At 32.4% G+C, this 242,512-nt stretch overlaps 20 protein-coding genes across 31 annotated transcripts; 7 read left to right on the plus strand and 13 right to left on the minus strand.

Annotated features, from left to right (window-relative positions):
* Positions 1-4,944: 4,944 nt before the first annotated feature.
* Positions 4,945-5,538, minus strand: LOC144545140 (cysteine endopeptidase RepA-like). Its single transcript, XM_078293725.1, has 2 exons — positions 5,260-5,538; positions 4,945-5,149 (listed from the first exon to the last, which is right to left on the minus strand). Exons 1-2 carry the CDS (start codon positions 5,445-5,447, stop codon positions 4,960-4,962), a joined length of 378 nt encoding a protein of 125 aa, XP_078149851.1. The 5' UTR covers positions 5,448-5,538; the 3' UTR covers positions 4,945-4,959.
* A 1,866-nt stretch (positions 5,539-7,404) lies between these two features.
* Positions 7,405-8,355, minus strand: LOC144545139 (fruit bromelain-like). Its single transcript, XM_078293724.1, has 2 exons — positions 7,916-8,355; positions 7,405-7,682 (listed from the first exon to the last, which is right to left on the minus strand). The coding sequence occupies exons 1-2, from the start codon at positions 8,243-8,245 to the stop codon at positions 7,500-7,502; spliced, it is 513 nt and encodes a 170-aa protein (XP_078149850.1). The 5' UTR covers positions 8,246-8,355; the 3' UTR covers positions 7,405-7,499.
* Positions 8,356-20,825: 12,470 nt separating this feature from the next.
* On the plus strand, positions 20,826-23,403 carry LOC144545138 (uncharacterized). The gene has a single exon (XM_078293723.1). It carries the CDS (start codon positions 20,858-20,860, stop codon positions 23,384-23,386), a length of 2,529 nt encoding a protein of 842 aa, XP_078149849.1. The 5' UTR covers positions 20,826-20,857; the 3' UTR covers positions 23,387-23,403.
* Positions 23,404-40,418: 17,015 nt separating this feature from the next.
* LOC144545307 (uncharacterized) lies at positions 40,419-42,125 on the plus strand. Its single transcript, XM_078293899.1, has 3 exons — positions 40,419-40,783; positions 41,218-41,502; positions 41,595-42,125. Exons 1-3 carry the CDS (start codon positions 40,496-40,498, stop codon positions 42,096-42,098), a joined length of 1,077 nt encoding a protein of 358 aa, XP_078150025.1. The 5' UTR covers positions 40,419-40,495; the 3' UTR covers positions 42,099-42,125.
* A 5,399-nt stretch (positions 42,126-47,524) lies between these two features.
* On the plus strand, positions 47,525-49,080 carry LOC144545323 (uncharacterized). The gene is made up of 3 exons (XM_078293914.1): positions 47,525-47,740; positions 48,175-48,459; positions 48,548-49,080. The coding sequence occupies exons 2-3, from the start codon at positions 48,385-48,387 to the stop codon at positions 49,049-49,051; spliced, it is 579 nt and encodes a 192-aa protein (XP_078150040.1). The 5' UTR covers positions 47,525-47,740; positions 48,175-48,384; the 3' UTR covers positions 49,052-49,080.
* A 25,238-nt stretch (positions 49,081-74,318) lies between these two features.
* LPXK (tetraacyldisaccharide 4'-kinase family protein) lies at positions 74,319-79,856 on the minus strand. Its single transcript, XM_078293300.1, has 8 exons — positions 79,610-79,856; positions 78,261-78,384; positions 77,766-77,981; positions 77,243-77,392; positions 76,951-77,163; positions 76,405-76,464; positions 75,517-75,597; positions 74,319-74,668 (listed from the first exon to the last, which is right to left on the minus strand). The coding sequence occupies exons 1-8, from the start codon at positions 79,786-79,788 to the stop codon at positions 74,501-74,503; spliced, it is 1,191 nt and encodes a 396-aa protein (XP_078149426.1). The 5' UTR covers positions 79,789-79,856; the 3' UTR covers positions 74,319-74,500.
* Positions 79,857-95,783: 15,927 nt separating this feature from the next.
* On the plus strand, positions 95,784-99,876 carry LOC144544910 (putative beta-1,3-galactosyltransferase 2). Its single transcript, XM_078293457.1, has 11 exons — positions 95,784-96,437; positions 97,071-97,170; positions 97,395-97,456; positions 97,629-97,840; positions 98,067-98,130; positions 98,245-98,317; positions 98,410-98,530; positions 98,620-98,707; positions 98,823-98,948; positions 99,107-99,216; positions 99,327-99,876. Exons 1-11 carry the CDS (start codon positions 96,304-96,306, stop codon positions 99,506-99,508), a joined length of 1,272 nt encoding a protein of 423 aa, XP_078149583.1. The 5' UTR covers positions 95,784-96,303; the 3' UTR covers positions 99,509-99,876.
* A 1,820-nt stretch (positions 99,877-101,696) lies between these two features.
* LOC144545268 (uncharacterized) lies at positions 101,697-105,260 on the plus strand. Its single transcript, XM_078293858.1, has 7 exons — positions 101,697-101,941; positions 102,399-102,718; positions 103,072-103,142; positions 103,238-103,315; positions 103,789-103,876; positions 104,969-105,024; positions 105,136-105,260. The coding sequence occupies exons 1-7, from the start codon at positions 101,717-101,719 to the stop codon at positions 105,207-105,209; spliced, it is 912 nt and encodes a 303-aa protein (XP_078149984.1). The 5' UTR covers positions 101,697-101,716; the 3' UTR covers positions 105,210-105,260.
* A 3,840-nt stretch (positions 105,261-109,100) lies between these two features.
* On the plus strand, positions 109,101-110,519 carry LOC144544912 (CASP-like protein 2D1). The gene is made up of 3 exons (XM_078293458.1): positions 109,101-109,470; positions 109,553-109,664; positions 110,104-110,519. Exons 1-3 carry the CDS (start codon positions 109,289-109,291, stop codon positions 110,377-110,379), a joined length of 570 nt encoding a protein of 189 aa, XP_078149584.1. The 5' UTR covers positions 109,101-109,288; the 3' UTR covers positions 110,380-110,519.
* Positions 110,520-113,646: 3,127 nt separating this feature from the next.
* LOC144544914 (disease resistance protein RPP13-like) lies at positions 113,647-119,643 on the minus strand. 3 transcript variants are annotated; one of them, XM_078293461.1, is made up of 4 exons: positions 119,605-119,643; positions 116,513-117,143; positions 115,539-116,315; positions 113,647-114,930 (listed from the first exon to the last, which is right to left on the minus strand). In XM_078293461.1, the coding sequence occupies exons 1-4, from the start codon at positions 119,606-119,608 to the stop codon at positions 113,772-113,774; spliced, it is 2,571 nt and encodes an 856-aa protein (XP_078149587.1). In that variant the 5' UTR covers positions 119,609-119,643; the 3' UTR covers positions 113,647-113,771. The 3 variants fall into 3 exon arrangements, with proteins under 3 accessions (XP_078149587.1, XP_078149588.1, XP_078149589.1); XM_078293462.1 differs by lacking the exon at positions 119,605-119,643 and adding an exon at positions 117,709-117,791; XM_078293463.1 differs by lacking the exon at positions 119,605-119,643 and having other exon boundaries at positions 116,513-117,357.
* A 2,482-nt stretch (positions 119,644-122,125) lies between these two features.
* On the minus strand, positions 122,126-123,695 carry LOC144544998 (uncharacterized). The gene is made up of 3 exons (XM_078293553.1): positions 123,092-123,695; positions 122,774-123,000; positions 122,126-122,260 (listed from the first exon to the last, which is right to left on the minus strand). Exons 1-3 carry the CDS (start codon positions 123,693-123,695, stop codon positions 122,126-122,128), a joined length of 966 nt encoding a protein of 321 aa, XP_078149679.1.
* A 980-nt stretch (positions 123,696-124,675) lies between these two features.
* LOC144544918 (putative disease resistance RPP13-like protein 3) lies at positions 124,676-132,602 on the minus strand. 4 transcript variants are annotated; one of them, XM_078293474.1, is made up of 4 exons: positions 132,411-132,602; positions 127,496-128,127; positions 126,440-127,228; positions 124,676-126,006 (listed from the first exon to the last, which is right to left on the minus strand). In XM_078293474.1, exons 2-4 carry the CDS (start codon positions 128,113-128,115, stop codon positions 125,370-125,372), a joined length of 2,046 nt encoding a protein of 681 aa, XP_078149600.1. In that variant the 5' UTR covers positions 128,116-128,127; positions 132,411-132,602; the 3' UTR covers positions 124,676-125,369. The 4 variants fall into 4 exon arrangements, with proteins under 4 accessions (XP_078149600.1, XP_078149598.1, XP_078149601.1 ...); XM_078293472.1 differs by having other exon boundaries at positions 127,496-128,123; positions 132,405-132,602; XM_078293475.1 differs by lacking the exon at positions 132,411-132,602 and adding an exon at positions 129,028-129,472.
* An 11,754-nt stretch (positions 132,603-144,356) lies between these two features.
* LOC144544917 (disease resistance protein RPP13-like) lies at positions 144,357-148,586 on the minus strand. The gene is made up of 4 exons (XM_078293471.1): positions 148,471-148,586; positions 147,254-147,887; positions 146,228-146,980; positions 144,357-145,770 (listed from the first exon to the last, which is right to left on the minus strand). The coding sequence occupies exons 2-4, from the start codon at positions 147,871-147,873 to the stop codon at positions 144,600-144,602; spliced, it is 2,544 nt and encodes an 847-aa protein (XP_078149597.1). The 5' UTR covers positions 147,874-147,887; positions 148,471-148,586; the 3' UTR covers positions 144,357-144,599.
* Positions 148,587-152,050: 3,464 nt separating this feature from the next.
* Positions 152,051-211,991, minus strand: LOC144544913 (putative disease resistance protein RGA3). 2 transcript variants are annotated; one of them, XM_078293460.1, is made up of 4 exons: positions 208,903-211,988; positions 203,557-203,695; positions 203,014-203,111; positions 202,375-202,650 (listed from the first exon to the last, which is right to left on the minus strand). In XM_078293460.1, exons 1-3 carry the CDS (start codon positions 211,759-211,761, stop codon positions 203,038-203,040), a joined length of 3,072 nt encoding a protein of 1,023 aa, XP_078149586.1. In that variant the 5' UTR covers positions 211,762-211,988; the 3' UTR covers positions 202,375-202,650; positions 203,014-203,037. The 2 variants fall into 2 exon arrangements, with proteins under 2 accessions (XP_078149585.1, XP_078149586.1); XM_078293459.1 differs by lacking the exons at positions 202,375-202,650; positions 203,014-203,111 and adding an exon at positions 152,051-152,419 and having other exon boundaries at positions 203,627-203,695; positions 208,903-211,991.
* Positions 152,451-187,963, minus strand: LOC144544764 (putative disease resistance protein RGA3). Its single transcript, XM_078293324.1, has 3 exons — positions 187,938-187,963; positions 152,538-155,203; positions 152,451-152,454 (listed from the first exon to the last, which is right to left on the minus strand). Exons 2-3 carry the CDS (start codon positions 155,195-155,197, stop codon positions 152,451-152,453), a joined length of 2,664 nt encoding a protein of 887 aa, XP_078149450.1. The 5' UTR covers positions 155,198-155,203; positions 187,938-187,963.
* LOC144545301 (uncharacterized) lies at positions 169,399-170,680 on the minus strand. Its single transcript, XM_078293891.1, has 2 exons — positions 170,573-170,680; positions 169,399-170,308 (listed from the first exon to the last, which is right to left on the minus strand). Exons 1-2 carry the CDS (start codon positions 170,648-170,650, stop codon positions 169,427-169,429), a joined length of 960 nt encoding a protein of 319 aa, XP_078150017.1. The 5' UTR covers positions 170,651-170,680; the 3' UTR covers positions 169,399-169,426.
* On the minus strand, positions 183,907-194,606 carry LOC144544916 (disease resistance protein RPP13-like). Of its 6 annotated transcripts, none has more exons than XM_078293467.1 (4): positions 193,353-194,111; positions 192,379-193,155; positions 191,620-191,943; positions 183,907-184,905 (listed from the first exon to the last, which is right to left on the minus strand). In XM_078293467.1, exons 1-4 carry the CDS (start codon positions 193,973-193,975, stop codon positions 184,074-184,076), a joined length of 2,556 nt encoding a protein of 851 aa, XP_078149593.1. In that variant the 5' UTR covers positions 193,976-194,111; the 3' UTR covers positions 183,907-184,073. The 6 variants fall into 6 exon arrangements, with proteins under 6 accessions (XP_078149593.1, XP_078149596.1, XP_078149594.1 ...); XM_078293470.1 differs by lacking the exons at positions 191,620-191,943; positions 192,379-193,155; positions 193,353-194,111 and adding exons at positions 185,702-186,454; positions 186,732-187,365; positions 187,935-188,044 and having other exon boundaries at positions 183,907-185,244; XM_078293465.1 differs by lacking the exon at positions 183,907-184,905 and adding an exon at positions 194,493-194,606 and having other exon boundaries at positions 190,731-191,943; positions 193,353-193,987.
* A 5,898-nt stretch (positions 211,992-217,889) lies between the features above and the next one.
* LOC144545141 (uncharacterized) lies at positions 217,890-219,452 on the plus strand. Its single transcript, XM_078293726.1, has 2 exons — positions 217,890-218,056; positions 218,991-219,452. Exons 1-2 carry the CDS (start codon positions 217,949-217,951, stop codon positions 219,276-219,278), a joined length of 396 nt encoding a protein of 131 aa, XP_078149852.1. The 5' UTR covers positions 217,890-217,948; the 3' UTR covers positions 219,279-219,452.
* A 1,859-nt stretch (positions 219,453-221,311) lies between these two features.
* LOC144544920 (autophagy-related protein 8C-like) lies at positions 221,312-223,015 on the minus strand. The gene is made up of 6 exons (XM_078293476.1): positions 222,893-223,015; positions 222,720-222,766; positions 222,128-222,183; positions 221,990-222,042; positions 221,767-221,885; positions 221,312-221,677 (listed from the first exon to the last, which is right to left on the minus strand). Exons 2-6 carry the CDS (start codon positions 222,754-222,756, stop codon positions 221,583-221,585), a joined length of 360 nt encoding a protein of 119 aa, XP_078149602.1. The 5' UTR covers positions 222,757-222,766; positions 222,893-223,015; the 3' UTR covers positions 221,312-221,582.
* A 13,153-nt stretch (positions 223,016-236,168) lies between these two features.
* On the minus strand, positions 236,169-237,141 carry LOC144545194 (protein S40-7-like). The gene has a single exon (XM_078293786.1). The coding sequence runs from the start codon at positions 237,020-237,022 to the stop codon at positions 236,555-236,557; it is 468 nt and encodes a 155-aa protein (XP_078149912.1). The 5' UTR covers positions 237,023-237,141; the 3' UTR covers positions 236,169-236,554.
* Positions 237,142-242,512: the final 5,371 nt, after the last annotated feature.

Genomic DNA, 242,512 nt, shown 5'->3' on the forward strand with positions numbered 1-242,512 from the left:
GAATACATAATGGAATTATATTCAAGCCATAACACCATAAAATCTGAGTAATAATCCTGATTATTTTTCTGTCCCTGAGTATACTCATGAATTTCAAGGTCAATCTGATATTTCTGGGCCTCATTATCATGGTGATATATGGTTTTCACGTAATTCCACATTTCAACGGAGGTTTGATATGGCCTAAGGTTGATGCCAATTTGGGGTTCAACGGATCCTAGAATCCAACTCATGATACGAGAGTTCCCACTGACCCATTTTTTCATATTGTTTTTAACTGCTCCTCTTCTTTGTCTTTGGTTTTATAGGTTTCCTCTTCTATGTCTATGGTTTTACCGGCTACTTCTCATTGGCTTTATAGGTTTCCTCTTCTTTCTCATTGGCTTCTGGTTTGGTTTCACTACCATCAATTAAACCCCACAATACATGACCTTGAATAAAACATCACCGATTGAAACTAGAATCTTGTGCGGAAAAATGTGTTTTTGTGGGATATGGCCTGAATCAAAAAGGGTATAAATGTTTATATCCTACCTCAAAAAAAATATACATTACAATGTATGTAACATTTATTGAAAATGAAGGTCTTTTTACAAAAGAAAAGATTCCTCCTCAGGAGGAGAATTTATTAGAGGATGAATCTTGGTTTAGAAAGAACACTGGCCCCTCATCGAATTATGTACTTTAAGATCTAAATCCCTCAATATTATCGAACTTATGATCAAAACCCAGTTCGGGTCCAGCATCCGAATCCAGTTCGGGTCCAGCATCTGAATCCAGTTCGGGTTCAGCATCCGAACCAACAAGTCCGAGTCTAGTTCGGGTTCCTTTTAATGACCTTCAAGAACAAATTAATGTACAATTAGAACATGGATTAAATATATGGATTAACCTGAATACAGACAACACCTATAGTGAGCAAATGATACAGTCTCCTCAACCACAACGAGATCAATCTCCTGCAAGAGAGGTACTTGTTCAAAACTCCGAAATTACAAATTCTAATTATGAATTCTAGTTACCATACATGCACAACTGAGGTAAGACACCAAAAAGGTACCAACCGGATGAAAGCAGTGAGGGAAACTATGCAATTGGGAACTTTGTCTCAACAAATCATCTTTCTAGCCATCTGAAGGACTTCGACAAAACTCTAGCATTAGTTCATATTCCTAAAAACCTAGAAGAAGCCATGAGTGATCCAAGATGGATAGAAGAAACCATGCAAGATGGATAGAAGCCATGCATCAGTTCATCTGAAGAACTTTGGCCTTTACATAAGTTTGATGTGAAGAATGCTTTCCTTCATTGTGATTTTGAGGAGGAAATATATATGGATATTCCACCTGGATATGGTTACTCAGGTTCTCAATCTCTGGTGTGTAAATTAAAGAATGCACTATATGGATTGAAACAGTCTCTCAAAGCATGGTTTGGGAGATTATGTAATGCAATGAGAGGACACTCATTGGATCAAACAGTCTCCCCTCATTGGATGTTGAGCTTCGTAATTCAGTGATCACTTCCAAATTTGGTCATAATTGTTGGACAAAAGTCAGGTCAACAATTAATGAACTTAACTCCTATGCGTTGACCCCCTCCCCTCCTTTTTTTTATAATTAAAATGCCCAATTAAGGTAATTTGGGACCTTCTGAGAGTTGAGCTTCATATTGGGCGTACATGGACCTAACTTGACACTTTTCAGAAAACAACCAGATCTGATAGGATTTGCTAATAGTAGTTTTGCAATGATTGTTGATTTGTTTTGTGTGCATTTCAGGGACAATACCTGCTGTAAATTCGACCAGATGAAGCTTAAGTTACAGTGAGGGGTTCCTCAATGAACCCAACATGATTTTCTTGATGCAGACAGAGTTAAATCTGTATTTCTATAGTAAGATTCTTCAACTCTTGCATATAACATCTTATAATTTTTTCCTTGTTTTCTACTTGTTTTTTTTATTTATTGAGATCATATGGAATACAAAGAATCATCAGTAAGTAACAAGGTTAAACTAATGCCAAGGAAAATCCAATATAGATGCTATCAGAGGAACCGAAAATTAAAATATGCAAATTGTAAACATAATATCTATTCATGACTGCATGTGCTAAACAAAACACAGTATACTGTGGGAAGCTTTTATGTCAAAATATCATGATAATTTTCACTAATAAGTAATGTCAGTCTATGTAGTCTCTATACTCTATACTTGGTAAAATACAATTTTTGTACGATATAGTCTCCTTCACATTGTACGATATAATCCAACCCCATTTTTGCTGTTCATATAGCCATATTAACAAACATATTACGGAAGCATTAAATGCAATAACCTATTTGAACTTTTCCTCTTACTTCAATTGGTGACATTCTTAGCTTTGGAGTGTTAGATGGGGGAATGATTTGTTCAAGCGGCATACTTCCATTTATGTAGGTTATAGTATATCTACAGTATTTTTGTGAGTTACGCTCTTGCATAATATCATTTTGTGCAAGAAAAAATAGTTTCCCAGCGGTTTTTTTATTGTACTTGTACAAGGATTTCTCAATCAAAATGTAATATTATCTCTGGATACTTTGGTTAGTAATATTATACTGGAAATTTTGGTCAAGTTCGTCTTTCCCTGTATACCAAAGGTTGAAATTGACAGTAGTGCCCTTGAATTTAGATCTGATTCAGTCTTGGCTTGTTAAAGGAAAACAAAAACTATGTTGTACTGTTATTTTCATCTAATTATGAAGCATATTATAGACCCAGTTGTTGTTAGGAAAAAACTTTTGGTTCTATGTGCTTCATAAAATCATGGCTGTTGTTTGTAGAAAGATGGCTGATGAAGTTTTCAGTTGATGCAATTAAACAAAGTTAGTCATAGATTGCCATTGGAGAATGCTGATCATTATCGTATATATGCAAAGTGTACGGCTACCTTTGTTTATGAAAGTGGAAATAAAATTAAAGCTTGAATATAGGCCCAACTGAAAGCTTTCAAGATGGACAACTTACATAATCTGGCAGTACACACTGAGGTGTTGGATATGATGCTTATACATAAGCATTGACAACTGACTTCTGCTAATATTAGTATTACAACATGTATCTATAAATTGTTTACTAGCAACACATTTATTAAATCCAAACTTAAGTAAGATATGCAAATACAGTTTCATCAACCATTCACTGAATTATACAGTTGGATATGATGCGTACAAAGTAATGCCACATAGACCTCCATCCGAACCAATGTCACGTTGCATCTGCATGTACCCTGCCTCGCCCCAGTCTGAACCCCACGAGTTCTTGACTAGCCAGTAATTGGTCCCTGCAGATGAACCATATGTTGAAAATTAATTCAAAATTAATTTTTAGATAATCTTTGCATTGGTTTAGTTTAGTTAGAATCAGTTTTTAGACGCATGAAAACTGCAATGACTATTTAGGCATTGGTTATTTTAAGCATAGTTATTTTAGGACTAGTTAGCGTAGTGGTTAGTTATTTTTAGCATGTTGTGCAGTGGGTGCTTAATTTAGGGAAGTTGTGGGTGCTTATTTTAGGAACATTGTATTGCTTTAAATACTGCATAACTTTATGTACTTGAGGAAGAGAGAAAGGAAATAAAGCGTTGTTTCTATTCAGAAAAATATTCTTCTCTCTTCAATCCTTTGCATACTGGCACAAAGCAGTGCAGTATTGCTTAGTTTATCCCAACAAAATGGTATTAGAGCCGATGGTTTGGTGGGCAAGCAATTGAAGGCAGAGTCAATTTGCAAGTGATGGTAGAGTCAATTGGTGCGCAACCATGAAGAATTGCAGCAGCAGCAATTACTAAAGAAGCATTGACAACCTTGAAGACGGCATTTCAAGGAAGTTCTCGAGTTGTGGCAATCAAACGACAAATCCTACACGGAGATTTGTTGCATATGAAAATAGAAGAATCAATGCAGATTTTTCTAGTGAAGAGTCACATTTGTTGTCATCCAAATTCGAGCATATGGAGACAACATCTTAGAGCAAACCATGGTGGAAAAGGTGCTGAGAAGCGTAGCACCAAAATTTGATCACATGGTGGCAGCAATTGAAGAATCAAAGGATCTTTCAACCTATTCCTTTGATAAACTGATGGGATCACTGCAGACCCATGAAGCAAAGTTCAGATCAAACGAGAAAGGCGATGAAAAGACGTTCTACAGAAAGGGTGAGTCCTCTCAAGGCAGAGGTGGACGTGGCCATTGTAGATTTGGCGGGTTTGAGTTTCAGCACGACAAAAAGATGTCTAGTGCTTCCAGCATAACAGATCTGGATGTGTGCAAGACGATTGTTTTAGAAAACAAAGAGAAGGACAGCAAGCATGCTGTGAAGAAGAAAAGAAAGAGCAACCCATGCTTTTCATGGCGTATACAGCAGGTGGAAGGCAAAGATCCACAATCTTTGAAGACATGGCAGAAAATGAAAAAACTAGCATCAAGCATTGCAAAAAGAAATACTAGCAGCAAGAACAATGGAGATCAAGAGTGAAAGTTCAGAAGAACAGAAGGATGAAATTTTATAAAGGCATTGGCAAGAGGAATGTTTGAAGAATTCAAAGTAGGTTTTGTCATAATCAATTTTGAATTAAGGGGGAGTGTTGAAAATTAATTCAAAATTAATTTTTAGATAATCTTTGCATTGGTTTAGTTTAGTTAGAATCAGTTTTTAGACGCATGAAAACTGCAATGACTATTTAGGCATTGGTTATTTTAAGCATAGTTATTTTAGGACTAGTTAGCGTAGTGGTTAGTTATTTTTAGCATGTTGTGTAGTGGGTGCTTAATTTAGGGACATTGTATTGCTTTAAATACTGCATAACTTTATGTACTTGAGGAAGAGAGAAAGGAAATAAAGCGTTGTTTCTATTCAGAAAAATATTCTTCTCTCTTCAATCCTTTGCATACTGGCACAAAGCAGTGCAGTATTGCTTAGTTTATCCCAACACCATAGCCAACGACTGCAACAACATGGTCCAATTTGTTTCCACAATACCCTGTGAAGAGACCACCCTTATAGAATTGGAAATCCTTCCCAGAACCCTCTAGCGCTACTGAGACCGGCTGGTTTGCCACTGCATTTAGCAATGCTGCTTCACTGTTTTGCACCATTTGATAGCCGCTAATAATTTTTGCCACAAAATAAAAAATAATAAATGAATACCAATATAGATAACTTTTATATTAGGTGAAATTAGTATATTTAAGTTAGAGGTATTAATAGGTTCAGACCTGATAGTTGCGGCAGAAGCAGACATTCTTTTGGAATTACAGAGCCCTTGTTTTTTGGTGTAAGGGTAATTGCTTTCAGTTGTGAGGCCTCCGTTTCTTATAACAAATTTGTAGGCCTCCTCCATGTTGCCACCTTGACATGAGCCCTTACCAGTGCAATCCAGAACCTCCTGCTCTGACAAGGACATCAGCTGGCCGGTTTTTATTTTCACAATGCTTTCTATTACTGCCACTGACGAGAATGCCCAGCAAGATCCTTTGTATGAATTGAATTCAATTAGTTTAACTGAGGTTTATTCATTTTGGGTTATGATATTATTACTAACTTGGCCCAGCACTGGTGGGCACCATACTAATACCAGTTTGGTACTGATTGCTTCTTAGCCACTTAGGATTAGGTAAGCATAAATATATTACTGAATTATAGGGCCACGAATATGAACTTTGTGTTGAAAATTAATTCAAATTGATTAAAGCATGTACAAATCAGTTTTTAACAGCATAAAAAACTGCATTGGTTATTTTGGGCATTGGTTATTTTAAGCATAGTTATTTTCGGACTAGTTAGCGTAGTGGTTAGTTATTTTTAGCATGTTGTGTAGTGGGTGCTTAATTTAGGGAAGTTGTGGGTGCTTATTTTAGGAACATTGTATTGCTTTAAATACTGCATAACTTTATGTAATTGAGTAAGAGAGAAAGGAAATAAAGCGTTGTTTCTATTCAGAAAAATATTCTTCTCTCTTCAATCCTTTGCATACTGGCACAAAGCAGTGCAGTATTGCTAAGTTTATCCCAACAAAATGGTATCAGAGCCAGGTTTGGTGGGCAAGCAATTGAAGGCAGAGTCAATTTGCAAGTGATGGTAGAGTCAATTGGTGCGCAACCATGAAGAATTGCAGCAGCAGCAATTACTAAAGAAGCATTGACAACCTTGAAGACGGCATTTCAGGGAAGTTCTCGAGTTGTGGCAATTGAATGGCAAATCCTACATGAAGATTTGTTGCATATGAAAATAGAAGAATCAATGCAGATTCTTCTAGTGAAGAGTCACATTCGTTGTCAACCAAATTCAAGCATATGAAGACAACATCTTAGAGCAAACCATGGTGGAAAAGGTGTTGAGAAGCGTAGCACCGAAATTTGATCACATGGTGGCAGCAATTGAAGAATTAAAGGATCTTTCAACCTATTCCTTTCATGAACTGATGGGATCACTGCAGACCCATGAAGCAAAGTTCAGATCAAAGGAGAAAGGAGATGAAAGGGCATTCTACAGAAAGGGGGAGTCCTCTCAAGGCAGAGGTGGACGTGGCCTTTGTAGATTTGACGAGTTCTTGTTTCAGCACGACATAGAAGATGTCAAGTGCTTCCACTACAAAAGATACGGCTGTGTGCAAGCCGATTGTTTCAGAAAACAAAGGGAAGAACAGCAAGCATGCTGTGAAGAAGAAAAGAAAGAGCAACCCATGCTTTTCATGGCGTATACAGCACGTGGAAGGCAAAGATCCACAATCTTTGAAGAAGCAGTAGGAAATGAAACATGGCATCAAGCATTACAAGAAGAATTGGTAGCAGCAAAATGGAGATCAAGCGTGCAAGTTCTGAAGAACAGAAGGTTGACATTTTACTGAAGGCATTGCCAAGAGAAAAGCTTGAAGAATTCATAATCAAACTTGATATAATCAATTTTGAATTAAGGGGGAGTGTTGAAAATTAATTCAAATTGATTAAAGCATGTACAAATCAGTTTTTAACAGCATAAAAAACTGCATTGGTTATTTTGGGCATTGGTTATTTTAAGCATAGTTATTTTCGGACTAGTTAGCGTAGTGGTTAGTTATTTTTAGCATGTTGTGTAGTGGGTGCTTAATTTAGGGAAGTTGTGGGTGCTTATTTTAGGAACATTGTATTGCTTTAAATACTGCATAACTTTATGTAATTGAGTAAGAGAGAAAGAAAATAAAGCGTTGTTTCTATTCAGAAAAATATTCTTCTCTCTTCAATCCTTTGCATACTGGCACAAAGCAGTGCAGTATTGCTAAGTTTATCCCAACACTTTGTTCTGCTATGCTGAGTCATTTTTTTGTTCAGTCTTGTACGAGGATATACCAGTAAAAATAATATCATTTGGTTTCAACCAATGGCTTTTCTTATGATGGTCAGGAAGTAATCTTATAATTTGTTTAAAAACTTAACTGACGTTGCTATATGAAATTAAACACCAACAATATTAAAATTGATTACAACAGTATAGTTGGCAAGGAATAAGTCTGTGGAGAGATGTTAAATGGATATCTTATCGCACACATACCACAAGGGTTTTGATTCTTGACCCCAGTAACTGCACCATGATCTCTCCAGTCCATTTCACTTGGCATATTATCTAGATTTGCATACGTAAAAGGTTGTTCCACCTTTGTTTCCTGTGAGACAAAATCAGAGAATATAAGTTATTCCTAGCTATTGCAAAGCCTGTTTCATGAAATGAGAGCAATGCTAAGTGATATCATGTAACAGTGTTTGCAAGCAATAGTTGGTTCAACAAGCAGATTAGTGGTATCCAAGTACTTCATCTTTTCCTTAGTAGAAAAAGCAAAAGGTTTGTCACTTGAGAAAAAGTAACTGATACAAATATAAGAGAATAGAAATCAAGCACCTCTTTTACCGCCGAAGGTTTTGGCTTAAAGCCAAGGTAGGAGGCCTTGAACTCTTCATTGGTCAAATCAGCAAACCGGTTCAGGCCAAGCCGGTACGTGCGGTTTCCTTCACGGTTGACGGATAGCACGTACTCAGCATTAGCCTTGAATATTTCAAAGCGGTGTGCCTTCTCTTCAGCATCTTTGTATACAAGCCCATATTGTGCCATCCATTTCTCGTATCGTGCTGACATAGGCATCTCAACGGTAGACAAATCAGTGGCAACAGTCAAGGATACAAAGGCAAGTAGTATTGCTACTAGCCATACACTTTGAGAAATGAAAGACATGGTTGGTTGATTTTGCTTATAGCTTCTGGTAAGGTGCTTGGTGTAGTTATCTTTGCAACAACTGAGATGGGGTATTTATAGATGAGTTTGTTTATGGGAGGGAATTTTTTAGGCAAATGGGACCGTATATAAGAGGGAATCATTTAACAATGACGAAAGATATCTCAACGCCCATTCATTGAAATGGTTTGCATTCAAAATGACGTACCTGTAAAAATAAATAATAAGATAAATACAGAAATTGACTACTAAAAGTGAAAAGATTATGCCTATATCTCATCATTTTCACTAAGCTCAGTAGGACTTAAAACCTTCTATGTGCTTCTGTTACTTGGTTGAAAATAACACGGTTCATATAATTTAATTCAGTAGATTCATGTATTATTCTTTAAACATCTATAAACAACCAAAGTATATAAAAATGAAGTTGATCAATTTATTTTCTCTGTGTACAAAATATTTTGTGGAGCTAAGCTGTTAAGGTGTGAATTTCTTTGAAAGCTTCTAATCCGTTTGATTGGTCTTACAAAAGTTGTATTTAAAATATAAAGTAGGGATGAAAAACCGGAAACTCTGTTTTGAAAAACCTTATCAATAGCAATTTGCTCTAGCAAATTGGGGACAGAAGAAATTCGAACGACACACAAGCTTAAAGTTACAAATGGTAATTTCAAATTGCAATAGAAATTAGCTTAAATTAAAAATTAGCTCTGCAAAATATTGGAGTCTAGTCAAGGAACATGGTGGTTTCTTCCAATCACAACATGTATTTTCCTTTTCTTTTTCTTTTTTTATGTTAGTACCTTGCCAGTCCAACTAGTAGAAGAGGACGAACAAGAAGTGGTAGTGCTACGTACATCAAGAGGCAGAGGTTTGGTTTGAATAAGATTTTGATCGAGTGGTTCCTTTGATGCTTTCATATTGTCAGTAAATGTAGTTTACTGTTTTATTTAATTGGGTTGCTTGGTTTTTCTTTCATTAACCCTTTTAGTCATGCTGGGTTGCATAAAACAATTCAGATAGATGTTGTTGTTGAGGTGGTTTGGTGGCAGCTAGTAAATACAATTTAGGTCGTTTATTGTAATGTTGTTCTAACTGGTATCATCACCATGTAGTATCATTCTTTTTAATGTATAGTTTCGAATGGAATTAGTGGGTGTCCAAATGGGAAAGAAGGAATTGTCTTAATTTTTTACTTCTATGAAGTTTTTACAAAGAACACTATAATAACTTTTATGTTCCACTCGTTCCATTCAATAAATTTTCTCGGATGTTGACCTGAGAAGATTAAGCTGCCACTATTTTCCAGTCACACTTACCTGACTTGACAACTGGGCTCAAAAGTAGTGCACGTTCCCTTTTCCATGCTCACCAAACATTCAAAGGCTAAGGAACTTCTTGATTGAGTTGGATTGACACATATGAGGCTCTCAATTATCAGAACATTTTCATTGAGGTTGTTTGACACATTCAAAGGCAAAGGTCACCTTATGTAATGCCGATTAGATCAGGTTGCATTTGCAAGATGCTATCTGAAACTTCTGATCGAGTGTCTCATATCTGTCAATTCAATTTAATAAAATAGTTCTTTGGCCACTGAATGTTTGTTAAGCAGGGAAAAGGTAACCTGCACGACTTTTGAGCCCAGTCGTCAAGTCAGGGAAGTGTGACTGGAAAATAACTAGCATTTTTATGGGATGTTACATAACTAGCTGCCACTAAATCACCTCAACAACACAATGTATCGGAATAGTTTTATACAACCCAGCACGACAAAAAGACAATCAAGCAACCCAATTAAACAAAACAGTAAACAAAAGCAACTGACAAAATTAAAGCAACAAAAGCACCACTTAGCAAATCTTATTGAAAACCAACCTCTGCCTATCCATGTTGCACTACCACCTCTTGCTCGTTCTCTTCGACCAGTTGGACTGGTATGGTACTAACATAAAAAAAGGAAAAATACGCATTGTAATTTGACGAATGCGCAATGTTCCTTGACTAGAATCAAATATTTTGATGAGCTAATGTTTATAATTTTGTAGAACGAATTGCTACTGAGAAGATTCTTCAATACAGAGTTTGTAATTTTGTATCCCCACTTCATATTTTGATATTTTTTATGTATTTTATACTTATTTCAAGTATAAATATTTAGTGCAACTTGCAATGAATACTCAATAGTTGACTGGATACTCTCAGTCATGCCCAGCTAGGAAGGCAATAAATTCATCACTTCGATTTATCCCATAAATTAAGTTATTAGTCAAGTCTCTCCTCAATTCTGTCCACATATATTTTCTTTTCAATTGCAATCACTCTACATGCGTCTCTACTCAATCTCTTCTTTTCTCACAAACAAATTTCTACATTCCTTGTCATTTCTTTTTCACAATAGAATGTGGACCCAACTTGCTACTTATTACATATATTCAAATATTATTCTATCCACATATCTCTTCCTGGTATATATATATTATTTATTTATTTTTATTTGTTTGCTTATGAGCATGTTTCTTTTAGTTTTTATTATTTTATTTATAATGAAAACAAGCAAACCAATTTTGAATATAAAACTGTATCTTCATCCTTTTGTTCATAGCAATTCAGGAATGTGGAATGATACTTCACTTTCTGAAAAAAAAGAAAGAAGAAAAGTACAAAACTAATAAGAAAAAAGAAGAACATACAAGCTTTGAGGTAGTACCTGAGCAATTATCCCCTTATGTCTCAATGTTACTTCACTGCTCCAGTTTTCCCCATGAAGCTGGAATCTGTTAGAAATAATATATATTTTGGTGGAGGGAAGAGAGAAATGTCCAACACAAATTCTGAAAATTTTGTATTCAAACTTTATTTCTTCTCTCTTACACATACAAAATAAACACAACATCTATATGTTAACCTAAGTTAACCTTTAAGCTTCCTAAAAACATAGAGAAGCATTATTTATAAAATGGAGAGATATTGATTCCTTTTCTGCAATTTAATGTCAATACAATCAAATTTTAAGGAGCATTCTTACTTATTTTATCAGAAGACGATGTTAAAAAAAATAAGACACAAATAATTACTTTCTATAGTATAAATTATCACTTGTTATTTAGTGAATTATTATTTCTTGTTGTACAAATAATACGACTCACCAAATAACAATAAGCTATTAAATCATCCGACTCACCAAATAACAATAAGTTATTTGTTGTTCATTCAAAGAAAGGGCCCGCTATCAACATATCATAGATCTTCATTCTTGCTACTTGTTCAGAAGGAGACAAAGAAAAGATAAGGTAAAGAAAATTTATGTGGTCATCAAGACGAAGTATTTGATTTGATCATTCCATTATAATGTTTTCACAATTCTCTTTGATAGTTTTGATACTACATAAAAGTGAAACAAATATGAGTGATATTTTGTCATAATTTTCTTATTTTATTGCATTTGTTTTAGCTATTTAATGATGTGTATAAACTCTACATTGAAGAAATCCGTTGGTGCAACTCAGTAGTTAGAAGTGAATTAAACAATAAATCTGGAGGCATTAAATTAATACAAATAAAAGAAAGCATCCTAGTTCCAAGATAGTGGTAATTGTAACAAAATGGAAAGATAGATTTGGCCCTTGGGAATTCCCAGTTCATTTTCCCATGGTCTTCTAGGTTTGCCTTTTCTTCTTATTTGCTGCTAGTCAATAGCCTTATCTTTAGGCCCACGTTCTTCCTTATTTTATCATTCATTTCTTCATTCATTTTCATTTTTCCTCCATGTGTATTGTATGTCTTATAGAATATAGAGTATTTGATTTTTCCAAGAGGTTGAAGAACTAGTTTAGAGAAGTGGATGTTAAGAAAGAACAAAACAAAAATTATCACTAGCTATAATAAGAATTACTTATATAGTGAATTATTAAACAAGTAGTTGCATTTCTTTCTTGTTAAAATTTAGATATTACGATGTTTGCATAGGTATATATGTGTATACCATGAAGAAACACATTCATTCATATTTTCCTGAAGTAGAACAATCTGAAGGCATAGAATGGATGCAAGCAAGGTTCCTAGATATTAGAAAATTGTAATAAATGGAAACATGGACTAATTTATACCTTGGGAATTCCCACTCGTGGCATGAGGTGCTTGTATTCCCTTGTAGTTGCATGCTTGAGCGCCCTTGCTGTGCCCTGTCTTCCCAATACTGTAAATCATCTATACCAAGAGAGACATTTTTCATCTCATAGCTAGGTTAGCAATTGCAATCAATCTGTGGATACACACTGAAGAGGCTTATCCTACAACTATGACAATGACTAGGACTAGGACAGTAACTATGACTATGACGAGGACTGTAACTATTGATAAATATTTACACATAATTATTTCTTAAAATATTTTTACCACTCTTGCTGCATGTTATTTCTCAGTGGTCCAACATTTACACATAATTATTTCTTAAAATATTTTTAAATTGTGTGGCTTAGGTGCTAGAGCTACTCTTTCTGTTATAGTGAAAACTTTTTTTTCAATTTTAAAACACACTTAGGCTGCACAAAATGAATTTAACAATATATCCACAAAGAATTTAAACATAGCTAAATACAATGATTAAAATAAGCGTACAGTCCTCCTAGTCACTCCCTCAGCGAAAGGGAAACAACTAAGTAATCAGAGCGTAGGTTGCCGAGGGGCAACCACAAATTAAAAGCACACAAATAAAACATCTACAATACATAAACAATTTTTGGAGCAAAAAAGGCCGTAGATTAGATTTAGGCAATATCTGTCTGCAGGTAGTAGAAAACCATATACCTCTTCTTCATTGTTCATATTGTACACATAAATAATCATTCAAAACTTTGGCAGAACTTGTGAAACATAGGTCTAATATTAAATAATCAGGGAATGTGTTGATCACCGTGGTCCGCTCTAAACAAAGTGATATGAAAACGAAACGAAAGGAATGTAATTATGTACCGGTTGAGAAAGGAGATGGGCTTATGAAATTATTTTAGTCAGAGAAGCTAGAACATACTTTTCAGGAACAAAGAGGAAAGGGAAAAGAAATTTATAATCCCCTTCTCCAGCTCCCCTTTGAGATACCTGTCCTAGAGAAACCAAGTGGGAATTGAAGCCTAAATTAATAAATAAAACCAAAGGAAAATAATATCTCCAGTACACTATGCAACCAATGTATTAAATGCAACCTCAATCGAGCCGTCAACATGGTGTAAGCTATGTAACCAATGTACACTGAAAATGTGAGAAAACTGAGAAGAATTGTGAAGATTAATTGCTTCAAATTGTGTTACTAGCTAGATAATCTTTTGTTACTCATAAAAGAAAAGTTAATTTTTATTACGTATTGTGATTTGCTATATAAAGTTATTTGGTATGTAACTTTATGAATTTTATATTGTCATATTTGCATTACTAGGATTGAGGGCATTTCTCTATGTTGGCTCAGTGATTCTCTTATACACACTCGACTGTATAAAAAATAAAATAAATAATAAGTAATGAAAATCGTATGTATGGAGCTGGTCACTTGCCACTGAATGAGCAGTCAATACGCTATGCTTGACTAAATAATTTTGTAGTTTAATTACACATGCTGATTAGTCAAGTCTCTCCTCAATTCTTTCTCTAAATATTTTATTTCCAATTGAAATCAATCTGCATCAGTTTAAAAACAACTTTGTTAGTACATGGATCAATTTCATTTCAATTTCACATAAGGTTGTGAACCCTTTACTTCATATTCAATTATTCTTCTATACATAATAATTTTTTACCTATTACCATATTTATTTTATTTTCTTTATGGTTCTACGTGAAGAGGAAAAAATATATATATATAAAATAAATTACGACTTGATCAAACACGCAAATTCATTTTGGTGGAAACCCACCCAAATCCTACAATTTGCTATTTAATTACTAGAACGACTCCATTATGAGAAAATTCTTCAAAACAGAGTTTCCAATTTCTCATCCTAAATTTGTTATTTAATATTTTATTGGCATCGTAGTTATTTCATTGGTAATCATAACATCTTTATAAAAAGCTATTAAATAATCCGACTCACCAAATAACAATAAGTCATTTGTTGTTCATTCAAAGAAAGGGCCCGCTATCAACATCATAGATCTTCATTCTTGCTACTTGTTCAGAAGGAGACAGAAAAGATAAGGTAAAGAAAATTTATGTGGTCATCAAGACGAAGTATTTGATTTGATCATTCCATTATAAGTCAATCTATAAATCAGAGTAAGTCAGCTGTTTAACTTTGAAGAAAAATCTTCTTTATGGTTAATTAAACAGAATTCTGTTAGAGGTAAAGAAATCTCTATTTATTAGGTTTTTTTTTTTTGAAAAATCTAATTTAATAGGTTTTATTAGCTTTGTTAAAATAGATAATATGGTTATTAGTTATGAAACTCTTTTACGCAATTTTTGTCTAAATTGACAATCATATAATATAGATAGAAGTGATATTTTTTTTTTCACTTTCTCATTCATCAAATAATTAAATTCATAGAACCGAACTAAAGGGTACACATATATTCACTCTACAGCAGTTCATGGAATATTATTTTCTTTCCAATTGCAATCTCTCAACATCAGTTTCCTCTTCTATTTTTCTCTAATAAACTCATTACTATATTCCCTTTTGTTCTCTTTCAACAATAAATTGTTGACCTGTAAATTATTCTATATATTCAAACCCATACCTGTTAGCTTAGGAAATTCTTGATCATTATTCACATCTTTGAATTTTTCTAAAGCCGAACCTAAATATTTTGAACATACTTCGAATTAATAAGGTTTCAATCCACGTGTTATTATTTCTGAAGTTCCTTTATATCATTATGTTTATAAGTTTATAATTTATAGACTTGTATTATTCAAATCATTTGATATCTTAGACAAACTAATCGAATTTCGAAAACCAAAACGCATCCGAAGGTCCAACAAATCGAAAGCATATCCAAAAGTTATATACTACTAATTCTAATAGTGATCATATATATATAGATGATCTTGTCCAAGATGTGATATATATACGGTTTGGATCGACTGTTTGGAATTTCAAAACTTTGAAAATGTAGAGTGTAATTCAGTGTCACCAAAAAAGGGTGTAATTGGATCCCTCCTCATATATATATATATATAGAGAGAGAGAGAGAGAGAGAGATGAGCTACGGTGAGTTGCGAAGTAAAACACGTTTCTACTTCACGCCGTATTTTTATTTTGAAAGTCCAAATGACCGATCTGAACCGTTAGATGTGATCTCCATATTGAAATGTACTTGGAGACCAAATTTTACATTTTTTGAAATTTTTTTACTATTTATTAAGCAATTTTGAAAACTGCTATTTCGCTGTGAACAGTAAAAAAAAGTAAAAATTTCTGGACCATCGGATCAGCAATTTTCAAAATTGCTTAATAAATAGTAAAAAAAATTCAAAAAATGTAAAATTTGGTCTCTAAGCACATTTCAATATGGAGATCACATCTAACAATTCAGATCGGTCGTTTGGACTTTCAAAATGAAAATACGGCATGAAGTACAAACGCGTTTTACTTCGCAACTCACCGTAGCTCATCTCTCTCTCTCTCTCTCTCTCTATATATATATATATATATATATGTGTATATATATATATATATGTATATATATATATATGTATATATATATATATATATATATATGTATATATATATAGAGATGGGCTATGGTGCATTGCAATGCATGAACCCCCTTATGCATTGCACTATAATCATGGATTTAAAGTCCAAACGACCGATCCGAACCGTTAGATGTTTAATCCATATAGAAATGTGCTTGGAGACCAAATTTTACATTTTTTGGAATTTTTTTACTATTTATTAAGCATTTTTGAAAATTGTTGTTTTGCTGTGAACAGTAAAAAAACAGTAAAAATTTTCTGGACCATCAGATCAGCGACTTTCAAAATTGCTTAATAAATAGTAAAAAAATTCCAAAAAATGTAAAATTTGGTCCCCAAGCACATATTAATATGAAGAACAAGATGAACGGTTCGGATTGGTCGTTTGGACTTTAAATCCATGATTTAGAGTGCAATGCATAAAAGGATTCATGCATTGCAATGCACCATAGCCCATCTATATATGAGATGGGCTATGGTGCATTGCAATGCATAGGCCATGGTGTGCATTGGACCATAAATCACCGATTCAAAGTCCAAATGACCGATCCAAACCGTTCATCTTGTTCTCCATATTAATATGTGCTTGGAGACCAAATTTTATATTTTTTGGAATTTTTTTACTATTTATTAAGCCACTTTGAAAATCTCTGATCCAACGGTGGCTTCTGATTTTACTGTTCCAAACAGTCACCGTTGGATCAGCGATTTTCAAAGTGGCTTAATAAATAGTAAAAAAATTCCAAAAAATATAAAATTTGGTCTCCAAGCACATATTAATATGAAGAACAAGATGAACGGTTTGGATCGGTCATTTGGACTTTGAATTGGTGATTTATGGTCCAATGCACACCATGGCCTATGCATTGCAATGCACCATAGCCCATCTCTGTATATGTATATATATGTATATGTATATGTATGTATATCTATATGTAGAGTTAGGCTGGGGTGCTATGGATAGCATAGTGGCCTCTATGCTACGGCTCAATATTCGAGTTTTCAAAATTCAAACGGTCGATCCGAACCGTTCATCTTATTCTCCATATTAATATCTGCTTGGAGACCAAATTTTATAATTTTCTGAATTTTTTTACTATTTATTAAGCCACTTTGAAAATCGCTAATCCAACGGTTTTACTGTTTTGTGCAGCCACCATTGGATCAACAATTTTGTAAAATACTTAATAAATAGTAAAAAAATTCAGAAAAATGTAAAATTTGGTCTCCAAGCAGATATTAATATAGAGAATAAGATGAACGGTTCGGATCGATCGTTTGGATTTTGAAAACTGGAATATTGAGCCGTAGCATAGAGGCCACTATGCTATCCATAGCACCCCAGCCTAACTTTGTATATGTATATGTATATATATATGTATATATATATATATACATATATATATATATATATATATACATATATATATATATGTATATATATATCTGTGTGTATATATATATCTGTATATATATATCTGTATATATATATCTGTCTGTATATATATATCTGTATATATATATGTATATATGTGTATATATATATCTGTGTGTGTATATATGTATATATGTGTGTGTATATATGTATATATGTGTGTGTATATATGTATATATGTGTGTGTATATATGTATATATGTGTGTGTATATATGTATATATATACTAGTATCATACCCGTGCGTTGCAACGGAGACATATTATAAGAAACAAATATATTAATGAAAATAATAATTATCTAAAAATTAAAGCACATGTTAATAGAAAATTTATATGATTATGTATTTTTAATTAACTTTAATCGTGATCTCTAATAACAATTTGATGATGTGATGATTCTTTATTTTTAAGTACCAATGATATCAAATAATAATATCATACAACAATTCAATATCAATATAATATGATATCAAAAAACATAAATAAAAAGTGTTATTGTGTGTATGTATAGGATATAGACACACACACACACACACACACATATTATAAGAAAAATATATATTCACACACACGTTCCAATTTATATTCTTCTTTGTTTCCAATTTAGAATACACACACACACACACACACACACACACATACATACACACATTGATATATTCTATATTGAAAATATATTCTAAATTGCCCACACCAATATATATAGAAACAAAGAAAGAGAAATAAGGAAATAAAAAAAAAATGATTTCCATTGTGATCTGTATAGAAATGAAGAAATAAGAAAACAATAAATAAGAAAATGGAAGGTGGAGTCTTCTCAATTAAAGAGGAGAAATATGGAAATAAAGGAATAAGGAAACAGATAAATATATCGCTAAATTTCAAAATTTATTCAATTTTAATTGTAACTTATCGTGTGGCAGCACATGTAGTGGGTATGTTTTTAACTAAATTTAGACTTCTATATATAAAAGAGATGCATTTAATCAAAAGAAGACAAATTATGTAATTGGAGAGCTGAGATCAAATCCGAAGTTTCATCTCTCAATCGTAGCCGTTGGCGGATCGGACACCCAACGTGCTTAATAATAGAATGGAGATATATGTATATATATATATAGAGAGAGAGAGAGAGAGAGTGACTAATGTTCATTCGAATGTATATGGCCGAAATACATACGGTCCAAATTCGACTTTTCAAAATCCAAACGATCGATCCAAACTGTTCATCTTGTTCTCCATATTAATATGTGCTTGGAGACCAAATTTTACATTTTTCTGAATTGTTTTACTATTTATTAAGTATTTTACAAAATTGTTGATCCAACAGTGGCTGCTGATTTTACTGTTTTGTTAAGCCACCGTTGGATCAATAATTTTGTAAAATACTTGATAAATAGTAAAAAAATTTAGAAAAATGTAAAATTTTGTCTCCAAGCACATATTAATATGGAGAACAAGATGAACGGTTCGAATCGACCGTTTGGATTTTGAAAAGTCAAATTTGGACCGTATGTATTTCGGCCCATATACATTCGAATGCACATTAGTCAATCTCTCTCTCTCTTTCTATATATATATATAGAGAGAGAGAGAGAGTAAAGCTACTATACATTGCAATACATAGGCATTTGTATACATTAGACTATAAATCACTGGATTCAAAGTTCAAATAACCGTTTATCTTGTTCTCCATATTTGGACTTTAAATTCAGTGATTTATAGTCCAATTGATAAAAATGCATATAAATTGCAATGTATGGTAGCCTTACTCGTGTGTGTGTGTGTATGTATATATGTATGTGTATGTGTGTGTGTGTGTAATATACACATACATATATATACATACATAGATATACATATACACATATGTATATAGATATACATATATAGATATCCATATGTATATATGTATAGATATGTAGATATATATATGTAAAAGATAGATGTTTATAATTTAAATTATTGCATGTAGAGGTTTAAGTGCTTACAAATATCATTGAAAAAGATTATGCACATAACTTTAAAAGCTTAGATATGACACTAGAAACAAAAGTTAAACATTAAATAAATGAGGGGCACATTTGGGGATTTATTTGGAGAGCAATTATCAAACTCTTTATATATATATATAGAGAGAGAGAGAGAGAGAGAGATGTGCTACGGTGAGACGCGGAGTAAAACGCGTTTGTACTCCACGCTATTTTTTCATTTTGAAAGTCCAAATCGTCGATCCAAACCGTTAGATGTGATCTCCATAATAAAATATACTTGGAAACTAATTTTTACATTTTTTGGAATTTTTTTACTATTTCTTAAGCCACTTTGAAAAATCTGAAAATCCGGGTGGACAGTAAAAAAACAGTAAAAATTCTGGACCACCGGATCGGCGATTTTCAAAGTGGCTTAATAAATAGTAAACAAATTCCAAAAAATGGAAAATTTGGTCTCCAAGCACATTTCAATATGAAGAACAAGATGAACGGTTCGGATCGGTTGTTTGAATTTTCAAAATGAAATTGTTTTGCTATAGAGTAAAAAACTTCTTTTACTCTATAGCTCACCATAGCTCATCTCTCTCTCTCTATCCATAGCAACCCAGCCTAACTCTATATGAACGGTTCGGATCGACCGTTTGGATTTTGAAAACTCGAATATTGAGCCGTAGCATAGATGCCACTATGCTATCCATAGCAACTCAGCCTAACTCTATATATATATATATATATATATACTTTAGTCAATTTAATATCTTATATAATCATAATATTAGGCCCTTAGAGGCCCGCTAATGTCCAGGCCCAAATTGCCCCCCAGACAATTCCACTAGTGGAAGGCCATGACAGCTACAAATTATGTATAAAATATTTAAACAAGTTAAACATAACTCACACGGTTCTTATTACTTTTTACACGGTTGGCAAATTTTATTGAAGTTTTTAAAACCAAATACGTGGACAAATCTATAATTTCTTTTTTGTTCAAAATCAGGAACCATGGATGAGATATATTTTTGAGGAATGAAACAAACATTTTTTTAATTTGTTCCCTCTACCATTAATTACACCTTCAGCTAGAGTAACTGATTAAATTTTGGCATTTAAAATAAACATTTTGGGTTGTTGATGAGCTGGAAAGACTTGACCACTGGTCTCAAAAGTCATGCAAGTGCAAGTTCCCTTTTCCCCAATTACCTAATATTTGATGAAATCATTTTCAAGAGTCTCTTTCTTCCAATCAATGAGTATAATAATTGAACAAGTGGATCCACTTGTAGCCAAGGAGAACAAATTCTGCTAGAGGTATAGAACTTTACCCTTTTTTAATCAGTCAAAGTCATGCACACGCGTTTTATTAAATTTATACTTTGTTATTATTTTAATTCTTATTCATGCATGGTCTTATATATATCGATATACTTACATTTCTTCAATTAAGAACTACTCCAAATTGGCTTGTTTCCTCATTTTCCATACTCCTGCAATGGCACATGATGCACTTGTTTCCATATTACTTCTCTTCTCTTTCTTCATCAAACCCCCCACTCTAACAGAAGCCCACTGCCTTCCCGACCAGCGTCATGACTTGATCAAACTCGAGCAAGGTTTCAACACCACTGAACTCCAGTCATGGAATGCAAGTACTGACTGTTGCATATGGGATGGCATCACATGCGATGAGAAAACCGGTATGGTGACTGCACTCAACCTTACCAATCGGTCCATCTCAGGCGAACTCAACCAAGCTCTGTTCAATCTCAGCTCTCTTCGGTACGTCAACCTTGCTGACAACAACTTCTATAATATTACCCTTCCACAAACCGGATTTGAGCGACTTGATAATTTAACCCATCTCAACTTATCCTATTCTGGCTTTGTCGGTCAAGTTCCAATCGGCATCTCTACCCTCAGAAACCTTATCTTACTTGACTTATCAGACTTCTCCAGTACTAGTACCAATACCTTGTATCTCCATGATACTGGCCTAAAAACCTTTCTCAGCAACCTCACCAATCTCCAAGTTCTTCGCTTGGATTCGGTCGACATTTCACTTGATGAATATGAGTGGGGCAACACAATTTTTCAAGTAGGTTCAGCTCTCAAGGAGCTATCCATGGCATCTTGTGGATTACGGGGAAATTTCCCTGATGAAATATTCCACCTTACAAATCTAACGAAACTTGATTTATCAGACAACTCAATGTTGTCAGGACAACTGTCAGAATTCAAGAAGCGAAGCTTATTGCAATCTTTGGATCTTGCAAATACCAATTTCAGTGCTCCAATACCAGATTCAATTGGAAATCTCCAATACTTATTGAAATTGAGTCTTTTCAACTGTAACTTCTATGGAGAAGTTCCGCCTTCAATAACAAACCTTACAAGACTCGAATATTTGAACTTAGGATCAAACAAATTGACAGGTACGATTCCCATGTTTTTGTTTTCACACCCTTCATTGCAAATTTTGCAACTATCTAAAAACCAATTGTCAGGATATCTACCTAAGTCCTCAAATGGATCATCAATTTTGGAAGTTATTAATCTTTCCTACAACAATCTTCAAGGACAACTATTAACTTCCCTATTTAAATATCCCCAGCTCGTTCAATTAATTCTTGAATCAAATAACTTCAATGGTACATTCAATTTAGATGTCATCAAGCATAATATGAATCTTGAATTTTTGTATCTCTCCAACAACAAGTTGTCAATTATTGAAGGAAAAAAACATAACGAATCATTCTATGCCTCATTTCCCCAATTACAAGGACTAAGTCTGTCATCGTGCAATTTAACAATGTTTCCTTCTTTTCTGAGTTATCAAACAAATATTTTTGTCATAGACCTCTCAAATAATAGTCTCTCCGGAGAGATTCTCCATTCCATTTGTAATGTGACGTTGCCTTCAGTGCTTGATCTTTCATATAACAATTTAACTAGTACAGTTCCACCTTGCCTTCTAGGAGATACAGAATTGGAAGTGCTTAACCTGAAAAGTAACAAATTAAGAGGGCCATTACCACAAAATATTAGTCAAGCATGTGCACTTCAGGCAATAAATCTGAACGGAAATTTAATAAATGGAAGTTTGCCCGAATTACTAATGTATTGTAAACCCCTTGAGATCTTAGACCAGGGAAACAATCAGATAGCGAACAAATTTCCATATTGGCAGGGAAATCTTGAAAATTTGAGAGTTCTTGTCTTGGGATCAAATATGTTTTATGGAAAAATTGCAGACATGGAAATCAAAACAAATGGAAATGATTCCTTCTTTCCCATGCTAAAAGTTCTTGACCTTTCTTCAAATCATTTCAGTGGTACAATGCCTAAAAATATTTTTGTGAATCTGAAAGCTATGATGGTTGCATCAAATACAAATCCCCTATCTTACATTACGTATGTAGCTTCAATCTCATACAAAGGTCTGAGTTTAGATCTCATAAACTCACTTGGCATATTCAGCTACATTGATATGTCAAATAATGAATTTTCGGGGAGAATACCCGGAGAGATCGGGCAACTCAAGTCACTTGATGTTCTTAACCTATCACATAATGCCCTAATTGGTCCAATTCCATCCCAACTTGGTAAATTACAACAACTTCAATTACTGGATTTTTCCTCCAACCAGCTTTCCGGACACATTCCTCAAGAACTCACCTCTCTCACCTTTCTTTCTGCACTAAATCTCTCATACAACAATTTGGTTGGAGAAATACCACAAGACCAACAATTTTCGACCTTTTCGAATGCTTCTTACTTGGGTAATCCCGGATTATGTGGTAGTCCTTTATCAATGCAGTGCCCAACAACTCCTTCAAATGATGGGTTTAATAAAGGTTTTCCTCCAAGGTCTTCTACTGATATAATTGAGCTTTCTGTTTCTGTTGGATTAGGGCTTGGTGTGGGATTTGCATCTGTAATTTGGACTCTGGTATCATGGAGGAATGGGAGAGAGAGGTTTAATTTAATTGTAGATAGGTTTTACTTTCGACATTTTTACTGATTGATGTATGTAAGAGCTTTCTATTAATAAGTAGGTACGAACCACTGTATTTTCTAAGAGCTTGGACTATGAAATGCCAATTTTTTATGCTATGCAAAGTTGTGGTTAGGAAATTTTTGTATGATTGTTACTTAACGTAGGCATCACTATTCTCCCAAATGGCATATAGGGAGATAGGAATGGATTCGTCAATAGTCGCCATTTGGTTCGTCAATTTATCATTCATTCATTTTCCAACTGTTCTGTTATTCAAATGACGATGAGGCTAATTGTGCAATACACATGTACAAAAGTTGAGGCTATTTATTAAAATGATGAGATTAATTATCCAAATGGTCCAAACTAGCACTGCACTCACCTATTTTTAACCTTATGATCTTAGTCAGATGATGAAGTATTTTTCTGAGTGATTGTTATTCTTTTGAACAAACCTTTATTTTAAAAATAGTGATTTTAATTTGTACCTATCAAAAATAATAATAAAAGATTAAAAAAAATTATATCCAAGTATATTTTAATATTTTAAAGTGGGGAACGTGTTGAAAGTCATGGAATCGGCTGTTGGAAATTTAAATAGAAAGACAATAATGTAAGATATAATTGGAGCACAAAAAATACTTTAACCCTACTGTAGTTATAATAACTGACAAAAATTGCACTTCTAAAACATTTTTTTTGTGTTGTTGATCTGAGAAGACAAAGCTGGGAAACAATCCTATAGTGAACAGATTTCCCTATTAGCTGGAACATCTTGAAATTTTGAGAGTTCTTGTCCGATTAAGCAATAATTAACAATAGTTAAATTAACAAGGAATTCGGAGAATGATTATAGATGTGCTCAAATTATATATATGAGAATTTATTTGATATTCTCAAGCACTCGTATGATAAAAAAAAATTAATTAAATGTAATGAAACCTGAAATATAATAGTTTTGAAAAATAAAAATCTAACGATAACACTTAATTTACCAAAGAATAAGAGTAATGGACATATTTTGGATTAATCATTTGAACTCGTGATTTGGATTTGGGCCTTTCGGCTTGCGAACTCATGATTTGAATTTTTTTTACTATTTATTCAGAATTTTTTAAGACAGTAATAAAAAATATTAAAAAAATAATAAAAAAATACGAAAAACCTTGTTTTGAAAATTCTGAAAAAAATAGTAAACAAATTTCAAAAAATGTAAATTTTTTATTACTATAATAGTGAAAATTTAGCGCAAATCCACATACAAAAACCATGTAGGCCTTCTATATCCAACCTCCCAAATATATATTATTTATATTCCCTACCAGATTTACTGTACACACCAACAACTCTGACAGATGGGACCCACATACTAGGCCCCATTTGTTTTCACTAAGTCTCTCTCAGACGAATGTCAAACAAATTGCGCCGCACTGACATAGTGGGGTACAGACCCCTAATGTCTCCTCAAATTTATAGGACATTTATGAATAATTTATATGACTTTTATAAATTTGTTGGAAATTTTCTGGAATTTATTTGAATATCTAAATCCTGAGGGTATTTCTGCGATTTTCTGGATCTTTAGGGACTCCCATACAAAATCTAAATGTTGTGGATCAATTCCGAGATTTTTAAGGCTTGGTAAGTTTTCAAGTCAAAAGGACTTTTCTGTGAATTCAGAAAACCACCAGGTTCTTTGGTGTAAACCTGTTGGTGTTTTCTGTTCGCATTTTTCATCTCCTTGGGCCTTTATCTGTTTACCCTTTTGGGCTTTAACCTTCTAAAGCTCGTTTGCTTATATTGGGCATCATTGAAAGTACTAATCTGGGCTTCAACGATAATTTTTTACTTCTTTTGATTTCTCGGTCTTTCTAATTTCCATGGCAAGTGCGGCCCAAATTTCTTTTCATAATGAAAGTTCGCTTCATTCTGTTGTGTTTCCGATCGGATGGGTTTGGCTAAACTCAGGTTATGGATCCGATAAGAGCTCCGATCATGTCTCAAGAAATCCGGCTACAAGGCACTGAAGTTCGGACATGAATGGTATCATTGGTGCTTGAGGAATCACATGGTACCCCTACTGTTAGTCAATGATGGTTTGATTAACCAAGGAACTGCCACTTTCGTCAAATATTTTAAGTTCATTCAGATAAACAAATTTTAATGTTTTATATCAATTCCAATTAGTGTTCTGTAATGTGATCATTGTTTCATTATCTAGACTCGTCAACAATATTGAATTAACGTTTGACATTTTATTTTGAAGGGACTGTAAGAGAGAGTGTGGTACTGATACCAGTAGTCCAGTATTGATATTTGTTTTACCTTTAGTTGAAGTTAAATTAATTCAATTTATAACCTCTGAAAAATCCAACCCTGAAAAATCCATCAATGTTGGAACGAAACTGACTTGACAATCACCCCTGATCTGAGTCAGGATGGTACGGGTCAGATTGTGGGGTGCAGTTATCGCCTAATTTTCGTGTTACAAGGCTTAAAGCAAGTAATCTGGCCGAGGCAACATTTTTTGCCCCCAAAGAGTTTGTTTTGCTGACAGCATCGATTTTTGAAGGGCTTAAACTAGGGCTGGCAACGAATCGGCTCGGTCAAAGCTAGACCAAGCTCATGGCTTGCTCGTTTTAGTAACGAGCGAGTCATGAGCGAGCTAACATTCAAATCCCTGAAAAAGTGGCTCATGATGAATCATTGCATAAGCCTATTCAATCCTATTTAACTTAACACTGGTATAAGGTTCCTATTCAATCTTATTTATAAGCCTCACATGATGAATCATTGCATTGCTCAATATAATCCACAGATTTGCAATCCTACTGTGTCACAATATATATGTCATTCAATCTTTTAGAAATTATAGAATCATAATATAGTAACTACCCAATTTAACAATGGCAATCTTTGTTTTACAAAGCATCCTCCTTTCCATTGCTCTCCTCGTCATTGTGAAATTTGTTCTCTTATACACCCAACAAAAGGAAACTGCCTTTGAGTCCTCTGGCACTGCCGTTCATCAGCCACCTCTATCTTTTCAAAAAGCCTCTCCACCATGCACTAATCTGCATATCACAAAAATACGGCCCTATCACCTTTCTTCGATTTGGCCCTCGGCTAGGGCTGCTAATTGAACAGGGCAGCCCGTGGACAAACGGGCTGAACAAGTAGCAAACAAATATTGAACATACTATAATCTGAACAAAGCCCGAAGTTCGGTTCATGTTCAAATTAATTCTTACAGACGAACCGGATCTGAATAATTATTGAACAGCCCGTTCTATGTCCAGTAAAAAGCCTGTTCGATGTCCAGTGAACAGACCATTCGAGCAGCCCGTTTGAGCACTCTTAGGTCACGCATCTCTCCTGTTTGAGTGCCTCTTCATCGATATTCCCCCTGCCTCTCTCTCTCTACACACTGCGCCTCTCTTCACCGTCTCTCTCATACTCTCAATCCGATTTTTGATTCTAGGAGGTCCCACCTCTCATTCTAGAGATGCGCATCCCTCCTCTCTCCCAACGACTTTGGCATGCCTCTCATCTCTCATCCTAGGTCACGCCTCTCTCCAATTACCATATCTGTTTTTGGTAGAGGTTTATCTTAAAAGGTACGATACCAACTTTCTCACTCAAATTGGTTTGTCCATGTTGGGATAAACTCAGCAATACTGCACTGCTTTGTGCCAATATGCAAAGGATTGAAGAGAGAAGAATATTTTTCTGAATAGAAACAATGCTTTATTTCCTTTCTCTCTTACTCAATTACATAAAGTTATGCAGTATTTAAAGCAATACAATGTTCCTAAAATAAGCATCCACAACTTCCCTAAATTAAGCACCCACTACACAACAGGCTAAAAATAACTAACCACTATGCCTACTATCCTAAAATAACTATGCTTAAAATAACCAATGTCCAAAATAACCAATGCAGTTTTTATGTTGTTAAAAACTGATTTGTACATGCTTTAATCAATTGGAATTAATTTTCAACACTCCCCCTTAATTCAAAATTGATTATATCAAGTTTGATTCTGAATTCTTCAAGCTTTTCTCTTAGCAATGCCTTCTGCAGAATGTCAACTTCTATTCTTCAGAACTTGCACACTTGATCTCCATTTTACTTCTACCAATTCTTCTTGCAAAGCTTGATGCAATGTTTCATTTCCTACTGCTGCTTCAAATATTGTGGATCTTTGCCTTCCACCTTCTGTATATGCCATGAAAAGCATGGGTTGCTCTTTCTTTTCTTCTTCACATCATACTTGCTGTTCTTCCCTTTGTTTTCTGAAACAATCGACTTGCACACATCCAAATCTGTTCTGCTGGAAGCACTAGACATCTTTTCGTCGTGCTGAAACTCAAAACCGCCAAATTTACAATGGCCACGTCCACCTCTACCTTGAGAGGACTCCCCCTTTCTGTAGAACGCCTTTTCATCATCTTTCTCCTTTGATATGAACTTTGCTTCATGGGTCTGCAGTGATCCCATCAGTTCATCGAAGGTGTAGGTTGCTAGATCTTTGGACTCTTCAATTGCTGCAACTACATGATCAAACTTGGGTGTTAGGCTCCTTAACACCGTCGCCACCACCGTCTTCTCTTACATGGTGTCTCCAAATGCTCGAATTTGATTGACCACCTCTTGTACTCTTGAGAGGAAAATTTGCACGGATTCCTCCTTGTTCATCTGCAATGTTTCAAAGTCCCTGCATAGGCCTTGAAGTTTGATTGCCACAACTCGAGAACTTCCCTGAAATGCCGTCTTCAAGGTTGTCAATGCTTCTTTAGTAATTGCTGCTGCTGCAATTCTTCAAGGTTGCGCACCAATTGACTCTGCCTTCAATTTCAAATTGACTATGCCTTCAATTGCTTGCCCACCGAACCATCGGCTCTGATACCATTATGTTGGGATAAACTCAGCAATACTGCACTGCTTTGTGCCAATATGCAAAGGACTGAAGAGAGAAGAATATTTTTCTAAATAGAAACAATGCTTTATTTCCTTTCTCTCTTACTCAATTACATAAAGTTATGCAGTATTTAAAGCAATACAATGTTCCTAAAATAAGCATCCACAACTTCCCTAAATTAAGCACCCACTACACAACAGGCTAAAAATAACTAACCACTATGCCTACTATCCTAAAATAACTATGCTTAAAATAACCAATGTCCAAAATAACCAATGCAGTTTTTATGCTGTTAAAAACTGATTTGTACATGCTTTAATCAATTTGAATTAATTTTCAACAGTCCAGATTAGCACCAAACTTCTAGATATTGAAATTTTTGAAAGACTGGAATCATTTAAATTTAAAATATTTATATTGTCAATTTGTACCATTTCTGATTGTTAGTTTTGGATAAGAACTATATCTCAATCTGAACTATGGGACTATGTCAGAACGGTATGGTTCTATATACTAATTAATGATTCTCAGCTTCTTATAGTTGTTGTGACTATGAGACAAGTTTAATGTTACATAATGGCCTCTTTAGTTATTAATTTCATTACTGAGCTGTTAAAGCTTTTGTTCTTTGCAGACCGCTTTGAAAGTTGCTCTAAATATCCACAATTTCAAAATTGACAAATCCAATTGGAAATTTCAATATGGATCAGAACAGATGGTTTATCAGAGTGCAGTGTAGCTTGCCAGTCCATTTTTCTTCAGAGTAGATGGAGGCCAAAGAAGTGATAGTCAACCTTTAGTTTTTTAACAAAAGAATTGCTACTGAACCAAGCAACCATATACTGGTACAACTTTTATGATGAAAACATTCTATTGGAATAAAGTCAGATTTAGGTTGCCTACAAGTATTGTTTACATATTAGTTTGATTTACGCGTTTGCTCAATATGTATTTAACTTCAACTATGCCTAAATTACTCGTGTAGGTATTGTTTACGCGGTTGCTTTGGTGGTACTCTCTTCATTTGAATGTGATAGTCTGTAAGGCAAACTATAGAAGATGAAGGCTTTGCTGCTTATTTGATGTCCTGATTTGCTGATTGTCTAATGATTTATGTGGGTTGAACATGTTCATTTTGTCGAACAACAATTTAGGTTCTTAGGTTTTAAATCAGTATACTGTGTGTACCGTGTGGACGTTACTTTGATAACAGTCAGCTTAAAAGTTGTGTCAAGTTTGTAGAACTTTTGTTTCTGTCAACTATATTAGAAATGGAAACCGATGGCCGTGCCACTTTGTTAGTACCTTATGTATGTAATTTCTGGTTTCTTTTAACAGAAGGAAAAGTAAAGAGAGATTAAGAGTTCCAGGCAAGTATGTATGACATGAATATCTATATAATTCTGCCATGGGGAGAGTTCAAGGTAGCAGTAAATTATAGTAGACCTCACATACATTTACACAGTAAATTAAAAAAAAATTAATTAAAATAATTAAATATGTTTATTTGTATAATTAGGCGATATACGATTTTGTATAATTAGGTGTGAAAACTAATTAATTAGTTCTAATTGTCGAACTAGATATTTATGATTTCTGAATAAAATAAATGGTGGAAAACGTGTGATCCAGGTGACATTTGGTATTTTAAGCCTAAAAAGCCTAAGAGAGAGTTCCAGGCAGCAATGACTTAAATTTTGTCCAAAATTGTTCATAAGTTGTCCAAACTAATAGTTACCAAGGCCCGTTTGGTTGTCCAAAGATCAGCCCTGTTCGTTGAAACGGGCCTATTCTGAACAGGGCTCAATTCCGAACAAGACTCAGTATTGAACAAGATTGAACGGGCTGAACATGAACATAAAGAGCTTCATTTCGGGCTGATCACGAACATGGTCAATTCATTTGAATTTTGAACCGGGCCAGGTATGAACTGGGGGCCCGCCCATTAGCACCCCTACCCTCGGCTGGTTCTCGTCATCTCCTGTCGGTTATTGGCTGAAGAGTGCTTCACCACCCATGACTTGGCCTTAGCGAACAGACCTCTATTTCCCTCAGGCAAATACAACAATTGAAAAGTCAAGATTGTTGGAATAGCTGGGGCCAACTACGGTCCCTTCTGGCGTAGTATCAAGAGGATTGCAGCTGTTGAGCTCCTCTCCGCTCAACGCTTACATGAATTGTCAGATGTCACACCCTAGATTAGGAATTCTGGATTAAGGTGTGATAATGCCTCACCTCATATTTATTAAATCAATAAACATGCAAGGCTAATAACTTGGAGAAGAAGACACAAGGAAGACTAAGGTGCTAGCTTTTGGCCGCTCTCACCCCATTCATTTGAAGAGGTACGGTTACTAATTAACTCTATGCTTGCTCACATGTGTGATATGAATCATAAACTGTGTGGATTTATTGCTTTCTTGATCGTAAGATCGTACATTTTAAGACTTGAAAAATTAAAATTGCACAATCTAGCTGCATATAAACCCCAACAGAGGAGCAGGAGACGGAAGCGGAGGTTAAGCAAATAAGAAAGAGACGGCTACTATTTTACCCTTTTTGTGAAAGGCTTATGTTTAATTAAACGCCAGATGTGATCATCTGAGTTTCTACTCTGTACCGCTTTAAAGATCAAGTCAACGATTGCGATTTAATTTGATTTTACTGTACCGCTTGAATGGTACAGAATTTTCAAATCAATAATTTTCTATCTATTTTAAAAATAGTAAAAAAAATTTTAAAAATATATAATTTGTTTTGCAAGTACATATTTATATGGAAATCATGTTGAATAATTCAGATTGACTGTTAGAATTTAAAAAATAAAATTATTAATATGTATTACGGACCAAAGACTCATGACTCAATATATTTTTATATATTCTTTATATCTTACTTTCCAAAGAAAGAGAATTAACATGTTTGACCACATTATTATATTAAAATGGAGTACAACTAAGGTAACTCAAATTCACCCAAGGAATGTTTTAGACTGAATCCGGATAGATTAATTTAAGTACTTTTGCTCTTAGACCACCAAATATTTCATATTTGCAACTTGACCCTTTATGATTTCATGTTTCGAATTTTTAGGATGTTACAAGAACCATTGATTAATTATCCATCATGTGACTAAAGCGACTGAAAGGAAAGAAACTGATGGAGTTTTTTGCCAATAGATAATTCATTGTATCTATTTATAACTATGAACTAACTGCATAAATCATGAACTGACTGCACAAACAAAACTAAATATTACATAATTGATAACAAAGTTTACATTTTTTAAATACACGTAACTATGTCTAAAAAGTGTGTTTTATTTGTAATGCTTGCATTACATTGTGTAATTAGTATATATTTTGAGTGTAATATTTTTTCTTAACATAGTTTTTTTTTTTTACAAATTATTTTTTATCAATTTGTTTCTTATTTTTTGGCTACAAAACAAGTTTCTGCCAAAAAAAATTCAAGTTATCAATCTAATTCTTTCGATTCCGACTGTTTCATCTGATTCTGATTCCATAGTCAAAATCCCGATTCTTATTCCGTGTTTCAAAACCATGGTGGATACACAGATGTTACTGTAGTGCACTTAATTAAGTTAACAGGTCTAGTTAGCGATGATTTTTCAGAAGTATTCTTTCTCTAATTTTCTCTCGCTCTCTCTCTTTCAAAGGCCAAACAAATCACGTGCGCACATGCTGACGTCAGATATATATAATATCAACTAGAAAACAGTTTTTTTAAATTCCACAACCAACTGGTACATTTTCTATGCCCTGCAATCATATGACAATTATAATGAAAAAAAAATATATGGCAAAACCTTTTTAACTTTAAATTTCTTCAAAATGAGGAACCATGAATACATACATATTTTGTAAAGTAGTGATTATAATGAAAAAAACAAATACATTGCAAAATCTTTTTAATTTTAATTTTTTTTCAAAATGACGAACCATGAATACATATTTTGTAAAGTAGCTAGGCATACACCTTTTTTTTTATTTTTCCCTCCACGTACAAAATTCTCATATTATAAACAAGGAAAACCGAAGTTATCAAAAATTTTCTGCGTTGTTATATAATACTAAATATGAACAGAAATTATAAAACAACAAAAATAAAATTCCGAAACTTCGATTGCATGAAAAATTATACACAACCAATTTAGAAAATTAAAATAAAATATATTTTTAAAAATATTCTTATTAATTTTTTTAGAGTGTAACATGTATGGCACTAATTCAAATAATAATAATAATATTAATTGTTGAATGTGACTTAGGAGCCTCAACGCAATTCTTATCAACTATAAAAAATCTGTGGTAGCAGAGAGAGATACGAGCATCAATAATTGTCCCTATCAATGCATGTTGAACTAAATTTCTCCTCTGGACCGTTCAAAGCATAGTAGAAAATACTGGCCGATATCAATCTGGATCGACCGATACGTATCGGTATCAGTCGGGACCGATCCAATACCTTGCCGATTAACACGAATTTTGTGTTTTTTGTCTAATTTCTGCTATTCTGGTTCCGATTCTGGTCATTATTCATCTGAAAACTTGAGCCCGTGATTGATTAAATAGAGTATAAACTATGCACATGCTGAAAACTCGTCACATTCATTGATTAAATAGAGTATCAACTATCAACTATGCTAAAATAGAGAACTATGAACCCGTGATTAAAACTCATCACATTCATTGATTAAATAGAGTATCAACTATATATGCACAATCTGAAAACTTGTCACATTCATTGATTAAAACTCATCACATCCAAAGTTTGAATCCGTGATTAACATGCTACCAAACTATGCATCCAAACTTTAAATAGAACATGCATCCTTCATTTGGATCTACAATGTCTTTTTTTTTTTTGTTCTGGACAATAATATTCTCATTTTTATCATAATACAAACGACGATGAAGTGATCTAGCTAGTACGACATAGTTTCTGGCAGTGAAAGAGTATGTTTATAGTTTTAATGCTTGTATTATATTGTATTAGTGGATTATTTGATTGTAATCATTTATCTAAACATAAATTATTAACAAATTAATATTTTTATCTATTTTTTCCTATTTTTTTAGTGTAAAACAAGTTTCTGACCAAAAAATCCAAGATCCGAATCAGCCAGGACCGATCGATATTTCCTTCTATGGTTCAAAGTCTTTTTTTTCCAATCAACGAGTATAATAAATTAATAAGCATGGTCCCCTATCAGCATCACAGGCCTCCTCTCTTGACTTGGTCAACATCATGTCCTCATTCACACATGATGTGTCTCCACTTTTTCATTAAACCACTGCTGCATGTTTATGTGGTCATTAATTAACAAGTATTTGATCATTTTACTGCTGTTTATGTGAGTAATAAAGAAAATATCTATTTGCATAATTCAGAATAGGCATTGAAAGCTTATTTAAAATAGATAATATGATTATAATTAAACTCATTTGCATAATTTTGGTCAACATGGCAAATATAATAAGCGATGAAGTGATAAATCCTATCAACTATTAAAACCGAAGAAAAGAATTACATATACTGGAAAACCTAAACATTTAATCTATAGAACATAAATCATTATCCTCATTTATTGGGCTTAAATAGTTTTGATGGGGTTAGCAACCATTCATAATAATAGCTTACTCTATTGTGAAATACAAGAAAGCCACAAATCTTTGAATTATTTACGATCAATTAAAAGATAATGCGCTCCCTATATTCCTTTCTAACATAAACTCAAATTATTGATCCCAAGCTGTCAGTAAAAAAACTAATAAAAAAAAATATTAGTTGAACAGAGGCACGAGTTTGACTGATTGAGGTGTGACCCATTTGGAAATATAAGTCAAAAAGCACAAAATTAATGGAACGCGCATGACCAAATGGGGCAGCACATTTGGAAATATAAGCCACAAAATAAAGCCAGCACACCCCACTAAAGAGTTGCACCCATTTGCCTGAACTTGGTGCAAAAAACTTATATAGTGTATATTCTAGGTCCCACCTATCAGTTTTTTCCATTGGATTATTCATTTCAGTTCAACACCATGTTTAGATTTTCAATCCTATCTTGATAGCCACTAGTGGAAAATATGGAATCAGGATCGGTTATATACGCATATCAGTATCGGAATACAACCGATCCTGATGAAGGCGATACTGATACTATCAGGATCGGTTTTTTATTTTTTAAAGAACCGATCCAAATAGTAACTATTAGGATCGGTTTTTATTATAACCGATCTTAATAGCAGTTATCTGAATCGGTTTTTCTTAACGAACCGATCCTAATAGTTATATTCTGGATCGGTTTTTCTCATATCCTCATTCTTAAAAAAAAAAAAAAAAAAAACTTTTAGGATCGGTTATTATTTAGTAACTGATCCTAAATTTTTTTTTTTTTCAGATCATAATTCCAAAAAAAAAAAAAAAAACTTTTAGGATCGGTTATTATTTAATAACCGATCCTAAAAGTTTTTTTTTTTTTTTTTGGAATTATGATCTGAAAAAAATAGTATCAGGATCGGTTTTTTATAAAAAACCGATCCTGATAATTTATATAAGAAAAATCACTGAGGTAAACCCCACTCATATTGATGGTCTATCAATCATCAAACGGCTACCATTTATTTTCTTTTATGTTTGGTAATGCATGTACACGGATAAATATTAAGAAAAATGTGAAAAATATAAAAATTATTTATTTGTGTTTGTATGGCCAAATCAACTCTACTATGATCAATTTTGTACAATTTTATTATTATTAATGGCATCAAATTGTTAAATGGAATGCAGACCGTGTTAGTTTATAATAATCTAGAAGTCAATAATACGATAATTTATCATAAAGCTTTGTCCATGAATTGAATGTTTATTTATATATCATTTTGTTGCCTTGAGTATTATTGAATTTATGGATCATTTCGAGTTCATGACTGAAATTGTGAAACTCCATAATATAGATGATATATACTCTTAAAAGGTCACTGACCAAGGTAATTAGCAGGAACACTAATTACCGCGATAAGGTTAGTATGTGGATTAAAAGATGGTTAAGTTTTACAAACCACCTGACACGAGATGTCATTTTAATCACATAGATACATGTTCTAGGAACATGGTATTTGACAGACCCCGAATGAAACATTAAATAAAATTGTGTTCGTGTCATTTATGTTTTCATTCAGTGTCACATTCTACAGTATGAGGTATTTATCGTTCTCACTGAGAAATATGTATGTGTGATTGTTATCCACCGCTGTCCGTAAAAAGCAGTCATAACGGCAGCTTTTCCATATGTATAGCTTAGCTGAGGAAGTGATAGTTTACCAAGAATACTATTTGTCCCTCGTATCTCTATACGAGCTATAGCATCACTGGGCCCCTTGATAGAGTAAGATTATATGCTAGCAGTATAATTACAAGAGTAATTATATTTGATAATCTGCTCAAGATCAAGAAAAGATTCAGTTAGCAAGGATGACACACATCTACCTTGAAACTGATCTGATAGCTATGAGACAGAAGAACAGACACAAGTAAATTGTTTACTGGATCGTGATATTGTACAGTACAGCATCATCTGTGTAATTGGATGGTCATGATGTGTTGCCAGATGTCACCCATGATTATCGAAGTTAAAACAGTTTTAACTCTATTTACCAACATAACACAGATCCTATTGGGTCACACCATATAGGAGTTAATCGGAGAATCTTATTGTGATTGATTATAAATTGGTTATGATCAATAGTAAGATGGTTATAATTAATTATACGTGTTATAATTAAATTATAAATGTTATGTAAAAATAACAAGCAAAAACATTGGTTAATTTATAAACGTGTGTGACACGTTGTATAAAAGTTAACCGGTTAATTTATAAATGTGCAGGACACGTTGTATAAATTACCAAAACAACAAACCGCAAGAAAAATATATATATAATTGTTCAAAATAATTATACGAATATTATTTGTGTTCGGGCCGAGGGCATTCGAGTCTTTTCAGATTCGTCCTTATCCGCATGACATGTCATTGATCCTATCCAGATGACATGTCATCAATCCTATCCACAAGGGCAAAATGGTCATTTCACACCTATGCCACCTTGCATGTGTAGAAACATGGAGAAGAGTGTGGAAGGGTGTGGAAGGGGTATTTTGGTCATTTCACATATAAAAGGATGAGGTGTCAATGGCATACCTTGTAAATAGGCCGAACTTGGAGGGCATTTGGGTCTTTTGCAACCGACCCTAAACACTATAAATAGGGGTGGAGGGGTAGAGAGAAAATCACTAATTCACTCATACCGGTTTCGTGTCGAAACGGATCGGTATTTTCTCTCTTTCTCGGTTTCTCTCCCAAATAGTGTTTCGGTTGAGAAAAGAAAGTTATACGTACTTGACGTATAATCTTGCGGGTTGTTGTGGAGTATATTTACGGGATCGATGAATAGTGTTTTACCGAATTTAGCGGTATGTCAGTTTTGCATATTGATGAAACTGAGCAACCGAAAATTCGTGTTTACAGGTTTTCGTCTTTTCCCTATGAATAGTGTTTTTGCAGAATTCTGCGGTTTACGGTATTTCTGGCAGAAGAAATAAACCGCTCTCTGGTTAGTCCTGGTGGATAACCGATAGAGGCATCAGACGTCTGATGCTCCGAGTCGATTCCTTCCCTGGTGAGGCTCTACTCGCTCGGTCTGCATTCCAACTGTGATTTGGAAACAAGGTATAAATATGTTATATTAATCTATTTAATTGGTAAGTAGATTGAAGTTTTAGAAATCAATCATGGAGTAGATCTGTAAAAGGATTAAATTGGGTTTTGATGCCAAAGGAATACTGAAGGTGGACCGCCTTGGAAAGTTTCCTGACATACCCCGTTTAATCCTGAGCTTAAGTTGGCCGTAGAAATTTTTGTTCTACGGTCATTCCGCACCTTAAGCCTAAATGGATTTTGGTTATAGCACCGCGCGAAACCCAACAGACCGTTCATTTCTGCATGATCATCCAACGATGGGTCTGTAATTAAATGACATGTAATAATTTTTAAAATGATCAAGATATAACATGGAACATTAATAACGTAAAAGTGCCGAAGGCCCGACAACTGTAAGTTTTGATCCAACGTAAACTATTTACGGCCGTGCGATGTTGCTATATTGTTTTGCTTTGATGAACTAGTAAACAAATCCCAAATTGTATCAAATTTTATAATGGTGAAATTAATATGACATTCTTTCATTTTAACGGTTCCGATCGACCAAATGCTGATGTTCGTATTCGTTCCTTCACAACCCCACACAACAAGGGTTCAAGTCCTATATATATTATTATATGGCACAAGTCATTGATGCATCATGCATGATTGTATAAAAAAATTCAATAGTCAAAATGACTTCAAAATGAAATATCAATGTCAAATAATTAATTATATTATCACATAAATTTTAATAATATAAATTACATTAATTTTCATCAAAAAAAAATTATAATTGAACCATATGCCATATACAAAAGCCACATATATATTCTATTAATCATCACACTAATTACATATAACACAAATGCCTAATTACATATACTTCTCATTATTAAAATTACAAACATAAATATTTTAAAATATTGAAAAAAAACTAATTATAAAATGAAATTTGCTATCTCAATTTTGAAGCTGTCACTGTGCCAATTTGCTTTTAATCTGAACAGAGCATTTTAGACTACATACAGCGCACCACACAAAGTTGGTTCTGCAAAAAAAAAAAATAGTATTAGGATTGGTTATTTGAAATAACTGATTCTAATACTATATTTTTTTTTCAAAGTTGGTTCTGCAAAAAAAAAAAAATTACTATCAAGATCGGTTTTTTATAAAAAAACCGATCCTGATACTAATTTTTTTTTTGCAGAACCAATTTTGCAAAAAAAAATTGTATCAGGATCGGTTGTTTATAAAAAACCGATCCTGATACTATCAGGATCCGTTCTTAGAAAAAACCGATCCTGATACTATCAGGATTAGTTCTTAGAAAAAACCGATCCTGATCCTGATAGTATCAGGATCGGTTTTTATAAACAACTGATCCTAATAGTTGAACTATTAGGATCAGTTGTTTAGAACAACTGATCCTGATAGTATCAGGATCAGATTTTATAAAAAATTGATCCTGATAGTTCACAAATTAGGATCGGTTGACTAAAAAATCCGATATAATTAGTTTTTAGGATCGGTTTTGTTCAGAAAACCGATCCAGATAGGTATTAGTATCGGTTGTTTCATATAGCCGATCCTGATTCATGTTTTTCCACTAGTGAGCGTTAAACGAAGAAAGCACGTCTGTTGGCCAACAAATGCCTAATCTGTCTCCACTATGTATTGTATTAAAACAACAAAAGCTTATAAAATGTTATTGTTGATAATGTTTTTGCAGTGAAATAAGATTTTTTAAAAATATTGTCATTTGTTACATTAATGGCCTTTTTAGGAATAGTCAATGTCATTCAGTGAAATTAGTAGTTAGAGATGTCGCAATCGATTTGAAGTTGAGAAAAGAATGGTATTTGTTCAACTTTATGTTTGTAAATCTCTAACTGAATTGAATAATTTGGAGGTGTGTGGATGCATTATTTTTTTATGACCATAAAGTAAAATGTAACTTACAACTTTATTATAAGTATCATCCATGCAAATGAACAAATGATGAAATTAATTACAAATTTGTTGTTCATGATCGAAGGTCTAAAATTTTATGGCAGTTTATATTTAACATCATTTGATGAAACATAGAATGATATTCAAATTGCACAAGAGAGGACCCAAGAATCAATAACATGACCAAACATGTGCATGCAGTCAACGGAAACTCGCACATAGAAAAGGGATGGCATATCTATTCAATCATGTATAACGTATATAAGAAGTTAAGAACCATAGATCAAGTACAGATAATGTGAAGAAGACCAGAGTTATGAGAACTGCATCAAATCGTGTTATTAGTTTAAATATGTTTTGTTAGAGAAAGATCTTTTAGGATGATAAACACTGTGAAAGAGATAATGATCAAGGAGCCACTGCCCTAGTGCCATTGTAATGGAAATTAAATCAATCAATCATATCCCCAAAATTCTTGCCTTATGGAAAAAAATGCAAAAAAGGAGAGAGTAGTGCTGCACTTTATATTGACTTGCCGTATGGAACAATGAATAATATACCCTTCAAAAAAAGGAATAGTCAACATCTACTTTTTGCAGCGAAGGGTCTAAAATTTCTATTATTACTAAAAAGTTATAAATAATTGATCATATTTAAAAAGGGAATAAATACAGCAGTTTCTTTCAAATTGCAATTAAATCTCTTATTAGTCAAGTCACTCCTCAATTTTGTCCAACTGAGTTGTGTCTTGTTTACATGTAAAACTCTATATTTATTGCATAATGCAAGACAAGTCATTGGTTGTGTTGATTTGCAATTTTAATGATTTTATAACCATAGGATTTGTTTCACAAGAGCAACATATCTCATGAAATGTGTTTAATCGTGACACCCACGCTAAGCCTTAAAAAATTAAAATTCAATTAAATTTCTATATACTCAATTAAAATTTTAAAATCATAGGGTGAGTAAGCTACCTTTGGCTAAGCCTTAAATCCGCCCCTGAGAAAGAACAGTATCTTTATTATGATTATTTAAAAAATCCCCTCGACCTGAATGCAAGTCTCCTGTTGACAGTTGTTCTCTACTAGAGATAGAGATTGATAGAGAGTGAGAGAGAGATCTTGACAGCCACAGTAGAGTTTTCAAAAACACACACACACAGAGAGGGAGAGAGTGACAGTTGTTTTGTTTTGAACTCATGCCGCAACTTCCACGAAACTAGTTCTTTTTTGTCTTGCTCGATATAAATTCAATGAATTAAGGCAAATTGTTGATGCCCTTAGAAGATGTTTGAGTAAATAATTATGTATTTCTATTTAACATACATGTATAAATTAATAATTAATTATTGTTCGAGGGATTAATGAATGAACACACAAAGTTTCTCTTTTTTCGCCTTTGTAAATGGAAAAAATATTATATCCATTGACTCCATAATTGTTGGTGTTAGGTCAACACACAGAATAAACTATATAAAGGAACTGGTGTTGTACATGTATGTAAAAACTCTACCAAGGAAAAGAGACTGACAATGGATACACTCTTTACAAGACTAGAAGAGGCCTCTCATGCTGGAGATGTTAATTCTTTAAAAGAGCTTCTCCAGAAAGATAAGCTCTTGCTCGAGAAATTGATTGTGAAAACATCAGTGAGAGATAACCCCCTACATATTGCAGCAATACATGGACATGCTGATTTTGTTTGCGAGGTTATCCATCACAAATCTGAGCTTGCGAAGGAGCTCAACAGCCAGGGGTTGTCACCTCTGCATTTGGCTGCCGCCCACGGTCATGTCACTGTAGTAAAGGAGTTGTTGAAGGTAATGAATATGATCAGTTCATTTTGATATATATGATTAAAAACATATGACTATTGATGGTAAATACCTTGCTTGCAATAACAGTGCAGTTTAGGTCCAATGGCCATCGGAATTAAATTTGGTTCTGGTGAGCATCCGAGCCGTCATATGTGCTTTGAAATTCGAGTGCACAAATCTCAGAGCTGAGTTCACATGAATCTTGAAGTGCATCAGACGACTCTGATGCCCATCATAACCAAAATTACATCCGATTACCATACTCTTTTCTGTACAAAAAAATGTATGAAAAAATATAAGTTAGAAAGATCCTAATGAGAACACCACGACCATATAGTATGTACCATTAACTGTAAACATTTTGTAGTCTGCAAACCTTCAAGATTTTACGCTTGACAAAATATGCTTGTAATTCAATGATCATTTTGTTGCTGCAGGCTGGCTTGGACCTTTGTTTATTAAGTGAGACACAGGAAGGGCTATTTCCACTTCATATTGCTGTAAAAAAAAGAAGGGCAGTAGTTGTCAAAGTGTTAGTGGAAGCCTGTGAGGAGGCAGTGCATAAGCTTACAGATGGTGGAGAAACTATACTTCATTTGGCTGTCAAATATAATTCTTTTGACACACTTGAGTTCTTGATCGACCGGGTGAACGACCTTAATGCAAAAGATGACAGGGGAAATACTATTTTGCATCATGCCGTGGCAAGCAAGCAATTATCAGTAAACCATAGCTTTCTTTCTGATAAAGATACTCATCCTTGATGTTTTTCTAAGCATGTACTTAACAAATTGCACCTTAATTTGTATTCCAGGTAATAAAATTGTTGTTGAATAAATCAGCCATTGATGTCAATATCATGAACTTGGCATCCTTAACTCCACTCGATGTTCTTTTGGCATCATTGCCGCAGAATGGAGATCTTGTCCTTGGCGAGATGATACGAGCAGCTGGGGGAAAGACTGCAGCTGAAGTGTTGTCTGAATCAAAACCTGTCATCGAGGACTCTATTTCAAGTGACAGTTCCAACGCAATACCAAATACAAGAACATCACTGCAGCGACACAGTTTTCTTGGAACAAAAAATGACATAGAAAAAGGAACTTTAGAGTTGCAGAAAAGGAAAAAGAAGTACGATCCTCAAATTCTATTGCTGATGATGACACTGGTGGCGACTATCACCTTCCAAGCAACAATAAATTACTTCATATTATATGACATGTTTGCGCTTTTTTTATGTGTTGGTATTATGATGTGTGGTGTTATGATTCAAATTTATATTTGGGCCCAATCGTGCCATGTATCTTGCTTTTCGTAATTATTTATAACAGAAATAACAAAACATGACATTTCGTGTCTTACATGAATCAGTGGGAAAATAGATATCCACTAATTTGTTCTTCCCTGTTCATTCTTCCCAATTCTAATATTTAAGGTTTTTTTTTTTTCTCTTAAAATTGATAGCCACTAAATGATACAACAAAGGCAATACAAGAGGGAAAAACTAATGCAATAAACCACCTAGATTATTTTAACTAGCTGCCACCAAAACACATCAACAAAAGCAAGTATCTCCATAGATTTATACAAACATCTGAAAGGATAATATTTATTATAGCCCCTCTCAAGCTTCTATAATTCCTTCCGGTCCAGATAATCTAAATAAGTGCATTTCTAACTAACTCAACTATTAATTTATCCATAAGACAAATACATCTGTCATTCTGCCGCATGTCCTGAGTTGTACATTCGTAACTGTAAGCATGTGCTTCAAATTTCAACTTACCACAATTTCCTAGATCGGTTAGCTCTTGAGAAGATTCTTCGAAACAGATAAGTTTGCAATTTCTCGTCCGTACTATTATTTAATATCTGATAGTCATTTTATAATTTATCTTTGACGTAGCAAAATGTTCTTTGTTTCTCATTGATAGCAAGGGCCCGCTATCAAACATTATAGGTCTTCTTTGTTGCTACTTGCTCAGCAAGAGAAACGAAAAGATCAGGTAAATAAATTTATGTGGTCATTAAGAAAGATTTGATTAATTTGATCGTTCCATTCTAAGTTTCAATCTAAAAATCAAAGTCAGTCAACTGGTATCTCCAAAGTAAATAATATTTCTCTATCGGTAATAAAACTATGTATTAATATCATCTTTTTGTAAGTATTTATACCTATAAGATTAACTATTTTTATTAGACATGAGAGATTGCCAAAGTTAGGCATAAGAAAGTATTAATATCAAGTATAATAAGTATAGATACCTATTGGGTCAACTATTTTTGTTGGAGGAATATTGACACGGGATGATGGAGAAATGTTGATGCGGGGATATGGGGTCGCCACTACTTCATTAGTGGAAGATTGATGCGGAGACCATTGGGGGATTGGAAAAAAGGGATGATCATATCAAGTTATGCATGCAAGTATTAATATTTTATTTCACATTTATCAATATCTTATTTCCAAGTATTTATACTTATGAAGGTTGACACGGGGACGAGTGCAGAGACAGGAAAAGAGGGTACCATATAATTAATGGAGACCATAGTACATCATTAGAGCAAAATTGCTGCAAGGATTTTGGTGGAACTGAGAAGGGGACATTCATATAATTATTCAATTATAAAAGGCAAATTCGTCAAAATCATTTTGGAATTAATTATAACTGATATATCACGCACTAATAGTCGGTGCCTTAAACAAATCAGTTTTGGGGAACAATTTCTAATACTAACAAAAATAAAAAATACAATTCCTTCTCCACCATGTCAATTAAGATTTTTATTTGAAACTATAGATAAGAAAAATGGCAGCACACAGTGAATATTAAATAACCTAATAAATTGTTTTAACTAGCTGCCCCTAAAACTCATCAACAAAACTAAGTATCTCAACAGTCAACACAACCCAGCATGAGTAAATGACCTCACGAAAGAACAATGAAGCTAATTATAGCCGCTGTTAAATTTCTCACACTTTAGAAGAATTCTCACGAAAGAATAATGAAATCATTAATTCTATCCCTTCCAGTCCAGATAATCTAAAGAAATGGATCTCTAACTAGTTAAACTATTAGTAGTAATTGTCTAAAGTTAACATCCGTAGCTTACATCATGTGCTTAAAATTTGTACTTTCACAATTTGCTAGATGGATGCACTCTTCAGAAAATTTGTACCACATTGACAAAGCTATTAAATCAGCATTATTGGGCCTTCTTTCTTGCTACGTGTGTGGTTCTGCCAGAGATAAGAAAAGATAAGGTTAAAATACTTATGTGGTCATTAAGAAGTATCTCAGTTGACTGTTCCTTCCCAAGTGAATTTAATAATCAAAGTCAGTCATCAGATAACTCGAAAGAAAAACTTTCTGTGGTCATTAATTAGTATTTGATTTATGTAGTCATTAAACGACCGCAGTGCTCATTCACAAGTATAAAATTACTAACATCCATTTACAATTCTTTACCCTGAATTGAATTAATTTTGCTCTCATTGTCATAATTTCTACCCGGTCAAACACGTTCCCTCGGTTCAAAGGACCCTCTTTTTTCCACGTGTAACTTTTTTGTAAAACATCAACTTTGTCATTATTGCAAATGTAACTTTTTTGTAGAACATCAACTTTGTCACTATTGCAAATGTAACTTTTTTTTTAGCGATCGAAGAGTCAAACATTTATATTATTTCTAAAAAAGTTCTAAATAATCCATAAATAATGACCCAAGATTTCTGGATGTTCTAATATGAATTTCCGAAGACAACTTCATTGAAGTCATTTGGAATAATTTATAACATATATAAAACTAACTTGAGTCTTAAGCAATTTGAAATATAAAGTTAAAAAAAATAAAAAGACAATTCCTTCTTCCCATGAAAATTAAGATTTTGATATTATTTTTTAAAATACTGGATAACCACCAATTTCAATGAAACTATATATTAAAAGTTTGATACCACATGACAATACCACTGGGAAAAACTATATATTACAGGAAACGATCTAAATTGTTTAACTAGCTGCCATCAAAATACATCTACAATTCTGACATCCGTTCCAATTCTTTACCCTGGATTTTCCGTGTGTTTAATTTTCTCCTTATTGATTTAATTTCTAGCCGGTCAAGCACGTTCCCTCGGTTCAAACCATGCCCCTTCTTCCACTGTACATTGACGCTCAATGGTCTTATCTCTTTGGTTTTTTTCTTTTCCTTTTAATGCATTGTCATGGTATATATTTTAATACTTGTTCCCCTATTCTCCAAGTCCCCAAAAAAATGTTGGTCTATCACTGGGACATAATCAACAATATACGTTGGATAGAAAGCATCGCTAAAATGATTGCTTTTTTCCAATTAAACTCTTTCATAGAACAACATCTACTTTTTTTTATTATTACAAAAAGCGAAGGGTCTAAAATTTATATTATTCAAGAAAGTTATAAATAATGAAAGCCAACTTCATTAAATGGCAACTTCATTAGAGTTCATTCATAACTATTTATAACATATATATAAAAAACATGAGAGTTCGTGTCTTAAGCACAGATCATTTCTAGGGAACAATGTAAAAAGAAAGTTTAACTTTCTCAAAATATATGAGATGATTTTCCCTTTTGTTACTATACACACGAATTTCGCAACCAGGTAAGCTCCCAGGTAAGTCAAAGATCTCTAAGGATACATTTTGAATTCCGACTTGTCTAGACAGAACTTTCCTCAACATTGTCACATTCATAGTATCGTAATTTATTTTAATAAATCATCATATTTTATGAGACTTAAAAAAACCATTTTAAAACCAAAGTATCAGTTTCCATTAAGCGGCTACCTTTGGGTAACGGGTCAATTTCTTATGATACTTTAGCGCAATAATAAAGTACTAATAGCCTAAAACATACCGAATAATATGTCTTCCTTTAGACCGACAATGTTGACATATGTGTAAATTTTTTTGTAACCATTACCTTCCTTTGGGACGACAATGATTACATTCATTGATTGCACCTTAACTTTCTTTTGTGAAATAAATTTAAAATAATATTATCAAAAGAGGTACCTCTGGGTACAATTAGGATTCAATTAATTCAATTTAAGATACATACAACTTTAATGCATTTATAAGAATTATAATTTATACCTTAGTCATAAAACAAAAGTGCAATTAAATAAATAAATATAATTGCATCATAATAACTGCAATTTGAATCTTAGAAAATATTATGTAATTTTTCAGAGAGTTTTGTGACCCCACGAATTTTAGTGTAATCTGCCAATTTGAAAAAGATATTTTGCACCTTTGCATCAAAAATCATGTTGTCGCATCAAAATCCATGCGGCCACATCTGTTTTCTGAGTAGCTATAAAACTGCATTTATTACGCTGAAAGTTACCCGTGATCTAGAGAAATTTCTTAATTTTGAAAGCACCTTAAATAACCTTTCATATTTAGAAATTTAATTCCAAATATGTTATTTTGTTTTAGGAAATTTGTCAAAAAATAAATTTCACCAAAACTCAAAATTGCATAACTATCTATTAGAATTTTGCCAATAAAGGCTATGCGAAATTTTGTGTAGCCTCTGTGTGTCTGCACGGAGGGTTGTACAAAATCTGCTAGGACTAAATTTTAATTAAAAATTTACGATTTTAATTGAAAATCTTCTAGCAAATTTTAAACAACTTAATAACTTAAAAATAGGCAATTATGGCTGCAAACTTTTACAAGTTTTGTGCTCTCCAACCCAAAATTTTCAGATCTAAAATAATCAAGAAAAATCCAACAAAAATCGACAAAAAAATCATCAATAATTTATATTCTCTCTAGATCCTAAAAGACTTAATCCTTCGACATAGGAAGGCATTGATACCACTTGTCGGGAAATCATAAAGGCCTAACAATTATGCATTATCTAGAGATCAAACAATTAAATCTCATCTAAGGGTCAAACACTTACATCCCGGAGAAGGAGAAACGGTTTTCCACCTTAACCGAAAGACCGTCCTATGCCAAAGGAACCCAAAACATAAATCATAAGTGTGGAACATAATACCTGATTCCATGTCATTTGTCATGAAATAACGAAAGCTATAGCAGAGCGAGCCATCTCCGTGAGAACGAGACAAGTCGTCAATGGTAAGAAGTCATTCTCGCATTTTGTCGTCGGATCGAGGAATAAGTCTTCCAAGACAGCAAGGTGTGGCCCTTGAGAAATCATCTCCAAATTTTCTAATGGATTTCTCTTCTCTATTCTTTGATGGTGGAAGAAGAAGAGAACGCACACAAAACTGTATTTTTTTAAGAGACTTTGATATTTGCTTTGCTGGCATAACAATACATTCACTTGCTGCATATCACTTTCCTTGATTTTTATACATATGTGCAGTTTATGTGTTTTTCTTGGTTACCTTTGCCTTAGGGACCAATCCTTATATATCATAACCTTTATGATTATCTGCCAATTTGAAAAAGCTATAATATGCTATGCATCATAAACCGTGTCGACGCATCAAAAGCTGTGCGACTGCATTGATATTCATGCGGACTGCACAATTGTAAATGGAAAAAATATTATATCCATTGACTCCACAATTGTTGGTGTTAGGTCAACACACAGAATAAACTATATAAAGGAACTGGTGTTGCACATGTATGTAAAAACTCTACCAAGGAAAACAGACTGACAATGGATACACTCTTTACAAGACTAGAAGAGGCCTCTCATGCTGGAGATGTGAATTCTCCAGAAAGATAAGCTCTTGCTCGAGAAATTGATTGTGAAAACATCAGTGAGAGATAACCCCCTACATATTGCAGCAATACATGGGCATGCTGATTTTGTTTGCGAGGTTATCCATCACAAATCTGAGCTTGCGAAGGAGCTCAACAGCCAGGGGTTGTCACCTCTGCATTTGGCTGCCGCCCACGGTCATGTCACTGTAGTAAAGGAGTTGTTGAAGGTAATGAATATGATCAGTTCATTTTGATATATATGATTAAAAACATATGACTATTGATGGTAAATACCTTGCTTGCAATAACGGTGCAGTTTAGGTCCAATGGCCATCGGAATTAAATTTGGTTCCGGTGGGCATCCGAGCCGTCATATGTGCTTTGAAATTCGAGTGCACAAATCTCAGAGCTGAGTTCACATGAATCTTGAAGTGCATCAGACGACTCTGATGCCCATCAGAACCAAAATTACATCCGATTACCATACTCTTTTCTGTACAAAAAAATGTATGAAAAAATATAAGTTAGAAAGATCCTAATGAGAACACCACGACCATATAGTATGTACCATTAACTGTAAACATTTTGTAGTCTGCAAACCTTCAAGATCTTACGCTTGACAAAATATGCTTGTAATTCAATGATCATTTTGTTGCTGCAGGCTGGCTTGGACCTTTGTTTATTAAGTGAGACACAGGAAGGGCTATTTCCACTTCATATTGCTGTAAAAAAAAGAAGGGCAGTAGTTGTCAAAGTGTTAGTGGAAGCCTGTGAGGAGGCAGTGCATAAGCTTACAGATGGTGGAGAAACTATACTTCATTTGGCTGTCAAATATAATTCTTTTGACACAGTTGAGTTCTTGATTGACCGGATGAACAACCTTAATGCAAAAGACGACAGGGGAAATACTATTTTGCATCATGCTGTGGCAAGCAAGCAATTATCAGTAAACCATAGCTTTCTTTCTGATAAAGATATTCATCCTTGATGTTTTTGTAAGCATGTACTTAACAAATTGCACCTTTGTATTCCAGGTAATAAAATTGTTGTTGAATAAATCAGCCATTGATGTCAATATCATGAACTTGGCATCCTTAACTCCACTCGATGTTCTTTTGGCATCATTGCCGCAGAATGGAGATCTTGTCCTTGGCGAGATGATACGAGCAGCTGGGGGAAAGACTGCAGCTGAAGTGTTGTCTGAATCAAAACCTGTCATCGAGGACTCTATTTCAAGTGACAGTTCCAACGCAATGCCAAATACAAGAACATCACTGCAGCAACACAGTTTTCTTGGAACCAAAAATGACATAGAAACAGGAACTTTAGAGTTGCAAAAGGAGAAAAGCAAAAAGAAGTACGATCCTGAAATTCTATTGTTGGTGATGACACTGGTGGCGACTATCACCTTCCAAGCAGCAATAAATTACTTCATATCGTATGACACGTTTGCGCTTTTTTTATCTGTTGGTATTATTTTTTATATTTTTTTTATTTTTTTGCAGGTTAAGCCCGTAGGCAATCTGTTGGTATTATGATGTGTGGTGTTATTTATATTTGGGCCCAATCGTGCGATGTATCTTTTTTATATGCACTATGTAATTTAGATCCTAGATGAAAGAGAAAATTAGTAAATTCACTTTACTCCTTGGGTCTCTCTCCTCTCTTCTTTCACTTTGTGCTCAGACTCTAACAAACTGGTATTAGAGCTTGGTGAGATATACAATAACTTTAAATTAAAAAATTTAATGTCGAAATAAAACCATTAGATAATAATCTATATCATTTTCTCTAAGTACAAGTGCAAGATCACGACATTTCAATTTTATTTTGATTATTATTAAGAGCTTGCAAAAACATACAGATGTCGATAAATTATGAAAGTTAATGTTTATTCAAATAAAACCATAATCGAAAAAGTATAATTTTTTATTTGCTACAGAGAAAATAATATAAACCACATCTAATGGTTTATTTTTGACACATAAATTTAAGAATTTTTATTATTAAAACAATAAAACTGTTCATCTCGGGTAAAATCAACCCAGCTTCTATAAAAAACCTTACAAGACTCGAATATTTGAGCTTCGAGTCAAATAGATTGATAGGTACGATACCCATGTCTTTGTTTTCTCACCCTTCACTGGTATCATTACATCTAGGATATAACCAATTTTCCGGATATCTACCTGAGTTTTCAAATGTATCATCGATTTTGAGATTTATTTTCCTTGAGTACAACAATCTTGAGGGACGGTTGCCAAATTCCATATTCAAATTCCCCCAGCTTGTTATATTAGTTGTTGTTCAAACAACTTCACTGGTACATTGAATTTAGACCTCATGAAGCGCAATAAGAAGCTCAATTCTCTGGATCTCTCAAACAACAAGTTGTCAATTATAGAAGGCAAAAACAATAACGAGTCATTCTATGCTTCATTTCCCCAAATGACGGAATTACTGTTGGCGTCATGCAATTTAACAAAGTTCCCTTCTTTTCTTAGGTACCAAACAAATATCGACACCCTAGACCTCTCAGATAATAGAATCGATGGTATTATTGTTAATTTTAGTGGAAAGATAGAGACCAGTTAAGATGATGAACAATGTACACTGTTATTGTATTCTGGGGAGAATATGATATTTTGATTTCTTGCGTTTTTTTTTCATTACATCTGTTTTGTTTATATTTACGTAGACTCAAAGAGCCGTTGGCCAACCAACGGTACTATTTCTCTAAATGGTATGCACAGATACCAAGATATCATTATTCTAATCCTATTTCTAAATATAAGTAAGGAGACCCCTTTAGTTCCTTGATTTAATCCTAGTCCTTTGATTCTAGATCGATGATGATGATTAATTTGAGATCTTGATCTTATTTCTTAACACTCCCCCTCAAGCTAGAATTGTAGATATCGATCAATCCTAGCTTGCTTGTAATGTTTTCAAATGGACTCGGGTCTAATTCTTTAGTGAAGACATTGGCAAGTTGCTCCACACTTTGCATGAGTTAAGTTTTGATTTTGACTTGCACATTTTTCATGCCCGAAGGGATTGCATTGTCTCTAAGTCTTGAAAATGGTTGCATCACCCTTGATGTTCTTTGTATTTCTTCAATACTATAATTATAAATTCAAACAATCACAATAACCCGATCTTTGTATCTAAATTAATATAAAATCAAGGTATTTAGCCAAATTTAAATTCTTGTGTTAACTTATTAATTTTATCATTTTTGTTATGTCTAGATTATCAAGATATTTTATTACCGCTATCATTTATCAATTATCAATTTATCATGAAAGGAAATTTTAATTTATATTAAAAAAAGATACCGCATTTTTGAGTTATCTTGTTGAGTCGACACCACAATCGGTTGTTGAAGAGATTGCCTCATTTGATCTTGATATGTTGCTCTGACCCGCTACATATTTTTCTTCATAAACTCCCCCTAAATAGAGGCATCAATTTGCTCCCCATCAAGGTTAGCATTATTGTTTTCTTTATATACATATATATATACATATATATATACAATTACCAACGTATCAATTTTTATTTATCATGACCTTCGTATTTTGTATTCGTATTTCTTCTATTTGGTCATTTGATAATTGGTATTGGTATTTGTTTTCTAATTGTACATGCAACATACAATTATTTTCATTTGATATTGGAATTTTGTATAATTTGAGGTATTATCGACACACCTTGGTTATCCACCCCATATTTTGGTTATTAATCAGCCACCTTATTTTGAGGTTATTATTGACATATTTTGTTTATTGATTAGCGACTCCGCTTTTGGAGTTGTTACTGATATATTTTGGTTTTTTATCGGCCCCCCCTTTTTTGGGGTTCTTATTGATTTTTTTGTGGTTTGGCCAGCAACCTCTTTTTTGAGGTTCTTACTGGTTATTGGTCAGCCACTCCTTTTTGAAGTTTTTACTGACATATTTTGGTTATGAGCCAGCCACTCCTTTTTGAGGTTATTACTGACCCTTTATTTTGTTTATTAGGTCAGCAACCTCTTTTTTTTGGGTTTTTTTTTTTGTTTTTTTTTGTTTTGGTGGCTATTTTGGCTTGTGGTATTGTTATAGTGGCCGAAGCCTTTCGGCTCTTGATTATGGTGGCTCTAGTAGCTCTTGTTATATGAACCTTGACCTGTTTGTATGAAAACGATACCTTAGATTTTAAAATAGTTTGTAAAATAATTATTTTTCAAATTTGGTTTCTAGCAAGTTAACAACATTTTGAAAGTTAATAGTTTTATAATTTTACAAATCATTATAATTAATACTATCATTATATGAAAATTAGAAGATTTAAATATTTTATCAAAAGGATAATGTTCAAAAAAATTGTGTCATATTTCTCTCATAATTTTGTGTTGTGCAAAGATATGCATTAAATTTTGGGAGAATTTCATGTATCCCCCTCAAAAATTTCGAAATTACGTATTTCCTCTTCTAAAATTCATAATATCATATTTACCCTTCTAAAATTTAATAACTCGCAAATTTATCCAATTAACTAAAAACTAAAATTAATTATATTTAATATTCTATAAAAGAGATGGACTTGGGTGAGACGCGGAGCACCACGTGTTTGTACTTCACGCCATATTTTCATTTTGAAAGTCCAAACAACCGATCCGAACCGTTAGATGTGATCTCCATATTGAAATTTGCTTGGAGACCAAATTTTACATTTTTTGGAATTTTTTTACTATTTATTAAGCCACTTTGAAAATCTGAAAATCCGGGTGAACAGTAAAAACAGTAAAAATTTCTGAACCACCGGATCAGCGACTTTCAAAGTGGCTTAATAAATAGTAAAAAAATTTCAAAAAATGTAAAATTTGGTCTCCAAACACATTTCAATATGGAGATCATGTTGATCGTTCGGATCGGTTGTTTGGATCTTCAAAATGGCTAAAATGTACCATGGAGCACCAAACGCGTATACTCCGCGTCTCACCAAAGTCCATCTCTTCTATAAAATATCATTAATCAACCTAATTAGAAATTATGTCCTTTCCCTTCTTCCATTGCTGAATCACTCCCTTCCCAGTTCCACATCAAGAATGAGACACTTTTCGCGAGGATAAAAAATTGACTTTTTGCGACGGACTACCTTCATTATTTAGCTTTTTCTTTTTGCGACGGTACTTTTTCCCCGCAAAAAGTGTCTACTTTGTTGTAGTGTTCCCACCATAACATCTATCTCATCTACTTCACGTTTGTGCAATTCACACAATCTTTTTATTACACGCTCCTAAGCACCTGGGTTAGTCCTGTTGGAGTACTCCAATGACTAGTCAGGACAGCAGCATTGGAAATAGAGCGGAAGGTGATAGAGGAATAGTCGGAGGGAGCTGAAGCAGTGGGAAAGAAAGTCGTCGTAGGGTTCGGAGGGGAGGAGATCGGTAGAAGAGACGTCATGGCAGCGACAGTGACGGCAGGAAGGGGAGCAAAGGTGGTGGGAGAGTTTATTGATGCAGTTGCTCATGACATTAAATTGAATTGATAAGATGAAAGGAGATGAAATTATGGAAGAGCACGACCCAATCATCAAATTAGTTGAACCTGCTGCCCATTTTAACTTTGAGTGGGTTGTCTTGATTGTTGGTCTGCTTCTCCAGACTGCCTCTTCGATACTCTTTCTATATATCAATTTCATTTTTCATTTGTACTCTAATATCTACATTGAAAGGAAAAAATACAAAGGAAAAGCAAGGAGAAAGTGAGACAAGAAGGGAGAGTTGAACGGGATTACGGGAAGCAGAGATGCATTAATGGGTATGGGTTGAATTATGTGTAGCTTTTTTTGGTGTTGGTGTTGACTATTAAAGCTCACCGGAAGGAGAAGGGTAAATCACTAATTAGGTTGATTAATTATAATTTATAGAAAATTTAATATAATTAATTTTAGTTTTTAGTTAATTGGGTAAATATGTAATTTATTAGAATTTAGAAGGGTAAATATGTTATTATCGAATTTGGAAGAGGAAATATGTAATATTAGAATTTTTCAAGGGATACATGAAATTCCCCCCTTAAATTTTTAAGAGTATTAAATTTTTAAGAGTAATAAATTATATTATCAAAAAATGAAGTCCATTCTAAAAAAACTTCATGTAATTATATGCATTAAATTTTTAAGGGTATTAATTTTAAATTTTGATTTATAAAAATAAATAATTAGAACTTGGATATAATAATAATGTGGTAATATTAAGAACTTCAAATTCTTAAAAATATCATGTAATGTAATTGACTTGCAGAAACATAATTATGTATGCCGTTCAATATATTAACATACAGCTTTAAAAATGCAGAAAAGTAAGTTTTGAATTTTTATAATTAAAATGTTGAAATTTATGAAGGTTTCCAAAAAACTTCATTAATTATTTTTTCGGTTTCCTGGTTTGAACTATTCTATTGACTATTTCACCGCTATCTGTGGTTTTGGTTATTCAAATTGGGTCTAACAGAATTTTCTTCCATAAAATTAAAGGTACACCATACGAATTTAAATATTGGTTTTAGAGTACCGCATGGAGAATTGTATAAACCTCTGTGGCATTGGATCTTTTTCTGACCCGCTTGATCCTCCCTGATGCTAGAAATGGTTTTTTTTTTTTTTTTTTGATATTTTCCCCCCTGAAATGGAGGTGTCCATTTTTTTCAATTGAATGCACTGCTTTTCCAAAAAAATTTCCTTTCTCCGCCATTTTTCAAACCGTTCATCTTATTCTCCATATTAATATCTGTTTGAAGACCAAATTTTATATTTTTTGAAAATAATTTACTATTTTTTTAGATTTATTGAAAATCGTTATTTTCAGACAAATCTGGACCATAAAAAAATAACAATTTTCAATAAATTTAAAAAAATAGTAAAAAATTTCAAAAAAATATAAAATTTGGTCTCCAAATACATATTAATATAAAGAACAAGATTAATAGTTTGGATCGGTTATTTAGACTTTGAATCCGATGATTTATAGTCCAATGTACAAAAGATGTTATACATTGCAATGCACCATAGCCCATCTCTCTCTCTCTCTCTCTCTATATATATATATAGGAGTTGGCTACGTGTAGCATAGAGGGCCTCCATGCAACGGTTTAATATTTGAGTTTTCAAAATCCTAACGGTCGATTCAAACCGTTCAAAATGTTTTCCATATGAATATGTACTTGCAAACCAAATTTTACATTTTTTAGAATTTTTTTACTATTTTTTTAGATATTTAAAAATCACTTGATTTAAATGGTGCATAATTTATATATATATATATATAGAGAGAGAGAGAGAGAGAGAGAGATAGGCTAATGTGCTTTCGGTAGCATATGGGTCGAAATACACACGGTTCAAATTTGAAATTTCAAAATCCAAAAAGTCGATCTGAACCGTTCATCTTGTTCTCTGTATTAATATGTGCTTGGAGACCAAATTTTACATTTTTCTGAATTTTTTTACTATTTATTAAGCCACCTTGAAAATTGCTGATCCAACAATTTTATTGTTTTGTTAAGCCACCGTTGGATCAGCAATTTTCAAAGTGGCTTAATAAATAGTAAAAAAATTCAGAAAAATGTAAAATTTGGTCTCCAAGCACATATTAATATGGAGAACAAGATGAACGGTTCGGATCGACCGTTAGGATTTTGAAAACTCGAAATCCGAGCCGTAGCACGGAGGCCTCTTAGCTACCCGTAGCACCGTAGCCACGTCCTATATATATATATATAGAGAGAGAGAGAGAGAGATAGGCTAATGTGCTTCCATAAGCACTTGGCCCGAAGTGCTGCCACCTCATTTTCGATTTTTCAAAATCCAAACAGTCGATCCGAACCGTTCATCTTGTTCTCCATATTAATATCTACTTGGAGACCAAATTTTACATTTTTTGGAATTTTTTTTGCTATTTATTAAGCCACTTTGAAAATCGCTGATCCAACGGTGAACCCCTGATTTTACTGTTTGGCAAGCCACCGTTGGATCAGCGATTTTCAAAGTGGCTTAATAAATAGCAAAAAAATTCCAAAAAATGTAAAATTTGGTCTCCAAGCAGATATTAATATGGAGAACAAGATGAACGGTTCGGATCGACTGTTTGAATTTTGAAAAATCGAAAATGGAGTGGCAGCACTTCGGGCCAAGTGCTTATGGAAGCACATTAGCCTATCATATATATATATATATATATATATATATTAAGCTTGATTGCTCAATTAAGCTTTTTTTGGATAATAGAAAATAATTGCCCATATCAGTGAATTCATGTCTATGTAGTTTTGAGAAACTAATTTTGTACACATTTGCACTGGTCTGGAGAAACCAATTCAATAGCGTCTATAATATTTGCGATATGAAGCCCTAAATAAGGCTAAAAAAACTTTTTCAATTGAGAATACCAGTCAGACTTGGGTCAAATCCAAATCCAAATACATATATTTGGATGTTCGGCCTAAATATCAATTCGAAAAGTACAAAGGCCCAAATATATGTGGTGTAATTGCACTTCTTGGTCCAGTATTGTTGTAATACCACTCATACTTTCTAACCCAAAATTTGGCTCACAAAATTTGTTCATATGATGTATTGTTTTGAGACCCATCTAGTAGTAATTTCGCATTAAGAGAGTCAGGAGTTTAGCTACTCTACTTCTATAAGTATATGAGAGCATATGCTCATAAGTTATTTTTGTGTTTTTAATATTCAAATGAATTCGAAACTTCAAAAATTTTGCATGTACATACATTACTCATGAAGTACTTGGATTTCAATAGTTTGGATTTATAGTCTGAAGTCAATCCGATAGTCTTTTAGATGTGTGCTCATTAACTCCTCCTAGTGAGCACATCACACTCTAATTTTGCTCATTTTATAGATCGTTTATTTTGACCAAGTCTTCCTCTTTCTTTTGATTTTTTTTTCCCTCACTATGCAGGTGTTTGGTCACTAATCTGATCTCAATCTCCACTTCATATTATTAATTGTTGGGTTATATTTTTTTTTTTTGTGCACTCTTTGTTAGTGTTAGTGACAAAGTCATTTCAAAAGAGAACAAGACAAATATGAAGCACTTTGTGGTAGGTGCTTTTTGCACTAGAGATTATTGTAGGATAGTTAAAAGGCAATACAATAAAATTTTCATTTTGCAAAGCAAACCCCTTTCAATAAAATTTTGTTGCCTTTTATCACTATTTCCATCTCAGCATCTCATTAATTAAGCCATCCAGAAAGAAGGAAATTTTTTGACAAATTAATTTTTATGGCCTTTTATTAGTTTTTCTCCACATCTACACATCTACAGAAAGGATCATGTCATGTCCAATTATCAATTGTAGTCTGCTGTTACAATATTAAGTAATTAGAAGTCTATGAAAGAATTGGAATAGTTTCTCTTAAAACATATTAAAAGTTCAATTAATTATGCCTACAATTGTTAAGAAATCACGCACAACTTTTACATACAAGCAATTTACATCAACCAATCATTCCTGCAGATACATCCTGGTTTATTTTCATCAGCTTTCTTTGCAGCTTAATTATATATATATACATGCTCAATATACCTGAAACTTCATGTAAGCACAGGAAAAATATAAAATAAAAACATATGCATCTCACAAAGTCTAGTCACAATTTAATAATTAAGATCATAGTGTAACAAGAGAAACAACATCTCTCTCTCTTTCTATATATATATATATACACACATGCAGTCACTAAGTAATTAATGAGACAACATTATTAGATTTAGCCTTCTCTAGAAAGCATAATCATTGTTTCCGAAGTATTATTCAATGGAATGGGAACAAAAAGGCACTTCAAAACAGACATTTTTTTAATTAATTCCTCGTTCAGTCAAACACATAAAAATATGTAGCTAGTGAATGCATCAATATTTCTATAATATATAGCATATGGTTGGAGTTATAATTATCAAGTACAAGATCATACGCATGCAGAGTTATATATCATGTAGGTTTCTATCTTAATTTGGTGAGAATATATATAATAATTAATACAAATTAAAGAGTGTGTTTGTCTATTTTCAAGACTATCATACATATTAAAAGCTTCAGGTAATGAAAACCTAGGAGAAGAGATATTTTTTCATTTTAGTCAAGAAAAGATCAAAATTAACTGCAGGGAAGAACAAATGAAATTCAATCTAAGTTGTCTTATTTTATATACTCAAAATTCGGTCATGTAGTAGCATTTTTAATCTAAATGACAGCTACATCACCATTGATTATTGCTGCAGTAACATCTTTTGTTATAGACAGTTCATATTATGTATCTTATGTAGAATATAAGAACCTCAACAATCTAAATCAAAGCAACATGAATTAATAACAACTAATTGGTTATACTTAATTTAATTATATATAATTGAAATAAAAAAAGTACTAAACATGTTAGACCTTATTATATAATCCATATCACATGAATCATATAGTTGAAAAGATGAAACAAACAACCTAGGAAAGACATAAACATGGAAAAAATTATTGAGAGTAAGAGAAAAATTACCAATGTAATTAATTAGATAATTTGGCCGAACAAGGAATTAAAAGAGATATTGACGCGGCTCAATCCAAGTACCTGGCTATAATTCCAATTCTTTAGCCATATATTCAAATTGAGGCACGCCAATATCTCTTTTTTTAAATCCATATTAATTCCTTCTCTCCACATGCAGTTCTTGATGCCTCCTATAAACATAAAATATTTAGTTAAGATGTAGGAGTTGGGTTGACAAATATCCATAAATCATGCAATATCTAGTGCAATGTACCTAACGTTTGATAAATTGGTAAAGTTGGCCATGGTGATTAGACAATAGAGAGACAAAGAGAATAGAGTATAATTTCATCCCAAATTTTGACTGACATCAATATTTATCTACTTTTAGAAAATACAATAAATGAAGTTACACTATTTTACCTTTAGGTTTAGATATAAACATGGCAAAAAAATTTGAGAATAGAAAAATTACCAATGTAATTAATTAGATAATGAGGTAGAATAAGGAATTACAAGAGATATTGACGCGGCTCAATCCAAGTACCTGGCTATAATTCCAATTCTCTAGCCATATATTCAAATTGAGGCACATCAATATCTCTTTTTTAAATCCATATTAATTCCTTCTTTGATCTCCACATGCAGTTCTTGATGCCTCCTATAAACATCAAATATTTAGTTAACATGTAGGAGTTGGGTTGACAAATATCTCTTAGAAATTAATATTAATTCCGTACATCATGCAATATATATCTAGTGCAAAGTATCTAGAGCTTGATAAATTGATAAGTTTGGCCATGGTGATTAGACAATAGAGAGACAAAGAGAAAGTATTAGAGTATAATTTCATCACAAAGTTTGATTGACATCAATATTTATCTTCTTTTAGAAAATAAAATAAATTAAGTTACACTGTTTTACCTAAGGTTTTGGGAAGATCTCTCTCTTTTCCTTCTAAGCTTGTTGAAAGAGATCGACTTGTTGGAATATTCCTCCTAAATTTGCTGCCTTCTCTCTCTACCTTTTACATAGTTCTAATTTTGCTGCCTAAAGGGAAGCACAACAAAGAGGACTAGAAGAGGGGGATGAGAGAGAAAGAGAGAGAGAGAGAGAAAGTCACATCATATATGAGAGTGACCAGGGACCAAATATATACAGCTTGGATATATAATGGAGCTGCCAAATATTTATCTCTTTTAGGGTTGGTTAATTTGTTAGGTTTTGAATTTACCTTATATACTGGTTCTTGTTATTGATTTGATTGAACATATTTTTTTTATCTATTTTTGATACCATATGTCCTGCATATTTCATTTATACTTTTGGCCTTGTGACAATAGGAAAAAAAAATAACAAGTATACATATAAATCATTTTACGGAGGATTATAATTAATCCATAACTAATACATTTACTTGACAATTTTTATAGTGGTAAAATAACTTGTAATATTAAAACCTAACTTTTAGAATTTGACTTGTACTATAAATTTATCATTCAAATGAATAAATGCAGTTTAATATGTTTTATCGTTCATCAAATGACTTAAAAAAAATTTATGAAACTTTTCCTACATTTTAAATTGTTCATATTTTAATTAGTAATATATATATATATATATATATATATATAGGGTCTGTCTAAATTGCTGCTGGCAGCATTTCAGCAGAGGTGCTGCCGGGGCTATATTTATCTGTGTGATGTCCAAACAACAAATCCAAACCGTTAGATGTTTAATCTATATTATAATCTACTTGGAGACCAAATTTTACATTTTTTGGAATTTTTTTACTATATATTAAGCTGGTTTGAAAACCGCTGATTTCAGTAAATTTCTGCAGCATTGAAATCAGCGGTTTTCAAACCAGCTTAATATATAGTAAAAAAAATTTCAAAAAATGTAAAATTTGGTCTCCAAGTAGATTATAATATAGATTAAACATCTAACGGTTTGGATTTGTTGTTTGGACATCACAAAACAAAAAATAGGCGGCAACACCGCCGACAGAAATGCTGCCGACAGCAAATTAGCCACAGCCTATATATATATATATAGTGAATTACTATAACAAAACATATCAAGGATCTCAATCCTTTACATACATACATCTCTTAGCATATCATATATATCTGACAGCTTTTAATGAACTACTATATATCAAATTTAAGATTTATTAACAAGTAACAACTCTAAAGCCAAGCTACTTGCCAGATAACACAATGAAAGTTGAACAACTTCTCAAAATATATATACATATTAATTAGTCCCTCTCTTTCTTTTGTTTTATATATTGTTACAACCGTGCGAGTGCAATTAACAAAACATAGTTGCTGAAACATTCTCATAATATATTAGTTCATACTGTCGCATAAAGTACTAATTTCTAAATTTTTTTAAACCCTACTTTTAGATAAGATTAGATATGCTAGATTTGTTTAAAAAAAAATAATCTTGTGGTGGTCAACTAACACCTGCTCATCTAGACTTGGTCGCTGGAACCACAAAAAATTAAAGAATATAAAGATAGATACAGATATATATACACATATGTATCTTTTAAAATTCAAATTGAAGATAGGCATTAAGTTGTTCATCATATTATAAAATTAAAAAAAAAAAAGATCAAAAGAAGGATCAATATAAAGAAAGTTACTTTTTTTACCATATCAAATAGTCAGGGTTTCACCAACCAATCAAAGAACATCACATGGTACATGTCTTTGATTTCTTTTATTTATTTGCTTATTTCTTTTTAATAATTTTGTATTTTTGTTTTAAAATAAAAAAACGAAAGAATTTAATGCATGTCATGTATATGTCGGTGCTATGCATGGATCGGATGGTTGAAAATTAATATGACATGTCATTGCCTAGTTGATATGTCAAGTCATTAACTATTTATAAATATTGGATCAACTATTACTTATTTTAAATAAATTAAATAGTTGACAATTTTTAACTTTTTACTAATTATAAAAATTCATCAACGTGTGAGGTATATATATCTAATTCAATGCATTAAACTAATTATTTTATTCTTTGAATCATCAATTACAATTTCTATATATTTTTTGACCTTATATTCTATTTTATAGTATGTCTCATCTTGAAATTGAATTATTTGTGTAATACATATTTTTATTTCAGGATAAACCCGAAAAACAGTCCTTGTTCTATAAATAGTTACAGTACAAATTAGAGCGAGAAAAAATGTTGATAAACCATCTTAATTATAATTAATGTATTAGGTTTTTGTTTTGAAAATGCAGAGTTCTTTGAGAAGTCAATAATGGTAAAATTTATCACAGTGCCAACAATATGATGTGGTAATATAGTAATGACATAAAGAATAAATTACCATTAATTTCAACCTCTCCTGTTTGCAAATTATAAATTACATGGCATTTGAATTTGATAGTTGATTAATTAATTTAAATTTTGAGAAGACATTTTCTTTTGGTAATAGGAAAAGTAAATCAGACAAAAAAGATGGCAGTACTGTAAGGCTTTTCTACAAACCCAAACAAGTAGCAAGAGAATAATAAATAGGAAGGAATCTTTCATGATCAGACTCTGAAATTTTTCAGCTGTGCCCAGTCTGGTGCACTAAATATGCATTTATATCCCTCCAACTTAAAAAAGAATAAGTGAATAAATTAACTGGCAAGATAAAGTAAACAATTATTTCATGAGAGAAAAGGGATTCAAATTCTGCTCACCCTCCTATTCTTCCATCTGATGTTACGTTACGAAATTTTTACAATTAAATTCAAATGATTTAATAGAAGGAATCGATAAATCATGTTAACAAAATAGAAGTTTAAACCTTAATTAAGGTTCCCCTAAATAATTAAGTTAAGTGTGAATCGAAACCGCGTCGAAATTTCGAGATTTCGGAACTTTATAGGCTCAGTGCGGATGAGATTGACCCGCAGTGCGGGTGGGTGCATCCGCACTCATGCCATTCTGTGTTGGTCTGCATTTTTCTAAGTACTGAGTGCGGATGGATGGACCCGCAGTGCGGGTGGAAGTCATCCGCAGTTGGCTCAGACTTTCTCTGGACTTGTGTCTAAAATTGACTAAGTAGTGAGTGCGGGTGAGGGATCCGCAGTGCGGATGGGTCCAGCCGCACTCATGAATTTCTGTATTGCACTGAATTTTCCTGAAATCGGCTAAGTAGTGAGTGCGGATGAGGTTGACCCGCAGTGCGGGTGGGATTCATCCGCACTAGGCTCGGAGTTTTCCTAGATTCTGTTGACAACCGACTAAGTCTCGAGTGCGGATCAAGCCACCCGCAGTGCGGATGGGTACATCCGCATTCAGGGTAAAATTAACCCTAAAATCCAAATCAAAGCTTCTCTCTCTCTCTCCTCCATCATTTCCCCATTTTTAAGTTATTTTCGTCCAAGAGAGAAGGAAAAGAGCCCGTGAGTTTCCGTTTCTTTCAGACTCCCGATTGTTGCGAGAAATCGAGTCTGGAACCGAGAAAGCAGCCGAGGATCTCTCCGAACCCTTCTATTTGGTATTTCTTTCTCTCCTTTTTGCTTTCGAAACCTCGAATTTTCTCGATTTCTCAGATTCTCGTTTTAAACTCGAGATTTGTGTTCAAATTGCTCGAGGACTAGTTCCTCTACACTCCTTACTAGTTTGTTTGTCAATCTTTTTCCCTATTTCTTCCGATTTGTGAAATCTGATTTCTAGGGTTTCGTGCCAAAATTGGAAGTTGGCATAATCGTGATTTGATTTGTTTAACCCGACCAATTAGACTTGTAATCGGTAGGGTTGCTTCCTGATCTTGAATTTTTAGAACGTTTAACGGCTGATTTGAGGTTTTGACCAAATTAGGGTTTAACCAATCGGTAAATTGAATTGATCCGAGAACCAAAGTAGTGAAACGGTGATTGATGGTTACCAAAGTGAAAGGGTATATGGCTAGAGGGCCTAGATGCAATTGTGCACCGTTATATGAGATTTTTAATAAGAAAGAAGGAACCGAAAAGAATCGATACCAAAACATAAGAATTGATTTAGGACTGTACAAACCCTAAGTAAACGTATAGACCACTGAACCCGAATTAAACCAAGTATACGTATAATATAGGGGTAGGCTCGGTCGAGCAAGACTTAACGAGGCAATTCGAGACGCCCGATCCGTAGCTAAGCGGTACGCTCGTCGTATTCAGGTGCGGGATTCTTGGACTTGTTTGATACTTTATTTTCAGGAATTAAACTGTTTATTCGTTTGTCATGTTGAATGATTAATGGTTGCATATTTTGGAATTCATGCTGTAGATTGATTCTTGCATAACTGAGAATGATTTGAATTGTTTGGTTAAGATTTCTTGGCATGTTGGTATGGTTATTATTTGATTAGTTCTATTAATTGTTCTTGATGTGAATGAATCCGCCAGGCCGACCTGTTTAGGTGGCTGGATAAGGTAACGGTGACCTATCCGTTGACCTGTGTTTATGAATTTGCCAGGCCGACCTGTTTAGGTGGCTGGATAGGGTGACGCTGCTGACTTATGCGTTTGACCTGTTAGAATTTGCCAGGCCGACCTGTTTAGGTGGCTGGATAGGGTGACGCTGCTGACTTATGCGTTTGACCTGTTATGATTTTGCGAGACTGACCTGTATGTGTGGCTTTGATATATATATTTGCTTGAGATTTAACAAAGTTGACCTGTATAGGTAACTTTGATTCCGTGTGATTGCATTTGTCAAGTTGACCTGTATTGGTGACTTGCAACCGGACCTTAGGTAATGGTTAAGCCAAACAGCAATTGCAGATGGGTGTCTAATAAAGGGTCCAGCTTGGTTGGCCATCTGTAGGCGTCTGTAACCCTACAGATGTGGGTTTGATAACGGTTCAGCTCGAGAGAACATCTGTAATTGCTACAAGCCCTAATGAACTGAGTTATGAATCGAGTTAAGCCAAAATATATGTTGTGTTTTGAAATCCATCTTGTAAATTCCGTAAACTGTTTTCAGGTTGATAAATTGTTGTCGAGTATTGGCATTCTGCTATTTATGATTATACATATATCTGTTTGCATTGTTATTGTTTGGGTTTCATTGTTGAATATAGAGTTTGATTGCAAGTCCAATAATCTAAACTGTGGCAAATTTCGCACTGAGAATTTATTCTCACCCCCACCCTCCCGGTTATTTTACAGGTACTGGTGCGACTGATTCCGGAGAGGCACGAGAGGAGTAGGCCTTAGTAGCTTACCAGTATATGACCCTAGATATGTTTTGGTGGTATAGATTTAGGGTAGGCCTCGTGGTTGGTATCCGGATGAGATACTTTTGTTGTATTATTTACTGTCCAGACTGTGTACTCTGATTTTATATTAGAAACTTGTTTTTGTTGCTTGTTGTTGGGTTTGAATTGTTAATTGCCTTGTAAGCATACACGGCATTGTATGCTTACGGCGGGGGACTGTTATGACCCGTGGCCGCGGGGTGTGACATCTGATCGTTCAAAATCGATCACACGGCTATCAATTACATTTGATTTGTTTTAATAGATTATATTGATATAAAACAAAAAAGTAATTCAAGCCGTGTGATCGATTTTGAACGATTCAGATGAAAGATAGGAGGGTGCTCACTTTCTTGAGAAAAGAACCAGATTTGAATTCAGATAAAAGAGTGTTTCAACTACAACCAAGTATTTGCTCCAAAGTCCTCAATGAAAAAAAAGAGACAACAATGATTTTTTTTTTCATTTTACTATTCTAAATTAGACTTCACATTTTGTAAAAAGTAGTTCACATATAACTTGTTTGCAGTAGACACAAAATGAAATTGATTTACACCTGATTGTATGTGCAAATAAATTAAGTTAATCTTTTCTTTTCTTCAAATTTGTCAATCAGAGTACAACTCAGAATTAGCTAATGGGTTTGAACACGATTCATTATTTTCTCATTCTTCTGGTGAAAATTCTATGTCCGACCCTGATGACATTCACACCTATTAGAATTTACACTTAATTAATTTATATAGATTTTAGGTTAAGAAAATTATTTTCTGATGAACACATGATTAAATTTTCATAGGTTAAGAAAAAAATATTATCTAAAGAATGAATTTCGTTATATCCAATCTTTATTGGTTAAATATTAGCTCTTTCGATGTCAGTTAAGCTCAATGAATAATGAATAAATAATATTTAATTATCAAATAAAATTATAGTTTTATAATGCAGCTCCCAAAAATGGCAAGTAAGCTTATATAGTAGTATAACTACAAAAACATGTTCATAGCATATGCATCATGAAATATATTAATTATCAAATGAAATGTTGTATGAATAATTAAACTTGGCAAATATTAAATTTTATTTAAAAAAAACACCATTCATAATTAAATATTTATCAATTATTTTATACCATAATAGACATAAATTAAATTTATCTAGCTACATAATCAAATATGCTAAATATCATATAATAAAGTAAACAGATTTTAAAAATACCCAGATCTCATTTTGTGTTAAAAAAATCCTACTGCACAAATGACTACACCAAAAATGCCCCAGAAAACCTTGAATTAGAAAAACAGTTGGTTTGGTTTGGGTATTTAAAGAGCATTGAATTATAGCAGCAAAGGCACTTGCAGGTGCAGGACTTCTCAACTAAATGCCAATTTTTTTATATTGCGTTCTGTTACGGTTTTGTATCTATCTACCGGTGAAACCCAATTAAGTTCAACTTAAAAAAAAAAAAAATGAACCAACTAAAAAAATAACAGAGACAAAAGTATTGCTTCAAGATAAAGACTAAAGACAAACAAGTACTAGGGAGGTTCAATGAGTTGGGGGGTTCTTTTGTGGTGAACATGGTGTGTGGATCGAGTGCATATATTGGTATTCGTAATGGATTTATATCTTTATTTTTATTTTGAAAGTCCAAACGGTTTATTACAATCATTCAACATGATCTTTATATGAAAATGTGTACTAGCAAACAAAATTTTATAATTTTTTTCGATAGATAGAAAACCACTTGATCTAAAAATTCTAAACTATCCAAAAACAGTCATTTTCTATCAATATAAAAAAAAAGTAAAAATATTCTAAAAATATAAAATTTAATATGCAAGTACATATATACATAATGTAGTATTAAATTATGGTGTGTCGGGCACATGTGCCAACAAGCACGGCTAAGTTTACAACATGTCTTGTGTCCTATTTTTTTTTTAAATTAGCACTGTTTTTAAGGACACATGATACAGTATGGCATGTTTCATATATGAGGAGGAATCCAATACCTCATCATAACTCATATTTTACATCTTTGTTTTTAAAGTCCAAACTGTCGATCTGAGCCGCTCAATATGATCTTTATACTAAAATATGCATGGGGATGCAATTTCATATTTTTTGGAAATTTTTTACTATTTTTAAGATATGTACAAAATCATTGTTTTTGAACCGTTCAAAAAACAATGATTTTCTACCCATCTTAAAAAATAGTAAAAAAATTATAAAAATTATAAAATTTCATCCCAACTATATTTTAGTATGGATATCATGTTGAACGGTTTGGATCGACAATTTAGACTTCAAAAATAAAGATATAAAATATGAAGTATGATGAGGTATAAAAGGCACAAGACATTGGAACCCTCCTCTTCATAATTTTGTTCAATTATGTTACTCTTTGTAAATATTTTCTCAAATTATACTAAAACAAAAATACCACGTAACATTAAAAGCTAACTGAAATTTACAACAACAAAAAATGTAAATTAATTTTTTTTCCGATATTTTTGATAGTTATTTTACAGGTTTTTGGACATTACTACATATTTTTAAAGTAACATTTTATCAATATCTTAAAAAAAAAATGACACGGTATGTCTAAGTACTGGCATGACATGTTGAAGCACGTTGTACCAAACTGTGTCATGTCGTTAAATATATTGTGTTCATCTTTGATACTGTGCGGCACGATATGTCTAGAAATTTTGATATATTAACATGACATAGACGCAATACCCTACATATGTATATAGAGATCATATTAAACATTTTGGATTGACAGTTAAAATTTTGAACACAAAAATAATAATAATTAATTATAGCGCGGGCTAGAGTATTGAAAACAGGCCAGACTGGGCGGATACTGATGAAACCCGTGCGGACAGGGGGTCAGCACGGGCACGTTGCTCGGGTCCGCAGGTAGCACGGGTTTATTTTCAAAAACCCGACCACGGCCTGGCTCAACCCCCAGTAGCACAGGTCCACAGGTTGCTCGGTTCGGATTCACGGGTTGGTTCGGGTGAGTACGGGTCCGATCCGGTCTGGACCGGTTTTTTTTTTGCTGTTTTTTTTTTTAAACCAATAAAATATAAATCAAAATTCATTTGACATGATTGCATATTTGAACTCAATAATTTTTGTTATAATAAAATATAAATCAAAATTATGAATTTTATTAAAACAATATTGCTTAAATCAATAACTTTAAAATATCTTAAATCAATTACTTTAAAACAAGAGTGAGTCTATGGTACTATGCATATTACGATTTGTTATTGTGCTACGGCTCTATATTTGAGTTTTCAAATCTTAACGGTCGATCCGAACCGTTCATCTTGTTCTCCATATTAATATGTGTTTGGAGACCAAATTTTACATTTTTTGAAATTTTTTTACTATTTTTTTAGATTTATTGAAAATCACTGTTTTTGGATGGTCCAGAATTTTCAGATCAAGTGATTTTCTAAATATCTAAAAAAATAGTAAAAAAATTTCAAAAAATGTAAAATTTGATCTCCAAACACATATTAATATGGAGAACAAGATGAACGGTTCAGATCGACTCTTAGGATTTAAAAACTCGAATATAGAGCCGTAGCACGGTAGCAACCCGTGATATGCATAGTACCATAGACTCACTCTTAAAACAATAAAATATAAATAAAAAAATTAAATCAATTACTTTAAAAAAATTATGAATTATTTTAAAACAATAGATTTGAATTTGGGGAATAAAATTTGAATTATTTGGGGGTTCGAGCGAGCGGGTTCGGTCCGGGTAGATTCGGTCTGGGCTAGTTCAAGCAAGCGGCTAGGCGGGTAGGCGGGTAGGCAGTCTGGTCCGGACAGGTACGGGTTTGGCACCGTCCGGATTATCACGGATTCTTTCTCCAAAAAACCGGTCCCGGCCCATTTTAACCAGGGTAAGGGTTACCCACCTACCTGTTCCAAATCCGGTCACAAGTAGGGTCCAGTTGAGTACGGACTACGGGCGGTCCGGTCCGGATCTGACCCGAGCGAGTATTTTCAATACACTAGCGCGGGCCAATCTGTGATGTGCATGGCACCATGCTTTGCTTACTCGTTTGGATTTCAATACAAAAAATGTTGGTATAGGTGTAGAATTTGCCTCTTAATTAAGTGTCTTGCTCTGGACGTATTTAGTATTTATTTATTTTTATAGATATATTGTGTACATGTAAATGCTTAACTAATTATCTTCAACAATAAGTTATTTTATTGTGACCTGTAATAATAAAAAATAATTGAAAAATTGTTTCTGTTTAATATTAAATTAGTTACTTGTCACAAAAATATTATTCTTGTAAATACAGAGCAACTTTCATCTAATATTTCTTTATTTCATTCAATACTTATTTATTTACACTTTTGACTTTTGTATCATTATCAGACGTGCATGCAACGAGAAATATATAATTATTACTTGTGTTAATGAACTTAAAATTGTTTACAGAATAACTCGCTAAGTATTTATAAGAATATTTTTTTTTTTAAAATACACAGTTGCACGGTCAAATGTTCCGTAATTATAAGTTAAAGCCAACTGAATTTGTGTTAAAATAAATTTTCTAGGTGTTTAATTAATTAAATGTATAAGATATTTATTAAAAGAACTTGTTTTTATTTGTGCATCAAATTGTCTCTAACGACAATATTGTTTTAAAATTAGTGTATTAAAATCACTGTTTTAAATTATGTTTTCGTATGACCCATAATCTTTAAAAAAAACAGTGATTTTATTACTATTTATAAAAATAGTAAAAAAAAATTAAAATATATATATAATTCGGTCTCCAAATATATTTTAATATAAAAATCATGTTGAGCGGTTCAAATTGACTGTTTGAATTTTAAAAATGCAAATAAAGATGTGATAGATGATTGCGTAAAAAAACAATGTGATATATTTTTACTACTCGATAGAAACTATATATTTTATATAAATCAATAGAAATTAAAGCTCTCATATTGCTGCTTTCTAAATGATATCAAATTAAACACCTATTGTATAAATAAACAATAAAAAAAAAGTCCATACTGCATAACCCTTCCAAGCTGTCAGAAACATGCCACACGAAAAGGTACACTCCACATCGGCACCAAAAAATCATGGATTAATTTTTTTTAAAAAGTACTTGAGGGAACAATAAATAGGGATCACGCTAGGTGTCATGTACTCAAGGTGCAATTGGGGGGTGTTGTATCAGCCTTTTTGATCCATTGCCATCATTATTTTTAATTTTATTTATTTATTATCATGGATGTTCACTGCATCTGCATGCATGACTTATTGCTACACTGCCCCAAAAACACCCAGTGTCATTCCCTCCATTTAATGCTCTCCCCCACTACAACCAGAACTTTCTTATTTTTTAGAAAACAAAAAAATAACAAAAAAAAGATGAATTGAACAGTGTTGAATCGTTCAAGTCTGTACTTATTTCAAACTGAATCAACTAAATTAGACCGATTCTAGATCGACCGAGTTTGCACTAGTTCCAAACCGATTTTCAAAAAAAAAGAAATAGTGAAAATCATTATTCTTTTGCACTTCTATTCAAAAAAGATAATAGTGCTCGAAGAAATATGATAGAAATAATTTAGGTATATAACAAATGAATCATATATATGATAAATATAAAGTCTTTTCCGAGTGCTTAAGGTGATTAATGTGAGTACATCATTATTCGTTTAGTGCAAAAGAAGTTTCTGACAATTAAATCTAAATTTTTGATTCAATTCGGTTAATTCTGATCGATTCATCTAATTCTTATTTTATAGTTAAGTGATCGATTCCGATTTTGCCTACTATATTTATAACCAAACTTAATGACCTACAATTCTTTTGAAATTCCTAAAAAAAAAATATTACTATATATCTATCTCTATTGTGACAAAATATTTATATATTTCTAATATAAAACTTTCTGCCACTTCATCCCTTTAACTTTTTTTTCTTTCCTCCAGTTCAGACGCAAACGGATGCATCCATTTTCATTGTGCAGTCTTAAATTCTCTACAGTACAAGCAGGTGAATGGGGACATGACATGACAGCCTTTTTATGTACATAATAATGGATTCAATTTTCTTTAATATTTTTACTAATCCAAATTTAGAAGAAAAAATGCATGGCTACAATATTATATTTTTGAAATATTGTAAATTTTATGTTTAATATGTGAATGCATTTTTATGAAGTTCATCACCTATTTTTTTGTAAAAATATAGGTTAAAAAATAAAATAGGATGAATGTCTATAAACATGTAAGTGGTTAGTAAAATTTTGGATGCATATCTTTTACATGCCTATCATACATAAAATATTTACAAAGTTTTAACATGTTATATAAATTTTATATTTAATATCTGAATGTGTTTATATGAAGTTAATAACATTTTTTTTTTTTGTAAAAATCCAGGTTAAAAATAATTACTATGTTTTTGTTTGCATATTTTACATGTTTATACCAGTGTTGTAAAAAAGGGTCTTAATGGTTGTTTAATCGTTAACGACGGCCAAACCGTTATGAATACACTCAACGGATGCCTGTTTGAGGATGAAAACGATTAATCAGCCATTTTACCGTTTAATCAGTCATTTATTCCCATTTATTTCTGTTTATTCCAATAAATATTTATTTTCACATTACTTTTTCTGTGATAGTGTGTGATCATAAGGTTTATAAATCTTGTATTGTAGTTTTATTTGTGCTTTAATATACATCCAATATTTATTATATATTTTTTTTCTTCTTACTTACTTTGAAATTGATTAATTCTTCTATTATTTATATACCATATATTTTTCTTATTTACTGATGTATTTTTTTCAATTAGTACGACATGTTCATTTATAAAATTAAGTTGTTATCATAAACTAAATTTAGTGATTTTATGTTGAAATGTTTTATTTCTTTCAAATAGTATGTTATTAGTATTTGAAAAAGCTTAATTCTCAAATTTATTTTTTCATTAAATAAATGTGTTACTTACACGTGTAAAATGCTAATATGTTAAGAAGAAATAAGCGTAGTGTCATGTTATAGTAACAAAACTAAGTTAAATTAAGTTTATTTGATAAGTTTAGTGAGTTAAATAAATTATTTCTAATAAATTATGATATATATATAGGGTCCGGCTAATTTGCTGCCGGCAGCATTTTAGCCGGAGGTGCTGCCGCCTTTTTTATTTTGTGATGTTCAAACAACAAATCTAAACCGTTAGATGTTTAATCTATACTATAATCTACTTGGAGACCAAATTTTACATTTTTTGGAATTTTTTTACTATTTATTAAGATGGTTAGAAAACCACTGATTTCAGTAAATTTCTACAGCATTGAAATCAGCGGTTTTCAAACCAGCTTAATAAATAGTAAAAAAATTCCAAAAAATGTAAAATTTGGTCTCCAAGTAGATTATAATATATATTAAACATCTAATGGTTTAGATTTGTTGTTTGGACATCAGAAAATAAAAAAGCCTCGGCAGCAACTCCGGCTGAAATGCTGTCGGCAGCAATTTAGCTGTGCCCTATATATATATATAGAGAGATAAAAATGTTAAATTGTATGCATAATTCCGATTAATCAACTGCATATCGATTAATCGTTTGACGATACCCCATCTGTCCGACGGCCGGATACCGTTATTTACAACACTGGTTTATACATACAGTAATCGTTACTGTGTTTTATAACATGTTATGTGAACCACCAACAGAGACAATTAGTGCTCAATTAATGTGATTGCCCCCCTACAGAATGTATTATTATAGATACCAGACTTTCACTGCAAAATATTTCTAGACACTTTTTGTACCTAATTAAGAGTCTGTAATTCCTACACCATTAAATTCTTTACATACATATGTAAGTTGGACCATTAATTGTTATTTATTACAATTAACAAGGATTTAACAAAATAATATGAATTCTACAAAGATAAAAATTAAGTCAATAGCATCAGTAAAACAGTGAGATCAATGATTTTTCAAGCTTCATTTATTAAAATAGAGTAGAACTAGGGTGTTCTTTAAGCTCACCATTTCTTAAGTTTCATTTTTTTTTTTTTTTTTGGTGAACTCAACTCCAAATTCTGTCATAATGACTTTAAATAAATGATGAATTCAAACTATTCAAACTGATCTACTTTAAGAGTAATTTATTTATATATCAAATTTATAGATTTTTGAATTAATTTAGTAGAATGTCAAGTAGTCAATAAAGAAGGTTTATAAGTTAATGTTAATACGTTTAATTTTTATTATTTTTTGACCATTTGACTTTACACGTATATAATTTTATAAAAAATTTAACCTATTTCCTACCATTAAATTATTTAGAGTACGTATATAATTTTCACCATTTTGCAATTAAAAAATTAAATAAAATAAAATTCTACGAAGGTAAAATTAAGTCAATAACATTGGTAAAACCATGAGATCATCGATTTTTTAAGCTCCATTTATTAGAATAATAATGATGACATATAAATAAAGAGAAAAAATTCCAGCAAATAAATGAACCACATTAAAAAAAAAAAAAACAAATTTAGTGATTAAAATTGCTCCTATAATTAGTGGCAACACGCAGGTAACATAGATTAGCACCACAGAAAATCAACCAGAGTACTTGGTTTGGTTTGGTTTGGTTTTGTTAGGCAGCCACTGCTGCCTCCACTCCTTTCATGCTTTGGCTGTTTGGCATTATCTAGGGTTTCTTTTTGTTTTAAGTACCCCTTCAAGAGGGGCACCTAAACAACTATTTAGTGAAAGATATATGTTCTTCTTTTTCTTTATCTTTTAGAATGGAGCTAGTGTCACCTAACAAATGATATAATTAATTAATTTAACAAGCAGATTATATGTGGTAGAGTGAGGCTCTTGTACTTTGCAAATTGCGCAATGGTCCGTGCTATGAATCATTATCTCTGTTAAAAAAAAGTTCAAACATTTAATCCAAACCATTTAAAATAATCTCCATATAAAAAAATGTACTTGGAGACTAAATTTTACATTTTCTAGATTTTTTTTACTATTTATTTAGATAAGTACAAAATCACCCAATCTAAAGGTTTTGAACCATTCAAAAATAATGATTTTCAACCTATTTGAAAAACACTAAAAAAAAATTCTACAAAATGTAAAATTTGATCTCTAAATATATATTCATATGGAGATCATATTGAATAGTTTGGATCAACAGTTTAGACTTTAAAAATATAAATATGAATCTATAGTATGAATCGATCCATGCTTTGTAAATACCACAACCTCAAGTCCTCAACCAATGTCAGATTCTAACCAGCTAATGTCATTGTATATAATTAATAAATCAAATGGGGCAAGTGACATTATTTTTTTCTTATTTTATTTATATGATATCGACAAATGATTGAAGACACAACAAACCTTGGATTGAATACATTCACATCATTTTCTTCATTCTGACATTTTTTCTAAGAAAAAAACAAAGGAATATTCTTCATGGTTGGATTGAAGTAAACCCAACTAGGGGTGTTGAAATTGTTGATTCGATTATAACCAAATTAAAATAGTCAAATTAATATTTCATTTGGTTTACAAAAATCTAGTCAAAACCAAATTAAACTTGTCAATCAAATAACGACCAAACCAAAAAAACAAATTAAATTTCAATTTGTTTGGTTGAACTGAAATAATAGAGATTAAATTTTAAAAGATCAAAACTCAATACATACACAAATAAATTTAATAATCATAAAATAAATATCAAGATATATATATATCAGCCTTTCCTTAAAAAACGATATATATGAGTTGAACCAAAATAAGACACATGTAACCGAACCAAATATAAAATCCAAAGTAATTCAAGAAAATATCAAGTAAATTTCAATTTGGTTGGTTGAACCAAAATAAATTAAATTAAACTGAACCAAATACAAAAAAACCGAAGTAATTAAAAAATTCAACCGAACCGAATTATTTAAACCAAAAAAACTGAACCTTTTAATCCAAAATTTGTTAGTTTTGTTGAAAACCAAATAAATCGGATCCAATGAACACCCAAAAACCCAACCTATTTCAAGAGAAGCAAATTCTAGTTGTTTTTTACCCTACTTGATTTTGTCAATGAAAACCAGCAAAAATAACTATATGTTACAAATTTGTTTTATAAGAACATTTCTTAAGAATTAGCTCCTTCAGTTTTGCTTTAAAACTGACTTCTCCCTTCGATTTCAGAGGCATAATTCGAAAAGAAGAGCACAACACAAGTACTTTAAATTCGCCTAGTTTCTGAAGAACAGCTGGGTCTCTGTCATAATCCTATTCAAATATATATATTAAAAAAAAAATTAATCAAATGATTACAATTGAAAATCAGTCAATTTACAATTTCAACCGGGAATTTTAGTCATTTAAAATGATTCCTTTTTGTTCACTTCTCAACTTCTTCACTGTCACGCACTAGTACTGGTACCAACCATTGTAAAAGTACATGAACAGTAAGTACTATGGTACCAGTAAGCAAAATATTTAATGCTGGTACCAAGCATTGTAAAAGTACAACTATGGTACCAGTAAGCAAAATATAAAATTCTGGTACCAAGCAGTGTAAAAGTACATGAATAGTAAGTATAACTATGGTACCAGTAAGCAAAATATAAAATTCTGGTACCAAGCATTGTAAAAGTACATGAATAGTAAGTACAAGTGTACAACTATGGTACCAGTGAGCAAAGTATATGACTTGTATTGAACGAGTTTGATAAAATTGAGTTCAGTCAGTATATTTTTTAGAAATGGGAAAGTTTCATGTATACCCATTCAAAAACTTTGAAATTATGTATTTCCCCCTCTAAACTTCATAATATCATATTCAACCTTCCAAATTTAAATAACTCACAGATTTACTCATTTTATTGCCTTTTCATCAAAACTCATTTTATATTTATAAAATATCCATTTTACCCTTTACGTAGTTTATTATTAAACATGAAAACATCGGTGGACTTGAATAGGAAAAAATACGTAATTTCAAAGTTTTTGAGGAGTATACATGAAATTCCCCCTTTTAGAAAACATCAGTGGACTTGAATAGGAAAATGAAATTTCAGGCACAAAAAAAAACTAAAAAATTTACAGTTATCTGAAATTGAAGAGAGATGTCGTACCTTCTCTGTCACTATAATGGCAGCTTTATTATTATATACCAAAGCAAGGTTTCTAATCTTATCTTTGATCAGCTTTATATCCTATATAAAAGCATGTTACTAATTAAAAAATCAAGTACTGAAATTTCATGTCATGGATTAATACTTATATGGCACAGTTCAGTCTCTTGGGTTACAGTTTTGACCCAAATTTAGAGGTGTTCAAATGGTCGGTTTGGTTAAAACCGAATTAAAATAGTCAAACCAAAATTTGATTCGGCTTTCAAAAATCTAACCGAACCAACCGAGTAACAACCGAACCAAAAACCCAAAGTAAATTTTGGTTTGTTTGGTTGAACTGAAATAAGAGAGATTAAATTTCAAAAGGTCAGAAATACATTTAATAATCTAAGAAATAAATATCAAGATATATATCAGTCGAACCTAAACAAGAGAGATTAAACTGAACCAAATATAAACTAACCGAAGTAATTGAACTAAATATCAAGTAATTTTGATTTGTTAGATTGAACCGAAATAAGGGTGATTGAACCTAACCAAATATAAAAAATCGAAGTAATTCAAAAATTCAACCGAACCTAACCATTTAAACCAAAAAACCGAATCACTCAATCCAAAATTTGTCGGTTCAGTTGAAAACCAAATAAACCGGATCAAATGAACACCCCTACCCAAATGAGCCCACATATAACCACAGATGGATTCTAAATTCTGAAATTAAACCTCTAGTTGAATCCAATTTTTCCTTTATATACATACCCACAAATCCACAATAAAAGAAATTTCAAAAACAAGAACCTACTAACAGGTGAGCATTACAATTTTGATTGAAAGAAAGAAAGATGATAAAATCTAACAAAATAACCCAAAAAAAAAAAAAAAACATACATCACTTTGAACAGAATGATGATCACTGAAATCCAATCTATGTATGTTCAATGCACCAATCTGCACCAAGTAAAGAAACCAACAATTTAAACAGTCAAGTATTATAGGATCAATAATTTTTGTAGAGTGAGGCTATGGTACTATGCATAGCACATATTGGTCCGTACTATGGATGAATATTTTCATTTTCAAAGTACAAATAGTCGATATGAACTGTTCATCATGATCTCCATATGAAAATGTATTTATAGATCAAATTTCACATTTTTTAGAACATTTTTACTATTTTTTTAGATAGGTAGAAAATCATTTGATCTAAAGATTTTAGACCATTCAAAGTAGGGATTTTCTACATAACTAAAAAGATGGTTAAAAAATTCTAAACAGTATAAAATTTTGTGACCAAGTACATTTTCATATGGAGATCATATTAAACGTTCAGATTGACTGTTTGGAATTTGAAAATGAAGATATTGATATTCATAGTACCATAGCCTCACTCATTTTTGTATTAATATAGTAAAAAAATTTGACGAGGGAGGGGACCTCTGTAATTGCTTTAATGAAGGAATCAGGACAGCCAATAGCTGATACACACAGCACAGCAAAATCATGCACTGTATTTAGAGGCAGTTTTTCATTTGGGTCCTTAATTTCGAAAAAATGAGATGGAACCAATTCACTGAAATAGATTAAATGTTTCTTCGAACAAATCCTCAAAATCGTTGATTCGATGGATTTGAGCTGTGCTTCACACACCTAATCAGTAATAAAGTTAGCATTAGTTATTGAATTTTCTATTAACTTTTAGAGAGAGAGAGAGAGAACTTGACAGTACCAAATTGCCATGATGTATAACTATAACATCAGCTCGGTTAAGTGCACTTAGAGGCTCTCTCAAGGGCCCACGTGGGATTAAATGCCCATTTCCCCAAGGCACTAATCCATTTATCATGACAATTTCAACTTGCCGAGACAAACTCCAGTGCTACCTAGATCAAAAAATAATAACTTATAAAAAAAAGATTAAAAATCAGAGAGGAATTACTTTACTCCTTGAGTGAGGCTATGGTACAATGCATAGCGCGGATTGGACCGTACTACAGATAAATATTTTTTTTAGAAATATTTTACAATTTTTCTACATAGGTAGAAAATCACTACTTTTGAATGGTACAAAATATAGTAAAAATTAGTAAAATAATTTTTAAAAATAATAAAATTTGATCCACAAGTACATTTTCATGTGGAGATCGATCGTTTGGACTTAAAAAATGGAGATCCATAGCACAGACCAATCTGCACTATACATAGTACCATAACATAGCCCCACTCATTTTATTTTATTTATTTTTATTTACCTGCATTCCATCATCAAGTATAACTACACCGACTTTTTCATTTTTAGAATTCATTTCGGATTTTTCGCCGACTAATAAGCTTGGTAAATTAGCGTGCCCAAATTTTTTAATTATAGAGGCTGCCACCTCAGCCCTATTTTTACCCAGACCAATTTTCGCTGAGGTACCGAAGAGATGCCTTTCTAACATTTTAGCCTCATCACCTCCCTCATAACCCTACAAAAAGTGCATAGCATAGATTATTGGGGGAATTTCATATATATCCCTCAAAAACTTCAAAATTACATATTTCCCCCTCTAAATTTCAAAAACTAACAAATTTACACAATTTATTGCCTTTTTTATTAAAACTCATTGTAAAATTTTAAAGTTCCCATTTTACCCCTAGATTAATGGAGAATAGTTGAAACATGGGAATTAAAATAGAAGGTGCTATTCCAACTTGCTTATTCTAGAATTGCAATTAAACAAAGTGAACCCAACTAAGTAACTAACCCTTGTGAGAATAAGAGGCGAGATACCGGCTTGATCAAAGAAGCGAGAAATATATTCCACCATTGGCGTTTTTCCGGTACCACCCCATGTGATGTTCCCCACACTTATGACTGGTACCGGCAACCTGAAGAACAAAAAAGTAAACAGATACCAACATTAATATAAAAAAGAGAAGAATTCAAATGCCTTCACTTTTTGTGCCTCCATCGTGCCTCTTTTTCTTAATTTTCTAGTAACAAAAATTATAAAACTTATATGCCAAAACAAAACCATTAGATGTGATCTATAATTCTATATTAGTTGTCTACATGCACATAGGCAATTATCATTTTTCGGTTTATTTTTATATGAATCAATATGTTGAAAAATCAACAACCAAAAATTATCAAAATAAAGTTAAAATGTCATGATTGCAAACTCTCGATAATAATCAAAATAAAGTTAAAATGTCATGATTGCATAGAGAAAATGATATAGTTCATATCTAATGGTTTTATTTTGACATTTAAGTAATAATTTTGAAATTATTAAAGGTTTAAAAATGAAAGCATAATGGAAGCACAAAAATTGGAGCATTTGAACACTCCTCTATAAAAAATTACTATCTTCTCCTACTCTACCAGTACTAAGTCAAACCTGATTATATACAAAAGGTATTACCAGTGAGCTGCTATCTGACATTACCAGTACTACACACACATGGTGAAATCTAACAGGAATAAAAAGTCAGCCTTTCTCTGGCAAAAGACAGAATTCTGAAAAGTCACAAGACCTAAATTTACCAGTGAGCTAGTATCTGGCATTACCAGTTCTACACTTTGCATGGTGAAATCAAACATGACCTACAAAAATCAGCCTTTCTCTGGCAAAAGAGAGAATTCTGAAAAGTCACAAGACCCAAATTTACCAGTGATCCAACCCAGCTTGGTTATGATATAACCCAAACATGACTCGATCTGATCAATAACACAAATGTTAAGAGATCCAAAGCCCGAACCCAACCCGACAAAAGAACTGTACCACACTGCATGATTTACATTTCCAATTTGGATACCAATACTCACATCTTTTTTTTTTTTCCAGATATCAGTAGAGATCAATATCCAATCAACATTACGTATTTTCCCCTCTAAAATTCATAATATCATAGGTTCCCTTCTAAATTTCAACAACTCACACATGTACCCAATTTATTGCCTTTTTTTTATTAAAACTCATTTTAATTTATGAAGTTCCCATTTTACCATTTATTAAGAAAATAAAAAATACGTAATTTCAAGGTTTTTGAGGGGTGTAAATGAAAGTCTCCCTCAAAAAAAAAGGAAAAGTAGAAAGAAGAGAAAAGGAACCTGTGAGGAGAGAAGAGGCGGTACTGGTAGAGAGCACGGCGAAGGGAGAGAGAGAGGCTGAAGAGAGAGGAGGCGACTGAGAGGAGAGGGAGGAGAGAGCGGTGGGTTAACGGTAGATCCGATAAGCGGTTGTCGGGCGTGACAGCAATCCGGATTATCGCTCTCTTGATCCGCTCCATTAGTTAGCAGTAGAAGTCCAGTACCATTGTCTGGTCACTCTGGTGTTACTGCGTTCGAATTTGGGAGAAAGCGGAATTGAGTTATTGACAGCCTATGTGTTGCACGGATACGGATACAGATATCGTGTCGGACACAACACGGATAGGGCGATACGGTAATTTTCAAAAATTAAGAATACGACACGCTTATTATATTGTATGATTAATTTAATAATATTATTATTATATAAATTAAATATCAAAATTCTGAATTACTTTAAATATAAAAGCTAATAGCTTATAACATCAAATGTAAAGTGGTTCAGTGATTAAGGCCTCAGACGTTTACAATCAAAACCCTAGTTCGAATCCAGGTTGTAGCGCTGGAAAAAAATATTTTTTGGCGGGGTTCACAGCAGAGCAAGAATGTTTTTTGGCGGGGTGCACAGAGCAACTACCTCTTTGGCGGTCCACAGCAGCGCGGTGCATGGTGCAGCGATGGACCAGGCGCGCGGTATCCAGGGCATATCTAGATGTGTCAAAGTGGTGTCTAGGCCGTATCCAAATGAGTCAGAGCATGTCGAAGACCGTATAAAGGACTAAGGACACGCCACGTAAGACGACGCGCCAGCTGGCATGTCTGATACGTATCGTGGCCGTGTCTGAGGCGCGTCGGTGTCGGATACGTGTCGGACACGAGTACGATGGGTTTCTAGGAGTGTCAGGGTAACATAGTTGACAGCAGTTAGCAGTTAATGAGATTCGTGGTGCATTGAGATTCGTGCGATCAAAATCTCTGCTAACGATGTAACGACTAAGGAGAAACAAGGATTTCATTATAATTAATTCAAGGCCTATTAATTAAACATGTCTAAATATTGTAAGGTTTATCAAAATGTCGGGCCCATAATTCTCTGAGGCCCATAATGAGATTTGTAAGTTTTATTTAGAAGAGTGGGGGAGGTCTAAAAGTTCGTGCGCATTTGATTAACGCAAATCTAGAAGTTGTTTGCACGAACATGATTCAAACGGGACCGAATTTGGTGTGTTGCTCGTCGGACCGCCTCTGACTTCTTATTTAAATAAGACAAAATATAAAATGATATATTTAAAATTGAGGGGTTCAAATGCACCCAAATTTTTGTGTACCCAAATGCACCCTATCCTTTTTCTCCGTTTTCAAAGTCCGAATAGTCAATCCGAACCGTTAGATGCGATCTATATATTAAGATGTGCTTGGAGACCAAATTTTACATTTTTTGTAATTTTTTACTATTTATTAAGCCACTTTGAAAAATCGCTGATCCAATGGTCCAGAAAATGTAAAATCAGCGATTTTCAAAGTGGCTTAATAAATAGTAAAAAAATTCCAAAAAATGTAAAATTTGGTCTCCAAGCACATCTTAATATATAGATCGCATCTAACGGTTCGGATTGACTATTCGGACTTTAAAAACAGAGAAAAAGAATTTGAAAAATAAGATGCATTTGGGTGCACAAAAATTTTGGTGCATTTGAACCCTCCTCTTTAAAATTTAACTGTCGAATTGCTGATGCAACGTCTTCCATTCCTAAAACAATAATCATTGTCGGTCAGGCCCATAATTTGTCTGGCCCATTAACTTAGGAATAGTTACCAACTCTGGCCCATAATTTTGTAAGGTTTATGTTAGGCCCTAATACTTTTTCATAATTGAAAAGATGGAGAAGAACTGGCCGTCTTTCAACAGTAGTGATGTCTTATTCTGAAAAGAAAATATAAAAAAGAGAAGCATCCATCAGGTACCTGAGGAGCCTTGCACCAAAATCAATTCTTTGGATTCAGTTCTAGTCGGATCAAAAGAATTTGGTGGCTAAAGGGGGGTTCGTTTTGAGATTTTGTGTCACAATCAAAAGAAGAGTCTGGATTTATTAATTGTACCTCAGGTATATGAGGTGATGGGAATTTTCCTTCCCAATCGATTGTTAAGTTCGAAACTGGTCAGGTATCACACCTGGTAGAGGAAATATGAATCATCCGTTTAAATTGGCACGATTATTATTATTTTTTATTAAAGAACTCTGGTATACTCCAGCATCTTTATATGCTATTTTTTGAGAATTGAACATGCAACCTTTTCGTAGAAAGATGGAACTCATATCACTGCATTAAGTCCGCAGTTCTTAACTGTCACGATTATTAAAGGCGCCTACATATTTAAGGCGAGTCTGAAAATAATTTGGTTATGCTTAGAGATAAAAACACATCGTGTGTAATACCATAGGAGATTGATTGTTTTTCTCTTAGGCCTCGCTCCAATTGGAGGTACGCAGAGAAAGGAAAAGTGAGATTCATTGTGTGGAGGAGAGCTTCATCTAATATAGTTTGGTCATCAGGGGCGGACCCAGATGTATTCAGGGGGTGGGCAGCCGCCCCCCTTTGGATTTTGAGTTTTAGTGCTGATTTAGTAGTTCCGATTGATTATGCCCCTCCTCCCCCCTTCGAAAAAAATTGTCTCTCTCTGGGACGTTTGATTCGTAATTCAGGTTAAATTTACGGTTAAAATCAAAATAAATTCTTGAATTATGATTAGTATTTAGAATTATAAGTTAAAGAATCATAAATTACAAGTCAGAATATTGAAAAGTATAGGTCAAAGTATTATTTTTTATCGAATATCTAATAATTAATGGGTTTAAATCCGATTCACTATTTTTTTGCCCCCCTGACGAAAATCCTGAATCTGTCCCTGCCAGTCATGATGTAAACCCTAAACCCTAAACGGAGAAGGAGCGAAGAGGAACGATTGTTGTTCGAAGAGAAACAAGGTGAACACACTACAACAAAACAGGTCTTCAACTAGGGCTGTAAACGAGCTGGCTCGGGCTGAGTTGGGCCTTAGCTCGATTCGTTTATTTTGGCCCGAGCCTGGACCGAGCGAGCTGGACCTAGGTCACCCGAGCCAAAACCTCTGGCTTAGCTTGTGACAAGCCAGCCCGAGCTAGCTCGCGAGCTGACGAGCTGGCTCGCTAAGCTTTATTGGACTGCTATTATACAAATAAAAAAATAAAAAATAATAAGAAAGTCCATTCAAAAAATTTAAGAAATTGTCCAGCAAGCACATCTTCAAGTAACTAAAGTCCATATCCTTTCTTTCCAAACCAAAAATACATTAATTTTGCATAATTGAGCCTTTGAAAATGGAACTGGACTTAAAATTATACGGGACTAAACCCTAAATCCACTGTAGCTTAACGAGCCGAGCTGACCCCTGGCTCAGCTCGTTTATTTTGGCCCGAGCCTGAGCCGAGCTAGCTCGTTAACAGCTCGGTCCACTACCGAGCGAGCTGTTAGCAAGCGAGCTAGAGGCAAGCCGCGAGCTTTTTTGACAGCCCTATCTTCAACAACCAGTATCAACGACCGGTCCGGCCACCAATCGCTAAAGACCCCCCAAAAAACTCAAAAAATTCAAAAAAATAAAAGCATCGAAGATGAACCCTTCTGCGACTGATTTGACCCAATCGCTGAAGGGTACCCCCTCAAAAATCTAAAAGTCTCTCTGTACACCACGTCAATTTTTGACGAAAACGTTCACCCTCAAATCAGAGTAAGTTTACTATCCCTAGATTAACAAAACCCATCTCCTTCTCTTCTCCTTCTATTTATTCCCTTTGCAGCCTGCTTTGAGAAGCACAGCCTTAGAAGTTGCTCGGAGAGAAAGAATCATGCATTGCTTGCATATTTATTCCTTTCCCTATTTACTTGCCATTGCCAAAGTATAGCTCTTTTTGTTGTACAGTCTCATTAATAAAAAAAGAAAACATAATTATAATGTTATGTACTCTTCAGACATCTTCACATAATCATATCTCAGGTACGGAGCCAAAAAAAAAAAAATTATAATTGAAGATACTCAACAATCAAATAAAGTGTGATTTAATTTTATAAATCAAAATAATTTAGAGTGTTTTCAAATTCAGATTATTTAAGGTAAGTCAAAATTTGAGTTAATTTAAACTAGAACATTTCGTTATAAATTGATACAAATTTTGAAAATAATACCGTAAAATTTTAAATTGGTCCACATAATCTCAAAATTTTAATCGAATGGTCTGAATTTCAAACTCAAATTTTACATCACTTTAAAAAATCCACTCCTTTGCCTCTTCTTCTACCTTTGACTCTCATAGTGACAACTTAATAATTTGAAAATGACAGAATAAAAAAACTCATAATTTGAGAATAATTTGAATTATGCATTGAGAGAGAAAAAATCCACAAGAGAGTAAAAAAAATCGCGAATAATTCATAAAATTTCGGGGAAAATTAAAAAATCGAATAATACGGAGAGTAATTTGCTAACAACTCAAATCTGAATTGTTCATAAACAATTCGCAAATCTTGTTACTATGCTGGCCCTTGCATGAAAATTGATTGACCTAATATTTATCTATTAAATTATATATATACTATATAAAACAATCACTATTTCTAAACATAAAAAACATCTACTTGACTGTAGAACTAAATCTGATCTCATTATGATTGTATAACAGTGTTACATTAATTTCATTGGTTATTGACTGTAGAGATAATTAAATCCGGTCTCATTATCTACCATTTGATAATAATTGTATGACAGTGCCACATTAATTACATTTGTTATAGAGTTGTTAGATATTTATAATCATGGTTAATTTTAAAAAATATTTGACCCAAGATCTGGATCCAAATCACTCATTTCCAAAAGAAACCATACTAAAAGAGGATCAATCATCATTTAGTAATAAATATATTAATTAATTAGCTTCCTAATTGTCTCAATATATAAACAAACAACAGAACATGCAACTGTTTGTGGGCTCCACCTCACGTGATTATCAACCAATTAGATGTAGGTCTTAAACCAATTATTAAATTTTAATTTACTGTTGTAAGGATAAACTCTATCCAAAAAAATAAGATAAAATTATTTGTTGATCCATTCAATGTTCTTGTTGTTGCCTTGATTAAACTTAGAACTTTGTGCTAACAAACTGCAGGAATTTTTGGAAAATAGTTTCCTATTTTATAATTACATAATTTTTGGAGAATGCTTGTTAGCACTTGTCCAAGTTGCTAGCACAAATTTTCAAACTTAACACAACAATAATTTATTTAGTACTTTTTTAGAAGGATAAAAAAAATTAATTTAAAAGTTTAAGGACTATTAAAATAATAATGACTTTATCTATTTAAATAATATTAAAAATTGAAAAATAAAAAAAATCTTTTTTTTTGACTAAAAATAAGGGTCAAGCTCATTTGATATTGAACTGATAGAGTTATAAGAGATTTATATCTCGATTAAATAAAATAAAAATGGCTCAGTACAGCTGAGCCTATGAAAATAAAATCTAAGTATGAAAAGAAAAAAGGAAAAAGTAAAGAAATAAAGCAATACCAGTTGAAAATGATACAAGAGGTGCAACAGTATACTGGTGTGTACCAGTATACCAGTATACTGATGTTTCAATATTATTTTGCCGCCTATGTTAATGTGTGGCTATTTAAGTTGTAAAATCTTAGTATTCAAGTATATCTTAGTATTCAAGTATATTGAGTGTTTCAGATTGATTTTTTAAACTTTGAAAACATAAATATAAATTTAAAGAAAAATAGAATCCTTCCCTCATAAAGAATATTAACCCCTAATTTATATGTATATACAGATCTAGAGTTGAAAACTAATTAAATTTATTAAATAATATTTCTAGTCAAACACCTACGCCATGTTTGCATGCAGTTAGGTAAAGCCCTGATAAATTGGCAAAACAATTTCATAAATGGAGAATAGTAACAACTAACAAGTTGCCTCCAAGACACTTCATGTGCACCTCATGGAATCTATGCCATCACCTATCTTTATACACATCACCTTCTATATTTTCATGAATTTAAATAAACTTGACCAAGGAGAAGGGTATTTTTGACCATTTGTAAAAGAATATAAACTAAGGGAGAATCTGACCAACATGTAGTATTTTTTTTTCGGTTGAGCTTCATTCAAGATAAATTAATTTAATGTTTTTGATAATTAGAAAAAAAAATATTTGATATCATTTATCAAACTAATTCAAATTTACAGCGGTATGAATTTACCTATTTTTATTGAAACATGAAATTTAATACAAAAATAATCCATACTATAAACAATGATCTGCTTATATACTTTATTCTAAGTATTTAAAAGTTAATTTATTTTTAAATAATCTAAATTCATTTATATATGTTATTACTAATTATTTTGCTTTCTTGAAAAATTATCCAAAGGTATTATACTTAAAATATACCAATAAGAAACGCCAGCTATGGTTCAGACTTCATGAAATGTACCACAGTAACCAAGATTGGATCTAAACCTAATCCAATCTTGACAAACCATAAAAAATAATTACACTAATTAATGTGATATTTTTAATTACTAGTACCAAGATTTGTATGCACAGAGAGCATTAGGGGTTGTTTCACAGAGAAGCAAAGGTAGCAAGAGAACAATATGCAAAGCACAAGTCTGACAAGCAATGCACCGACCATGAAAAGAAAACCTGATCATATCATTATTTTTTTATTTTCCAGAGTTCTAGGAAGAGTTGCATACAACAATTTTTGTATGATGAATTGCTTTGAGGTGTAAATTTAGAGGCCACAAATGAAATGTTTTGAGCTCTTTAGTTTGTTTGCTTGATTTGGTTATTAAATTTTTGTTGGTCTGTCACCTACTAATTTTCTTAAAAAATAAATAAAAAGAAAACAAAAAATGCCTAATTTAATAAGTCCCAAATTTCAACAGAAATATGGAACTTTTTTATTGCTAATAATTCAAATGCACTTGTAAGAAAAAATGATGAACAAGGAAGAGGATAATGCTACTTGAATTGAATATAGTTTGTTTTAAGGGGGCAAAAAAAAATGAGATTTTCGATCTATTTTTTAATTAACATGTAATAAACTAGACATGTTTACGTTGAAAAATACGGAAACGCTATGAATAATAGCGTCTCGTAATAATAAAATATTATAAACAACAATGCTTGAAAAATAGAAATTGTCTACTTATGAGTAGTAGAGGAATGTTGTTCTAATTTTTTTTTAATGGTACAGATAAAAGGATTAATTATACTATTTTTCCCTTTTTTTTTAATGGGGAACATGATGTATACTGTTTTGTTGGAAATAGAGAACAAATGTACTTGGTTTTCAATTTAAAATATGTTATTCTCTGTACTTGAAAAAAATGGACAAAATTAAGGGCTCTAGGTTGCAATATGATAATCAGATTGCATGATTAGAATCTAGGTTAAACATCACATCACTCAACTGCACACAGCTACTCTTTGATGATCCTTTGTTTCCATAATGGTGTTGTCATGTATGTGGTTACATAAGCTTCTCCTTAATTCTGATATAGAGATGGCACTTAGTGGTTTCTGAATTTTTTTCTTTCACTAATTATTAAGTTGGTATATATGTTTTATGAGAGGAATTTCTATGTGTATGTCATAATTTTTTTTTATTTTCTATTAACAAAAAATTTAAATAATATTTCACAATAATTTTGTTAAATGTCATCTATATTTTTTTTGTCTACATACACATAAAAACCAATCAGTTTTAGATTTTATTTTTATTTGAATAAATTATCTTCGTTAGTGCATTTTGTAAGTTTAATACCAATTAAAACAAAGGCAAAAGGCCGTATATTTTACATGTCCATAAAGAAAATGATATAGATTGTATGTAATGGTTTTGTTTTGATATTTGATTTTCAAATTTAAGTTGTTTAAATTTTAAAAATAAAAACATAATGGATGCAAAATAGAAAGAGACATTTGAATCATCCTCATGTTATTTATTTGATTAAATTATAATATGATAACCAACTTTGCTAGCTAATATTTGGTAATTGTTAATTAAGATACATCAACATTGTACATCACATTTAATAGCATTAAATCCTTCTTTTTCTTTGAGGCCATGTGAGCTAAAATTTATGATAGCTACAATGATTGTAATTAATTAACACATCAAACTTTAAAATTAAACAATCTGAATATTCTAAATGGACATCTTCCTGGTTTAAAAAAATGTTAATTATCTTTGTGAAAGTTTAATTTATAATTAACTTGATTTTCTGAATTATATCAATATATCTACTACACAGATAAAATGTATTTCAAATAACAATTTTATGATTAAAAAAATATCAAGATTAAAAGCGGAGGGTAGTGAGGGAGGAGTGTTAAACATCTCCTATAAATTTAAAAAAATTATAATTTTGTCCATTAAAATTTTATAATTTTCATGCATCAAAACTTCTTAATCTCTATATAAAATAAAATTGTACTACATTAGATATCTCTTTCAAATCTTCTTATTTCTGAATTATTAAGTGGTCCAAGACAACCTCATGACTCTTAAAAGTGATAACCCTCTAAATAGAAGTATATAGATCTTACAAAACAAAGATATAATTACCAAATGGGTAAGTTAATGATGTACCTTTTGTAGGTTTGCTTCCCACCAAAGGTTAAACTAATTATTATAATTAATTAAACTATGAGAAGCAACTAAAAACAAAGAGGCCTCACCTCAGGGGTTGTTGCACTTTATCACAACCAAGGCAGCTCAGATTTATTCATCATCATACCAAGCATCAACAAACACATTATGTGTTTGAAACTTTGATGCCATCTCATGTTTCCTTCAACAAATCAATAATAAAAGGAATGTGGCATCTCATCACTTGAAACTCTTTATAAACCCAATCCATTGTTAATTTTGTGGACCAAGAAAAATTCAAGGTATTTCTTTGTTTATAAATACTATGCATCAACACATGACTTGAATTTTTCTTGGTTCAAAAATTTAAAATAATTTGTTACATTCAAATTATTTAAAAAAAATGGACCAAGAAAAATTCAAGGTATTTGCATGTATAGACTGGAATTAAATTTATTGAGAAGACATGCCAATTGTGAGATTAATTTAAAAAAATATTGAATTGGTATTTAACGACTAATTAAGCCGTTATTCTTTACGAGTAATGCAATATGTTGTATTTTTATTTTATTTTAATTTTAGTTTGTATACAATTAAAAGATTGAAAGATGGAAGGTTAACAATTTTTTTTGTTACACTTACTTTTCATGAACTTTGGTTTTTTTTATTTTTATACTAAATAAATAAGAATATTCAATATTAGTAAGACAATATAATACATATCTCGTGAAATTAAATTCAGAAACCATCTCAGTTGACCTTAAACCCATCTTTTTGAGAGTCAAGTAATTTCTAAAAAGGATTAAAAAAAATATGGAATTATATGGTTTTCACTTTTTTAAGATAAATATTTATTTTTTATAAATAAAGGAAAACATCTTGAGAGCATATAACACATATTATATAAATAAGAGTAAAGAATAAGAGTGAGTCTATGGTACTATGCATATCACGGGTTGTTACCGTGCTACGGCTCTATATTCGAGTTTTCAAATCCTAACGGTCGATCTGAACCGTTCATCTTGTTCTCCATATTAATATGTGTTTGGAGACCAAATTTTACATTTTTTTGAAATTTTTTTACTATTTTTTTAGATATTTAGAAAATCGCTTGATCTGAAAATTCTGGACCATCCAAAAACAGTGATTTTCAATAAATCTAAATTCAAAAAATGTAAAATTTGGTCTCCAAACACATATTAATATGGAGAACAAGATGAACGGTTTGAATCGACCGTTAGAATTTGAAAACTCAAATATAGAACCGTAATACGGTGCCAAATCGTAATATGCATAGTACCATAGACTCACTCAAAGAATAAGTATCATGAAAGAGAGAACTTGTCTGGAATATGGATAACAAACCATAGACCGGGTCTGTGTAAAAAGTACCTCTTTAGAGAGCCATGTGATAGCTCCTCGTTCTTGCACGTGGCGCTGCAGACATCCCAATAATTGTCCAGTTCCTCTCCATTTCATAAAAACTGGACTCGTCCACCTCCTATAAGATTTTGTCATTATTATTTAACAAAAGAACAAATTAATATAGTGAAACTATTTAATTGGTAATTAGAGACACATTGATCGGATTACATTTTTCATACTATAAATAGCATTTTCTCATTTAGCTTGAAAATTCATTATTTGAATTATTTTCTCAAGTCTATTGTCCTTATATATGTCTCTAATATTAACTTAATTAAAACTTCCATAATGATTATTTTAGAAAATATACTATCCATTTTTTTTCTAAGTTTAAATAAGACAGAGATATGTCATATTTATTTTATCAATGACTTGAAAAGGAGATATTTTTTCTTGAATGGAATGGAGAAGATGTACTATGAAGATATCTCCTATGTTCAAGTTTAGTATCTACATCTTTCTGGCGCGAGAATCGAAACATCAAATTTAAGCTTTTAAAACACTTGAAAAAAGTTTGAAATAGGTTTGGAGCATTGAAACTTGTACAATCTTTTGGTGGTTATCTCTTTATCTTGGGATCTACATCACATGATGCAAATTGCAATGCATTTCAATTTTCAAGTCGGCGGTTGGAATCTTCATAACTTGATTCTCTCTTTTCATTTTTTAAATATATTTTTGTGTCGGTTTGTCAGACATTTAAATTTTTAAATTTCAAGTATATTCAATCATTTAATTGAGGCTCCATGTAAATATTGAACGAGAATTGATCATACTTATTGAATTTATACATAATACAAATCATGTTTGGTAATTAATATTATTTTAGTATATAAAATATGTTGTTAGTTTGTTAAATGCAATATATTATTGTATTTTTTTTTAAAATAAACTAAAATTAGTTGTTAGTTTGATAATCCTAGTAGCATGATACATAAAAAAAAAAATCATATAATAATAATTTTTTTTACATTAATTTAGCAAGATAAAGTTGGACATTTTAATAATTTAAGTAGAATTTATTTCTTATATCTAAATCTGACTCATAATTTAATCCAAAGAAATCCTATTATTATTATTATTAATTTTTTTATGGTGACTAGAAAAGGTAAGAATTAAAGGTGGAAGATCTAAAGAGGTACACATCCTTTTCAGTTTCTGACCACGTGAATTGAAAGAAAATTATTTCTGTTTCAATTTAAATGATCAAAATGGTTTGGTATAAGACCATTACTGAGCACATTTTCACTTTTAGAAAAAGAACCAAGTATTTTTTTTAAATAGGAAAAATGACAATAAATTTTAGATGGCATGGAAGAAACCACACCAAATTTGCGGTTTCTTTAAAAATTTGTTAAGAAACTGTATATTTGGTGTGTTTTCTTAACGCTCCACAAAATCAATGTATGATTAAATTCATGCCATCGGAAAAAGAATTTTTTTTTTCTTTACTAAATATTTTTAAATGCATGCATATGTAACATCTTTAAAAGTTCGTTAAGAAACTGTATATTTTGTGTGTTTTCATAACACTACAAAATTAATGTAGGGTTAAATTCATGCCATTGGAAAAAAAATCAATTTTTTTTCTTTACTAAATATTTTTAAATGCATGCATATGTAACATCTTTAAAAGTTCGTTAAGAAACTGTATATTTTGTGTGTTTTCTTAACACTCTACAAAATTAATGTATGGTTAAATTCATGCTATTGGAAAAAAAAATCAATTTTTTTTCTTTACTAAATATTTTTAAATGCATGCATATGTAACATCTTTAAAAGTTTCTTTAAAAGTTCGTTAAGAAACTGTATATTTTGTGTGTTTTCTTAACACTCTACAAAATCAATGTACGGTTAAATTCATGCCATCGGAAAAAGAATTCATTTTTTTTTCTTTAATAAATATAAATGCATGCATATTTAACATCTTTAAAAGTTTCTTTAAAAGTTCGTTAAGATACTGTATATTTTGTGTGTTTTCTTAACACTCTACAAAATCAATGTACGGTTAAATTCATGCCATCGAAAAAAAATCATTTTTTATTTACTAAATATTTTTAAATGCATGCATATGTAACACCTTTAATTTATTGTTCTTTTTTTCCCTATATAAATGGGTACATTTATTTAAAAACTAAACAGTACTTCTATTAATTGCTTGGATGGAGCAATGTCATGTAACCCATGAAACCCCTAATCTCCTTATGAATAAAGAGAAGAGTATTTAGGTAGGGAGGCTATTTATTTGTTATTATTGAAGATGTGTTAGAGCCAATTAATAATGTTTATATCCCCTGTCACATATGTGCCATATTTAATTTGATAATGATATTATCAATTACGTGTAGGGGAGATCATGTCATATGACCCACTATCTCCCATCTCACACCCAAAATAATTAAAAAAAAAAAAAAAAAAAGAGAGAGGAAAGAAGTCCCTTTTGCAATTGTGTGAAGTTGATTTGGATTTGCTTCTAACTATAAATTATAGTTTTACCTCTTAATACCTTTTGTGGTATAATTAATTAGATGAATCCATAAATTAAATTTACTATAATAATATGTTTTATATGCGAGAGTAAAAATGTTCAATAGTATCAGTATTTTTGCGGATATTCTTACCAGTAATATTGATATTCTCCAAAATAACAAATTTTGTCATCTTATTCTCAACAATAATCATTTTTTAAGGCGTAGATAATATATATTGTTGTAGTTAAGTTAATATTTTTGTTTAGTTATGGACCATCAGTTCAAAATCTGAATCAATTACTGCTGTGTCTACATTCCCAGAGAAGAAAATCGGAAAGCCCGCCTATATACTTGCTAATCGGGCGCAAATAGACTAATTCGCATTCTCTGGCTTCACATATCTGTTATTTTATGACATAACAAATTAGATGATTTTATAAGTAGTGCAATGTATAAGTTTTCGTACTTTCTATTTTAATCAAAGAAAACCTATGTAATAGCTATCTTGTATATCGTTGAATCAATGCAATCGCCTACGGGCTTTCAACCAAAAAAAAATCTGAATCAATTCGATCTGAGGTGGAATGTGCAAAATCCTTTAACATTCGTGCGGATTCTGATTGAACAATCTGGATCTAAATAAAATATCTTGTTACCTTAAGTGATGTGAATTCTCATTAGATTGGGTTGGAGAAAAATATTTTGAAAATAATTCAAAGATGAATTCATCTTAGTAAGAAGTAGGGATAATTATATTTATGAATATTCTCCCTCTCAAACAAGGTATTAGGACTTCAATTTTTTTTAATTATAATTGAAATGTATTGAATCTGTGTGCATGGAAAGAGCAATTAACCAATTACTTCATATAAAAAAATTACAATAATAAAAACAACCTTTGAAGTAGGTAGTTGATGAAAATTTTATTATATGAGGTGTATGAGAAACCTTAATTGCTTGCTCAATTATTTATTGAAATACAACTCACAACTTTGGAAAATTTATATCATAATAATATAGTACACATGTCATCCCAATAATGCATCTCACGTTTTTGAGGCACTACATATATATTCATTAATTTTAAAATTTAATGAGACCTTGTGTGTATTAATTAATTAATTAAGTTCCCCCTTGAGAAAGGTTAAGTTTCAATTAGAAACAAGTGAGCAATCTCTATCCTACTAATAGACCACTGTCCTTAATTATTGTGGCTTATTAATTCTTGTCATTAACCCCTTAATTAAACAATGTGTAATACAATGCAACAAGGCTACTTGTCAATATAAAATTAAATAACTTTGGTCTTTGGTCACCTATAAATAAAATAAAATAAAACAAAATAAAATAAAATAACACTTTTTAGAAACAAATTAAGGTAATGTCATGAAAGCCCCCCCTAGAATTTTGACTTGATCTTGCCCATTTTCTGTTTCTGCAATAAAAATTGTACTAATTAATATTTCATGGAGTAGTTAGATTTGCATTGTGATTATATATTTAGTTAATATATGGGAATAATACATCGTGTAGAAGACTAATTGCATGAAAACATAAACCAAACATTAAATATTGGTCTAGAGGACTTATTTTATGATAGCATTAAATTAAATATCAAATTAACAAAATTGTAACATTTTGAAGAGCATGAACTGTAATTTATTTGTGTTAATTACAATTAAAAGTTTCAAAATCAAGTTGTTACTATTACATGATAGTACAACTATATATATAATTTCATATGTGTACCAATAATTAGATTAATATATAGATACAAAATGGTGAATACATCACATCAAATATCTTTATTGTAAGTTCAAAATCTCATAATAAAAAGTAAAAATAATGTCTCAATCATTCCTTTATTGAAAAAAAAAAAAACATTACACCAAATTTTCAGAAAACCACAATGGATGGTGACTCATGAGTCATGACTCATGATTTAACTTGTTAACTTATTCTTTTTCAGGTCAAGCTCAATATTTCAAAAAAAGCCTAAAATGGGTTCAAATTATTTTAAATTAGAACTATAATGAAGTACTGTATCACTCGTGATATCAGTTGGTGATATCAGTTGGTGAGAGCTTACTATAATGAAATAAATGAAGATATTTGCTTGACTAGTGGGGAAGTCGGCAAGCCTAAACAGTGTAGCTATTGATCTAGAAAGTATACATACTTTCTTCTTCCAAAAATAGTGTAAGCAATTAGGCCATGAAAAGAAAAGGAAACCGAATCTCCTGCTCCTCGGGGTGCAGGAAATTTCTGCCCCCAGAGTTACTGTGGAGTAGAACCGGTTAATGTTAAAGGGTTTAATTACTGTTACTGTTTTTAAATGAAGGCCTACTCGCAGTGACTCTGGGGACAGAAATTTTCTGCCCTCCGGAGGGCAGACGATTCGGTCTCAAAGAAAAGAAACCCAATTTAAGTGGCCATAGTTGAAATGGTGGTCAACAAAACAAATTTGTATACCAAAAAAGAGGAAAGTTTTCACTATTCACAGAAATTTGTTCCATTTTGATTTTGGAGAAACTTTATGTGTAGCTTTTCAAAAATTTCAAAATTACGTATTTTTTCTTTTACTATTCATAACATTATATATTTATTATTTTAAATTTTATAAACTCACATATTATGTAATTTATTGTAGCTTTTGTAAAAATCATTTTAAATATATATAGTCAGTGGCGGAGTTAATTAAGAAGGGACAATGAGGGTCAATTGACATCTATTTTTTATTTATTTTTGTATTTATTAATGATTTTCTATATAATTTAGAATAAAATATTATGATACTGTAAAATTGACTCCCTTACTCTGCAAGAAAATTTTATATGATTGAACCCTATAGTTTGAAAGTCTGGCTCCACCTCTGTATATAATTCTATATTAAAAAAATTAAAAATAGATAGCATATGTAAGGTAAATGTCAAATTCTCTAATTGATTAGTTTGTGAGTAGAAATTGTTCATTTTTTTCTACTTATTATGTGTACACAGTGACATTTTGGAGTAAAAAACCATACCATTGTTTTTTTTTTTGTTCAAGTTAATTAAAAATCTATTTTGTGATCAACTGACAATGACAGTAAATGATATCTAAATTTCTTTAATGGAAAAAAGATATTTTTATCCTTTTTTTACATGTGGTTGAATGAAAGTAGATATAATCAGAAAAAATACAAATAATATTATTTTATGCGGTTGAAATTTAATTGATGAAACCAAAATTGATAATATTTGCAAATGGGTAAAATTCAATACTGAAGGCAACACCATCTTAAAAATTACACACACAATGATAGTATCAATGATTGATTCATGGCATTAAAAACCAAAAACCAAAAAAAAAAAAAAAAAATCCAAAAGAACCCCACATGACAACTAAACTGTTGTGACAATAGTACCACCATATCCAAACTATAAAATAGCTTTGCACAATTCCAAGCTGTATTCCCTCAAGACCCACATGGCCAACAGCCTTTTGTCATAGTGCTTGACTAGTCAATGGTCTACTCTTCAAGGGTATTTTAGTCATTTTACATCCCTTACTGTGGTGGTTTCTTTACAGTTAAAATTGGCAGCAAACGAGCTTCCCTTGATTTGCATAAATGTCTTTGTGAAGTAACTGCACAGTTGGTAAGAGTCTCTTCCTTCCCCTTCAAACCAAAGATAAGTTTCACACAAGAAAACCTTCATCTCTAGAGAGAGAAAGTAGAGAGAGAGAGAAGGTGCTAAAGTTGGAGTCTTTATTTGATTCCTGTAGAGAGAATTTTACAATAAGTGGGGGTGGTTAAAGATATATCCAATTAAGTGCTTCTCTTCTTTATTCTCTTCTTCTTCTTCTTCTCTTGTGAGGTCTCTTCAAGCAAAGGAAAGATTCCAACTTTGAGGGAATTTTGGTATTGGGTACCAGGAATTGAGCTTTTTTTTTCAAAGGAATTTGATGTTTTATGTGAGCAAATAGAAATAATTTAGTGTGATCTAGTGTTATTGTCAATTGAATTGAGGAAATCAATTCAATTGAATGATGGGTAGTTTGAATTGGAGGCAATTATTTGTGATTTTGGTTTGAATTATATATAGAGAGAGAGAGAAGAAGAAAAGGAGAATTTTAGTAATGAGCTTCAAAAACAGAGCAGCAGGTGGAGGAATTGGTAATGGAGAGTCCAGTTTTAGAAGCAATGTATCAAAAAAATGGACTGTGTTGCTTTGCCTGGGGAGCTTTTGTGTGGGACTTCTTTTTACAAATAGGTACAGTTTTTTTTTTGTTCCAATTAAAATTCAAAATTTGTTCTTTGCTATTTTTGGTGATGAATTTTAGTAATTGTAGATTGCCTTTTTCCCCTTTTGTTATGTTTTTGATGATTAATTTTGTCTTATTATTCTCTTCTTTTTGCCTGAAAATTTATTTTCAGAATAATGTTATAGTATAGTTAATATATTTTTGAGTTTCTTCTATATTTTTTGCAGAAGAGCCCTGAAAGATATAGTAATTTAATTTTTACTTCTTCAATGATCTTCTTTTTAAATCTATATGTGGGAAGCCCTTGTGTTCTTCAAATTTTCTCTAATGTATTTCAAAGAAAAAAAATATGATTAATAAACTTAAGTTTCCTTGATATTACTTAAAGTGTAGACAAGATCATTAATATAATAAGCATATGCTTACCTATCTGGCTATCTGAAACATTAGTTAAATAACATTGGTTGGTGATAGCAGGAATTTGCATCCTTTACTACATAATTTTTTTGGTGAATAGATTTATATATATAATTTTATTTTCCTATTTGAAACATTAGTTAAAAAATAAAATATTTGCTTAAAAGAATCATTTGTTCTTTTGTATAATTTTTTTTTAATTTTAATTTTATTTTTGGAAGCAGAATGTTGACAATGCCTGAAGCAAAAGAAACCATAAGACCAGCAGCTCCTGATAAAAGTCTAAGGATGAATCTTGTTTCTACTGATTGTGCTACAAAAACTGTAAGTTGTTTTTTTGTTGTTGTCATGTTGCATTTACATTTTTTTACAATATTACAAATTTTCCATAACTGGTAAGTGGTAACTTTAGGATTCATAGTTATCCATTCCAATTGAAAAACAATAGAAAATAAGCCTAAATTACTTTAATTAGTGTAATTACTATAATTATATTGACATTTCTTAATTAAATGTGTTTATTTTTTTTATTGTAATTTGAACAATAGGTAGAAAACCGGGACCCGAAAGATAGTCTCAGTGATGTTCCTAGCACACAACATGCCATACAGTAAGTTGCTCTTTAGTTTCCATTTCATTTTCCAAATTTTTTTTTAACAATAAATACCAATCCCTTCTGATTACTTAATTGCAAATTAGACCTATCATTATTAGAACACTGGATAAAACAATATCAAGCCTATGTAATGAAATTTCTTTTTTTTCTTTTCTTTTGAATTTAGAACACTGGATAAAACAATATCAAGCCTAGAAATGGAGCTAGCAGCAGCAAGAGCTGCACAAGAGTCGGTTTTAAATGGGGCTCCGTTATCTGATAATATGAAATCCACTGAATTAACGGGTCGAAGAAAGTATTTCATGGTTATCGGTATCAATACCGCTTTTAGTAGTCGTAAGCGGAGAGACTCTGTTCGTGCCACATGGATGCCTCAAGGTTCAATTTCTTAATTTTCTCATGCATTTATATTTTTTTTCTAAAGCACCTATTATTGTTGTAATTTAAGATTTAACCTTTGTATTGGAGATATTTATGGAAATACATTAACAAAACCTCTGTTTTCTTTTGATCTGTTTCCTCATAAATTTCAAATGAAACATTTTTATTATACGTCGCAACTCGCAAATATTAATATAAATTTCTTATGTGGTTTAATACATAGGCGAGAAGAGAAGGCGGCTTGAGGAAGAGAAGGGGATTATCATTCGCTTTGTCATTGGTCATAGGTATGTATATTAAATCTCTTACTCGCATTAATTCACACAAATATAATAAAAATAAACAGAATAAATTGTATTATTCTTACTATTTTATTTTTTTCATAATTTTTTTTTGTTTAGCGCTACATCTGGAGGTATATTAGACAGAGCAATAGAGGCAGAGGATAAAAAACATCAGGATTTCATGAGGCTGGTATATTTTTTTTCAACTACTAATTTTGCATTTTATACATCAATATATATAGAATTAATTTATCTAATTAATTTTACATATTTCCTTTTCAGGATCATGTAGAAGGATATCTTGAACTTTCAGCCAAGACAAAAATATATTTTGCAACAGCAGTAGCTATGTGGGATGCCGACTTCTATGTCAAAGTCGATGATGATGTGCATGTAAACATAGGTAAATTCAAGGGCCATACTGCAAATTATAGTACTTTTTTCTTTAATTTTTTATACATCATTTTAAATTATATTAAAAAATAAATGCAGCTACTCTTGGAAATACTCTCATACGACACAGATCAAAACCTCGTATGTATATCGGTTGCATGAAGTCTGGCCCGGTACTTGCTCAAAAGTAAGAATTTATAGTTCTTTTAACCCTTTAATTTGGATTAAAATTCAGAAATACCATTACGGCTGAGAACAAAATATTTTGCTACTAATACACGTCGTTACGACTTCATTCACAGAGGAGTCAGGTACCATGAACCAGAGTATTGGAAGTTTGGAGATCCCGGAAATAAATATTTCCGACATGCCACGGGACAGATTTACGCCATTTCAAAGGATTTGGCTACATACATTTCTATTAACCAGTAAGTATTTTCTTCAATTTAGAGGTTATATTACCGGTACAATTTGACTGGTAAAAAAATGGCAATGCAACAAGTCTTTCTCTCTTTTAGAAAGTTGTTATCTGTCATTGAAAATTTAATAAAGGGAATCTAACTTTGTAATCTGTAACTTACAACAGGCATGTGCTACATAGATATGCAAATGAAGATGTATCAATAGGAGCATGGTTCATTGGATTAGATGTAAATCACATAGACGATCGAAGGCTGTGTTGCGGTACCCCACCAGGTAGCTAGGCATCTTTCAATTTCCTTTTTTCAATTCGGATGCATCGAAACAACGGGGTTTTGTATAGCCGTTCAATAGGTTTTCTCGTGCTAATTTAATTTTTTGATCAGATTGTGAGTGGAAAGCACAAGCCGGCAACTTATGCGTGGCGTCGTTCGATTGGAGTTGTAGCGGGATTTGCAAATCTGTAGATAAAATACGGGAAGTTCACCACCGGTGTGGCGAGGGCGAAAATGTCCTTTGGAACTCCACCTTTTTGAAACCCCAACATCAGCTTCTAAACTCAATATAAAAACATCAAACAAGAAAAAAAAAAGAAAAAACCAAGTAAATTATATTATGTTTCATTTCTTGTTTACATACATATTACTATGTTAGGTAGGTGCTCTTTGTAGAGAAATGAATTTTTGTTTATTTGTTTTTGTTTGTAAAGGGAACTTTTTCTTTTTTGATGTAGAAAAAGTTCCCCAGTGATAGGTATTGTGAAATGGAAGAGAGAGAGAGGGGAAGAGAGAGAAAGGGATATAGAGGTATAGAGAGAGAAAGAGAGGAGAGGGAGAGAGGGGTCTCCCCCCACATTCTTTGAAAGATGCAACATGTGATGGCCATGTTACTCATGTGTTCTTTGTAACATGCAACTTTTATGTTTGTGGCTGTCAATAATCTTAATTATAAGCAATTATTTGTTTAGTTTATAATTTCCTTATAATTCCCCCTTTTTAATTAATTAAATTGTTTCCAAATATTGCTCTCCAATCTCCGTTGATTTTCATTGAGAATTATAATTTTGTTATTTGTGGCTGTCAATAATCTTAAAAATCAATTAATTAGTTTATAATTTCCATATAATCCCCCATCTTTTTAATTAATTACAAAATTGCCAAATATTGCTCTCAATTGATTTTCATTGTGAATTATAATTTTGTTGTTTGTAAGTTTGTGGCTATCAATAATCTTAAATTCTTAATAATCAATTAATTGTTTGGTTTATAATTTACCTATAAGCCCCCATTTTTTAATTAATTACATAATTTTCAAATATTGCTCTCCATAGATTTTCACTGTGAATTATAATTTTGTTATTTATTAATTTTTCAAAATGAATAATAATTTTGATATATTTAAAAATATTAATTAGCAATTAATTGTTTAACTGATAATTTGATTACTTTCCCTATATTGTCTCATTTTTTTAATTAATTACATTTTTTCCAAATATTGCGCTCAATGTGCATTATAATTTTGTTAATTTTAATTGAGTGAGTCTATGGTACTATGCATATCACGGGTTGTTACCGTGTACAGCTCTATATTTGAGTTTTCAAATTCTAACGGTCGATCCGAACCGTTCATCTTGTTCTTCATATTAATGTGTTTGGAGACCAAATTTTACATTTTTTGAAAATTTTTTACTATTTTTTTTAGATATTTAGAAAATCACTTGATCTGAAAATTCTGGACCATCCAAAAACAGTGATTTTCAATAAATCTAAACAAATAGTAAAAAAGTTTCAAAAAAAATGTAAAATTTGGTCTCCAAACACATATTAATATGGAGAATAAGATGAATGGTTCGAATCGACCGTTAGCATTTGAAAACTCGAATATAAAGCCGTAGCACGGTAACAAATCGAAATATGCATAGCACCATAGACTCACTCATTTTAATTAACTGTAAAGCCCAAAAATTATACAAAGAGAACCAGGTCTAAGCCCAGTTTTTATCAGTTGATAATTATTCGGATCCAAAGCCCTTGTAACAAACGACACCCGAAGAGCCTTAATTTAGGGTAAAGATTTCAGCAAATCAGTTTTCACATCATGCAGCGCAAAAAACATATGGACCGCTGTTTTGATTCTTTAGTCCGTGCGCTGCATAAAGTCAAATACTTACTCCCTAATTGTTTTCCTTTTCTACGGAAACAGTACCTTAAGTGAACGAACCATATATCTTATGCCACGTAATCATCGGTAAATATTTGTAAAGTATCAACAGTGCGCTGTTTTGATTTTACAGAGTATATTTTCCTTCATGCAGCGCAAAAACCATTGTAGCGCTGTCTTGATTCCATATCCGTGGGCTGCATGAAGTCAAAAGTACTCTGTCAAAATCTTTACTCCCAAAATTTGTATTCCTTTTCTACGGAAACATTACCTTAAGTTATCCAACCAGTTACTTTATTCCACATAATCATAGTAAATATTTGTGAAGTATCATCCGTGGATACATAAAAGATCCTAGAAATTCCAACTAAAATAGAATCATATCACCTGAGTTAAAGCAAGTTTTAAGATTAGATATGCACCGTCAGATCTGATTTTGCACGAATAATAAAGGGACCCGTGCTTTCCATATCCGGGTAGATTGGCTCCGATTCTAATCAGACAGTTTGGAACTAAACTCAAAATTCGATTTACTTTAGGGTATTAGAATCACAAAATATAGCCGTTACATATGTTTATTCTCTCCTCTCTCAGTAAGAGAGAAACACGAAGCAAAATGAAAATGAAATCTCTCGAATTAAAGAAAGAGCATGGATTAAATGTAACCCCTTTGAGGAGATCGAGTCGATTAAATGCACTTAGTTCGAGCAAAGACGAAATTCAATCGCCAGTGGCGGTTAATTTGGAAGAAAAGGATGATTCAAAATCAAAAACGGTGGAGAAATTTGGGGAAAAGTGCGATTATGAAAGTATTCGAAATGCTAGAATTTCTCAAAACATGGTACCAAAAAATGGTGCTCTCTTTTTCACTGATTTAATGTTTTTTTTTTATCCAATTTCTCTTTTGCAAAGAAGACTTTAAACCCAAAATCCTAAATCCTAAACTCTAAACCCTGAGTTGTTTTATTGTTTATTCTATTTGATAACAAAATAATGTAAAAGAGAAAAATGGTTTAGGTTTAGGATTTAGGGTTTAAGGTCTTCTTTGCAAAAGAGAAAAATGCTAGAATTTCTGAAAATATGGTTACAAAAATAGTTTCCTTCTCAATATTTGAAAAGGATGATTTAATAATTGATAAAAAAATTTGGGGAAAAGTGCAATTAGGAAAGTATTCGAAATGCTAGAATTTCTGAAAATATGGTAAGAAAAATGGTTTCCTTCTGTATTTTGTGGATTTTAAGGTTCTCTCTTTGTCACTAATTTAAATGTTTTTTAATCCAATTTTTTCTAATCAAAGGCACGAATGGAGTCACTTGGATTGCTTAACGCAGCAAGAGAGCTCAATCAAATGATCTCTTCTTCTCCTAAATCAAACAAAACCAACACAATTAGGAGAGATCGAAAGGTTGAATTAACCCCTACTAGGAGATCGAGTCGATTGGAGGCGATTTCTTCGAACAAAGGTGTGGCCCGATCTCTGTCATGCATAAGTGATTTTGAAGAAACGGAGGTGGTTTTTGAACCTGACAGGCGGGCCCGCATAGCTAGGCGTTGCGAAAGCAAGGGGAGAGGGAGTGTTTATGACCCAATCCTTGGAATATGTTGTCACTTTTGTAGGTAATTATGTTACTTTCTACTTAGTTATCATTCATTCTTATAAAATCATTTTGTGATAATAAACAAATTAAAGGTTTAGTGTTTAGGGTTTATGTCCGTATCCTCTGAGTTTATCTCAACTGTTCAGTTGATGTCAAAACGGGCCAGAAAGTATTTATAAATGGGTTGCTTTAAGATTCGCGCTGAACTGTTCAGATCTTGTCGAATCAACTCAAAATCTGAGATATCTTAGAGGATGCGAATTCTTAGGGTTTAGGGTTTAAAGTATTCTTTGCAAATATCTGAATCGGGGAGCTTTTGTCAATGATTTAGGAAAATTCACACAACATTTTACTTAAATTATAATATTTTAGACAAAAGAAGTTATGTGGAGAAGAAGATTGCAAGCGATGCGGTGATGGCGACCCCAATCAGCCCTGCATAGGTTTAAATTATTAATTATATTTAATTTTAATTTATGTTTATCCTAATTTGTAAGTAGTTGCATGGAAATTTCATATTTTGGGAAAAAAATTCCAGGAAAAACCGAATGCTCAGTTTGCCATTCTACAAATGGAATTCTATGCCGTGCTTGCCTCCAAGTGCGGTATGGTGAAGGTACAATTTATTTACTTTAAGCTGTTGAATTTACATGCATACCCCTAAAAAATCTCAAATTTGATATTTAGAAGTCAATATATTAGGTAAATTTGTGAGTTTTTGGTATTTTGAAGGGTAAATGTGATCTTGTGAACTTTAGAAGGGGAAATGCATATTTTTGAAGTTTTTGAAGGAGCGGGTACACATGAAATTCCCCTTAATAATATGGGTTGTTTTGAACTGACAACTGAATTTGATTTTTGGTACAAATTTGGAACAATTTCATGTACACCCCTCAAAAACCTCAAATTTGATTGGAAAGTCAATAAATTGAAAATGGGTACATTATAAACTAAAAACAAGTTTTAATTGAAAAAGTCAATAAATTGAGTAAATATGATATTACATGAAATTCCCCTTCAAATAATTTGGGTTATTTTCATCTGACAACTGAATATGATTTTTGGTAAAATTTGGAACAATTTATTAAGAAATGGAGGATGTAAGAAAGAACAAGGAATGGATGTGCCCACACTGTGTAGAAGAAAAGGGAATAAATCCTTTCTGGATTTGCAACAGGTTCATATATATCTTTATTTTACTTATTCACAAATTTAGATTTGTTACCAGTATAATACTGTAGATTACTAGCCTGATTATGTAATGTACTAGTTTTGTGCCGTACAAGTTTGGTCCCATACTAGTATGAAAATTATGGGTTTGTAGCAGTATGAAAATGTACTTGTAGATCAAATTTTACATTTTTTAGAATATTTTACTATTTTGTTAGATCGGTAGAAAATCACTTGATCTAAAGATTGTGAAACATTCAAAAGTAGTGATTTACTATATAAAAAAAAAAAAGTAAAAAAGTTCTAGAAAATGTAAAATTTAGTTAACAAGTACATTTTCATATGGAGATCATGTTGAATGGTTCGGATCGACTGATTAGATTTTGAAAATAAAAATATTGATCCATAGTACGGACCAACATGTGCTATGCATAGTTCCATAGCCTCCTCACTCTTTGGTTTCTTCAAATAAAGTACTTTTTTTATTACTTTACTTCAAGGAAAAAATTCTGCTTTCTTGTTGAAATTCATATTTTTTTTCTCAACAAACCAATAAGATGAAAATTGCACCAGGTGTACCAGTTTTGTACTGTACAAGTTGACCCCATACCAGTATGAAGAATATGGGTTTATGGTGGTATTTACCAGTCTGATTGTACCAGTCGTCAAATAAACTACTTATGTTTATTACTTAAAGGAAAAAAAGTTCCTTTTTTGGTGAAATTCATTTTTTTTTTATCTCAACAAACTGATAAAATGAAAAATGCACCAGGTGTATTTTCATTACTAGCCTGATTGTGTATTGTACCAGTTTTGACCCCATACCAGTATGAAAATTATGGATTTATACCAGTATGGGGATTCCCCATTTGGATTGTTTCTTCAAATAAACTACTTTTTTATTATTTCAAGGAAAAAAAAGCTCTTTCTTGGGGGAAAATCAGTTTTTTTTTTTTGAACAAACCGAAAGATAGAAATTGCACCAGGTTTATGTCCATACTCCCTTTCAACCAGCCTGTGTCTGTTTAATTTAGACAGTAATTCGCACTCATTAAATTTTTTTTTTCACATATTTTATCATTGAATTGAAAATCCGCAGTTCTTTTTGTATGAAAAAGAGAAAATTGGTCCCCACTGGAATTGCTATATATGAAGGTATACTATCTATTTGTTTTTTTTTTATAATTTCATGATATTTTTAAAGCCCTACTTACATTCAGACTCTTGCCAATTTTATTTATTTATTATTTTTTTAATTAATACAAGCTCGTGCAAAAGGATACAAATCAGTTGCGCATCTACTTATGGATCAGCTCAAGAAAAAAGCATCAGTTCAATAAGAAATAGTTGCATGCTAAGCATGGTACCATCATGGTACAAAAAATGTATCACATATTAGGTTTTGCTTTTTTAAATTGTGATGATGTAGTATGCTTGTCCTGTACCTGGCATTTTTTCTACCATCATGGTACAAAAAATGTATCACTTATTAGGTTTTAATTTGATTAGATAGTAGTTCCTTTAGGAAATTTAACTGATGAAGATGTATTAGGCTTTTCATGTACCTGTCATTCTGATACTGGTAAAAGAATATGTTGTTGTGTTAGGTTTATCACTGGTACAAAAAAGGGCACCATCATGGTACAAAACATGTATCACATATTAAGTTTTTAATTTGTTTAGATAGTAATTCCTAAAGGAAATTTAACAGGTACTGGTAAAGGAAAGTTTATTTTGACATTCAACGGTTTAAAACGTTACAACATTTTATTGGCCATAAAACAATATTAAGAGATTAAACTCCAAATCTACCTTTAATTTTGCCTACAGAATAATTTGAGATCGACATCTTTTCTTGAAAGAAGAAATTTGGGGAAAACAAATTTCTCAAAGGAAACCAAACAGTTCAAATACAGTTCAAATGTTCAATTTGTGCCAAAAAAGAAATCTAATTAAGAAGTGACTCAACTCTTCAAGTAAGTTTGCATTATTCAAAACTTCAGTATAATTTTGATATCAGACCAGTCTGAACCTGGTAATACCAGACCAGTACAGGTTTCAATATAACAGACGCAAATACAAAATTAGTTTAATTAATAACTGTTGAACACTAACATTTCCATAGAAGCCACATAGAATCCCAAGGAATCACAAAAAAGAACCCCTTTTAATGAAAATTATTAAACCAAAATTATAGTTTTCATGAAATAAAATAACACTGAAAGAGGACAAATAAGGATTTTTAGAGCAACAGAAAGCAGGCAATAAAATAAATAAAACAGAAAATAGAAAATAAAGGGAAAATAAAAGAAAAGTCAGAAATCTCTGACAAGCCGATCCCACAAATCAGCCTCAAGCCACCTCCTCTCTCTCTCATTTAACCTGACGGATGAAAGGGCCCTCTTCAGAAAGCCAATCATAGTTCAACACATCGCTGGAGCACTTTCCTCTTGGACCTTCATTGAACCTGATAGTGGGTCCCGTAATTCATCCTTTGGTTCATTCACACCGCGCCTATTCGGGATGACATATTGGAGAGCCTAATTGGATTAAAAATTGCAAAAGAAGTCTGAAAAAGCACAGAAATTACAAATAGTGTACCTAAATTTTATGTAAAGGACCCTTACGGTTTTAAGAGTTCATAAAAGGTCCTAAGGGCTGGAATGATCCTCAGAAAGTAATAAATCTGAAAAAATATCCTTATTTCTTCAGAAAGGCTCCAAATAAATCTAAATAAATTCCATATAATCTAATAAATTGAAAAAACTCTTAAGAATACTAAATAACTCAAATATTCATTTTGAATACACAAATTAAACCATATTCAATTAAATATACAAACTAAATCAAATACACATAAACCAAACAAATCATACATAAATCAAATATAAACCAAGACACATAAATCAAACCAAAGACAAACATATTTTCAAAGAAGATTTAAAATCCTAGAAGGAACCTTTCACAACAAATTTTCATATCTTTAACTATTACATTCTGATACTGCTGTGTAAGATTTATGACAGGTATTATTTTTTTAATTCATATCACCATTGTAGACTGTTCGATCTGCTTTGGCACAAATATTAAAGGGCCGAATTTGCCCAGATTATCATCGGATGGTCTGAATCCAAACTCAAATATTATGTTACCTCAGAGAATATGGATTCTTATTTTTTTTTTTCCTTTATATTGATATTCTGGATGAAGAAATAAAAAATGGTTCTAAGAAAAATGATCAGAAGTGATAATTAAATGAAGAATTTGCTCGGTTTGGTACTGTTTGTGAATTTAGTGCAATTTGCTCAACCAGAAAGCAAGTGCACTTAATTTCTTGCAGTTATGATGCACCACATGTATTTTCTGTGGCTATAGGTATGCACACTTGCATGTTTTGTGCCTAAACAAAACCAAAAGATGAATTCAAGAAATTATTATCTAGACAAATGAATTATATATTATCTCAAAAATTTTGTCCGATGGAACGCCAATGGGAATGAGCAAAGTTTTGTGTTTTTTTTGCATCAAATGTAACAGGAAACACTAAAAATGTTATTTAAGAATCCACAGAAAATCCAGATTCTTCATTTAAGGGAACCCAACTAAACTAGTGATTACACTTTTTTTCAAAACATTCTGGGCATTAAAAAACAGTGATTGTACAATAATTTTTTTTTTCAGAAAAATATAAATTTAGTCTCCAAGCACATTTTAATATGGAAATCATGCACATCAACTATTTAGAAACATAAGTTAGCCTATCTCACAAATTATTATCTAGACAAATTAACTATAGACCAATGTGAATGAGAAATTTTGTATTTTGTAAAATGTCAAAGGAAACACCAAAAATGGTATTGAAAATGCCACAAAAAATCCAGATTGTTCATTTAAGGGACCCAACTAAAGCCTAGTACTACTAATGTGGACATTCCACAATTGACTCTTGTCTCTATGCGCCTGATAGTTTGATGCCTTTCACATCTCCATATAAGAGAATATGCTAGCATGCTATGCATAGCATAGAGCCCCTTCGTGCAACGACTCAGATTTTGAGTTTTCAAAATCTTAACGGTCGATTCGAACCGTTTATCTTGTTTTCCATATTAATATGTGTTTGGAGATCAAATTTTATATTTTTTGGAATTTTTTTACTATTTCTTTAGATTTATTGAAAATCGCTGTTTTTTTATGGTCTAGATTTGCTGAAAATAACAATTTTCAATAAATCTAAAGAAATAGTAAAAAAAATTCCAAAAAATATAAAATTTGATCTCCAAACACATATTAATATGGAAAACAAGATAAACGGTTCGGATCGACCGTTAAGATTTTAAAAACTCAAAATCTGAGTCGTTACACGGAGGGGCTCTATGCTATGCATAGCATGCTAGCATATTCCCCATATAAGATATAACCTACTTGGAATGGAAGAACTATCTCGTGGATTAATTTATTACACTTTCCTTCCAAAGATTTCCAATCTAGCACAATAGACATGTTGTTTTGTTGTAATTAATATAAGACAACATTATAAGAAAAATTATGAATTAGTCCTCCATTCTCTAATACAAAATTAATATATAAAATTATCTATTTAAAATATGTAAAGAAGAGCCACTTGATTTACTTTACTTAGTTTAGATTTTAGACTATAGATACTATATGATATTAATAACAATTTATTTTGTATAATATTGATATAACGTGCATCAAAATCAAAAGTTTTAAATTATAGATATGATTGATATCTATGGCTTTAATTTGTAGGTCACAAAATAAATTTGGTGCAATTTGAAAATCAATTATTTTGTATAGAGCGATAGAAACACAATTATTTTATTTTATAATACTTGATTGATAACCAAATAATTCTCAAATTGCACTAAATTTTAATACCTTCTTCATAAAAAAAAAACACATCCACAAATTTAAATTTCACTTCCAATCATCAAATTATCAAACCAAGCCTACTTGTCAATATATCCCAACCTATTGTACAACTAATTTGATAAATACAAGGATTTTGTTAAAAAATGTACTTCACAATTTTTTTTTTCATTATGGGCAACAAAAAGGGTCATTGATATCTCACAACTTTGATAAGCACCAAATTGTAAAGTTTTTGCTTCCAATACCCTAATACCCATGTAATAATGATGTAAGCATGCAAAGCAACTAAACTATGCATGATAGAGATATTACACGTAGCCATTGAAAAGGTTATTTCCCACTAACTCAATGCTCAACCACCACATCACATTCATATTCATTCTACCCAACCATATCATTCATTCACACACTTACACACACACACACACACACTCTCTCTCTCTCTGTCTCTCTCTCCCTCTCTCTTCTCTCTTCCCCCTTGCCACTTTACAGCCTCCAACCTAGTCAACTTTTTTTTGGGTTGATAATGGATGGAACTGAGCAAAATCCAAAGGTGAACAGTGAGATCAAGGCCTTCTATTTTTTTGAATTAGCCCTCAGACTTTGTGTAATCCCTCTAACTTTGGCCTCTCTTGTGGTGATGACCTCAAACAACCAAACAAGTGATATGTATGGCACTGTGAAGTATAACAATCTCACTGGTTTCAAGTAAGTTCCCTTTTTATTTCATTTTTTTGTTTAATCAGTTCCTTATTTTGATGGGTTTGTTTGGAATATTTTATTAATGTAGGTACTTGGTTAGTATAAATGTAATCTCTGGAGTCTATTCTCTGGGCTCCATTTTCATCTCCAAATCTAGATGCTTTAAGATGTATGATTGGGTGCTCTTTGTGCTAGACCAGGTTAGAATCATGATCATAGATTTAATTTCATTGTATTATTAATTAATTTAATATATTTTTCAAATTACAAAGGTTGTTGTTATGCTAATAATTAATCCTTATGTGCTTATATACTTTCATTTGGGAAAAATATTACTAGAGGAAAACAAAATTGAACTTATAAGTTTTAATTTTTGTTTTCTTCTGGTAATGTTAAACAATTAAATTAGTTGATCCGAAATTTCATGATTTTATTTAATTTAAGCTGGTAATATTTTTCCCAAATTAAACAAAATCATGAAATTTCGGATCAACTTATTTGTGGCTTTTAGTACCAAAATAGTGCCGTGACTCAGTTGAACTTTTTAAAAGTTCTAATACCATGCTCAAATTTTGAAAAAAAATACAAAAAACAATCATCAAGAAACAACTAATCTCATTTTAATTTGCTGATGAACAGTTAACGACCTATCTAATGGTGACATCTGGCTCGGCGGTAAGCGAGATACTGTATTTGGCAGAGAAAGGGAACCGAGAAGTGTCATGGAGTGAAGTGTGCTCTTATTTTGGGTCATTCTGCAAAAAAACCAAGGTCTCTCTTGGTTTACATTTTGTGGCACTAGTGTGCTTCATAGTTCTATCTCTCATCTCTGCTTTTAGGCTCTTTAGCAAATTTGATGCCCCTTCTATTTCCCTTTCTGACAAGGAAGAAAATGGAGAAAAAATAGTCGAGTAAACTTAAATTAATTAATTACTTGTGTGTTAAAAATTTGTGGGTTTGTATTTTAGAAATGGATAAATTTGTTATTGAAAGAGACATGCTTGTGTAAATTAATATTGCTCTTTGGAAGAGGGTTCATGATTTTATGATGTCAATTATGACTTTTCTTGCCATTTGGAAGAGGGAACATGTTTAGGTTTAAAACTTAGAAAAAATAACAGATGATTATCTTGTCCAATTCAAATAAGGAATTGCTGATCCAGAGACTAGTTATTATAAAAAAAAAAAAAAAAAACAAGATGTCAAAATTAGATGGGTTAAGGTGTTTTATAAAGCATGGGTGTGCTTCACATTCTTATATCTATTTTCAAAATTCAACCAGTGAATTCGAACCACTCAACATGAACTCCATATTAAAATGTATTTGGGGACCAAATTTAACAATTTTTTGAAATTTGTACTATTCTTTAAATAGGCATAAAATCATTGTTTTTCAAAAGATTTTGTACTATAAATAAATAGTGATTTTGTACCTATCTAAAAAAAAGTAAAAATAAATATAAAAAATATAAATTTGGTCTCCGAACACATTTTCATATGGAGATCATGTTAAACGATTCAAATTGAATATGAATTTGAAAACGGCACGAAAGGATGTGAAGCACAAGTGGTCCCATAGTTTCAAACTTTATAGAGCATATCAGCCCAACTCAAAATGATAATATATAAATCAATAAAAAAATTAAATAAAGGTAAAAGGTAAAAGTGCAATTATCTGATAAAGGTAAAGGTAAAGGGCCTTTCTTTGTCAACCAGATGTGTTAAGCAGTGTTGTAAATAGCGGAATACGGTCGTCGGATGGATAGGGTACCGCTAAGCGATTAATTGAGAATAATCGGGAATAATCGGCCGATTAATCAGAAATATCCATGACGGTTTGGTTACCGCCAACGACTAATCGGTCTAAATGGAAGTTTTTTACAACACTGGTGTTAAGAGCAAGTAAAATCTGACCCGACCTGGTATCTCCAGTGATGACCCGAATCAACCTACAACCAACTCGCAACTGAGCCCAGGCCAACCGACAACCTGATCGAATTGCTATTCTAACAGGACCCGGCCTGAAATCTCAAACAAGGCAGAGACTGGGTCACATAAAAGGAGGGAGATCTATAAATGCTGGTATACAAGTTCATATATATTACCAGTAAAATATACAGTTACTATTTACTAGTTAGTTTTAAGTGTCTGATAGCAAGATTCAGCTAGATATCTGCAAATTTCATTATCTAACGGGTCCGAACATTGAACCCGATCCAAACTAACAAAATATTTGATTTGCTCTTTCTTCCTTTTATCTTGATATCTTCTCATCATCCAATTTGTACCAGTTCATGACTAATCAATCACCTGTTATCTTGTTACATCTTGACCTCTCCTTATTTTTTGAGTGCTGGTATTTTGAGAATATAAACAAATCAATTCTACTCCTCTCCCACGTTTTCAATTAAATTGAATTGAGCTTAAATTAAACATATTAAGGTAAAATGGCGAGTACAAGAAGTTTATTGAATCGAATTTAAAACGATTTAATGATATATGTTTATATCAACTGCCATTATCTTTTACAAAAGAAATGATAAATCTTGGGCTCTTTTGCTAAGCTATTATTGGGCCGTTATTGGGCTTTGTGGCCCATGACCTATCAGTTTCTAATGGAATTTGTGTTTTCTAGTTTATAAAATATTATTTTATCATTCTACCCTTACTCTTTCTTCCTTCATTCTTTCCGACCTCTACGTAACCTTATTATATTACCGTTCTACCCTTATTTTTCACAATTCTAAATTTCTATGCTAAGCAACAGCTTTGGATGATAGATAACTTTTTTTAGCAAATTGAAAAACCTAGTTGTTTTATGCGACATAATTAAAATGTGTGGCAAGTATATATTCTCTATGATGTTAAATCACAAGATGCCTCGGATGATTGACAATATTAGAATTTGAGATGGGATTTAAAGAAAATATTTCATGAGAAGGGTTAAAATGTCTCATGTTTTTTTATGTTTTATTGTGCTTCAAATTCTTTACCTATGTTTTTTTAAATCCAAACAATTGATTTGAACTGCTCAATATGTTCTCAATATTAAAATGTGCTTGGAGACTAAATTTTATCTTTTTATTTGCAAAATTTTTACTACTTTTTTTTAGTTAGGTACCAAAGCACGGTTTCTAGACCATTCAAAAAACAGTCGACTCGACGTAACATTCATTAAAATAAATAATTTAAATTTTTTATATTTAAGAATTTGAAAAGTTTGTTAATAGAATTAGTTGTTGGTGGAGAAGATAATTCAGGGACTTGACGTAGTATTCCTTTTCAACAGCAGTGGAATTTCTATATGTATGTATTGAACCCTAAATTAAATATGAAGAAGATTCTTGGAATTAAAAAAAAAAAAATTCCTTCAAATGAGCAATTTTTGTAAAAGTACGAAGAAGGGTTTCAGTTTTCAAGAATAAAAATAATGATAAAATTATAAAATTTAATTAAAGCATGAATTTTGATGAAAAGAGCAAAGGAAAAGTCAAAGAGTAATATGAGAAATAAAAAAGAAAGGGCTGGAAACATTACTGTGTGCACAAAAATGGGGAAGTTTAGAGTTATTTAAGGGGACACATTTGGGTGCTCCTTAGCCTTGTGACCTGACAAGTGGGGTCCACTGGACGGTCTAATAAAGGTAATTAAGGTAGGACCCTTTCTGACTGAAACCATGTCCATTTGTAAATTATGAGTCTGTCTGTAATTAATTTGACCAGTAAATTATTTGTATCCAGTAATTCGCGCGTAGATGTAGAATCAATAATAAATTATTTCAGTATTCTAGGCTCCCACCGTGCATATATATATATACATAAAGAGAGTAAAGCTAGGGTGTGATGTGCTCACCAAGAGAGTTTGGTGAGCACAACTCTAAAAGTTCATCGGATCAACTTCAAAGGCCAAATCTAAACCGTTGAAATCCATATGCAAAATTTTGAAAATTTTGAGTTTATTTTCTACACAGTCAAGCGGTCAAAGAAATAATAAAAATTAACTATATAAAACAACTTATAAATTAACTTAATAAAATGTTCATTTCTTTAACCGCTTGACTGTGTAGCAAATGAACTCGAAACCTTTAAAATTTTGCATGCACATACATCACTAATGAAGCACTATTATCTAAGGAGGGCGACGAGTTTATTAATTTCCTAGGGAGATTTCAAAAGTACAACATTATAATATAATAAAGAAATAAAAATAAAACAAGAAAATGAAGCATTTTTTTAAGGAACCATATCACAAATAATAATGTCACATATTACAAACAAAAAAGTGAAAGGAAAAGTTAGCCAACCAAATTAATCTACGGTCACATGCTGTAGCTCAGGAGGGAGGTGTAGCTCTGTATTTTTAGGTACTTTGAGGTATGTAAGTTTTGGCATGACCCCTTGTGCAACCGTTAATTCCTTCACTTTACCGCCACAATTTAGTTCCAAGTATTGTAGCACAGGGAATCCTTCTGAACAAATTATTGTTGGACCCGAGTACGAGTCACTGAACACCTTCCTTAAGACAAGTTTCTTTAGGCTCTTCAATTTTCCAAGTTCTGACATTGGATCTTGCCCAAATTTAGAATCCTCAAGTGTCAATTTAATGAGTTGTGGTGGAAATAAGCTTGCCTGTAAGGTGACATTAGAAGACCAGTTTCCCATCAAGTATAAGGATTGTAAACCCTCATAATTTGGGAGTGCTTTTGGGTAAACAATCTCCATTGGGAGATTAACAAATCTGATCTTTAGTGAGACCAAAGAATGTAGTGTTTTAAGTAAATTGGTCATTGTAACCCAATTCACAACCTTGCAAACACCTAATTTACGCAAGTTGTTTAAAAGGGGCAACTTCCTAGCCCATGATTTCCGAGGCTTTACCCATTGCATGGTCTCGAGATTACTTACTGTAGATGTTGATGTTGGTCCCATGATGGGATAAAAACACTGTACATGTCTCAATGTACTAATTCTCCATAAGGCATCAACATTACAATGTGAGTTGCTATTAAGACTCACATTCAGGGTTTCGAGATTCTTCATACGATGGAGGGATAATGAGGAGATTTGAATTATGCATTCTTGAATTCCCAAGTATTTTAGGTGAATCAACTCATGTGATGATTTTAATATAATATATGGAACCCTATCAACACCCACAAGTTCTAGAACTTTAAGTAGCCTAAATTTTGAGCACTGTAACCTCACACGATCTTTATTAAAAACAAATAAGGAACGAATACTTGCCCCAAAATATTTCATGAATTGTGTATTGATCTGTTGGTTTTGAATCGATGCACGTCGGATTCTTCTGTTGGGCATTCTGACTTCTGATGCTGATGCTTGTGAGAAGATCGTACCAAAGTTTTCTTGCTCAGCTTCATGAATTGCTAAGTCACGGAGAAGATCATGTACTTGAAAGTATTTGATCATACCATTCATGGATCGGCTTGATACTTGAATCATACTCCTGAATTATTTTTGGATTATAAAAAAGTTAGAAAATACAGAAAGAATTATAGTGGTAATAAAAGTTCCAAAATCGATAGATAAAGTTAAATTAGTTCCTTATTAAGATGAAACAAAATTAAAATATACAATTAATGAAATTTGTACGTACTTTTTTTTTTGGAAAATAATGCAGTATAGAGTATCAGTAAGGCCTTGTAGCTTATTTTTGTTCGTCTTATACTCCATTTCACTCGATCTTATTGTTTGTTTCTAGATATAATTTTTTTGGAAAATTTCTACTTCGTCTACTCTATTTTAAAAAAAAAATTTGGAGCAAATATCAAGTGTAACATTAGTGTGTTCTATAAAGTAGTTATTTAGTGACAAAAAAGTTTGCAACATAGTAGGAATTATCGGTATCAGGATCGGGATCGGTCCCAGCCGATACCGATACGGGATTGGAGGATCGGATCAAGATCGGCTTAGGATTGGGATTTTTTTTTCTTTATTATTTGCTACGTGAGGATCGGATCGGGGCCGGCCGATACTGATCCGGCCGATTTTTCCTACTATGTTTGCAATAATTTTTATAGAGGCCTAATAAATATAAGAAAAAAATGATATAACCTTTTAGAAAGTTCTTCAAGGCAGTCCTCAGCCATTATCTCTATTGTTGGTCTACCCTCGAGTGGTATGAACCCCTCTGCTGCCCACATTTTGATTAGACGTTTTGCAGGAATCACATGGTCTTCAGGAAAGAAAGCAACATATTTGAAGCATGCCTTGAGATAATAAGGCATATCTTCATAGCTCATTGCTAAGATTGGCATGCAATCCTTGCCATCAGAGTGCCAATTAATTGTTTGAAACACCCTTTCCCACGCAACGGGGGATGGTTCTTTTGTTGAAAGGATACCACCTAATACTACCAAAGCCAAAGGTAACCCTTTACATTTATTTACTAGTTTGGCTGCAGGCTTAAGGAGATCGGTACGGCATTTTCTATCAGGTTCTTGATATGGGAAAGCCTTCTTGAGGAAAAGATCTAGGCTTTCTCCATCATCTAAGATGTGGAGTTCATGTGGTGCCATCTGGGGGTCAGATGATCTAGCAACTTCAATATTCCGGCTAGTCATCAGAACACGACTACTGTTCTTGTCATCAGGTAATGCATCTTTTATTTGATTCCACAGATCATCATTCCACACATCATCTAGAATAATCAGATACCTTCTGTTACTTAAGAACTCTTTGACCTTGTTGATTAAATCTCCCAGATCATCTTTTATTTGGTTGTCTGGTACAGAATGTTTATCCTCTTTGATCATCTTTCTCAAGATATCAGTTAGAATGTACTGCTGAGAGACTGACAGCATTACATGATAGTCGAATCTTTCCTTGGCACTGGTTGGACAAGCAAACAAGATTTATTATTAGATTAATTTGTAGCACTATTTTTGAACAATAATGAGCGCTGGAATTATGTATAACTAAAATGTCAGCAATTATTAAAAAGTTGAGCAGCAATGACCAAATATTAACTCTTCAAAATAATTATTTATAGCAATAAAACAAAATTGAAAAGAAAATTCGACACTTACCTTCTGTATACCATATGTGCAAGGGTAGTCTTTCCTAGACCGCCGGGACCCACGATGGTTATGACTGCCCGCCTTGGTGTTTGATCAGGAGCCAACAGCTTTAGAATGTTGTTCTTGTCAGCCTGCATGCCTACAACTTCAGTTTCGTTGACGTCTTGATAAGTAGCTCTCCGATGAGGCATTACCACAGCAACCTCTCCCTCACTTTTGTCTTTCAGGTCACTGATACCATAGGTAACCCTGCTCTTAGAGATGTCTTCGAGTACATTTAGAATGTCATCGAGTTCAGTGCCGAGCTTGTGGAGGAAATACACCTCCCGAGGCTTGTTGCATAGTCTCCTGAGTTTTTGCGAAAAGGTGGCATCTGTATATCCAACTTTAAGAAAGAAGGTGTCGGTTGTGTCCTCGATGCGATAGGCCACATCACGGAGTTCATTCAGCCAGTTTTGCACTCTTGCATCTCCTTTTCGTTTCGAGTCTGCATCTTGCAGGCAGCACTGGATTCGGGTTAGCTCACGATTCACCTGTTCGACTTTTTTTCCAACCCCACCCAAGAATTGTGCTTCATTCAGTATGACATCAGCAAGCTTGTTTAGCACAATGCTCACAGCCACCTCAGCCATTTCTCTCGCTCACTGTTTTGAAATGTGCATCAGTGTAATTAGAGGATATTATTAGGTAAAGATGATCTAATTAAATAGGCTAGCAGGCAGCTGGAAAGCAAACTGATGCTTAGTTTATTTATCAAAAATTAAATATATTTCTTGAAAAGAACTTGTTTAGTTTATTAAGATTCGTTCTCATCCATACCTGGTAATTAATTAAAATGGCCACTCGATGCATTGAAACAATAAGAGAAAGACAAGTAATTAATTAAGAAATGTCACGTTCGTGTGGAACACAATATTGACCACAACAAAAATCGGCTGGGGGGCCAGCCGATTCCGCTCCGACCCAGTCAATTTGGAATCGGCCAATTTTCCAGGACATGGTTAGGATACAATAATTTGTGTGATCAAAACCTACACTTCTAATCTCCCAACAGTCGATTAATCAATCATTATAACTATTTAGGATAATTTACAACTTTGAATCATAAGAAAATATATAGAAGCTACAATCAAAAGAGATCGGCGCCCCAAAACGGATCCAAGTTCTTCTTACTCGACAAAACTACATAGGAAAATATTTGAAACACATACAATTGAGTTGTAGGAAGCGAGACCAAACCAAGCAGCTTCGCGCAGATACTTGTTTCCAGAGGAGATTGGTTTTCTGCTTTCAAGAGAATGGCTTCTATTTTCTGGGAGACCTCCAATAAATAATGGTGCTATCAGATATATGGTTAAAATATATCTCCGATGATCAACAAAGAGTAAAGTTAAAAACAGTGAGCCAGTTGTATGCAAAAGGAAAAATAATGGTGCCCCACTTTTACTTGAAAGTCAAAAAGATGCAGACATGAAATGACTCATGAGTGACCCTCCACATGGTCCGAAAACTCCAGAGTTTATGAAATTTATATTGGATGCAGTAACTTAAATTATGAGTTTCAGCACAACAAATCCTAACCATTCAATCCGTATTAACACGAATATTAAAAAAATATATATTACAGACGTGAGTCGGATTGATTCAAATTCTAATCGGAAGGTCGATATTCTAAACTCAATATGTGAGTTAATGCAGAGGATTCAAACTTAAGTGGATGATAATTTCCAGCAGACAACGCGTCATGGGTTCCACAGGTGCTCACAATTAATACAAGCGCGTCCAGCTTTTTTTCACTGTTCTGAATGCATGTGTGGGGGCAGAAAAAAATTGGAAGGTTATGAATTAGACTCCGAATTCTCAGCCTCTTAGTCACTGCGTGTAGGGCCAGTTACTGTTAAATGGGACTGGTCACTTTTAATTTTTGAACTGGGGGTTCACTTCGAAACTCACACGCAGTGACTCTGGAGAAAGAAAATTTCTGCCCTCAGAGGAGAGAATTCAGTTCCTATGAATTAAGGTTGGAACTTTTTTTTTCTTGTTTCTTTAATTTTATTTGTCAAATAAATTATACTAATTTATTCGTTGTAAAATACATTTTTTCTTAAATACGTCCACGATAATATCTGAAGAGTGAGGCTATGGTAACATCCATATTACTGATCTACTCTTGTTGTGGATATATATTTCTATTTTTAAAATTCAAATAGTCGATCTGAGTCGTTAAACATGATCTCCATACGAAAATGTATTTACCAAACAAATTTTACATTTTTGATTTTTTTTTTTTTGCTATTTTCTACATAGGTAATAAACCATTAATTCCTTTTCAATAGTTCAGAATTTTCAAATCAAGTGATTTTCTATCGGTCTAAATAAAAAAAAAGATTAAAAAAAATGTAAATTTTGATTTGCAAGTATATTTTATATGATAATCATGTTGAACAATTTAAATCGACTATTTGAATTTTAAAAATAAAAATATAAATTCATAACACAAGTCAATATGTAAAATGCATATTACCATATAGCCTCACTCATATCTAAATATACATTCACGTACAGACGTCTACTACCTTGTTTCGTATGCTCTATTTATATTACAGAGCGCTCTTCGAGCCGGTACCTATATTTTTGTACTGTTAACAACTGTTTTTATATATGGTATGTTTTGTATCAACTGTACAAGGTACCTTTAGGTTTTTTTTTATTAAAACTATTGCTATGCTTGATACAATCTAAGTCCTTGATCGATGATGAGATTCAATCTGAGATTACTAATTTATTTTAAACAAAGATAATGAATGAGAAATTAAGTGTGAAAATCATGCATTTAGATGTTTTGGGAATACAAACTAATCACATTTGGGTACTCTTAAAAGAATTTTATTGCACTAAGGCTGGAACTTAGTCACCAAAATATAAACTGATATAATTATAAGGAAGTTTTTCCTTAAAAGAGGCTACGAAGTCATGACGGAAAATAAAACTCTCAATCTTTGAATAATCAAACATTTTAGAATTTCTTTCTAACCAACTACGCTAACTGTTCTGTCTCTATAATTGTTACCAAGTAACTTAATCAGGAAAACAAGAGAAACACATACAATTGGTTACAGGAGGCGAGACCAAACCAACCAAGCAGCCAAGGGGATAATTGGTTTTTGGCTTTGGGATTTTAATTAAGAGTATGGCGATCGATCTATTTTTTGAGAGGATACAAACGTATGGTTGACAAAACGCAGTGCTGTGTTCCTTACTGAACCTTACAGGTGGGCCCTCATGAATTTCCTATGTTTCTCCATTGAACTCGGTTCAGATGTAGACCAAAACAGGATTTTTCAGCGGCTCATGTGTACCAATTTCATATGATCTTTCTGATAATATTCTTCATTCCGATTCAATATATAATATAGTTTTCAAAATCCTAACGGTCGATGCGAACCGTTCATCTTGTTCTCCATATTAATATGTGTTTGGAGACCAAATTTTACATTTTTTGAAATTTTTTTACTATTTTTTTAGATTCAATGAAAATCGTTGTTTTTCAGACAAATCTGGATCATAAAAAACAGCGATATTCAATAAATCTAAAAATATAGTAAAAAATTTCCAAAAAATGTAAAATTTGGTCTCCAAGCATATATTAATATGGAGAACAAGATGAACGGTTCGGATCGACCGTTAGGATTTTGAAAACTCGAATATTGAGCTGTAGCACGGGAGGCCTCTATGCAACCCATAGCATATTAGTCAAATCCTATATATATATATATATATATGAGTAAGGCTTGGGTGCTATGGATAGCATAGAGGCCTCTATGCTACGGCTCAATATTCGAGTTTTCAAAATCCAAACGGTCGATCCGAACCGTTCATCTTATTCTCCATATTAATATCTGCTTGGAGACCAAATTTTATAATTTTCTGAATTTTTTTACTATTTATTAAGCCACTTTGAAAATCGCTAATCCAACGGTTTTACTGTTTTGTGCAGCCACCGTTGGATCAACAATTTTGTAAAATACTTAATAAATAGTAAAAAAATTCAGAAAAATGTAAAATTTGGTCTCCAAGCAGATATTAATATGGAGAATAAGATGAACGGTTCGGATCGACCTTTTGGATTTTGAAAACTCAAATATTGAGCCGTAGCACAGAGGCCTCTATGCTATCCATAGTACCCAAGCCTTACTCTATATATATATATAGAGAGAGAGAGAGAGAGAGAGAGATGGACTATGGTGCATTGGACTATAAATCACCGATTCAAAGTTCAAATGACCGATCCAAACCGTTCATCTTGTTCTCCATATTAATATGTGCTTGGCGACCAAATTTTACATTTTTTGGAATTTGTTTACTATTTATTAAGCCACTTTGAAAATCTGGGTGAACAGTAAAAATTTCTGGACCACCGAATTGGCGATTTTCAAAGTTACTTAATAAATAGTAAACAAATTCTAAAAAATATAAAATTTGGTCTCCAAGCACATATTAATATGGAGAACAAGATGAACGGTTTGGATCGGTCATTTAAACTTTGAATCGGTGATTTATAATCCAATGCACAAGGGTGCCCATACATTGCAATGCACCATAGCCCATCTCTCTCTCTCTCTATATATATATATATATGGGTTATAGTGAGTTAAAAAGTAAGAATATTATTTTACTTCATGCTCATATCTCTATTTTCAAACGTAATTAATTAGTTTACTACTTTTTCAGTTTAACCATTTATATTTCATCATAACATATCGATTCAAATTCACTCTTCCCTCATTTGATAGAATTACAACTCTTTCGAGAAATGAAAGAAATTATGGAACCACATGGGCCAAGCCCAAAATAAAAGCAATAGCTCATCATATTTCCTTTAATTGTTACCGCTGTAAATTATGAGTCTGTCTGTAGTTAATTCGACCAGTAAACTAGTTTAGTATCCGGTAATGTGTAGATGCACAATCAATAATAAATTATTTTAGGATTCTATGCTGCTACGGTGCATATATATGATTAATTGACAATCTTTAAGATTGAGTCACCGATTTATAATTATATATGGCTTTTCTCTTCATTATATATTAATTAATTAATTTTAATTACATGCAGTTTGCTTTGTGATAGGTGACATGCACTGCGATATTAATTAATACTGTCATGTCAAGGGTCAATTCAATTTAAAAAAAATTAAACACAATTTGCACCTATTTTATTTGAAATTTTGTTAGCATAGAAATGTTGGTTCGATGGTATATCTAAATTTATTTATTTTTTTGCAAAATTTCCATCTGCTGGATTTATTTATTTTTGCCAAAATTTCAGTCATGATTTTTTTTCTTGAAAAAGTGGGTTTTTCCCACCGATTTCATTAGAAATCAAATTGTCTTACTATAACCAGTTCCAAAAAACTGGAACTAGCACAGCTACAAAACCGAAAACAAACCAGGACACAAACTGAAAGCAGTACTACAAAGCCTCAGTTGAACCAAACCATAACGTACTGGTACACATAACAAACCAGCCAAAAATCAATCACTAAAAGACCAAACAGATACTAAGCATGTAAAACCAAAACTCCAACAGATAATAAGCAAGCTAAACAACCATCAGCTACCATTAGCTCAATCGCCTAATTGGGATCTCTGACCCAAGCATAGGGGTTATATCTTCTATCGAATCCATCTCGATGGTATCCACCTCGATGGTATCCTCCTCTAATGAAACCACCTCTTCCACTAATGGGAATATGTCCTGACAGGGAATGTCATTAGTATTTAATGACAAAATTAAAGATAGAAGTAATAAAGAATCATCATACAATGTTTTACACCAAAAAGTAGCTAAAGAGATAATTTTAGAACCCACCACATGCAAAGATGGAATAGAACCATTTTGAAAACAGATTTTATTTCGCTCAATCCATATACACCATAGTACGGCCCCTCTAACAAGCTCTACTAAAGGCTTGTTTTTGAGAGGGATAACTGCATTAATAAACCAAACATCGTCCATTGTAGAACCATTAAAAATAAAGTTATTATGTGCTGAAATCCATCGCCAAATTTGAATGGTGAAAGGGCAATGAACAAAAAGATGGTCAGTAGATTCAAAAGCCCCACAGAAAACACACGAGGTATCCCCATTCCACCCTTTTGAGATAAGATTTTTCTTAGTTAAAATTCTATTCCGTTTTAATAAATAAAGGAAAATCTTAATTTTTAGGGGGATTTTAGAAGACCAGATAGCTGTAAATTCAGTATTAACCAACCCACCATACTCAAGCCAAAGATAATAGGAATGCACAGTGAATGTCCCTTGAGAGGACCATCTCCATAACAGTGAATCTGCTAAGTTAGGATTAGGAGTGCAATCATGCAAAAAAGAAGATAATGTATGCCAATCAGTAAGTAACACACCTGTGAGCTGTCTAGTAAAAGAAAGGTGTAAGGAGCCTTGTGAAAAGGCTTCAATAACAAGCAAGTCAGGATCAACTGAAATATTAAATAAATTAGGAAATAAACTAGCAAGAGTAAGTTCAGAAATCCACCTATCATGCCAAAAAATGGATAGTTGATCCATTACCCAATTTCCTAGAAAATCCAATCTCGACAACAGATGAGCCCTTAAGAATACCCTTCCAAAAGGAAGAACATGTGGAAGAAAATCCAGATGGACCATATTTAACCAAAATAATAGACTTCCATGTGCCAACGACATGGGGATCCTGAAATCGAACCCACCACTTGGCCAATAAGGCTTGATTAAGTCTTTTTAAATCTAAAATACCTAAACCGCCTTGACTTTTACTTTTACACACTGTGTCCCATGAAACCAAACAATATTTCTTCCTTACAGTAGTGCCACCAAACCATAAAAATCTTCGACGTAATTGGTCGATTCGCATTCTAATCTTAGCTGGCATAACAAACACAGATAGCCAATAGATTGGTATGGCGGACAAAACTGAGTTCAAGAGGGTAACCCTACCACCATAAGAAAGGAGTTTACCTTTCCAACCTTGAATTCGAGATTCAATTTTATCAATAACTGTTTGCCAGTCAAAAAGGCTTGGTTTTTTATAGTGTAAAGGTAATCCAAGATAGGTAATAGGTAAATGAGTCACCTTACAACCAAAAATCTGAGCCAACTGATACCCTTCATGTGCAGATAAATTTAATGGTACCATTTCAGATTTGGCATAGTTAATTTTCATACCCGAAAGATTTTCAAAAGCAGTTAAATGCAATTTAAGAGAGACAACCATTTTGGGATCAGCTTGGATAAATAAAAAGGTATCATCTGCAAATTGCAAATTCAGAACTGGTCCAACAGATGCGAAATTACCTACACCAGAAATAAATCCAGCAGATTGGATTTGTTGTAATGACTTATTAAGTACATCAGCCACTAAATTAAATAATAATGGAGACAAGGGATCACCTTGTCTCAAACCTCGCTTACATTTAAAATATGGTCCCAAGACACCATTAAAATTGATACATGTTTGACCACTATATAGGATAGATTTTATCCAAGTAATAAAAAGATTACCAAATCCCCTTGCTTTAAGAATTTCAAGTAAAAAATCCCAATTAACCCTATCAAATGCCTTCTCATAATCAAGCTTAAAAAGAAGACATTTTAACTTCTTTTGGTGTATGTGATGTAAAACCTCATGGGCAGTTGCAATATGATCTGTAATTAATCGACCCTTGATAAAAGCTGATTGTGAGTTATCAATCAGGGTTGACATAACTCTGTCTAATCTGTCAGTGAGGACTTTAGTAATCAATTTGAAACAGCAATTGATAAGGCTAATTTGAAACAGCAATAGACAAATCAAGGGAATTTGAGAAAAAAGCTTGAAATAGATGAAATAAGTCATATTGAACTGTATCCCAAAATGTTTGGTAAAAGAGAAATGAAAGACCATCCGGGCCAGGAGACTTATTAGGATTACAAGTAAATTTCAGTCATGATTAAGCATTATAATCTATGTCTATAATGTCAATGGTTTCTTTGCACAAAGTTAATTATCAGCTTTTGATGGGTCAATCTCATATGTTAATTACCAAGTTCCATGCACTTTTGATTAAATAAGGAGGGCGAGAAGTTGATTTCCTGGGGAAATGTCAGAAGTGTACAACATAAAAATAAGAAAGAAATTTAAAAAAAATAAATGAAGCATTTCATACAAGGAATTACGATATATATACAAATAATACATAGATCTTTCTCCCAGAAACAAAAAAAAACAAAAATCAAAAGTGAAAGGAAAAAGTTACTGGGCATATATAGATATTACTATAACTAATATAATTAATGGATCACATGCTGTAGTTCAGAAGGCAGGTGTAATTCTGTCCTTTCTTCTACTAGGAGGTGGCTAAGCTTTGGCATGACCCCTTGTGCAACCGTTAATTTATTCACTCTAGCACAAATTAGTTGCAAGTGTTGTAGCAGAGGGAATCCTTCTGAACATATTATTGGACCTGAGTACGAATCACTAAACACTTGCCATAATGAAAGTTTTTTTAGGCTCTTCAACTTTCCAAGTTCTGGCATTGGATTTTGCATTAGGTTGGAAAACTCTAGTGTCAATTTAATGAGATTTGGTGGAAATAAGCCAGCCTGTAAGGTGATATTATAAGGCCACTTTCCCTTCAAGAATAAGGATTGTAAACTCTTATAATTTGGGAGTGCTTTTGGGAAAACAATCTCGATTGGGAGATTATGGGCCCATCTCGAGCTGACCTTTAGCGAAATCAAATAATGTAGTGTTTTAAGTAAATTGGTCAGTGTAACCCAATCCTCAACCTCATAAACACCTAATTTACGCAAGTTGTTTAAAAGGGGCAACTTAATTCCTAGCCCATGATTTCCGAGGCTTTACCCATTTCAGGGTCTGGAGATTGCTTACTGTAGATATTGATATTGGTCCAATGAAATATCCTTGACGACACCGTACATGCCTTAATATATCATTTCTCCATAAGGCATCAACATTACAATCACTGCTTTCATTAGTATCCACATTCAGCGTTTCGAGATTCTTCATACGATGAAAGGATAATGATGATACTTTAATTCCGCTGTTTTGAATCCCCAAGTATTTTAGGTGAATCAACTCATGTGATGATTTAAATATATATTCATGAGAATTATAAGCACCCACACTCACAAGTTCTAGAACTTTAAGTAGTCTAAAATTAGAGCACTGTAAGCTCACCTCATACCCTGGAAACATAAAAAGTTGTAAAGAACGGGTATTTGCACCTAAATGTTTCATGAATCGCATATTGGTCTCTCGGTCTTGAATTGATGCACGTCGGATTTTTCCCTTGGGCATTTTGACTTCAGATGTTGATTCTTGTGAGAAAATTGTAACAAAGTTTTCTTGCTCAGCTTCATGAATTGCTAAGTCACGGAGAAGATCATGTACTTGGAAGTACTTGATCATACCATTCATGGATCGGCTTGATACTTGAATCATACTCCTGAATTAATTTTGGATTATAAAAAAGTTAGAAAATACCGAAAGAATTATAGTGGTAATAAAAGTTCCAAAATCGATAGATAAAGTTAAATTAGTTCCTTATTAAGATGAAACAAAATTAAAATATACAATTAATGAAATTTGTACGTACATATTTTTTTGGAAAATAATGCATATTGTAGTATAGAGTATTAGTAAGGCCTTGTAGCTTATTTTTGTTCGTCTTATACTCCATTTCATTCGATCTTATTGTTTGTTTCTAGATACAATTTTTATGGAAAATTTCCACTTCGTCTACTCTATTAAAAAAAATAAAAAATGGAGCAAATATCAAGTGTAACATAAGTGTGTTTTATAAAGTAGTTATTTTGTGACAAAAAAGTTTGCAATAATTTTATAGAGGCCTAATAAATATAAGAAATAAATGATATAACCTTTTAGAAAGTTCTTCAAGACAATCCTCAGCCATTATCTCTATTGTTGGCCTACCCTCGAGTGGTATGAACCCCTCTGCTACCCACATTCTGATTAGACGTTTTACAAGAATTGCATAGTCTTCGGGAAAGAAAGCAACATATTTGAAGCATGCCTTGAGATAATAAGGCATATCCTCATAGCTCATTGCTAAGATTGGCATGCAGTCCTTGCCGTCTGAGTGCCAATTCATTGTTTGCAACACCCTTTCCCACGCAACGGGGGATGGTTCTTTTGTGGAAAGGATACCACCTAATACTACTAAAGCCAAAGGTAACCCTTTACATTTATTTACTAGTTTGGCTGCAGGCTCAAGGAGATTGGTAGGGCATTTTCTATCAGGTTCTTGATAAGGGAAAGCTTTCTTGAGGAAAAGATCTAGGCTTTCTCCATCATCTAAGATGTGGAGTTCATGTGGTGCCATCTGGGGGTCAGATGATCTAGCAACTTCAATATTCCGGCTAGTCATCAGAACACGACTACTGTTCTTGTCATCAGGTAATGCATCTTTTATTTGATTCCACAGATCATCATTCCACACATCATCTAGAATAATCAGATACCTTCTGTTACTTAAGAACTCTTTGACCTTGTTGATTAAATCTCCCAGATCATCTTTTATTTTCTTCTCTTGTTCAGAATGTTTGTCCTCTTTTTTGTCCTCTTTGATCATCTTTCTCAAGATATCAGTTAGAATGTATTGCTGAGAGATTGACAGCATTACATGATAGTCGAATCTTTCCTTGGCACTGGTTGGACAAGCAAACAAGATATATTATTAGATTGATTTGTGGCACTATTTTTGAACAATAATGAGCGCTGGAATTATGTATTACTACAGCAATTATTAAAAAGTTGAGCAGCAATGTCCAAATATTAATTCTTCAAAATAATTATTTATAGCAGTAATACCAGTTGATGGTTTCTATAAATAGCAACTTAGACTAACTCTTCTTATTATTGTTGTAATTATTTATCTCATTAAAACAAAATTGAAATGAAAATTCGACACTTACCTTCTGTATACCATATGTGCAAGGGTAGTCTTTCCTACACCGCCAGGACCCACGATGGTTATGACTGCCCGCCTTGGTGTTTGATCAGGAGCCAACAGCTTTAGAATGTTGTTCTTGTCAGCCTGCATGCCTACAACTTCAGTTTCGTTGACTTCTTGATAAGTAGCTCTCCGATGAGGCATTACCACACCAACCTCTCCATCACTCTTGTCTTTCAGGTCATTGATACCAAAGGTAACCTTGCTCTTAGAGATCTCTTCGAGTACATTTAGAATGTCATCGAGCTCAGTGCCAAGCTTGTGGAGGAAATACACCTCCCGTGGCTTGTTGTATAGTCTCCTGAGTTTTTGCGAAAAGGTGGCATCTGTATATCCAACTTTAAGAAAGGTGTCGGTTGTGTCCTCGATGCGATAGGCCACATCACGGAGTTCATTCAGCCAGTTTTGCACTCTTGCATCTCCTTTTCGTTTCGAGTCTGCATCTTGCAGGCAGCACTGGATTCGGGTTAGTTCACGATTCACCCGTTCGACTTTTTTTCCAACCTCACCCAAGAATTGTGCTTCATTCAGTATGACATCAGCAAGCTTGTTTAGCACAATGCTCACAGCCACCTCAGCCATTTCTCTCGCTCACTGTTTTGAAATGTGCATCAGTGTAATTAGAGGATATTATTAGGTAAAGATGATCTAATTAAATAGGCTAGCAGGCAGCTGGAAAGCAAACTGATGCTTAGTTTATTTATCAATAATTAAATATATTTCTTGAAAAGAACTTGTTTAGTTTATTAAGATTCGTTCTCATCCATACCTGGTAATTAATTAAAATGGCCACTCGATGCATTGAAACAATAAGAGAAAGACAAGTAATTAATTAAGAAATGTCACGTTCGTGTGGAACACAATATTGACTACAACAAATTAAAATCGGCTGGGGGGCCAGCCGATTCCGCTCCGACCCAGTCAATTTGGAATCAGCCAATTTTCCAGGACATGGTTAGGATACAATAATTTGTGTGATCAAAACCTACAGTTCTAATCTCCCAACAGTCGATTAATCAATGATTACTAGGCAGAGATGATCAAATTAAATAGGCTAGCTAGCAGGCAGTTGGAAAGCAAACTGATGTTTACTTCAGTTATTAATAATATTACTAGGCAGAGATGATCAAATTAAATAGGCTAGCCCCTCTGGACTATTCCGCTCTGACTTGGCCAAGTCAACTCGGAGTCAGCCGATTTTCACTCCGATTTTCCAAGACATGGTTAGGATACTATGATTTATGTGATTAAATCCTACAGATCTAATCTCCGAACAGTCAATTAATCAATAATTATAACTATTTAAGATAATTTACAACGATCCAAAATCAATTTGAACCAAAAGAGATCAGAGGCCCATGACGGATCCTAGTTTTTCTAACTCAATTAAGGAACGACAGAACTATAAATAGATATAATTTGTTAAGTAAATATAAATTAACCGACAAATTAAATAGTTACCAAGTTACATAGGAAAACAATTGAAACACATACAATTGAGTTGCAGGAAGCAAGACCAAACCAAGCAGCTCGGCGTAGATATACTTGATTTCAGAGGAACTGAAGAGAATATATGGCTTCTATTTTAAAAGAACAGGTATTGCGGTCCTGTGGAAATTACCTCGAAAAGAGAATATACGGGCGCTATCAGGTGGTTGAGATATTTCTAAAGTAATTAATAGTGGATTCTATCCAATAGGAAAAATAATGGTGCACCCCTATTACTTGAAAAGTCAAAGAGACGGAGACATGATTTGACCAATGAGTGTCACTGCACACGGGCCCAAAATTCCACCGGGGTTCACAATTAACTCAAACAGCGTCCTTCTTTTCTTATACCGACAATATCGTGAAGAAAAATGTGTGGTTCGAAAGAGATTTTGCGACATTTGCACATTGGTCCTGAAATTATTTTGTATTTATTTCATTTGTGAAATAAATTATACTAGTATCTTCGTTTTAAACTATGACAAATGACAATTCTATAAGTATTAATTCTTTAAACACGTGTCCACAATAATACCTAAAGATATACATTTAATTTAATTAGTACTGCACATAGAAGAGATCAAATGACAATTCTATAATTATTTGAAATCAAACTGTTGAAATAATCTCACTTCGCAATACTGCATTGCATTGTACCAATATGCAAAAAATAGAAGAGAGAGACAAGTGTAACAGTGCAATTTTTTTTTTTTTTTTTGAGAGAAATATATTTTTAGCATGATGTTTAACATACAAGTAACATATTATAGTATTTTTAAAAAGGAAGCAGCTAACAGTCCCTCAACTCCAGTCTCTCAAAAATCTCCGAACTAATTATGTAAACATCAATATCAAATTCTGTAAACATCAATACTAAATCCTGTAAACTAATTCAACAAATCATGTCAACATAAAACTTTCAATTCTGTGTGGTCCCCAATAACTTTCACTTTAACCATCACTTTAACCACTTTAACTACTTTTACTAGGACCACTTCTAGACCTTTGACTAGAACCACATCTAGAAGACCTCTAACAGCTTTTCAAAACTAAAAACTAACTATGACTACATTAAAACTTTGTAAACTTAATTATGTAAAAAATATTCGAGTTTTTTTTTCAAAACTTTATTTTCGAAATTTTTATTTTACAAAATTTATTTTCGAAATTTTTATTCGGAATTTTTTGTCAAAATTTTTTGTCAAAATTTTTTTTCAAAATTTTTTTTCAAACTTTTTTTCAAAATTCTTTTGTTTAATTTTTCTTCAAAATTTTTTTGTCTCCTTCTAGATACTATATTTAATTATTTTGAATTCTGTAAATCTTACTACATAACTCTGTAAATAGTTTCGTTTAATCCTATAAACCGGTAAAAAAAAAAAAATCAATTTTTAATTTTTTTCAATATTTTATTTTATTTTTCAAATTTTATTTTTTAAAAATGTAAAAAAAGAATTCGAATGTTTTTTTCAAAAAAATTTTCCAACTAATTCTGTAAACATCAATACTAAATCCTGTAAACATCAATACTAAATCCTGTAAACTAATTCAACAAATCCTGTCAACATAAAACTTTCAATTCTGTAAACATCAATATTGTAAACATCAATACTAAATCCTGTAAACTAATTCAACTAATTCTGTAAACATCAATACTAAATCCTGTAAACTAATTCAACAAATCCTGTAAACATAAAACTTTCAATTCTGTAAACATCAATACTAAATCCTGTAAACTAATTCAACTAATTATGTAAACATCAATACTAAATCCTGTAAACATCAATACTAAATCCTGTAAACTAATTCAACAAATTCTATCAATATAAAAACTTCTCATTTCTGTGTGGTCTCCAATAACTACTTTAACTTCCACTTCAACCTCCACTTCAACCTCCATTTTTTTTTTTCCAAATTTTTTTCAAATTTTTTTTTCAATTTTTGTTTTAAAATTTACATCTAAATAATACTTTCAATTGTTTTGAATTCTGTAAACAAAATCACATAACTATGTAGACAGTTTCATTGAATACTGTAAACCAGTAAAAATAATTCAATTATAATTTTTTTAACTCTATAAACCTTATCACATGACTCTGTACATACAAAACAATGAAAAATTACAAAACTAACCTTCTCTACTCAATAGGTGAGGTATCTTAGAAGAATGTATGAAGGCCAAATTGCGTTGACCATCTCAATGATTTCGTTGAAAAAAAGGATTGCCGTATTATTTCAAACGTTGACCATCAAAATGGATTCGTTGAACACACAAGGATTGCCGTATTGTTTCGTTGTATTGTTTTTTTGTATTATTGAATCATTTTCTAATATTTTAACATTTATTATATTAAAATATTATAATTCAACCTTTCAAATAAGTTAACAGTTCTGTGAAAAAAACAAAATGTCATGATGAAATTTTATGTTAAAATATTGATTCAACATCTCAAACCATAAACTTTATATTATTTTAATATAAAAAAGTAAAAAGGACAAACGATTCTGTTCTTATTTGGCAACTAAATTTTGAGAGGTGAAAGTGAATAGAGAGGAATTGGAAAAGCTTTAAATAAGCAGTTTGAGACGGATCGTTAAAAATGATTGAAACCGCGTGAAAAAAGTCGGCGGAGATTATCGGAGGACTGAAGGTGGGGAATGATACCTTTTCTCTTTTAAAAATATGAAGTAACACATATTATAAAATATTAAATGAACATGATGTTATATAACATATTACAAAATAATATATTTTTTTATAACTACTATTTTATAAAATAACATATTAAAAAAAAAAAAATAGCGCAACCTGTGATGTATTCGCTAAGGTTAATTTAATTAGTAAGTTTTCTAGGTCCATTGGGCCAATGAACCAGTTTATTTACATTAAAATGTTAAATAACATAGGTACATGTTTAAATTGACCGATCCCACTGTCAAAAGTTCCTTCTTATCTTCCCCTTTTTCTCTTTTCCCGATTAGTGCTTCTTTTGATATCTATACATAATATCGCTAAAATCGGCTAAATATGTGATAAATTGGTCAAACCGTAACTTCAACCAATTGTTTTCATTTAGACCTGATTTTACCGGTTCAACTCAGAATCAGCTGATTTTTCAAGCCATGGCTTAGGATACTACGATTTATGTGGCCAAGTAGCTCCGATCTAGAGCTTTTTAAGATAATTTACAACGATCCAAAATCAGTTTGAACCATATAAAAATAGAAGCTACAATCAAAAGAGGTCAGAGCCCCAAAAGTTCTTCTAACTCAATCAAGAAGCAAAACAAGAACTTTAAATAGATATAATTTAATTGTTCGCTAAATATAAACTGATATAATTGTTACCAAGTTAATTACTTAGAAAATTAAACAAGAGAAACACATACAATTGGTTACAGGAGGCGAGACCGAAGCAATTAAGCAGCTTGGAGTAGATACTTGGTTTTTGGCTTTGGGATCTTAAGAGAACGGCTTCAATTTTATAACAAATAATGAAGAAATGGATAGTGGAGCAGTTCTTTGGGAAAGGGAAAATAATAATTGAACAGTCTTATTGATAATAATTAAGTTCATTCTTTGGGAAGTTTCTACGTTATTTCCTTGCTGACTTGATCGAGACTTCAATTAATGAGTAGCAAATAATGAAGAAATGAATAGTGGAGCAATTCTTTGGAAAGTAAAAAAAGTCGGACGCACGTGTAAACATGACGTGTGTCAGTGCGTCATATGACATGACCAGACGAGTCCGCATCGTCTGCATTACCTCAAAAGAACATCTTTTGAGTTAATATATATGGCCCGTCCGATTGTAATCGGAGCCCATCCGGCTCTAACCTAAAACATAGGAGATCTTTAATATTAGTGTGAATTTAATTCGCACAAATCTTAAAGCTTATCGGACAATCCACAAGCATCAACTCAAAATATTCCTTTTTGAGTTAACGCAGAGGATACGAATTCTGACCAGATAACCGGACTACAGGAATCCAACCAAAATGAAGTTTCCAACGGTAATTCCTTCCTGGCTCACTTGTAGTTGTAGGTCCACTGGGGCTTTTCTTCTACCGAAAATATCTTCAAAAATATGTGGTTTCGGTCCAAAAGATATTTTGCATATTGGTCCTATTTTTTATGTATTTCATTTGTCAAATGAATTATACTAATATCTTCATTTTAAATTACTTGACAATTGATATTACTAATACGAGTAAAACTAAGGTGTTATTAAGCTCACTAAGGTATACCTTGGTAAGCTTAACTCCAAAATATACTATATCAGTTTCAAACAACAAATTCAAGCAGTTAAAATCTATCTACTTCACAAGTAATTAATTTACATGCAAAGATTTTAAGTTTTTGAATTATTTTAGTATACAGTTAAGTGGTAAAAATTAGAAAGTTTATAAATTAATTTTAGTGCATTAGTTTTTTTAACATTTTTTTACTACTTAACTTTATACAAAATTAATTCTGAAAACTTTACAGGTAAATTCATTACTCGTGAAATAAATTGATTTCAACAGTTTAAAATATCTACATTTTTATTAACGGGTCTGAACTCTGAACCTGATCTAAACTTCCAAAATATTTTCATATGTTATTTTGTTATCCATTGCACGTCTCTGTACATGGGTGATTGTTATCCAATTTTTATTAATGATTTTTTTTTTTTTTGAAATTCCATGGTAGAAACTACCAGGAGAATGATTGCTAATAAATTATGGAACTCTTGATGTTAACAATTATTCTATTTTTTGGGATCTTAAGAGAATGGTTTCTATTTTTTTGAGAGGATACAGATGTTGGGAATCATAAATGCCAAACAATTAAGCCTTATTTAGAGATCAAATAATTACATCTCATTTAGGAGTCAAACACTTATACCCCGGGCAAGAAGAAATAATTCCCACCTTAACCTAAGACCGTCCTATGTCAAAGAGACCCAAAACATAATCTTTAGTGCGGAATACAATACCTGATTTCATGTCATTTGCCATAGAATATCAAACCCTAGGTTGGAGAAGCAACCGTCTCCGTGAGCGCGAGACAAGACTCTAGCAAGCTATTTCTTTCTCGCCCTTTTGATTGAATTTTAGATTAGGTCTTCCAAAGCAACAAGATCGCCATTGAGAAATCATTTCCAATTTTGTAATGTATTTCTCCTCTCAATACTTTGACGGTGGAAGAAAGAAGAAGGCTCTCAGAATTGTCTAAGAATAACCTCTTCTTAGAATTCTGAGTTGAGTTGGTTATCTTGTGCCTTGGGGACCCATCTATATATTATACACTTCTGACGACACGAGTGCGTCCACACTCAGGTCCAGTGCGGGTGAGCCACCCGCACTTAACTCCGAAAATAGTCTGTATTCTGAGTGCCTCGAAGATAGGTTGTAAGGATCTAAAAAGCAAAGAATTTGAACCCTAACATTGCCCATAGTAACGATGTCGTTGAAGTTTCCACCTTCCTCATTTACATATTGAATAGAAATCGTCATTTTCTGATGTTCGGAAACAAGACTACAAGCTAGCTTAATTAAATGTAGAACACATATTCAAGTTTTTTTTTTTTTTTTTGAGGGTAAAATGGCAACGTGCCATTTTACGTTTTTTCATTGATAACTGATAAGAAAGAACACATATTCAAGTTGAGTTGTATTTATATTGTAGCATTATATTACCATAAACATTAGGTCAGTCAATATATAACTAAGTCAATGTCGAAGCGGGCATCACACATCATTTCTGTAATGTTAAATTAATTTACTCTAAATTAATCATACAAACAATTTCTACTGATGAAGGATTGGACAGATCTTATCGAGACTGACCACCAAATTATTATAAATTTAAAGGACCCAGAGTCAAAAAAATTTAATGTGCAGCGGAAAAAAGCAGATCCGTACCAATACTGTTTATAGAGGTTTACAGCCCTGATTTTTATTTTTACCCAATTAAAAAATTATTTTAATAATAATAACCAAGGTTTATAAAAAATTATAAAAATACCCAACCCGTGGAATTTTTCCACGGGTTGAAATCTGAATTCCCACCATGGAAAAATTCCACGGGCCAAACCCCTTTTTTTTTTTTTTTTTTTTTTTTAAAAAAAACAGAAATTTGTATTTATTTTTTATTTTTTGTATTGAAATATTAGAAATATTGGACATATTTCTTTGAAAATAGATGGAATGCAATATAATTTGATTTATTAGAAAGACTGTAACAAATAACCCGGATCAATATTTTTCAGTTCGGATTTTTCGCGGCTGTAAGAAAAATTAATATATTTCTTTATGTGTTATTGGAAAAAAATAAAAATGCTTAGATTCCGAGTTATTGATCCCGGTTCAAAAGTCACTTCTATGTAATATAGAAAATATTATGATCTTTCTAGTACATTTAATTTATTAAAAGTTTTATCTATTTTGAGAATTATTTTTGAATAATAATCATTAAATAAATTAAAGTTTTTATTTTTTTTTTCAAAATAGATATAACTTTTAATAAATTAAATGTACTAGAAAGATCATAATATTTTCTATATTACATAGAAGTGACTTTTGAACCGGGATCAATAACTCGGAATCTAAGCATTTTTATTTTTTTTCCAATAACACATAAAGAAATATATTAATTTTTCTTACAGCCGCGAAAAATCCGAACTGAAAAATATTGATCCGGGTTATTTGTTGCAGTCTTTCTAATAAATCAAATTATATTGCATTCCATTTATTTTCAAAGAAATATATCCAATATTTCTAATATTTCAATACAAAAAATAAAAAATAAATACAAATTTCTGTTTTTTTAAAAAAAAAAAAAAAAAAAGGGTTTGGCCCGTGGAATTTTTCCACGGTGGGAATTTAGATTTCAACCCGTGGAAAAATTCCACGGGTTGGGTATTTTTATAATTTTTTATAAACCTTGGTTATTATTATTAAAATAATTTTTTAATTGGGTAAAAATAAAAATCAGGGGGTTTACAGAAATATAGTATTCAAAGGAACGGTTTATAGTATTCAAAGAAACAATTCATAGAGGTTTAATTACAGAATTAAAAATAGACGGTTTATAGAGTTGAAAATGATCCTTATTAGTTGATAGTTTTAAAAAGTTATTAGACTTGGTCATAGTCAAAGTTCTAGAAGTGGTCCAAGTAGTTCCAACCAAAGCGGTTAGACTAGGGGTTTGATCGTTGGTCCCAGTTAAAACGGTTAGACTAGCAGTAAGATCAATTCTTATACAACTAGGAATTGTTTATTGAGCAGAAACTGCCAATTATATCACTATAGTCAATTATAAAACTAGGAAGTTTCTTGAGCAGAGATACCTTATCCAATCATGTCCACTAATGTTCTATCCAATCTTACGAGAAATACTCCTATTTCATAAGTGGATTCGTGTCCACTTATGTTCTATCCGATCTTCCTCATACAAGAAAATACTATTTTTTTTTCTTGCACAAAATTTTAAAAAAGAAGCTAGCTTGCATTTGACCCAAATTAATCTGTGTGTAATGAAGCTATGTTTTTAGCAATACAACTATACAAGCAGCTAATTGTAGATTAGGAAATAATAATTAGCCTATATAAGCATATGTAATCAATGTAAACAATATATTCAAACAACAGCACTACGCCTAGGGCTGCTAATGATTAAGATTCGGCTCAAACTCAACTCGGCTCGTCAATTGTAGTATAATGATTCGGCTCTTAACTCGGCTCATAAAAGAAAAAGCTCGACTTGGCTCACGAGCCGACTCATATTTTTAATAGATGTATATCTTCATTTGCTATGAGGCCTACCTTCATGTTGATGTTTAATTAATTTACATGTAGAGACGAATTTTTTCAAATTTGTAATACATGTATCTCTTCATTTGCCATGAGGACTACCTTCAAATTTTTTCAGATTTCAAATTTTTTAGATATCAAATTTTTTTCAGATTTCAAAATTTTCATATTTCAAAATTTTTCAGATTTCAAATTTTTTTTCAGATTTCAAATTTTTTCAGATCTCAAAATTTTTCAGATTTCAAATTTTTTCATATTTCAATTTTTTCAGATTTCAAAATTTTTCAGATTTCAAATTTTTTTCATATTTCAAATTTCAAATTTTTTCAAATTTCAAATTTTTTAGATTTCAAATTTTTTTTAGATTTCAAAATTTTCAGATTTGAAAATTTTTCAGATTTCAAATTTTTTTCAGATTTCAAATTTTTTCAGATTTCAAATTTTTTTCAGATTTCAAATTTTTTTTCAGATTTCAAATTTTTTCAGATTTCAAAATTTTCAGATTTCAAACTTTTCATATTTCAAATTTTTTCAGATTTCAAATTTCAAATTTTTTCTTTTTCAAATTTCAAAGTTTTCAACATGTAATATGAGCCGGCATTTTGAAATTATTTTTAAAAAATGATATTTTTTTCAAATTTCTTTAGATCATTTTTTTTTAAAATAATCAAAGTTTTTCAACATGTAATTTAAAGTCATAAGAATATCTCTATCCCACTTCAATTATTTTTTTAAAATAATTAAATGATCATTTTTTTAACATGTAATATGAGCCGGCTCACGAGCTGACTCGCGAGTCGAGCCGAGTCGAGCCGAGTCGAGCCAAGTGTTTACATGAGTCGAGCCGAGCTATTTTCTTTCAAAAGTGAGCCGAGTCGAGTTAGGACATTTTTTAGTTTCAAGTCCGATTCATTATGAAATACTGAGCCGCTCAACTCCTTGATTCGCGAGCAAGCTCGACTCATTAGCAGCCCTAACTACGCCTTCTTTTCACTTGGGCCTTTTTGCTTCAAGACTATTATTGGGCCGTTATTGGGCATTTTGACCCAGTAATAGCACTTTTGCATTTTTTTTCCACAAAAAGTTTATCATAAATATGATATTACCGTTCTACCCTTGTTATTTCTTCCTCTGTTACACACCAACTGCTCGACAGATTGCTCCAGAGAGAGAAAGAGAAAGAGAAATGCAATCCCTTCTAAGACTACTAAACACCATAAACAAGAATCAACATAGCAAGAAATGGAGGATCTTTTCTCGCTTCATGCACCACTCTTCCACGCTCACTGTTGCAATCAGAAACCTCCACCTCCGTCAGTACATGGATTGGGACACAACATGCTGACGTCCATGCTGGAGAGGCTGCCACTTGGCGATTCTTTCATGGATGGATGCGAGATGGATTTGCGGTGGATTGCGATAGCATTTTTCAAAATAGATCAAACGAATGAGTTCAATTCAATCTTGTCAGTTTATTTCTGGTTCGGGATCATAGAAAAAGCAATGGAGATGGATGCAAATGGGTGCAAACCAAATGCAATTACTTACCGTCATTTGACACGTACCGGGTTATCTGAAAGCAGGTCGGGTTACAGATGCAATAAAAACACTGGGTTATCTCGTTGACCAAAAGAGCTTAATTAGAGAGCAATTAATTGTTATTGAAATGTTAAGTGAATTGGGTAAATTGGAGAATGCGGAGTTTGTTCTTACAAAATTAAAGCGATCAAAATATAGTCGGCATGCAATTGTGTATAATGCCCTATTGAAATTAAGTTTAGGTTAAAGCACGAAAAGGATGTCAACTTTTGGAATTAATTGAATTAGACAATAATATAATTGCATACCTTACTGTTTTGAGATTCGTGCCAGAATAATATCGATGACTCATATCTCGTTCTACCCAGTAAGGTATTGCACTGGATCTGAATCCCAAATTATTTTTATAAAATTCTTACTATTTTGGGCCTCAAATTTTGTCCACTTTTTACAAAAGTTATCCTTCTCTACAAGGACTTCCATGTGACTTTTGCATAATATACGAACAATTTCTGTAATGTTTTTGGAATATTTTTGTTTTTATTGATAATTTAAATTATTTCTTTTCTTGCCATTTGGAAGAGGGAACATACTGAAGATTAAATAAAACACACAAATTTGTAATATATAGCCTTGTAATATTTATGTGTGTGATGAACTATATCAATGAGATATTTCCACTTCAAATTCTACTCAATGTATAATACAACATGATTTCGTTTAAAATTGAAAGGGAACATACTGAAGATTAAATAAAACACTCAAATTTGTAATATATAGCCTTGTAATATTTATGTGTGTGATGAACTATATCAATGAGATATTTCCACTTCAAATTCTACTCAATGTATAATACAACATGATTTCGTTTAAAATTGAATCTCTTAACCTACTTTTTAGAGAAAAAAAAGAGAGATGATATTCTTGTCTTATTCAATTGGGGAAGCTGATCCGGATACTAAAAGAAGATACAAGAATTATAAATGTATTAATTAATACAAAAAATAAACAAAGGTACAGGTAAATGTAAATGTAAATGTAATGATCTGGTAACAGTGAGTTGTTGATTTTTAGAGGTAAATAGAGAAGAGATAAAGAGAATGATTTATGGTAAAAATACAAAAAACGAAATTTTGTATTGATCTCTATCTCTTTACCCGTTTTTTTTTAAGTACCACCCCAATAAATCGGAATTAAATAAATACAACGGATTTCATAAATTTAAGATTCCGCCACGTTTGCGAAATGAATTTGCGCACCGACCCGTTCCCTAACCCATTCACAAAACTATTATGCGAACGAATCCGTTCCCGACTGACCCGCTTCAGAGACCCGTTCTCAAAATGAATTTGCGGACAGATCCGTTCACAAAATGGTTATGCGCACCGACCCGTTCGCACGATGGATATGCGGATCGACCCATTCCCGATAATTTCTGTTTTTTAAATTCTGTTTTTTAATTTCTTTTTTTGATTTCTGTTTTTTGAATTCTGTTTTCTAAATTCTGTTTTTTATCTTCTATTTTTTAAATTCTGCTTTTTAATTACTGTTTTTTAGTTTCTGTTTTTTAAATTCTGTTTTTTAGTTTTTATTTCTGTTTTTTAAATTCTGTTTTTTAATTTCTGTTTTCAATTTCTGTTTTTTAAATTCTGTTTTTTAATTTCTGTTTTTTATTTCTATTTTTAAATTCTGTTTTTTAAATTCTGTCTTTAATTTCTGTTTTTTAGTTTTTTTTTAAATTCTGTTTTTTAATTTCTGTTTTTATTTCTATTTTTTAATTTCTATTTTTAATTTCTGTTATTTAAATTCTGTTTTTTAATTTCTGTTTTTAATTTCTGTTTTTTAAATTCTGTTTTTTAAATTCTGTTTTTTAATTTCTTTTTTTAATTTCTGTTTTTTAAATTATGTTTTTTAAATTATGTTTTTAATTTCTGTTTTTTAAATTCTGTTTTTTAATTTATGTTTTTAATTTATGTTTTTTAAATTCTGATTTTTAAATTTTGTTTTTTAATTTAGGTTTTTTAATTTATGTTTTTTAATTTATGTTTTTTAGATTTATTTTTGAAAATGTTAGATTTATTTTTAAATAGATTAGATTTATTTTTGAAAATATGTTAAGTAATTTAAATGAATACCACCCGAATTAGATTTAGTAATTCGGGTGTTAGATTTAGTAATTGGGGTGTTAGATTTAGTAATTCGGGTCGTATTCATTTAAATTACTTAACATATTTTCAAAAATAAATCTAATCTATTTAAAAATAAATCTAACATTTTCAAAAATAAATCTAACCTATTTAAAAAGAAATCTAACATTTACAAAAATAAATCTAAAAAACATAAATTAAAGAACAGAATTTAAAAAATAGAATTTAAAAAACAGAATTTAAGAAAAGAAATTAGAAAACAGAATTTAAAAAATAGAAATTAAAATCAGAATTTTAAAAACAGAATTTAAAAAACAGAAATTAAAAACAGAAATTAAAAAACAAAATTTAAAAAACAAAATTTAAAAAACAGAAATTAAAAACAAAAATAAAAAAAAACAGAATTTAAAAAACAGAAATTAAAAACAGAAATTAAAAAATAGAATTTAAAAAACAGAAATTAAAACAGAAATTAAAAAAAAGAATTTAAAAAACCGAAACTAAAAAACAGAAATTAAAAAACAGAATTTAAAAAACAGAAATTAAAAAACAGAAATTAAAAGACAGAAATTAAAAAACAGAATTTAAAAAATAGAATTTAAAAGAAAGAAATTAAAAACAGAAATTAAAAAACACAATTTAAATAACAAAAATTATCGGGAACGGGTCGGTCCGCATATCCATCGTGCGAACGGGTCGGTGCACATAACCATTTTGTGAACGGATCCATCCACAAATTCATTTTGAGAACGGGTCGCTGGAGCGGGTCAGTCGGGAATGGGTCGGTTCGCAGAATAGTTTTGTGAACGGGTCAGAAAACGGGTCAGTCGGGAACGGATCGGTGCGCAAATTTATTTCGCGAACGTGGTGGAATCTTAAATTTATGAAATCCGGTGATATTTATTTAATTCCGATTTATTAGGGTGGTACTTTAAAAAAACGGTCTCTTTACAAGCTTTAAGGTCTATTTATATTACAAAGCCTAACGGCTAGTTTTTTGTACTATTGGTACTGTGCCTAGTTATTGAACAGTTGACATCTACTGTTGCTTTGTCATAAATAAACTAAAGGCCCTATGATATACTTAATTTAATCTCTCGATCAATGATGGATGACTGAGATTGATCATTCAATTGGTACATCTTGACCCCTCGTTTTTTGAGTGCTGATATTTTTAGAATATCAATAAATCAATTCTACTCCTTTCACACATGCATTTCAATTAAATTGAATTGAGTATAAACTAAACATAATAAGATAAAATAGCGCCGAGTACAAGAAGTTTATTGGATCGATTTTAAAACTATTTAATGATATATGTAATATGTTTATATCAAGAGTAATGAAAATTCTTACTTGGGCTCTTTTGCTTTGAAACTATTATTGGACTGTTATTGGGCTTTTATAAAATATTGTATTACCATTCTAACCTTGCTCTTTCTTCATTCCTTCCGGACCTCTACGTACGTTCCTTATTATATTACCGTTCTACCCTTACTTTTCACAATTTTATGCTAAGTAACAGCTTTGGTTGATAGATAACTTTTTTTTTAGCAAATTGAAAAACTAGTTGTTTTACGCGACATAAAATGTTTGGCAGTATATAGACTCTATGTTGTTAAACCACAGGCTGTCTCGGATGAAGCTCGCCTATGGCTGCAACATTACTGATGATAGCATATCTGTTGTTTTTTCCATTTTTGTTTTATTTATTTCTATAATTTGATAGCAACTATTTCTATAAAATGTCTTATGTTTTTCATGTTTCATTATTTTTCAAATTATCTATCTCTGTTTTCAAAATTCAAATAATTGATTTGAACTACTCAACATATTCTCCATATTAAAATATGCTTGGAGTCCAAATTTTATCTTTTTATTTGCAAAAATTTATTATTTTTAGATAAGTACAAAACCGTAAAAAATTAATATTAAATGCCAAAAACCGTGGACCATAAAAAATCAGTGATTTTAAAAAAAATCTAAAAAAATAGTAAAATGTTTCTAATCGACATTTTGAATATGGAGATTAACTTGAACGGTTCGGATCGACGTTTTGAATTTTGAAATTAAAAATATAGACATAAAGTAAAAATACTCGCCTTACTTCGTGATGTACCGTAGCCCAACTCTTAGTTGATTATGTTGAGTCACCGATTAATAATTATGTATGGCTTCTCTTTTCCTTATATATTTTTAATTAATTTTAAATGTATACAGATGCAGTTTGCTTTGTGATATATATGACATGCACTGAGATATTCATTAATATTATCCTGTCAAGTGTCAATTCAAATTTAGAAAATTCAAATACAATTTGCCCATATTTGATTTGAAATTTTGTTAGTATAATGTTGGTTTGATGAGTACATCCAAATTACATCCAAAAAAATAGATATTTCTGAAGTAATTAATAGTGGACCGGTTCTAGTAATTAATAGTGGACCAGTTCTATCCAAAAGGAAAAATAATGGTGCACCCCTTTCACTTGAAAGTCAAAAATATGGAGACATGATTTGACTCATGAGTGTCAACTGTCAATGCACATGAGCCCAAAATTCCACGCGTGCTCACAATTAACTCAAAACGTGTCCTTTTTTTATACCGACAATATCGTGAAGGAAAATGTGTGGTTCAAAAGAGATTTTGCGACATTTGCACATTTGTCCTGAAATTATTTTTTATTTATTTCATTCGTTAAATGAATTGTACTAATATCTTCGTTTTAAACTAATTGACAAATGACAATTCCATAATTATTAATTCTGTAAACACGTGTCCACAATAATACCTAAAGGTATACATTTAATTAGTACTATATATAGAGGTGAAGTTAGACTTTCAAATTTAAAGATTAAAAACAAATATAAAAGTCAATCAACTACAATTTTTCTACGGAAAATATCAATTTTAAAGTATCATAGGATTTTACTATAAAATTTATAAAAAAACATACAAAAAACAAAAAAGAAAAAAGAAAATGAAGTTCGATTACTCTCATTATTTATGTTTTACTCTGCCTCTGACTATACATAAAAATATTTTCTTTTTATTTAATTTTTTTAATGAACGTTCATAAGTACATCAAAAACCAACACTTTCTAACTTATTTTGCATGAAAACAATAATATAGGGATAAGTTGATCATTACAAATAAAAACATATATATAATTTGTACTAAATCTTCTTTCTTAATTCTATTTTGCCGAACAAATATTTCTTACTTTTAATCCTTCAGGCATTAAGAAGGGGCCGTAGTACTAGAAAGAAGTGTAAGAAAGTTACAGGTCTTTGAAGGATATGTGAGGCTCTATCTCATCTAGGTCCATTTTTCAGGGGCCTTCTACTTCTGTAAGTAGCTAGATACTAGGCATTAATTCTTCGTACTCAACTGAATTAAATAAACCAAACAATTTTAACTATTGTGTCTATTATAAATTAATTCAGTTAAATCAAATAAAACTAACCATTACAATATCCTTATTTCAGCTTGCTGCTAGTTGAATCGCGCAAATGCCACAATAATGCTCATTTGTAGAACAAAAAGGTAGATCATAGTACAACTTCTCGTGTCCATAAAGTTCATTTATTTAAGCGTCTACTTGTATTATATAAACAAAATGTATATATGATAATCACAATCATAAGCTCTTCGTAAAAGAAGGTAGATAATGTTAGATCATATACATATGTAATAGGGTTTAGGGTTCACTAAATGCTTTAATTCGATCGGTTCAGTATAATCCATTCTGAACAGTTCTAAACTGAACCAAATAAAAAAAATCTGAACTAAATCGAAACACGAACCAAATTGGTCCAATTAAACTGAAATACTGAACCATTTAGTCCAAACTTTTTTGGTTCAGTTTAAAACCAAATAAATCGAACCCAATGAACAGCTCAAGGAATCAAATCTGAAAAATTCAAAAGTGTACAATTAACATAAGATAAAAAATAAAAAAAATAATAAAAAGAGAAAACGATGCATTTCATATAAGGAAGCATATTACAAATAATACATAGACCTTTCTCCCCGAACAATAATTAAACAAAAAAAGTTAGTGCTCACTGATAGATATTACTAAAAAAATTAAAATTAACGGCCGGTACAGCAGTCAGGAGGCAGGTGAATCTCTATATGTTTACTTACTTCGATGTAAGCTAGTTTTGGCATGACCCCCTGTGCAACAGTCAATTCCTTCACTTGAGGACAAAATAGTTCCAAGTGTTGTAGCACTGGGAATCCTTCTGAACATATTATTGGACCCGAGTAAAAGTCACTAAATACATCAGATAGACAAAGTTTTTTTAGGCTCTTCAACATTCCAAGTTCTGGCATTGGATCTTGCCCAAGTTCAGAATACACAAGTGACAATTTAATAAGGTGTGGTGGAAACAAGTTAGCTTGTAAGGTGACATTATAAGACCACTTTCCACCCAAGTGCAAGGATCGTAAATTCTCATAATTTGGGAGTGCTTTTGGGTAAACAATCTCCATTGGGAGATTACCAGAGTTGATCTTTAGCGAGACCAAAGAATGTAGTGTTTCAAGTAAATTGTTCATTAGAACCCAATCCTCAACCTCATAAACACCTAATTTACGCAAGTTGTTTAAAAGGGGCAACTTCCTAGCCCATGCTCTATGAGGCTTTACCCATTGTAGGGTCTGGAGATTGCTCACTGCATGTGTTGATATTGGCCCAATGAAATAGCCTTGACGACACCGTACATGCCTCAATGTAGCAATTCTCCATAAGGCATCAACATTAGCATCTCCATCATTAATGTATGCTATATTAAGGGTTTCAAGATGCTTCATACAATGAAAGGGTAATGAGGAGACTTGAATTCCACTGTTTCGAATTCCTAAGTATTTTAGGTGAACCAACTCATGTGATGATTTTAATATATATTCCGTACCAAGCCAACTAGTAAGACCCACACCCACAAGTTCTAGAACTTTAAGTAGCCTAAAATTAGAGCACTGTAAGCTCACATTATGCATTTCAAACACAAAAAGAAGCAAAGAACGTGTATTTGCACCTAAATAATTCATGAATCGCATATTCATGATGTCTTGGTTTTGAATCGATGCACGTCGGATTCTTCTGTTGGGTTTGTTGACATCTGATGTTGTTGCTTGAGAGAAAATGGTAACAAAATTTTCTTTCTCAGCTTCATGAATTGCTAAGTCACGAAGAAGATCATGTACTAGGAAGTACTTGATTGAACCATTCGTTGATCGGCTTAAAACTTGAATCATACTCCTAAATTAATTTTAGTTTATATGTCAGGAAATACTGAAAGAACTACAATGATAATAAAAGAAACACATGGATCGAGTGAAATGGAGTATGAGACAAACAGAAATAAGCTAAAGTTAGTCATTATTTTTCTCAAAAAATAATTAATACTAATTAATTAGTCACTATTAATACTAATTAATAAGCCTTACTAATTAATACTCTAAACTGCAATATTAGTCATTTTTTCTCAAAAAAAAAAAAACTACCTAACAATTTCATTAATTGTAAATTTGAATTTCAGTGCATCTTAATAAGTGACTAAATTAACTGCATCTGTCAATTTGAGAACTAATGAGTCTAGTTAAGATATATAAAACAAAATTGGAGTATATATCCGCTATCAAAATTTGTGATAAAAAAGTTTGCGATAATATTGTATAGATGTCTATTAAAATAAGGAGAAAAAAAATGATATAACCTTTTATAAAGTTCTTCAAGGAAGTCCTCTGCCACTATCTCTATTGTTGGCCTACCCTTGAGTGGTATGAACCCCTCTGCTATCCACATTTGGATCAAATGTTTTGCAGCAATCATATGGTCTTCAGGAAAAGAAGCAAGATATTGAAAGCATGGCTTGAGATAATGAGGCATATCTTCATAGCTCATTGCTAAGATTTGCATGCAGTCTCTGCCATCTAAGTGCCAATTCATTGTTTGTAACACCCTTTCCCATGCAGAGTAGGATTGTTCTTTAGTTGAAAGGATACCACCTAAAATTATCAAAGCCAGAGGTAAACCCTTACATTTCTTTGATAGTGTGTCTGCAAGCTCCAGAAGATCACTAGGGCATTCTTCACCGGGTTGTTGATAAGGGAGAGCCTTTCTAAGGAAGAGATCTAGGCTTTTCCTGTTATCTAAGAAGTTGAGCTCATATGGTGCCATTTTGGATTCGGCTGATTTTGCAACATCAATAGACCTGGTAGTCATCAGAACACGACTCCCGTTCTTGACATCAGGCAATACATCTTTAAGTTGATTCCACAAGTCAACCTCCCACACATCATCTAAAATAATCAGATATCTTTTACTACTTAAAAGAAATTTGAGCTTGATGATTAAATCTTCCACATCATGGTTCTCCCATACACTGATCATTTTTCGCAACAGATCAACAAGACTGAATTGCTGTGAGATTGGCAACATTATATGATATTCGAAATCTGCCCTGGCACTGGTGAGACAAGCAAAGAAGTTACACTATTAGATAGATTTTTAGCATGATTTTTTAACACCATCATTGCAACTTCAACATTATTGATTAATTGAGTTGTTAGGACAAACTAGTAAATCTTTAAAATCGTTGTAAATAATAGTACCAATTGATCGTTGCTATACATAGCAACTTAGACTAACATGTGTTCTTATTGTTGTTGTTATTATTGTTGTATTTGTTTTTCTCATTAACTAAAACATAAATAGTTGAAAAAGAAAATTCTGCACTTGCCTTTTGTATACCATATTTGCAAGGGTTGTCTTTCTGAGACCTCCGGGACCCACTATGGTTATCACGGCCCGTCTACGTGTTTCGTAAGGATGCAACAACTTAAGAATATTCTTCTTGTCTGCCTCCAAGCCTACGACTTCAGTTTCGTCTACTTGTTGGTAAGTAGCTCTCCGAAGAGGCATGTTGATCATCTCTCCCTTGCTCTCGACTTGTAGGTCACTGATTCCATAATTGACCCTACTCTTAAAAATCTCTTCGAGTTCATTTTGAATATTGTCGAGCTCAGTGCCAAGCTTGTGGAGGAAATACACCTCCAGGGGCTTCTTGTACAGCTTCTTGAGTTTTTGCAAAAAGCTGGAATCCTTATATCCAACTTTGAGAAAGAACGTGTCGGTTGCATCCTCGATGCGATAGGCCACATCACGGAGCTCACTCAGCCAGTTCTTTACTCTCTCATCTCCTTTGGATTTTGAGTCTGCATCTCTCAGACAACACTGGATTCGGGTTAGCTCACGCTGCACCCGTTCAACTTTCTTCTCAACCCCGCCCAAGACTTGTGCTTCCTTCTCTATGGCATCGGCAAGCTTGTTTAGCACAATCCTCACAGCCACCTCAGCCATTTATCTTTGGATCACTGTTTTGAAGTGTGCATCAGTGTAATTAGAGGATATTACTATGCAGAGATGATCAAATTAAATACACTAGAAGTCCGCTGGAAAGCAAACTGATGTATAGTTCAGTTATTACTAATTATATATATTTTTTGTGAAGTACTTGTTTAATTAGTTTATTAAGATTCGTTCTCAGACAACACTGGAACACAAATATGGACCACTAGGCACTAGCTGTTCCCCACCACAGCAAAAATTGGCTCCCCTCTGGCCTATTCTGCTTCGAGCCTCCGACTTAGCCGAGTCAACTCGGATCGACCGATTTTCAAAGACATGGTTAGGATACTAAGATTTATGTGATTAAAATCTACAGATGTAATCTCCCAACAGTCAATTAATGGATAATTAGAACTATTTAAGATAATTTACAACGATACAAAGTCAGATTGAACCAAAAGAGATCAGAGGCCCATGACGGATCCTAGTTCTTCTAACTCAATTAAGCAAAGACAGAACTATAATTCGATATAATTTGTAAGTAAATATAAATTAACCGACAAATTAAATAGTTAGCAAGTTACATAGGAAAACAATTGAAGCACGTACAACTGAGTTGCAGGAAGCAAGACCAAACCAAGCAGCTTGGCGTAGATACTTGATTTCAGAGGAACTGAAGAGAATATATGGCTTCTATTTTTAAAGAATAGGTATTGCGGTCCTGTGGAAAATGGAATTTACCTCCAAAAGAGAATATATGGCGATCAGGTGGTTGGGAAATTTCTAAAGTAATTAATAGTGGACCAGTTCTATCCAAAAGGAAAAAATAATGGTGCACTCCTTTTCCTTGAAAGTCAAAAAGATGGAGATGACATGACTTGACTCATGAGTGTCAGTGCACATGGGCCAAAAATTCCACGGGTCAAACCGCGTCGACAATATCTTGAAGAAAAATGTGTGGTTCCAAAGAGATTTTCCGACATTTGCACATTGGTCCTCAAATTATTTTGTATTTATTTCATTTGTCAAATGAATTATACTAATATCTTCGTTTTAAACTACTTGACAAATGGAGATGACATGATTTGACTCATGACTGCACTGGGGCTTAAAATTCCACGGGGGCCGAAAATTTCAGTATGGGCCGAAAATTCCATTATGGTTCTATCTCATTTAGGCTCATTTTTCAGGGGCCTTCTACCTCTGCAAGTAGATACTAGGCATTAATTCTTCATACTCAAACCATAATTAAATAAACCAAACAATTTTAACTGTTGAATCGCCTGAATGCCACAACAATGCTAACCATTATTGGGCTTTTCACCTGTCAGTTTCTATTCAAATGGAGCGTGTTTTTTCTCTACAAAAATAAAGAAAACGTTGGGACAAACTATACATTCTTAATTGGACTCTTTGCTTAGAGACTATTATTGGGCCGTTATTGGACATTTGGCCCATGAACTCAAGACCTATTCCCAGCGATAACTCAATTTTTGAATTTAGATCCGGATCGTCGAATCTGATGAATCCATTTGATATTCGTGTAAAATCAGATTGGACGGTCCAGATATTAAAACAGAATTTCTGTTATCACAGGTGATATGAATTTCATATCATCTTACTTCCAGTTTATAAAATATGATTACCGTTTTACCCTTGTTCTTTCTTCGTCTGTTGAACACCAAGTGTTCGATAGATTGCTCCACAGAAAGAGAAATGCAATCCCTTGTAAGACTACTAAACACCCGCACAAGAATCAACACAGCAATGAATGGAGGAGCATCTTTTCTCGCTTCATGCACCACTCTTCCATCCTCACTGTTGCAATCGAATCCTCAATGGGACAGCAGTATCCAAAACTTCTGGTACCAGTATCCTCACTATTAGTGACTACTGACAACATTTGAAAACCCTAAAGTATATCCTATGATTTTCTGAATAAATCGGAATAATCCTGTATAAATCGGAAGAAAATGTCGTTACCTATATCTCCTAAAGTATCCCCTACGATATCAAACTTTCTTATATATACATGAAGAAAATGTCGTTACCTATATCTATTCTGTATATCATAGTTTCGTAAGTCTACATTTGGCACCTAGTTGTAGAGAGAATATACCAGATATAATTACACAGATGAAATCCGATGGTGTTATACCTCGTATCTCCGCTTTTAATAGTATTCTTGATATACTTGCTACCGACTATGATAGACACAAGTTGTCGAAGGTGTTCGATGAAATGCTGAGTGCTGAGGTAGAACTGAATGAGGTAATCTATGCATATTAGCGAAAGCCTATGTCATGGCCCGGCTTTAAACTGTTGCAGAAAGTTACGTTGAGGCCCTAGAAAGGGTAAAAATGAGAAATAATTTGGGTTCGTGGGATGTTCTATGGTTGTCTTAAGAAGGTTAAAGAGTTAGATCGAAATTGGAATATGGTACAGCAGTTGCCTCATGTGGTACCAAAGAGTTACTTGTTAGTAACAGAGGCATTTGGAAAAGTCGGGTTGGTCTCTAATGCAGACGTAACTTGGGCCAAATTGAGAAGGTATAAAAATATAGATCAAACGAATGAATTGAATTCAATCTTGTCAGTTTATTGCTGGTATGGGATCATCGACAAATCAATGGAGATTGGCAAGGAGATGGATGCAAAGGTTGGATATATAGCATCCAGATACTTCAAAAGTTTATAAAAATCACTCAATTTCCCCTTTAATTTTATCCTTATTTATAATTAATTGCTCTAGCATCCAAGAGTTGACACTTATAACCCTTTAATTTAATTTTTCTACCATGAACCCAGAGCATTAAACTGTGACTAGCTTTTGTATGAGGCTATTTATTTGATTCTTTCTCATTTGTACGGGACAATCCAGATAATTAAGTTTTGTCAATTAATGCTTCTGAAATGTGAACTAACAATACTTGAGATTAGGTCAGAATTTTCCCAAAGAGGTTGTTTAATTAAATCAACAACATGAGAAATAAACTTTACACTAAGCAAAATTCATATATTTAAATACAGAAATTATTCCAATGATCGATGATTGGAATAGTTGCCATTTCAATTCATGGATATAGGAAAATAAGCAGACTACTTAGATATGGACAACTTTAGAAATACAATAGTTATGATTAAAAGACTAAACTCGAAGTCCTTGAATCCACACAATGATGTCTTGTTATTAATACAACCATCCCAAGTGGTTTCTTTTTTTATTAATACAACTGTTCTCAGGGCAATGCCCGGCAAACTTAAAAAAAAAAAAAGGATTGGTCCAAGAGTACATTATCAGAAATAGTAATTAAGCTGAAGTGTGATAATACGAATGGCAAGGGGCACGTGGTAGCACACATACAAACACAAAAAGAAGCATTAATTGTAACACAGATTACCAGAATAAACTAAACAAATAAACTTGTAATGTTTTAACCAATTTATTTTGATGAATCAAGAGCATAAATCTGCAGAGCACAACAACCATGCACCATGCAAGAGGGAAAGACATCAAGTCTGAAATGAATAAAAGGAGATTGCATTATTTATTAGCGCATCATGTACATGAAATAAATTCTGATATAGCATTGCACATCACATCCTATCACTTTTGGACAAATGTGTGCTTCCTATTTACTTTATTATGGCCTGAGTTGCACAAATTATAAGCTATCTGTCATGCTGTAAATTCTAGTACTTTCTGTTGGTATAATTATGTATGATACAAATGTAGTTTGCATCAGTATTTCCATTTCTCAATTATGAAGGTGTTATGTGCAATCTCGACTTCTTATTGCAAGGGAATTAAATTCAAATATACTCCGGAGATAATAATGTCTCAAAGATTTTGAATCAGATGGATATAGCACCAAATACCTGTTAAATTAACCTTCGCGGGAGCTAGAACCAATTCGGTCTTTAGCGGCTGATTTTCTTGCCCTTCTTGTCCTTCTGTTCCTATCTCTAAGCAGTTCTGCAATTTTAAGAAATGTTTGTAAAAAAAATAAAAATTATAATGAAGTTGGAAGTTGGATTAGTACGTTAGAAGAAGGTGAATATACAATTACATCAATTCTTGAGTGAAAATTTTATTTGTTTCCCCATAAAATTCTATTAGAAGATAAAGTTGTAGAAAATATTAAGAAGATCGGAAACAGACTGTCCTTTGTTGCTAACAAAAATTAGTAAACACCAAAAAAGAAAAGAAAAAGAACAATAGACTGTGCGATAAATATTAAGTTCAGTTATATTTGAAGGAAAATGAATGAGTCTGTCAGCACAAAGTCACATAAACACAAGGCACCTCTGCTTTTGGATTTAGTTAAAATAAAATCAGTTCAAAAAAATCAATATATGCTTGATTCTTTTTTAATCAATGAAAACAGTTGTTCATATCTCCTGCAAAATATGTAATTACCTGATGGCAGTTTTCGATATATATCTTGACCTCCAGTCTCATCAAGCATAGGACAAACCCGAATATTGACTTCCTCTAGAGATGCAAGAAACTGGAGCCCCCCTAGCGACCATAAATTGGGACAGCTCCCCAAACACAGCTTTAATAAAGATTTAAGATTGTTTGTGACCTCAGCTGGAATAGATACCAAATGTTGGCATTCATGTATAACCAAAGTTTCAAGGGAAGTGAGGTTTTGCAAGCAACTGGGAATTGACTTTTCAAGGTCACCACAATCTCCCAGTTCGAGGCCCTTGACAGAGGGTGGTAAGACCATAGCATTTGGGCTTCTAATCTTGGGGCACCAATCAATCATCAGCTGCTCAAGCAATTCAAATCCTCCAAATAATTCTACTGACAGTGATTCCAGATTATAGCAACCCTTTACCTCAATATGCTTTAGCGCTGGAAGGTGATTTGGCTCCAACAAATTTTGAAGATTTTCTAGTTGAGCGCAAGACATAATGACTAATTTAATGATGAAACGAGGGAGGTGAGAGATAGTTGACACATTACATCTATCAAACTCAACTTCTGTTAAATTTGGCAAAAACTCTTCCTTTAACCAACTTGGTGATAAATTTCTACCTCGATAATCCTCTATTTTCAACATTTTGAGATTATGATGGGGACATAAACCATCTAGTACCTCCTTATAGTGATCTTCACTTCTGCTATTATGACAAGAAGCCCATTGCAATTCCAAACGGTTCATGAATGGTTTGTTGTTCAGTTGTGCTTCTTGAGCAGCTTCTTTGCTGGGAACATATTCAAGACCTTTTACACGAAGACATCCATTGAGTTTGCAAAAGTTCTTTAATATCTCAATTTTCTTATTACCGTTCGACAAGAAAACCGTCAGGTAGTTACATTGGATTGCTTTGACAATATTTTCAAAACGTTCTAAATTTACCACATTGTTGAATCCTTCGGAAAAAAGTCCAATATTTTTGCAATCCATCATATTTAGATACTGGAGGTTATAAAGGTTACAAATGGACTGTGGCAATATTTTAATATATGTGCCAGAAATATCCAGAAACCGAAGATGGTTTAGGTTCCCAATGTTATCGGGTAGCTTCTCAATTTTGCATCTTGCAAGTGATAATGATCGAATATTTGTAAGCGCATTGAACCATGCTTCTATTCCTTTATAGCAACAACTGTTAGGACCTACCTTTAGAGAAAGCAATTTCTTATAGTCGCACAATTTCTTTTGCTCCGTCAGTAATAATTTCTTTTCAATTACTGATGCATGACGTATATCAAGAGAGACTTTATGTTCAGAATGCCCATTATCTAAGCAAAAGCACTCATCTTTTGTAATAGATAGGCATACATCATGCATCAGATCATGAATCACGTATCTATCGTCTTTGCCGCCATGTCTCTGGAAAAATGCTCTCCTTGCAAGGTCAGCAAAGTAACCGTTAGCCAGAGTTCTCAATTCTTTGTCGTTATCTAGAGGTCCAATAAAACCTTGCATGATCCAAAACTCCGTTAACTCAGATTGGGTGAATTTAAAATCCTTGGGATAGAGTGAGCAAAACGAGAAACATTTTTTCAAATAAGTGGGTAAATATTGATAGCTCAATTGAAGTACCGGAAGTATATCATGTTCCTCTGTTTGAAATTCCCACATTTTACTATCTTTGATACGCATCCAGTGTTCAACATTTAAATTTGTTCTCAAAAGACCTCCGATTGTTTTGGCAGCAAGGGGAGATCCTTTTAGCCTTTTACAAATTTCATTACCAATAACCTCCAATTCTGGATTAATATTGTCTGATTCAGCAACCGGATCAAATGCACAGCTCTTAAAGAACTCCCAATAAATATGCTCTTCTAAACCCTCCAAATTTATAACACCTCTGGAGCCTATACTCCTGTCTGAAATTTCCACACATGCAGGAGACCTAGTAGTCACCAGCAATACACTTCCCTCACATGCTTCTTTCATTGGTGCCAAAACACGTTGCCAGTCCTTGCTCCAAACATCATCAAGAACTAACAAAAATTTCTTGGATTTTAATGCCTCTTGTAGAACCAATTGCATGGCATTTAAATTAGTAAGATTGCACTCTTTTGTAGTAACACTCTCAATCATTTCTTTAGTTAACCTTACCGAATCAAAATTATCAGAGACACACACCCACATAATTAGATCGAAGTACGACTTTACACTTTTATCATTGCAAACCATTTGTGCAAGGGTAGTTTTACCGACGCCTCCCATGCCTACTAAAGATAATACTGACACATTCCCTTTCTTATCCATTCTGCTGCTACTCTCCCCAATATATGAATTATGCATGCTCACTCTTTTCGCTCTCTTCCTTTTACAGGATCGAACTCCCATTAAACGGATCACTTTGTTGAACTCTTTATCACGCCCCCACACATTAGATATTTCAAGAAGTGTGCTTGTAATAGGTCTAGCAGTTGGGCTAAATTGGTTGGGATTTTCTGGTATACCATGACGGTCACAAACTTCTTTCATTTCATTGTAGACTTTCTTAAGCCTATCATGAACCCCTTGTACTTTGGTCGGGAAATCTCTCATCCAATTAGTCAAAAAATTTCTAATACCTGGGAAGCTCTTTTCAACTTTATTTTTCAATCTTTCATACTCCAATTCATCTACTATGCTTTCGGCATCATAGACGGAATCTTTAAGCTGGTAAAGGAGCTTGTCTATGCGGCCGTATTTAGGTAATCGCCAGCATTCGGATCTCTCGATTAGGCTCTGTGCCTCAAGCAGTGCATCATGAAGTTTTGAGATGTGACTATCGACATCTTTGCTACTACGCCAAGTATCAACAACAGATTGGCCAATGGTTGACACCAAAAATTCAATTGCCTTTTCCCACAATATCATTCTCCCCTGTTATAGTTATCAATCAAAAGGGACGGATCAGATAATTAAGTAGTGAAATAAGAAGCAAAAGTTTCTCTTTTTTATTTCACTCCACCTTCTTTGCAAGGAATTGAAGCAAAAGAAGTAGCTTTTCTAACAAAAGGAGGAATAAAATGGGATTTTCCCAATCAAACAAAGAGGAAAAACATAGATGTGCAATCTTTTTCCCTTTATTTTTTCATGCTTCAGGGAAGAAACACAGGAGAATGAAAGTTTAAATCAATGACGTCAGTAGAGACTCATCTTCTCGTCAGTAGAGACCTCCTAACGATCGTGAAATGACGAAGAAGAGGCAAGGAAGGAGATGGCGAGGGAGTAGCAGAGGAGAAGAGATCTGAATTGGGAGAGGAGAGGGAGCGGTCAAAGTGTTGGAGATGCAGTGGAGGTTTTCTCGGAGAGGAGAAAGTGTGTGAGGCTCCCCGGACTGCCGAAGGTGTCTCCGGTGTCCAACGGCTGCAGCGGGGAATAAGAATAGTATAATAGGGTAATATTTTCAGATTTTGCGAGAACTAACGGGAATATGAAAATATAGATATGGAACAGAGGTTCTTATTCTAGCGTATAGTAGAATAGAGAGGGTTAGCACATAGTAGGATAGAGATGGTTAAGACTAGAATAGAGAAGAATAATTTTTTTGAATGTTTTTTTCTATTTAAGTATTGTAAATATTTTTGTGGTTATTAATACAATCGTTAGTAGGCATTCAGGCCAATAACCTTAAAAAAAGATGAGATTGGATTCGTTTTACCTTTTTTTTTTTGTGCTGAAAGGAAATAACACAACATAAAGAAAGTTAATTAGAAATATGGTTGTGAAATTTAGAATCGGAATTGTTAAGTTCATCATCGAATCAGAATTGGCTGAATCAATGCGAATCGATTAAATCAGATCGGAAACTCATATTTTTTTCAAAAAAAAAAATTGTTTGTAATAAAAAAATAAAAAAAATAATCCATTAAAATATGTTAGCTCAACAAATTAAACTCAAATAATCCATTAAAATAATAAATTAAAATATTTAAAACTAAACAGGTAGCCTATAATTAATTCTCACATAGAGTAAAAAAGCAAACACATATAAAATATTACATATTTGATTAAAGATAACTTTAAAATGCCTATCAATATATCTTTTTAAATTAGATTATATAGAATTACAACTTGATAATACTAGTCTATTCTCATAATTTTTACAGAAAAAATAGAAATGTTACATACATATAAAATTTGATACTTTGGACAATAAAAATAACATTTATTTTGCAACAAAAATAACTTTTATTTTATAAATAAAGGAATTAGTCTTTTTTTAATATATATAAAAAAAAAACCATTTGCTCATGATTTTTTTATTACATTAGTGCAATTCATGTAAGAGGTTAAATAAACTTAAAATTGAGATGGCTCTAACCATAATATCACCAAAATTGGACCAAAATTCGGCCAATTATTTCGATTTAACACCGATTTTACCGGTTTTCTGTACATAACTTGTCCAGATAAGTCACCTCGGAAAAAATCGGCTTGCCTCTAGCCGATTCCATTCCGACACAACAGATTTATGTGTCCAAATCCTATAGATCTAATCTCTCAACAGTCAATTGATTGATAATTAGAACTATTTAAGATAATATAGAACGATCCAAAGTCACTTTGAACCATATATAAGAAATCAGAAGCTACAATGAAAAGAGATCAGAAGTCCATGATGGATCCGAGTTTTCTAACTCAATGAGGAAGCATTACAGAAACTAATTAAGCAAAGACAGAACTATAAATAGATATTATTTGTTAAGTAAATATAAAGCGACAAAATAGTTACCAAGTTACATAGTTACCAAGTCGCAACGATGTAGTATTCAATCAGAGGGGCATAGAGCCGAAGGCAGTGGCGTACAAAGCATACCAGGAAATGGGATTGTGGTTGAAGTATTGCTGAATGTATATGTTTCATGCTGTAATTCCTAATTCTTGATTTAATTCCGCATTGTAAGGACATGTAAGAGACTACTGTTATTAATTTTGATGCAATATACATGGCAGCTCCTGCCAGGTTCTCAAAAAAAAAAATAGTTACCAAGTTACATAGGAAAACAATTGAGTTGCAGGAAGCGATCGAGACCAAACCAAGCAGCTTCGCGTAGATACCTGCTTTCAGAGGAGATTAACTGGAATAACAAGAGAGTGGCTTCTATTTTCCGAGAGGTTGAGATATTTCTCCGATGATCAACAAAGAGTAAAAGTTAATAACAGTAGCGGGCTGACTCATGAGTGACCCTCCACATGGTCCGAAAACCCCAAAGTTTATGAAATTTATATTGGATGCAGTATCTTAAATTCTGAGTTTCTTCACAACGAATCCAAACCATTCAATCCATATTAGCACGAATATTAAAAAAAATATATTACATACGTCAGTCGGATTGATTCGAATTCTAATCGGAAGGTCGATATTATAAACAGAATATGCGAGTTAATGCAGAGCATGCAAACTTACGTTGATGATAATTTCCAGCAGACAACGCGTCATGGGTTCTACAGGTGCTCACAATTAATACATGCGCGTCCAGCATTTTTTCACTGTTCTGAATGCATGTGTGGGACAGAAATATTGGAAGGTTATGAATTAAGGCTGGAATTAATTTTTTTCTTTAATTTTTTATGTCAAATAAATTATACTAATATCTTCGTTTTAATTTTTTTTTTCTTAAATACATCCAGGATAATATCTGAAGAGTGGGGTTATATCTCTATTTTTAAAGTTCAAACAGTCAATTCAAAATGCTAAACATAATTTTCATACGAAAATGTATTTGCGAAACAAATTTGACATTTTTTTAAAATATTTTACTATTTTGTACATAGGTGATAACCATTCCTTTTGAATGGTTCACAATTTTCAAATCAAGTTATTTTCTATCAATCTAAAAGAAATAACAATTTATTAAAAAAAAAATATTGGTCTGCAAGTATATTTTCCTATGAATATTATGTTGAACAGTTCAGATCAACTATTTGAACTTTGAAAATAAAAATATAAATTCATAGCATATGTCGATCTTTAATATGCGGTTTATCATATAGTCTCACTCATATCTGAATGTATGCATTTACGTACAGATGTCTACTAGACATAAAATATTTTCTTTTTATATAAGTCTAACAGTGGAGATTTATTAATACATCAAACAACCTTCACTTTCTAACTTAATTACAAATGAAGGTGGTTGATTTTGTATATTCTAAGGAGAGAAAAATATTCTTATTGTAGTGATGTGTATGTTACAAGTCTTCTATGCTCTATTTATATTACAGAGAGCTCTTGAAACCGTTGTCTATATTCTTGAAACCGTTGTCTATAATTTTGTACCTTTAGGTTTATTCTTAATTCTTAATAAACTCTATTGTTATGCTTGATATAATCTAAGCTAGCTCTTGTTCGATGATGAGATTCAATCTGAGATCATTAATTTATTTTAAACAAAGATTATGAATGGAACAGCGTGAATCATGCATTTAGATGTTTTAGAAGAATTTCATTCCATTAAGGCTTGAACCTAGTCACAAAATATCAAATGAATAATGGAGCAGTTCTTTCGCCAAGGAAAAAAAATATATATTTGACCAGTCTTACTGAAAAGTCACAAAAGGCTGACGTCAATGTCAGTGCATACTAAATATAGGGATTCAAATTATGGAGCCGATATTTTGTTTCGGATCCAAAATATTTTATTCTTTTTCAAAAAATATTTAGTATTATTTCTGTTTTAGAAAAATTCAGGTAATTTTTTCTATTTTGAAAAATCACAGCTACTATTTTATAAAAATTCACAACACTCTTTGAGTGAGGCTATGGTACTATGCATATCACGGGTTGTTACCGTGCTACGGCTCTATATTCGAGTTTTCAAATCCTAACGGTCGATCCGAACCGTTCATCTTGTTCTCCATATTAATATGTTTTTGGAGACCAAATTTTACATTTTTTGAATTTTTTTTACTATTTTTTTAGATATTTAGAAAATCACCTGATATGAAAATTCTGGACCATCCAAAAACAGTGATTTTCAATAAATCTAAAAAAATAGTAAAAAAATTTCAAAAAATGTAAAATTTGGTCTCCAAACACATATTAATATGGAGAACAAGATGAATGGTTCGGATTGACCGTTAGGATTTGAAAACTCGAATATAGAGCCGTAGCACAGTAACAAATCGTAATATGCATAGTACCATAGACTCACTCACACTCTTTTGTTTCAACAAATACGTACCGATCCTTAATTTCTTTTCTTTATTTATTAGAGGATCCGGTACATTTCAACATATTTTAGATATTATTTTTGAGAATTGAATATGCGCGCATTCTCTTGAAAGAGAGACAAGTACTCGTGTCATTGAACCAAACCCAAAGTTCTTCTACCTTAATTCCTTGCTCAACAAGGCCACTAGTTTTGAATTACATTAGTCATGTGTGCCGGCACATGTTTCCGACACATCATGTATGACGGGCCGATTATCTTTTTAATATGTTGTAGTATCAAATTCAGAATATTTAGATGAAACATTTATAATAATAAAGACACATTATTTGATGAGACATTCGGCAGCAAAACATTATTAGAAAATTCTGACTTCATGAAAATAAAAGAAAATCAGAAGGCTGGACATGGTTTTGGTTTACACTGACAAGGTAGGACCCTTTTTGAAGCTCTATCAGGTACTGAACCATGTCCATTTTAAAAAAATGGAGTACCCTTTTCTTTACTAAACTTTACAAGCGGTCCCTGACCAATTCCCTACGTTTCTCAATTGAACTCGGTTGAGCTGTAGACCAATACAAGATTCTTCGGCGGTTCATGTGTACCAAGTTCAGGTCATCTCAAAGGATCATATTCTTCCTTCAGACTTTAAAGGAGGCGTCTAATTGTCCACAGTCTTTTGTCCACCATTTGTCCACAGCTTTGACTTGCGCGAATACTGTAAAATTACTTCTACATGCTGTATAATTATATAATATATCACATAAAATATATCACTTAATCACAAAACATCCAGCAACTATTTGAAGTGGTTCCATGATAGTTAGAAAAAGATTGCAACTTGCATAACATGACAAAATAAATGTACTTTCAAACTGTACTTTCGGAAATTACAGTTATAGGAAGTTATAGGCAATTAGAGTTAGTTATTAGCGGTTATTAACACTGGGTTGAATCTTGTATAGTGTAAAATTGAATATTGTATACTGTAAAATTGAATATTGTATACTGTAAAATTGAATCTTGTATACTGTAAAATTGAATCTTGTATACTGTAAAATTGAATCTTCTACACAGTAATTTACAATTGAATCTTGTATACTGTAAAATTGAATCAGCAGAACTGTAAAATTGAATCTTGTATACAGTAGAATTTTCAATTGAATATTGTTCGAATGAGTAAGAAGCCTTTCTATCATCTTTTTCTTCCCAGATTTTCACAAGATGAATACTGTAAAATTACAAGATGAATACTGTAAAATTACAAGATAAATACTGTAAAAATAACAAATCAATACTCCATATCGCATTTCTATCATCTCTTTCCTCCATATTTCCACAAGATGAATACTATAAAATGACAAGATGAATACTGTAAAATTAACGGGGCAATACTATAAAATTAACAGATCAATACTCCATATCGCCTCTCTATCATCTCTTTCTTCCAGATTTCCACAAGATGAATACTGTAAAATGACAATATGAATACTGTAAAATTAACAAGGAAATACTGTAAAATTAACATATTAATACTCCATATCGCCTCTCTATCATCTATTTCCTCCAGATTTCCACAAGATGAATACTGTAAAATGACAGATGAATACTGTAAAATTAACGGGGCAATACAGTAAAATTAACAGATCAATACTCCATATCTCATCTCTATCATCTCTTTCCTCCAGATTTCATTTGAAATGCTAGATCTGTTACTGCATATAACGAAAACAACAAATTCAACAGAAATAACTTACTAGATTTGAATTTTGTCGTGCTCTTCAACAAAAACAACTTCTATTCGATCGCGCTCCACGATCAATCGGTCCAATCCTTTTTCAGATATAACTTACTGACTTTCAGAAAGATTTAAGATATCGATCGATTTAAGATATCAGAAGAATAAGGAAATCGGAGAAACAACGAAAACAAGGAAATCGCCTCAGAAATTTTCAAATGAAAACAAGGAAATCGGAATAGATATCGGAAGATATCAATCGGAAGATATCGGAAGAAATTTTCAAATGAAAACAAGGAAATCGGTCCAATCCTTTTTCGATTGATTTAAGATATCGGAAGATATCAATCGGTCCAATCCTCATAAATTTTCAAATGAAAACAAGGAAATCGCCTCAGAAATTTTTAGCCGCTTTACGGAGAAGAAATCGCCTCAGAAATTTAAGATATCGGAGAAGAAATCCTTTTTCAGATATCGATCGATTTTTAGATTCAGAAATTTTTATCTCCGTAGGAAAGAAATCGCTTCAGAAATCGGAAAGAAATCGCCTCAGAAAGGAAACAAGTTGATCGGAGAAGAAATATTTTGAAAATGAGAATAGAGGCACGGAAGGAAAGTTAAATAGGCGGAGTAAGTGGTTAGAAGTGGGGACCGGTGTCCGTTAAATTTAGTTAAACACGGGATGGATAGCGCTGTGGACAAATGGTGGACAGAAGGCTGTGGACAAAAACCTTTTCTCGACTTTAAAATACCTAAAAAAGAAACGGCAAAAACGCAGAAATTAGAAAGAGAAATTATGTGCAGACGATTCGAATAAAATTGACATCTCACGGAAAATTATGGTTAGTAGGTTTCTATTTAATACTTCAACAATGGTTTTGTGATAACATTTTGCAATTTATATTGGCCTTCATCTAACTCGATTAATTAGTTTACAATTATTGAGTTTTAACCATTTTGTATTTGATCATAAATTATGGATTCAATCTTCCCTCATTTGATTGAATTAAAAATCTCTTTCGAGAAATGAAAGAAATTATAGAACTACTTGGGCCAAGCCCAAAATAAAAGCTATTGCTTAGGAAATAATTATATGTTAATTATAGAACTACTCGTCTTCTCCAGTTAATTATTTCCTTACTTATTACGGCTGTAAATTATGAGTCTGTATGTAATTAGTTTGACCATGCAGTAAATTATTTTAGTAGATGAAGAATCAATGTTAAATTATTTTATTATTCTAGCTTGCAAGTATCGATCGTGTATATATATGATTAATTATATTTAAGATTGAGTCACCGATTTATAATTATGCCTTCTCTATAATTTTAGGTGACAGGCACAGGGATATTAATTAATATTATCCTGTCAATTAAATTCTCAAAATCCAAATACAATTTGCTCATATTTGATTTCAAAATTTTCTTAGTTCCATAAATAATGTGTATATCAACATTTATTTATTTTGCAAACATTTTCAGCTACTGAATTTATTACGTTTTAAAACCGCAGTCATGATTAAGCATTATCATCTCTGTCTATGATGTTGATTTCTCTGCACAAAGTCCGGTCAAGTTGATTTCAGAGAATCAAATCTGGAAATTTCATAAGTGGAAAACATAAGAAAGATTTTTTTTTTATAAAAAAAAAAACAGAAAACAAAGCATATAATACAAGGAAGCATATTACAAATCATACATAGATCTTTCTGCCCCCCAAACAATTATGAAAGAAAAAGTTACTAACACAAATTAAAAACGATAGATTATATGCTGTAGCTCAGGTGGCAGGTTAACCTCTGTATATTGAGTTATTTCGATGTATGTAAGCTTTGGCATGACCCTTAATTCCTTCACTCTACCATCAATTAGTTTCAAGTGTTGAAGCACAAGGAATCCTTCTGAACATATTATTGGACCCTTGTATTGGACACCAAATAAATACATAATAAATTTCAATTTTTTTAGGGTCTTCAACTTAATTTCTAAGTTCTGGCATTGGATTTTGCCTTAGTTCAGAGTTCATATGTGTCAGTTTAATGAGGTGTGGTGGAAATAAAATAGCCTGTAAGGTAACATGCATTATAAGACCATTTTCCATCCAAAATTAAGGATTGTAAATTCTCATAATTTGGTACTGATTTTGGGTAAACAATCTCCAATGGAAGATAAGAAAATTCATCATCAATCGCACTGATCCATAGCGAGAGCAAAGAATGGAGCATTTCAAGTAAATTGGTCATTGCAACCCAATTCTCAACCTCATATTTGTCATATTATAAAAATTTACTTGGAACACCTGGAGCTACATTTGCTCAATTAGGTACACACTTTTGGGATGAGGAGGAGAAGGTTTCAGTTGATGAAAATCTTTCCCTTACTGCTCCCTTTTCTGAACAGGAAATTCACCAAGCTGTATTCCAATCTGACCCTCAGGGAGCCCCTGGCCCTGATGGTTTCACCTTTGCTTTCTATCAAAATTTTTGGGAATTAGTCAAATTTGATCTTATTCTGCTATGTCATCAGTTTTGGCATGAACAAATCCAACTATCTAAAATTAATTAGTCAATTATTTGCCTAATTCCCAAAGAACCTGAAGCTCAAAACATTAAGAAATTTCGGCCTATTAGTCTTGTTAATTGTAGTTTTAAGATCATTTCTAAGATTCTCACGTATAGGCTCGAACCCATTCTTCAAAGATTGATTGATGCTAACCAATCTGCATTTCTGAAAAATCAATTCATTTTAGATAATGTGGTTCTTAGTCATGAAATAATTCATCATTGTCAAGTGACCAAGCAACAGGGTGTTGTTATTAAAATCGACTTTGAGAAAGCTTATGACAAGATTAATTGGCAATATTTAATTGACCTTATGCTTAGTAGAGGGTTTGATGATAAATGGGTAGCTTGGATGAAACTGTGGTTATTTAGTTCTCAGTCTTGTATTACCATCAATGGCCAACTCACCCCATATTTTTTCTGTAAAAGGGGGGTGCGACAAGGGGACCCTCTATCCCCTTATCTTTTTAATCTAGCTGCTGACACACTTAGTAAGATGTTTAAATCTGGTCGAGAACAGTCAGTGTTAGTTGGATTGGGCCCTCCCTGTTTTAATAATAAAGCTCTTACTAATTGCCACTACGCTGACGACACAATTATGTTTCTCCAAGCCAACCCAAAATGTGTGTTATCAGCATGGTGGGCTTTGGTAATGTTTGAGGGTGTTTCTGGAGTTAAAATGAATCTTGACAAAAACTGAAATATACTCTATCAACATTCCCCAAAATGATGCTTTGGAACTTGCTCACATGTTTAGATGCCAATTGTCCAAATTTCCTTTTAAATATTTAGGGGTGCCTCTGCATAACAGGAAACTGAGTGTGCTAGAGTGGAGTTTCATTGTTGATAAAATTAGTAATAAATTACAAAACTGGAAAGGGAAAATTCTCTCACTTGGGGGCCGACTCACTCTGGTAAATGCTGTCATTTCTGCTGTTCCTATGTATGCCATGTCACTGTATCAAATTCCGAAAAAAATAATTGCGCAAATAGATAAAATTCGGAGAAGCTTTGTATGGCAAGGTACAAGTACTAAAAAAAAGTATGCATTGTGTAATTGGCAGAATATGTGTCTTACGAAAAAATTTGGTGGAATGGGGATAATGGATATCCATCAAATGAATAACTCTCTCTTAGCTAAGTGGCTTTGGAGGTTTAAGGACCCCACTTGTCATAGTTTGTGGAAAGATATTATAAGGTATAAATATTATGATACTGGCCATCCATTACCCTTTTCGTCATTTTGGAAAGATGTGCTCAAAAAAGAACATATTAGCTCTTTAAGCACTATGGTTGTGCCTGGTAGTCACGGTCAAGTGCTCTTTTGGCATGATCATTGGCATGGTAACTGTGCTCTCAAAATCCTTTATCCTACTTTGTTTGAAATTTGTCTGACGCCTTTAATTACAGTGCAAGAGGTAGTTATTTCTCAAGGGCCTGTGGTTACGTTTCGTAGAATACTGGGAGGGGTCTTACTCGATGAGTGGAATCACATTCTACACATTGTTAGCACTATCTCTTTCACACATGAATCAGATAATGTCTCATGGTGTTGGGATGCAAATGGCATTTTCACTGTCAGGTCCTTCTACAAATTTCTGAATTTTAGAGGAGTTCAACCATTACATCCTCTGATATGGTGGCAATTACCTGTGCCTCCCAAAATTCAAGCTTTTATGTGGTTGGTAACTAAACATAGAATCCTGACAAAAAAAAATTTACAAAACAAAGGGTGGTTGGGTGATATTACCTGTGAATTTTGCTCTTATGATGAATCTTCTAACCATTTGTTCTTTAGATGTTTCTATGCTAAACAGGTGTGGATGTGGATGGGCCAATGCCATAACAGATATCACACTTGGTCCTCCATTGAGGATGTTATACAGTTTGCATGCACTTTATCTAGAGTTGATAGAATAGCCTTTCTTATTGTTGTTTGTGTTGTTATTTGGAGTATATGGAAACATCGAAATGACTTGTGCTTTAATAATGTTAGAATTTACACTTCTTGTACCCTTATCTTACAAATTTTGTCTTTGATCACTTATTGGTCAGGTACCATTCAAGAGGATATCCAACAGGCAATTGGAACTTGGACTCTAGGTGATTTAGATGCTATTCCCTTACAAGTGGTGGATCCGGCTGATGATATGATGTTGGAGTGGGTCATTGGCAAAGAAGATGAAGAATGATGCTGCTTTCTTTTATTATCACATTCATTTTGTTCTACTCAATCTCTTGAGTTTCTCTTCAAGAGATGGGTGTAGAATGTGGTATATTCCCCTATATATATTTTGGATGCCTGTGTGCATCAATAAGCACTTGGACTTTGTTGCTTCTTTAGTCTCTATGGATGCTCTATGGATGCTAGTAGGTACTTGTTAGGAATGTTGTTTGACTCTATGGACTGAACTCTAGTCATATCGTATAGGGAGACTTTGTAAGTTACCGGTTTCAAATATATGGAATGGGCTTTTGCCTTTTTTTTTTTAAAAAAAAAAAATTCTCAACCTCATAAACACCTAATTTATGCAAGTTGTTTAAAATGGGCAATTTTCAATTTTCTAGCCCATGTTCTACGAGGCTTACCCATCGGAGAGTCTGGAGATTGCTTACTGCAGATGTTGATCATATTGGTCCATCGAGATCTCCACAATTAAACCGTACATGCCTTGGTGTATCAATTGCTCATGCCTTATTTTTGTAAAGTAAAATTATGTTTGTATTTCAACAGAAATTCAAAGAGTAATATGAGAAAAATAGAAAGAAAGGGCTGGAAACATCGCTAAGTGCACAGAAATGCAGATTAAAAGTTAGGAGGACATCTTATTAATGATGGTTCTATGTTGCACTTATCTTTAATATTACCTCTTCATACTAATGACATGCCATGCCAGGTCATGATACCATTAGGGTAGAGGTGGATTCTCAGGTCCGAGATTTGGCACTAATTTCAGAAATACAGGATCCAGAAGATACAATCCCTATGCGTGGGATAGAGTTCCTCAGTAGCTGATGCCTTTCTACTTGGTTTTTTTAGCTTAGTACCAGTATTGGTTATGTGCTATCTTTAGTTTTAGTGTTGACTTGTATTTTCCTTTCTTGTCAGCTTTTGGAGTATGGTTGACTTGCCTTTGTGGGGGCATTTTATTTTACTATTGTTTGTTTTTGTTACTGGAATGGTTCCAGTTTTTGTAAACTGTGCTAGTTCTAGATTTTTGGAGCTGGTTACAGTAAGACTATATGATTTCTAATGAAATGGGAAAACCCGCTTTTTCAAAAAAAAAAAAGTTAGGAGGACACATTTGAGTGCTCCTTAATCCTTAGCCTTGTGACCTGACCATTTGAGGGCAAAAACTAATGTAAATATATATTTTTTTTTTGGTTTTGAAAATGACTAATGTAAATTTTTCACTTTAACAATTTTGTATTGGTATAAATTATCGATTCAATCTTTCCTCATCTCATTGAATTACATATCTCTTTAAAGGGAAATATATATATATATATATTATTGGACTATTTGGGCCAAGCCCAAAATAAAAAGCGGTAGCTCATAATTAATCCTGCTTATGATAAACTCTTTAAGTCTTAACTGTCTTCTTTTTTCTTCTTGCTCGTCCTGTCCAGTTATTTCCTTAATTATTACTGTTGTAAATCATGAGTCTGTCGGTAATTAATTTGACCAGGAAATTATTTTAGTATTTTAGGATGCATGCTACCATGCATGTAAAATACTAAAAATATATATGCTTTATAGAGACTACTAAGTTGCAAAAAATAAATGTGTTTACAAATACTAAAAATAAATTTGGTATTTCAGTTTAATTATGCGCCCTCTATCATTTAAAGGTCACATGCACAGGAATATTAATTAATATTATCCTGTCAATTCAATTTTTAAAAAAATCAAATACAATTTAGACATATTTGATTTGAAATTTTGTTAGTATCATAAATGCTGGCTCCATGGGTACATCCAAATTTATTTATTTATTCTAACCTTTCAGTCATGATTAAGCATTATCATCTATGCCTATGATGTCAACTAATTAATGATTTCTGGCGCCACAATGTCCGGTCAATCTCATATGTTAACAAGTGTCATGCATTTTTTTTTATTATATATGGAGGGAGAGATGTTGATTTTTCCTAGGGAAATTTCAATAGTACAACATAAACACAAGAAAGAAATTTTAAAAAGAATAAAATGAAACATTTTATATATATAAGGAACCATATTACAAATTAATAATATATAGACCTTTCTCTAAAAAAAAAAAAAAAAAAAAAACGAAAGGAAAACGATAGTGGTCACTGATAGATATTACTTCTAAATTTTAACGGTCACATGTTGTAGCTCAGGAGGCAGGTGAAACTTTGTATATTTACTTACTTCGAGGTATATAAGCTAGCTTTGGCATGATCCCTTTGCTACTATTAATTCATTCACTCGAGAATAAGTTAGTTGCAAGTATTGTAGCACAGGATATCCTTCTCAACAGATTATTGTTGGATCCGAATACTGAGTCACTCAACACATACCGTAATGAAAGTTAATTTCTTTAAGCTCTTCAATTTTCCAAGCTCCGGCATTAAATTTTGCCTAAATTCGGACTTCACAAGTGTCAATTTAACAAGGTGTACGTGGTGGAAATAAGCTAGCATGTAAGGTGATATTATAAGGCCACTTTCCCCACAAGAATAGGGATCGTAAATTCTCATAATTTGGGAGAGTTTTTGGGTAAACAGACTCCACTGGGAGATATTTAGACATGATCTTAAACGAGACCAAAGAATGTAGCAATTTAAAATTTCGGCTGCGTTGTCGCTTGGTTTTTTATGTCTTTTTTTCTTTTCTTTTAAGATTAATACACTTAATACCGTTAACAATTTCATTAATAAAAAAATATATTTACAAAGTTTTTACACAAAGCATCTCCCCAATAATGCCTGGATTAAGGTTTTTGATGTCTTGTTGATGCCATTCTCTTTTTAGTTGTGTCGGGACTTCATTTTCAAATTAATTGTTCAGGAGCAATCATATACGTATAAGTTATCATGTTTTGCTCCTATTTTTTTTTATTAACAGACATTTGCATTCATCGGAGAGCCAACTGGCAAATCATACTTTTACAATATTAGGTAACTGAACCTAGCACATTGCTCTGTTAATGCATGTCAATATAAAATGCGACATTAAAATGGGAGAAACTTGGTAACTATTATATAACTACACAAATATGAAGCAAGTATTCAGTTGTATATAACTACACAAATATGAAGCAAGTATTCAGTTGTATATAACTACACAAATATGAAGCAAGTATTCAGTTGTACCTAATATAGTTATTTAATCCACTGTTTATTGTTGGGTAAGGGTAACATTAAACGGACTAAACATGCATGTCTATCGCTTGAAATGGTACATAATTCTTTAAAATTAAATAATTAGATATTTAAATGTCGGTCAAGAAAATACTTAAATATTTAAAGGGCATGAACTTTTTCCCTCAAGTTGAGTGGATATATATCAAAAGTATTATTTTCCAAGAAAATTGTAAAGATTTTTATTAATTAATAAACAATAGGAAATTGAGAAATGATACATGTATCCTAACATACATAGTTCATCTAATATTGCGGAAAATACAATTTCCCATGCTGCGCATATGCGTCCATAATACAGGAGCTGCGCGCCACAAAACTTCTGATAATAACCAGATCGCCCAAAAAATGAGAACAAAAAACATACAATTCACCAATAAAGCTGATATATAGAGAGCATAAAGAAATTTTGGAGCACAACCTAGAGCATAAACCAAGGCTATTATGCCCATCGCATATACCAACAGCCATCTTATGCTTAGTAATCTATGCCTTGGAAACTTCTTAAACAACAACAATATAATTACTAACATTGAGGTGCCAAAAGCGGCAATATTCAAGATCAAGAATGAAATGTAACGATAGTGGTCCATATTCATGATAATAGGTTGCCCAGCAGTGTGTCTGGTATCATTACTTGAATCAATGGATGCGGAAGAAGAATTAATTTTTGTTTCGGACCAATACCCACCCGGTACGCTCATCCCAGATTGAAATGCCATGCCCATGAGTATTGTAGCAACTGTCATCAACCAACCACTCATTCTCCTTATAAAATCATCATCTCCTTCAACATTGATCTGATTCTGAATCGGCGTGGCTACTGATCCATGGATTGACCCCGTTACCTGCCGGGTTTCTGATCCCTGGATCGATTCCGCTATCTGCAGTTTTTCTATTCTCTGGATTGGTTCGTTACTTTGTGAAGATGAGATAGAATTTTTTTGACCACCTAATTGCAATGAAGGCTCGTGAGCACCTGGTAGAGATGAACCAGCTCCAGAGACCATGTTTGTGGTGGCTGTATTTTGCCTAGTATTGGGCATAGTAGGTGGATTGTCGGAGTTTACATCTTGCGCACTACTAATCTCGATTGTCATTGTACCAACCTTGAATCTAGCAAACTGCAAATGCAATGCCCCAAAGGTTATTGTAAAAAAAACATTAAATCAAATGCATAATATTTCCATGATCGATAGATGCCCTTCTGCACAGTCAGGTAATCAGTTTGTTAGCCCATGCTTTCTGCATATAATTTCACAGTGAGGATGCAGTATTAAATTTCGACAGAGGTTAGATTGGAAAATTAGTTGAATGCGCTTGAACAAGAGCTAGCACCTATGGGTTATATATAGCTTGTAAGGGTCTAAAAAGCAAAGAATTTGAACCTTAACATTGCCCATAGTAACGATGTCGTGGTTGAAGTTTCCACCTTCCTCATTTACATATTGAATAGAAATCGTCATTTTCTGATGTTCGGAAACAAGACTACAAGCTAGCTTAATTAAATTAAATGTAGAACACATATTCAAGTTGAGTTGTATTTATAGTGTAGCATTCTATTACCATAAACATTAGGTCAGTCAATATATAACTAAGTCAATGTCGAAGCGGTCATCACACATCATTTCTGTACTCCTCTAAATTAATCATACAAACAGTTTCTACTGATGAAGGATTGGACAGATCTAGACAAATCTTATCGAGACTGACCACCAAATTATTATAAATTTAAAGGACCCAGAGTCAAAAAAATTAATGTGCAGCGGGGAAAAGCAGATCCGTACCAATACTGTTTATAGAGGTTTACAGAAATTTAGTATTCAAATAAGGAACGGTTTATAGTATTAAAAGAAACGATTCATAGAGGTTTACATAATTAAAAATAGACGGTTTATAGAGTTGAAAATGCTCCTAGTTAGTTGATAGTTTTAAAAAGTTATTAGACTTGGTCATAGTCAAAGTTCTAGAAGTGGTCCAAGGGGTTCCGGCCAAAGCGGTTAGACTAGGGGTTTGATCGTTGGTCCCAGTTAAAGCGGTTAGACTAGCGGCAAGATCAATTCTTATACAACTAGGAATTGTTTATTGAGCAGAAACTGCCAATTATATCACTATAGTCAATTATAAAACTAGGAAGTTTCTTGAGCAGAGATACCTTATCCAATCATGTCCACTAATGTTCTATCCAATCTTACGAGAAATACTCCTATTTCATAAGTGGATTCGTGTCCACTTATGTTCTATCCGATCTTCCTCATACAAGAAAATACTATTTTTTTTCTTGCACAAAATTTAAAAAAAAGAAGCTTGCATTTGACCCAAATTAATCTGTGTGTAATGAAGCTATGTTTTTAGCAATACAACTATACAAGCAGCTAATTGTAGATTCGGAAATAACAACGGCTAGTAATTAGCCTATATAAGCATATGTAATCAATGTAAACAATATATTCAAACAGCAGAACTACGCCTTCTTTTCACTTGGGCCTTTTTGCTTCAAGACTATTATTGGGCCGTTATTGGGCATTTTGACCCAGTAATAGCACTTTGCATTATTTTTCCACAAAAAGTTTACCTTTCATTTCCGATTCATAAATATGATATTACCGTTCTACCCTTGTTATTTGTTCCTCTGTTACACACCAACTGCTCGACAGATTGCTCCAGAGAGAGAAAGAGAGAGAAATGCAATCCCTTCTAAGACTACTAAACACCATAAACAAGAATCAACACAGCAAGAAATGGAGGAGGATCTTTTCTCGCTTCATGCACCACTCTTCCACCCTCACTGTTGCAATCAGAAACCTCCCCCTCCGTCAGTACATGGATTGGGACACAACATGCTGACGTCCATGCTGGAGAGGCTGCCACTTGGCAATTCTTTCATGGATGGATGCGAGATGGATTTGCGGTGGATTGCGATAGCATTTTTCAAAATAGATCAAACGAATGAGTTCAATTCAATCTTGTCAGTTTATTTCCTGTTCGGGATCATAGAAAAAGCAATGGAGATGGATGCAAATGGGTGCAAACCAAATGCAATTACTTACCGTCATTTGACACTGGGTTATCTGAAAGCAGGTCGGGTTACAGATGCAATAAAAACACTGGGTTATCTGAAATCGTTGACCAAAAGAGCTTAATTAGAGAACAATTTAATTGTTATTGAAATGTTAAGTGAATTGGGTAAATTGGAGAATGCGGAGTTTGTTCTTACAAAATTAAAGCGATCAAAATATAGTCGGCATGCAATTGTGTATAAAATGCCCTATTGAAATTAAGTTTAGGTTAAAGCACGAAAAGGATGTCAACTTTTGGAATGAATTGAATTAGACAAGAATATAATTGCATACCTTACTGTTTTGAGATTCGTGCCAGAATAATATCGATGACTCATATGTCGTTCTACCCAGTAAGGTATTGCACTGGATCTGAATCCCAAATTATTTTTATAAAATTCTTACTATTTTGGGCCTCAAATTTTGTCCACTTTTTACAAAAGTTATCCTTCTCTACAAGGACTTCCATGTGACTTTTGCATAATATTCGAACAATTTCTGTAATGTTTTTGGAATATTTTTGTTTTTATTGATAATTTAAATTATTTCTTTTCTTGCCATTTGGAAGAGGGAACATACTGAAGATTAAATAAAACACACAAATTTGTAATATATATCCTTGTAATATTTATGTGTGTGATGAACTATCAATGAGATATTTCCACTTTAAATTATACTCAAATTATAATACAACATGATTTTCGTTTAAAATTGAACCTCTTAACCTACTTTTTAGAGAAAAAAAAACAGATGATATTCTTGTCTTATTCAATTGGGGAAGCTGATCCAGATACTAAAAAAAGATACAAGAATTATAAATGTATTAATTAATAAAAAAAGTAAACAAAGGTACAGGTAAATGTAAATGTAATCACTACTACAGAATTTCAAATCTACACCGCTCAAACAACACCGAATTTGACAAAACCGGTGTTGTATGTATCTTAGTAGCGGTTAAACTTACAACCGGTGCTAAATGTCTAACATACAACACCGGTTTATTTCTAAAAACCGGTGCTGAATATTTAGCACCGGTTTTTAGAAATAAACCGGTGTTGTATGTTAGACATTTAGCACCGGTTTTTTAAATAACCGGTGTTGTATATTTAGCACTGGTTTTTGAAAATAAACCGGTGTTGTATGTTAGACATTTAGCACCGGTTTATTATTATTAACCGGTGTTGTATGTAACAGATGCAATGTTAGCGCAAGGACCCGAATGGCTTGTGAGGACGTACCAAGGATATGACATCAATGGGTACATCTTTTACACCAAAAAACAAGATGACAAGAGTACCATGCAAAATACTGGTGTGACATTAGTAGATTGGTCGAAAGAATTCTCGAGATCAAAAGATTCTCGGCCAATAGACATGTCAAGTTCATATTATGGTTTTATTGAAGAAATTTGAGAACTAAATTACATTAACATTAAAATTCCTTTATTTAAGTGTCAATGGATCGATACCGTCCTAGTGTAAAACTTGATAAATACGGGTTTAATTACTCTAGTGCATAAAGAGCATTTGGGATATGTTAATGACCCGTTCACACTTGCCAAACAAGCGCATCAAATATTCTACGTCCTTGACCCGGCCGACAATGCCCTTAAATGGCATGTTGTTCTTCATGGGACAAGATGTATCGTCGGTATTGAAAATGTCATAGACGAAGAAGAATATGATTATTTCGACGAAGTTCCTCCATTCTTTGTTGGCATGTAACCTGCAGAACATGCAAATGACGATATCGATGAAGCAAATTACATGCGATCCGATCACCAAGAAGGATTAATTGTGGATTGACAATCATTTTTGAATTTTAGTCGAGATACATTTAAATAGTTTATCATCAATTAATTTTAATTTACAATAATTCAATTAATTTTAAATATTTGTTATATTTAAATTATTCTACTGTAGTGCCGGAAGATTTAAATTTGAAGTGGATCCGAAGTGAGCTCCAGTAGTTTAGTTTTGAATTTTGTTCTCATTTGTAAAATTAACCTTATTTTCCATTTGTGGTCATTGATTAGTACAATTTATTTTACAATTTATTTTACAATTTATGTTACAATTTATTTTATATTTGTTAAGTTATTTTATGTGACTACAATTTTTTTTTTTAATTTGAACACGTACTCATTTCATATTTTTAAAATTATACAATAATAAAATTATAATTTAAATATTATTTATGATAATTACAGCATATTTTTCATAAATAAAAAATGAACGAGATCTTGCAATTTAAAAAAAAATCAAGTATCAACATAGCTTTTCTTTAAATAACCGCTGTAAAAAAAATTCCAAATTTGAACAGCTATCTTCAAAAATTGAGAAAAAATTTCGACTGGCGCTCTCTCACTCGAATCCATATCTTCTGAGGTAACAAAATAGTTATGCTTTATATTTGGACTGTCCGATTGCATTTTGGGTCAATCCATCCTTTTCATAAAACACACAGGTCCTTTAATATTTGTGCATATTTTATTTAAACGGACTGGATACAAACAAAAATAACCTGTTACCTTAGGTGATATGATTTGCTCCGCACCCTCATTCTAAATTTCTTTAAGTTCAAGGTTTTCCCGCACCATCATTCAAAAATTTCTGAAATTTCTTGGCGGCTCCGCTAAACCCTTGCTACTCCTTTGCCGCACCTGCCGATCTGAGCCTCTCTAGACAAAATTTTCTGAATTGCTCCTCTAAACCCTTGCTACTCGTTTCCTGCACCAAGATGGAGCCGCCGCACCGGCCGTAGAGAGACTCGATCCGAGCCAGCGCCCGAGAGAGACATTGTTGCTTGGACCAACCATTTTGCGGCTACACTTAACACGTGGTGCCTAAACAAGTTCTCGAGCCCTTTCTTGTCAGAAATTCAACAAGTTACATGGTAAGTGCTCTTCCCTCTTGTATGAGCTTCTTTAGGTGCTTTGCATTTAGGCCATAAATTTTAGCCTTTGGTAGATCGCGGTGACACTTAACACTTTTTTTGGTACCACATTTGTGAACGTGAATGTGCTATTTGGGAATCTTTGACCGTGCACACAAGTTGCTTGATGAAATGTCCCAAAGAGACTCTTAGCGTGAAATCGGCAAATAACAAATTTTCTACTTTATTCCAGTTGTATTTCTCCCGAGTAGGATCAGCCAATTAATTTATATGATATGAATTGTGTTTTCTTTTATCTAACATTTATATATAAACAACAGTGAATCATTTTTGTAGGCAACGGATCAGACAAATTATGATAGTCATAGCATATAAATTTGATTCACTTAAGCACTAATTTACCTCTTTCTTAATCTGTAGTAAATAAATGCAAATGAGAATTAATCCGTTGATGGAATCTGAAGCGATGGATCAAACTTTAGTGGGTTACGAAAAGGTCATGGCAAAGAGGATCAAGTCTAATAAGGAGAGGATGCAACAACTTGGCATCCTCAATCTGTCACATGATGTCAACGGTGATTCCAGAAGCTCTAATTCGAAAAAGAGCAAGAGGAACAAGAAGAAGAAAATTGATTTAACCCCCCCTTAAGCATGTGTGAATATTTTGAGATATGAAAATAAGGTACTAGTTAAATTTAATTTGATGCAATTCTCTTTAAGTTCATGAAGTTTAACATCTAAATTAACAATTTAATATAATTTCATGCAGTGCTTAAGTTCGTCGCCGTATTCGATGGAAGATCTTAAACAATTTCAGGCAATATGAACTAATTTCTTTGTGGAAAAATATTTGTAATTGATTATGAAGTTATTTTAGCTTGTTTTAGTTAAGATAGTGTGAGAGATGATATTATCTTAGCTTGTTTTTGTTGAAACTATCAAATTTAGTTAAGATGATACTTTTAAATCATGTGTTGTTTCATTTGTATAATGTTTTGTCCATTCTATATTTTATACATGTGAATATTTAATTTATGGCTAGCAAATTCGGAGACTAGCCTAATGTAAAACCAAATTCCAAACAATAAAAAAAAATTTGCGATAAAAACTGGTTCTAAAAAAAAATTACTGGACAATTCAATTGATATATAACACCGGTTATTTAACAAAACCGGTGTTGAATATAGCTTATAACACCGGTTTTTATGAAGAAACCGGTTTAGCTTATAACATTTAGCACCGGTTTTTATGTAAAAACCGGTGTTGTTTCATTACATTTAGCACCGATTTTTACGTAAAAACCGGTGTTGTTGCATTACATTTAGCACCGGTTTTAAACCGGTGCTAATCAATCGATGGAATCAGCACCGGCCCGATCAGCACCGGTTTGAAAACCGGTTTTAAATGTAAAAAAAAACCGGTGCAGATTTGAAATTCTGTAGTAGTGAATGAAAAAAAGATACAAGAATTATAAATGTATTAATTAATAAAAAAAGTAAACAAAGGTACAGGTAAATGTAAATGTAATGATCTGGTAACAGTGAGCTTTGTTGATTTTTAGAGGAAAATAGAGAAGAGATAAAGATAATGATTTATGGTAAAAATGAATTTTTGTGTTGATCTCTATCTCTTTACAAGCTTTAAGTTCTATTTATATTACAAAGCCTAACGGCTAGTTTTTTGTACTATTGGTACTGTGCCTAGTTATTGAACAGTTGACATCTACTGTTGCTTTGTCATAAATAAACTAAAGGCCCTATGATATACTTAATTTAATCTCTCGATCAATGATGGATGACTGAGATTGATCATTCAATTGGTACATCTTGACCCCTCGTTTTTTGAGTGCTGATATTTTTAGAATATCAATAAATCAATTCTACTCCTTTCACACATGCATTTCAATTAAATTGAATTGAGTATAAACTAAACATAATAAGATAAAATAGCGCCGAGTACAAGAAGTTTATTGGATCGATTTTAAAACTATTTAATGATATATGTAATATGTTTATATCAAGAGTAATGAAAATTCTTACTTGGGCTCTTTTGCTTTGAAACTATTATTGGACTGTTATTGGGCTTTTATAAAATATTGTATTACCATTCTAACCTTGCTCTTTCTTCATTCCTTCCGGACCTCTACGTACGTTCCTTATTATATTACCGTTCTACCCTTACTTTTCACAATTTTATGCTAAGTAACAGCTTTGGTTGATAGATAACTTTTTTTTTAGCAAATTGAAAAACTAGTTGTTTTACGCGACATAAAATGTTTGGCAGTATATAGACTCTATGTTGTTAAACCACAGGCTGTCTCGGATGAAGCTCGCCTATGGCTGCAACATTGCTCATATCTGTTGTTTTTTCCATTTTTGTTTTATTTATTTCTGTAATTTGATAGCAACTATCATAATCTAAAAAAAAGAGAGAGTTAAAATGTCTCATGTTTTTCATGTTTCATTGTTTTTCAAATTCTCTATCTCTGTTTTCAAAATCCAAATAATTGATTTCCTCTACGTACGTTTCTTCATTCTTGTTGTATACTCTTTTTGAAAAATCTGATAGAGACTATCAGAGAGTTACATCAGTATATATAGTCCAATGAAATTGGTAAATAACAACAATACAACAAATAACAGCAATACAATGAAATTGGTAAAGTACAGCGCATCTATATCTTGATTAGCAGTATTTCATCCAGAGCTTCACTTCCTGCATAGCTTGATCTGCAACAACCATCGGATGAGCTCCTTTGCCATCAAAAATGATTATGTTTCTATTTTTCCATAAATGCCAACAACCACCGAAGAAAAAGATCCCCCATGTTTTTGAACCTACACGGCCTCTGCCAAAATTTTGTGAGTTTAAGATTGTGTTATGTAATGTATTGCCATGATCCACAATTTGAAACCCTGCACTAGTAGAGAAGCGATGCCAAAATATCCGTGCTGAGCGACATTGAAAGAAAAGATGAAGAGCAGTTTCTAAAGGGTTTATCTGACAAACCTCACATCTAGTTTCACAGTGGAATCCCCTTTTAATCATTGACTCATGAGTAAGTAATTTATCATGAATGCAAAGAAATGAGAAGACCTTAACTGTAGGTGGGATTTTCAAATGCCAAATAAATTGGAACTGACACTGTGTTCGGCCGGCTGCAATTCTGACATCATAGAATGATTTTGCCGAGTATTCATTATTATTACTCCATCGCCACTGAATCCTATCTACTGATGTCGTGTTGAGAATTGAGTTATCTTGAACTCCCTGTTGTACCGCCATGTATAAAGACCATTTGCGGTTTCCTGGTACCGGTTTATCAATTGTTGCCCGTGTAGGTGAGGACCATGAGTCAAACCAGTACGATATAGATTTGCCTGTACCAATGTGCCAATACGTGCTCCAATCAAACAAAGGCCTGATTTTACGCAATTGCAACCAAAAAAAGGATCCCTCACACATCCATATTCTGTGTTGCTGTTGAGAAGAAGTGGTTGATTTAAGCTTGATCACTGTTTCCGCCCATAGGGATTCCTGGAACTGATACAGTCGCCACCACCATCTCAATAATAAAGAAATGTTACGTATGAGTAAATTGGAAACTCCCATACCTCCATTTTGTTTTGGTAAACACACTTCAGACCATTTAAGCAATGAGATTCCTTTCCTTGTATCTGTCTGTCCCCATAGAAAGCTTCGTCGGATTCTATCCAATCTATTAATCACCCATTTCGGTAGCAAGAATGATGACATGAAATAAATTGGAATAGAACTTAAAACCGAATTGACTAACTGAAGTCGGCCCCCTCTTGAGATTAAACGACCTTTCCAGCCCTCGAATTTAGATTCCACTTTCTCAATGAGAGGCATGTATACCGATTTGTTTGGCTTTTTAATTGTAAGGGGTAGTCCCAGATAATTAATCGGGAATTGTGTCTGAACACGTCCTAACAAAGCTGATATTACTGGTATCCTCGCAGGATGAATATTAATCGGAATCCAGGAGCTTTTATCAAAATTTATCTTCAAACCAGAAATTGCCGTGAATAATCTCAAAATTATTTTCAAGGATATAAGAGATGTGTTATCATCTCTGACGATGAATATCGTATCATCTGCATATTGGTGAATTATCACCGCCTTGCGTAGTTTGGATGATATCCTGTTATTAACGGCTTGATTAATTACCTCAACCATTTTCTGGAGTACATCAACTGCAATATCAAATAACATGGGGGATAGGGGATCCCCCTGCCGTAATCCTTTTATTTGTATACTCAACATGTTCTCTATATTAAAATATGCTTGGAGACCAAATTTTATCTTTTTATTTGCAAAAATTTACTATTTTTAGTTAAGTACAAAACCGTAAAAAAATAATATTAAATGCCAAAAACCGTGGACCATAAGAAATCAGTGATTTAAAAAAAAATTAAAAAATAGTAAAAAGTTTCTAATTGACATTTTAAATATGGAGATTAACTTGAACGGTTCGGATCGACGTTTTGAATTTTGAAATTAAAAATATAGACGTGAAGTAAAATACTCGCCTTACTTTGTGATGTACCGTAGCCCAACTCTTAGTTGATTATGTTTAAGATTGAGTCACCGATTAATAATTATGTATGGCTTCTCTTTTTCTTATATATTTTTAATTAATTTTAAATGTATACAGATGCAGTTTGCTTTGTGATATATATGACATGCACTGAGATATTCATTAATATTATCCTGTCAAGTGTCAATTCAATTTTAGAAAATTCAAATACAATTTTCCCATATTTGATTTGAAATTTTGTTAGTATAATGTTGGTTTGATGAGTACATCCAAATTACATCCAAAAGAATAGATATTTCTGAAGTAATTAATAGTGGACCAGTTCTATCCAAAAGGGAAAATAATGGTGCACCCCTTTCACTTCAAAGTCAAAAATATGGAAACATGATTTGACTCATGAGTGTCAATGCACATGAGCCCAAAATTCCACGCGTGCTCACAATTAACTCAAATTAAATGTGTCCTTCTTTTCTTATACCGACAATATCGTGAAGGAAAATGTGTGGCTCAAAAGACCGATTTTTTTAAAAATACCCATTTAATAAATAAATTAAATAAAAATGCTCAGGTTTTTGTCAGATTTATAAAAATACCACCCCCCGGATATTATCCGCGCCCCGTATTTTTTATTCCCCCCCGCAGATTTTATCCGCGCCCCGGATTAATAAATCCCCCCCGCGGATAAAATCCGCGCTCCGGGTCCTTTATTATTATTTTTTTTTGGCGCAATTTTTTGTTATAAATAGACCTCTAACTTCAGAAAGAGAGAGAGAAGCAGAAGGAAAAGAGAGGAGAAGAAGAGAGGAAGGAAGAAGAGAGGAAGGAGAAGAAGAGAGGAAGGAGAAGAAGAGAGGAAGGAGAAAGAGGGAGGAGGAAGGAGGAAGAGAAGAACTGTTCAGCTGCTAAATCAGGTTTTTTTACGTATTGTTGTTTACTATTCATTTACTGTGGATGTACGTATTTACTGTTCGTTTACTTTTCATTTACTATTCATTTAATGTGCATATACGTATTTACTGTTCATATACTGTGCACATACGTATATACTGTTCATGTATTGTATTTACTGTTCATTTACTGTGCACATACGTATTTACTGTTCGTTTACTGTGCATATACGTATTTACTGTTCATATACTGTGTACATACGTATATACTGTTCATGTGTTGTATTTACTGTTCATATACGTATTTACTGTTCATTTACTGTGCTCATACGTTTTTACTGTTCATATACGTATTTACTGTGCACATACGTTTATAATTATACAATTAATTTTTTATTATTAATAATTATTATTAATATATAATTAATATTTATATTGTTAATATATTAAATAAATTTTATAATAATATATAATATATTACAATTATTATTAATATATTAATATTATATAATTAGTATCTTATTATAAATAATTAACCAATTTAGGCTTTTAAAACTTTAGTCCTCCATCAACTCTAAACCAAACAAGGAATAGTTTAAGCTATGGTTTAACTTTAGACCTCAACCAAACATAAATAATTTTGACCGGCCTAAGTTGAAATAACCAATTTAGGCCTCCTTAGCTTTAGGCCACAACAAAACATGGAGTAAAGAAATAAACATCTCTATATTTTATTCCTATTTTTTTAATTATTATTTTATTATTATTTGTGTGAAACCATTCAAAATGAATAACACATAAAATCCAACTATTTAGCAAATTTCCACCAAAGTCTAACCTTTGAAGTAAACTATTGCAATGAATATACCTTCATGTTCATAGAAGCGTACTTTTGAACTATTAAATTTTAATACACCAACTTGTTCAAGAGTAATTCATAAATCAACATTCTAATTCTACTCTACATTATGTAATAGTGTTATGCTAATAATGGGACAACAATTATTAAATGGAAAAATCATGGAATGTTTACCAATACGTACCAACACTCTGGTACCAATATTATTCTTCCACTCATGTCATTTGAACAATCATATTGTAAAAAAAGAAATAATTCTATACATCCCTTCAATTAATACAAATAATTCCTATAAAATTCCATTACGTCTTTCGTCGAACATCTGACATATGACAATAATTGGCTAAATATACTAACAATTTGGCATTGACATATCACAAATAAGCTATCAAACATCTTACATGCATTTCATCGAACATCTTATGTGCATTAACAATTCAATCAAATTAACACAAAATTGACATAAAATTACTTACCGTTCTTGAGTTGGGCTAAATATACTAACAATTTGACATTGACATATCACAAATAATCTATCAAACATCTTACATGCATTTCATCGAACATCTTACGTGCATTAACAATTCAATCAAATTAACTCAAAATTGACATAAAATTACTTACCCTTCTTGAGTAGTAGAGTCGTGGAGATGCTACACCGGTTATGGCAGTCGAAGGTAACGCCCGACGGCTCTTTTTTCGCCTTTCACAAAGAGGTGGGAAAGGGGACAATCACCGAGATGGGAGAGATGGAGCGGGGCAGGGCAGACCAAGATCGGGGCGGAGCAAGGAGGGGCGGGGCGGGTCCGATTTGCCGGAGCACGGCTGGTGTTCACGGCTCTGGTGACAGAAGAAAACGGGACAGGGCAGACAGAGGCGGGTCTGTTTTGGAGAAGAAAGGAGGCTGCTTCAAGATCCGTGCATATCCTATTTTAAAGGCCCTCCCGCAGATAATTTCCGCGCTTCCAGCCTTTAATTCGCGGCCGCCCATTGACTTCAGGATTCGTGCAGCGCATCTCTAATTTAATGGTCGGGGCGCGGATAATATGCGCGGGTGGGAATATTAAATCCGGAGCGCGGATTTTATCCGCGGGGGGGGGGGTATTTTTATAATTTTGGTGAAAACCTGGGCATTTTTATTTAATTTATTGATTAGATGGGTATTTAAAAAAAAATCGGCTCAAAAGAGATTTTGCGACATTTGCACATTTGTCCTGAAATTATTTTTTATTTATTTCATTCGTTAAATGAATTATACTAATATCTTCGTTTTAAACTGCTTGACAAATGACAATTCCATAATTATTAATTCTTTAAACACGTGTCCACAATAATACCTAAAGGTATACATTTAATTAGTACTATACATAGAGGTGAATATAGACTTTCAAATTTAAAGATAAAAAACAAATATAAAAGTCAATCAACTACAATTTTTCTACGGAAAATATCAATTTTAAAGTAGCATAAAATTTTACTATAAAATTTATAAAAAATCATACAAAAAACAAAAAAAATAAGAAAATAAAGTTGGATTACTCTCATTAGTTATGTTTTACTCTGCCTCTGACTATACATAAAAATATTTTCTTTTTATTTAAATTTTTTAATGAACGTTCATAAGTACAACAAAAACCAACACTTTCTAACTTATTTTGCATGAAAACAATAATATAGGGATAAGTTGATCATTACAAATAAAAACATATATATAATTTCTACTAAATCTTCTTTCTTAATTATATTTTGCCGAACTTTTAATCCTTCAGTCATTAAGAAGGGGCCGTAGTATTAGAAAGTTACAGGTCTTTGAAGGATATGTGAGGCCTGTTTCTCCACCCATACTACGCTTTATCTCATCTGGGCCCATTTTTCAGGGGCCTTCTACCTTTGTAAGTAGATACTAGGCCTTCTTCGTACTAAACTAAATTAAATAAATCAAACAATTTTAACTGTTGTGTCCATTATAAATTAATTCAGTTAAACCAAATAAAACTAACCATTACAATATCCTCATTTCAGCTTGCTGCTAGTTGAATCGCGCAAATGCGACAATAATGCTAATTTGTAGAAGAAAAAGGTGATAATAGTACAACTTCTGGTGTACATAAAGTTAATTTATTTAAGCGTCTACTTGTATTATATAAACAAAATGTATATATGATAATCATAGCTCTTCGTAAAAGAAGGTAGATAATGTTAGATCATATATATATATGTAATAGGGTTTAGGGTTCACTAAATGCTTTAATTCGATTGGTTCAGTATAATCCATTCTGAACAGTTCTAAACTGAACCAAATAAAAAAATCTGAACTAAATCAAAAAATGAACCGAATTGGTCCAATTAAACTGAAATACTGAACCATTTAGTCCAAACTTTTTTGGTTCAGTTTAAAACCAAATAAATTGAACCCAATGAACAGCCAAGCTCAAGGAATCAAATCTGCAAATTTCAAAAGTGTACAATTAACATAAGATAAAAAATAAAAATAAATAATAAAAAGAGAAAACGATGCATTTCATACAAGGAAGCATATTACAAATAATACATAGACCTTTCTCCCCGAACAAAAATTAAACAAAAAAGGTTAGTGCTCACTGATAGATATTACTAAAAAAATTAAAATTAACGACCGGTGCAGCAGTCAGGAGGCAGGTGAATCTCTATATGTTTACTTACTTCAATGTAAGCTAGTTTTGGCATGACCCCCTGTGCAACAGTCAATTCCTTCACTTGAGGACAAAATAGTTCCAAGTGTTGTAGCACTGGGAATCCTTCTGAACATATTATGGGACCCGAGTAAACATCACTAAATACATCAGATAAGCAAAGTTTCTTTAGGCTCTTCAACATTCCAAGTTCTGGCATTGGATCTTGCCCAAGTTCAGAATACACAAGTGACAATTTAATAAGGTGTGGTGGAAACAAGTTAGCTTGTAAGGTGACATTATAAGACCACTTTCCACCCAAGTGCAAGGATCGTAAATTCTCATAATTTGGGAGTGCTTTTGGGTAAACAATCTCCATTGGGAGATTACCAGAGTTGATCTTTAGCGAGACCAAAGAATGTAGTGTTTCAAGTAAATTGTTCATTAGAACCCAATCCTCAACCTCATAAACACCTAATTTACGCAAGTTGTTTAAAAGGGGCAACTTCCTAGCCCATGCTCTATGAGGCTTTACCCATTGTAGGGTCTGGAGATTGCTCACTGCATGTGTTGATATTGGCCCAATGAAATAGCCTTGACGACACCGTACATGCCTCAATGTAGCAATTCTCCATAAGGCATCAACATTAGCATCTCCATCATTAATGTATGCTATATTAAGGGTTTCAAGATGCTTCATACAATGAAAGGGTAATGAGGAGACTTGAATTCCACTGTTTCGAATTCCTAAGTATTTTAGGTGAATCAACTCATGTGATGATTTTAATATATATTCCGTACCAAGCCAACTAGTAAGACCCACACCCACAAGTTCTAGAACTTTAAGTAGCCTAAAATTAGAGCACTGTAAGCTCACATTATGCATTTCAAACACAAAAAGAAGCAAAGAACGTGTATTTGCACCTAAATAATTCATGAATCGCATATTCATGATGTCTTGGTTTTGAATCGATGCACGTCGGATTCTTCTGTTGGGTTTGTTGACATCTGATGTTGTTGCTTGAGAGAAAATGGTAACAAAATTTTCTTTCTCAGCTTCATGAATTGCTAAGTCACGAAGAAGATCATGTACTAGGAAGTACTTGATTGAACCATTCGTTGATCGGCTTAAAACTTGAATCATACTCCTAAATTAATTTTAGTTTATATGTCAGGAAATACTGAAAGAACTACAATGATAATAAAAGAAACACATGGATCGAGTGAAATGGAGTATGAGACAAACAGAAATAAGCTAAAGTTAGTCATTATTTTTCTCAAAAAATAATTAATACTAATTAATTAGTCACTATTAATACTAATTAATAAGCCTTACTAATTAATACTCTAAACTGCAATATTAGTCATTTTTTCTCAAAAAAAAAAAAACTACCTAACAATTTCATTAATTGTAAATTTGAATTTCAGTGCATCTTAATAAGTGACTAAATTAACTGCATCTGTCAATTTGAGAACTAATGAGTCTAGTTAAGATATATAAAACAAAATTGGAGTATATATCCGCTATCAAAATTTGTGATAAAAAAGTTTGCGATAATATTGTATAGATGTCTATTAAAATAAGGAGAAAAAAAATGATATAACCTTTTATAAAGTTCTTCAAGGAAGTCCTCTGCCACTATCTCTATTGTTGGCCTACCCTTGAGTGGTATAAACCCCTCTGCTATCCACATTTGGATCAAATGTTTTGCAGCAATCATATGGTCTTCAGGAAAAGAAGCAAGATATTGAAAGCATGGCTTGAGATAATGAGGCATATCTTCATAGCTCATTGCTAAGATTTGCATGCAGTCTCTGCCATCTAAGTGCCAATTCATTGTTTGCAACACCCTTTCCCATGCAGAGTAGGATTGTTCTTTAGTTGAAAGGATACCACCTAAAATTATCAAAGCCAGAGGTAAACCCTTACATTTCTTTGATAGTGTGTCTGCAAGCTCCAGAAGATCACTAGGGCATTCTTCACCGGGTTGTTGATAAGGGAGAGCCTTTCTAAGGAAGAGATCTAGGCTTTTCCTGTTATCTAAGAAGTTGAGCTCATATGGTGCCATTTTGGATTCGGCTGATTTTGCAACATCAATAGACCTGGTAGTCATCAGAACGCGACTCCCATTCTTGACATCAGGCAATACATCTTTAAGTTGATTCCACAAGTCAACCTCCCACACATCATCTAAAATAATCAGATATCTTTTACTACTTAAAAAACATTTGAGCTTGATGATTAAATCTTCCACATCATGGTTCTCCCATACACTGATCATTTTTCGCAACAGATCAACAAGACTGAATTGCTGTGAGATTGGCAACATTCTATGATATTCGAAATCTGCCCTGGCACTGGTGAGACAAGCAAAGAAGTTACACTATTAGATAGATTTTTAGCATGATTTTTTAACACTAGTCATCATTGCAACTTCAACATTATTGATTAATTGAGTTGTTAGGACAAACTAGTAAATCTTTAAAATCGTTGTAAATAATAGTACCAATTGATGGTTGCTATACATAGCAACTTAGACTAACATGTGTTCTTATTGTTGTTGTTATTATTGTTGTATTTGTTTTTCTCATTAACTAAAACATAAATAGTTGAAAAAGAAAATTCTGCACTTGCCTTTTGTATACCATATTTGCAAGGGTTGTCTTTCCGAGACCTCCGGGACCCACTACGGTTATCACGGCCCGTCTACATGTTTCGTCAGGATGCAACAACTTAAGAATATTCTTCTTGTCTGCCTCCAAGCCTACGACTTCAGTTTCGTCTACTTGTTGGTAAGTAGCTCTCCGAAGAGGCATGTTGATCATCTCTCCCTTGCTCTCGACTTGTAGGTCACTGATTCCATAGTTGACCCTACTCTTAAAAATCTCTTCGAGTTCATTTTGAATATTGTCGAGCTCAGTGCCAAGCTTGTGGAGGAAATACACCTCCAGGGGCTTCTTGTACAGCTTCTTGAGTTTTTGCAAAAAGCTGGAATCCTTATATCCAACTTTGAGAAAGAACGTGTCGGTTGCATCCTCGATGCGATAGGCCACATCACGGAGCTCACTCAGCCAGTTCTTTACTCTCTCATCTCCTTTGGATTTTGAGTCTGCATCTCTCAGACAACACTGGATTCGGGTTAGCTCACGCTGCACCCGTTCAACTTTCTTCTCAACCCCGCCCAAGACTTGTGCTTCCTTCTCTATGGCATCGGCAAGCTTGTTTAGCACAATCCTCACAGCCACCTCAGCCATTTATCTTTGGATCACTGTTTTCAAATGTGCATCAGTGTAATTAGAGGATATTACTATGCAGAGATGATCAAATTAAATACGCTAGCAGTCAGCTGGAAAGCAAACTGATGTATAGTTCAGTTATTACTAATTATATATATTTTTTGTGAAGTACTTGTTTAAATAGTTTATTAAGATTCATTCTCAGACAACACTGAAACACAAATATGGACCACTAGCTGTTCCCCACCACAGCAAAAATTGGCTCCCCTTTGGCCTATTCCGCTCCGACTTGGCCGAGTCAACTCGAATCGACCAATTTTCAAAGACGTGGTTAGGATACTAAGATTTATGTGATTAAAATCTACAGATGTAATCTCCCAACAGTCAATTAATCGATAATTAGAACTATTTAAGATAATTTACAACGATACAAAGTCAGATTGAACCAAAAGAGATCAGAGGCCCATGACGGATCCTAGTTCTTCTAACTCAATTAAGCAAAGACAGAACTATAAATCGTTATAATTTGTTAAGTAAATATAAATTAACCGAGAAATTAAATAGTTAGCAAGTTACATAGGAAAACAATTGAAGCACATACAACTGAGTTGCAGGAAGCAAGACCAAACCAAGCAGCTTGGCGTAGATACTTGATTTCAGTGGAACTGAAGAGAATATATGGCTTCTATTTTAAAAGAATAGGTATTGCGGTCCTGTGGAAAATGGAAATTACCTCCAAAAGAGAATATATGGCTATCAGGTGGTTGAGATATATTTCTAAAGTAATTAATAGTTGACCAGTTCTATCCAAAAGGAAAAATAATGGTGCACTCCTTTTCCTTGAAAGTCAAAAAGATGGAGATGACATGACTTGACTCATGAGTGTCACTGCACATGGGCCTAAAATTCCACGGGTCAAACCGCGTCGAGTCGACAATATCTTGAAGAAAAATGTGTGGTTCCAAAGAGATTTTGCGACATTTGCACATTGGTCCTGAAATTATTTTGTATTTATTTCATTTGTCAAATGAATTATACTAATATCTTCGTTTTAAACTACTTGATAAATGGAGATGACATGATTTGACTCATGACTGGACTGGGGCCTAAAATTCCACGGGGGCCGAAAATTTCAGTATGGGCCTATTGTAATCACAATAGGCCCATACTGAGTTCTATCTCATTTAGGCTCATTTTTCAGGGGTCTTCTACCTCTGCAAGTAGATACTAGACATTAATTTCTTGTACTCAACTAAATTAAATAAACCAAATAATTTTAACTATTTTGTCCATTATAAATTAATTCAGTTAAATCAAATAAAACTAACCATTACAATATCCTTATTTCACCTTGTTGCCAGTTGAATCGGCCGAATGCCACAGCAATGCTAATTCGTAAAAAAAAAAAGGGGTAGATAATATATAGTACAACGTCTTGTGTAACATAAAGATAATTTATTTATGATTTTACATGTATTATCTTAAACAAAAAGTATATGTTGATAATCAAATTTATTATATTCAGAACCAACCCTTTTCAGGAGCATTTCACCAAACAGTTGATGTGCATTTTGTTAAGCTCCCAAATCTACACATCAGACTGGAATCTATGCTTGACCATTTCTCGTTTCAACTCTTAACTCGTAACCCAAATCTTCAATTCTACAATAGTCGCCAATCAAGATATCTTCTCATCATCCAATTTTACCAGTTCATGACTAATCAATCACCTGTTATCTTGTTACATCTTGACCTCTCCTTATTTTTTGAGTGCTGATATTTTGAGAATATAAACAAATCAATTCTACTCCTCTCCCACGTTTTCAATTAAATTGAATTGAGCTTAAATTAAACATATTAAGGTAAAATGGCGAGTACAAGAAGTTTATTGAATCGAATTTAAAACGATTTAATGATATATGTTTATATCAACTGCCATTATCTTTTACAAAAGAAATGATAAATCTTGGGCTCTTTTGCTAAGCTATTATTGGGCCGTTATTGGGCTTTGTGGCCCATGACCTATCAGTTTCTAATGGAATTTGTGTTTTCTAGTTTATAAAATATTATTTTATCATTCTACCCTTACTCTTTCTTCCTTCATTCTTTCCGACCTCTACGTAACCTTATTATATTACCGTTCTACCCTTATTTTTCACAATTCTAAATTTCTATGCTAAGCAACAGCTTTGGATGATAGAGAACTTTTTTTAGCAAATTGAAAAAACTAGTTGTTTTATGCGACATAATTAAAATGTTTGGCAAGTATATATTCTCTATGATGTTAAATCACAAGATGCCTCGGATGATTGACAATATTAGAATTTGAGATGGGATTTAAAGAAAATATTTCACGAGAAGGGTTAAAATTTCTCATGTCTTTTATGTTTTATTGTGCTTCAAATTCTTTACCTCTGTTTTTTAAATCCAAACAATCGATTTGAACTGCTCAACATGTTATCCATATTAAAATGTGGTTGGAGACTAGATTTTATCTTTTTATTTGCAAAATTTTTACTTTTTTTTAGTTACCATAGCACGGTTTCTAGACTATTCAAAAAACAGTCGACGTAACATTCATTAAAATAAAGAATTTATATTTTTTATATTTAAGAATTTGAAAAGTTTGTTAATAGAATTAGTTGTTATTGGTGGAGAAGATAATTCAGGGACTTGACGTAGTATTCCTTTTCAACATCAGTGGAATTTCTATATGTATGTATTGAACCCTAAATTAAATATGAAGAATATTCTTGGAATTTAAAAAAAATAATTCCTTCAAATGAGCAATTTTTGTAAAAGTACGAAGAAGGGTTTCAGTTTTCAAGAATAAAAATAATGATAAAATTATAAAATTTAATTAAAGCATGAATTTTGATGAAAAGAACAAAGGAAAAGTCAAAGAGTAATATGAGAAATAAAAAAGAAAGGGCTGGAAACATTACTGTGTGAACAAAAATGGGGAAGTTTAGAGTTATTAAGGGGACACATTTGGGTGCTCCTTAGCCTTGTGACCTGACAAGTGGGGTCCACTGGACGGTCTAATAAAGGTAATTAAGGTAGGACCCTTTCTGACTGAAACCATGTCCATTTGTAAATTACGAGTCTGTCTGTAATTAATTTGACCAGTAAATTATTTTTGTATCCAGTAATTCGCGCGTAGATGTAGAATCAACAATAAATTATTTCAGTATTCTAGGCTCCCACCGTGCATATATATATATATATGATTAATTTAATTGATTATGTTTCATGATTAAGAACTATTATCTAAGGAGGGGGACGAGTTTATTAATTTCCTAGGGAGATTTCAAAAGTACAACATTATAATATAATAAAGAAATAAAAATAAAACAAGAAAATGAAGCATTTTTTTTAAGTAACCACATATCACAAATAATACTGTCACATATTACAAACAAAAGAGTGAAAGGAAAAGTTATGAGTAATTGAAATCTACGGTCACATGCTGTAGCTCAGGAGGCAGGTGAAGCTCTGTATATTTAGGTACTTTGAGGTATGTAAGTTTTGGCATGACCCCTTGTGCAACCGTTAATTTCTTCACTTTACTGCCACAAGTTAGTTCCAAGTATTGTAGCACAGGGAATCCTTCTGAACAAATTATTGTTGGACCCGAGTACGAGTCACTGAACACATACCTTATGACAAGTTTCTTTAGGCTCTTCAACTTTCCAAGTTCTGACATTGGATTTTGCTCAAATTTAGAATTCCTAAGGGTCAATTTAATGAGTTGTGGTGGAAATAAGCTTGCCTGTAAGGTGACATTAGAGGACCAATGTCCCCTCAAGTACAAGGATTGCAAACTCTCATAATTTGGTAGTGCTTTTGGGTAAGCAATCTCCACTGGGATATTATAAGAGTTGATTTTTAGTGACACCAAAGAATGTAGTGTTTTAAGTAAATTGGTCATTGTAACCCAATCCTCAACATGACGAACACCTAATTTACGCAAGTTGTTTAAAAGGGGCAACTTCCTAGCCCATGATTTCCGAGGCTTTACCCATTGCATTGTCTTGAGATTGCTTACTGTAGATGTTGATATTGGTCCCATGATGGGATCATCACACCGTACATGTCTCAATGTACTAATTCTCCATAAGGCATCAACATTACATTCTTTGCTAAAATCACCTTGCACATTCAGGGTTTCGAGATTCTTCATATGATGGAAGGATAATGAGGAGACGTCAATTCTGCCCTCTCGAATTCCCAAGTATTTTAGGTGAATCAACTCATGTGATGATTTTAATAGAATATTTAGAAACCTATCAACACCCACACATTCTAGAACTTTAAGTAGCCTAAATTTTGAGCACTGTAAGCTCACACGACCTTTATTAAAAACAAATAAGGAACGAATACTTGCCCCAAAATATTTCATGAATTGTGTATTGATCTGTTGGTTTTGAATCGATGCACGTCGGATTCTTCTGTTGGGCATTTTGACTTCTGATGCTGATGCTTGTGAGAAGATCGTACCAAAGTTTTCTTGCTCAGCTTCATGAATTGCCAAGTCACGGAGAAGATCATGTACTTGAAAGTATTTGATCATACCATTCATGGATCGGCTTGATACTTGAATCATACTCCTGAATTAATTTTGGATTATAAAAAATTTAGAAAATACTGAAAGAATTATAGTGGTAATAAAAGTTCCAAAATCGATAGATAAAGTTAAATTAGTTCCTTATTAAGATGAAACAAAATTAAAATATAAAATTTATGAAATTTGTATGTCCTTATTTTTTTGGAAAATAATGCATATTGTAGTATAGAGTATTAGTAAGGCCTTGTAGCTTATTTTTGTTCGTCTTATACTCCATTTCACTCGATCTTATTGTTTGTTTCTAGATACAATTTTTATGGAAAATTTCTACTTCGTCTACTCTATTAAAAAAAGAAAAATTTGGAGCAAATATCCAGTGTAACATAAGTGTGTTATATAAAGTAGTTATTTTGTGACAAAAAAGTTTGCAATAATTTTTATAGAGACCTAATAAATATAACAAAATAAATGATATAACCTTTTAGAAAGTTCTTCAAGGCAGTCCTCAGCCATTATCTCTATTGTTGGCCTACCCTCGAGTGGTATGAACCCCTCTGCTGCCCATATTCTGATTAGACATTTTGCAGAAATGACATGGTCTTCAGGAAAGAAAGCAACATATTTGAAGCACGCCTTGAGATAATAAGGCATATCTTCATAGCTCATTGCTAAGATTAGCATGCAGTCCTTGCCGTCTGTGTGCCAATTCATGGTTTGCAACACCCTTTCCCAAGCAACGGTGGATGGTTCTTTAGTTGAAAGAATACCACCCAATACTACCAAAGCCAAAGGTAACCCTTTACATTTATTTACTAGTTTGGCTGCAGGCTTAAGGAGATCGGTAGGGCATTTTGTACCAGGTTCTTGATAAGGGAAAGCCTTTTTGAGAAAAAGATCTAGGCTTTCTCCATCATCTAAGATGTGGAGTTCATGTGGTGCCATCTGGGGGTCAGATGATCTAGCAACTTCAATATTCCGGCTAGTCATCAGAACACGACTACTGTTCTTGTCATCAAGTAATGCATCTTTTATTTGATTCCACAGATCATCATTCCACACATCATCTAGAATAATCAGATACCTTCTGTTACTTAAGAACTCTTTGACCTTGTTGATTAAATCTCCCAGATCATCTTTTATTTGGTTGTCTGGTACAGAATGTTTATCCTCTTTGATCATCTTTCTCAAGATATCAGTTAGAATGTATTGCCGAGAGATTGACAGCATTACATGATAGTCGAATCTTTCCTTGGCACTGGTTGGACAAGCAAACAAGATATATTATTAGATTGATTTGTAGCACTATTTTTGAACAATAATGAGCGCTGGAATTATGTATTACTAAAATGTCAGCAATTATTAAAAAGTTGAGAAGCAATGACCAAATATTAATTCTTCAAAATAATTATTTATAGCAGTAAAACAAAATTGAAAAGAAAATTCGACACTTACCTTCTGTATACCATATGTGCAAGGGTAGTCTTTCCTACACCGCCAGGACCCACGATGGTTATGACTGCTCGCCTTGATATTTGATCAGCATCCAACAGCTTGAGAATATTGTTCTTGTCAGCCTGCATGCCCACAACTTCACTTTCATCGACTTCTTGATAAGTAGCTCTCCGATTAGTCATTACGACACCAACCTCTCCCTCGCTCTTCTCTTTCAGGTCACTAATACCATAGGTAACCTTGCTCTTAGAGATCTCGTTGAGTACATTTAGAATGTCATCGAGCTCGGTGCCAAGCTTGTGGAGGAAATACACCTCCCATGGCTTGTTGCATAGTCTCTTGAGTTTTTGCGAAAAGGTGGCATCTGTATATCCAACTTTACAAAAGAAGGTGTCGGTTGTGTCCTCGATGCGATAGGCCACATCACGGAGTTCATTCAGCCAGTTTTGCACTCTTGCATCTCCTTTTCGTTTCGAGTCTGCATCTTGCAGGCAGCACTGGATTCGGTTTAGCTCACGATTCACCCGTTCGACTTTTTTTCCAACCCCACCCAAGAATTGTGCTTCATTCACTATGACATCGGCAAGCTTGTTTAGCACAATTCTCACAGCCACCTCAGCCATTTGTCTCGCTCACTGTTTTGAAATATGCATCAGTGTAATTAGAGGATATTATTAGGCAAAGATGATCTAATTAAATAGGCTAGCAGGCAGCTGGAAAGCAAACTGATGTTTACTTCAGTTATTAATAATATTACTAGGCAGAGATGATCAAATTAAATAGGCTATAGCCCCTCTGGCCTATTCCGCTCTGACTCGGCCGATTTTCCAAGACATGGTTAGGATACTATGATTTATGTGATTAAATCCTACAGATCTAATCTCCGAACAGTCAATTAATCGATAATTATAACTATTTAAGATAATTTACAACGATCCAAAGTCAATTTGAACCAAAAGAGATCAGAGGCCCATGACGGATCCTAGTTCTTCTAACTCAATTAAGCAAAGACAGAACTTTAAATCGATAGAATTTGTTAAGTAAATATAAATTAACCGACAAAATAAATAAAAGCAAGTTACATAGGAAAACAATTGAACACTTGTCAGCTGCTGACAAGATTTCAAAAAAAAGGAAAACAATTGAGTTGCAGGAAGCAAGACCAAACCAAGCAGCTTGGCTTAGATACTTGATTTCAGAGGAACTGAAGAGAATGGCTTCTACTTGATTTTAAAAGAATAGGTATTGCGGTCCTGTGGAAATTACCTCCAAAAGAGAATTTATGGGGTGCTATCAGGTGCTTGAGATATTTCTAAAGTAATTAATAGTGGACCAGTTATATCCAAAAAGGAAAAATAATGGTGCACCCCTTATACTTGAAAGTCAAAAAGACGGAGACATGATTTGACTCATGAGTAACACTGCACATGGGCCCAAAATTCCACGGGGGCTCACAATTAAGGGTTCAGGTTTGGTCCGAAGTCATTTGGACGGGATTCCTATCCAAAGCCTTCCTAGGCCGCAGGATCATATCTGATTCAAATTGGTTGAATTAATGCTAACAGCGTTAGCTTTTCTCCCCGTTAAACCAAAGAAAAGGAAATGACTCCTTCCCCACTCTCTCTCTTCTAATTTGGAATCAAATCCCTAGCACAGCTCCAATGAAGAAACATGCCAATTTAATCTTTCTCTAAAGTTTTTTCTTGTGTCGTTAATTATTGATGCTTAACATATTTCTTTCAGCATATGGTGAATTTAATTTTTTATTTTGTCTACCAAATAATTTTTGCTCTGTGCAAATGTTTCTTCAACATCAATTTGTAGTTACAAATTCTCATAACACCTTTTTATTTTTCACAAATTTTCATAACACTCTTTTATTAATTTACTATTAAAATTTCAAAAGTATTGTTAGATTTACTGGTAATTAGTACCAGCGTGTGTAACGGTAAAATTATGGTAAAATTATGGATGGTCAAGCAGGACCTTTATGGAAGATAGTACAAACACCAATCAACAGAGATTTTCCATGTGCAATTGGAGAATCCAGCATGATAAGTCGAACGTACTTCCAACCAGGAGAGGAGTATCTGAACTAAGTCATAAACAGTTTAGATAGCTCTATAGAATATTTTACATTTCAATAGGTACATGTGCAGGGAGAGAAGGGAGCGAGAAGGGAAATTAGCCCGGTGGTAATGACTTAACAACACAAGAAAAAACTTTACAAAAAGATTAAATTGGGAACGAGAAGGGAGAGAAGAATGTTCTTTCATTAGAATTGTGCTAGGGATTTGATTCCAAATTAGAAGAGAGAGAGAGGGGAAGGAGTCATTTCCTTTTTTTTGGTTTAACGGGGAGAAAAGCTAACGTTGTTAACATTAATTCAACCAATTTGAATCAGATATAATCGTGCGGCCTAGGAAGGCTTTGGATAGGAATCATGTCCAAATAACTTCGGACCAAACCTGAACCCCGCAATTAACTCAAACCGCGTCCTCCTTTTCACATTGGTCCTGAAACTATTTTGTCTTTATTGCATTTGTCAAATGAATTAGACTAATATCTTTGTTTTAAACTACTTGACAAATGACAATTCTATAATTATTAATTCTTTAAACATGTGTCCCCAATAATACCTAAAGATATACATTTAATTAGTATTGCACATAGAGGTGGAGCCAAACTTTTAAACTATAGTGAACAAACATATATAAAGTCAATCAACTTCAATTTTTCTATGGATAATAAATATCAATTTTAAAGTATCATAAAAATTTTCTATAAAATATAAAGAAAATCATACATAAAAACAAAAAAAAAGAAAAAGAAAATGAAGATCAATTGACCCTCATTCTTTCTCTTTTACTCCGCCTCTAACTATACATAAAAATATTTTCTTTTTATTTAAATTTGAAAACAGAGGTTCATAAATACATCAAAAACCGACACTTTATAACTTATTTTGGTAAATTTGTAAGAAAACAATAATATAGAGATAAATTGTTCTTACTAATAAAAATATATATTCAATTTCCGTTAAATCTGCTTTCTTAATTCTACTATTTTGTCCAACATATATTTCTTACTTTCAAGTTTCAATCCTTCAGTTCTTAAGAAGACTGGCCAATCTGGGCCGTAGTATTAGCAAGAAGTGCAAGAAAGTTGTAGGTCTTTGAAGGATATGTCAGACTCATACTAGGCCCATTTTCCAGGGGCCTTCTACCTCTGCTAGTAGATACTAGACATTAATTCTTCATACTCAAATCATAATTAAATAAACCAAACAATTTTAACTGTTTTGGCAATTATAAATTAACCAAATAAAACTAACCATTACAATATCCTTATTTCATCTTGCTGCCAGTTGAATCACCCGAATGCCACAACATTGCTAATTCGTAAATAAATAAATTAAAAAAAGAAGTATATAATATATAGTACAACGTCTTGTGTAACATAAAGATAATTTATTTAAGATTCTACATGTGTTATCTTAAACGAAATGTATATGTTGATAATCATAATCACAAGCTCTTAGAAAAAAACAAAGGTAGATAATATTACAATGATTAATTCAGCTCTTAGTTAATATATTGATAATCATAAGATATATATCCTCCATTCGAGTTTTGATCATGCGACCTCTTACACAAAAATTATTCTCTTAATCACTAGATCAAATATTAGCTATCAATTATGTGCTCTTTTTCAGTTATCTATTCCTATATGGTAATAATATGTAACAACCAAATCAAACATATTCACAACCGTAGGTAATACCAAATAATTTGTTCCTTGATATTAAGCTCATATATAAAAGACCACAAGCTTCCATAAAAAATGTATCAGAATTTACTGTTCTTATCACACCAACTGATCTCTGCAGAAAGGAAAATAAATAAATAAGTACAATTAGCATTTCTGATTTCTCTTGCAACCAAACGCTGCCAGATGGCCTATAGTGTAATCATTGTTCCCACATGGAAGAATGCAAATCGGAACCTAGATTAAAGAAATTACAAGTGAATTCAGATGGAATTTCTATGTTGAAGAAAGAAATTAAAATGACATTCTCAATATCCTGTGTTAAAAAATAAATTGATAATTACATTAATATTGTTCAAAAGAAAAGGTAATTAATGATTCAAATTTTGTGCTACACAGTAGGGAAAATTAATTCCCCATCTGAAAGGAAATAAAATTGAACTCTGTTTTGACAAAATTCATGTAATTAGTAACCAAACATTGGCATCCTTTCCAAAGTGATTGAACGCTACTGTAATTTGCATGATTTTGTCATCCTACTATTTGCACATAATTAGCAACTATTATATATGAATATTAGGTGCAATAATAAGCACATTCATTGTCTTAAAACAGCAAATTTATTGTATTCAGAATCAGGATATTGAATGAAATTACTTAATGTGAGTCGAAATCACCGTATTAGGATTTTAGGAACCAACCCTTTTCAGGAGCATTTCACCAAACAGTTGATGTGCATTTATTAAGCTCCCAAATCTACACATCAGACTGGATTCCATGCTTGACCATTGCTCGTTTCAACTCTTAACTCGTAACCCAAATCTTCAATTCTACAATAGTCGCCAATCAAGATATTGAAACTAACAATAGTGGGTCTCAACTCTCAACCTCTAGTTTGTAATTTCATCGAACAGCTGAAGGGCATGCTTAATGTTGTTGCCATTATTTTTATTTTTTTTTGCGGAACAACTGAAACGTTTTTTTTTCATTAATGGGTCTGAACTCTTAACCCGATCCAAAATAGCTAAATATTTGAATGTGTTCTTGCTTGCTCTCATCTTCTCATCATCCAAATTGTACCAATTCATAAATATATTATCACATGTTATCTTGTTATCCGTTGCACACCTCTGTAGGCTGTACATGGGTGTTTGTAATTTAACTATAAAGTGTTTATACCTATATAAACAATCGGTGCTTATACTTATAATAACTTCAATTTTTGGTATTAAAAAAAATTAAGGTGTTCACATTAGAACAAAACAAGTGTGTGCCGGAGAAAACCCTGGCACTTGTTCAACCAATAAAAACACACAGTCTCATACAACTCCATCTTTTTTTTTTTGATAAAAGGCTTATAGCCCGTTTCATTTCAGAAACCCAGTTTGCAATACAACTCCATCTGAACAGAGAAAGGCAGGTTTTAATTAAGGAAGGCCTACATTCGGGTTACAGGGTCTGGGTTGATGGATCCTATGACCCAACAAATGTGGGAGGTGCAGCCTATTTAATGGAGCTTGATGAGGAGCTTGTGAGGTATGAGACAAATTGTTTTCAGAGAGCAATTTCGCCTTTCCACATGGAAGTCACAGCACTCTTGATGGCGGTTAAACAAGCAACAATCATGCAGGTTGGGGAATGTCAGTTCTTTACTGACTCAAAGATTCTGGTAGACACCTTGGATCCAGCTAGGAAAATGCTACCACTTCAAGCGGCTGATTGGAGATCATATACTCAGCTATTACAGATTGCTCTGATTCTCAAGACGAACCCACTATATCGCTGCATTCATGTAAAAAGGGAAGAGAATGCAAAGGCCCATCTCCTAGCTAATTGGGCACGAAAGGAACAAGCTCGCTATGTTGGCTTCACCTTTCCGACCTTCTCTCAGTTGCAGTAGATAATGAAAATACAGAGCTAGTGCAGGGTAGTTATCTCTCTCAAAACAGATACAAATGTTGTAATCAAACCCCTGCCAAGATAGGGCTTGTAATGCTACTTGTCTGATAATAAAGTGCCTACGGGCTTCAAACCAAAAAAAAAATTTGGTGTTCAGAGTGTCAGCTTGAAATATATTGATCAACTATTTAGATTTAAGAACTTAATGATTGTTGTTAAATTCTGAAACTGCTGAAGTTAACAATTATTCCAATAGGTTTTATACTTGCATAACTAGACGTATTTTCTAATTACTCGTAAATATCTAAATGTTCATATCTCAAGCATCCATACTAGAACTCAACTTTTACAAGAGAAAAAGGTACCAAAATTGTCAATAGAGCTCAGCTTTTACAAGATAAATGATCTATTTTTACTCGGGCCTTTTTGCTTCCAGACCATTATTGGGCTGTTATTGGGCTTTTCACCTATCAGTTTCTATTCTAATGAAACGTGTTTTTTCGCTATAAATATAAAGAAAACGTTGGGACAAATTATACATTCTTAATTGGACTCTTTGCTTAGACACTATTATTGGGCCGTTATTGGGCATTTGGCCCATGTACTGAAGACCAAATACCTGCGATAACAGAATATTTGAAATTAGATCTGGATCGTCAAATCTGATGCATCCCTTTCAAATTCGTGTAAAATCAGATCGGACAGTTCATATATTAACACAGAATTTCTGTTACCTCAGGTGATATGAATGTCATATCGTCTTACTTTCAGTTCATAAAATATGATTACCGTTTTACCCTTGTCCTTTCTTCGTCTATTGCACACCAAGTGTTCGACAGATTGCTCCAGAGAAAGAAAAAGAGAAATGCAATCCCTTGTAAGACTACTAAACACCCGAACAAGAATCAACACAGCAATGAATGGAGGAGCATCTTTTCTCGCTTCATGCACCACTCTTCCATCCTCACTGTTGCAATCGAATCCTCAATGGGACAGCAGTATCCAACACTTCTGTTACCCGTATCCTCACTGTTAGTGACTACTGACAACTTTCTGAATAAATCGAAGGGAGAGGTGATTTTCAGATACACCTAGATTGCGCAATGCCACATTGTTACCCCCTCATGATGCAACCAATTTGGATCGTGGATTTGGGATTGCAAACAAGAATTTTTCTATTTCTGGGGCCTTTGAGCACGGTTATTTGGAGAATAAAGAATCGGTGGTACCGAGGAGGGAGACAAAACTATTTTGAAATTTTTGGAGCGATTGACCATAGACTAGAAATATTGAATGTTCTTTTCAAATGAAACTTAAAAATTGATTTAATCGAATCTCATATTGTATTTGTTTATTTTTTTTCTTAAGACCAATCTTTAAAAAAAAAAATGTTTATTTCTTTATTTATTTGTTTATAAGAGATGGAATGGGTGATAAGAGAGAAAACCTTACAAGGTAACAGACATGACAACTCTTACCTGCTGGAATTTACCAGTAAATGCCACGGCTTTGCTCGTGCTGAGAAACTCTTCGGAACTGTTCCGAAATCGTACCAGAATGAGGTACTCTACAACCAATTTGTCATATCTTGTTTGGATAATCACGATATCAATCTTTCTTATATATACATGAAGAAAATGCGAAAAATGTCATTACCTATATCTCATTCTGTATATCATAGTTTAGTAAGTCTACATTTGGCACCTAGTCGTAGAGAGAATATACCGGATATAATTACACAGATGAAATCCGATCTTGTTATACCTGGCATCTCCACTTTTAATACTATTCTTGATATACTTGCTACCGACTATGATATACACGAGTTGTCCAAGGTGTTCGATGAAATGCTAAGTGCCGAGGTAGAATTAACCGAATGAGGCAACCTATGCATTTAGCGAAAGCCTATGTCATGGCCCGGCTTTAAACTGTTGCAGAAAGTTACGTTGAGGCAATAGAAAGGGTAAAAACGAGAAATAATTTGGGTTGGTTGGATGTTCTTATAATGTTATATGGTTTTCTTAACAAGGCTAAATAATTAGATCGAACTTGGAAGTCGGTACAGCAGTTGCCTCATGTGGTACCAAAGAGTTAAGATCGAGGCATTTGGAAAAGTCAGGTCGGTCTCTAATGCAGACGTAATTTGGGCCAAATTGAGAAGGTATAAAAAGATAGATCAAACGAACGAGTTGAATTCAATCTTGTCGGTTTATTGCTGGTACGGGAACATAGAAAAAGCAATGGAGATTGGCAAGGAGATAAATGCAAAGGTTGGATATATAGCATCCAGATACTTCAAAAGTCTATAAAAATCACTCAATTTCCCCTTTTATTTTATCCTTATTTATAATTAATTGCTATAGCATCCAGAGTTGACATCTATAGCCCTTTAATTTATGTTTTCTACTATAAACCCAGAGCATTAAACTGTGACTAGCTTTTGTATGAGGATATTTATTTGATTCTTTCTCATTTGTACGGGACAATCCAGATAATTAAGAATTGTCAATTAATGCTTCTGACATGCATGTGAACTAACAATACTTGAGATTAGGTCAGAATTTTCCCAAAAAGGTTGTTTAATTAGAGTAGAACTAGGGTGTTCTTAAGCTCACCAAAGTGTTTGGTGAGCTTGACTCCAAAATCCGTCAAATCGGTTTCAAATGACGAATCCGAACCGTTGGAACCCGCCTATTTTACGTGTGATGCGTCTACATGTGAAATTTTTAAACTTTCGAATTAGTTTAGTATAAAGTCAAGCGGTCAAAACATGTTGAAAAAATGAATGCACTAAAATTAATTTATTAACCTTCTAATTTTGATCAATTGACTTTATACTAAACTAATTCGAAAGTTAAAAAATTTCACATGTAGACGCATCACACGTAAAATAGACGGGTTCCAACGGTTCGGATTCGTCATTTGAAACCGATTTGACGGGTTTTGAAGTCAAGCTCATCAAACACTTTGGTGAGCTTAAGAACACCCTAGTTCTACTCGTTTAATTAAATCAACAACATGAGAAATAAACTTTACACTAAGCAAAATTCATATATTTAAATACAGAAATTATTCCAATTATGATTGGAATAGTTGTCATTGGAATAATTTAACAACGTGTTCCACCAAAGGTATTGCACTGCACTAAGGGAAGGAAAAAGCATTTGTCCATCCGCAGCCATTTCAATTCATGGATATAAGAAAATAAGCAGACTACTTAGATATGGACAACTTTAGAAATAAAATAGTTATGATTAAAAGACTAAACTTGAAGTCCTTGAATCCAAACAATGATGTCTTGTTATTAATACAACCATCCCAAGTGGTTTATTTTTTATTAATACAACTGTTCTCAGGGCAATGCCCGGCAAACTTAAAAAAAAAAAAAAAAGGATTGGTCCAAGAGTACATTATCAGAAATAGTAATTAAGCATAAGTGTGATAATACGAATGGCAAGGGGTGGTAGCGCACACACAAACACAAAAAGAAGCATTAATTGTAACACAAATTACCAGAATAAACTAAACAAATAAACTTGCAATGTTTTAACGAATTTATTTTGATGAATCAAGAGCATAAATCTGCAGAGCACAACAACCATGCACCATGCAAGAGGGAAAGACATCAAGTCTGAAATGAATAAAAGGAGATTGCATTATTTATTAGCACATCATGTACATGAAATAAATTCTGATATAGCATTGCACATCACATCCTGTCACTTTCAGATGGATGTGCTTCCTAATTACTTCATTATGGCCTGAGTTGCACAAATTATAAGCTGTCTGTCATGCTGTAAATTCTAGTACTTTCTGTTGGTATAATATAATTATGTATGATACAAATGTAGTTTGCTTCAGAATTTCATTTTCTCAATTATGAAGGTGTTATGTGCAATCTCAACTTCTTATCGCAAGGGAATTAAATTCAAATATACTCCGGAGATAATAACGTCTCAAAGATTTTGAATCAGATGGATATAGCACCAAATACCTGTTAAATTAACATTCAGGGGAGCTAAGAACCAATTCTGTCTTTAGCTGCAGATTTTCTTGCCCTTCTTTTCCTTATGATCGTATCTCCAAGCAGTTCTGCAATTTTAAGAAATGTTTGTAAAAAAAAATATATATTATAATGAAGTTAGAAGTTGGATTAGTACGTTAGAAGAAGGTGAATATATAATTACATCAATTCTTAAGTGAAAAATGTATTTGTTTCCCCAGAAAATTCTATTGGAACATAAAGTTGTAGAAAATATTAAGAGGATCGAAAACAGACTGTCCTTTGTAGCTAACAAAAATTAGTAAACACCAAAAAAGAAAAGAAAAAGAACAATAGACTATGTGATAAATATTAAGTTTAGTTATATTTGAAGGAAAATGAATGAGTCTGTCAGCACACAGTCACATAAACACAAGGCGCCTCTGCTTTTGGATTTAGTTAAAATAAAATCAGTTGAAAAAAATCAATGTATGCCTGATTCTTCTTTAACCAATGAAAAGAGTTGTTCATATCTCCTGTAAAATATGTAATTACCTGATGGCAGTTTTCCATTTATATTTTGACCTCTAGTCTCATCAAGCTTAAGACAATTATGAATATGGACTTCCCGTAGAGATGCAAGAAACTGGAGCCCCCCTACCGACTGTAACTTGTCACATCTAAACAAACCCAGCTTTGATAGAGATTTAAGATTGCTTGTGACCTCAGCTGGAATAGATGCCAAACTTTGGCAGCCACCTATAGTCAAGGTTTCAAGGGAAGTGAGGTTTTGCAAGCAGCTGGGAATTGACTTCTCAAGGTCACCACAATCCAGTTCGAGGACCTTGACAGAGGGTGGTAAGACCATAGCATTTGGGCTTCTAATCTTGGGGCACGAATAGATTATCAGCTGCTCAAGCAATTCAAATCCTCCAAATAATTCTACTGACAGTGAGTCCAGATTGTCGCAATAAAATACCTCAATATGCTTTAGGGCTGGCAGGTGGTTTGGCTCCAACAAATTCTGAAGATTTTTTAGTTGGGTGCATTCTGTAATGACTAATTTAGTGATGAAACGAGGGAGGTGAGAGATAGTTGACACCTTACATCTATCAATATGGACTTCAGTTAAATTTGGCAAAAACTCTTCCTTCAACCAACTTGGTGATAAATTTCTACCTCTATAACCGGAGATTTTCAACTCTTTGAGATTATGATGGGGACATAAACCATCTAGTACCTCTTTATCGTGATCTTCATTTCCACTATTACCACTAAAAGACCATTGCAATTCCAAATGGTTAATGAATGGTTTGTTGTTCAGTTGTGCTTCTTGAGCAGCTTCTTTGCTGGGAATATATTCAAGCTGGTTTAAATGAAGAGATCCATTGAGTTGGCAAAAGTTCTTTAATATCTCAATTTTCTTATTACACTTCAACAAGAAAACCGTCAGGTAGTTACATTGGATTGCTTTGACAATATTTTCAAAACGTTCTAAATTTACCACATTGTTGAATCCTTCGGAAAAAAGTTCAATCTTTTTGCAATCCATCATATTTAGATACTGGAGGTTATAAAGGTTACAAATGGACTGTGGCAATATTTCAATATTTGTGCCAGAAATATCCAGAAACTGAAGATGCTTTAGGTTTCCAATGTTATCGGGTAGCTTCTTAATTTTGCATCTTGCAAGCGATAATGATCGAATATTTGTAAGCACATTGCACCATGCTTTTATTCCTTTACTGAAGAAAATGTTAGGACCTACCTTTAGAGAGAGCAATTTCTTATATTTGCACAACTCCTTTTGCTCCTCCAGCTTTAATTTCTTTTGAAATACAGATGCATGACGTATATCAAGAGAGACTTTCTGTTCAGAATGCCCATTTTCTAGGCAAAAGCACTCATCTTTTGTAATAGATAGGCATACATCATGCATCAGATCATGAATCACATATCCATCGTCTCTGCCGCCAAGTCTCTGGAACAATGCTCTCCTTTCAAGGTCAGCAAAGTAACCGTTAGCCAGAGTTCTCAATTCTTTGTCGTTATCTAGAGGTCCAATAAAACCTTGCATGATCCAAAACTCTGTTAACTCAGACTGGGTGAATTTAAAATCCTTGGGATAGAGTGAGCAAAACGAGAAACATTTTTTCAAATAAGTGGGTAAATATTGATAGCTCAATTGAAGTACCGGAAGTATATGATGTTCCTCTGTTTGAAATTCCCACATTTTACTATCTTTGATACGCATCCAGTGTCCAACATTTAAATTTGTTCTCAAAAGACCTCCGATTGTTTTGGCAGCAAGTGGAGATCCTTTTAGCCTTTTACAAATTTCATTACCAATAACCTCCAATTCTGGATTAATATTGTCTGATTCAGCAACCGGATCAAATGCACAGCTCTTAAAGAAGTCCCAGTAAATATGCTCTTCTAAACCCTCCAAATTTATAACACCCCTGGAGCCTATACTTGTACCTGAAATTTCCACACATTCAGGAGACCTAGTTGTCACCAGCACTACACTTCCCTCAGATGCTTCTTTCATTGGTGCCAAAACACGTTGCCAGTCCTTGCTCCAAACATCATCAAGAACTAGCAAAAATTTCTTTGATTTTAATGTCTCTTCTAAATCCAATTGCATGGTGTTGAAATTAGTTAGATTATACTCTTTTTTAGTGACACTCTCCATGATTTCTTTAGTTAAACTTACCAAATCAAAATTATCAGAGACACACACCCACATAATTAGATCGAAGTACGACTTTACAGTTTTATCATTGCAAACCATTTGCGCAAGGGTAGTTTTACCGACGCCTCCCATACCTACTAAAGATAATACTGACACATTCCCTTTCTTATCCATTCTGCTGCTACTCTCCCCAATATCTGAATTATGCATGCTCACTCTTTTCGCTCTCTTCCTTTTACAGGATCCAGAACTGGGAACTCCCATTAAACGGATCACTTTGTTGAACTCTTTATCACGCCCCCACACATTAGATATTTCAAGAAGTGTGCTTGTAATAGGTCTAGCAGTTGGGCTAAATTGGTTGGGATTTTCTGGTATACCATGACGGTCACAAACTTCTTTCATTTCATTATAGACTTTATTAAGCCTATCATGAACCCCTTTTACTTTGGTCGGGAAATCTTTCATCCAGTTAGTCAAAATTTTACTAATACCTGAGCTCTTTTCGACTTTATTTTTCAATCTTTCGTACTCCAATTCATCTACTATGCTTTCGGCTTCATACATGGAATCTTTAAGCTGGTAAAGGAGCTTGTCTATGGGGTCATACATAGGCAATCGCCAGCATTCCGATCTCTCAATTAGGCGCTGTGCCTTAGGCAGTGCATCACGAAGTTCTGAGAAGTAACTATCAACATCATTGCTACTACGCCAAGTATCAACAACAGATTGGCCAATAGTTGACACCAAAAATTCAAGTACCTTTTCCCACAATATCATTCCCCCCTGTTATAGTTATCATCCACAAGGAAAGGATTAGATAAGTAGCAAAATAAGTAGAAAAAGTCTTTTTTCTTTTGTTCTGCTCACCTTTTTTTCCATGAATTGAAGCAAAAGGAGTAACTTTTCTAACAAAAGGAATTCCCTGTCAGAAGAAGAGGAAAAACAGAGATGTGCAAGCCTTTTTCTTCAATTTTTGTCAGAGAAGAAACATAGTATTTTCTTGTAACATGAATATTGGAAGAAACACAACTGAATGAAAAATTGAGAATTTTGTTGAGAAGGATTTTGATCAGATTGAAAGAGGGGAGCATTAATGATTCAAAGAAACATAGTATTGTAAATAGCAAAGAATAATTTTGATCAGATTGAAGAAAAAAAATTGTATAACGTCAACACGGACATATACAAAAAATGGTGGAAAAAATCTCCTCAATTATATATATACAGTCTTAAATTCAAGAATTCATTTTCATCTTAATTAGATATTATAGTGTACCTTGTAATCATGTACCAGGTCCAACTAATATCTTACTAATTAATCCGATTTGACCGCAACAAGCCATGAACCATCTTACCTAATAGGCCAATATAATATTTCATTTGACTATGTTGCAATTTGCACCAAATTTGTATAATTAATTGCACGGAGTTTCATGCTTTGAAACTCGCCAAGAAAGGGTATATATCATGCATGGCACTAATTGACAACTTGTGGCCAGTTCAAGTCAAACTAATATATAAAAATTATAAATTAATGCTTCTGCAATGTGAACTAACAATACTTGAGATTAGGTCAGAATTTTCCCAAAGAGGTTGTTTAATTAAATCAACAACATGAGAAATAAACTTTACACTAAGCAAAATTCATATAGTTAAATACAGAAATTATCCCAATGATGACAGGAATAGTTGTCATTGGAATAATTTAACAACGTGTTCCACCAAAGGTATTGTACTGCACTAATGGAAGGCAAAAGCATTTGTCCTCAGCCATTTCAATTCATGGATATAACAAAATAAGCAGACTACTTAGATATGGACAACTTCAGAAATACAATAGTGATGATTAAAAGACTAAACTTGAAGTCCTTGAATCCACACAATGATGTCTTGTTATTAATACAACCATCCCAAGTGGTTTCTATTTTATTAATACAACTGTTCTCAGGGCAATGCCCGGCAAACTTAAAAAAAAAAAAAAAAAAGGATTGGTCCAAGAGTACATTATCAGAAATAGTAATTAAGCATAAGTGTGATAATACGAATGGCAAGGGGTGGTAGCGCACACACAAACACAAAAAGAAGCATTAATTGTAACACAAATTACCAGAATAAACTAAACAAATAAACTTGCAATGTTTTAACGAATTTATTTTGATGAATCAAGAGCATAAATCTGCAGAGCACAACAACCATGCACCATGCAAGAGGGAAAGACATCAAGTCTGAAATGAATAAAAGGAGATTGCATTATTTATTAGCACATCATGTACATGAAATAAATTCTGATATAGCATTGCACATCACATCCTGTCACTTTCAGATGGATGTGCTTCCTAATTACTTCATTATGGCCTGAGTTGCACAAATTATAAGCTGTCTGTCATGCTGTAAATTCTAGTACTTTCTGTTGGTATAATATAATTATGTATGATACAAATGTAGTTTGCTTCAGAATTTCATTTTCTCAATTATGAAGGTGTTATGTGCAATCTCAACTTCTTATCGCAAGGGAATTAAATTCAAATATACTCCGGAGATAATAACGTCTCAAAGATTTTGAATCAGATGGATATAGCACCAAATACCTGTTAAATTAACATTCAGGGGAGCTAAGAACCAATTCTGTCTTTAGCTGCAGATTTTCTTGACCTTCTTTTCCTTATGATCGTATCTCCAAGCAGTTCTGCAATTTTAAGAAATGTTTGTAAAAATATATATATATATTATAATGAAGTTAGAAGTTGGATTAGTACGTTAGAAGAAGGTGAATATATAATTACATCAATTCTTGAGTGAAAATTTTATTTGTTTCCCAATAAAATTCTATTGGAACATAAAGTTGTAAAAAATATTAAGAAGATCGGAAACAGATTGTCCTTTGTAGCTAACAAAAATTAGTAAACACCAAAAAAAAAGAAAAAGAACAATAGACTGTGGGATAAATATTAAGTTGAGTTATATTTGAAGGAAAATGAATGAGTCTGTCAGCACAAAGTCACATAAACACAAAGCGCCTCTGCTTTTGAAATTAGTTAAAATAAAATCAGTTCAAAAAAAATCAATATATGCTTGATTCTTTTTTAATCAATGAAAACAGTTGTTCATATCTCCTGCAAAATATGTAATTACCTGATGGCAGTTTTTCCAAATATATCTTGACCTCCAGTCTCATCAAGCGTAGGACAACCCCAAATATTGACTTCCTGTAGAGATGCAAGAAACTGGAGCCCCCCTAGCGACTGTAAATTGGGACAGCTCCACAAATACAGCTTTAATAAAGATTTAAGATTGCTTGTGACCTCAGCTGGAATAGATACCAAATGTTGGCAATCATATATACGCAAAGTTTCAAGGGAAGTGAGGTTTTGCAAGCAACTGGGAATTGACTTTTCAAGGTCACCACAACTGCTCAGTTCGAGGCCCTTGACAGAGGGTGGTAAGACCATAGCATTTGGGCTTCTAATCTTGGGGCACAAAACAATTATCAGCTGCTCAAGCAATTTAAATCCTCCAAATAATTCTACTGACAGTGAGTCCAGATTCTCGCAAGCCCTTACCTCAATATGCTTTAGCGCTGGCAGGTGGTTTGGCTCTAACAAATTCTGAAGATGAAATAGTTGATGGCATTCTCTAATGACTAATTTAGTGATGAAACGAGGGAGGTGAGAGATAGTTGACACCTTACTACACAGATCAAACTCAACTTCTGTTAAATTTGGCAAGAACTCTTCCTTCAACCAACTTGGTGATAAATTTCTACCTCCATAACCGGAGATTTTCAACTCTTTGAGATTATCATGGGGACATAAACCATCAAGTACCTCATGATCGTGATCTTCATTTCCACTATTACCACTAAAAGACCATTCCAAAACCAAACGGTTAATGAATGGTTTATTGTTCAGTTGTGCTTCTTGAGCAGCTTCTTTGCTGGGAACATATTCAAGACCTTTTACATGAAGAGATCCATTGAATTTGCAAAAGTTCTTTAATATCTCAATTTTCTTATTACCTTGCAAGCAAACCATCAGGGAGTTAGATTGCATTGCTTTGACAATATTTTCAAAACATTCTAAATTAACCAAATTGTCGAATCCTTTGGGAAAAAGTTCAATCTTTTTGCAATCCATCATATTTAGATACTGGAGGTTGTAAAGGTTACAAATGGACTCTGGCAATATTTCAATATTTGTGCCAGAAATATCCAGAAACCGAAGATGCTTTAGGTTTCCAATGTTATCGGGTAGCTTCTTTATTTTGCATCTTGCTAGGGATAATGATCGAATATTTGGAAGCACATTGCACCATGCTTCTATTATTTTATAGCCACAACTACTTGTAGGACCTACCTTTAGGGAGAGCAATTTCTCATATTTGCACAACTCCTTTTGCTCCTCCAGCTTTAATATCTTTTGAAATACTGATACATGACGAATATCCAGAGAGACTTCAGAATGCCCATTTTCTAGGCAAAAGCACTCATCTTTTGTAATAGATTGGCATACATCATGCATCAGATCATGAATCACATATCTATCGTTTTCGTCGCCAAGTCTCTGGAAAAATGCTCTCCTTGCAAGGTCAGAAAAGTAACCGTTCGCCAGAGTTCTCAATTCTTTCTCGTTATCTAGAGGTCCAATAAAACCTTGCATGATCCAAAACTGCGTTAACTCAGATTGGGTGAATTTAAAATCCTTGGGATAGAGTGAGCAAAACGAGAAACATTTTTTCAAATCAGTGGGTAAATATTGATAGCTCAATTGAAGTACTGGAAGTATATCATGTTCCCCCTTTTGTAATTCCCACATTTTACTATCTTTGATACGCATCCAGTGTCCAACATTTAAATTTGTTCTCAAAAGACCTCCGATTGTTTTGGCAGCAAGCGGAGATCCTTTTAGCCTTTTACAAATTTCCTTACCAATAACCTCCAATTCTGGATTAATAGTGGTTGATTCGGCAACCGAATTAAATGCACAGCTCTTAAAGAACTCCCAGTAAATAAGCTCTTCTAAACCCTCCAAATTTATAACACCTCTGGAACCTATACTGCTGCCTGAAATTTCCACACATTCAGGAGACCTAGTTGTCACCAGCACTACACTTCCCTCAGATGCTTCTTTCATTGGTGCCAAAACACGTTGCCAGTCCTTGCTCCAAACATCATCAAGAACTAGCAAAAATTTCTTGGATTTTAATGCCTCTTCTAAAACCAATTGCATTTCGTTAAAATTAGTAAGATTGCACTCTTTTTTAGTGGCACTCTCAATCATTTCTTTAGTTAACCTTACCGAATCAAAATTGTCAGAGACACACACCCACATAATTAGATCGAAGTACTTCTTTACACTACTTTTATCATTGCAAACCATTTGCGCAAGGGTAGTTTTACCGACGCCTCCCATGCCTACTATAGATAATACTGACACATTCCCTTTCTTATCCATTCTGCTTCTACTCTCCCCAATATCTGAATTATGCATGCTCACTCTTTTCCCTTTCTTCCTTTTACAGGATCCACTACTGGGAACGACTCCCATTAAACGGACCACTTCGTCGAACTCTTTATCACGCCCCCGCACATTAGATATTTCAAGATCAAGTGTGCCTGTTTTAGGTCTAGCAGTTTGGCTAAATTGGTTGGGATTTTCTGGTATACCATGACGGTCACAAACTTCTTTCATTTCATCATAGAATTTATTAAGCCTATCATGAACCCCTTTTACTTTGGTCGGGAAATCTTTCATCCAGTTTTTTAAAATTTTACGAATACCTGAGCTCTTTTCGACTTTATTTTTCAATCTTTCGTACTCCAATTCATCTACTATGCTTTCGGCTTCATACATGGAATCTTTAAGCTGTTTAAGGAGCTTGTCTATGGGGTCATACATAGGCAATCGCCAGCATTCCGATCTCTCAATTAGGCGCTGTGCCTTAGGCAGTGCATCACGAAGTTCTGAGAAGTAACTATCAACATCATTGCTACTACGCCAAGTATCAACAACAGATTGGCCAATAGTTGACACCAAAAATTCAAGTGCCTTTTCCCACAATATCATTATCCCCTGTTATAGTTATCATCCACAAGGAAAGGATTAGATAAGTAGCAAAATAAGTAGAAAAAGTATTTTTTTCTTTTGTTCTGCTCACCTTTTTTGCCATGAATTGAAGCAAAAGGAGTAACTTTTCTAACAAAAGGAATTCCCTGTCAGAAGAAGAGGAAAAACAGAGATGTGCAAGCCTTTTTCTTCAATTTTTGTCAGAGAAGAAACATAGTATTTTCTTGTAACATGAATATTGGAAGAAACACAACTGAATGAAAAATTGAGAATTTTGTTGAGAAGGATTTTGATCAGATTGAAAGAGGGGAGCATTAATGATTCAAAGAAACATAGTATTGTAAATAGCAAAGAATAATTTTGATCAGATTGAAGAAAAAAAATTGTATAACGTCAACACGGACATATACGAAAAATGGTGGAAAAAATCTCCTCAATTATATATATACAGTCTTAAATTCAAGAATTCATTTTCATCTTAATTAGATATTATAGTGTACCTTGTAATCATGTACCAGGTCCAACTAATATCTTACTAATTAATCCGATTTGACCGCAACAAACCATGAACCATCTTACCTAATAGGCCAATATAATATTTCATTTGACTATGTTGCAATTTGCACCAAATTAGTATAATTAATTGCACGGAGTTTCATGCATTGAAACACGCCAAGAAAGGGTATGTATCATGCATGGCACTAATTGGCAACTTGTGGACGATTAAAGTCAAACTAATATATAAAAATTATAAATTAATTAATTAAATAATTAAAAAATGTAACAAAGGCAAAGGTTAATGTATTAATTTAATGTTTATATCAAAAGTAATATTTTTACAAGAGAAACGATACTATATATATTACATCATAGTTTAATAACTCTACATTTGGCACCGATTTTTTTATTTATATCCAAAAATTAAATTAAATTTCAAAAACTAACCGAACCGGATGTCAAATTTTAAATCTACCCAAACCGGTTAACCGTTAACCGGACCAAATTTCCGGTTAACGGTTAACCGGACCCTTTGAAATGGTTCGGTTAACCGTTAACCGGACCCAAACCATGGGTCCGGTTAACGGTTAACCGGATTCGTTGGTTCGCTGAACCGTTAACCGAACCCAATTTTTTTTTTTTTTTTTTTTTTTTTTACTTTTTTTTAAAACAGAAAATTTTTATTTATTTATTTTTTTCTATTGAAAATATACATGAAAATTCGTATTTAGATTTATCAAATTTACACCAAAAATTTTTGTAAATCAAATATGAAATTTAAAATTATAGAAAAATACACATACACATACATATACACATACACATACACATACACATACACATATACATATACATATACATATACATAAATAATATACGGTTACCAATTTTTTTTTTTTTTTACTTTTTTTTAAAACAGAAAATTTTAAATTTTTTTATTTTTCTATTGAAAATATACATGAAAATTCGTATTTAGATTTATCAAATTTACACCAAAAATTTTTGTAAATCAAATATGAAATTTAAAATTATAGAAAAATACACATACACATACACATACACATATACATATACATATACATAAATAATATACGGTTACCAATTTTTTTTTTTTTTTTTAACTTTTTAAAAAAAAAATTTTAAAGAGAAAATTTTAATAAATCTAAATACGAATTTTCATGTATATTTTCAATAGAAAAAAAAAATTAAAAATTTTCTGTTTTAAAAAAAAGTAAAAAAAAAAAAAAAAAATTGGTAATCGTATATTATTTATGTATATGTATATGTGTATGTGTATGTGTATGTGTATTTTTCTATAATTTTAAATTTCATATTTGATTTACAAAAAATTTTGGTGTAAATTTGATAAATCTAAATACGAATTTTCATGTATATTTTCAATAGAAAAATAAAAAAATTTAAAATTTTCTGTTTTAAAAAAAAGTAAAACAAAAAAAAAATTTGGTAACCGTATATTATTTATGTATATGTATATGTATATGTATATGTATATGTATATGTATATGTGTATGTGTATGTGTATGTGTATTTTTCTATAATTTTAAATTTCATATTTGATTTACAAAAATTTTTGGTGTAAATTTGATAAATCTAAATACGAATTTTCATGTATATTTTCAATAGAAAAAAAAAAAATTTAAATTTTCTGTTTTAAAAAAAAGTAAAATAAAAAAAAAATAAAATAAAATAAAAAATTGGGTTCGGTTAACGGTTCAGCGAACCAACGAATCCGGTTAACCGTTAACCGGACCCATGGTTTGGGTCCGGTTAACGGTTAACCGAACCATTTCAAAGGGTCCGGTTAACGGTTAACCGGTTTGGGTAGATTTAAAATTTGACAGCCGGTTCGGTTAGTTTTTGAAATTTAATTTAATTTTTGGATATAAATAAAAAAATCGGCATTTGGCACCTAGTCATTACCAGTGAAGGTGTTCGATGAAATGCTAACGGCCGATGTAGAGCAAATTTGGGCCAAATTGAGAAGCGGGTCGAGTTAAGGGTGCAATAAAAAAGTGAAATTGATACATTTTAAGTTATATCTATTGATTTATGTTTATATCAACATTTAACAGTCCTTATAACGACACATTTTCACTTGGGCCTTCTTTCTTCAAAACCCTTTTTGGGTCGTTATTGGGCATTTTGGCCCAGTAACAGCACTTCGCATTTTTTTGCTTTCATTTTTAATTTAGTAATATGATATTACCGTTCTACCCTATATACTCTATTGCACACCAAGTGCTCGACAGATTGCTCCAGAGAAAGAGAGAGAAATGCAATCCCTTCTAAGACTACTAAACACTCAAACAGAATGGAGCATCTTTTCTCACTTCATGCACCACTCTTCCATACTCACTGTTGCAAACTTGCAATCGGATGACCTGATCCTCAATGGGACCATCTAGCGTCCGATCCGAAAGGCTGCCACCTGGCGAGTCGGTCATGTCAGTCAAGCCTTAAATTGCAACTCTTTGACAGGTGGATGCGAGATGGATTTGCGGTGGATCGTGATAGCATTTCTCAAGACTTAAATTGTCTTCGTGCCCGCCATCTCCATTCGTATGATATAGACAAGTTGTCAAACATGTTCGATGAAATGCTAAGTGCCGAGGTAGAACCAAACGAGGTCCCCTACTGCATTTTTGTGAAAGCCTATGTCATGGCCCGGCTTTACACTGTTGCGGAAAGTTACGTTGAGAAGGTTTAAAAAGATAGATCAAACGAACGAGTTGAATTCAATCTTGTCGGTTTATTGCCGGTACGGGATCATAGAAAAAGCAATTGGGATTTTTAAGGAGATGGATGCAAACCAAATGCAATCACTTACCGATCAGACATTGTGTTATCTGAAAGTGGGTCAGGTTATGAATGCAATAAAAACCCTAAAAAAAGATCATGGCAAAAGGGAAAATGGCAACCTTTCAACAATAAAATGATTGGGTGTCCGTTTTGAGATTCGTGCCAGATTCAAACTGACGACTTAGATCTCATTCTAACCAGTCAGGTATTCAAAATGTTGGGTATAGTTTGCAAAAAAAAAAAACATTTAATTGATTTTGAGTTAACAATACTATTTAAATTATTTTTAAGGTTAGATTGAACCTCAATTAAATTTTTTTTTTTTTTTTGTATTCTTTTGTTAATATTATTACTGCTTTCTGGTGACAGTAATAGTTATATATATACACACGAATACCGCAGCTACAGGAAGGGCAATTCAGAGGTTCAATCTAAGAATATGAAGGGCATTATCATTATGTTTTTCTATGCATTCTCTAGAATATGAAAAAATTTAAATTAATGATGTAGTCATTGTAATTCCATGCTAAGGAATATATCTAATCTAAGTGGGTCCTTTTTAGGTTGCTCATTGGATAAATGTTTCCTAAAAGAGCTTTACAAAAATATTTTTTTTTAAAAAAACATAATAATTAATAATGATAAAAGAAACAAGAAAAGACTACATAAAACTGGTCTTTTGGTACATTTATGTCCATATAATTGAAGGCTACATAAAAGAACATAGGCCTATAATTAAAGTCCATTAAAATTATATAGTTCACCTTAGTTCAAAGATTAATTAAGATTTATAGGCCCATGAAATATATCATGCATTTTTTTTTCTGGTTTTCCAGACAAATATTTAATTAATCAAATATTATCTTGAGAGTTGCTGATCATTGCTACCATTTTTAGTATTCACTTTTATTAAATGTTCAGTTTATATGTTCTATTATTCAATTTATAGATTTTATTTTGAATAAGATTTGGCCAGTGTTGAACTCTGACAATTTAATATGAAGGGGTCAAAAACAGACAAATTTATGGAAAATTTAGAGCTCAATTAAGTTTTTTTAAATTTATGAGTTGAACACAGTCTGACATGAAAGGGAGAAAATTGGAGCTCCGTATCAAATTTATCAGAATTGCATTCTTATCTTCTTCTTTTTTTTCAATTGAAAAAGGGAAAGTCTATGATTAGCCTTTCACAATTTATTAGAATTGCATTCTTGTTTTTGTTTTTTGAATTGAAAAAGGTAAAGTCTATGATTAGCCTTTCACAATTTATTAGAATTGCATTCTTGTTTTTGTTTTTTGAATTGAAAAAGGTAAAGTCTATGATTAGCCTTTCACAAATTACTAGGTGTAGAGGCCTATTTTTTAACCATCTAAAAAGCTAACCACTAGATTTAAATTTTGCTATTAAACTGTTTGGATTGATTAATTAGGACTTGACTACGGTGCTATGGGTAGCTAAGAGGCCTCCCGTGCTACGGCTCAATATTCGACTTTTCAAAATCCTAACGGTCGATCTGAACCGTTCATATTATTCTCCATATTAATATGTGCTTGGAGACCAAATTTTACATTTTTTGGAATTTTTTTACTATTTTTTTAGATTTATTGAAATTTGCTGTTTTTCAGACAAATCTGGACCATAAAAAACAGCGATATTCAATAAATCTAAAAAAATAGTAAAAAATTTCCAAAAAATGTAAAATTTGGCCTCCAAACACATATTAATATGGAGAACAAGATGAACGGTTCGGATCGACCGTTAGGATTTTGAAAAGTCTAATATTGAGCCGTAGCACGGGAGGCCTCTTAGCTACCCATAGCATATTAGCCAAAGCCGATTAATTAAACATATATGTTCCACATTTTTGAAATAATGACTATGGATAATTAAATTATTAAAAAAAATAAGCAAAAATTATTTCATTAGTTATTGTCAATTTTCAAGAGATCACTGGCCCAATTATAAATTTGATCTTTTTACTTCTCAGTTAAAATAAAATAGGGTTTGAACAGTCCAGCTGTCAATTTTTAATATTTTTTGGTTTTTTATAATTAAATAGAGTCTGGTATACAGTTGTATTCAGACAATTAAGCTGTCACCTCTTGTAAGTTGTAACTGCAGCTGTTTCCTTGACAAAGTGGCATGCAACCTTTTTTGTTTTAAACTCAACCAATTTGATACTAATTTTTCAAATTTAAATCAACCAACCAACTAAAATCCACATGGTCCCCACCTAATAAGAAATAATTAATAAACCATACCTACATAATCTAAAATTTAAATTTTAAACACAAGAAAAGGGAAACAATAATTATTTAGTTATTTTCCTTGTTATATTAATAAAAAAAACAAAGTGTGCTGCAACCTTTTTTTGGTTCAAATTCGACCAATTTGACATTTAAATTTTCAAATTCAACTCAACCAACTAAAATCCACATGGTCCCCACCTAATAAATAAACAATTAATAAAACATCCCAACATAATCTAAAATTTAAATTTTCGAACACAAGGAAAGGGAAACAATAATTATATATTTATTAATTATCCCTGTTATACTAATAAAAAATAAAGTGGCATGCAACCTTTTTTGGTTCAAATTAAACCAATTTGACACTAATTTTTTCAAATTTAAATCAACCAACCAACTAAAATCCTCATGGTTCCCACCTAATAAAGAAACAATTAATAAACCAGCCCAGCATAATCTAAATTTTAAATCAAGAAAAAGGAAACAATAATTATATAGTTATGATCTCTTTTATAATAATATTAAAAACAACCAATGGCAAAAGTAGAGGGTGCCCACTATATTCTCTGGCTGCCTCATGCCTGTCATGTGGGACCCACATAACAAATGAGGTTTTTTTATGATGGCATATAAGCTAGCAAACCAACAATGGTCTCTCTTCTCCAAAGCACAGAGAGGCAAAGCAAAGCAAGGCTCCTTGATCTGCATTTTTAAAATCAAGAAAGAGGTACCTCTAAACACTAAATTCTCTCTCTAGAATTTACTTCTTTTTTTCAACTACTGCTACTTTTTTGCTAATTCAGGATTAATATTTTGTTCATAATGAAAATAACGAAGATCTAGATTTGCGGTTCCAAAATATAAGCTCAGAGTAGTACTGGTAAGCTTGATTGAATGCAATGAGTTCAATATGTATTTAACAGAAGAGATATTTTGGGTATTCGTTTGTGCATACATGTTGAATTATAGAGGAGACTAAATTAATTTGATATTTTGGAGTTAAGCTATGGTAAAAAAAAGTTAAAAATTAATTTCATATTTTTAAATACTTGTTTGCTTTTCAAAGTCCAAGTAGTCAATCTGAACTGTTCAACATTATTTCCATATGAAATTACTCGCATACTAAATTTTGACATTTTTTTTAGATTTTTTACTATGTTTTTAGATATGTAGAAAATTAGTAATTTTGAATGGTCTAGAAACTTTAGATCAAGTGATATTCTACCTATATAAAAAAATAGTAAAACAATTTCTAAAAAATATAAAATTTGGTCTACAAGTACATTTTCATGTGCATATCATGTTGAACTATTCAAGTCGATTTTTGGAATTTGAAAATGGAAACAGTGATCCATAGTACATACCAATATATGCTATGCATAGTACCGTAGTCTCACTTAAAGGAGTTTGTATAAAAATGTTAACATTATTGAAAATTTTATATTTTTTTAGAAATTTTTTTATATAATTTTAGATAGGTAGAAAATCACTAATTTTGAATTGTCTAGAAATTTTAGATCAAGTGATTTTTTCAATCTAAAAAAATAGTAAAAAAATTCTAATAGATGGCAATCAGATGGTGTAACAAAAAAATTATTGTCCATACTTTTCAAACCAAAAGAAGTTTGTACAAAAAGAATAACATAATTGAAAATTTATAGGACATGGCAACAAACGAAGAACCACCGAGCTGGGCCGAGACATGGGGCACAGGAGGTATAGGCGATAGAGACGCAGCGAGAACTGATACCACCCATGATGATAAGAAAAAGCATAATTCAAAGGGTACATTAGCAAATGTGAAATCGGCAACTTTTACCGGTCTAACCAAGGTCAAGGTAGTTGCGGTTTTAGGCGCTCAGAAGGTTAAAAATGGTACAGTTACTGGTATCAAATGGGTCAGGGAGAAGTACCAGAAAAAAGATTCTGGTACTACTGATCACAAGTAGAGAAAAATTAAAACACTTCTATGGAGAGTATTTTTGTGTTGTGTCAATGGATTTGTTGAAACTGAATGAGTATGTCACAATTGGATTGCTTTGTTGTTTTAGTCATGATTTTGGAAATGCAGTTTTTCTAGGAGATGGCTTTATTTCTCTTCATTTATTTGCACAAAAGAAAAATATATGTAGTAGTGTACAAATGTTGCCAACAGTTTGTATAAAAGAATGAAGGTTTTAAACATGACCAAATATATTACTTGTGTAAACTAAATAATCAACAGAAAGGGGCAAGTAATATTTTTGCACATTTCCCAGAAAATAAGTTGCTATAATTAATTACACCTGACACAAAAAAAAATTATATGATTTGTTTTCCAATTACACGATATATAAGATGGATCTGTACTATGACTTATATAGAGATGGGCTATGGTGCATTGCAATGTATGGGCACCTTGTGCATTGGACTATAAATCACGGATTCAAAGTCCAAATGACATCCAAACCGTTCATCTTGTTCTTTATATTAATATGTGCTTGGAGACCAAATTTTTACATTTTTTGGAATTTTTTTACTATTTATTAAGCCACTTTGAAAATTGCCGATCCGATGGTCCAGAAATTTTTACTGTTCACCCAGATTTTCAAAGTGGCTTAATAAATAGTAAAAATTTTCCAAAAAATGTAAAATTTGGTCTCCAACCACATATTAATATAAAGAACAAGATGAACGGTTTGGATCGGTCATTTGGACTTTCAATCCGTAATTTATAGTCCAATGCACAAGGGTGCCCATGCATTGCAATGCACCATAGCCCATCTCGACTTATATATATATAAAAAAAAAATTAACTATAAACAGTAAACACTTAACATAATTTTCTTATAAAAAAGTAATTGGTAACTAAATTTTACATTGTTTAGAAAATTTTATTATTTTATAAATAGATAGAAAATCACTCATTTTGAATGGTCCATAATCTTTGGATCAAATGATTTTCTACCTATCTAAAAAAATAGTAGTCTTTTTTTTTTTTTTGAAAAATATGAAACATGATCATAATTTCACATTAAGATGATATTGAATGGTCCGGATCGATTATTTGAACTTTAAAAACAAAGATATGGAGCCATAGTACAAACTAGTATGCATTATACTATACCATAGACTCACTCATAGTTTCAGAATTACAATCATATTACATGTACAAATAGGCTGTAAATGGTGTTGCATTTCATAAATATTATACTTTCTTTGTTGTTTCCAGTTCTGTAAATATTGTGGCTCAGATTCTATTTATACAGAAATTCAAGTTGTTATATATCCCTTTTTTTGTTCCAAGGAAGGTTCTAAATAGCATTTATAACGGCATAGCAAATAATGCAGATATAGCGAAAGCTATTATACATAATATTTTTTCCTTTTCAAAAATTATATTTTATATTTCTATCAATAATAAACATTATCTCAATTTTTATAGAAAAAAAAACACCAAATTGATTAAGTCCTTAGTTAGACCTTGGTTGAGTACCAAATTAATGAATCAATACAAGCGAGTATCAAATTAAGAAGTCCTTAATTAGACCTCCTATAACCTCCTATGTATACAAGAATTTGGTTTCATTTTAATTTCTCAAGAATTAGGTTTTGTTTTAATTTCTAAAGGGTCCAACGCACAATGCATGATACAAATAATTTAATTGATATAGCCCAATGCACAATGTTCAAATTTATTGATATAATTTCTTAATTTAAAAGAAACATGTAATTTAATAATAAACCCATGTAGCATAGCTGACTGCTATTGCCACTACACGCTACCTGCTATAGCAGACCGCTATTACCGCTATAGCGACCGTAGCTCGATTAACGCAGATTTACTCCGTAGCTTAGTTTTTTAGGTCCAAAACCACTATAGGTAGCTATTTAGAACACTAGTTCCAACTTATTGAGATTACAAAGGATAATTATAACCTCTTTTGTTGGTTAGAACTTAGAACCACGGAAACAATTAATGAACAGATTAAACATAAAATGCTATTAGAACACATGAGATCATCTTATATATCGCTAAAACACACTAACTAAACCCATTTCATATGACATGAAATCGATTAAGCAGAGATGTTAACATGACATAAACACATTAGGTATATTCACCATCTTTTATGAAATGTAAGAAATCAACACTAGGAAAGAAAGACATACAAATCCCAACACTCCAACACAGGTGTCGAGTGTCAGGATTGATGAGCAAATATACATTTCTTTCTGGGTTTCAGAGAAAAACAACAACTGGTAAGATACCATCAGTGGGACCCAAAGGTGTTCTCTCCACTGTATGTCATGTAAAGAAATCCATCTTCGTCCTTGTTCTCCTCGTAAATCGCTGACATCATAGCAGCTGTAAAAGATAATTCAACATAATTTTAGAAAAAATACATTCAAATTAGTTCTCAAATTGGTTTTGAGAAGGTTGAAAATGTAACTTACCGGTGGGAGGAAGGGTATTTTTGACAAAGATAAAAATTGCCTTCTCAGCACTAAGCTTGATCCTCTTACGCACCACATAGACAAACTGGCCCACTGTCAGATCAGCAGGTACAAGGTACCTATTTTGTATAATATATAAAAGATTTCATAAGTACCTATAGACAAGTATATTCATTGAACATTCTTCATGAATTATACTTACAATTGAATAATTTATACTTACTTTTTCTTGTCAATTTCAGGGATGTCACTTCTTTCAGCCCGCTCAACAATAACCTAAATAAAAAAATTTAGAATTAAAATTAAGAAATGTTAAACTTATAAGTTCACAATTTAATTAAATAGAGAAGAATGCACGAACAGGAATTCTGTCGGGGTACTTCTCTCTGATACGAGCAGCTTCAGCTTGCCTCTTCTCTGCAAATAGAAACGGAAAACTATTAAAAACCAACCTAATCAATGAAGATTTAATCTAACATATAACATATATAAAACAATGCAATATACATCTACTGGTTGATTCTATGAACAACCAACAAATTAATTCCCTGTTTCGAATCAAAGTACTAAAATTAGTAGTTATTATAAACAGAGAACCTCACCATTCAAGGTTAATTTTATCAGTTTATGCAACAAGAGATGTAATGTAAAACCATCAATCAAGATTGAAACTATGAATTCTCAATCATATATACACAATGCAATATACATCTACTGCTTGATTATATGAACAACCCAGGAATTAATTCTCTCTTTCCAACCAAATTCCTAAAAATAGTAGTTATTAAAGACAGAGAACCTCAATTTTAGATTAATTTTATCACTTATTGAAACAATCTTCTAGTTCAAGGGTTTATTCAACAAGAGATTTAATGCAAAACATTATCAATTTCGATCTCTTAAAGGGAAACCCTAAGTTGTATGAAATTGAAATCAAGGGGAAAAGATCAAACCAAGGGGATGCTCCAGCTTGAAAGAACTCTTGGCCATGGCTTGATTCCTGAAATTTTTCCCAAAACAAGAAACCATATTATCCCCCAAATCGATCACCAACCCATCAAATTAAACAGTTCAAAAAAGAGGAATAACAAAAGTAGGGAAACCAAATCGAATCGAATCGACTCACCGATTAAAGAAAGAGATGTTTATCTGATCGTAGAGAGAGAGAGAGAGAGAGAAATCGAGGATAAATTGTGTGGCAAGAAATTAGAGAAAGAGAGATGGAAAGACAGAGAGAGAGAATTAGGAACGAGAAGAAAATAGAGAGGTTTTATCGGTAAAGAAAGAGACAGAGACTACAGATTCTCTGAAGTACCACAATATTTGAGTTTAAATATGAACCGTCCGATCAGAATCCTGGCCTATCCGATCAAAGGTGGAATGCATGGGATGACTTTAATAATCGTGCCAAAACAGATCTGACGGTTGAGATATAAAATCTAAATTTGAGTTACTATAGGTGAAATGTATTAATGGATAAGGGCGTAGGGTGGTCCAGACCACTAAAGTAACCTAAATTTTTTTGAACCGTCCGATCCGAGTTAGAATGCAGAGGATAACTTTAATATTCGTGCCGGAGCAGATCTGACGGTTGGCATATAAAATCCAAATTTGTGTTATTTTAGGGGATCAGGATGGGATTTTGTATGCAGTACGGTTTCTTTTATTTTAGAAATATATCATTCAACACGGAACTGGTAAATTTCTATATGGACCTGGTTTTTGTTCGGGTTACATGGACCGTTCTCGTCATAAAAAAATAAACAATTAAATTAGTGGAATATAATTATATAGGTTTGCTAAGTACGGATATATTATTTCATTATTTGATATATACTAGATAAAAATAGCAGTACTTTTTTGTCACTTAAAAATGAAGGATTAAATTTATTCACTTAAATATGAATTATTATAACACATATAATAACCAACTTCTCATGTCTCAAATTTGAACCAATGACCTCGCATTATTTATCATGAAAGTATATATTAAATATTTAAGTTGTTAAGTTATTTTCTTGCTTAAAGCATGCTTAATTTTAAGAATATGTCTAATTATTATTCAATTTTGACCATTTCACAAGTGAAGATGTCCATAAACTATTAACATAATAAGCTTGAGAGATAAATAATTCAAATATCTATTATTAATTTTCTTGTAATATCAAAAGTTTAACAGAAATTTGGTTCATTTCACCAAAAAAATTAAGAACAAAATCAAATGTATGATAATAGTATATTAAATTTCAGGTTGGATTTATCACACTTTTAGAGGTCCCATAAACCGATCCGCTAGGTGTACCAACACCGGGTGCATGAGATAATAATAACAAGTAGAAACATGATGTTAGGAGTTTCCTGCACATCAAAGAAAAATAACCTTCACAAGTAATCTGTGATCTCCTACAACGCAGGTAGTATGAAATTCTACCATTGCTTGGAAATTAGTGTTTTTTTTTAGTAATCTTCAAAAAGGTTATTCTTAAAGTAAAAGTTAATCTTTTATCCTTAAAATATGTTTCCAAATTTAGAAAAAAAGTAATTCAAATGTTTTGCTTCTAAATTAGTATACTTATAGTTGTGTATAGGTTAAAAAGTTTTGACATAAATAAATGTCACTTCAATAAATAAAAAATTGTTTGGGATGAAGAGAAATATTAATACACAATTCTGCCCTCACATTTTTTTATTCATATCCTCATAAAAATAATTATAATTCTGCCCTCACATTTTAAAAAAAAAAAACTTTATTATCACTGCTGGTTTTCCCAGCGATAGTCTTCTTAGGTTGTTACTGGAAAAACCAGCGATTGTCTTTGGATATTTTGACCAACAAAAATACTATGAATGTATGTTGAGAAGATGAAAAAAGAATATTAAACTTGATATTGCACTAAAAACAGATACCAGAATTATTCATTTAGCTACTAAAAAGAACTTTTTTTAGAATTTTTTTTAACTTTAAATTAGATAAAAATTCGTACCTTCTCCTGTTAGTCTCTTTTATTTATATATTTATATATGATAACACACTTACAAAACTGAATCCAATAAACCAAATTGCTCTAATGTACATTTGATTATTGACATTCTAATAAATATTTCCTTCCGTCTATCTTTATTTTAGAAATCAAATGAAATAAGATGCAATGCATCCGTATCACATTGTAGAAAATTAGCACTTGTGCAACAGTAAACCGTTGTAGAGGATCTATGTAGGTTCCTGGCGTAATTTATTTAGATTTGTAATATAATAAAAGGTAAAATTCTTTTGAAGATTCGTTTTGGATCAAATTATATCCTTATGAGATTTGATTATTCTTGTGTGTTGACTTATTCACAAAGTTTGGTGAACAAATTAATTTAATTTGACGGTGTGCCTTTCTCTAAATTAAGCTTGCAATAATTACATGTTTAAATGAACACTATTTTTATAATTAAACTACATAAACAGACACCTTTTTTTAATTTTTTTTAAGTAAAGATTAGGAATCAAATCATCTAACCATTTAATATTCACAAAAAAATAAAATTATTTGTATCTAATTCTTTATTTTTTGTTGGTTTTGATTCTCTAACTTTTGAGTATTTTTGTTTCAATGTATTCCAATTTGCACCCAATTTGATTTTGCATAATCACATCTAAAATCCTTATAGCACTAATAGAAATTCCATTTACTATTACTTTGACTAATTAAATCATTATGTAAAAATAAAATTTAAGATGATTTAAAAAGTACGTAATTTCAAACAAGATATATTTTTCCGATTTTAACTTCATAGGATATTAAAGAAACTAAATCAACACATTAATGAAGAGTTATTGAATTATTTGAGAAACAAATTGATTAGTGTTGTATTAATTAATAATATAATCCAAAACGGAGATTGAAGCATTCAAGGCCCAATTTATTATATTATTACTATAAAGTATAAACTCTTATAAAATGAATTATTTTAGGCCCACTATAGTGAATTAATTTTGGGCCGTCTATTGGGCTTTGAAGAAATCTATTCAATTTGTTTCAAACGGAGAAACGGAGAGAATTGAAAACTAATTAGAGTTCGTTCAATATCGGATTTGAAAAAGAACTCATAATTAGTTTGCTCTCTTCTGGCTCGGTTCGGTTTGTTTTTTTTGAGGAAAGGGTCGGTTCGGTTTGTTATGAGCGAGTTTAAGTTTTAACTCAATTTAGATCGAACTATTTTAGTTTGTTCTTCAATTTGTTCTAAGATGGAAGTTTTTTCTCGACTCTTTTGATACTGTTTTGTTTTATTTTTATCTGAGAAGATCAAACTCGTAATTAGTTTGCTCTATTTTAGCTCGGTTCGTTATGAGCGAGTTCAAGTTCAACTTAATTTGAATTGTTCTAACTTAGCTTGTTTCTCAATTCGTTCTAAGTTGAAGTTGTTGTCTCAACTCTTTCGCTCTTTGTTTTTTACGTTTATCACGAGAAGATCAAACTCGTTACAAGAAAAAAGTAACTCATAAGATCAAATCGACAAAAATCTTTAATCTATATGCAGCTTAATTATAACACAATCAATCTAACCAAACTCAGCTCGTTCTGTCATAAACCGAGTTTAAACCATGTTTAGTTCGACTCGTTTTGTCTCCTTAGAATCCTGAATCTGCATCATCTATATTAATGTACCGTTTAAATTAAATTTTGGACGGTGTGATCAGAATTCAAGCCAATCCGACCCACGCCTGTACCGCATGATGTTCTTTAATATTAGTGCGGATCTAAATCGAACGGTTCAGATCTTAACTCAAAATTTATTTTGAGTTAATTCTTAGAAGGGAACATGCATGGAGGTTGAAAAGTGGATAAAAAGAAAGAGAAGAAATGATTGGCTGCTCCAAGAAAAAGAACTGAGAAAGGAAAAAATAAAGCAAAAGGAAGGATAAACAGACCGTATATACAGTGATGAAACTGATAGAGATGGGACACTTTTTTTGACAGTTCTTTCTTTCCAGCCTCTCTTGGCCTTATCCCCTTATACCTTATGCCATGAAAGAAAATAATTGTGGTGCTTGTACTGTTGTACAGGTGGAATACAGAGAAGCACCTCACTCACATAGTCACATGTTTAAAACATTAAAAAAAATCTATCATAAAAAATATGTATTATGTTTCAGAATGATGTCAGTTTTCTAATTACTGGTTTTATAAAACAAATGAGTATTTTTTTTTTTTTTTTGACAGTTCTTTCTTTCCAGCCTTTCTTGGCCTTATCCTTATACCTTATGCCATGAAAGATAAGAATTGTGGTGCTTGAACTGTTGTACAGGTGGAATACAGAGAAGCACCTCACTCACATAGTCACATGTTTAAAACATTAAAAAAATGTATCATAAAAAATATGTATTATGTTTCAGAATGATGTCAGTTTTCTAATTACTGGTTTTATAAAACAAATGAGTATTTTTTTTTTTTGACAGTTCTTTCTTTCCAGCCTTTCTTGGCCTTATCCTTATACCTTATGTCATGAAAGATAAGAATTGTGGTGCTTGAACTGTTGTACAGGTGGAATACAGAGAAGCACCTCACTCACATGTTTAAAACATTAAAAAAAATGTATCATAAAAAATATGTATTATGTTTCAGAATAATGTCAGCTTTCTAATTAGTCGGTTTTATAAAAAAAATGAGTAATTTTTTTTTACTTCTGATACTTACACAAATATTTATTTAAATATCATTATATAAGCGTTAGAAGTAAACCAAATTATACATTTGTTCTCGAAAATTGATAAAAAAACGAAAGAAAATTGACATTCTTCTAAAACATGCATGCTACATACTTTTTTTCTTTTGATAATAAATGATAAAATAGGTATTTTGTGAATTTAAAATGAATTTTAATAGAAAGACAATAAGATGGATAAATTTGTGAGTTTTTGACATTTAAAAGGTTAAAGATTATATTGTGAACTTTAGATAGGGAATATGTAATTTCGATTTTTTGAGGGATATACATGAAATTCCCCTTTACTTTTTGCCCTTTTGAATCAGACGGTCTAGATCTTGATTGATGTGGCAAAGATAGGAGCAAGTAGGACATATATATGATTATGATTGATTTGAGCTGAACAGTGATTTTTTTCTGAAATGTCTTAAAAGTTTTCTATTATATATTAGACACATTAAATACATTTTTTTTAGATAGAAACAAGATATATAAGTCATTTGATCAGTACATATCAAGAGAAAGTTTAATAAATTTAAAGATTTAAATAGCATTTATCACCTTATAGCGGAACAACCGAAAAACAATGTCATTGTCATATTGCGCTGTTATAGTACGTTATACCATGCTATGGCACTGTCTAGAGAAAGTTTATAAAAATTAAAGGTTTAAATAGCATTTATCGCGTCATAGCAGAATGGTCGAAAAAATAATGCTATTGTCATATTGCTCTGCTATAGCGCATTATAGTGTACTATAGTGCCGATAGCGTTATAACTTTGTGGTCTGAAAACGCTATAACACTGTTATAGCGTGCTACTTAGAACTCTATTTAAAATCTATACAATTGGAGAGGAGATCAATTCCTAAAATTGTGGAGGATGGATTGTCAATTATTTATTTTGATTATATTGAAAATCATAAATAAAGTTCGAATTTTAAAATTTAATATTATAGACATCATACATAGTGCAATATCGATCATGCTTATAAAATACGAAGAGATACATATATATAATTTATACGTTCATTTTTTTTTAATTTTTTTTTGATAATTTTGAATGCATCACCAAATGATACTCAAGTTGCATCTGAAATTTGATTGACACTCTATTTACATATATTCAACAAGATATATATAATGAACAACATGAATTTGAGAAAATCATTATCAAGATAAATTATGACAATGATCCGATCCCTATTAAAATTAGCTAATGCTACAATACATCTTGGCCAATTGGGATCTTCTCATCTTCTAAAGTAGCATAATAAATTTTATTTCAGAGCGAATTGTTTCAGATTCTGATTAGACAGTCCAAATCTAAATTCACTATATTAATATATTAATTGTCAGCCTAGCTAGCTAATATATATATGTTGATATGGATGTTTCATCTGTAATCCATTCAATTATGTAATCAAATCTCCTTTTCAACCATAGGGAATCTAGACTTAATTATATTAATTTAGCAGTTCAAATATACACAGTGTTTTCCTCGAGCAAAGAACTAATGTCAAGTCAAGATCCTAGCTTACTAGCTAGCTAGCTAGCTAGCCTATATATAGATAATGACTTCATTAACAGTTGATTAATTGCTTTTCTCTTTAAATTATGCCTTCTTGTCATAGCTAATTAGAAAGCATTATTAAAATATATGTAGGTAATTAAGTTCTATTGTCATTATTAAAATATGTAACACTCCTAATTTATATTAATATTTCCAAATTTAATATAGATAAAGAGATTTTAAAAAGTCTGTCCAAGTATGATATCAGTGTTATATGACACTAACTTCAAAATTTATTGAAAAGACTTCAAGCGACTAACTCAAGCCGTTCAAACCGATTTATTTTATGAGTGATGCATTTATATGCAAATTTTTTAGTTTTTCAAATTATTTTAGTATCAAGTCAAACGGTCAAAATTGATGAAAAATAAATGTATTAAAATTAACTTAAAATCTTCCATATTTGACCACTTGACTTGATACTAAATAAATTCGAAAAATTATAAATTTTACATGTAAACGCACAACTAATAAAGTAAATCAATTTGAATAGTTTGGATTAACAGTTTGAAGCTGGTTTGATAGGTTTTGAAATTAGTGTTATATAGGTTGATATGACTCTGATGTCATACTAGCTGGACTCAATTTTAAAATAGAACTTACTGATTAGGTGTTAATGAAACTGGGTATAAATAAGGTGTGTGATTGTGTTCAAATAAAGTTAGGTGTGATTTTGAATTAATATTTTATATTCAATATATATATGATACCCCTACTTCTATATTAATATTTTAAAATATGTGTGATTGTGTATAAATAAAACTTAATGATTTTTTTAAATCCGCTTTATATAAAGATAAAGATATTTCAATTTTTTTTTAATTCGTTTTATCTAATTGCCCTATGAAAAATGTTTTGTTTAAAATAAAGTATGTTTCATATTTGATCTGCTTTTAATTAAATAAAATAGAAGATAACACATCATTTTCACACCTTTATTTCATGCCTAATTAATGCCTTGTCATAGATGTCTGATTCAGAATTTACTGTAATTAAAAATAGCTCTGAACTATTTTATTTACTATGATATACTGATTCTCTAATTGGTAGGACCATACAATTTCATGAGACTTGATTGCTAATACTTGGATCTCTATTTGGTAGGTCCATACCATTTTTTTGAGAAATAATTGCTAATTAATGATATATATTCCTCAAAATTCTTGAAAATATAAATTTATTTATATGACATTAATTAAAATCATATGTGACCAATACCTAAAGAAATATATAAAATGAGTTATATTCCACTAAGGTTGCAGAAATTAGAGCAAATAAATTTTAATTATTAATTAATTTATTGTGAAATGCATAAGAAATTAATGTTGCTTACTAGCTATATATACGAGGAGGTTTGAAATGTCTTACTTATATATGATGCCTTCGTTATACTTTCATTTTCAAAACTTCAATATTTTAAAATTTAAAATTTAAATGTCTCACCTCTGATGTTTTCTCTGCACATATTAAAATATTAAATAGTATGACAGTTTAACTTTTTTATTGTTATCAAGAGCTCGTAAAAAATACACTCATATAGATAATGTTTAGATGGTGATTTTTTAACTCACTGATTTATGTTAAAAAATAAAATAAAAAAGGGATAATTATTTATATGATTGTAGAGAAAATAATATAGATCACATGACAGTTTTATGTACCACAAATGAAGTAATATAAACCCTTGTCTTACTGTATATAATATATATTTATCCGCATATAAGTTGTAATTAAGTATATGAATAAATACATTCCGAGTGCCACAGAAGATCCAAATTATGTTGAACATCACAACCCAACTGTAGTGTCCGAGAGTTCATGTAATTTGTGTACTACATGTACTACAGTTTAAACTTTAAAGTGAATTGGATGTTTGCTAATGCTACTAATTAATTTAATTTCAGGTAGATTAGATAAGAATGTTAGGTGCAATGCACTACATATAATATCACTTGTCAAATCATTTCCATTTCTTGATAATTAATGGAGACCTCCATTCCATTTTCAGCAATCTAATTATAGTATTTTTTTTGTGTTTTATAAAAGTAACATCAAGTGCCATGCGCCAATTTCTATTACAGGTAACTAGCTAGATACATACATTTAAAGTTAAAAACATGATTACTCCCAAAGATTAATTTTTCAAAGTATGAGAAGCCATTGTCTATAAGCCTATTTTTTATTTAAGAAGTATATATTTATAAAATAAACTTATAGGAGAATATTAAGAAAATTAGAAATTTTATTAGGAGGGAAGAAACAAATTTTCAGTTAGAATTTTTTTTTACAAAAAAATTAAGTACCGCTATTTAAACGCTTATCCATCGAAGGACTGCTATTTTAAGTTATGGCCCTTCTATTTATATTAAAAAAATAAAATAAATGACTTCAGATCATAAAATGAATTAAAGTCCAACCCCTTATTGGAAGTTTTACACTTTATTCTCGTATATGATAGATAACCAGAATTTCAAATCTCGAATTTTTAAATTTCAAAATTCATTTAATATTTTTCTCGATACTTGATTTGTAATTTTACATTTGTTAAATAAAAAATATAGGGGTCCTATACGCGTGCGCGTACACACACACATGTCAACAACTTGTAAAAACATATAGTTAAATAGAATATATAAACATACGAGTTCAATATCCTAATAATTAGGAAACCTAGTACATGAAAATTAGGAGTGTAATGTACCACATTTTTCGTAATAATATACACGATAAGAAATTGACATTTCTAATAATTAGTTCAAGACAAATAATAATAAAGTTACTTATTAATTGTTTTTCACTTACTCATTAATTTTTCTTTAATGACATATATTCTAATTAGAGAAGCAGCTGGATTCTTATAAATTAATTTTTGTTGCTGTTGTTTCACATTTTTTTTTTATTATGATCATGCAAATATATCAATATTGTATAATTTGAATTGAGACATCTCCATTTATAAGAAAATGGAGACTTAATATGGTGCACCGAATTTTAAAATAATGTTCCCAATAGGCCAATAGCATTTCTTCACAAAACCACAGGCAGCATCACCATTCCAGATAAAAAGATAATTTATTTAAGTAATTATTCATGAGATAAGATGATACTGTTTTGTTTCTTGGGACCAGCAACAAACAGTCACTAGCTACTCATTGGCCACAATTAACATCCAATCATCTATATGCTTTTATTTTTTTATTATTTTGATCAAAGGTCCCTCCCAACATATTTTTTTTGTTTTGTTTGTTTATAATGAAGAAGAAGTTTTCCAAAAAAAAATTGTATAATGGTTTCATTTTTTTATGTTATGGCAGGCTGTGAGTAATTTTTTTAAAGAACTGTAGCAAATGTTGCAATTCCTTCTAACTTCATGTGATACAACTATGATGGTAAACTTTTTCAAGACATTTTATAAAGAGTGCAGGGTTAAAATGTTCTATTAGTTTTGTGTTCTAATCATACTTCACATCAATATTTATTTTCAAAATTAAAATAGGCGATCTGAATTACTCAATATGATCTCCATATATATTAAAATGTTCTTGGAGACCACATTTTATATTATTTGAAAAAAAAATGTAATTTTGAAAAAAAAAATTATATTAAAATGTGTTTGGCGACCAATATGATACATATGAATTGCTCGATATAATCTCCATACTATTTTTTGTACCTAGGTATAAAATCACTGTTTAGGAAAGATTTTGGATCATAAAAAAATAATGATTTTGTACTTTGCTAGAAAATTAATAAAAACAAATTATAAAATTTTGTCTATACGTACATTTTAATATGATGATCATTATGTTAAGCGGTTCAGAACGACTATTTGTATATTGAATACGAAGATAAAGATGTGTGACACTGTTGGACACAAAACCAATGAGACATATTAATCCTACTCTTTATAAATTACTAAAAATAAGAAAAATTGTCCTCAAACAAATGTATATTCAATATAATTTGAATGTCAATTGCTAATCTCAAACACACATGAATTAATTGACATATGAAGCGATTTTGAAGTTACATGTCAGAATTCCTCTCTCTGCAGGTGCAACCATATATGGTAAATAAGGTTGATGGAGCATCTCTCAACAACCACAACTATAATATTTGTCTATTTATTTATAGAAAATAGTTATTATTTGAGGGGAAACAAGAATTTGAATTGTATGAATTATTTGAAATACGAATACGGAAATTGTTTGTATTGAAATGCATTGCTTTCTCGATCCGAAGTCATGATGATTCTATTAAAGGAAAATACCAAACAGCAGAAACGCCGCTTTTTAGTACTATTAATCATATCATCATACATACTGTTATTGAAATAATTGCTAAATTTATGTTTCTATATATATTATAGAGAGAGAGACGTTACATGAGTTGGTTTATGCACAACACTCAACCAATAGGTCCAATTAATAGTGCAATTAATATTCACATTTCCTGCAATTAATCCAAGAAGTAAATATAATTATAAATTAATTTCTAAGACAAAGTTGGTTCTTTGATGTTTGATCTATCTGCAGTAGTTGCTGTCAGGTACAACATATACTCTTGAGGGACCATTAAACCATGAAACCATACATGAACCCACCTAGCATAATAAATAAAAAGCACAAAAGGCTACAGCTTCTTTTATCTATCTTTCCTTTCCCTTTCATGCTGGTGTAACCAAGACACCAAATATGCATATCAAATATTAATTAATACAATATATATATCCTCTGACATTCTTTCCCAATTGTAGACTATAAAATCCATTGAAATATTTAATTACAATCAGGAATGAATCACACAAAATACAATTGCTCAGATTTGCATTTGAGAGAAATTACTGAGAAATGGTAAAGAACATAAAATATATAATAATCATTTACCTTCACTACCTTCCACTTAGTGGGGTTGCCTTGTTTGGGGACATTTGTTGGTCCCTTAAATAGTTATAATCCATGATTAGAGCAACAACTACCTCAACAAATAACTTTGACCCTTTAACAGAACATGAAAGTTAATTTGGTTTGGCCCAATTTTCCATCTTAGACATCAAGTTGTAAATAGGGGTGTTCATCGCTAAGCAAACCAAAGTTATGATTCGGTTTTAAAAATAGAACCGAACCGAAAAAACTGAACCGAATCAAAGTTTTATTTCGGTTTGTTCGGATTAATGTTCAGTTCAAACCAAAATATATTAATTTTTTATTTAAAGTAATTGATTTATAATAAACCGAAGTATATTAATAAATAAACCAGGGTATTAAGAAATAAATTGAGATATTAAGAAATAAACCAAAGTATTTAAAGTAATTAATTAAGAAATAAATTGGGATATTAAGAAATAAACCGGGATGGTCCGGATCAAATTCATAATATATAAAATTTTAGTCGGTTCGGTTATTTTGGTTTTGAAAATTCCAAACCAAACCAAACAGAAGTTATAATTCGGTTTTAAAAAACAAACCGAACTGTTAAACTGAAAAAACCGAACTGTTTGATCCAAACTACTTCGGTTCGGTTCAAAACCGATTAAACCGGACATAATGAACACCCCTAGTTGTAAAGACAACTTAACTAGAGGCACAAACAACACAAACAAAATTACAAATTAATCAAGTACATATCAAAATTTGCTTTTGGGTTTTAATTAGCATTCTCTTCAAAATTCCAACAACATATATCATTGAAGTTTTCTTTTCCTCTTCTATTTAATTTCCTTGTTTTTTCCTTAAATTTCGTTGTCTCAACTAATAATTAAATTTAATACAAAATTAGTCATTTGTCTAGTGATTAAAGACAATGTTCCACAATGTTGGGTAGAAGGTCATAGGTTTGAAAATCTAGCACATAATTTTTGTGGATTTTAAAAAGTTGGGTAACTTTTCTTTTGATCTTTACTAAAAAGAATTGGATATAATATAAAAGGTACAATTGGATTAATCCAATAATGTGATGGTTAACCATTTAATAGATATGTTGTCTAATCAGACCCCTTTTTAAGGACATTGGAACGGCTTTAATGAATTAATACTTTTGCACAATCAAGAAAATATACCAACTAATTAAGCGAGGCATCATGAACAGGAGTACTCCAAAACCCTAGAAATGTTGTACACTCAAATCCAAAATTATTGTTGGCATTATTATATGTACATTTATATGTCACTTTATTACTATAGCATCTATTATAAGTGCTATAATATTGAAGGTACGTTATGTAGTTAATTTGTTGGTGCCTAGATAAAAACCTGAAATAATGAGAAGGCAGGTGCACATGGGCAGACAAGATCTACTATGGCACAAGGCAAACCTAATTAATCCATCCATACAAAATTACAAGAGTAAAGCTAGAATGTGATGTGCTCGATCACCAAGAGGGTTTGGGTTTGGTGAGCACAACTTCAAAAATATATCAAATTGACTTCAAACACCGAATCTAAACTGTTGAAAATCATGTACGTCATGAGTGATGCAAGTACACGCAAAATTTTAAAAGTTTCAAGTTTATTTGCTACAAGGTCAAGCGGTCAAAGGAATGGATCTTTTATAATTTAATTTATAAGTTGTTTTATATATTCAATTTTTATCATTTCTTTGACCGCTTGACCTTGTAGTAAATAAAATCAAAACTTTTAAAATTTTACATTTACATGCCTCATTCATGAAGTACATGGATTTCAACTGTTTGGATTTAGCATTTGAAGTCAATCCAATATATTTTTGGAATTGTGCTCACCAAACCCTCTTGGTGAGTACATCACACCCTAGCTTTACTCAAATTACAAGCAGGAATTTTTTGTTTTTATTGTAAATATGATTATTATTTTTCATTTGAAGGACTTTTTCCTTTGTCTTTTGTAGTTTCAAATTAACAAAACTGAAAAATGAAATTTAGCTAGCTAGAAAAAATGATAAAAATTTAAAATGTATTACAACTGTTCATATATAGATTGCCACATAAGATCGTGAGTATACATAATAAATCTTGTAGACTTGTAGTACTGGTTTTGACGTACATCGTCGCGGTTCCTATTAAAAACTAGGAACAGAGAGAAGGAAAACAATATTTAAAAATGAATCCCATGATAGATTAAAAAAAACAAAGAAAACCAAATTACGGGACATGTAAATTCTTAACTTAAACTAGAATAGGATTGATATATTAACTCATCAAATATCATACATTACAAAAAGAGACACACATGTGATGCACCTTAATTAGCACCTAGCTAATCACTCAATACTCATGACCACAAAATCTCAGTGCTGAAACAATTAAAGCACTGAAGCACTCATCACCTAATGCTAGTAACTGCAATAGTCATCTAACTAACAAATAGCAAAAGCAAAAAGAGAAATGTAAGTAAAAGGAAAAGGCAAAAAAAGAAAAGAAAAAGACAAGATTAAACAACAAAATAGTAATACTCACTTAACCTACCATTATATAATTTAAGTGGCATGCAAAATGTTCTAGTAAAGTACCCATAAAATTATTAATTATTAGCTAGTAATTATTTTTTTTACTCAAGAAACCCAGTTTTTGTAAGCACTGCACGCCTTACTCTACTGAGGTCTCTTCCTTTGAGTGTTCTACCAGCACCTTCACACACAGAGAAAGAAGAGATATTGCTCCTTGCCATCTTTCTTGCTAACCATTCATGCGGTGGAACCCTCTCGTCAGATCCTTCCTCTTCTACCGAGTCATCGTCTGCCCCGTCATCATCGCAAGCGGGTGTTGAGTAGTTCTTGTTTTGGTATATTTTGGACCAGTCAGGGATATTAACTGGTGCAGATTGCCTCATGGTTTTGCTCATGCCATTAGGTTTTCTTATTGTTTTAGGAGAAGAGGTGTTAGAAGAAGAAGGAGAAGAGATTATTACACCTTTGTTTTTGTGCTTCTTGGTACTTTTTGTTGGGCTAGTTCTGAAATCTTTTTCATTTCCAAAAGAGCCCCAAATCTCTTCTTCATCAAATTCACCATCTGCCATTGCAGCTAGTTAGTAAATTGGGTGTACCAAGAAAGCAAAGTGTTGGTTGTGTTTTGCTTACAAGAGAGTGGTTTGGGAGACGAAATAATGTTTTTTGTGGGCATATGATATATGGGCACATATCTAGTTGCATGATGCATGATGCACATATACACTATACATAATTGTTACCTTTCCTGTGATAGTGATAATGAGGTTTCTTTTATGGCAACCCCACAAGGCACCAAAAATATAGAGTATGGCTAATATAACATCAGTGTTATTTCAGTCTATATAACACTAACTCCAAAATCTATCAAATTGAGTTCAAATGGTGAATCCAAACCGTTCAAACCGATCTACTTCATTAGTTGTGCGTTTACATGTAAAATTTATAAGTTTTTGAGTTTATTTGGTATCAAGTCAAGCGGTCAAATGTGGGAGTTTTTAAGTTAATTTTAATACATTCATTTTTCAATTTTTTTGCCGCTTGATTTGATACTAAAATAACTCGAAAAATATAAAAAGTTTGCATGTAAACGCATCACTCATAAAGTAAATTGGTTTGAACGGTTTGGATTTACCATTTGAACTCTATTTGATAGGTTTTAGAGTTAGAGTTATATAGACTGGAATGACACTGATGTTATATTAGCCATAGTAAAAAAGATATAGTTGTAGTTGTACAAATTAGGATTATTTACCAATTACCACCTCCATGCCTTTTTACTTAATTTGATTCTACTGTATATTATTAATTAATTACTATTATTATTAATCTAACAGTTTTAAGCCAGGACTATTATTACAGTTATTAGATAAGTAAAATGATTGTCAATATATGTATCCCTTGCTAAAATTACTACTGCATTACAATATGCCCTGTATATGGTTAAAGTAGCTCATTTGTTTTCATGTTCCAATTATGCTTCACATCTTTATCTTTGTTTTCAAAGTTCAAATAGTTGATTCAAACTATTCAACATGATACATATATTATAATGTTTTTGGAGATCAAATTTTATATTTTTTGAATGTTTTTACTATTTGTTGAGATAAGTTCAAAATCACTGTTTTCAGAAGATTCTGGAACATACAAAAACAATAATTTTGTATCATTTTTTTTTTAAAAGTTAATTTTAAAAAAAGTTAAAGTTTAAAAAAAAAATGAAAAATTTGGTATCCAAGCACATTTTAATATGGATGAACTATTGAGCAGTTCAGATCGACTGTTTGAACTTTGCAAATTAAAGTAAAGATGTGAGACAGGATTTGATGATAAGTATAAATTATATATACATTCGATCTAGATTTTATCATAAAATAACACCAAATGTCATGTATTTTGAATAAAAGTAATTAGAATACATCTAGAATCAAGTTACTGCGTTTGCTTAGCTTTTGACTGCAGGAAACAATGAAAAATGAAGAAAAAGGCTCCCAGTGCGGACGCACTCAGTAGTTAGCCAAATTTCCAGCATCGCAGCGCCTCAGAAGAAAATGTCTGAGCGTAATGCATCCGCATTTATCAGCCAATGCGGGTCATCCATCTGCACTCAATACATAAGCCGATTTCAGGAACTTTGAACAACATAAAAAATTCACCAGTGCGGGTCATCCATCTGCACTCACATCCAGTGCGGACGCACTTAGGTTATTAATGCAAGATTTTCAGGAAATTAAATAAGGAAAGTTGGAGCTAGCGCGGGCCATCCATCCACACTCACCACCAATGTGGACGCACTGAACCTGCAGACAGCCAGAATTACACGGTTTCAACACGATTTCTATTTTTAGCGCACCAATGACACGTTTTGACAGCCAAATGTGGACATGGTAGTCTGGGAAACAATTCAAAGATAGCACCCACTAACCCCACATTCATAGAGCCTTTAAATTGGGCAATATCCTTGGCTATAAAAGGGGTATTTCATTCCCATTCAAGACATTCATTCTCATCTCTCTCTCTGATTTTGAAAAATTCTAAAACAATAGTAAAAAATTCCCCAAAAAATGTAAAATTTGGTCTCCAAGCACATTTCAATATGAAGAACATGTTGAGAAGTTCAGATTGACTATTTGAACTTTTGAAAGTAGAGATATGAGAAGTGGCGAAGCCAGAATTTGAGACAGAAGTAAGCAAAAATCGGGTTCGTATTCCTTTTTAAACTGGCTTGGGTTCTAAACGGGTTTGGATTCGAAACACTTTCTAAATTACAAATTAATAACAAATTGGTTCATATTGTAAATTATAGATTCTTATTTGTATTTGTATTGTTCAAATGAGGCCAAAATGTACTCTATTCTGCCACTTTTGACGAATTATCTACAAAATTATTCTCAATTTTAATGATTTGGATTTACACTATTTATGAACGAAACATAAAAAATATTTTCAAACTTTGAATTAATTTTTTCGTACATATTAGGCATCTTATTTTTGTGATACATTTGACATTGATCACTTGAAACTAGACTATAACAAAAGATTCTTACTTCAGAATCATTAAAAAAAAATATTTTTTTTAAAGCATTTACAAGGTAATAGTTTTGTTACAGAATTTATGTCTGTTGGATACTTTGATTGGCTCGCAGGTAAAAGCATAAGTCTATTGGAGACTTTTACAAGCTTTTTGAACTTCTTGTGTGGTACTGACACTTGACCTAAGATTTTCACTGTGAAGAACTGTCCACTTAAGAACCTGGTCCAATTTATTTTTTTATTTTCAGGGTAGGCAACTTCCTACACCTGTTCTACTCTAGTTTCGCCCATGAATATAGGCGCAAATTAAAACACTCACTTTAATTTGCAAAGTGTGACAGCCTCTCTCTCTCTCTATATATATATAGAATATATATAGAGAGAGAAAGAGAGACCGGCTAATTTGCTGCCGGCAGCATTTCTGCCCAAGGTACTGCCGGTTTTTTTATTTTATTTTGTGATGTCCAAACCGTTAGATGTTTAATCTATATTAAAATCTACTTGGAGACCAAATATTATATTTTTTGAAATTTTTTTACTATTTATTAAGCTGGTTTGAAAATCGTTGTTTTCAATGCTCCAGAAATTTACTGAAAACAGCAGTTTTCAAACTAGCTTAATAAATAGTAAAAAAATTCCAAAAAATGTAAAATTTGGTCTCCAAGTAGATTTTTATATAGATTAAACATCTAATGATTTGTATTTGTTGTTTGGACATCACAAAATAAAAAAAAGCCCGGCAGCACCTTGGGCAGAAATGCTGCCAGTAGCAAATTAACCAGTCCCATATATATATATATATATATATATATATATATAGAGTACGGCTAACGCGCTTCCTCTAGCATATGGGCCGAAATGCTTCCGGTGGAAAGTTGAAATTTCGAAATCCAAAAAGTCGATCTGAATCGTTCATCTTCTTCTCCATATTAATATCTGCTTGGAGACCAAATTTTACATTTTTCTGAAATTTTTTACTATTTATTAAGCTATTTTGAAAATCGCTGATCCAACGGTAGCTTCTGATTTTTACTGTTTGGTAAGCCACCGTTGGATCAGCAATTTTCAAAGTGGCTTAATAAATAGTAAAAAAATTCAGAAAAATGTAAAATTTGGTCTCCAAGCAGATATTAATATGGAGAAGAAGATGAATGGTTCAGATCGACTTTTTGGATTTTGAAATTTCAACTTTCTACCGGAAGCATTTCGGCCCATATGCTAGAGGAAGCGCGTTAGCCGTACTCTATATATATATATATATATAGAGAGAGAGAGAGAGAGAGAGAGAGAGTAGAACTCGGGTGTTCTGAAGTTCACAAAGTCCCTTGGTGAACTCAAGTCTAAAACCCGTCAAATCGGCTTCAAATGACGAATCCGAACCGTTGAAACCCGCCTACCTTAGATGCGTCTACATGTGAAAATTTTAAACATTCAAATTAATTTAGTATAAAGTTAAGTGGTCAAAAAACTTTCAAAAAATGAATGCATTAAAATTAATTTATTAAGCTTCTAATTTGGACTACTTGACTTTATACTAAATTAATTTTAATGTTTAAATTTTTTACATGTAGGCGCATCACTCGTAAGGTCGGTGGGTTTCAACGGCTTGGATTCGTCATTTAAACAAATTTAACAGGTTTTAGACTTGAGTTCATCAAGCGGCTTGCTGAACTTAAGAACAGTACCCTAGTTCTACTATATATATATATATATATGTATGTATGTATGTATGTATGTGTGTGTGTGTTTGTGTGTGTAGAGTAAAGCTACCATACATTGCAATACATAGGCATTTTTGTGCATTGGACTATAAATCATCAGATTTAAAGTCCAAATAACCGATCCAAACCGTTCATCTTGTTCTCCATATTAATATGTGCCATTTTTTGGAAAAATTTTACTATTTATTAAGCCACTTTCAAAATCACTGATCCAACGGTAACAGTAAAATCAAAAGGCACTATTGGATCAATGATTTTCAAAGTGGCTTAATAAATAGTAAAAAAAATTCCAAAAAATGTAAAATTTGGTCTCGAAGCACATATTAATATGGAGAACAAGATGAAAGGTTTGGATCAGTCATTTGGACTTTGAATCCGGTGATTTGTAGTCCAATGTATAAAATTGCCTATGCATTGCAATGTATGGTAGACTTACTATATATATATATAGAGAGAGAGAGAGAGAGAGAGTGACTAATGTGCATTCGAATGTATATGGACCGAAATACATACGGTCCAAATTTGACTTTTCAAAATCCAAACGGTCGATCTGAACCGTTCATCTTGTTCTCCATATTAATATGTGCTTGGAGACCAAATTTTATATTTTTCTGAATTTTTTTACTATTTATTAAGCAATTTTGAAAATTATTGTTTTACTGTGAACAGTAAAAATTTATGGACCATCGAATCAGCGATTTTCAAAATTGCTTAATAAATAGTAAAAAAATTTCAAAAAATATAAATTTGGTCTCCAAGCACATTTCAATATGGAGATCATGTTGAGCGGTTCGGATCGGTCGTTTGGATTTTCAAAATAAAAATATAGTGCCATGGAGTACCAACTCATTTTACTCCATGGCTCACCGTAGCCCATCTCATATATATATATATATATATATATATATATATATATAGTAGAACTAGGGTGCTTTTAAGCTCACCAAAGTTTTGGTGAGCTTAACTCTAAAACTCATCAAATCGATTTCAAATGACGAATCCGAACCGTTGAAACCCGCCTAACTTACGTGTGATGCATCTACATGTGAAATTTTTAAACATTCGAATTAATTTAGTATAAAGTCAAGCGGTCAAAAAATGTTCAAAAATGAATGCACTAAAATTAATTTATTAATCTTCTAATTTTGACCGCTTGACTTTATACTAAATTAATTCGAATGTTTAAAAATTTCACATGTAGATACATCACACGTAAGGTAGGCGGGTTTCAACGGTTCGGATTCGTCATTTAAAATCGATTTGATGAGTTTTAGAGTTAAGCTCACCAAAACTTTGGTGAGCTTAAGA

This window comes from Carex rostrata, chromosome 27, assembly GCF_964058835.1.
Source record: "Carex rostrata chromosome 27, lpCarRost1.2, whole genome shotgun sequence".
NCBI lineage: Eukaryota > Viridiplantae > Streptophyta > Magnoliopsida > Poales > Cyperaceae > Carex > Carex rostrata.

Excerpts from the sequence above, each read along its gene's own strand:
- LOC144545140 (XM_078293725.1), bottom strand. The coding sequence starts at position 5,447 with ATGTCCTTGTCAGAGCAGGAGGTTCTGGATTGCACTGGTAAGGGCTCA. Across the intron at positions 5,150-5,259 it reads GCTTCTGCCGCAACTATCAG|CGGCTATCAAATGGTGCAAA; the intron begins GTCTGAACCTAT and ends AAAAATTATTAG.
- LOC144545139 (XM_078293724.1), bottom strand. The coding sequence starts at position 8,245 with ATGTCTTTCATTTCTCAAAGTGTATGGCTAGTAGCAATACTACTTGCC. Across the intron at positions 7,683-7,915 it reads AACCTTCGGCGGTAAAAGAG|GAAACAAAGGTGGAACAACC; the intron begins GTGCTTGATTTC and ends TTTGTCTCACAG.
- LOC144545138 (XM_078293723.1), top strand. The coding sequence starts at position 20,858 with ATGGCACATGATGCACTTGTTTCCATATTACTTCTCTTCTCTTTCTTC.
- LOC144545307 (XM_078293899.1), top strand. The coding sequence starts at position 40,496 with ATGGATACACTCTTTACAAGACTAGAAGAGGCCTCTCATGCTGGAGAT. Across the intron at positions 40,784-41,217 it reads TAGTAAAGGAGTTGTTGAAG|GCTGGCTTGGACCTTTGTTT; the intron begins GTAATGAATATG and ends TTGTTGCTGCAG. Across the intron at positions 41,503-41,594 it reads TGGCAAGCAAGCAATTATCA|GTAATAAAATTGTTGTTGAA; the intron begins GTAAACCATAGC and ends TTTGTATTCCAG.
- LOC144545323 (XM_078293914.1), top strand. The coding sequence starts at position 48,385 with ATGAACAACCTTAATGCAAAAGACGACAGGGGAAATACTATTTTGCAT. Across the intron at positions 48,460-48,547 it reads TGGCAAGCAAGCAATTATCA|GTAATAAAATTGTTGTTGAA; the intron begins GTAAACCATAGC and ends TTTGTATTCCAG.
- LPXK (XM_078293300.1), bottom strand. The coding sequence starts at position 79,788 with ATGGAGCGGATCAAGAGAGCGATAATCCGGATTGCTGTCACGCCCGAC. Across the intron at positions 78,385-79,609 it reads CGCCTCTTCTCTCCTCACAG|GTTGCCGGTACCAGTCATAA; the intron begins GTTCCTTTTCTC and ends TTTGTTCTTCAG. Across the intron at positions 76,465-76,950 it reads TCATTAAAGCAATTACAGAG|ATTGGTGCATTGAACATACA; the intron begins GTCCCCTCCCTC and ends TACTTGGTGCAG.
- LOC144544910 (XM_078293457.1), top strand. The coding sequence starts at position 96,304 with ATGAGCTTCAAAAACAGAGCAGCAGGTGGAGGAATTGGTAATGGAGAG. Across the intron at positions 98,531-98,619 it reads TGATGTGCATGTAAACATAG|CTACTCTTGGAAATACTCTC; the intron begins GTAAATTCAAGG and ends AAATAAATGCAG. Across the intron at positions 98,708-98,822 it reads GGCCCGGTACTTGCTCAAAA|AGGAGTCAGGTACCATGAAC; the intron begins GTAAGAATTTAT and ends CTTCATTCACAG.
- LOC144545268 (XM_078293858.1), top strand. The coding sequence starts at position 101,717 with ATGAAAATGAAATCTCTCGAATTAAAGAAAGAGCATGGATTAAATGTA. Across the intron at positions 102,719-103,071 it reads ATATGTTGTCACTTTTGTAG|ACAAAAGAAGTTATGTGGAG; the intron begins GTAATTATGTTA and ends ATAATATTTTAG. Across the intron at positions 103,143-103,237 it reads CCCCAATCAGCCCTGCATAG|GAAAAACCGAATGCTCAGTT; the intron begins GTTTAAATTATT and ends AAAAAATTCCAG.
- LOC144544912 (XM_078293458.1), top strand. The coding sequence starts at position 109,289 with ATGGATGGAACTGAGCAAAATCCAAAGGTGAACAGTGAGATCAAGGCC. Across the intron at positions 109,471-109,552 it reads AACAATCTCACTGGTTTCAA|GTACTTGGTTAGTATAAATG; the intron begins GTAAGTTCCCTT and ends TTATTAATGTAG. Across the intron at positions 109,665-110,103 it reads TGCTCTTTGTGCTAGACCAG|TTAACGACCTATCTAATGGT; the intron begins GTTAGAATCATG and ends GCTGATGAACAG.
- LOC144544914 (XM_078293461.1), bottom strand. Across the intron at positions 116,316-116,512 it reads GCACATATGGTATACAGAAG|TGCCAAGGAAAGATTCGACT; the intron begins GTAAGTGTCGAA and ends TTGTCCAACCAG. Across the intron at positions 114,931-115,538 it reads CTTGAAGAACTTTCTAAAAG|GAGTATGATTCAAGTATCAA; the intron begins GTTATATCATTT and ends AAAATAATTCAG.
- LOC144544998 (XM_078293553.1), bottom strand. The coding sequence starts at position 123,695 with ATGGTACCATTAAATTTATCTGCACATGAAGGGTATCAGTTGGCTCAG. Across the intron at positions 123,001-123,091 it reads TGGATTTTCTAGGAAATTGG|TTGATCCTGACTTGCTTGTT; the intron begins GTAATGGATCAA and ends TTAATATTTCAG. Across the intron at positions 122,261-122,773 it reads GGCTTGAGTATGGTGGGTTG|GACATATTCCCATTAGTGGA; the intron begins GTTAATACTGAA and ends ATTCCCTGTCAG.
- LOC144544918 (XM_078293472.1), bottom strand. Across the intron at positions 127,229-127,495 it reads GCACATATGGTATACAGAAG|TGCCAAGGAAAGATTCGACT; the intron begins GTAAGTGTCGAA and ends TTGTCCAACCAG. Across the intron at positions 126,007-126,439 it reads CTTGAAGAACTTTCTAAAAG|GAGTATGATTCAAGTATCAA; the intron begins GTTATATCATTT and ends AAATTAATTCAG.
- LOC144544917 (XM_078293471.1), bottom strand. The coding sequence starts at position 147,873 with ATGGCTGAGGTGGCTGTGAGGATTGTGCTAAACAAGCTTGCCGATGCC. Across the intron at positions 146,981-147,253 it reads GCAAATATGGTATACAAAAG|TGCCAGGGCAGATTTCGAAT; the intron begins GCAAGTGCAGAA and ends TTGTCTCACCAG. Across the intron at positions 145,771-146,227 it reads CTTGAAGAACTTTATAAAAG|GAGTATGATTCAAGTTTTAA; the intron begins GTTATATCATTT and ends AAATTAATTTAG.
- LOC144544764 (XM_078293324.1), bottom strand. The coding sequence starts at position 155,197 with ATGATATTGTGGGAAAAGGCAATTGAATTTTTGGTGTCAACCATTGGC.
- LOC144545301 (XM_078293891.1), bottom strand. The coding sequence starts at position 170,650 with ATGACGATTTCTATTCAATATGTAAATGAGGAAGGTGGAAACTTCAAC. Across the intron at positions 170,309-170,572 it reads TTACTATGGGCAATGTTAAG|TTTGCTAGATTCAAGGTTGG; the intron begins GTTCAAATTCTT and ends TTGCATTTGCAG.
- LOC144544916 (XM_078293465.1), bottom strand. The coding sequence starts at position 193,975 with ATGGCTGAGGTGGCTGTGAGAATTGTGCTAAACAAGCTTGCCGATGTC. Across the intron at positions 193,156-193,352 it reads GCACATATGGTATACAGAAG|TGCCAAGGAAAGATTCGACT; the intron begins GTAAGTGTCGAA and ends TTGTCCAACCAG. Across the intron at positions 191,944-192,378 it reads CTTGAAGAACTTTCTAAAAG|GAGTATGATTCAAGTATCAA; the intron begins GTTATATCATTT and ends AAATTAATTCAG.
- LOC144544913 (XM_078293459.1), bottom strand. The coding sequence starts at position 211,761 with ATGATATTGTGGGAAAAGGCACTTGAATTTTTGGTGTCAACTATTGGC. Across the intron at positions 203,696-208,902 it reads TTCTTGCATCTCTACAGGAA|CTGGGTTTGTTTAGATGTGA; the intron begins GTCAATATTTGG and ends TCTCTATCAAAG. Across the intron at positions 152,420-203,626 it reads TTCTTGCATCTCTACGGGAA|CTGTGTTTGGGGAGCTGTCC; the intron begins GTCCATATTCAT and ends TCTTTATTAAAG.
- LOC144545141 (XM_078293726.1), top strand. The coding sequence starts at position 217,949 with ATGATGGCATATAAGCTAGCAAACCAACAATGGTCTCTCTTCTCCAAA. Across the intron at positions 218,057-218,990 it reads TTTTTAAAATCAAGAAAGAG|GACATGGCAACAAACGAAGA; the intron begins GTACCTCTAAAC and ends GAAAATTTATAG.
- LOC144544920 (XM_078293476.1), bottom strand. The coding sequence starts at position 222,756 with ATGGCCAAGAGTTCTTTCAAGCTGGAGCATCCCCTTG. Across the intron at positions 222,184-222,719 it reads CAAGCTGGAGCATCCCCTTG|AGAAGAGGCAAGCTGAAGCT; the intron begins GTTTGATCTTTT and ends TTCTATTTGCAG. Across the intron at positions 221,678-221,766 it reads AAATACCCTTCCTCCCACCG|CTGCTATGATGTCAGCGATT; the intron begins GTAAGTTACATT and ends TATCTTTTACAG.
- LOC144545194 (XM_078293786.1), bottom strand. The coding sequence starts at position 237,022 with ATGGCAGATGGTGAATTTGATGAAGAAGAGATTTGGGGCTCTTTTGGA.